This window comes from Talpa occidentalis, unplaced genomic scaffold, assembly GCF_014898055.3.
Source record: "Talpa occidentalis isolate TD23 unplaced genomic scaffold, MPIMG_talOcc4v2.1 talOcc4.11, whole genome shotgun sequence".
Lineage (NCBI taxonomy): Eukaryota > Metazoa > Chordata > Mammalia > Eulipotyphla > Talpidae > Talpa > Talpa occidentalis.
Window position 1 is genome coordinate 2,091,798 of NW_023601104.1, and position 280,990 is coordinate 2,372,787.

The following is a 280,990-nucleotide window of genomic DNA, read 5'->3' on the forward strand; positions in this document are numbered from 1 at the left end:
GCGCGGGAGGGTGAGAGAATTCACCAGAGCCAGAGCAGAGAGCAGAACAGGCAGACTGACGAAGTACACTGCTGAGGGGAGCAGCGGGTGGCAGGAGAGGTCTGCGCACCATGTGGGACTCTCACCTGGGGATCAAACCGGCGCTGCAGAGGCTGCGGGCAGCCTCGTAATCCAGCGCTCAACTGTTGTGCCACAGGGGAGGCCCTATCTGACACGACTTTAATGCTGAAGCAGGGGACCAAACACAGGCAGACCAGCAGTCAGGCAGCACCCCCCTCGATCTCCCATGATGTCTCCCATGATCCCTGCAATCTCTCAGCCCTGATGTCCGTATTTATAGGTGCTCGTGCTCCTTAATCATGCACCTAAGTACTTCCATATAACAATACATTATCATGTGTGGGTAAAGAAACCTAGGAGGAAAGCAAAGCTGCAGGTGACGGCTACAGAGGCTAGTAGCAGGAAGGCAGAAAACGCCTGAGCCATTCCTTGTTCTTATACGTGCCGATGAAACTTGGTCACTGTAGGGTAAAGAAAATATCAGGCTTTTCTGCCCTTCCGCCATCAGGATAGATGGCGGATCCTTGTCCTGAATGCATGTCTGATGGCGGGCACCTGGAGTAGGGTGTGGGCATAGGTAGATGGGATTCAGCTGAGCTAAGACTGCTTTTAAGGGCGGCGTCACGGGGACGCCAGGAGCAGCAGTAGAAGCCGAAGCAGAAGCCGGAGGAGAAGCCGAGAAGCAGCAGAACGAACGCTAGAGAGCCCAGATAGAGTGAAGACTTGCCTCCCAGCCAGCACCCCTGCCTGCCATATGCCTGGTGAACCCCAATAAAAAACCTGCAAAACTACTAAGGACTCTGACTCCTCCTTTACCCGGTCTGCATGGGATCGGAGAACCTGCACTGTGTCCTGTCCTGCCTTTACAGTCACTCTCATTCAAGATTTTTATGATCTATGTATGTGGGCCCTTGGCTAGTCCCCCTTCTAGGAAATGCTACTGCTATTAGTTATATAAAACAAGGCTTTCATCAGAATATATGGCACCTCCTGTCAAGATATGGTGCCAGAATGGTCAGGATGGGGTACCATCTGTCAGGATGTGGCCATTTGTTAGTGTGGTGGGTTAAAACAAGATGTTAAGCAGCTCCTGCCAGCTGTGATGTAGTCCATCTGTTCAGGCAAGATATTTGGCAACTCCTTTCTGCCAGCTTGCAATTTAATTCACCTAGGCTGTCTGACTATTTCAAGGTAAAAATCTCTCTGACCACAAGGATCACCAGCAGCTGAGCAAGCCTGCTCGGAGAAAAGACAACAAAAGGGAGGCAGCTCGGCCTTCAGTTTAGGGAAATTAGCCCCAGCCTCTGACAATACCCAACTCCACATCTATTGAGGTCTGAGTAAGTCTCACAAAACCTCTGCTCTTGCCAATTTCAGTATCAGTTTTCTATCGCCTCAATAATAGTAAGGAATTTGACCGCACTTGGTTGCCTCCCCCTCTCTAATTTCAGATGGCAATCAGAAGCTCCCAGATCCTCTATTGATTAATTTGCTAGAGCTGATGTCGGTCTGGAGATGTTGGGTGCAGAGAGCAGGGTCCTTGAGTTAACTGAGAAAAGTTTCACCAGAGCTTCCCTTTCAGCGGCACATAGTAAGTTTTCCCAGTCAGGATTCCCCACAAGGCAGAGACATCTAGTTATATTTGAAAGGGCAGGCAGATTATAACAAGGGAAGGGAAGTAAAGGACACTTGCACGGACATAAAAGCTGCCCCTGAAAAAGACAGGTTTGTTAAAAGAGGCCTGCAGCCTCTTTTAACATGTTTGTTAAAAGAGGTGGGCAGCCTTGGGGGAGAGCTGCCTCTGCTGCTTGGCAAAGGGGGAAGATTGGTGTGTTACAGGGCAACCCCAGTGTGAAATGGGTTGGCCTGTGTCCTCACCCTTGCAATTATAAGGGCTTTATAATGAGACTCAACTGCAGGCATACACAAAAAGGTTGATAAAGGGTTTATTTACAAAAAGGGGAAAAGAAGAAAGGAATAACTCAGGGAGAAAGAGATAAATTGGCGAATGCATCCTACCACTTCCGCTGAGCTGGAACCTCAATAGCATGGTGAAAGCCGGTGAAAAACCAAGAATCCCCCAGAGCCCACATGTCTAGCTATATGCCAAAACCGGCTGCTTAACTCCACCCTCAATTCCCAGCAGCCCTCCCTTGGGTGCTGATGACATTATGGGATTTGTAGTCCTTGGTGTCTCGTATCTCTTTGGCCTGGGGTGGCGGAGGGGGTTCATAAAACCTATTTGTGGAGTTTGTTCAGGACAGCATTTCCCTCCAGCGGGTGAAGAGAAACACCTGCTTTATCTTACCAGTGCAGGAATTGCCTCACAGTCTCTTTGGAAGGGATTCGTTCCTTTGTGGGATTGTTAACTGCTATTAAATTATTGCTAGGGTTGGCCTAAGGATTTTTTCTATATTTGCTTTGACTAGGTCAATTTGGAAGGACCAGTGATTCTTTTACAATGGTCCTCAATCTCCACATCGCTGCCCAGTCTGCACCTCACTCTGTGCCGCCTGATACTTTACTGTTTATATAGCATGTTTAATTAATGATTAACACATTTCTACCCTCCCCTACTTCCAGCTTCTGGCCTCGTGTGAGCCAGTTTCTGGCCTTGCGATGCTTCCTTCCCAAATTTTCTACTCTTAGCCTCCATCAGAACCACTCACAGAATTCAGGACAACAGTTTACTTATCACCAGTTACTACAAAAGGATATAACTCAGGAACAGCCAAATGGAAGAAATGCACAGGACAAGGTGTGGGGGAAGAGGAACAAAAAGCTTCCACACCCTCTGAGTTTCCTTCCATGAATCTCTGTTCACCATCTGTTGTGCCACCACCCCAGACCCAGCAGGTCCACTGTAGATTCGGGCAGATGAGAAGAGAATTTGGGGCCTTCAGTAGCTCTGATATGCCTATAACTTTGAATTGGGGGACTTTTCACACAGTCCAGCAGGCAGGAAGGTAAGCAGGCAGCAACTTCGCTCCCTAGCCCCTCCAAATCTCCCCTTTGATCCCTTGCTTCTCTCTGTGTTTTCTCTAGTTCTTTCTGAGCCTGGACATCTGTACTTACAGATACGCACGCCTGGTGCTCTCCAACTTCTTGCCCCGGGTGTCTGTGATCATAGGCACTCGTGCCCTTACTTATGCTGCCAAGAAGTTTTTGCACCAATACGGTGTCACATGTGGGCAATGACACCTGTTAGGATATTTCGGAGACGTCACCAGAGTAGACACAAATGCTTAACTTAGTCTCAGCCTCTCCATTCCCAGAGGGTTGAGGGGTGGGACTGAAAATTCCACCTCTAATCTCTGGGTTGATTCTCCCAGGAACCAGCCCTCAGAGGATTTCCCCAACAGTTACCTCATTAAAGTAAATTCAGGTGTGGTTGAAAGGGATTTTGAGAATAACAAAGACACTTTTATCCCTTATCACTTCCAGTGGTTTTAGAAGCTGCCTGCCAGGAACAGGAAGAAAACCAAAGATATATTTATTATAAAACTTACCTCATGTAAGTGAAATCACATAGTACTTATCTTTTTGTGATGGACTTATTTAGGATAATGTCCTCAAGTTTCATCCGTCGTAACCTGCCAGAATGTCATTCCTTTTTATTATTTATTTATTTTAAAGATTCTGTATTTATTTTGCCTATAAGAACTGGGGTCTAGGCAAGAAGTGTGGGGGTGGGAGGTGAGAGGATTCATCAGAGACACAGTAGGGAGCAAAACAGGCTCATCTGGCCTCTCCTGGTGGCGCAGAGAGTTGAGCGCAGCGCTGTGAAGCTCTCCACAGCCACTGCAGCACCGGTTCGATCCCTGCTGGCTGGGGGATACTGTTAGGGAAAAAGAATGTCCTGTGCTAATTCCATACAGGCTTTATGAACTTTACTTCCACTTTAGACTAAAGCCATCAAGACATTAGAAAAAACAAATCCCATCACCACCAAAGGGAAGGTGGCTGAGACCTGAGGGTGGAGTTGGGCAGCCAGGTTGGGTATAAAAACCAAACACGTGGGCCTTGTGCGGGCTCCCTGTCGCTCGCCTTCTGGCTTCATGACTCCTGGCTTGTGGCCAGCTCTCAGAGTGCCATTTAAAATTCCAAATCGGAGGATCGAATAGGACTCATTTAAAACTTTGTCTCCCACTTTTCTCCCTGAGCTGTACATTTCCTCATTTCCCCTTCCCTTGTAAATAAACCTTTTATTAACCTTTCGCATGTGCCTACAGTAAAACATTGATAAGTCCTTTTAAGCGCGTGGGTAAAGACCCACAGTCAAACACCCCGTTTTATATCGGGGCTGCCCTATAACAATACCACAGTACATCTGCCTGTTCTGCTCCCTACTCTCTCTGATGGATCCTTTCACTCCCCGCATTTCTGGCTTACACCCCAGTTCTTGTATGCATAAATAAATAAATCTTTAAAATAAAAAAATGAGTAATATTCCAAAATATGTAGTATGAATATGATTTTTTTTTTTTTTTTTTTTGGTGGGACCCTCACCAGCAGCAGGGGAACGAACCGGCGCTGCAGAAGTGGTGGGCAGCCTCGCAGCCTCGCAGCCCAGCGCTCAAGCGCTACGCCACCAGGGGAGGCCCGGTGGTTTTTTTTTTAAAGACATATTTATTTATACAAGAACTGGGGAACAGGTCAGGGGCGTAGGAGGGTGAGAGAATTCACCAGAAAGAGTGGGGAAGCAGAACAGGCAGACAAGCTGAAGACACTGCTGAGGGGAGCAGCGGGTGAGACAGGAGAGGTGTGCTGCGGCATGTGGATATCTCCCTGGCCGGCTGGGAATTGAACCTGCGCTGCAGAGGCTGTGGACAGCTTCACAGCTCTGTGCTCAACCCACTGCACCGCCGCGGAGGCCCTTTGATGGGGTTTTTTGGAGTCAGTGGGTTTGGGGTACAGGGCCCTTGGGCTCACTCTGGGAAAGGTGTCACCAGAGATCCCGTTTCGGCGGCACATGGTGAGTTTCCCAGACGAGTTTCTCCACGAGGCAGAGACATTAGTTATATTTGAAGAGCAGGTTTATTAGGGAAAGGGACAGAGGAATAAAAAATGCTTGCATAGGTACCAGAGGGCAGGAAGAGCTGCCCCGAAAGGGACAGGTTTGCTGAGAGAGGCCTGCGTGGTTGCAGGCGGGCGGCCTTGGGGAGCGCGGCCTCTGCTGAGGGAGGTCAATGAGGAGAAGTCCTGGCAGGTGCAGGTCATGGGCAGACAGGAGGCTGCTGCCCTGCAGAGGGAGAGAGCTGGTGACAAGAAGCACCTGCACAGGCACAGGTGGGCAGAGGGACGGCTGCCCCGTTGTGGGGGCTGCGTTAGGTTTTGTCATCTTCAGGGAGGGGCTCATCTTTGTGGGGGGATGGTTTTGTTAGGGGGAAGGATGTCCTGAGCAAACTCCACAGGGCTTTGTGGACGCCACCCCCACTCCATCAAGACTGGGAACGACAAATCCCATGATCCCCAAAGGGAAGGTTGCGAGGACCGGAGGGTGGAGGGAAGCTGCTGTGCTCTCTGCTCGAGTATTTAACCGGGGGTCTCTCTTGGCCGCGTGGCGCGCTGGACTTTTGGCCAGCTCGGCGGGTCATTGGGATTCCAGGTCAGCGGAACGGGTAGGACGCATTTACGAACTTATCTCCCTGAGTTATTCATTTCCCCAGTTCCCCTTCCCTTGTCAATAAACCTTTCATCGACCTTTTGTGTGTGTCTGCAGTTTAGCATTCATAAGGCCCCTTTAGGCACGCGGGGGTTGGGGGGGGACACAGTCAGGCAACCCGTTTCATATCGGGGCTGCTCTGTAACTGCTTGTGCCCCTGGCCCTCCCTGTAGCGGTCGGATAGTCTCTGGGTGTTGCACCTCCTGACCTGGGCTTTGATGCCCAAGGGTCTTGGTTTCTCTAACCGGGTTAATGGCTTGCACGAATCCCCTCTACCCACCTCCGTGTGTGAGTGTGGTCTAAGTGATGGAGGAAAGGAGATGCAGGTCAAGAACCCAACTCAGACCCGGAGGTGGGTAGAGGGGATTCGTGCAAGCCATTAACCAGGTTAGAGAAACCAAGACCCTTGGGTATCGACGCCCGGATCAGGAGGTGCAACACCCCGAGACTATCCGACTGCTACAGGGAGGGCCAGGGGCACAAGCAGTTACAGAGCAGCCCTGATATGAAACAGGTTGCCTGACTGTGTTGCCCCCACCACCCCACCACTCCACCCCTACCCCCCCACCCCCGCGTGCTTAAAGAGGCCTTATGAATGCTAAACTGCAGACACACACAAAAGGTCATGAAAGGTTTATTGACAAGGGAAGGGGAACTGGGGAAATGAATAACTCAGGGAGATAAGTTCGTAAATGCGTCCTACCCGTTCCGCTGACCTGGAATCCCAATGACCCGCCGAGCTGGCTAAAAGTCCAGCGCGCCACGCAGCCAAGAGAGACCCCCTGTTAAATACTCGAGCAGAGAGCACAGCAGCTTCGCTCCACTCTCCGGTCCTCGCACCCTTCCCTTTGGGGATCCTGGGATTTGTCGTTCCCAGTCTTGATGGAGTGGGGGTGGCATCCACAAAGCCCTGTGGAGTTTGCTCAGGACATCCTTCCCCCTAACAAAACCATCCCCCCACAAAGATGAGCCCCTCCCTGAAGATGACAGACATGTGGGTTTCTTTTACCTTTTGGCTCTTGGGAAAATGCAGTGTACGTGTGTGTGCAAATATCCACTTAAATCACTGCTTTGAATTCTGTGGGGTCTATGCCCCGAAGTGGAAATGCTGGATCATATAGTAATTTTGTAATTAAGTTTTTGAGGAAACACCATACTGTTTTCTACAGTGCCCCACCATTTTATAACCCCACCAGCAATGCATTCGACTCCCAACTTTCTCCCTAACAACATATATTTCCTTTTAATAATAGATATCCTATGATGTAGAAAGCTACCTTGCTATGGTTCTGGTTTGCATTTCCCTGCTGACTAGTGATGAGGAGCATCTTTTCACGAGCTATTAGCACATGGCCAAAGAGTGACCAGGGGACCCCAAACAATCTAAAAGCAGATCCAGCTACCCACGCATACAAAGGCAAAGGAAATGTTAGCAGATTAGGCCTGGCTTCTGGTGTGCCTATGTAAGGAAAATGGAGTAACGCAGGCTCTTTTTCAGCTCCCCACTGCTAGCCTCTACAGCTGCCGCCTGAACCTCCCAGGTGTCACTACCCATGTGATAGTGTGTCATTACAAGAAAGCACTTAGGAGGGCGAGCACAGGGCACTCATAAATATAAACACTGGGTAGAGAAGCCAGAGAGCACAAGGCACAAACTTACCTATAAATATGGACACCCTGGCAGAGAACAAGGGAGATCATTATGAGGAGGAGAGAGAAGAAAAGCCAGAGAGAGAAAGTGCAGAGATCACCAGGCTGGGGACTCAGTTGCTGCCTGCTCTCAGCCTCTCTGCCCCCTGATCTGCGTGTATGTTCAGTCCCCTGCTTCAGCATTAAAGGCCTGTCACATCTACCCAGGGCCCCAAGATTCTTTTCCATTTGCCCAAATCAATAGTGAACGTGCCAGGCCTGGACAGGTTGCCCGGACAGCCAATGAGCAGAGACAGGAACTGAATCTATAGGTGCTTTTGTTTTTTCAGATCTCTGGTCATTGATCTGAGAAATGGTGGGCATAGCACCCTAAAGAGACTGTTCCACCCTCTCATCTCGAGTTGGCCTTTTATAAAGAGTTACACAAAGACACTTATGAGCAAACAGGCTATCAGAACAGCCCATCACTGTTGATAGTCCTGGTATTCATCATGTGCAGCCCCCAGAACTTGTTCTCAGCCTCTCAGTTATCCTGACCCTGGTCCATCTGATGGGGCCAATGTCCAGCACTCCTTTGGGCCTCATCAGGGCAGGAATCTCAGTTCAAAGCAAGAGTTTTAGTTTAAAGAAAACAGATCATTAGTCATGTAGCACAGACATACCACCTGTGATAGGTGTGTGTGCTGATTCCTGCACCAGGTGTGGTGACTTCCCTGCCTCCCTAGGCCAGGGAGAAGAAGAAGCATACTCTTCTATTAAATTTTTTTTAATAGAATTGGTGTGTATGTACAGAGAGAATAAAGGATTTCAAGTAACAGCAGTCTCTGAAAATTACCCATCCTCTCATGGGTAAATGCCTGGCCAAACAGGCTTGGCCTCAAGTGGGGCAGCTGGGTCTGAAAGTTTGCCACAAGCCTGGGTACTTCTGGCAGGGAACCATAAGAAAGGGGTTAGGCAGTGTAGAGTTTCAGTTGTTGGGGCTCAGTGAGTGAGTAGAGTCCTTGGGTTACCTCCGAGAAAAGTTTCTGCCAAGTTTCCCATTCAGAAGCACATAGCCAGTTTACTCAGGAAAAAGATGTTTGCAGAGACACAAACAGGCAAAGGTGCATTTTAAAAGGGCAGATTTAGGGCCTCCCTGGTGGCGCAAGGGGTTAAGCACAACACTGTGAAGCTATCTGCAGCTCTGCAGCACGAGTTCAATCCCCACCAGCCAAGGAGCTATCCACAGCAAACCTCTCCTGCCTGCCTCTCCCGTCTCGCCTGCTGCTCCCCTCAGAGTATATTTCAGTTAGTCTGCCTGTTCTGCTCCCCAGTCTGTCTTTGGATCCTCTCACAACCACCCCCACACCTCTGGCCTGTGCCCCAGTTCTTGTATGCATAAATAAATAACTCTTTAAAATAAAAAGGCAGATTTATTAGGGAAAAGAGAAACCTCATAGACACAGGCGGGCAGTCTGGGATAAGAGTTCTATTTTGCCAAAGAAGTTTTCTTATGTAGCATTCTTTGGGGGATTTCATTCCTTTGGGGAATTTTATCTATTGTGAAATTTATCACTTCTAGGGTCTGAGTAATTCTGTAATGACTGGTGTTTCTTTGTAATGTTGACAAGCTCCATACCCCACTCCATGTCTAAGGATTTTCTACAGCTGGTTTAAAGACTGTTCATCATTTCCACCCCTGTAACTGTAATCTAAAAAGGCAAAGTTCCATGTTCCTTGCCACACGTAGTGAAGGATAGAGCTGAGTCATGAGGGGAAGCTAAAAAGGCCTTGAAAGGAAAAAATTTAGAGAAAAGACTTGGAGGAGGCATGTAGAGCAGAGAGATATGTGAAGATGCCATGCTTGCTTCTTGGCCTTGGACTTGCACTAGGGACTCAGGTGGACATGGAAGGAGACACTTGGAAGAGATGTAGGTGAGAGAGTCATGGGGAGTCTGACAATGGCAGCTTTACCTTGATTTATACTTTTATTTTGCTCCTTTCCTTTCAGACTTGCCTGGCCCCTTGTGCCTCTTTCCACTGGTTCCCCCACCCAACCCTGAGAAAGTGCCTTAGATTTGTGGCAAGGATTTGGGCCTCTAGCTCTGCTTTGGGCCAACCCTGTTTGGCTGGTCATTTACCCATGGGGAATGGGTAACTTTGGGTGTTTTATTTTTATATATTTTTAAAGATTCATTTTTATTTATTCGTGCATATAAGAGCTGGGGTACAGGCCAGAGGTGTGGGGGGTGAGAGGATTCACCAGAGACAGAGTGGGGAGCAGAACAGGCAGAGCTACTGAAATACACTGCTGAGGGGAGCAGCGGGCAAGACAGAAGAGGTCTAATAAAACACTATGGGTATTTTATTAGAAATTACTGGGCTTCCCTGGAGGCACAAGGGGCTAAGTCTCAGCACTATGAAGCTGTGTATAGGTAGAGCAGGGAAAATGGCACCTATTCGATGTTCCTCCACCTTTCAAGGAGAGTTTCTTTAACACTATTTTTTTTAAAGACTTATTTATGCATACAAGAACTGGGGTACAGGCCAGAGGTACAAGGGGTGAGAGGAGTCACCAGAGACAGAGTGGGGAGCAGAACAGGCAGATCTGCTGAAATACACTGCTGAGGGGAGCAGCGGGCAAGTCAGGAGAGGGCTGCTGTGCCATGGGGGTAGCTCTCTGGTGTATGAGGGCTCAAACTCGTGCTACAGAGGCTGTGGTTAGCTTCATAGTGCTGTGCTTGACCCCTTGCGCCACCAGGGAGGCCCCATCTTTAACACTATTGGTCTGCACTCAGTCATGGCATATCTATTGTCTTTCCCTACCATGGCTGGACTGTGAGCTCCTGAAGGGCAGAACGAGGTCAATCTTAGTCATTTTGGTGTGCCTTGGCCCTGAAACAGTGCCTGACCAACAGTGTTATTGACTAGAAATAAAATCTCACTGATAGCAGAAAGTTTATTAGATAATTAAACTGAGGATTCGGGCCTCCCCGGTGGCGCAGTGGTTGAGCGCTGGGTTGCGAAGCTGCCCGCGGCCTCTGCAGCGCCGGTTCGATCCCCGGCTGCTCCCCGGCCACGGGAGGAGGGTCCCACATGGCGCGCAGACCTCTCCTGCCGCCCGCTGCTCCCCTCAGCAGTGTACTTCGGTCCTTCTGCCTGCTCTGCTCCCTGCTCTGGCTCTGGTGAATTCTCTCACCCTCCCGCGCTTCTGACTGTACCCAGTGCATGTATAAACAAAACAAACAAATAAATAAATAAATAAATAAAACATGCCTCTATTAAAAAAAAAAAAAAAAACTGAGGATTCAAGCTGGGTAAGCAGTTCAACAGATTTTACTCTGAGAATTGTTGCAACAAACAGGAGCTTAAATTTAGTTTATATAGGTAGGAACAGTAAGTCATTGACATTAAAAATATAATTATTGGGCCTCCCTGGTGGCACAAGGGGTTAAGACGCAACCTATGAAACTATCCACAGCCACTGCAGCGCGAGTTCGTCCCAGGCCAGGGAGCTACCCATATGGCACAGCAGACCTCTCCTGCCTCATCTGGTCCTCTCAGCAGTGTGTTTCAGTCAGTCTGCCTGTTCTGTTCCCCACTCTGTCTCTGGTGAATCCTCTCACCCCCCACACCTCTGGCCTGTACCGTGCATGCATAAATAGGAATAAATCTTTATATATATATATATATATATATATATATATATATATATATATATATAATTATTGTTGGCTGGGCTGTGGAGAGGGGGGTTGTTTCTAGTTGTAAATTGCCCTGACCTAAAGACATGCTGATGCAAAAGAAAGACAATGCAGGATTAAACTCTTCCTTTTAAAGAATGCAACTGCAGGGTCCTCCCTGGTGGCACAAGGGGTTAAGTCTCAGCACTATGAAGCTATTACCAGCCACTGCAGCACGAGTTTTATCCCCAGGCAGGGAGCTGACCCATATGGCACAGCAGACCTCTCCTGTCTGGCCTGCTGCTTCCCTCAGCAGTGTATTTCAGTCAGTCTGCCTGTTCTGCACCCCACTCTGTCTCTGGTGAATCCCCACCCACAACACTGGCCTATATCCCAGCTTTTGTGCACATACATAAATAAATCTTTTTTAAAAAAGTAAAGAATCCACTGCAGAGATGCAAAGGTTGGGTACTCACTGTTAAATTTTCTTTATCCCACCTCTTGGTCATTTGTGTGGGTTGAAATGCTGGCTTACCTTTAGGCAGCAGATTCCTGCATAGGCTACAGGATGGAGCCTTTTCTGACTTAACTCAATGCAGGTGGTTTTGTGTTCTTGCTTGCTTGCGGAAAGGGCAGAACATTTTTAAATGTTCACAGTAGTCATTAAACAAATTTACTAATTGATGGGGAGGGCTTCCTATTTTGGAAAAGATGGACACCTTTCTGCTCTTAACCTCTTGTTTTAGACAGGGATTACCATGTGGGTACTTGTTAGTGGAAAAGGCTTGGGTTCTGTCTGTCACTACCAAAAAGCCAATAAGCAGAGACAGTAACTGAATCTATAAGCACTTTTATTTCAGATCACTGGCCATTGACCCAAGAGAACAGCGGGCATAACACCTTGAAGAGATCGCTCTGTCACGGCCATTGAGCTGACAGAACAGTGGGATAGCACTCTGAGGAGACTGTTCTACGCTCTCATCTCAAGCTGGCCTTTTTATAGTGGGGTAGACAAAGAATCATAAGCAAACAGCCCATTGGAACAGCCCATCACTGTTGATAGTCCTGGTGTTCATCATGTGCAGCCTCTAGAACTTGTTCTCAGCCTCTCAGTTATCTTGACCCTGGTCCATCTGATGGGGTCCATGTCCAGCACTCCTTTGGGCCTCATCAGAGCAGGAATCTAAGTTTAAAGCAAGAGTTTTATTTTAAAGAAAACAGGTCATTAGTCATAGAGTGTGTACGTGCAACCTGTGCTAGGGGTGTGTGTGCAGATTCCTATACTAGGTGTGCGACCCTTTCCTTCCTCCCTAGCCCCCTATTGTCATGGTATCATTAATAAATTTAAAAACTAAGCCCCCACCCCTTGCCCAGCAAGCAAGTTTGGGAGGCTTGAATGGATATGGGCCATAGATGGGACTGGCATTGGAACCAGGCTATTAAGCTGATGATCCATTACGCTAATTCAGATGGGCAGTCAGGACACACCCAAGACTAGTCACCCTAACCAGTCCATGATGCTTGGAGTGTAAATAGAGCCTTGGGCCCCTCAGTCTGCAGAGCACATCTCTGCCATCTCACCTGCTCTTCTCTTAGCAGTGTATTTCAACAAGTCTGATTTTTCTGTTCTCTGTTCTGTCTCTGCTAAGTTTTCTCACCCCCGCAACTTCAGCCTACACCCAATTCTTCTCCATAACATCTATCGCAATCACCAGATAATATATGTGCACTGATTCCACCTTAAATAACTTTGAATTTTTAAAAAAGATTTATTTATTTAAGCATGCAAGAACTGGGGTATAGGCCAGAGGTGAGGGGGGGTGAGAGGACGAACTCATGCTGCAGTGACTGCAGATAGCTTCAAAGTGCTTAACCGCTTGTGCCACCAGGGAAGCCCAACAAGAATGAATGCAGCAAATAAAAAAACCTAGTGCCCAGCGTTGCTTAGCCTGACCATTGAAAAAGCTTGTTATGTAAATTCTCAGGCCCCAAAAATTGGTCTTTGAAGGCCCCAAACACCTTTCTTTCTTTTTTTTTTAGAGAGAGATTTATTTATTTATGCATACAAGAGCTGGGGTGTAGGCAGAGGTACAGGGGTGGGGAGTAAGGGGATTCACCAGAGACAGAGTGGGGAAGAGAACAGGTGGATTGACTGAAATACACTGCTGAGGGGAGCAGCGGGCAAGACAGGAGAGATCTGCGCATCATGTGGGTCACCTCCCTGGCTGGGGATCGAACTTGTGCTGCAATACTGCAGATTGCTTCATAGTGCTGCATCTTTACCCCTTGTGCCATCAGGGAGGCCCCCCCAAACACCTTTCACCGTCCATGTCAGTGTGCTCTCTGTGAACATATCATAAATGTTGCAGAGAATCTTCCCTGCCCCTCCCACCCTCTCACAGTGCTTTCTTTAGAAATGAAGTGATTAGGGGCCTCCCTGGTGGCACAAGGGGTTAAGACGCAGCACTATGAAGCTATCCACAGCCACTGCAGCACAAGTTCAATCCTGGCCAGGGAGGTGACGCCACATGGCCCAGCTGACCTCTCCTGCCTCACCTGCTGCTGCCCTCAGCAGTGTATTTCAGTCACTCCACCTGTTCTGTTCCCCACTCTGTCTCTGGTGAATCCTCACCCTCCACACCTCTGGCCTATAGCTCAGGTTTTTATTTATTTATTTTTTTAATAGAGGCGTGTTTTTTTTTATTTATTTGTTTCTTTGTTTGTTTATTTTGTTTATACATGCACTGGGTACAGTCAGAAGCACCGGAGGGTGAGAGAATTCACCAGAGCCAGAGCGGGGAGCAGAGCAGGCAGAAGGACCGAAGTACACTGCTGAGGGGAGTAGTGGGTGGCAGGAGAGGTCTGCGCGCCATGCGGGACCCTCGCCCGGCGGCTGGGGATGGAACTGTTATAGGACAGGGAGAGGGGCAGCCCAAACCCCGCAAACCTGCCTATTCTAAATGGGTTCTGCCATCCGCCGCATCAACACAAAACATAGGACACTTTAATGGGAAGGATCTTTATAAAAACTAGGAAACAATACAGGTGAGGCAAAGAGTCTAGTTTCTAGATGAAGCACCCAGAGTTACCCGTCCCCTCGTGGGTAAAACTCCATCCATGTGGGATCGGCCCAGAGCAAGGCCCCAAAGCCTGCCACAAGTCTAAAGCATCTTCCAGTGGGGACCCACAGAAAAGGGTCACAAACAACCGGACAAGCCCGGAAGGAAAAGAGCAAAATCAACATCCAGATAAAAGCTGCCATTGTCACCTCCCCACGGGTCTCACCCACATCTGTGTCACCCAGTCCACGACCAAAAGACAAGCGCAGTTTCTTTACTTGTCTCTAGGCTCCATGTGCCTCCTCCAGGTCTCCTGGCTCCATCCTGCTTCCTTCCTCAGTCTCTTCTGCAGCTTCTCCTCTTCCTGCTCAGCTCCACCCTCCCTTGGGTGGGGCAGGGAACCTCCCCCTTTCCTGGGGACCACCCTGTTACAATCCCCCCTTTTAATTTTTATTCCACCATATCTATGGTGGCACAGATCTCAGGGTGTAGTCTTAGGAGACAGTCTTTTTTCAGGGTTACAATGTGTGTAAGAGAAGCAACAATTAGTCAGCGGCATTGTCCATGAATGTCCACTATGACAGTTTCATTACTTAAAAATAGTCCATTATTCAAGCCAAAAGAAAAAAAAAATCTGGAGAATTGGCTAAAACAAGATAGCAAATATATCAAAATCACAGGGAAAAAAATGTTAAAATGGTTCAACTGATGTAAAAAACCACAAATTTTCTCAACCTCGATCCCAAACTTTTAACAGCAAAGCAAAAGTTTGCAAACTAAATCTACTTTTAAACCATTTTTCCTATTTTTGCATAAAATCACAGGGCAGAAAATAACTAACAGCAATTTTTAGCTGGCTTTGTTGAAATACTCCACACAGGATCAGAGCGAACCGGTGGCATCCAGTGGATGTAGGCTTCAGGTATAAAGTTGGTCTCATCAGACTCCACCTGGGCTTTCCTCTTCTTGAGGGTACCAGGGCTTTTTCGTTGGCCGGGTTGTCCAGTCCTGCCAATGGAGGCAAGCTTCCTCACCTTCTTTGGAGGTCTCTGGAACCCTACAAACAAGGCAAACAGGTTCTCCTCTTCTTGGTTCAGCTCTTTTTCAACTTTTTGGAAGAACTCCACACAAAGCCACACAATCAAACTCACGTCCAATTTTTTTTTTTAAAACAGACAAAATCCCTATGGAAGTTACGCAAAAACAGACTCTAAGATAAGTAGCAAAAATTACTACCACTATTTGTATGCTGTGTTGATATCAAGGGGAGAGAAAATGTGACAAGTTAGTTTTGCTGGAAAAAAAATTACAACCTTTCTGCAGATCCTGGTTACTCAAACAAAACAAAACAAAACAAAAACTTAGTGGATTCAGGACAGAATGCATAAAAAAATTTCCAGTATTATGTCAAAGAAACCTTAGTAAATGTTAGGTGTATTTCCAGGTCTATTCAGTCCTTTGTAGGAAAGTTTTTTCCTCTCAACAGTTCCATCAATAGGAATCTGTTGAGACCTTTTCTCCCTATATTTCCGGAAACAATTTCTGTAGGTGTGAAACAATTGAATTATACAATATTACAAGGTGACAGTCACCATTGACAATTTACATACATACCAGATACTACTGTTAACATTTTGTACATACCAAAGTTTTACCATTTTCCCAAGTGACAATGCTTCCCTTCCAGTTTTACTTCATTAGGTAAAATCCAAATAGAACAAATTCATCTAATGCCTTCCCAGGAGGAAAGGGAGAAACTTCGTGGAGTGTCTCAGGAGCTCTACTGAGGTTCCACAAAATTTCCTTGCAGCAGTCAAATGACAGGCTACCAAATTTGTACTTGAATTTAGATTTCTGGGAAGCTTTGCCATAAATATCAGAAAAATAACAGAAACAACAATATTTAATCTCTATGAAGGCACCGGCTTAGTTCAGTAGCACAATGTTGACAATCAAACCATAACTTTTTGTTTTTCTCATAACTGGAGACTCTTTTTTTTGTTTCCTTTCCAACGTCTATGGGCACCATGTATATCAATTCGTCGATCACTGGAGGTCAAGACAGACACAAGGACATACAGACATACAACGTATAGACAAAGACAGTTGTTTTTTTTTTTGTTATGCCACGTAGAATATGTTATGTAACTGCAGTTTTACTCCATAGGCTCAGAAAAAAAATATCAAAGTCCAAAAAAAAATGCGGAGTGTTGCTGGCAGAAATATTTCCAGTTGTCATCCTGTTATAGAGCAACCCCGATATTAAACGGGTTCCTGGCTGTGGGTCCTCACCCGCGCGCTTTAAAGGGACTTATGAATACTCTACTACAGACACACGCAAAAGGGTTAATAAAAGGTTTATTTACAAGAGAAAAAGAAATAAGGAAAATGTACAACTCAGGGAGAAAATAGGGAAATAAAGTCTTTAATGCGTCCTACCCGATCCGACGACCTGGAAACCCCAAAGTCACTCTCAGAGCTAGACGGACGCCGCGAGCTGGCCGAGGGCCCCAAAATGGAGAGAGAGCCCCCAAAGCCCACGTGTCTGCCTTTTGTATCCACCTGGCTGCTTAACCCCACCCTCAGGTCCCAGCCACCTTCCCTTTGGTGGTGATGGGATTTGGAGTTCCCAGTGTCTTTGGCTTTGACCTGGGGTGGGGGTGGAGTCCACAAAGCCTGTATGAAATTTGCTTTGGGACTGACTTTTCCCCCTAACAATCCTGCAAACCTAAGACTTTGGAAATAGGAAGGAAAAGTTTTATTAATCACAAGAGTTACATGACCTTGTTTATCACCTTAGGGTTTTCAGTGTTGAAGACTTTTTATTAGAAGTCAATCCTGGGGTATTCTGTACAGCAACTGAAAGAATAAAAGTAACAGTTAACTTTCAAGCAAAAGGAGTCATCTCTTGTTAGCCACCAAGCAGGCACTCCTTGGGTTTCCTGGAATAGAACCCGAAAAAGCAAAATCAAAATATCAGTAATTAACTTTCAATTAAAAGGAATCATCTCCTTACTTCTGTTAGCCACTCTGGGACAGAAGCTGAAAGAGCAGATTAAACATCTAAGCGCAGATTACACCTCCCCCACACTAGGGAGGGACAACAACAACACAGGTATGAAAACCTGGTACAGTTACATGATGCACCCTAAAGAGTGCTTTCCATAACAGACCTTCCTCAGTAGGAAGCAGAAACTTAGAATCTTGTCTTACACCAGCAATTGAACAAATACAGTATTCAAAATGGCAAACATGCCCAAAACAAATTGTGTAGACAAAATTCACAGCAGCAAATCCTTTCAGACTCAGACAAAATCTTGTTAATTTTTCTGATCCAGACTTTGCAAAAATTCAAGTTATCTCCAAGAATCCATCAAGGATACCAGCGATTACCAGTTACTGCTTAAGGCTACTCTTTCCTTAACACCCAGGCATACATTTGCTAATTAAAACACCACTGCTCCACAGTTGGCTTGCAAAATCCATCAGGCAGAGAGCAGGAAGTTGCCAAAGACAAAGCAACATACCACTGAAGAACCATTATTGCCTTTAGAAATGCTAATGAGACAGCAGAGATTGCAAAAAGAAAGAAAAAAAAAAAAAGTTCCAAAGTCCTAGCAACAAGAAACTCTGAATTTTACAAGAGCACACCAAGTGGCCTCAGACGCCATCTTTGATCTGGCCACATGGTCCAATGTACTGCCTAATCTTTTGAGTAAAACTGGCACAGAACAATTTCCACAAAATCAAATGTCTTAGAAAGTCACTACAAACAAATTACATACAGACACACAGATCTTCACAAAGCCCAAGCCAGTTTTTCAACAGCAAATCGACATATGAAACAAACACACCGGAGAAACCAAAAATCACATTTGCGCTTATGGTGGCCAGTGCCATAGGGAAGCCCAATTTCCCCATGGGGCTGACTAACCACGGATGGCTCTGTCCTAAATCACGTTGGACGCCAAATCTGTTATAGGACAGGGAGAGGGGCAGCCCAAACCCCGCAAACCTGCCTATTCTAAATGGGTTCTGCCATCCGCCGCATCAACACAAAACATAGGACACTTTAATGGGAAGGATCTTTAATAAAAACTAGGAAACAATACAGGTGAGGCAAAGAGTCTAGTTTCTAGATGAAGCACCCAAAGTTACCCATCCCCTCGTGGGTAAAACTCCATCCATATGGGGTCGGCCCAGAGCAAGGCCCCAAAGCCTGCCACAAGTCTAAAGCATCTTCCAGTGGGGACCCACAGAAAAGGGTCACAAACAACCGGACAAGCCCGGAAGGAAAAGAGCAAAATCAACATCCAGATAAAAGCTGCCATGGTCACCTCCCCACGGGTCTCACCCACATCTGTGTCACCCAGTCTGCAACAGGGTGGTCCCCAGGAAAGGGGAGGTTCCCTGCCCCACCCAAGGGAGGGTGGAGCTGAGCAGGAAGAGGAGAAGCTGCAGAAGAGACTAAGGAAGGAAGGAAGCAGGATGGAGCCAGGAGACCTGGAGGAGGCGCATGGAGCCTAGAGACACGTAAAGAAACTGCGCTTGTCTTTTGGTCGTGGACTAGGTGACACAGATGTCGGTGAGACCCGTGGGGAGGTGACAATGGCAGCTTTTATCTTGATGTTGATTTTGCTCTTTTCCTTCCGGGCTTGTCCGGTTGTTTGTGACCCTTTGCTGTGGGTCCCCACTGGAAGATGCTTTAGACTTTTAGCAGGCTTTGGGGCCTTGTTCTGGGCCAATCCCATATGGATGGACTTTTACCCACGAGGGGATGGGTAACTTTGGGTGCTTGATTTAGAAACTAGACTCTTTGCCTTACCTGTATTGTTTCCTAGTTTTATTAAAGTTCCTTCCCATTAAAGTCTCCTATGTTTTGTGTTGATGCGGCGGATGGCAGAACCCATTTAGAATAGGCAGGTTTGCGGGGGTTTGGGCTGCCCCTCTCCCTGCCCTATAACAAGTCCACGACCAAAAGACAAGCGCAGTTTCTTTTTTTTTTTTTTTTTTTTTTTTTTACAAGCGCAGTTTCTTCACGTGTCTCTAGGCTCCACGCGCCTCCTCCAGGTCTCCTGGCTCCATTCTGCTTCCTTCCTCAGTCTCTTCTGCAGCTTCTCCTCTTCCTGCTCAGCTCCACCCTCCCTTGGGTGGGGCAGGGAAACTCCCCCTTTCCTGGGGACCACCCTGTTGCAGAACCAGTGCTGCAGAGGCTGCGGGCAGCTTCACAACCCAGCGCTCAACCGCTGCGCCACCGGGGAGGCCCCTCAGGTTTTTATTTTTTAATATTTATTTATTTATACATACAAGAACTGGGGTACAGGTCAGAGATGTGGGGGGTAAGAGGATTCACCAGAGACAGAGCAGGGAACAGAACAGGCAGATCTACTGAAATACACTGCTGAGAGGAGCAGCAGGCCAGACAGGAGAGGTCTGCTGCGCCATGTGGGTAAGCTCCTGTCCGGGGAAGGAATTTGTGCTGCAGTGGCTGTGGATAGCTTCATAGTGCTGACATTTAACTCCTTGCACCACCAGGGAGGCCCCCTACACCCCAGTTCTTGTATGCATAAAGAAATAAAAATAAATCTTTAAAAAGAAAATGGGAGCAAGTTGACTGGTGCTTAACTGGCACCAATCAAACAGTTAGGCTTGAACAACGGTACAATCAGGTTTTAGGGTGGGGACCCTGAAAGAGGATATAAGGCCTAGCAGGAGTCAGCTTGATTCATTCAGCAGATGGCCTCTGAAGAAAAGGCATTGAGCAGACAAATTCCATGGGATTCTGCATACCTCTGCAGATTGTTAGACTTCTGCAGACTTCACAGACCTCCATAGACCTTTGCAGAGACCCAGCCACTGTACCTGCCTGGGGCCCTGCCTCTAATGCCACCTGAAAAGAACACCACTGACCTGGGCCCAGAGTCTCAAAGTGCTATTGGCTGTTGACATATGCCAGCAGCTCACTAAGACCCGGAACACTGATTTCTCTGACGCCACCTCCTGGTGACTGGTGCTAACCAGCTCTACTGACCAGTACAGTTCAACAATGCTGACCAGTGACAAGCATGTGTCTGGTCACTTTTGAGAGCTGCCCAACACCTGATTGCCTGGCACCTCCTCCTCATGCCGTTGGGTCCAGCACTGTGCAATGCAGTGTCTGGTGCTGTTCAGCCTGGCCCAACTTGATGTGTCACTGCAGCAGCCCCACCTATGAGCACCTCCAGCGGTCACCTTGAGTTGAATCCTGGACCACTGCTTACCAGTGTGCCACTAGCTCCAAGACCTCATTGACTGGACAATGCCATCTTGCACAAGCAGCTTTTATTTGGGACCACTGGACACTGTGGACACTATCTGGGGGGAGACAGCTGGCCACGTGTGGCCATAGAAACTCGTTTCCTAATCTCCTGTTTGTTAAATAAACCCCGTTGTAGCTGCACCCGAGCCTGAGTGGCCTTGCAATTATCAGTACATGGGTGAGAACCCAGTGACCTGTCCCACACCTTTTGGCATTGCTTAAGTATCATTTGGCTTCAATATATCTTTATGTCAAGACTTAGGAAACTGAAAGCTCTAAGCTTACAGAAAACCAGAAACCTGTCCTCCCCAAAAGAATTAACAATTTTTACATCATTGATTCACTGTTCCTATCTATATAAAATAAACTCAAAATGTTGATGGTTGGAACAGTTCTCACAGAGTAAATTCTATTGGACTGTTTCCCAGCTTTAAATCCTCACTTTGACTAAAGACTCTAATTCAGACTTTTGTTTCAGTCAACATCTCTGTTCTTTTTAGTCCAAATGGATTGGTGTACCTCGCAAAATGGGACAAATCCACATCGACATTCCTTTAACTAAAAATATGCCATTTTTATGTATTTTGTCTCTGTCCCGTTTACTTCTCTGTAAGTGAAACATCCAGCAAACTCAAATATGAGCTCAAAAGCTGTGAGGCTCTGACCAAATTACTCTCTCTGCGCTTGTCTCTCCATTTTCTTGTGTCACTTGTGGATTAAATGAGGTAATGCGGGCCTCCCTAGGGGCGCAAGGGGTAAAGACCCAACCTATGGGGCTGTGTGCAGCCACTGCAGCACCCATTGGATCCCCAGCCACGGAGCTACCCACATGGCGCAGCAGACCTCTCCTGACTCCCCCGCTGCTCCCCTCAGCAGTGTATTTCAGTCAGTCTGCCTGTTCTGCTCCCCACTCTGTCTCTGGTGAATCCTCTCGCCCCCCACACCTCTGGCCTGTGCCCCAGTTCTTGTATGCACGAACAAATCTTTAAAAAAAAAAAAATAAACGAGGCAATGCACATGAAGCAGTGTCTAGCTCAGAGCGAGCATTCAACAAATGACTGCTCCTGTTTTTATTTGCATCTCATCAGCGCTGCCTCCCGGAGGGGGTCCTCTCTTTGACCGGGTCTCCTAAAGTTGGCTACTTTGCCGCCCTTTCCACCATTCAGGCCTCTTCCCGGGGCGCCCGCCCATGGGGGTGCTGGCGGCGGAGCAGGACGCAGACGGTGGCCGGCGCGCCGGGCCCCTCAGCGGCGAGGGGAAGCGCTCCCGAGCGGCGCCGCCGGCTGCAGTCCAGGCCAGCCCGTGGTGTCCCAGGCGCGCGCGGGGAGGGACAGCTCATTACAGGGGGCTTGGGGGCGCACGGGGTGGGGATGGAGTGGGGGGCCAGACAGCGCACCCCAACCACCGCGCGGGTCTGGGGGCAGCGAGGGGACCTGGGGCCAAGGAGGGCCCCGACTGCCGGCCACGCGCGGGTCGGGGTCCCGCCTCTCCGGGGCCTGAGCCCCAAGGAACGCGCGCCCAGGAGTGCCGAGCCCTCGGCCCGCCACAGCACCGCGGAGGCGCGGCTCCCGGGCAGCGCGCGCCCCGCGGAGGGAGGGGGCCCCGCCGGGCGCGCGGGGGTGGCTGGGAGCAGCGGGCGCGCGGGGGGAGCCGGGAACGCCGGGCGCGCGGCCTGTCGGCCCGGCGGCGCGGGGGGGCGGGGCGGCGCGGGGGCGGGGCGGGGCCGGCTTCCCAGGGCAGCTGATTGGTCGGCCCCTCGCGCCCGGCCGTGCTGCGCGTGGACCTGTGGCTTGGGCGGTGAGTCCGGGGTTCGCGCCTGGGCCCTGCTGGCTCGCGCGTGAGGCTGCGGCGCCGCTGGCCTTCCCTCCGCCGGCCCTGCGCCCCCGCTTCTCGAGGCGCCAGCGGACGGGCCGAGCCTGGCCCAGGGCTCCCCGGCGCGCGCGTCCTCTCCTCAGGGCGGGGCTGCAGGCGGGGACCCCTCAGGGCTGGGCGAGGGGACCCCTCGGGACTGGGGCAGGGGACCCCTCGGTGCTGCGGGCAGGGGACCCCTCGGGGCTGGGGCAGGGGACCCCTCGGGGCTGGGCGAGGGGACCCCTCAGGGCTGGGGCAGGGGACCCCTCGGTGCTGCGGGCGGGGACCCCTCGGGGCTGGGGCAGGGGACCCCTCGGGGCTGCAGGCGGGGACCCCTCGGGGCCGGGGGAGGGGACCCCTCGGTGCTGCGGGCGGGGACCCCTCGGGGCTGGGCGAGGGGACCCCTCAGGGCTGGGGCAGGGGACCCCTCGGGGCTGCGGGCAGGGGACCCCTCGGGGCTGGGGCAGGGGACCCCTCGGGGCTGGGCGAGGGGACCCCTCGGGGCTGGGGCAGGGGACCCCTCGGGGCTGGGGCAGGGGACCCCTCGGTGCTGCGGGCGGGGACCCCTCGGGGCTGGGGCAGGGGATCCCTCGGGGCTGGGCGAGGGGACCCCGAGCCTGGGGGAGGGGACCCCTGGGGCTGCAGGCCAGGACCCCGCGGGCCGGGGAAGGGGAGGGCGGGTCGCGCGCGTGTAACTGACGCCACCCCGGGAGAGGCGGTGCGGAGACTACCGGGACCCCGCCTGGGGGCGCAGGTAGAACCCCTGAACGGCGTGGGGGGCGCAGGCAGGGGCCCACGAGGCCGCGACCCGGGGCCGGGGGGCATGAGGCGGAGTCCGGGAGGAGGAGGCCAGGGCGCCGGCCGGGGCGACGGCGAGGGGCTGGGAGGCTCGGGAACGGGGAGTTGGTGGCGGGTGGGGACCCCCGGAGGTGACACCCCGGGTTGGTGGTGCCCTCCGACGAGTGGCCCGAGGCCGGGAGCCGGCCATAAAGGAAGGCCAGAGGGATCCGCCTCCGTGCCCAGGACATCAGTTTAAAGGATTTTGTGATGCACGCTAAGATAAAGCAAGTTAAAGCCTAATAAATGTCCTCTGGGTTTGGTCATTACTTTGATAAACGAAGACGTAATCAATTAAAAAAATGTATTGTTAAGTATTCAAACTTACCCAAGAGTGCAGAAAAATACAGAAAGTAGCTTAGCATTATGGATCCCAAGTACTCATCGCCCAGCTTCAACCAGAATGAACACCCTGGTCGCATTACAAGTATTTTTTTTTTTAATTTTTTTTTGGTACAGTCAGAAGCACGGGAGGGTGAGAGAATTCACCAGAGCCAGAGCGGGGAGCAGAGCAGGCAGAAGGACCAAGGTACACTGCTGAGGGGAGCAGCGGGCGGCCGGAGAGGTCTGCGCGCCATGTGGGACCCTCCTCCAGTGGCCGGGGAGCAGCCGGGGATCGAACCGGCGCTGCAGAGGCCGCGGGCAGCTTCGCAACCCAGCGCTCAACCGCTGCGCCACCGGGGAGGCCCACATTACAAGTATTTTAAGGCACACCTCAAGTTCCCACTGATAATACGTTGGTTGAGCTTATGTAAAAAAAAAAAATAGTTGCCTGGCCTCCTTGGTGGCACAAGGGGTTAAGCACTGCACTATGAAGCAGCCTCTGCAGCACAAGTTCCATCCCCGGCTGGCCAGGGAGCTACCCACATGGTGCAAAGACCCCTCCTGTCTTGCCTGCTGCTCCCTTCAGCAGTGTATTTTGCTCAGTCTGCCTGTACTGCTCCCCACTCTATCTCTGTTGAGTCCTCTCACCCCCCATATCTGGCCTGTACCCCAGCTCTTGTATGCATAAAAAATCTTTAAAAACAAAAATAGTTGCTTTCATGTTTAGTGGATATAGCAGTTCCATTTTGCCAGATGAAGAATTCTGGAGATTGGTTGCATGACAATATGAATGTACTGAGCAGTACTGAATTGTACACTTCAAAATGATTAAGATGGTAAATTTTATGTCATGAGCTTTTAACCACAATTTAAAAAATTTATTTAGAAAAAAAAAAAAGTGCTGCAAATTAAGATAAAAATCTGACTCCAGGTATTGGATGAAGTAACTCATCACCAAGTAGAGGCCTAAGGAATTCTGTTTTTAACTGTGGAAGCTTTGAAATGAACCAGTTGATTGTGGTGCTTAGAGCACTGGGCCCAGGCCTGGACCAGTGGTGTCCTCTGCTCTATACTGGAACTGAAGAGTTTGGTCAGTGCCGCTGTATTATATTTCCCCCAAATATTCCTGTTGTAACACAGTCTGGGGCACACCTTTACTTTTTTTTTTTTTTTAAAGATTTATTTATGCATACAAGAACTAGGGTACAGGCCAGAGGTGTGAGGGTGTGAGGATTCACTAGAGACAGAGCAGGGAGCAGACAGGCAGAAGGACTGAAATACACTGCTGAGGGGAGCAGCGGGAGAGACAGGAGAGGTCTGCTGTGCCATGTGGGTAGCTCCCTGGCCAGGGGGTCAAACTCATGCTGCAGTGGCTACCAATAGCTTGATAGCACTGTCTTTAAACCCTGCGCCACCAGGGAGGCCCCTGCACCTTTAAATCTTGGGTGAGCTCCTCTACCACCTCCTACCTTCATTCATAAGAGGGCAAGTGAAGAGTGAAGTCATCTCCTCCACTTCTCCATGTCCATTCTTTAGGGCCCAGCTAGGTAGTTATTTCCTTTATGACACCTACTTCCTGTTTCCTAAATGTCCCAGGTGTCAATCCTTCACACTCCTGGAGAAGCTGGTGGTAACTGCTGGGCAGCCTTCCACATTTTAGTTCCTTTCCAAGTTGAGTAGGTAACCCTGGAACCTTACTTCGGCCCACAACAAAGCATGCCAACTATATAAGATGAGAAAGTAACTGCCAATTTTGGGTTTTTGGCTCCTCTTGTCTTCCTCCAGGAGCCCCCAGAGCCAGCATTTTCAAAACATGTTATTAGGGGATTTGTAGCGGCAGGAAGGGCATAGGGCAGGATCTCTTGTGACTATGCAGACGGGTGAAGGAGAGTCCTGGAGCCTTCAGTGGCTTTTTCAGGCTTTTAAATTGTCATTTTACCAGGTACAAGGCAAGCAGGGGTGCTGGGGGCCCAGGAGGCTGGCAGGCCTCCCAGCCCCTGGCGTGTCTTCACTCTTTCTGAGTTCTGTGGCATCCTCTCATGGTCTCTATTTCTCTTTCTTCTGCTGATTCCATTCCGCACTCTCGCTGGTTCTTCTGGTCCTCTTCTGCTCTTATCTTCTCTTTCTTCTGGAGCCCTTATGGCCCACTCTCAGCCCAGTGTACCTGCCTGTGCATGCCCACACCCCAATCCAGGTGCCTGCCATCAGGCATGCACTCAGGACAGCAGGGATCCAGCATCCATCCTGATGTTGGGAGGGCAGAAAAGCCTGATAATCGTTTACCCTACAGGATTCAACAACCAATTAGATTAAACTCGCATTAAAAAGATATATTTGTTATTGAGTATTGGCTATTTAGCACTATTCAGGAAAAAATCAGATGCTTGAGCATGATACAGGGCAGCAAGGGGCACTAAAACTGGCCAAGGACACTGTCCAAATAGTTTACCAGTCACTGTCTGAGTTCTTCACCCAAGTGCAAAATTGCAAGACCACTCAGGTTCAAAGAACAACAATAATGGATTTATTTTAAAAACTAGAGTAAGCAAAGAGTCACTGAGGCCACATATGGCCATTTACCTCACCCCAAGCAAAGTCCTAAGCACAAAGGCTCCCAAGATGACATCTTCCCACTACTGCGGGCCTGAAGCATGTGGCAGCCAGACTCTAGGCCGGTATCCAACTCACAAAGACACCAGAAGACACAACAGGAGATGCTCACCGGAGCTGCTGAGATGCCCCTGCGCAGCACCAGACAGGTGACACTCAAAACAGCAGCTGCAGCAGCTGAACGACCTGAGAAAAGCCCACACTCACGTAGCTCAGAGAGGTGCCCGGCTCTGGGTCTTTGCCTTCTCATGCAGGCTGTAACAGCAGGAAATCTGGGAACAGTTTCCGTTGCTTGGCTACCTGTAAAGCCTCTGAACTCTTCTCTGAGGTTGGCTGCTGGAAGCCTCTCCATGTCCTTCAGAGGCCAGCAACAGCCTTCAGGAAGATCAGCATGGTGGGGACTGACCCCAGAATCACTAAAAATCCAAAAGTGCTGAAATCCCGAAAGCTGAATCCCCTGGGGCTGCTTCTGCAGTCCCTTATATTTCTTTTTTTTTTTTTAAAGATTTATTTATTTATGCATACAAGAGCTGGGGTACAGGCCAGAGGTGTGGGGGGTGAGAGGATCCACCAGAGACAGAGCGGGGAACAGAACAGGCAGACTGACTGAAGTACACTGCTGAGGGGAACAGCGGGCGAGTCAGGAGCAGCTGCACCATGTGGGTTGCTGCCTGGCCGGCCCGAGGATCAAACTCGTGCTGCAGTGGCTGCAAACAGCTTCATAGGCTGTCTGCTTCATATTTAAGTTTTCTAGATTCCTGCTATGAGTGAGACCATGTGGTATTTTTCTTTTTCTTTCTGGCTTATTTCGCTGAGCATGATCCCTTCCAGCTCCATCCATGTTGCTGCAAATTGCATGTGTTTATCTTTTTTGAATGCTGAGTAATATTCCATTGTGTATATGGACCACATCTTCTTGATCCAGTCATCTATTTTTGGGCATTTGGGTTGTTTCGAAAGCTTAGCTATTGTAAATAGTGCTGCTATAAACATAGGGGTGCAGGTGCGCTTTGGAATTGATGTTTCTGTGTCCTTTGGGTAAATACCTAGGAGTGGAATTGCTGGATCATATGGAAGCTCTATGTTTAGTCCCATCCATGTTTAGTTGGTATTTCCCCTGGGGCTAGCCATCCTCACCAGCACCCACCTCCAGGGGGTGCCACCTGTAAGTCTTTGGCTTCAGCCTCTGGTTACATTCCCATAACTGGATGTAGATGATGGTAAGAAGGAACAATTTCTGCTGCTGGATAACAGAACAAAGTTAGGTTCAATTATAAGGTGAACTTTCTTAGTGATTAATGGTTAGTTTTATGTCTATATCAAAATGATCATTATTGAAATATTTGCAAGAGGAATATTGCTCATATATAATTCATTTACTCTTTAACTTCCTTTTTCCCCATGGAAGCAGATGTGATTTTGGATAAAGTGAGGTTTTTTGGGGAATGTAGCCATCATGTTAAATCATAACTGCCTATACACAGGAGGTTATATGAAATGAATGAACCATTTTCTTATGTTTTCATTTGTAGGAAAAATGGAAGAGCTGAGTCAAGCCCTGGCTAGTAGCTTTTCTGTGTCTCAAGATCTGAACAGCACAGCTGCCCCACACCCCCGCCTGTCCCAGTACAAGTCCAAGTACAGCTCCTTGGAGCAGAGTGAACGGCGCCGCCGTTTACTGGAACTGCAGAAATCGTAAGGGAATCTTTAACTCCTTGGTTTCTTTCTCCAGGCTGGGAGCTGTGAACCATTCAGGAAGATTTTGGCTTGTCTTTATGGAAACCCTTCAAAGTAGGGTCTTTTAAAGTTAATCTTTTTTAAAAAAAAAAAAGATTTATTTATTTATATAAGAACCAGAGTACAGGCCAGATGTGCGGGAAGGTGAGAGGATTCACCAGAGACAGAGTGGGGGTGGGGAACAGAACAGGCAGACTGAGGGGAGCAGCGGGCGAGACAGGAGAGGTCTGCAGCGCCATGTGGGATTCTCGCCTGCTGGCGGGGATCGAACCCACGCTGCAGAGGCTGCGGACAGCTTCACAGCTCAGTACTCAACTGCCTGCGCCACCAGGGAGGCCCAAGGTTAATCTTGGAGAGGGGTAAATCACGGCAGTAGACATTCTTTATACTCAGAGCTTATGAAAAGATGAGAAAGTAGGGAGACTGAAGTTTGAAAGCAAAAGCTCAGTTATTTGGTTAAGTTTTTCCTTCTTTCCTGGCAGAGGTACTGAGCTTTGCAACTTAGGGACTTGTGAAAGCTACGCCCAGATTTCCACTCCCCATATTCCCTGTGTGGCTTCTGAACTCTAAATCCTGGCCTTGGTGTGGTCTTCCTGTCTGCCTTCAGCCCAGATGTTTCTGTGCAGCCCTTGGGAGTTTAAAACAGATAATTCCACAGAGAATCTATATGGAAATGTCTTCCATACACTTCACTCTAAATGTCAAGATGAGCAAATGGGAAAAAGCAGCAGGAGTGTTTGAAAGCTGAGCTGTTGGAAGGCAGGGCCCATCCTTTTACTGTCTGTGAAATATGGCTCTCTTTTGGGTAATAAATTAAGGAATTAGGGATTAGGTGACACTATTAACAGCTGCACGTTTTCCACATAGTCTGTGTTTTGCCCAGTGCTGGGCAGGTTTCCCTGAGGTGCTTGGATTGCTTGCAGGTTACATTCTCAGTTCACTCCCCTCTAACCCACCCCCCACCACAGTTTTTAAAAATTATAATTAAGGCCTCCATGGTGACCTACAGGTTTAGTCTCAGCGCTGTCACTGCTACAGCCTGAGTTTGATCCCTGCCCAGGGAAATGACCCACATACAGCGCAGCAGACCTCTCCTGTCGCGCCCGCTGCTCCCCTCAGCAGTGTATTTCAGTAGATCTGCCTGTTCTGCTCCCCAGTCTGTCTCTGTTGGATCCTCTCACCCCCTGAATCTACACAAAAATAAATAAATAAAACCTATTTTAAAATAAATAAAATTTCAATTACTTTGGAACAGGTAATACATTCATGTGGTTCAGAATTCAAAATATATGAGTATATGGTGAAATCTCCCTATTCTGCCCTCTAGCCATCCAGTTCCTCTCTCATATTATTAGTTTCTTATGTATCCTTCCAAAGATCTGTGCAGATTTGAGCAAGTGTGTGTTATATGTGTACATGCTTTTTTTTTTTTTAACACAAGTAGCAGTGAACTATGTGTTCTACCTATTTGTTTGACAGTACTTTTTAGAGCAATTTTCTGTCAATTCGTGTAGTGCTGTCTCATTCTTTTTTTTAATGGTGCCAGGCAGTCCATGGCGTAGATAGGTCATGAGGTAATCTAACCAGTCCCCTGCTGATGGGCATCTGGGTAGTTTCTTCCTTTTGAGGTTACTAACAGTGCTTGGGAAATAACCCTGGACATGCATCCTTTCACACGTGTACAAGTGTACCAGTTCGCCTTTCTCATGAAACAAAAGATGTGCTTGCATACACGCTCTTGGTGCACATCTTAGTGTGAAGGTGTATGAACTTGTGTGCCCTGAAAAGTACCATCCATGTTGGTGTCCTTGGTGGTGGTTCTCTTGCCTTTGCACTGAGGAAATCAACTGTTGGAGGTTAAATGGTATCTAAGAATCCTTTTGCAAACAATCAGTTTCCAGAATATTCCTTTTCTTCCTTTTCAATTTCTCAAATTTTCTAGAATGTCATTTTTTTAAAAAGGATATTAAATCATTAACTAAGTGGCTTTTTGGGAAAATTTGACGGGAATTGGAGGAAGGCCTGACTACTCCTCAGAAAGCTGTAGAAAGTGGAAAGTCCCAGAAGTTGTCCTTGTTTTTTTTTTTTTTTTTTTTTTTTATAGAGGCATGTTTTATTTATTTATTTATTTGTTTGTTTGTTTTGTTTATGCATGCACTGGGTACAGTCAGAAGCGCGGGAGGGTGAGAGAATTCACCAGAGCCAGAGCAGGGAGCAGAGCAGGCAGAAGGACCGAAGTACACTGCTGAGGGGAGCAGCGGGCGGCAGGAGAGGTCTGCGCGCCATGCGGGACCCTCCTCTGGTGGCTGGGGAGCAGCCGGGAATCGAACCGGCGCTGCAGAGGCTGCGGGCAGCTTCGCAACCCAGCGCTCAACCGCTGCGCCACCGGGGAGGCCCAAGTTGTCCTTGTTTTAATTGCTTGCGTGTATCTGTTTCCTCTCCTTAATCCCCAAGGGTCTTTGGACTAGATGTCTTCTAGGCAGGGAAGTGTTGACTCTCACCTGGGGGAGTGGGATGAACTAGAGGGGGCCTGGGGTCAGCTTTTCTGGCCAGGAAACCTTGGAAATTCCTTTAAATGTTTTACTTTGCCTATTCCTAGGAAATTCTGAGAAGGCTGATTGTGTTCAGAGGGGGCTTCTCATTTGGGATCTGTAACGAAGCAGTCACTAGCTTAGTCTGACCAAGGAAATAACTTTTTTAAAAAAAAAAAAGATTTATTTATTTATGCATACAAGAGCTGGGGTACAGGCCAGAGATGTGGGGAGGTGGGAGAGAGGATTCACCAGAGACAGAGTGGGGAACAGGCAGACTGATGAAATGCACTGCTGAGGGGAGCAGCGGGCAAGTCAGGAGAGATCTGCTGCACCATGTGGGTTGCTCCCTGGCCTGGCCGGGGGATCGAACTCATGCTGCAGAGGCTGAGGCTTGCTTCATAGTGCGGTGCTCAACCCCTTGTGCCACCAGGGAGGCCCCAATATCTATTTTTTTTAACAAAGGAAATTCTATCATCTTTTACTCCCACCAGAATCCCCAGATTGCTCCTGAATTTGGAGCCTTTGAATTAAATTGAATTGTCAAATTGTAGGGTACCTTCCTATAAAGTGAAAAAACCTGTTCTTATGCCTTTTCTTTCTCCAGCAAACGGCTAGATTATGTGAACCATGCCAGAAGACTGGCTGAAGATGACTGGACAGGGATGGAGAGTGAGGAAGAAGAAGATAAAAAGGATGATGAAGAAATGGACATTGATGCTGGCAAGAAATTACCAAAACGCTATGCTAATCAAGTGAGTAGTCCAGAGAAGATTAGGCCCAGCTAGTCCCTCTCCCTTCACTGAGTGGTTAAAGTACAGCCAAAGCTCTTTACTTGTCATGGAGGAGGAGGGGAGTGGAAGAAAGAAAAGGAGCTGCAAAGGAAATGTGGGTGCATGTAAAGTTTATAGGGAAAAAAAGGGGTAACTTACAGTGCCATGTGCTGACTGGGGATCACTGATGTAGTCTGTGAGAAGTGGATTTGGGGACCATTACCCCATGCTGTTGCCAAACGCTGCCAACCTGCTGCAGGAAGCTCCCGAGCTATTGTAATACTAACAGACACCTGCCCGTGTCATTTCTTTAATAGTCATTGTACAGTCGTTTTGGATTGGGCTGCATGGTCCCACCCCCTCCCAGGTTGGTCTTTTCCAAGCAGTGAACGAAGATTCCAGTCTCAGATCTTCACACTCACATGGTGGGAGGCAGGGAGATTACAGTTGGATTATAGGGAACCTGCTATCCACCCCAAGCCAGACAGCTAGCCTAAGTAAGGCCGAGGTCGTAAAATAGCACATCATTGTAACAGACTTGACTAAATGCCCTGTTGGTTCAAGAGAGGAAAAGGGTGTGACTTGTGGCTTTTTAGGGGAGGCAGACATGGAGACGGAGACCAGCTTGGCCTCCAGTCAGTCCAGGCATTCCCAAAGGCAGGGTCTGGGCCCAGGACAGGGAGAAGTGGGCATCTACCCTACTATTACGGATTTCTCTCTACCCAAGTGTTTTTTGTTTGTTTTTTAACTTACTTACTTATGCATGCAAGAACTGGGGTATAGACCAGAGGTATGGTAGGTAAGAGGATTCACCAGAGACAGAGTGGGGAGCAGAACAGATGGATCCACTGAAACACACTGCTGAGGGGAGCAGTGGATGAGACAGGAAAGGTCTGCTGCGCCATGTGGCTAGCTCCCTGGCCAGGGATAGCACAGTGGCTGGCAATAGCTTGATAGTGCTGTGTATTTAACCCCTGCACCACCAGGGAGGCCTCTACCCATGTGTCTTATTACCTCAGAAGCATCTCCTTTTCAGATGTGGTTCCCAGATTCACACACTCTATCCCCTTTCTCTGGCCCTAAATCCAGCACAGATAGCATCCTCTGTGACAAAGTACAAGTCATTTCTGCCCAGCAAGCATTACTGAAGGATCTGTTCTGTGTTAAGCTAGGCTATGCTTGGTCCAGAAATAGCCCCTGCATTCCTGGAATAAGTGTAGATTATGGTTTTTGTTATAAGAACGTGAGATTAACTTCCAGTGCGGGGAAAGTGGGGTTGTGAGATCAGAAAAAGACAGCTTTGATGCATGAGCAGGGCAGAGGTGCGGGCATTCCACAGTGCAGGAGCAGGCTGGTAGGAGCCCAGAATCCCCGGAGGAGTATGTGGTGTGTTCAGAAGAGGAGGCAAGCCAGTGATGATGGACAGCACTGGCCTGGGCAAAGCTGTACGGCAGAAATGCTTGCAGAGCTTTAGACTGATTGGGTTGCAGGGAACCACCAGCAATTTTTGAGTCAGGAACAGAGTTGGGACTTTGTGTGGTGACTCCCATACTGGTGTGTAGAAGGGCCAGGAAGAAAGACTACAGTATGCAGCTGAGGTTTGCTCCCTGATGATAGGTGCCAAGATAGTGACGGTGAGCAGCCAAACAGTGTGTGTGAGAAATGTTGCCAGGTCGAATGGACAGAATTTAGCAGTGACTTGGAGAGGAGTATAAGTGGTTAAGAGGATCTGTGTTGATCATGAGCACCTTCCTTAGCCCCTCTTAAGTCTCTGGTTTCTTATCTGTAAAATGAGACCTAGTATAGTGCTTATCCCATAGGATTGTTAAACAATTAAAAGATAGTGTGCCTGAAATACATAGCCTGGAACATATAATAAATGTCCTGTAATATCAGTTGCTACTACTGTTTTTTTAAACAGCCATATTGAGATATAATTCATGGGCCGTACAACTTATCCATTTACAGCATACAATTTAATGGGTTTCCTTAGTATAGTCACAGAGCTGTGCAACCATCCTCAGTATCTAATTCCAGAACATTTTCATCATCCTAAGAGGAAACCTCGTACCCATTAGCAGTTGTCACTCCCCGTCCCCAACCCCTAACCAATGCTAATCTGCTTTTGTTCTGGATTTGCCTATTCGGGACACGTCCTATAATGGAATTATACAAGATGTGTCCTTTTGTATTTGCTTCTTTCACTTTGGATAAAGCTTTAATGTTTCATTTGTAGCATGTGTAGGAACTTCATCCTTTCTATTGCCAAACATTTTTATATGCATAGCACGTTTTGTTAATCCAGTCATCAGTAGATGGCCTTTTGAGTTGTTTCCATGTGGGGGGAGCTAATATGAACAATGCAGCTATCAGCATCCATTTACAGTTTTCTATGTGGATATGACATTTGCATTCCGCCTGGGTGTCTACCTAGGAGTGGAATTACTAGGTGATATGCTAAGTCTATGCTTAATCTTTTGAGAACTTCCAGGAAGTTTTCCAAAGCAATTCTACCATTTTATTTTCCCACCAGTAACATGATGCTTTCAGTTTCTCCACATCTTTGCAGTACTTGTTATGTCCTTTCTTTCCAGTACAGCCATCCTCCAGTACAGCCATCCTAGAGGGTGTGGTGTGGCATCTCCTGGTTTAGATTTGCATTTCCCTAATGATGATTGACATGGACCTTTTTTTCATGTGCTCATTAGTCGTTTGTCTATCTTTGGAGAAATGTCTATTCAAGTCTTTGGTCCATTTTTTAAAAAAGAGTTTATTTTTATGTAGAAGAACTGGAGTACAGGCCCGAGGTGAGGGGATGAAAGGATTCACCAGAGACAGAGTGGGGAGCAGAACAGGCAGATCTACTGAAATACACTGCTGAGGGGAGCAGCAGATGCGGCAGGTGAGGTCTGCTGCACCATGAGGGTCACCTCCTTTGGTCAGGGATCGAACTCGTGCTGCAGCGGCTGCTGGATAGCATCATAGTGCTGCGACTTAGCCCCTTGCACCACCAGGGAGGCCAAAATAGTCCATTTTTTTAATTGGTTGTCTTTTATTATTGAGTTGTAAGAGTTCTTTATATATTCTAGATACAAGTCTCTTGTCAGATACATGATTTGCAAGTATTTTCCCCCATTTTGTGGAGTTGTCTTTCTTGATGATATCGTTGCAGCAGACATTTTCAATATCGATATAGTATAATGTATCAGTTATTTTTTTGTCACTTGTGCTTTTGGCGATGAATATCACTAATGTTCTTTAAAAGAGGTTGGTTGTTAAGCCTTGGGTTTAAGATTCAGTAACAGGGCCTCCCCGGTGGTGCTGCGGTTGAGCACTGGGCTGCAAAGCTGCCTGCAGCCAATGCAGCGCCGGTTCTATCCCTGGCCGCCAGGTAAGGGTCCCACATGGCGCACAGACCTCTCCTGCCATCCGCTGCTCCCCTCAGCAGTGTACTTCGTCAGTCTGCCTGTTCTGCTCTCCGCTCTGGCTCTGGTGAATTCTCTCACACTCCTGGGTTTCTGACTGTGCTTGTATAAATAAATAAATAAATCTTAAAAAAAAAAAAAAGATTCAGTAACAGAGAAAACAGTATTTCCGTTATTCATGATACGGAATACAGAAGGCAAATGGTGGGAGTTTCAGGGATGCAACGAACTTAGGCAGCAGAGGCAATGAGTTTTACTGCAGATATGCTGAGTTTAAGGTACAGAAAGGACAGGACATACCAGGTAGATAACTGGAATGTGGGTATAGAGCAAAGAAGATGAAAAATAAAGAGGCATCCTCAGAAGTGACATATGAAGTTGCAGAGGGAGATGAGATTGACCACCAGAGGGGACCTAAATCATCTCCTGGAATTTTACCTACAAGTTTTGGGGCAGTGTGTGGAGGAAGGTTTGGAGGCAGAAACGGAATAATACTATGTCATGGGACCACAGGAACGTGCCTCAAGGAGCAGGCTGTGACTGGCAGCATCTCTGGGGAATGGAGTGGGGAGCATAAGGGAGGCCAAGGGAAGAGAAAGACTTGGTAGTGAGAAGCTCTGATGGCCTTTAGCAGGACTGTGGGGTGGTATTCTGGTGTGAGCCTGCAGCAGGAGCGGGAAGGTGGCGTTAAGAAATGTGAAGTAGGGCCTCCCCGGTGGCGCCGCGGTTGAGCGCTGGGTTGCGAAGCTGCCCGCGGCCTCTGCGGCGCCGGTTCGATCCCCGGCTGCTCCCCGGCCACCAGAGGAGGGTCCCACATGGCTCGCAGACCTCTCCTGCCGCCCTCTGCTCCCCTCAGCAGTGTACTTCGGTCCTTCTGCCTGCTCTGCTCCCCGCTCTGGCTCTGGTGAATTCTCTCACCCTCCCGCGATTCTGACTGTACCCAGTGCATGTATAAACAAAAAAAACCAAAGAAAGAAAGAAAGAAAGAAAGAGAGAAAGAAAACATGCCTCTATATAAAAAAAAAAAGAAAGAAAGATGAAGTACAGGGCCTCCCTGGTGGCTCAAGGGGTTAAGCACCGCACTGTGAAGCAATCCGCAGCCAGTGAAGCATGAGTTTTCCCCACCAGGGAGCTACCCACATGGCGCAGCAGACCTCTCCTGTCTCCTGTCTCATCCACTGCTCCCCTCAGCAGTGTGTTTCTGTCAGTCTGCCTGTTCTGTTCCCCGCTTTGTCTCTGGTGAATCCTCTCACCCCCACATCTCTGGCCTATACCCCAGTTCTTGTATGCATAAATAAATAAATCTTTAAATAGAGAAATGTGACGTACATTTAAATAGAGAAATGTGGGCCTCCCCAGTGGCGCAGTGGTTGAGCGCTGGGTTGCGAAGCTGCCCTTGGACTCTGCAGCACCGGTTCAATCCCCGGCTGCTCCCCGGCCACCAGAGGAGGGTCCCGCATGGCGCGCAGACCTCTCCTGCCGCCCGCTGCTCCCCTCAGCAGTGTACTTCGGTCCTTCTGCCTGCTCTGCTCCCTGCTCTGGCTCTGTTGAATTCTCTCACCCTCCCGCGTTTCTGACTGTACCCAGTGCATGTATAAACAAAAACAAACAAATAAATAAACAAACAAATAAAACATGCCTCTATATAAAAAAAACATAAAAAAAAAAAAATAGAGAAATGTGAGGTAGCATAGCTTAACAGAAATGCAGAGTGAGGAGGTGTGTGTGTGTGTGTGTGTGTGTATGTGTGTATAGATATATCTTTTTTAAAGATTTATGTGTAGACGAACTGGGGTGTAAGCCAGAGGTGGGGGCGGGGCGAGAGGATTCACCAGAGACAGATTGTGGACAGACCAGGCATATTAACTGAAATACACTGCTGAGGGGAGCAGCGGGCGAGACAGGAGAGGTCTGCTGAGCCATGTGGGTAGCTCCCTGGCAGGGGATCAAACTCAGGCCACAGCGGAGAGAGTGCTGAGACCTAACTCCTACCCCACCAGGGAGGCCCATGGAGGGGTACATTTTTTCATGCTGAAGATAATGTGTTGGGTGTTTCTTTAGCTAAGGGGAAGGACAGATGAGCTAGGCCACAGTTTTGACAGGAGGAACTATGAACAGATGAGCTGACCTTTTCAAATTTATTTCACCACAACCCCCACTGTTTTTTCTTGAAGAACATTTCCTCATATCCTTTAGTACAGCATTTGGGTTACCAGTGTGGGAAATGGTGATGTAGTCTAAAAGCCTCTCAAGGTCAAGGGCCTTATTTCTTTATCTTTGAGCTAGAACCCCTAGAATGGTAGGTGGTGGACACAGTAAAGAGAGGAAGAGAGTCTCATCACCCAGATCAGGAGGTGAAGTAGTAAGAATGGGTATGCATGCAGGTAACACTAAAGGTGAGGAAAGGAGGTGAAATTCAGGGAGTGGGGGCCTCCCCGGTGGCGCAGCAGGTTGAGCACAGCGCTGTGAAGCTGTCGGCAGCCTCTGCAGCGCTGTTTCGATTCCCAGGCCGGCCAGGGAGAAACCCACATGGCGCAGCAGACCTCTCCTGTCTGGCCCGCTGCTCCCCTCAGCAGTGTATTTCAGTCAGTCTGCCTGTTCTGTTCCCTGCTCTGTCTCTGGTGAATCCTCTCACCCCCCGCACCTCTGACCTGTACCCCAGCTCTTGTATAAAAATAAATAAATCTTAAAAAAAAAAAAAAAAAAAATTCTGGGCCTCCCCGGTGGCGCAGCGGTTGAGCGCTGGGTTGCGAAGCTGCCCGCGGCCTCTGCGGCGCCGGTTCGATCCCCGGCTGCTCCCCAGCCACCGGAGGAGGGTCCCACATGGCGTGCAGACCTCTCCTGCTGCCCGCTGCTCCCCTCAGCAGTGTACTTCGGTCCTTCTGCCTGCTCTGCTCCCCGCTCTGGCTCTGGTGAATTCTCTCACCCTCCCATGCTTCTGACTGTACCCAGTGCATGTAAAAACAAAATAAACAAATAAAATAAATAAATAAAACATGCCTCTATAAAAAAAAAAAAAATTCAGCAAGTGGGCGTCCATCCCATCAGGTGAGCAGGAGACAGAGCAAGGGGGTGGTGTCTTACTGTCAGGCTTGCCATGGTTCTTCTACCTGACTTCATCAAGGTGTAGGATGTGAATTCTGTCATCGTGAACAGCAGAGCACAGCCCCCTGTGGATTTTAACACCGGTTCTTATGCTTCCAGTTGATGCTCTCTGAGTGGCTAATTGATGTGCCTTCAGATTTGGGGCAGGAATGGATTGTGGTCGTGTGCCCTGTTGGGAAAAGAGCCCTGATTGTGGCCTCCAGGGTGAGTAACTGCCTGCTGTCCCTGCTCTGTAGCGGGAGGGTCCCCTTGCATGCCATCGTCCTTACCCACCACTCAGCTGTATCCAGCTGGGAAATGAGCAGCTTTTCTGCAAGAGGGGTTGGTGAAGAGCCATCTCTGGGCTGATGATGCTTTTACAGATGGTAGAAACGAGAGGACTGGAGGCCTTGCTGCCTAATGAGAATTGCTACTGTCTTTCCCTGCAGGGTTCTACCAGTGCCTACACCAAGAGTGGCTACTGTGTCAATAGGTTCTCTTCCCTCCTGCCTGGAGGCAACAGGCGAAACTCAACTACAGCAAAAGGTACTTACACATAATTGTCTCTTGAGTCTTTTAATCAAAAAACAACAGTGTAAATTGCTTGGTTAGTTGTTTGAAAGTTCCACCTTGACCACATATCTTAGTTTGTTTAAATTTATTTATGCATAGAAGAACAGGGGTATGTGGAGGGAGAAGGGGGATGGGAGGATTCACCAGAGACAGAGCAGGGAGCACAACAGGATTAACTGAAATACACTGCTAAGGGGAGCAGTGGGCGGGACAGGAGAGGTCTGCTGTGCCATATATGGGTTAGCTTCCTGGCCAGTGGTGAACTCAGGCTGTTGGGTTGATAGCGCTCAGACATAACCCCTAGGCCACCAGAGAAACCCCAGAATGCATATCTTTGAATCTGCACAGACGTAGTCCTGCCCACTGGACTCAGGCCCTCTTCTTTAAAGTGAGGCCTCCTTACTTGTAGAATAGATGGCACCCCATGGGGCCTACTGGGTAATAAAACCGTAAATTAAGGTCAACATTACCAGGTGACAGGTGCAACTTTTGGGATTAGTCCCTCACAGAGCCAAGTGTGAGTGTAATATGCTGTTGCAGGGGCTTCCCTCCCAAACCCCTAATTCCTTTTGACTTAGCGTCCTTGCCACTCCTGCGCCACCCGGGCCCAGCCTGAGAAGATGGAGATCCTGGAGGTTAAGTAACCTGCCATGGTCCTTTAATGAGGAAGATGCCCAAACCCTATAGTGCACTCTTCCCTGCTGCCCAACCTCCCCTGGTAGCTCCTCGGGTCCTCGCACTGCACCCGGATTTTTCTCTTGGCTCTAAGACCCTTCACAGGTGGGCTTTGGCCCACTCATCCACTTGTCTTTTTCCTATGACCATGCCTGAACTTCAGTTTGCTCAACTGGCTTGCCTCCTTGCTTCTGACAGCTGTCAGTTCATTCTCCCTTTGGGCCTTTGTGCATGCCACATAAAGCGCTGACCCGAGATGCCCTCCTACCTCCCCGCTGCCCTGTGGTTTGAATCCTCTGATCCCAGAAGACTGTTCATATCCCATCTCTTCCATGAAGCTTTTCCTGCTGCTCCAGTCTCCATTTTCTCTTAGTTTGTGCTGTCTCATTCTGTTGGTTGAATGAGCTGTTGGTTCTGTCCTCTGTGATAATCTTATCTCCCTAACTGGACTGTAACTTCCTTAAAGGCAGGGACTTCTTATAAGTATTCTCTACAGAGCACAGTACCTATGATAGGAACTTGGAAAAGGTCCTCGAGTCACACTCTTCAAGTTCATTTCATTATAACATTTTTGAAGAAAGAAATAATCCCAGCCAGGGGCCTCGCTGGTGGCACGGGGGGTTAAGTCTAAGCACTGTGAAGCGATCAGCAGCCGCTGCAGCACAAGTTCAATCCTAAGTCAGGGAGCTGACCCATGTGGCGCAGCAGACCTCTCCTGTCTTGCCCGCTGCTCCCCTCAGCAGTGTATTTCAGTCAATCTAACTGTTCTGTTCCCCACTCTGCCTGGTGAATCCTCTCACCACCCGACACCTCCTGCCTCTACCTCAGCTCTTGTATGCAAAAATAAATAAATCTTTTTTTTTTTTTTTTTAAGGATTTATTTATTTATTTATACAAGCACTGGGTACAGTCAGAAGCGCAGGAGGGTGAGAGAATTCACCAGAGCCAGAGCGGGGAGCAGAGCAGGCAGAAGGACCGAAGTACACTGCTGAGGGGAGCAGCGGGCGGCAGGAGAGGTCTGCGCGCCATGTGGGACCCTCCTCCGGTGGCCGGGGAGCAGCCAGGGATAGAACCGGTGCTGCAGAGGCTGCGGCCAGCTTCGCAATCCAGCGGTCAACCGCTGCGCCACCGGGGAAGCCCAATAAATCTTTTTTTTTAAGATTTATTTGTTTATGCATGCAAGAACTGGGGTACAGGCCAGAGGTGCAGGGATGGGAGTGGGGACTCACCAGAGACAGAGCGGGGAGCAGAACAGGCAGACTGACTGAAATACACTGCTGAGGGGAGCAGTGGATGAGACAGGAGAGGTCTGCTACGCCATGTGGGTCAGCTCCCTGATCCAGGATCTAACTTGTGCTGCAGTAGTGTAACTGCGGATTGTTTCACGGTGCTGAGTGAGTGCTGATGTTTAACCTCTTGCACCATCAGGGAGGCCCCTAAATAAATCTTTAAAAAAAAAATCCCAGCCAATGTTGAATGAAATGATACTATTCAAGGACCTGATTTCATTGTGTCCTTTGTTTAAAGTCTCCATTTGCAAGAACCTATTGACAATATTAAGTGAGACTGATTTCCTGTAGTTGTAAATGAAAATGGAAGGTTTTCCAACTTGAATTTCAGAACTCCCACTTGGCTTAGGGTTGCCTGGATCCATCTTGTGCTTGTCTACCTCAGGTTGCCCTCAGCTGCACCAGGTAACCCAAAAGGGCTGTGAAGAACCTTTCCCTTAATTAATCCCTATTCCTTAGTGCTGATGCTTGCTGAGCATGAGGATTGTTGGATTCCGTTCCCAAACCCCTAAGAGAGGGTTGCCTAGGTTGTGGTAGAGGAGCCCCTGATTGAGGGCAATCCTGTGCTGACTTTCTGTGTTGTGCCCCCAGACTACACCATTCTGGACTGTATCTATAGTGAGGTAAACCAGACTTACTATGTTCTGGATGTGATGTGCTGGCGGGGACACCCTTTTTATGACTGCCAGGTAAGGATCAATACTCCCTCACATCTCGTCTTCTCGACTTTTCACTTCTCCTCCCGGGAAGGTGGCTCAGCATGTGGGTTTGGTACGTCACCACTTCTTGGTATGCACAGGATGTGGTATATCAAGAAAATTATCTAATGTTCCTTGCATCTTTGAGTGTGTTTAAATTAGCTTCCTTTTAAGAAAGAAGTAGGAGGAAATTAAGGGAAGGCTTGCAGGGGAGGAAAGAGAAACAGAGCAGGGCCTTGCTGGTGAAGCACCACACTATGAAGCAATCTGCAGTCTCTGCAGCACGAGTTCGATCCCCGGCTAGGGAGCAACCCACATAGCGCAGCAGACCTCTCCTGACTCACCCGCTGCTCCCCTCAGCAGTGTATTTCAGTCAGTCTGCCTGTTCTGTTCCTCACTCTGTCTCTGGTGAATCCTCTCGCCCTGCCCCACCCATACTCCCCACACCTCTGGCCTGTACCCCAGCCCTTGCATGCATAAAAATAAATAAATCTTAAAAAAAAAAAAAAAAAAGGGCCTCCCCTGATGGTGCAGTGATTGAGTGCTGGGCTGCGAGGCTGCCCGCAGCCTCTGCAGCGCCGGTTCTGTTCCCTGGCCGCCTGCGAGGGTCCCACAAAAAAATAAAAGAAAAAAAGAAAAAGCAGCTTGAACCCTTGATGCTCAAGGCATCAAGGCAACCTTTATAAAAAAGAGAGAGAGAAACAGAGCAGAGGGGTAGGCTGGGACTGTGTTGAAGCTATACTGGTCCCTTCCCCTGTCTCCAGAGTGTGGGACGATTGCTGGTATGGAAGGTTGTGGGCCAGGACCACTTTGCAGGTGGCACAAGGAAGAGAAGGGGGCATGCAAGCACCCCCAAATAGATTCCTGTCACCACCACTCGGTCCCCAACCACATCCTGACTCTGAGAATGGCAGGGCTGCATTGGTACAACCTGCAGCCTCCTATTTCTGAGGTACCGGCTCTGAAAGGAGCTTCTCCCAGTAAGGGGAGGCTTCACTATCCCCCTCAATGTTGGTCAACCGCGGGTGTAACTTGGAAACCACGTTGGACACCAACGTTGGGCCCCAATACAAAATGGGGTGCCTGACTGTGGGTCCTCACCCGCGGGCATAAAAGGACTTATTAATACTCCACTGCAGGCACACACGAAAGGTTAATAAAAGGTTTATTCACAAGGGAAGGGGAAATGAGGAAATGTACAACTCAGGGAGAAAAGTGGGAGATAAAGTCTTAAATGCATCCTACCCGGTCCGCTGATCTGGAATCCCAAATGGCACTCTGAGAGCTGGCCACGAGCCAGGAGCCGTGACGCCAGGAAGCGAGAGAACCCCCAAGGCCCATGTGCTGGTTTTTATGCCAAACCTGGCTGCTTAACTCCATCCTCAGGTCCCAGCCACCTTCCCTCTGGTGGTGATGGGATTTGTCTCTCCCAATGTCCTGATGGCTTTGGTCTGGAGCCGGGGTGGGGTCCACAAAGCCTGTATGGAATTAGCTCAGGACATCCTTTCCCCCCAACAATTTTAGTACAGTAGCAGTCATCAGAGCTAGACTTGGTAGCCCCACAGGCTCAGTCCCTGTTTCTAATGCCTCCCCATCATTGTCAGTTTTATAGGGTTGCATTTTTTGTGCTTCCTGTCAATGCATTTATCATGGTGGTTCTCAGTGTGTGGCCTCAGAAAGTTGTCAAAGCCCTGCCATTCTTGGTGGTCTGTCAAAATACTCGGACCTACTGAATCTGAAACTACGGGGATGGGACTTAGGTTTTAACAAGCCTCCAGGGGAATCTTCATGCAGGCCCAAGTATGCGAATCAAAGGCTGTCACTGCAGGCTGCTGCTTTCCATCGCCATTAGCCCAGGTAGCTTTCCAGGTCATGCTAGGTTAGAATACTTCAGGATTCTAACACGCATCTGATTGTGGGTCTGCTACTCCTAGGCAGTCTATTCGGCCACCATTTTGTCAACTAAACAAGGTCAAAATGGCCCGGCCAGTTAGGTATAGGAATTCAACTCTTCAGCCCTTCAAATCAAACAAGAGCACAAAGCTGGATCACACTGGGAAGGTTATGCATCAGGAGGTGTGTCTGGAATGCCCCGGGGGGCTGAGGACCGATGTCTGACAAGGGACCCCAGAAGCTGATCAGTCGATTGCCTTGTTGATAAGATTAGAACCATGGTTGGGGATTAGGGTGTGTCATCAAGTAGATGAGAAGTGCCTGGAGGGCAGACTCACAATCCCTAATCTTTTATACCCTTCCCCTTTCTTTAATCTCCTTCCCCTTAATCTCCTTTTGTTCCTCCCTCTTACAACCAATACAGTGTGTCAATAAAAGCGCCAGGATCTTGCTTTTCAGCAGCATCCTGTAATTATGTAGCCTGCTCCATGACTCCCGTTTTTTTATCAGTGTGGTGTTGTTCAATGCAACATCTGATAACAACAATAATAGACAAGATTGGCATTGCAAGCAGTTTGTGAGCATGTCTCATTGAATTCCTGACAACAAATCTGTAAGGCAGTCACTGCTAATCTTCCTGGTCACATGGACAGGGAGGAAGAGGGCCACTCATGTTAAGTATCTTGCCCGTGTGTGAAGCCAAGCCTGAACTAGAACTTGTAAATTCAGTCCAGACATATTTTCCTTTAATTCGTTGAAGGAGTTCATAACATGTACTCACCACCTATAGTTTTGGTGACTAAAGCCACTTACATTTTTATAATTCAAAGAAAAGACTTTTTGTTTTGGTTATTTTTTATTTCCAAATGCAAAATAATTAAGAAGAAAGGGTCCTCCATGTACTGGGTACATGACAGTAGTTCAGAGACTAATGTAGTTAATGAAAAATTATGACAATATACTAGTGTCTGAGCTCTGGATTAAAATAAAACAAAAATTAATATAATGTGCTTCAGAGTTGGAGAGTCTTGGGTCCCACAGTATTTTCTTTTTTAAAAAGATTTATTTATGCATACAAGAGCTAGGGTACAGGCCAGAAGTGTGGGGGTGAGAGGATTCACCAGAGTGGGGTGGCAGAACAGGCAGGCAGACTGACTGAAATACACTGCTGAGGGGAGCAGCGGCCGAGTCAGGAGAGGTCTGCCGCGCCATGTGGGTTGCTCCCTGGCTGGCCAGAGATGGAACTCATGCTGCAGAGGCTGCGGATTGCTTAACAGCGCGGTGCTTAACCCCTTGCGCCACCAAGGAGGCCCCCACAGTATTTTCTGTATAAACTTGGGCAAGTGACATAAGCACTGTGAGCCTCAGAGTCCTCATCTAAAAATGGAGATAATGATACCCCAGCTCTAGAAGGTGCTTGAGCGTTAGTGAAATGGTGTGTGTGGAAGTGTTAGCATGGTGCCTGGCATGTAGCACGCCTTCCATGATAAGTGTTGGCTCTGCTGGTATTAGTAGTCCTATTAGATTTTAAGGGAAAAAAATTCAAGATTTTGTAAACAGTGTTTTAAGGAAAGTGAGGAGACTGCTGGAAGGACTTAGGTCTTTATGACTCAGATGTCTGTTTCGAAGGGGTGCTTTATTCGTGTTGTAGCTTGAGAGGAGCAGTAGTTCATCTCTCTCTTATCTCTGGGGCAGACTGATTTCCGATTCTACTGGATGCATTCAAAGTTGCCAGAAGAAGAAGGACTGGGAGAGAAAACCAAGCTCAACCCGGTAAGGCCTGTTGGGGTCACAGGCTTGTTTCTGCGGGTTATTTCGATTGGTCTGTTATCTACATGTCATCACCACGAATGGCATTCTCTTATCGAGGCCCTATGATGTGATGGGAAAAGAATGGGCTTGCCAGTCATCGGCTCTGAATTCTAGTTTAGGCTTTAACAATCACCAGGTTAATCCCCTCATGTGGCCTTCGTTCCTTCAGCTGAATAATAAGACTAATAACACCCACTTTACAGTGTTGTTCCTAGAACTAGAAGACATAAATAGCAAGTTCTCCTAGCATAATACTTAAGGCAGGCACTCAATAAATAGTGGTTGATACAAAATGCTAGTAACTGATTTTATTAGTGGCTATTTAGAATTCTAGTACAGCAGTTCTCAAGCTGTAGCATGCATACATAGCCCCTGGAGGCTTGGTAAAGAGACTCCTGAACCCTTCCCCAGAGTTTCTGACTCATTGGTGTAGGATGAAGCCTGAGAATTTGCACTTCTTTTTTTTTTTAAGATTCTTTTTTTAAAGATCTATTTATTTATGCATATAAGAACTGTGGTACAGGCCAGAGGTGTGGGGGTTGAGAGGATTCACCAGAGACAGAGTGGGGAACAGAACAAGCAGACTAACTGAAATACACTGCTGAGGGGAGCAGCAGGCGAGTCAGGAGAGGTCTGCTGTGCCATGTGGGTAGCTCTCTGGCTGGCCAGGGATTGAACATGTGCTGCAGTGGTTGCGGACAACCTCATAGGTTGCATCTTAACCCCTTGCACTACCAGGGAGGCCCTTAAGATTTATTTTTATTTATGGCCTCCCTGATGGCGCAAGGGGTTAAGTCTAAGCACTGTCAGGCTATCGCCAGCCACTGAAACATGGGTTCGATCCCCAGCCAAGGAGCTGACCCACGTGGCGGAGCAGACCTCTCCTGTCTTGCCTGCTGCTATCACCCCCACACACACACCACTGGCCTGCACCCCAGTTCTTGTATGCATATTTATTTTTATTTATGCATACAAGAAATGGGGTGTAGGCCAGAGGTGCGAGGTGGGGGTTCAGAGGATTCACCAGAGACAGTGGGGAGCAGAACAGGCGGATCTACTGAAATACACTGCTGAACAGCTGTGAGACAGGAGAGGTCTGCTGCACCATGTGGGTTAGCTCCCTGGGCGGGATTCGAACTCATGCCACTGTGACTGGCGATAGCTTGACAGGGCTGAGACTTTAACCCCTGTGCCACCAGGGAGGCCCCAGAATGTGCATTTCTAAGGAGGTCCCCTGAGAGCTTGAGAACCTGTGCTGCTCTGTATCTGAGCTGAGCATGACCTCATCTTACATTTTACAGATGGGCTCAGAGGGGCTGCCTTCCCAAGATCTCATAGTCCAGCACAGCAGCCCAAGTATCTTGGCAGTCTGCTCAATGATTTAATTATGTGACAACTATTTTCAGAACATGTTATTAACCCTATAGACCAGTGTGTGCTTGGGTTGGCTTACCCATTGTTTAAAATGCAATGGGTAACCAGTTCCAGAACAATAAATGGGGTCAGTGCTTCCGGTGATGTCAACAAGCGTGTGCGGTGAGGAAAGGGACAGGGGAGCTGCTCTCTCTCAGATACCGTTCCTGTGCTCGGCATATTGTCTTACTGAGTCCCCATAGCCACCCTGTGGGTAGATACTCTTATTATCCTCTTTTACAGATGGGAGAGCTGAGACATAGAGATTAAATGATTGGCAGAGTGGGGGTTCAGACCCAGGCGATCTAACTGTAGAGTTTGTAGTTCTGACCTTGTCATTAGGGGTAACCGTGACATACCTAAACCTGCCAGGGGACAATGATACTTAGTCCTGACTGCACTGAAAATCAACTGGAGTGCCTCCCCTGGTGGCGCAGGTGGTTGAGCGCCACGCTGTGAAGCTGCCTGCAGCCTCTGCAGTGCCGGTTCGATCCCGGCCGCCGGCGAGGGCCCCACATGGCGCAGCAGACCTCTCCTGTCTCGCCCGCTGCTCCCCTCGGCAGTGTATTTCAGTCCATCTGCCTGTTCTGTTCCCCGCTCTGTCTCTGGTGGATCCTCTCACCCTCCCGTGCATCTGGTCTGTACCCCGGATCTTGTATAAATAAATAAATAAGTCTTTAATAACAAAAGAAAAGAAAATCAACTGGAGAATTTCAGAAAATGCCTAGGCACCGCCCTAGACCAATTCAGTCAGAATCTTGGGGTGGGACCTGGGCATCAGCAAATTTTGAGAGTTCTCTAGATGATCCTCGTGCATAAAGCTAGGCTGAGAACCACTCACCTCATAAATCAAAGGGCAAGTGGAAGGAGACAGAGGAATGGGTGAGACTGAAAGCTTTTCTCCTTTGATGCTGCCTTGCCATTGCTGGAACCTATGTTATTTGCAATATGCTAATTCTGTTCTCATTTACATTTTAGTTTAAATTTGTTGGCCTGAAGAATTTCCCTTGTACCCCTGAGAGCCTGTGTAAGGTGCTATCTATGGATTTCCCTTTTGAGGTAATAAAAACATTGTCTTGATTGCTCACATGTCTTGCAGGACGCAGGGAATCTTCAGTACAAGACTTTTAAGATCACCTTGGCTTTGCTGTGTGCAAGAGTTAGCAAAGGGCTGACAGCTGACTCCTAGGAGAGGTTGTGCTCACTGCCCTCAGCTCCATTTGTTGACTGAGTCAGAGCCCGCAAGCTGGAAGGGCAGCTCATCTCACACCCTCATTTTACAGATGGAGAAACTGAGGCTCATAGAGTCCTGTCCTTCCTCTCTCTGTCCTAGGTGCCTGTTTCTGCTACAAGCCTGAGACATAGGCCAGGTGTTTGATGGTCACCGCTGCAAAGGGGCTTCTAAGACTGACACCCTCAGGGGTGTGAACTCCTAATCCTTCCTTCCTCCAAGAGCACTGGTCCCTGGGGGCGGGTGGAGTAGGGCAGCCAGCTCTGTGTTGAGTTTAGCATAGGAAGTCTCAGCACCCCTGGGCCCCTCCACCTAGCACAGCAAACTTGCCTTGGCCAGCATAATCCCTTTACTGCCTAGACACTCCCCAAGTATCTGCTTGAGCTGAGTATAATTTTGCTAAAAGGATCACCACTTCCCAAAAGAGGAAATGGCAAAGGCCGAGTTGCCTTCATTTCTGGGAGTCAATTAGGAAGGTGGTAAGAACACCATCTTTATTTATAACCCTATGCCCCAGTGACAATAAAGGCTTTTTAGAGATGAGTCACGGAGAAGAAAATGTGGGACTGCAGGAGGCCTTCCCGTTGAGAAAAACTGAGTTTCCCAGAACATAGCTTGGGACCAATATAGGTTTAGGCAGCCAGCAGTGGCTTGGGGAGCAGGACTTCCTGACAGCCTGTTTTTCCCCTGTGCTCAGCAGCCCAGCCTGCGGGCGGGCCTGTCCACTTCCCTGGCTTTGTTCCCCCAGTGGAGCACATCCTCACTGCAGAGGCCTCGGGGTGGGGGCAAGTGCATGGGGACAGAAGCTGGTTCACGTTCATGTTCAGCTTCATGCTTACTCTGTTTTTATTTTCTTTTTTAAGATTTTTATTTATACACATAAGAGCTGGGGCACAGGCCAGAGATGTGTGGGGGGTGAGAGGATTCACCAGAGACAGAGTGGGGAACAGAACAGGCAGACTGGCTGAAACACACTGCTGAGGGGAGCAGCGGGCCAGACAGGAGAGGTCTGCTTCGCCATGTGGGTTGCTCTCTGGCCGGCCGGGGATCAGACTTGTGCAGCAGGCTGTGGATTGCTTCATAGTGTGGTGCTCAACCCCCTGTGCCACCAGGGAGGCCCCTTACTCTGTTTTTAGAGACAGCTCTAGAACTCCCTGAGCCCGAGGTCTCAAACAGCTTCATGGTGGGTAAGAGGGTGAGACAATGGATAGAAAAACATCCAGTAGACAGGAAAATGAGTTTACGTTTTTGTTTTCTGAAATTTCTTTTTCTAGGCCACTACTTCATTTAGAGAAGTTGCACATGTGCAAAACAAGGACTCCTTATCTTTTGGCAGTGACCCAGAAAGAGGAGTTGGATCCCAGAGCTGCCCTGTGCATATAGTCTCTGGAAACTGGGGGCCCCAGAGTCATTGACTTTCTCATTCCTCCTGCAGGTGGATGGCCTGCTCTTCTACCACAAGCAGACCCACTACAGCCCAGGGAGCACTCCTCTGGTGGGCTGGCTGCGCCCCTACATGGTGTCAGATGTTCTCGGTGTGGCTGTGCCTACTGGCCCACTGACCACCAAGCCAGAATACGCTGGGCACCAGCTGCAGCAGATTATTGAGCACAAGAGGAGCCAGAAGGAGGGCACAAGAGAGAAACTCACACACAAGGCCTCTGAGAATGGACACTACGAGTTGGAGCACCTGTCCACCCCCAAATTGAAGAGCCCTTCCCAGAACCCCGACCACCCTGGAAGCCTCATGGAGAACTGAGGGCTGCCTCCTTCTGGAGCTGCAGGGCGGTGCTCGACCCCAGTAGGAAGGCTGGGGAGGAGGACAGTGCTAAGAGCAGATGACTACATTTTAGAGTGGACTTCCCGAAGCCACTGCAGCTGGAGGTAGCTTACCTCCTATGTGAAAGGCTGGCTCGAACGGTTGGGGGAGGTGCCCAGATTGGGTGGGATTCAGATTTGGGCAGCAACTGCTGTGAAAAGTGTATCCCAGACCCGCCATGTAAATACATGTAATTCTTACCAAGAGAGAAGTTGTTTGTGATTCTTAAACCTCAGAGTCTTGAATCTCCCTGCACCCCCGCCCTATGGCCACCCAAACCAGGACTGTTAGGTCTTGGCCCATTTCACAGTTTTTAGCACTTAAGCATTCTGAGTTTCCAGTTGCTGCTGTTGGTAACGTCATTTTCTAAAAGGTCTTACCAGGAACTGCAATTCTTGGTATTTGAATATGTTCCCTCTTCTGAGAAGACAAGTGTGATTTTCTCTGGTTTAGACACTGCCAGAGATAAAATGCAAATGGGGCTCATTCACTATTTGCACAAACCTTTGAGTGCCTTCCGGGGGGGTATGGTTATATCTGTAATGGCTGCTGTGATGTAGACTGGGTTATGCAGGTGGACAGGACTCAATCCTTGCCTGCTCACCATCTAGTGAGAAAATAAACCCCATGGCATAAGAGTACCTCAAGATGGTGAGATGATGGCTTTAGAGCAGGCAGTGCCCAGAGTCCTGGCGGCCAGGGAAGGGCAGAAGGAGGTTCCACAGACATCAGAGTCTAGTTGCTGCTAGCAGAGGGGGCAGGAGCATGCTGTATGGACCAGGAGTGGGGAGTATGCAGGTGGAGAGTATGCAGTGCTCCCCCCTCCAGAGCAGGGCAGGATTAGCCTGGCTCAAGTGCCAACTAAGATTGGAGAGCTATGGGAAAGGAAGCTGGAGGTGGGCCTGATGATGGGGGTGGGGGGTATGGTGCGGCTGTGTGTTAAGCAGAGGTTTTAGATTTTATGCCATGGGTGAAAGGGAGCCAGTCTTTGGCACCTGTGAGACTAGGAGATGGTGCCTAAAACAGATCAGTTCCTTTCTGCTCTGTGTTCAGGCATGTGTCCATTTCCTCTGGCCTCACCCTGTTCTCCACACCGCCTTCCACTTTCCCAAGTCTTGTCTTGTTAGACAAAAGGACTTCACGATTTCACTGCTGCAGTACTAGTGTCCTGTCGACAAAACTGCAAGGGCTCCAAGTCAGATCCTGTCTGACATGCAATTGTTCCTTTGTGTTGATTCGTTCTGGGAACAGATCCGGGCAGAAGTTGTGGTTAAGGGGAGCCTGATTATACAAATTCAGCACACCAGTGGGACTCGCCTCAGTGCTGGACTCTCAGAGAGCTGTTCAAGCTGACTCTGTAAAATCAGAGAAGGAAGAAACCTCCCGCCCCCACGCCCCATGCTGACCCTGCTGGCTGCAGATTTAAGATGCACACCTCAGTAAGCTCGCTCCTGAATTTAGGTCAATTCTGCAATAGGAACATCATGGGTTTTTTGCCATGAAGCATGTAGTAGGCTGCCTAGAAGGTTAGTTTTATTTGATGATGTTTTGAACGCTCTAGTCTATGTTCTCATCAGTCAACGAGCATTTCAGCAGCTCTGCATGCTAGTAACAGGAGAGAACTGACGAGGCTCTGCCCAGAAATTATCAGGTCTAGGACTACTTCCCCAAAGATGCATGCGTCAAAGAACATATTAGCCAGAATTATCACCGTGTAACTTGGTGCAGTTAAATGTAGCTGGAAGGATGTGTCTCAGAGGAAGGCCCCTGGTAATTTTAAGCCAGAAGCCAGTATTCTGGATCACCCAACAGATTGTCTCCTAGTCATATTTCTTGAATTATAAAATCACCTCCTGTCACCTGTTTCCAAGATGGTGTGTTGTAGGTTGCTATGACTGGTTGCTAGTTCTCTCACCACCCTTCTGAATAGCTCCCAGTTTCTTTTTGTGTGGAATTACCTCTTCTCCATGCAATATGATTTGTTGGGACTATAATCTAGGGGGAACACCCTCCCTTAGCCAAGTGTCGGGTTTATGACTCAAGATGTGCCAATTACATATTCTTCACCAGAATTAGTGTCTAGAGTAGAGGAACAAAAGAGTGAATCAATTGGAATTTATTTATTTTGCATGTGAGGGTGTTTCTTTGCCCTATCATGAAATCTGTGAGCACCCAATCTATTTCAGCATGCTTAAAGTAGCCAAAGCTGATTTCTGGACTCAGAACCAGACTCCTAAGTAATACCGCTGCTCCGTGCGGCATGCTTACCTTGGCTGGAGGGCCAGTTTGGCATAAGTTAGCAAAGAACTACTAGTTGAAATCACTTTTAACTCAAGTGCCATTGTAACCCAGGCACCAAGAAAAGACCAGGCTATTTTTTAAAAAGGATTTATTTATTTATGCACACAAGAACTGGGGTATAAGCCAGAGGTGCAGGGGGTGAGAGGATTCACCAGAGAGTGGGCAGCAGAACAGGCAGACTGACTGAAATACACTGCTGAGGGGAGCAGCGGACGAGACAGGAGAGGTCTGCTGCGCCACGTGGGTAGCTCCCTTTTTGGGGATGGAACTCTTGCTGCAGTGGCTGTGGATACCTTCATAGTGCTGCGTCTTAACCCCTTGCACCACCAGGAACCCCCCCACCCCACCGTCTTGAATCTTTACTACACAGTTCCTCTATTAGATTGCAAGCTCTTGGAGGTGAAGAATCTGGTCCTATTTACCTTTAGAGCCCCAAGTCTAGAACTTGTATTGAAAAACGTTGGTTAAGTGAGTGAAGCAAGGAGCTGCAATAAGAGTACAGTCTGGAGGAGAACCCCCCTCTCTGCTGCAGGGAAGTGACCCTGAAGAGGAGGTGGCATGGAGGTGTGGCTGTCCTCTAACAGGTGGTTGGAGAGGCTGCAGACTTCTAAGAATGAGAACTATATTTAGTTCTGTGAACAGGATAAAAGGTTAGCCTAAAGTCTTCTCCCTGCATATACTAGAGAAGGGAAAAGGTGTTCCCAGCGAGAGACTTCCTTTCTAATAAGGAAATGAATGAAAACCCCACAGTATATATTTTTAAGCAAGTGTGGTCTTTTGTTTCATATCTTCTGATATGTAGGACAGGAAAAGTAGACAAAAACCTTGAGGTTTTAGCCTGAGAATGACTTCTTGCTCTGGTAAGACAGGCTGCGTTTTGAGTTGCATCTTGTCTGAGAATTCTGATTCTAGCCAATCTTTACATCAAAGAGGAACCAGATTAAGTTTTCCATCTTGTTTGCTCACCAAGTGCTTCAAGGTTTGGTCTTGGGCATTGGTTTGGTTGTGACTCACATCCTCCCCCCAGCTCCTCAGACAACCCATCATCCAGGGACAAGGTGGAAGTGAGGGGCCTGGGCAGCGTGGAGTAGTGATGGTGGATGTGGAGTGGTCTCAGGCAGCAAATAGCTGCTGGAGGGATCAGGGCCTCTAGGACTTGTGCCTTCATCTCTCACATCCATTCCAAGTGATGGGGGTTGTTTTGAAAAGTTGATTTTTGTGTTTGTTTAGAGGCAGAGAAGCAGCCTGAGGCAGTTTGGAAAACTGGGAGATGAGCCTCACTATTGGACCCAGCCCTGCTGCATTCTTCCCATCTTGGGGGACTGTGTGGGGTTGGAAGAGTTAACACTTAAAACCCTGAGAGCTCTTCTGGCTAGGGCAATGCACAGACAATTAGCATTTGTAGAAAAATTCCTCCCTTCCTGCCTCTCTTGCAGGCTGGCAGTCGGTAAGCCTTCTGGCTCTTCCTTTGCTTTTGCTCTACAGTCAGAGTGGGGAAAGGAAAAATGGAACTCAAATCTGTCAGTGCTGCTTTTCACTAGCAACTTTAGTTCTTAAAGACTTTATTTATTTTTGCATGGAAGCACTGGGGTGTAGACCAGAGGTGTGGGGCTGGGGTGGGGTTGGCGGGGTGGATCCACTGAAATACACTGCTGAGGGGAGCAGCCGGCGAGACAGGAGAGGTCTGCTCGCCATGTGGGTAGCTCCCTGGCCAGGATTGAACTCATTCTGCAGTGGCTGCAGATAGCTTGATAGCACTGTCTTTAACCCCTGCGCCACCAGGGAGGCGCTTATATTACCTTAAAAAGAAAAAAGGATAGTAATAAGAATCAGTTCCTACAGGAGTGGATAATGGGGGAAATGTAATCTACACGGGATGAGATTTTTCATTTTCCTTAAAGAGTTCACCTTCAGTCATCCTAGAATTATAGATTTGTTCTATGAGTGAAAAACAAAAATTGTCACCCTAGACATTGGTTAGCTGTATGACCCTATTATTCCTGCCTGTCTTTTGGGGAAAAAAAAAAAGACAATAAGATGTTGCCTTTTTATGTTATCTTTTATCTCTAAGGCATGTCTCTTTCACAGGTAATAGATAATTTGGAGCAATGTTTGAGAGGGACTTGGATTTTATTTTATTTTTTAAAGATTTATTTATTATGCATGCAAGAACTGGGGTACAGGTCAGAGGTGTGGGAGGTCAGAGGATTCACCAGAGACAGAATAAGGAACAGAACAGGCCGATAAACCAAAGTACACTGCTGAGGGGAGCAACAAGTGTCAGGAGAGGTCTGCTGCGCCATGTGGGTAGCTCCCCAGCCAGGGATCAAACTCACACAGCTGAGGCTGCGGACAGCTTCACAGCCTGTGCTCAACCCCTTGTGCCACCAGGGAGGCCTAACTTCGGATATTAGAACTTTTTTAGGAAAGATGTTTTTAGATGTTTTTAGAAAAGGTTATAAAATTTCAATAACAGCTTTGGAAGCATCTCTATTCTTAGACCTGAACAAATACACACACACACACACACACACACACACATATTTTAATGTATTTATGGAGACTTTTTAAAATCTTTTTTTAAAAAAATGTTTATTTACTGGGGCCTCCCTGGGTTAAGCCCAGCACTGTGAAGCAATCCGCAGCCTGTACAGCATGAGTTTGATCCCTGGCTGGCCAGGGAGCTGACCCACGTGACGCAGCAGACCTCTCCTGTCTTGTCCACTGCTCCCCTCAGCAGTGTATTTCAGTTGGTCAGCCTGTTCTGTTCCCCACTCTGGTGAATTCTCTCCCCCCCACCACCTCTGGCCTGTACCCCAGTTCTTGTATGCATAAATAAATCTTTAAAAAAACAAAAGAACAATCTTTTTAAAAAATAAAAATAAAATGTTTATTATTTATTTATAGAAGAACTGAGTTGCAGGCCAGAACTGGAGGGGGGCAATGAGAGGATTCACTAGAGACAGAGTGGGGAGCAAGAACAGTCAGAGCTACTGATATACACTGCTGAGGGGAACAGTGGGCACATCTGGAGAGGTCTGCTGCACATGTAGGTAGCTCCCTGACCAGGGATTGAACTTGTGCTGCAGTGGCTGCGAACAGCTTCATAAAGTTGTGTCTTAACCTCTTGCACCACCAGGGAGGTCCTGAGGAGGTGGGTTTTAAGCTGAGCTCTTAAGGCTGTGTTGGATTTCCCTAGTGAAGGAGGTCAGAGGTAGGTGAAGACAGGTTTTCTAGACGGAGACCTGAAACCTATGCCTTAAAAACAAAAGACAAAAGTACCAATAGCACCCCTCCCCCTAAGAATCTATGTAATTTATTTTCCACTTTCAGATTTCGGTACATGATAATTTAATAAAAATGAGATTTTTATCTGTCATTTACACTCCCCCAACCCTGAGGCCCTACAACCAAGCAGGCAAAAATGCAAGGAAGCTACATCAGTACCTACAGATCTAACCTTATATATATCATTTTTATAAAATGAGGATCGTAATTTCAACTATCTCATATTAGAAAAGGAAGGTGGGGCCTCCCTGGTGGCGCAGGGGTTAAGACACAGCACTATGAAGCTATCTGCAGCCTCTGCAGCACAAGTTCAATCCCTGGTCAGGGAACTACCCACATGGCGCAGCAGACTTCTCCTGTCTCGCCGGCTACTCACCTCAGCAGTGTATTTCAGTAGATCCGCCTTTGTGCTCCCCACTCTATCTCTGTTGACTCCTCTCCCCCCCGCCCATCTCTGGCCTGTACCCCTGCTCTTGTATGCATAAATAAATAAATCTTCAAAAAAAAATTTAGAAAAGAAAGGAGGCCAAGAGTATCAATCTGTAGCAGATTTTATTCGGTCTGTGAGGGGTGACTCTTGGAAGCAGCAGAGGGAGGATCGCGACCCGAAATTGGGAGAGGCGGTCTTTATAGGGTCAGGCTACTTCTGGAATTTTTTGGTCTGTGTGAGTGAGTGGTGGGGGTCTCTTCTGCCAGAGGGGTTCTGCTGGAGTTATTTACTGTTGTCAGCTTATCTCTGACTCAGCCTGGTTGTGCGGGTTGTATGAGGTGCCTATGTATGCTCTCATCATCTCACACTTTAATGATGAAAATGGATGAATGGGGGCCTCCCCGGTGGCGCAGCGGTTGAGCGCTGGGTTGCGAGGCTGCCCGCGGCCTCTGTGGCGCCGGTTCGATCCCCAGCTGCTCCCCGGCCACCGGAGGAGGGTCCCACATGGCGCACAGACCTCTCCTGCCGCCCGCTGCTCCCCTCAGCAGTGTACTTCGGTCCTTCTGCCTGCTCTGCTCCCCGCTCTGGCTCTGGTGAATTCTCTCACCCTCCCGCGCTTCTGACTGTACCCAGTGCATGTATGAACAAAACAAACAAACAAACAAATAAATAAATAAAACATGCCTCTATTAAAAAAAAAATTATAAAAAAAAAAAGAAAATGGATGAATGGAAGTCATTTAGAACAGCGTCAGGCATGTGGTAAGGACACAATAAATGTGACCTCATTATTTCAGTGTGCGGGTACTGTATTCACAGTGTTTCCTATTGTTGGGCCATTATTTTGTTTCCAGTCACTTGCTATGACAAACCCTTTTGCAGTCTCTACGATTTGCTTGAGTAGAAAAACAACGCCATAGTTGATTTTATTGGTTCCAACCTACTGTTCAAGGCAATCCTTTGAACTCTGATTCTCCTAAGATCTAACCTCGCGAGCAAATGCAGCCAACTGCCTTGCATTTGGGTTTGTTACCCATGTCCCCACTCATAAACTTCCACACATTGTCCTGTTAGATCTGTGATGGGTAACAGTTTTGGAGAACTGATCCCTTACACACCCATAAGCCTCCGCACACAGCTGTGTCTTTCTCCTAGCTCATTCTGCTAAACCGCTCCCTTTAATTAATTCTCTACATTCATCCCTGCACTAGGAGTTAGAATGCCTGGACAAGCTCTCACTCAATACTAAATACAAAGCTGTGTGAGGTGGGATAAATCTCTGACCCCTGATGTCCTGCGGATCACTGGGCTAAACAAGTGTCAACCTGTCAAGAGTGGGCTGAGACCCTATCCTCTCCTGTGGCCACTCTGTTGTTTATTCTACCGAGCCCCTGCTGTTATCTCACTCCAGCTTAGTACTAGAGCCATGTGCCTATTTATTATTTAAAAAACTTTGAAAAGGTTATACATCCACCTGCACAATTTAAATATGTGCACCATATTGTTAGAACCCAAGGCTGTGGTTGCTTCTGAGAATAATGACTAGGAGGAGACATAAGGGGGGTTTGGCAAGTTGGGGATATTCTAAATATTTCATAATCTGTGCTCTGGTTATGAAAATTCATCATGCTGTGTGCATATTACACTTCAATAAAAAAAGTTACAAAAAACTCAGAATGCACCAAAGACCACAGAGGGGAAAAGACTCCCTCTCCGTTTCCAGACTCCTGGTTGGTTCCCCTTCTGAGAGACAACCAGTGAGCTTTCTTGTGTATCTGTTCAGGTTTTTTTCTATGTATGCATTTGCAAACACATGTTCAGTTTTTCCATTCTACAAACCACATTACACACACTATGTGGGTCTTGCTTGTTCACTTCATCATGTAGTTGAGGGATCATCCGATGTCCTTAGGAGCCCAAGAGACCACTGTGTTGTCCATTGTAACCCTGCACATAGTTCCGTGCCTGGTATATAAATAACACTTGTTAAATAAATAGACTGTCTTCCAGAGGAGCCTCTGGTCGCAACACTGAAACTGTAACTCCTGTAAGAAGTGATGAGCTCAACCCAGAGTCAGCCTGCTACCTGAGATGGACAGGTCTGAGCACCAGGAATTTCTGCAGCCAGAAGTTCCTATTTCCATAATGCAGAAATAAGGTGAGGTCAGAGGTTGCTTTAAAAATCCTAGGAGGGGGCCTCCCTGGGGGCTAAGGCGTTAAGCACCACACTATGAAGCAATCCAGTCACTCCTGGCGGGAGCTACCCACATGGCACAGCAGACCTCTCCCTACTCGCCCGCTGCTCCCCTCAGCACTGGACTTTGGTCAGTCTGCCTGTTCTGCTCCCCACTCTGTCTCTGGTGGCTCCTCTCACCCCCCTGCACCTCTGGCCTGCACCCCAGCTCTGTGTGCATAAATAAATAAATCTTCAAAAAAAAAAAAAAAAGTCCTGGAGGGGGCTTTGGAAGCCAGATCACCATCCACTTGGGAAAGCCTCCTCCCTCTCTCCGCCCTGGCGTTCGGGACGGTGGGCTCCGGCCTGGGCACTAGCCGTGCTGCTCCCCCCTGAGCAGTTCGCCTCGTTCGGAATCTTTATTTTCGGCCCGGACTGCGGCAAAGCCGAGCCCGCGTGGGCTTTCCCTTCCCCGCGGGCCGCACCCCGCCCCAGGCCCGGCCGGGCCCCGCGCCCCGTCTCCGCCGCGCCGGCCCGGGAGCACGTCCCGCGGGCGGGGCGCCGGGTCGGAAGCCCTTTCTGCGAGGCACGAAAACGAGCTCCTCCGTGAGGCGCACAGGCCGCGCGAGGCGGGGAGCCCGGGCGTCCCGGCCCGCAGCCCCCGCGGCGTCCCGCGCGAGCGGCCGGCGGGGGCCGTGGGGTCCCGCGGCGTGAGGGCCGCGGCCCGCGGCCTGAGGGGGTCGAGTCACGCCCGCGCGCCCCCCGCGCGCCTCCCTCCCTCCCGGGCCCGCGCGCGGCCTCCGCCCTCCCCCGGCCGCGGCGCCCCTCCCCCGCTCTCTCTGTCTCCCCCTCCCGGGCGCCCCGGCGGCCCCGCGCGCCGCGCCCGTGAATGAGCCGCTCAGTTTCTCAATGGAGCCGCGGGGGGCCCGGGCGGCGGGGCGGCGGCGGCGCGGGCGCTGAGCCGCGAGGGGGGCGCCTCCCTCGCTCCCGCCCTCAGGCCCCGCGGCCGCCGCGCCCGGGCTGAGAGGCCGCCGCGCCGGTCGGGCCCGCACCGGGGCGCCGCGAGGGAGCGGGCGGGCGGGCTCGGAGCCTTCCGCCGCGGCCGGCCGCTCGGGCCGAGAAAGTTCTGGGCTTCCTCTTCCCTCTCCCCCCGCGCCGCCCGCGCCGCGGCGCTTTCCTCCCGGGCGGAGGCGCGCGGGCCGGGCCGGGCCGGGCCGGGCCGGGCCGGGAGGGTTTCCGCCCGCAGGCGCGCGGCGCTCCCGGGCGGCTTCTGAGGCGGCCGAGGCGGCGGCGGCCCCGCGGCGCGGGCCCCGCCGGCCCCACCATGAGCCGGCCGGCCGGGGCCGCTGAGGCGCGGGGACGCGTCGGCCGCTCCTGGCCGCGGCGCCGAGGCGCGATGGAGCCCGCGGCCGCGCCCGGGCCCGACATGGCCCCCGAGCTGACCCCGGAGGAGGAGCAGGTAAGCCGGCCGGCGCCGCGCGGGCAGGCCCGGGCCCGAGGCCGGAGGCCGGAGGCCGGAGGCCGCGCCCTCGCCGCCCCGGCCCGCGGGGCCCCGCTCCCGGCGACCGCGCCCCGGGTCGGCAGCCCCGAAACCCCCGCGCGCCGGAGCGGCTCCGGCCGCGGGCGCCCCGCTTCCCCCTGCACCCCGGCCGGACTCCCGGGCCTCGCGGGGCCCCCTCCCCTGTCTGCTGCTGGAAGCCCCGAGAGCCGAGACCCCCCCTCTCCTCCCCGACGCTGGCGGACCCCCGCCCGCCCCCGCCCCCGCCCCCACCCATGGAGGTGTCGCTCCTTCCCGGAAGGGTGTGTGGGGTGTCAGCGGGGAGGACCCCGCGGGCGTTAGCTCCGCGCCCCGGCACAGTGTGAAAGGCTTTGGGGTCCACAGATGCCCTAGATTGTCGGACGAGCCCCCTCTGGCTTCTCAGCGTGCTGGGCGGGCCTGCGGGCCAGGCTGGACGACCAGCCTCTGCCCCCCAAGTCCCGGGCTTGACCCCCCGGTTCAGCTCGCCCGGCGGGGCATCCCCGCGCCCCTGCTGCCCTGCCCGCACTGCATCTCGCTGGCTCCATCTTTCTGAGGCCTGCAGTTGGGCTCCATTGTCCCTGGGCGCCCCGTGACCTTCAGTTCCCATAAGGAAGTGCTTGGCGGTGTCATTTGAGGGGCTTGAGTGCGGGAAAAGCCCGGGCCCGGGGAACTTTCCTCTTGCACATTCCTGCCCCGGACGCGGGCCGCCGCGGGGGGCGGGGGGCAGGGGGCGAGCAGCCAGCCCAGCCCGGGCACCCTGCAGCCTTCCCCTGCCTTTTCCTGGGCACTGCCCATGCCGGGCCCTGGCTGCACCAGCAGGCTCTTAGAGGCTGATCCACCTTTAAACAAAACCAAAAAAGCAAAAAACCTGAAGAAAGATGAGCTCTGCGGGTGATCCCTTTCAAGCTCTCCGGTTCTTGTTCCCAAGACTACATTTAGCAGCTCCGTGGCTGGACCGTGGAGACCGCCTGGTTTTAAAAGCGAATATTGGCTACTGGGCGTAAGACCTGCTTTTTTTAAAAGCCCTGGACTTTGCTTCTCTTTTGTGAAGATGCCTTTTTTCATGTTTGGCCTCAGACCACAGTCCTGTCTTGTGACGTTTTGCGATAAATCAGCATGGGGAAAAAAATCCAGCTGCTTTATACAAGTGATGGCAACATCCTGGTAACTGCAGTTGGGTGTTCATAAAATTTTGGTCAGGACCTAATGCGAGCAGGTGGCCAAGGAACCCATTGTCAGGATTAGGGAAATACTTAGTACTAAGGTGTGATGTGGGAGGTTGATTTTACGAAGAGCAAAATTCTTTTGCTTCTTTTTCCTTGGATTAGTCAGATTTGAAGTTTCTATGTTTCTAAGACTTAAAAGGCAGCAGTATTCCGGGCCTCCCCTGGTGGAGCAGAGGTTGAGCCCTGGGCCCATTCGTTCCCCGGCCACCAGCAAGGGTCCCACAAAAAAAAAAAAAAAAAAAAAAGAATCAGTATTTCATTATGAAGAAGCCATTAGGTTGCAAGTTAAAAAATTAAAACCAGGGAAAGTAAATTAAAATATTGATAGTAGTAGTTATAGGCATTGACAAGGACTGCATGCAAATAGTAAAACCTATATTAAGATCAAGACGTTGTGTTGTCTTTAATCATACCTTTTCCTACAAAATGTCACCATTTTATACCCATTTCAAAATGTTGACGCAGACATAAAAGCAGCATAGTTCCAATTATGCTCATGCCTGATATTCTCATATTTTTAATTTACTATCACAGAGCTCTCTTAAGATTTCCTTAAAATGTTTAAACAGCAGCAAGTGTGTGTTAGTCTTATCAAAGTGGTCATCATGGGAAATGACATTCATTTCATAATGCTGGCCCATGGCTCACACCAATTTTAGAACTCAGTTGGAGTTGGTTTTAAAACTTGTGGCAGAACTTTTTTTTTTTTAAGATTTATTTATTTATGCATACAAGAGCTGGGGTATAGGCCAGAGGTGTGGGGAGTGAAAGGACCCACCAGAGACAGAGTGGGGAGCAGAACAGGCAGATTGACCAAAGTTCACTGCTGAGGGGAGCAGCGGGCGAGTCAGGAGAGGTCTGCTGCGCCATGTGGGTTGCTCCCTGGCCGGCCGGGGAATTGAACTCTGTGCTTCAGATGCTGCCAGTTGCTTCATAGGTTACATCTTAACCCCCTGTGTTGTGGCAGAACTTTTGAAATATTTTCAGTTTGGGAAAAATCTTGTATTTTTTTTTTAAAGATTTATTTATGTATTCCAGAGCTGGGGTGCAGGCCAGAGGTGCGGGGGAGGGTGTGGGAGAGAGGATTCACTAGTGACAGTGGGGAATAGAACAGGAGGATTGACTGAAATACACTGCTGAGGGGAGCAGTGGGTGAGGCAGGAGAGGTCTGCTTCGCCATGTGGGTCAGGTCCCTGTCTGGGGATTGAACTCATGCTGCGGTGGCTGTGGATAGCTTCATAGCGCTGACACTTAACCCCTTGTGCCTCCACGGAGGCCCAAAAATAAAAAAATCTTGTACTTTTGAGATTTAATTTGATTCCAGGAAATAGCAAAAAAAAAAAAAAAAAAAAAAATCTCAGAACCCTATTACATAAGTAAAGTAGGGAATAAATATAGATTAACATAGTTCCAGGGAAAAATGAGATGCTGTTAGCCTCTTTTTGGGGTGTGTAAAACTGCCCTAAATATGTCTCTGCAGCAGGTCCCTCATAAATGCTGTCTCCTGTACAGTCATGTCAATCAGAAGCCCAGTTTTCTTGGACATGTTCTCCCTCAGCTCCTGCATACCTGCGTCATCAGGTTTTCCTCACTATCTCTTGGTTCCATCAACTTCCATCACCAAAAATGAAGCTAGTCCAAGCTCTGTCATCTTTTTTTTTTTCTTTTCAGATTTATTTATTTATACATAAAAGAGATGGGTTGTAAGCCAGATGTGGAGGGGGTGTGTGTGTGAGGGGGAGAGGATTCAGAGAGTGGGGAGCAGAACAGGCAGATCTACTGAAATACACTGCTGAGGGGAGCAGCGGGCGAGTCAGGAGAGGTCTGCTGCTCCATGCCTGGGGTTGAGCTCATGCTGCAGTGGTTGACCAGAGCTTGATAGCTTGATAATAGTGCTTCCTTTACTTTAACCCTTGTGCCCCCAGGGAGGCCCCCAAGCTGTGTCATTTTGACAGAACTTTTGTTTAGTATCTGATCCATTTCATTCAAGTGTGAAACTGACATTTAACTAAATCCTCATTTGTAACTTTGATGTTTCTTGCTTTTCTTTATTTCACTTCTCAATAATTAGAGTCTGCAACTGAGTTACAAGAAAAAGTATGCCTTGCTTTTAAGGAGCTTACATGAATAGCAACAGTAATAACTGACTGTTTACTGCTTTGAGTCTGTTCTATGCTGGACATTTCGCAAACAGGTAATCCTTATAAGGTTGGAATTGTCATCTCATTTTGCAAAGGAGAAAAGTCAGGCTACGGCAAGAAAATTGTCCAAGGTCACATAGCTAGCAAGTGATGGAGCGGATCTAGGTTATTCTGCCTCCACTGCAAATGTGCCCTCTGAAGCATTCTCATGAAATAGTTAGCCAACATAGTAAGATGTCTGGGTGGGTATATAATAGCAAATTTTGTGGCTTTTGATATTGATATGTGTTTGGTTTTGATGATACTTCCAAAATATGGTTTAAAAAATGCAGAGAGAGGGAAAAAAGGAAAACCTTTACTCATGCCAATGTGATGCCAGCAGAAACATGTACAGTCTGTACAAGAGATTGTGTTGAAACTACTCTTGGAAAAAGTTTGCTCCTTTAAGATCCAGTTGGCAGCTCTCCATTTTGAGGTATAGTCTCCATAAAAAAAATTTTTTTATATCTTTTTCTTTTGAACAAGAGAAAGAACTGTTGGAACCAAATATAAAGAGTATTATCTCTCCCAAGTAAAATCCAAGATGTTTGTATATCATTAATACAGTTCCCACTTTAATATATTTATGTATAAATATAAATGCCTTTCTCTTAATGGGCTGGCAAAGTTGTAAATTTAGCAGTGGGAAGGGTAATTTTTTTTCTTTTTATTAAAATTTTATTTTTATATTCCCCATACAATTACAACCCCCTTATTTTGACCCCAATCCCTCCTTTCCCCGCCTCCCACCCCCCATAGAGTATCTCTGGTTCATAGTTTGTTGATTTTGATATTTTCTTTCTTATAGTTGTTCTTTTTCCTGGTCCCTTATTTAAGTTTTCTAGATTCCTGCTATGAGTGAGACCATCCGGTATTTTTCTTTTTCTTTCTGGCTTATTTCGCTGAGCATGTTCGGGAAGGGTAATTTCTACCTCTCAGTACTAATACTCATTTGTATTGTTATTTTCTTTCTTTCTTTTTTTTTTTATGGGGTCAAGGCCAGAGGGAGGATTCACCTGAGACAGAGTGGGGAGCCAAATAGACGATTCTACTGAAATACACTGCTGAGGGGAGCAGCAGGCAAGACAGGAGAGGTCTGCTGAGCCATGTGGGTTTTCTCCCTGGCTGGGGATTGAACTAATGCTGCAGTGGCTGGCGGTAGCTTGGTAGTGCAAAGACTTTAAAACCCCTGTACCACCAGGGAGGCCCCTTATTGTTATTTTCATTTTACTTTTTTTTTTAAAGATTTATTTATTTATGCATACAAGAACTGGGGTACAGGCCAGAGACGGGGGGGGGGGGGTGTGAGAGAGGACCCACCAGAGACAGAGTGGGAAACAGAACAGGCAGATCGACTGAAATACACTACTGAGGGCAGCGGTGGGCGAGCCAGGAGAGGTCTCCTGCGCCTTTTGGGTAGCTCCCTGGTGGGGGATTGAACTCCTTCTGCAGTTCAACAGTGGCTTCGGATAGCTTCATGGTGCTGCATCTTAACCCCTTGTGCCACCAGGGAGGCCCTAAAATAAAGACTTCTAACTAGAATTCTAAAGCTATTTGAATTCAGCAAATAAAGCCTTTTAGGGTCTTTAGGTTTTGCATAGATTTCCCAGTAGAGATTGCTAGGGCAGAATAAAGAGTAGTTTTCTTTTTCTTTTTCTTTTCTTTTCTTTTTTTAAAAAATATATATATATTTAAAGATTTATTTATTTATGTATACAAGAACCGGGGTATAGGCCAGATGCTCAGGAGGGTGAGGATTCACCAGAGACAGAGCGGGGAACACAACAGGCAGACTGATGAAATATACTGCTGAGGGGAGCAGTGGGCGAGACAGGAGAGGTCTGCTTTGCCATGTGGGACCCTTGCAGGCCAGCCGGGATCGAACCCGCGCTGCAGAGGCTGCGGACAGCTTCACAGTGCTGCGCTCAACTGCCTGCGCCACCAGGAAGGCCCAGAGTGGTTTTCTAATGTATTTATGCTTAATTCATATTTTTAAGCCAAAGATGGTTTTAATAACTTATGTAGTGCTTCTATCATATTACAAATCAAGTTTCTTAAAAATTGCTGTGTTTATTATCAAAGCCTTTAAAGAAAATTCCTATTTTAGAGTTAACATTGTTTAGAATTTATAGCATTGTTGTAAGGCTTAATAAGCTAATGCGTATAGAGCATTTAGTCTTACAGAGTAATAAGCTTACATAGTAATAAGCACTCAGTGAAGTTAGTCATTGTGATATTCTCTGTTCTTAAATGATGAAAAAAATTCAAGGCAAATTAGCTTAAACCAGTGGGGGAGGGGTTATCGTATTCACCCTGGGGACTATTCCTTAGCATGGATTCTTACGCCGAAAAATAGTTTTCAACTTTATAGTGTAGTTTTCAAAAACTTATTCTGATTCTCTGCTGTGATTTGTGTTCATCTAACAGAATCTTCTGATGCTAAGAATTTAACTGCTTTGCAGTGGACTTCAGAGATTTTGGCATTTTTCCCAAGGGCAGGGGTTTTGTCCTGGTTCTTGTGGCTAAGAACTTCCCTTTTCCCACAGCCTCACATGTCCTGTGCTAAATGTCATCTGCCTCCCCCCAGCCCCCACCCCGGAAGTTACCATATGTCAAGGACCACATGATTCATGGTGTTAAATTGAGGCCTTCCAGAGAGAGAAAGACAAGAATTCTCCTTATTTGTGTTATTGCCAGCCACGAATGGTATTATAATTAGCTATTCAGTAAAATCTAATTTGAATGCGAGGTCTTTATTCTGTTAAGATTTTTGAGCCTATAAAGTGTCTTGCACTTCAGTTTTGTGATTGTTAAGGGATCTGGAGGTGTTCTCCAAGGAACCAACCACTAATAATTATTAATGAATTAAACCATAAGACATATCCTCCTTTAGAAAGGAGCTATTTTATGGAGGTAAAAGTTAAAACTGATCATAGGTCTGTCCACTTGAGTCCCATTTTCTTACCTTCTTTGTCTTGGAAAAGGCATAGTAATATTGGAATTCTTTAATTTTGTTTTCTAAACATTGAGCCTCATATTACAGCAGGATGACTAGCCCACTGCCGTGTCAATATTAACTCTAATTTGTTCAGATACTAAATCTTCCAGTTTTAGGCATTTCAGTTATTTCACACTTGTCAGTCGGTTGGGCCCTTTCTCCAAATCCGTCACCACCACATTCCCCCTGCAGGCTTCTCCATGCAAGACCGCCATGGTTCCCCTTTCTGGCCCCTGGAATGTCACTGTTATTTTATTTCTAACTCTGGAATGGGGAAAGATGTTCCTTGAACAGGTAGTTTAGCCTACGCTCTCTTGATGGAGGGCCTGTACCTACCTCCTGGAACAAGCACTTGTCATCTGAGGGTGACAAGGCCGTCTCAGACGGCTTGGGGTCTGGAGAGGGTGGGGGGCGGTGGGCAGAGCTGAGAAGCCCTGGGGTCCATGGAAAGAGTCCCTTGTTTATTAAGGGTTGGCTGTCTGTTAGGTGCAGACTATAAATGATGATACCAAAACAGAGTAGAGATGAGTTTTCCTTTAGTTTTTGCTTCTGTGGGAAAGCATTCCACTTCACTCTGGAAAACAGCTTCTGTTATATGGACTGCTTTCCTCCGAAATGCCAAACTCTTCCAACACACACAGGCCCAGCCCAGTTCCTGTCTTATACAGCACTGGTGCCACAGTTTTAGTTAGGCTTATGGAATTATTATGAAGTCAGAATTTTTTCTCAGAATTGATGGGCATATTGTAAAGAGACCCATCAGTGACTTAACACTGAAGTACTTGGCCACCTTAATCCATTAATAGTAGTTGATTGCTGAACAGCTGGCTAATCTTTACCTTTGCATTTGTTTCTGTTTATATCATCATTACAGGATAATATATTGTTATATAGTATGTATATATCATCATTAAAATCAATATTTTAAAAAATAGGCATTTTATTTTTTATTTTGGTGGCCTGTGTGGGGACCGAATAAAGTTGGCTTTTATTTATTTTTTAAAGATTTATTTATTTATGCATACAAGAGCTGGGGTGCAGGCCAGAGGTGTGGGGGTGAGAGGATTCACCAGAGACAGAGTGGGGAGCAGAACAGGCAGATCTACTGAAATACACTACTGAGGGGAGCAGCAGGGAGACAGGGGAGGTCTGCTGTACCATATGGATAGATCCCTGGCCGGCCAGCAACTTGTGCTGCAGTGGCTGGCAATAGTTGATAGCATGGTTTTTAACCCCTGCACCGCCAGGGAGGCCCCAAGTGGGCTTTTTAGATTCTGTACAATGACCATACATTTCTTTTATAATTAACACCAACAATACTTTATAAAAAGTGCTACATGCTATATGCAGGTTTAGGATTATGTTATTAAGTGCTGAAATCCCAGTGTTTAAAGAATAATGTAAACGTGATCTTTTTCTAAAGAGAAGTATCTACACGGAAAAGCTGGGAAGTGATGGTGTAAGTCTTAGGTAAACGTCAGGAATCCCCAGTTTCCTTTGTGGCTCCAGGGTTTTATTTAAAAATTTTTGATCATCCTCTTGTCTCCTTTCCTTAAGAAACTTCCAATGAGACTTGCTTAATTTAAATAACTAAGTCCCTTAGTTAGAAAATGCTCAATAAATAGTGGTGATAATAACTCTCTTGCCTTCTGTGCGGTAGGAAAATTTTTTTTTTCCTCTCAGAAAAGAATAGGAAGAAAAAAATTAAGAATCTGACTGGAGCAATTAAATGGGAGATTTCAAGATGCCAAGGACTTCTAAGAGTTACCTTGCATAAGTAATGTGTCTAAAAATGGCAGGTAGGCTGCTTGGTCACATTTTATGCTGTCAGTACTTTTTGTACCATTCATTAACTCATTGGTTTATTTCTAAATTATAGATTACCTTTAGGTGCATTGGTACTTTCTTATCTGATGATCTGAAAATGTCTTGTATTTAGAGTACAAACAATGATATTTTATATTATCTTATGTATTTCTTATTTAAATAGCCTGTGTGTCATCCAGTGGGTAGAGGTCAGGAATTCTGCTAAATATTCTGACCACAGCACCTTAGACTGTCTAGCTCGGCCATCCTGACTCTGCTAAACATTCTGTAATATAGTGGACAGCTACCCCATTCAAGAATTATCTGAACCCAAATGTCAGTAATGCCAAGGCTGAGAAAGGCTGGTTTATGTCTGAAGAATTAGGAACAGAGTTGCAATTTCCTACATTTAGGTTAAAGATCGGTCTTCTGTTAGCACATTTACTATTTATTCAAATACGTACTTTTTTTTTTTTTTTTTTTATAGAGGCATGCTTTATTTATTTGTTTTGCTGGTTTGTTTGTTTTGTTTATACATGCACTGGGTACAGTCAGAAGCGCGGGAGGGTGAGAGAATTCACCAGAGCCAGAGCAGGGAGCAGAGCAGGCAGAAGGACCGAAGTACACTGCTGAGGGGAGCAGCGGGCGGCAGGAGAGGTCTGCGCGCCATGTGGGACCCTCCTCCGGTGGCCGGGGAGCAGCCGGGGATCGAACCGGCGGCGCAGAGGCCGCGGGCAGCTTCGCAACCCAGCGCTCAACCGCTGCGCCACCGGGGAGGCCCCAAATACGTACTCTTGACGTCACATAATGAAAAATTCTAGTGCAAAACTTAGACTCTAGTCTAAAACTTAGACTGGTGAGAATGGCCCATATTAAAAAAAACTGGCAAGGGCCTCCCTGGTGGCTCAAGGGGTTGTCTCAGCTGGATGAAGCTATCTGCAGCCACTGTAGAATGAGTTCAATCCCTTGCCGGCGAGAATCCCATATGACGCCACAGACCTCTCCTGTCCCGCCCACTGCTCCCCTCAGCAGTGTATTTCTCAGTCTGCCTGTTCTGTTCCCCACTCTGTCTCTGGTGGATCCTCTCACCCCTCCCCCACTTGTGGCCTGTATCCCAGCTCTAGTATGCACAAATAAATAAAATAAATCTTTAAAAAAAAATCTAGCAACAACAGATGCTGGTGAGGATATGGAGAAAAAAGGAACCCTTTTACACTGCTGGTGGGAAGCTGGTCCAACCACTATGGAAAGCTGTGTGGAGGTTCCTCAGATTACTAAAAATGGAGCTACCATATGACCCAGTAGTTCCACTCCTAGGAATCTATCCAAAGGAGACAAGAAATTTAATTGGAAGGGAAACCTGCACTCCTATGTTTCCTGCAGCACTGTCTATAATAGCTAAGATAAGGAAACAACCTAAATGTCCAAAACAGAAGAATGGATCAACAAGATGTGGTACATATACAGAATGGAATACCATCGAAACAGATAAACTCATGCCATTCGCAGCAATGGGTGGAACTAGAAGGGATTATGCTCAGTGAAATAAGTCAGAAGGAAAAAGAAAAATATCAGATGGCTTCATGTATAGGAGGAATGTAGGGAAACCGAGTAAAGGGTCAATATAAAAACAAAAGACAAAATTTGCAGCAAGTATAGGTCTGAGGCACACAGCATGGGAGGGACGGAAGAGCGCAAGGGACTGTGGTGACAGCTCATGCATGAGGTGGTGGTGGGTGATTTATGGGGACTGCACCTGAGAGGAGAAATCAAAAATTGTAAAAAAAAATGAACAATAATGTAAGAAAATAACAAAGTTAAAAAACTCCAGTAACTTAGTTATCTTGCAGCTTAATGGTCACAGAGGGCAATGTGAGCCATTTCCTACAGCCTTTGCAGGCGTTTTCAGATCTGGGGAGACTGATTTTTTTTTTTTTTTTTTTAAAGAGTTCTGCTGAACTGCTACTGCAAGCTAGTAGGTACTTTACCAAAAAAAGATTAATTTATGCATACAAAAACTGGGGTACAGGCCAGAGGTGCTGGGGTGAGAGGACTCACCAGAGACAGTGGGGAACAAAACAGGCAGACTGACTGAAATACACTGCTGAGGGGAGCAGCGGGCGAGTCAGGAGAGGTCCAGAGAGCTTCACAGCACTGTGCTTAACCCCTTGTGCTACCAGGGAGGCCCAGATATTGGGAGATTTAATATGACAAGAAGAACTCTGCTGAGCCCTGTCATGGGATGACAAATAGTGGGAAGTGTCATTTTTGCTTTCCCTTCCATATGTTTCTGAGTGTTGATGTTTCTTTCCTCAGTGAGTGAGGTGATTATTATAGATCAATCCCTTTTTTTACGTGGAGAGGAAGGTTTACAGATCAGAAATAGAAATAGTTTTTTTCATTCATTCAACAGTCATCTTGTCTATTGCTGACTACCAGGTGTTTTTTTTTTTTTAATATGTGCCATTCTCACTGGTGTAAGATGGTATCTCATGGTAGTTTTGATTTGCATTTCCCTGATTACAAGTGATGTTGAACATTTTTTCCTTTTTCTCCACACCCTCGCCAATATTTGTTGTTGCTAGTTTTTTTAATATGTGCCATTCTCACTGGTAGGTTGTTTTTTGTTTTTTTATAAAGATTATTTATGCACACAAGAGCTGGGGTACAGGCCAGAGATGCAGGGGGTGAGAGGATTCACCAGAGACAGAGCGGGGAATAGAACAGGCAGACTGACTGAAACACACTGCTGAGGGGAGCAGCGGGCGAGACAGGAGAAGGCGAGACAGGAGAGGTCTGCCGCGCCATGTGGGGAGCTCCCTGGCTGGGGATCACACTCATGCTGCAGAGGCTGCAAGCAGCTTCATAGGTTGCGTCTTAACCCCTTGCACCACCAGGGAGGCCCTGTGTACCAGGTTCTTATTCAGCGTGGATTGGGGGCTCTCTGTCCTTGAAGAATCACCCTCTAGTTCTAAGTAGTTTGTAAATTGTTGGGTACCCTCCAAGGAGGAGGACCTTTTATGCACTGCGAGGGCAAGGACTCTTCTCTGCATTCTTAGTGCACATTATGAGAGCTCAGAATGTTTGCTGAAGAATAAGTGAAACTGTATTGTAATTATTCCTTGCACAGCCCATAAAGTGGGTATTGTTCTGCTTAGGAGGATTAGGATGTAGGGATGATGTTCAGAGGCTTCCAGTAATTTACCGAGGAGGCAGCACTGGACTCAGACTCTTCTGAGTAAATGCAGTGCTCTCTCCAGCAACCTTCCTCTGTCTTAACCACATTTCCAACCACTTGTTTCTATGTGTTTCTTTCTATATACAGACATACCAGAAATAGCTTGTTCTTGGCATTTAGGGGTTGAAATTCCTATTTTAAGCCATCCATGTTTCTCTAAAGAGATGTGGCTGCATTGTTCCTAGCTGCTTACTGTACTGTGTTTATGAAATAAATGATATATTTTAATGGGATTAGTGAATTTGAGGGTTTATATAGGTCTGTAACTGTACCTCAGAAGGTCCTAGGTCTGTCTGCCCTTCACCTTTATAAAAATCTCTCTTTAGAGATTAGTCAGGATGGCTAAGGTGACCCATGAAGCCAAAGGCTAAATGTCTGCTTATACCTTCTTTGGGTAGAGAGGAACATAGGCAGTAAAACCCAGAGGTCTTAGTCAGTTTTGCAGAGTTTGCCAGAAGAGCTCTGAGAGGTAGAAAATAGTATCTGAGAAAGAGAAGTCTAAATTTGATGCGATGGCAATGGTGATAAAAGTATGCTATGATTGGGCAGTGAAGGGGTTAGAGATTCACTGAAGGGAGGCAAAAATGACCTAATGCCCCAAAAGGTCTCTGTCTGGAATCCCTGGACTCAGGCCTCTATGTTGGAGATGTGGTAAAGGAGCTGGGTGATACATGGAAGAGCTTATGTGATTGGAATAGCCTTATGACAATAAGATCGCAAAGCTGGAGGATGTGAAATTGTCTACTGTAAGTTGGAAGGCACAAAGATTGAAAGTTTGATGACACAAAGGATCCCTCTGAAATCAGGAAAAAGTTAGAAGACAAAGACAATGAAGAGGAAGAATAAAATGTTCCTTATGAATGACCTTAGAGTGGGGGAGCTAATAAACACACCTCTCATCTGAGTTGTGCCTCTTGCCCTCAGTAAGTTTACACAATTGGATCATCAAATCTCAAAGTGATTTAGGAACTGTCAGTGATTTGCATGAAGCGACCATGGTTGTCCTGGGCATCCTGAAATTGTATCAAAGTTGTACACATTGACCAGTGTTTCTAAAATTTAAAGATGCGAGTTGTATGTGCACTTTGCTGTTAGTATGACAAGGCATCTGACAGATGTTTTCTGTCAGGCCTCCCCTGGTGGCACAGCGGTTGAGCACTGGGCTGCGAGGCTGCAGCCTCCGCAGCGCCTGTTTTTTCCCCGGCCTCTGGCGAGGGTCCCACCAAAAAAACAAAAAAAAAAAGATGTTTTCTGTCCTTTTCTCTTCAATTTGTAAGGTGGTGTTAAATGTGTGGTTATCAGCTAGAAATCCTGAGTTATCAACTGTACATTGATATAGTTTATAAAAAGAAGAAAAGAGGGACCTCCCTGGTGGCGCAGGCGGTTGAGCGCCACGCTGTGAAGCTGTCCGCAGCCTCTGTAGTGCGGGTTCGATCCCTGCCGGCCGGCAAGAATCCCACATGGCGCAGCAGACCTCTCCTGTCTCGCCTGTGGGTGCAACAGAGGACTGGTGCGCCATATGGGATTCTCGCCGGCCGGCCGGCTGCGATCAAACCCGCGCTGCAGAGGCTGCGAACAGCTTCACAGCGTGGCGCTCAACTGTCAACTATTTTAAACTAAATATTTCACCTGTGAGATCCAGTTGTAGTCTACTCTAGAAGAAAAAGGAATTTTCTATGTAGGACAAAGCACCGGATATTATGTATTGTAATGAACCCTTCTGTATAGCATCTTCCTCCTTACATACCTTGCTGATTCCCAGTTTAGTCCTGGGAATGAATTGAAATATTGTTGACACAGAGCAGTAATTGTCAAAGTGTAGTCTCCGGATGAGCAACATGATCATTCTCTGGGAGTTTGCTACAAATGCAGATATTCAAGTCCTACCTAGACCTGCTGAATCAGAGGTCCAAGGAGTGAGTTCAGTAATACCTATTATAATGACTCTCCAGGTGACTGCTGAAATTTGAGAACTGATGGCCCAGAAAAGAATAGGGTGCTGATGTGTTGGTCTGGGAACCCTTGAGAGTGGGTTTAGGCATTGAGGCTTCTTCAGGAAAGAAAGACATGGGTTTACAAAGTGGCTCTGGAATTCTAGGTATAAAGCCAGCCTGAACTGAATAAAGCTCTAGGAATCATCTGATTCTGGACTAGAACTGTACTGTTTCATGGGAGAGGAACTGTAGGGAAAAGTTCTCAAAGACTGCCATTTACCAAGGTTTCTTTCTGTGTAAGAAAGAGCAGAGAAATTGAGAACTAGAAGTGGACCAGGATGTCTGTATGGTGAAAACAAGGCTTTCAGACACCCGATGTCCACTGCAGATGGCATTCCCTAGAGAGATGCTTGGCTTCCAAGGGAGAACTGAATGAGAGGAGACACAGGCTGTTCTGATCCAGCCAGGAAAACCTGCCCACTTTGACAAGACTATTCCATAGGGAAGCTCGTGTTACTTCAATGTAGGTTGTCCTGAGAATCTAGACCTCGGGGTTACCAGATTTCACTGTTAGGGTCTTGCCAGTTCTAACTGGAATTGAAAACACAGGGATTGTGGTGAGAGTGACTGGACTGCAGGCAGCTTTTCCTGCCTTCATTCTTTGTAGGTTTGCAAATGGCCTCCTAGGTTCAATGAACGGATTTACCTGCACTGTTTTATGAACATGAATAGGTTTGTCCTTGAGTTTATCTGAGAAAGAGTCTTCTTGAATTTGTAAGTATTGATTCAGAGTTTGAAATAGTTGAGGTCTGGGATGACTCACTGGCCTCATTGCACGTCCTGACTTGCTGTACCCATTTGAGGGAAATAATTGAGCTGTGGATCATGGATACTTTCCAGAAGAGTTCAGGTTTCTTGAGTTTTAACAAAATGTCAGAATTAAGTTACCTGGGGCATATGTGTGGGATTTGGTCTCACAAAGAAAGCAGGGGGCCAGTTAAATTTAGTATAGATTAGCACAGCAGGTCTAATCTACAGGCCAGGGTCAGATTAGTAGCAGGCCTGACTAGCCAATTAGCCAATCCTGGAGTTTTACTAAAACTCATAAGGTTACTCCTATCAGATCCATGTTTTTTTTTTTTTTTTTTTAATATATATATATATTGTAGAAGAACTGGGGTATATATTGAGGTGTGAGGGGTGAAAGGATTGACCACAGATAGAGTCGGGAGCTTCACCACAGTGGATCCACTGAAATTCACTGCTGAGGGGAGCAGCAGGGGAGACAGGAGAGGTCTGCTGCGCCATGTGGGTTGCTCCCTGGCCAGCCCAGGATGGAACTCCTGCTGCAGAGGCTGCGGATTGCTTCATAGTGTGGTGCTTAACCCCTTGTGCCACCAGGGAGGCCCAGAGCCTCCTTTTTTTGAACTCCGTTCTAGCCCATTGTTGCATCCTGCTTTGACCTTTTTAGGTTCACGTTCTGTTCTATAATGTATTTGTTCTCTTAGCTAAGGGGCCTCATCTTAATATAGTTAGCATGACTGTGTCCTTATCTGTTATTTGTAGTGATGGGACTGGATCAGGGATGGATGCAGAACAAATAAAAGGAAAGCACAGGCTTTAGAGTCAGCCTTGATTTTAGAATCTTGTTTGAATTCTCACAAGTAGTATGACTTGGCAAGGTCTTTAACTTGTTTGTGCTGCAATTACCTCATATATAAAATGTCTTAGTGCCTACAAATGGGTTTGTTGGAAAGGTTGAATAAAACATGGATGCAGAGTACTCATGGCCCGTGACTAGAGGTGATCAATAAACCTATGTTTCTTGTCTCCCTCCTTTCGGGGAATTCCGTTAAAATCTTTACTTATGTTAACTCCCCCATTCCCTTTTTTTTAAAATTTACAATCTGGTTGTTTATTGTTTCCTGCAGGACTGTCTTGTGGCCCACTGTGGCAGCACACTTAGCCTTAGAAGGAGTGGTTAGGCACTGGACATATGCTTTAGGTAATTATGAGTGAGTCGCTTTCTGCTTCAGTTTCATAATATATACAGTGTGAATAATAATAATACCTACCATAAAGAGTTGTGGGGCCTCCCTGGTTGCACAAGGATTGGAGTCTAGTGCTGTCAAGCTGTTGCCAACCACTGTGGCATGAGTTCTATCCCTAACCAGGGAGCTGGCCCACATGCAGCAGACCTCTCCTGTCTCGCCCACTGCTCCCCTCAGTGGTGTATTTCAGTGGATCTGCCTGTTCTGTTCCCCACTCTGTCTCTGGTGACACCTCTCACCCCCCCCACATCTCTGGCCTATTCCCCAGCTCTTGTATGCATAAATAAATGAAATAAATCTTTAGGGGAAAAAAGGAGTTGTTAAGAGGATTAAATACATTAATATATATGAAATCCTTCAGTGTCTGGTGGCTAGTGTTGTTAATCTTTGCTACTATTATTTGTAAGTGACACACAATACGCATACTTTGTAGGATTATTATGAGAAGTGAATGAAACAGTGTCAACTGCTGAACATTTACCCTGCAAATCTGTATAACAAATTAATAGAATGAAATCTTCTGTCTGCAAAGATATCATGAGCTGCTCATCAGATGCTTTGAAGTGTCGATCTGTTCTATGTGCAGAATTGCCTGGGGACCTTGTGAAAATGCAGATTCTGATTCAGCAACAACCAGATAGTGCCCATTGCTGATACTCTAGCTGATGCCTGGGCTGCTGGGCTGCAGACCCCACTTTGAGGGGGTGTATTTATATTCCTTTACTTTTTAGTCCAGGTGGTAATCTTTCCTGATAGACTTGTTTTCAGTAAATCACTTCTGGTTATCATTACTCCTCTTTCTACAACCTCAAAACCCACCTCTTAAGTATTTATTTATTATTTATTTTATGCATGGAAGAGCTGGGGTGTAGGCCAAAGGTGGGAATGGGGGAGTGAGAGGATTCACCAGAGACAGAGCGGGGAACAGAACAGGCAGACTGACGAAATACAGCGGCAAGACAGGAGAAGTGTGCTCGCCATGTGGGTTGCTCCGAGGCCGGCAGGGATTGAACCGGCACTGTAGAGGCCGCGGACAGCTTCACAGTGCTATGCTCAACTACCTGTGCCACCAGGGAGGCCCTTCCTTTGTCTTTTTTAAATGTTCTTTTTTTTTTTTTAAAGATTTATTTATTTATGCATACAAGAACCAGGGTACAGGCCAGATGTGCGGGAGGGTGAGAGGATTCACCAGAGACAGAACTGGGAGCAGAACAGGCAGACTGACTGAAATACACTGCTGTGGGGAGCAGCGGGCAAGACAGGAGAGGTCTGCTGTGCCATGTGGGTAGCTCTGTGGCCTGCCAGGATCAAACTTGCACTGCAGAGGCTGCGGACAGCTTCACAGCGCTACGCTCAACCGCCTGCGCCTCCAGGAAGGCCCTCTCTTCCTCTGTACATGTATGTTTCTGAGTGTTCTTTTAAACTGTATAGTCAGTGGAGAATGGGCACACTAGTCTCTGCAGATTTTCCCCTTTAAATTTTTTTTTAAAAAGATTTATTTATTTATTTATTTATTTATTTATTTATTTATTTATACAAGCACTGGGTACAGTCAGAAGCGCGGGAGGGTGAGAGAATTCACCAGAGCCAGAGCGGGGAGCAGAGCAGGCAGAAGGACCGAAGTACACTGCTGAGGGGAGCAGCGGGCGGCAGGAGAGGTCTGCGCGCCATGTGGGACCCTCCTCCTGTGGCCGGGGAGCAGCCGGGGATCGAACCAGCGCTGCAGAGGCTGCGGGCAGCTTTGCAACCCAGTGCTCAACAGCTGTGCCACCGGGGAGGCCCATTCCCCTTTAATTTTTCAATTGGTATTGTTCTAATTAATTGCATAATTGATCCTTAGACTCTCATTTTGAGGATTTAAAAATTTTAAAAATGCCTGTATGTATTCAGAGTTTTACTTTACAAGATTTTAATTTTGTGACAGTTACTTTTGTTATTGCCTTTTGATTTTTTTTTTAGTTAAAAAAGCTTCATTTTTAATTTAGTGTTTTCTGACTCTGGGCTGTGTTTTCAACACTTTCGCAGTGATTTTCAGCTCCTCTGTGTGGAAATCCCGCTTGAGCCTGCCATGGGCACACTTGGCTCACACAGAGCCACTGTCGGCCCCACTGGCAGGTTTTTCATTTCATTTCATTTTATTTTATTTTATTTAAATATTTTATTTTATATAATTCTTACATCTTTTTTCATCTTTGCACAATGTATGCATTTTCATTTTGGTTATATTTCCCATACAATTGTACCCCCCCACTTATTTTGACACTAGTCCTTCCTCTCCCCACCCCTCCCTCCCCCCCCAGGTTTTTCATTTTAGACGCCTCTTAGGAACGTTGGGTCTCACAGTATGAGCTCCTCGAAGTTGGCCTGGCCGGCACTGCTTGCGGAGGGTGGTGCTCTCCCAGCCTTCTTGGTATGAAAGTCCACAGTCCTCTTACCGGGGGTTTGGACAGCCAGGTGGTCTTAGAGGCTGTGTTGTGGGGTAGTCTGGGACGGTCTGCCAAAGGCTGGACCATTCTGAATGCCTCTGGACACCGTCCCCCGAAGAGTGAAATCTACTTTTTTTTTAAAGATTTATTTATTTTTATTTATACAAGCACTGGGTACAGTCAGAAGCGCGGGAGGGTGAGAGAATTCACCAGAGCCAGAGTGGGGAACAGAACAGGCAGACCAACGAAGTACACTGCTAAGGGGAGCAGCGGGCGGCAGGAGAGGTCTGCGCGCCATGTGGGACCCTCGCCCGGTGACTGGGGATCGAACTGGCTCTGCAGAGGCAGCGGGCAGCTTCGCAACCCAATGTTTAACCGCTGCGCCACTAGGGAGGCCCTGAAATCTACATTTTTAAAACCTTATAACAGTGGATAAAAATGTTGGCTCTCCAGAGTGAAAACCTGACTTCTGATTCAGGTGCCACTACTTTTGTTTTTTGGAGAACTTGGGCAGGTTAGTTAACAGTTGGAAATCTTAGTTTCTTAGTCTGTAATACGGGGCTGAGACTTTGACCTATTCTAGGGCCATTGAGAGAAACTGATAATTCTTGTAAGACTCTGTGTCCAACTTGGGATTAGAACTCAACACCCATAACAAATACTAGTTATTATTAATAGCTTTTTAGTTTTAAAGGTCTGGTGTTAAAGGTTTAACTGAGTGTAGCAAGGCGTACATAATGCCGCACAGATTGCCCAGTATTAGATCCTGTAAGGTAGGCAGGTATTCTCTTTTTTTGGATCAGAAAACTTAGGCATGCAGAATTTAGACTGGCCTGCAGGTATTTGCAGAACTGTCTTTAATCCTGGATTACTGGGGCCAGTCTAGGGCTGGGGCAGGTCTAGGATTTGCTCTCTGACCACCTCTTCTGACAACACTTAGCCTTTGACTCTCACACTTTCAAAAATTACGTGGTTACTTTCTCAGTTTTCATACATTCAATTTTCAACTGTTCTGTCTTGGTCTGGATTAAGTTCATCCATCCTTGTAGAATAAAACTGGGAATAAAGGCCTCCCTGGTGGCACAAGGGGTTAAGTCTCAGTATGATTAAACTGTCGGCAGCCACTGCAGCATGAGTTCAATCCCCGGCCACATGGGAAGCTAACCCACATGGCTCAGTAGACTTCTCCTGTCTTGCCCCTGCTCCCTTCAGCAGTGTATTTCAGTAGATCCGCCTGTTCTGGTCCTCACTCTGTCTCTGGTGAATTCTCTCACCACCCGCTCCTCTGGCCTGCACCTCAGTTCTTGTATGCATAAATAAATAAAATAAATCTTTTTAAAAATTAAAAAAAAAACTGGGATAAATATTTATCAGATTTTCTATGCCATACTAATTTAAGGTACATGTGATACCCAGCAATAAAGGTGCTTGAAGTTCTCTATCTCTGACTTCATTATCGCCATGCCACTTTTGGCATCTGGGTCAGGAAAACAATTCATAGTCTCCGTTATTGAGCAGACTGAAGGGTGTTCCAGCAGTGTATCACATCCATTATTCTCTCATTCTCAGCCTCATTCAGATACTCTTTTGAGTGGTTTGTGGATTTCAATTGGGGAGTATCGTTGTGAGACACACTGCCACCCCACTTCCCCCTTTAAGACTTGAATGAGATTTGTCTGCCCATTGGCCTACTACCTTTACAAGTCCACTAAGCTCAGATTTTCATGGACAAGGACCTTGTCTCTGTATCTTACTTACTTTATAAAATTCATAAAACTTTTTTTTTTTATAAAAAGATGTATTTATTTATACATACAAGAGCTGGGTACAGGCCAGAGATGTGGGGGTGAGAGGATTCACCAGAGACAGTGGGGAGCAGAACAGGCAGACTGACCGAAGTACACTGCTGAGGGGAGCAGCGGGCGAGACAGGAGAGGTCTGCTGTGCCATGTGGGTCGCTGCCTAGTGGGCTGGGGATTGGACTCGTGCTGCAGAGGCTGCTGATTGCTTCATAGTGCGGTGCTTAACCCATTGTGCCACCAGGGAGGCCCTAAAATTAATGAACTTTATGTTTATTTTGGATATGTCTTACAGATGTCTGAAGTCAAAATTTGGCAACTTAATTCTCAGATTTTTTTTATCTGAAAATTTTTTCATGGTGGGAACAGATTGCTCAGTCTTTTCTCTTCACAGGCAGGACCCATTGCTTATCTCTCTTTCTCTTGGGCAGATGTGTGTCCCCACCATTGTTTTTTAAGATTTATTTATTTATGCATACAAGAACTGGGGTGCAGGCAGAGGCAGACACTGCTGAGGGGAGCAGTGGGCGTGACAGGAGAGGTCTGCTGTGCCATGTGGGTCACCTTCCTGGCCCCAGGGATCGAACTCATGCTGCAGTAGTTGCGGATAGCTTCATAGTGCTGACGCTCAACCTTGGAGAGCTTGAGCAGCTCCATGGCACCCTGCTCATAGGGGGCAAAGCCACGAACCTCCCAGATCATTTCTGGCAGGGACATGGTGTGGTTGGTGAGGCTTTGCCCTGGCTTGCTCACGTTCTTGGTCACCTTGTCATCTTTGTTGAGACTGACGACACTGGGGTAGTGCAGAGCCACAGCTGCTGCAGTGCAGGGCTCAAATATTTTGTCACTTAATAGACATTATTGTAATTGTTATTATTTATTATCATTACTGTTCTCTTGTCATCCCTGATAATCTTTCCCAGTTTTACCCAGAATTTTTTTTCTTTTCCTCAGTTTTCAGCTCTCATAATCAGATTGGCAAGTGTTCAGTTAAGTATGCAATTGTGAGCATGAAAAACTTGGCCCCTGCACTTCCTTAAGCTTACAGTCTAATGGGAGCAGATGGACAATAAGTTTTTAAAATAGTGTGCTTGGCTGGAAGACAGTAAAATGTTCTAAGATGAAGATGTGGGATTTAGACTGACATCTAGGGCCTCTCTGGTGGCACAGGCGTTAAGGTCTCAGTGCTCTCAAGCTACCGCCAGCCACTGTGACGTGGGTTTGATCCTCGACCAGGGGGCTGACCCACATGGTGCAGCAGACCTCTCCTGCCTCGCTCGCTGCTCCCCTCAGCAGTGTATTTCAGACTGCCTGTTCTGTTCCCCACTCTGTCTCTGCTGAATCCTCTCACCACCACACCTCTGGCCTATACCTCAGTTCTTATATGAATAAATAAAAATAAAATAAATCTTTAGACTGACATCTAAGTGGTGGATAGGAGTAAGCCAGGTTTGGTAATAGGGGAAGGGAAGAATGTTCCTGCATGATCTGCAGTCAACTCCAATTTGAGAGCTATTCACATTCCTTCTTTCTTTTTTAAAGTCTCACCATTAATTGGAAGAAGAAACAAAAATTGTTTTTAAAGACTTCCCATACTTCCTCCTCCTCCTCCAAGTTCTTAGAAAGACTTTCCAGATTTCTTTTGGTTGTGTGGGTCAATCCCTTGGTAACCAGCTGGAGTGGGTAGCAGTTGCTGTCAGCCTTCATCGTCTCCCTCATGGAGAAGACCACACCAACCGTGGTCTCCCTCTGGGAACCTGGGTGACTGCTCTTGCTGGAGACTGAGGAGCTTTCTGTAGATTATCCAGATTTCTGTTTTTCTTCTGTGTTGCATTCTCTTGCCCCTCAACCTCTCCTGGAGAAGTTAAAAATGTTTATTTCTTTGTTTTCCTTCATTATTGAATTACTTCCTTTATGGACTCTAGAAGTTAGTGATCCTCTTTGATAACCTTTGTCTGGAGCATGGTTAAGCCTGAGAGGAGAGATACAAGCTTGATTTTAGTAAACATGACACTGGTAAATGCCTTCAGCAGGAGGCCCAGTTGGTACAATTCCACCATTGCCTTGGTGCATCCGCATTCAGTGCTAGGGATTCACAAGAGCAGCTATAATCTGCCCCTTTGCAGAGTGCCATGATGTGTTCTCTTTGGCACTATGTAGATTATCAACAAACTTGATCATTTGGTGGCATAGTTTAAAAATTATTTTCAAAGTATTCCATTCAGAAACCCCTAGCACTGTATATACACGTATATTAAAAACTATATAATTAATATATTTTTTGAATAGATAATGTTGTCACATGATTTAAACTTAAGTTACAAAAAAGTTATGGTAAATATTCTCCCTCACACATGTCTTTCAGTCCCATCTATTTTTCCTCTGAGACAACCAATGTTACCACCTTGTATCTCCTTCCAGAATAAATTTGTGCATAGACAAATGTATGACATATTTTATCTGATAAGATGAATGATATGTGTCTGTGTTTCTTTTTACTGTTCTTTTTTTTTTTTTTAAATAGAGGCATGTTTTATTTATTTATTTGTTTGTTTGTTTTTGTTTATACATGCACTGGGTACAGTCAGAAGTGCGGGAGGGTGAGAGAATTCACCAAAGCCAGAGCCGGGAGCAGAGCAGGCAGAAGGACCAAAGTACACTGCTGAGGGGAGCAGCGGGCGGCAGGAGAGGTCTGCGCACCATGTGGGACCCTCCTCCGGTGGCCGGGGAGCAGCTGGGGATCGAACCGGCGCGGGCAGCTTCGCAACCCAGCGCTCAACCGCTGCGCCACCGGGGAGGCCCCGTGTCTGTGTTTCTTAAGGCCACTTAGTGGAGTAGAAAGGCTAGGATTTGAAAAGAGTTGCATTCAAACCTTAAAACCTCAGCTCTGACATTTATTAGTTGAGTAACCATGGGTTACTTTAAACAAGTAAGGCTGTGTGCTTTGTGGTTAATAATATTTAATTTTGGGGCCTCCCTGGTGGCACAGGGGTTAAAGACAGTGCTGTCAAGCAATTGGCAGCCTCTACAGCATGGGTTAGATCCCCAGCCAGCCAGGGAGCTACTCAAATGGCACAGCAGACCTTTCCTGTCTCCTCGCTGCTCCCCTCAGCAGTGTTTTTCAGTCAGTCTGCCTGTTCTGTTCCCTACTCTATCTCTGGTGAATCCTCTCACCCTACAGTGCATCTGGCCTATACCCCAACTCTTCTATAAACAAACAAACAAACAAACAAACAAACAAATAAATAAATAGATAAATAAATCTATCTTTAAAAAAAGATATAAAAAGTTTTGAATGCCTACAGTGCAAGCTTCTTGCTGGATGCACATGTGTTTGTTTTTTTAATAGATTTATTTTTTATTTATACAACAGCTAGGGTACAGGCCAGAGTTGCGGGAGGGTGAGTGAATTCACCAGAGACAGAGCGGGGAACAGAACAGGCAGACTGACGAAATACACTGCTCACGGGAGCAGCGGGCATGACAGGAGAGGTCTGCCTCATCATGTGGGATTCTCCCTGGCCGGACGGGAATCGAACTGTTGCTGCGGAGGCTGCGGACAGCTTCACAGCGCTGCGCTCAACCCGCTGTGCCACTGGGGAGGTCCCGGTTTTACAAATTAATGTCATGTTGAGGGTGTTTTAGTGTTTATAACAGAAAACACTTTGACTGCATAGTAGTCTGTTGTATAGACATTCCATAATTTGTTAATTAGCTTATTGCTGGTCATTTTGGTTCTTTTTTTTTTCCTTTTTCTTCAGCACTTGGCAAGTTTATTGAGGAAAGGAGAACAAGGGAAGAGAGATGCGTGCATAGACACAGGCGGGCAATCTTAAAGAACAAGAACTGCCAATTTAGGTTATTTCTAATATTTTGCTATAAGCACCAGTGCTCTCTGCAGTGAATTTCCATATATCTGTTATCAATGCAGCATTGTTCCTACTGGTAAAATATTAGAAACATTAGAAAATGTTTAGAAATATAAAACATTAGGGCCTCCCCGGTGTCACAGCGGTTGAGCGCTGGGTTGCGAAGCTGCCCGCAGCCTCTGCAGCGCCGGTTCGATCCCCGGCTGCTCCCCGGCCACCGGAGGAGGGTCCCACATGGCGTGCAGACCTCTCCTGCCGCCCACTGCTCCCCCCAGCAGTGTACTTCAGTCTGCCTGCTCTGCTCTCCGCTCTGGCTCTGGTGAATTCTCTCACCCTCCCACGCTTCTGACTGTACCCAGTGCTTGTATAAATAAATAAAAATAAATCTTTAAAAAAAAAAGAAATATAAAACATTAGAAATATTAGAAAATGTATATCTTTGTATTGTGATTATTTTTTTTTGTATACTAGATACCTAGAAATGGTGGTGTTTGCACATTTAGAACTGTGCTTAAAATAACTACCAAAGAATCCAAATTGGAAAAAAAAGAAGTGAAACTCACTATTTGCAGATGACATATTAATATACTTAGAGAAACCAAGAGACTCTACCAAAAAAAAAAGGTCTAGAAATAATAATACAGAAAGTAAAAGGATACAGAATAAGTACACAAGGCAGCTCTCCAGTCTGCCTGTGACTATGCCTTTTCCTAATAAACCTGTCCCTTTAATATGTTAAAAAAAAAAAACACCAAAATCAATATGCAAAATCAGTTGCATTTGTTGTATGCAAACCGTGTATCAGAAGAAAGGGAAATAGGGAATAGAATCCATTTACAATCATGCCAAAAGCATGAAGTACCTGGGAATAACTAAAGGACCTGAATATTGAAAATTATAAAATTTTGTGAAAGGTAGTAAAAGAACTGAAAAGATATCCCATGTTCATGGGTTGGGAGAATTAGCATCATTAAAATGGCCCCATTACCAAAAGCAATTTACAGATTCAATACCTATCAAAATACCAATGACTTTTTTTTCTTTATGATTTTGTTTTATTTTTGTGTAGAAGAGCTAGGGTGTAGGCCAGAGGTGCTGGGAGGGGGAGGATGTGTGAGAGAGGATTCACCAGAGACAGAGTAGGGAGCAGATTATGGAATGTCTATACAACAGACTACTATGCAGTCATCAAAGTGTTTTCTGTTATAAACACTAAAACACCCTCAACATGACATTAATTTGGATCCATTAAAATATACTGCTAAGAGGAGTAGTGGGCGAGACAGGAGAGGTCTGCTAGGTCATATGTAGGTTAGCTCCCTGGCCAGGGATCAAACTCAGAAGTAATGGTGATAGCACTGAGACTTAACCCCTAGGCTACCACGGAGGCCCCAATTACTTTCTTCAAGAAATAGAACAAACAATTATCAAATTTATATGGACCTACAAAAGGCCCTACAAAAGCTAAAATAATCCTGAGAGAAAGAAAAAAAGGCAGTATCACACTTCCTGACTTCAAACTATACTATATAGCAACAGTAAGCAAAACAGTAAGGTACTGGAACAAAAACTCAAACCAGTGGAATAAAATTGAAAGCCCAGATATAAACCCATACAAATATGGACAGTTAATCTTTGACAAAGCAGCTATGGCCATACAACAGTGTTGGGAAACATGGTAACCACTTGCAAAAAAATAAAACAACACCGATACCAATATAAAACTTAATTCAAAGTGGATTAAAGATCTATATAGAAGAACTGAAACCATAAAGTACTTGAAAGAAAACATAGGGGACACCAAGAGCCTCTACCACAGGATATCTACCACAAAGATTTATTTGGGGCCTCAACCCCAATGCCAAGGGAAACAGAACCAAAAATAAATGAGACTACATTAAACTAAAAAGATTTTGTACCTCAAGCGAAACCACCACAAAAACAAAAAGACAACTTACAGAATGGGAAGACATATTTACATATCACACATCTGACAGACAGCTAATCTTTAAAATTTACAAAATTTTTATATAATCTAACAACAAAGAAACAACCCAATTGAAAAATGGGTAAAGGACCTAAATAGGTACTTTTCTAAAGACATTCAGATAGCCTACGGACATATAAAAATTTGTTCAACATCATTTATTAGAAAAGAAATGCAAGTAAGGCCTAACCCCTGGTGGTGGCATAAGGGGTTAGGCACCGCACTATGAAGCAATCCGCAGCCTCTGCAGCACAAGTTCGATCCCCGGCCTGCCAGGGAGAAACCCACATGGCACAGCAGACCTCTCCTGTCTCGCCCGCTGCTCCCCTCAGCAGTGTTTCAGTCAGTCTGCCTGTTCTGCTCCCTACTCTCTCTGGGGAATCCTCTCACCCCCGCACCTCTGACCTTCACCCCAGTTCTTATTAGAATTCCATAGCACTCAACTCGTATCTTTGTCCTAGAACTTACCAAATTATGTGATGATGATCTCCTTATTTAAATGACTGAAAACTGCTCAGAGTAGGAACTTTAGTTTTTAAATGGTCTTCTCAAGGACACTATACTGCTTAGCACAGAGTAGGCCCTCAGCAAGTTCTTACTGTGAGTGCTTCACTGACTACATGACTGATGCCTGAAAGAGACTCCGCTTTTCTGCTTCCTTGAAGGGGGTACTGCTGCTGCTAGGCATGGGAGAGGGGCAGAGAGGAATGATTCTCTGAACTAAAACATTGTATACTTGAATAATCCTCTCCTTCCTTCCCCCGGGGATGGTTTCTTTTTGTGCTAGTTGTGGGGACGTGCATATATTTCAGTATTTTTCTGTTAACTTTAGTTTTAGGATTATTTAAAACATGAAAACAGCTGTGTAGGATGATGGGACTATGAGTGATGCTGGATAGCCAGCCCCTTGCCTAGCCCATCTCAAAATTGTAGCTTTTGTTTCATAAAATAAGAACTTTTTTTAGACCTTTTCTTTCCCAGATGCACTAAAACCCTATTTAAGAAAGTACTGGCTCTTTCAAAATCACAGTTGAAGAAAAAGCAAATTTTTTCTGGTAAGATGAAAATATTTGAGATAAATCTGTTTAGCACAATGACAAAGGGTTAATGGAAGGGTTGTAGTTTTTAGTTTGGAAGTTCAACAACCCTCATGTTGCTGGGTTAGAGCAAACTGGTATATTTTAGTGCATATGTGACAACAGTTGTGGGAAAATGGTGTATTTGCTGAAAGACGCTGAGTCCTACACAGAATTCATTTCCTCATTCAATTTTGCACTGCGGGTCACTGACTACATCTTTTTGCATGGTGTTTGTCCTGCACAAAGTTGTTGCTTTGTTATATGAGAAATAGTCTCTAATCAGCTTGAAAGAACGGTTAAAAAGGATCTGTGTTTAGGACGGCTGTGTTGATACCCAGGGCAGCCAGTGTAGTCTGCAAGTAGGGACAAAAGATTTAGCAATGGCAGCAGGGGCATAAATACTTTTTTTAAAAAATATTTTATTTTATATAATTCTTACATCTTTTTTTTTTTTAAAGATTTATTTAATTTATTTATTTATACAAGCACTGGGTACAGTCAGAAGCGCGGGAGGGTGAGAGAATTCACCAGAGCCAGAGCGGGGAGCAGAGCAGGCAGAAGGACTGAAGTACACTGCTGAGGGGAGCAGCGGGCGGCAGGAGAGGTCTGCGCGCCATGTGGGACCCGCCTCCGGTGGCCGGGGAGCAGCCAGGGATCGAACCGGCGCCGCAGAGGCTGCGGGCAGCTTTGCAACCCAGCGCTCAACCGCTGCGCCATTGGGGAGGCCCTCATTTTTCATTTTTGCACAATGTATGCATTTTCATTTTGGTTATATTCCCCGTACAATTGCACCCCCCACTTATTTTGACCCTACTCCTTCCTCTCCCCACCCCCTCACCCCAGTGTGTCTCTGGTTTATAGTTCCTTGTTGATTTTGATTTTTACTTTGTATTAGTCTTTTTCCTGGTCCCTTATTTAGGTTTTCTAAATTCCTGCTATGAGTGAGACCAACCGGTATTTTTCTTTTTCTTTCTGGCTTATTTCGCTGAGCATGATCCCTTCCAGCTCCATCCATGTTGCTGCAAATGGCATGAGTTTATCTTTTTTGAATGCTGAGTAATATTCCATGGTATATATGTACCACATCTTCTTGATCCAGTCATTTATTTTTGGGCATTTGGGTTGTTTCCAAAGCTTAGCTATTGTAAACAGTGCTGCTATAAACATAGGGGTGCAGGTGCACTTTTCAATGAATGTTTCTGTGTCCTTTGGGTAATTACCTAGGAGTGGAGTTGCTGGATCATATGGGAGCTCTATGTTTAGTAGGTCAAGAAATCTCCACACAGCTCTCCATAGTGGTTGGACCAGTTTGCACTCCCACCAACAGTGCAGGAGAGTTCCTTTTTCTCCACAACCTCGAGGAGCATAAATACTTTTGGACTCAGCTGCTTCTATATTGCTGCAGAGCCTTTTGTGAAGAAAAACTTTTTTTTTTTTTCAGATTTATTTATTTATGCATACAAGAGCTGGGGTCCAGGCCAGAGATGCGGGGGGGGGGGGGGCGGGAGGCAGGTGATTCACCGGAGACAGAGTGGGGAACAGAACAGGCAGATCCACTGAAATACACTGCTGAGGGGAGCAGCAGGCGAGTCAGGAGAGGTCTGCTGCGCCATGTGGGTTGCTCCCTGGCAGGCCGGGGATCGAACCCGTGCTGCAGAGGCTGCGGATTGCTTCATAGTGCGGTGCTTAACCCCTGGCGCCACCAGGGAGGCCTGAGAAACTTTTTTTAAAGACTTGTCTTGCAGACACATTTTGGAGGTTTCTAGCTTAAATTTATGCTTTCAGAGAAAATGTTCCAGAGAAGTGCAATTACTACGGGTTAAATTGAAACAACAGAAGTCACTTGATTCTGAGGAACTTTAGCTATGTAGAAAAATGTGTTAGTATGAAATGGCTGGAGTAAGAAAAAGACCACCAGGTACTGTGGGGGATGCTTTTCCACCCATTTTCTCATTTTTTAAGCCTTATCTTTTCAGATGAGGATGTTGAGGCCCAGTGAGGTTAAATGATTTGCCTAAGTGTCAGTCACAGCAGTGAGGAGAATGGGTTCTTTTTGACTTTCAAATCTGTTAGATTACTAGACTCTTCCCTTGGTATCTGGCCAGGTGGCGGGTATCCCAGCAGACAGAAGTTTTCTGTTTATTTCGAGAGAGGTTTCTTACTGGTCTAGCTCTTTGCTCTCTCCCGCATTGTCTTAACACAGTTTAAGGGGTTGACTGTGGAGCTGAGTGTGCCAGCACATGTTTCTTCACCTGTTGGGTAGCTAGCCCCTTGCCTAGAGCTCTTCTCAAAAGTATAGGTGCTGGGCCTCCCCGGTTGCGCAGCAGTTGATCGCTGGGTTGCGAAGCTGCCCGCAGCTTCTGCAGCACCGGTTCAATCCCCGGCTGCTCCCCGGCCACTGGCGAGGGTCCCACATGGCACGAAGACCTCTCCTGCTGCCCGCTGCTCCCCTCAGCAGTGTATTTCGTCAGTCTGCCTGTTCTGTTACCCTCTCTGGCTCTGGTGAATTCTCTCACCCTCCTGTGCTTCTGACTGTACCCACCGCTTGTATAAATAAATAAAAAAAAAAATCTTAAAAAAAAATAGTATAGGTGCTTTTGGGAGTTAGCTGTCACTTGGGGCCTGTTGGTTTTATTCTCTCCTGTACCACATTTTAGCATAGTGGGTGGTGCCCAGGGTGTAACCTGGGCAGAATTCATGAACAGATTTCTCTGCCAGGTCATGGCTGCTCCTCTAATGTCTCAAACCTCATGGCCATAGTCAGGAAACTTGTTTTTGTCTACGTAAACATGACGGCGGGACAAGGATGTAATTATGGTAAGCTTTTGACTGTGTTGAAACAAATCTTATTCCTACCTGAAAAGCTGGTTGAGGAGGGCTGTCAGGGGCGATGCTACCTTTCCTGTACTTTAGTCAGTTTAGACCATTTCCCAAAGGAAGACCAGAGCTGTATGGCCTGTGACCACGCCCTCGCTGCCAGGTGTCAGCAGCTTGTAGTTACTCATCCGCCTAGACAGAGTCGAGCCACTGACCTTGAGTTAAAATATTTTTTGTTGCATGACTCATCTTTTGGCTTTTTCTTTCACCAGGAAATACACTGAATATTAATTTTAGGCATTTCAATTTTTCCTTCTAAAGAGTGTGTTACAAATGAAATTACTGGCTCTCATTTTTTTCTGGTAATCAGCAGGACCACACATTGGTTTATACGAGGCGGTAGTGCTAACTTCAGGCGTGAGCGAGGGGGAGATCTGATTAACTGTCTAGGGAAAGGCTTTTGAAGATGACCAGCCTTTCTGACTTCCGTCAGAGTTTCCTCTCCACCAAAGGAATAGGGATGCAGGAGGGCGAATCTGAGGCTGAATAAAGCAGGTATTGTGTGTGTGTGTGTGTGTGTGTGTGTGTGAGAGAGAGAGAGAGAGAGAGAGAGAGAGAGAGAGAGAGAGAGGGAAAGCTCCAGCTGTAAATACCACATCACTGTTGACAGTACACTGGACTCTTCACGGAAGGCCCCGTCAGACCAAAGCAGGAGGAATTGTTCCCATACTTAAAGCCAAGAATAACATCCTGGCCAGCGGGGGACAGAGGTCAGCTCAAGGCAGCAGCTCTTGGGAGCTACAGGACATTAAGAACTTTGGAAGAACCGAGTTGCATAGGCAGGGAGCCAGTAAGGACTGTGAAGGAGTGTGTGAAACCTGTGTGTCTCCTACGGGGGCATGGCTTATTTATGAAACAGGAAAAAATCTTAAGAGTTGGATATGTGATGAATTAGTATTTTCTCTTGATCATTTAACTAGATTTCCCCCTCCTGCTTGTATACTGATTTGTCTGTTTACTGTTTTTATTAGAAAAGGGAAAAGTATGTTCTTTTCTGGTGTTTTGTTCTATAAACACTGTCCCAGAAGCCCAGGAGAGAGCTGGATTTAAAAGATAAGTTAAATGAAAAAGCAAACACACTTGGGGCCTCCCTGGTGGCGCAAGGGGTTAAGACACAACCTGTGAAGCTGTCTGCAGCCTCTGCAGCACGAGTTAGATCCCTGGCTAGAGAGCTACCCACACAGTGCAGCAGACCTCTTTTGGCTCGCCCACTGCTCCCCTCAGCAGTGTGTTTCTTCAGTCTGCCTGTTCTGTTCCCCGCTCTGTCTCTGGTGAACCCTCTCACTACCCCTCACCCCCGCCCCCCCCAGCATCTCTGGCCTGTACCCCAGCTCTTGTATGAATAAATAATTTTTTTTTAAAAAACACCCTTTACAAAATCTCCACAGGACCTTCCAAACTGGTTTAAGTTTTGTTCTGGGACGTTTCTGTGCTTATTTCTTTTCTCTTGGCATCTTTCCTCATTCTGATGCTGGCCACTCACCCTGCAGAGACAACTCAAACTGTTTTCTGGTAGCGCATTCTAAGTTTGTCCTGCTATCATTTTTTTTTTTTTTTTTTTTGATTCATTTCTCTTGTCTTGGTTCAGTTGTTTCTGGGCCAACATAATTTTCAGAAAGCTTTTCTTCACGACCTTTATTTCTTAACCCCTTTACTTATGTACTTTGCCTTCTGCTTCTCTCCTTTTCCAGTTTGTAAATTGTATTTTGGGAGGTTCAAAAGCTCAGGGGCAGCCTCAGGTGTCTTAGATTTTACTCTGGTTTATGAAGTACCTTTCTTCTTTCTTAGAATTCGGGAAATGAGTCAGGTGCTCTGTTGTGAGGTATTGCTGGCTCTCTTGGGGCTCTTATTTGTTAGCGGTTTGAACATGTATGTAGTGATTTGGATTGCATTTTCCATTTCGGACTTGTTGCCAGGACTGTAGTGGGCCATTGCTGTCACCCTTCCTCCCCTTGTTTTCCAATGGAAAAAAATTAAAGGTGGAGAATTATCTCATCTGTGGTCATATAATTTGGTCTTGTATCTTTGAAACAAAACCACATTTTTTTATTCTTTATACTTTGTAGCACAGATATTGATAATATCTTAACTGTGGATTGGTGTTCGATCCATTAAAGTTCAGAATTCTCATCAAGTTGATTACATTTTGGACCTACACGTGAGAAAAATTTTTGAATGGAAGGGAATAACTAGTCATACAGAAAGTGTTTAGTAATTTCACATCTGTGTGCAAAAAATCCTGATGTAAATCTTATTCTAAAATGAAGAAGTAGAAGGGTGGTTTGCTTAGAGTGGAAACTGGTTGTAACATATGGAGAAATAGGATGAGCAAGGTTAAAGAGCACATCAAGAGATCAGAAAAATTCTAAGAACAGGCTTCTCATTGGAGATCAGACAAATGAAAATTTCCCACTTCCCTCCCTCCCCCATCCCTCACCACCACAGCAGCAGGCTCTCCTGCCCTCCCCTACAAACCACTAGCCAGCTGGGCTGTTAATGAAGCTGAGCATGGTGCCCTGTTTAGGGACTGCCATGCGAAGTGCAGAGAGGTTCTGTGGGGCAGTGCAAAGAACTTTTGACCTTTTGCGTTGCTAAATTCTTCCTATAGTGCTGCTCACAGAAAAATACTGCTAATTCCAAAACCGAAACCAATTTCTGATTGTTTTGCTGTGTCCAGTTGGCTTGTGGAACCAAAGCAGCAGCTGAGACTGCTGTGCTGCACTGTGTATTCTGCAACACTGTGTATTCTGCTGCACTGTGTATTCTGCACTGTGTATTCTGGGCCCTCGTCAGAGGGCCCAGCTCACTTTTTTCCTCTTGAAAAGCAACAACAAAACTGTTTTTTGCTTTGGGCTAGTAATTTGCATCTCATTTGGGAACCTTGGTCTTCCCCTCATTATTTCTTCATGCATCCCTGTACTAAGCTCTGCTCTCTGAACTTGGCTCTGACCTCATTTAGTTGTATAGATTTTAACTATTTCTGGTTTCAGATCAGTTTCCAACTTCTGTCTTTCCCTGTTCATTCAGTAAACCGTGGGTTCAGACTTGTTTCGGGAAAGGATATTTTTTTCTGCTTGTTTTTTGTTTGTGTAAATTTGTTTTCTAGTTACTAATTATTCTTTACTTTCTTTGTCAAATAGGCCACCAAGCAGTTTCTCGAAGAGATCAACAAGTGGACAGATCAGTACAACGTTTCCCCTCTCTCTTGGAATGTTGCTGTCAAGTTCCTCATGGCCCGGAAGTTTGATGTGCTCCGTGCAGTAGAGTTGTTCCATTCCTACAGAGTGCGTAGCTCCGGGTGGGCCAGGCCTATGGTAGTTGGGTTTTATGTATTGCTGTTCTTTGTGCCACTCTACACACTCAGTGGTTCTCTGAGTGTTCTCCCCAATTCTATAAAAAAACCAAAAAGAAAGTGGATTCACAGGATGGGCATGTCCAGTGACTGTGTTCTCTAACTGGCCTAGGTGGATGGCATCGTGTTCTAAGAACTTCTGATGGGCAGAATCATGGATGTGGAATATTTGTCATAAAACCAAAAAAAAAAAAGTCAATCAATATACTCAAGAGCCTTGGAGTTAGAAAATTCTTATGAAGAGATACAAAATCTCCGTAAATTAAACAACAAAAAGGAGAAGGATAAGAAGCATTAGGATTAGTTTAAAACTAAAACTCACTGACACCTGTCTTGTGGATCATTTTGTTTGATATCTGTTCATTTATTCAGCAATTTGAAGTACCATGGGATGTATTAATAGACATGTCCTCTAAGCAGCTGGAATATGTATCTACGGTTCAGTAAAGAAATCTGGAGTGGAGGGCCTCGCGGGTGGTGCAGGGATTAAACACAGCGCTATCAAGCTATCACCAGCCACTGTAGCTGAGTTTGATCCCCACCGGCCAGGGAGCGAACCCGCATGGTGCAGCAGACCTCTCCAGCGTCAGCTGCTGCTCCCCTCAGCAGTGTATTTTAGTAGATCTGCCTGTTCTGCTCCCCAATCTCTCTGGTGAATTCTCTCATCCCCTCACAACTCTGACTTACACCCAGTTCTTATATGCATAAATAAATAAAGCTTAAAAAAAAAAAGATTTATTTATTTATGCATACAAGAGCTGAGGTACAGGCCAGAGATGCAGGGGGTGAGTGGATTCACCAGACAGAGTGGGGAGCAGAACAGGCAGATCTACTGAAATACACTGCTGAGGGGGCGAGGCAGGCGAGGTATGTTGTACCATGTGGGTTGCTCCCTGGCCAGCCGGGGATCAAACTCATGCTGCAGAGGCTGCGGATTGCTTCAAAGTGCGGTGCTTAATCCCTTGTGCTACCAGGGAGGCCCATAAATAAATAAATCTTTAAAAAAAAAAAAGTCTGGACTGGAAGTTGGGGTGACCTAGGTAGGGCTCAATATTGGAGCCATGAGCATGGTTGAAATCCTAGGACAGCGTGAGGAATAGGAAGATGTGCAGGGCACAACTTCGCCTCAGATTTTTTTTTTTATCATTTTAAAAGTTGAATTTTTAAGTGTTAGGTAGGGCATTACTTTCTAGAGAGCCCAGCACTAATGCCATCTGCACTTGCTGCCATGCTTCTGAAGATATTTGAATTTAGTTCTAGGGATAGATTGGGAAGAATAAACTGAAGACCTAGTTAGTTTTATTTACCAGTGTATTCCTCATACTTAATTCATAAAAGTTGCTCTACAAATATATTGATAATGAACGAATAGGTCAGTGAGTGAATTAAGTTGGTGAATTGAGTGAGAACTGAATAAACAAAGGGCCACTAAAGAAACTTAGGAGTGGTTGAAGAAATAGAAAAGCTGAGAGAAAACTATCAAAGATAGAAGTAAAGTCCTGGGAGAAAGGGAATATGAGTGGTCTCTTGTAAAAGGAGAATTGAAAAATGGCCCCTGGGTTCTGTGCCAGGAATGTCATCATCCTGTATGGGGAGCTCTCCGTGGTTCGGTTAGATTGGGAGGAAAGGAGATTGCTGTGGACTGTGAGGGAGAGAATCTGGTTTTGGAGAGGAGAAGAACACGTCATGTTATTTGTTGTTGGAGAAGTTATCCCTGGGAGGAATGGCTCCTATTTAGCCTGGGAGAAGCGCAAGCTTGGGGGATGTGTGAAGATATCTACTTCCAGATGGTTTGGGGTCCATGTTTTAATACCCTGGTGCAATAGCAGTGCTCCTGCATGTTTAAGAACTCTACTCTGCACTCCAATGATACATAATGGTTAGTCTTTAGGATTGGAGTACCACTGGTGCCAAGGAATGAACCTGTGGGGTTGGTAAGGTGGCATTGAACAACAATTCTTAAAACACTGAGAATTGACCTGGATGGGGGTTACAAAAGGAATTCATGACCTAGTTGATTTCTAAAGTTCCTTATCTCAGATTTGGTGGTTATGTAGAGCTGTCCTGGATATATAGTATTTTCATTTTAATTTATCTTGCTATACTTTATTTTTAGGAAACACGAAGAAAGGAAGGCATTGTGAAGCTGAAACCTCATGAGGAACCTCTCCGTTCTGAGATCCTTAGTGGAAAATTTACTGTCTTAGTGAGTCTTTATGGACCTATCTTCCAGTGTCTCATTATTTCCTTTTGTCACAAGTGTCTTCTTTAGATTTTGTTTCTAAATACCTTATCTTGAGTTGAGATAGTATCAACATGGGGTAGATGCAGTTTGTAGAAGTTATTCTAGTAGTAGTTGAAATCTTAGAGAATCAATTAGACTCTAAACCATGGATTTAGAAAAGTTTCTTTTTTGGGCCACTAAGGGTAATCAGGGTGTTTGGGGTGGATATATGGTGCATGTAAGTTCTCTCCAATTAGAGACCGCAGCCTCTCAGTTAAGTATACAGTGATGCTTTTAAGGTAGTATATGAAAATGAAAATCACGGTTGTTATAGTCTGTGGTTTTCCTCTGATATTAACTAGTGGAGATTAATGAGGTGGAGAACCATCCTTGATCTCTGCAGTTGAAAAATTACGAGAATGCATTTTTTTTCCTACCATAGTACCAGAGGGTACTGAGAGAATCAGGCTTGGGCTGATACAAGTTTTCTTCTCTGGCTAGAGCGGTTATGTAAGTCACCGAGAAGTATTGCCATCAATTATTCTTCAATCAAAAGTTTTTGTCCAGGATTTAAGAAGCCTTGGTGATTGTTGTGACTTTCTATTGGATTTCTAAACATTTCTTTTTTTATTTTCTCTAGAATGTTCGTGACCCAACAGGGGCCTCCATCGCCCTCTTCACTGCCAGATTGCATCATCCCCATAAGTCAGTCCAACATGTGGTACTTCAGGCTCTCTTTTACTTGCTAGACCGAGCTGTGGATAGGTGAGCATAGAGATTATCCTTTAGGTGGTCTAGATCCAGATTGGATGGTGACAGTTCTTGATTTGATTAAACTCAGCAGTGCCTTTGCCAGGCTTTTAGGATGTGCCCTGGGCAGTGCAGCACTTTGAAAAAGAAAATAGTCCATGTCCTTCAGGAGCCTGGCATATTTCCAGGCACTATCAGATAGTGGGTTTTCTGTGTCTGTACCTGGTTGACTTTCTTTCAAAATAACAGAAATTTAGAAAGCTAATTAGCTAATAATCTTCAGTGTACTAAGAATTACTTATTAAAAGAGAGTAAAAGGTTCTTTTACTAGGCTGGTTCTTTTGGCTCATTCTCTTTTTTTGGCCAACATCTTGTCTCAACCAAGATGTTGATTTTTAAGACTTTGGGGGCCTCAGTTTCTTAGCTTGTAAAACAGGAATAAAGTCATTTAACTTAGAATTTTGAGAACTGACATTCAGGAGAGAAGAATCCAAAGGTATAAAATAAGCAAAACCATCTTTACAAATAGGTGCGTTCTAGAAAGAACTCTTTACTTAGAACTCAGGTCATCTCTCCCTCCCCCGCAAGGGAAATGGTGTTCTACAGAGAAAGATCTGAAGTTGCAAGAAGTTGAATGACTTTTTTACATTTATCACTTACTGGTCCAACCTGGCCTACGATCTCAGTTTTTTCACTCTTGCCCAGAGCTGCTTGTGCCTTACTGTGTTTTCTTTTTGCCATGCTTCCTTCTTCCCCTGGTGATTGCCATAGACAGTTTGTTATTGCTGTCAGTGTCATTGGCTGGCTCTTGGATTGGAAGTGGAAGGCTGACATAGTGGGAGACAGCTGTGCACAGCGTCAGCCACACTGAGGACTTACAAGATGGCAACAGTCAAGGGATTGTCTGAAGTGAGCTGTCTGTCTCCTTCTCTTCTTACTGCCTCGTTAATGTTACTTTCACAGTACTTAGTTTTTGTTGTTAATGCCTAGTGGAGATACAGCCAAAGTACCCACACAGCATTATTCTGAAAAGGAGAAGTTACTAAGGAGAGAGAGGACTAGTGTTCTCAGTGGCAAGCAAAAGTATGAAATTGCTCAGTTCTTCTTCCCTGTTTGGTGTGCAGGCATACTTTTCGGAATATAGTTTCCTTTGAAATACTGCTTTTGCTCGGGGAAATAAGTGAAAGACTTTCCAGAAAATTCAGGTTTTACCTTCCTCCTCGGGTGTGAGGAAAATCAGCACCCTCACAGGCATGGCAGTGCCAGAGCTTGCCTTTCTAGTAGGAATATTGATTTCTACAGGAGGGCCACGCAGTTCAACAGAATTAAAATGTTACTTTCATGATGTCCCTTTCTTAAAAACCCTCATTATTCAGATGCCACATAGAAGATAAAGAATAGTGAGCTCTTCTCTCCAAGAAGATATTCTCAATGTGGGTAGAAATGCTCTCTTGGCCTTTTTGCCTTGAACTTTATGAAATCTTGCCCTTCCTTTCAGACCTAATTCCTGTGACCAGCTGCCTCGCCGTTCCACCCTGTCACAGATAAGACCCACTTTATTCCAATAGCAGGTGTCACCGTGACCAGTCCACTTGTAGTCAGTGATACATGGCTCTGATGTCATCGGTCACGCCGTTGCTGGTTTCTTCCATCTGCTAGACTGCGAGCTGCACGAGGGCAGGGAACCTGTGCGCATGGGGACATTTCTGCGTCTCGGGGGCAGCTGGCAGGCGGGGCTGTGACATTCCGTGCAACCGCCACTCATCTTCCCTGCCACCTGGCCCAGGCCTGTTCTTTGCCAGCCCCGTGTGCATCCCCCGTGCTCGGCGATTTTGAAATAAATGTCAGAGACAGTTTTCAACTTCTTGGTGTCCCTGGGAACCCCTAAGTTAGGAGTCAAATTTAGTAGGGAAACAGTTGTTCTTCGTAGGAAATGAGCTGCCGTAAGCCTCGTGTTCTATACCCAGAACATTGAAAATCCAATCACATTTGTGTTTATTTCATGTGCCCTTCACAGGATGACCAATTTCCTGTCTAGAAAGAATAGGTCCTGCATCAGTATGTGCCATCACTTCTTATTAAATTCTCTTTCCCTTGGCATTGCTTTTTGTTTCAGTTCCCTGCCACAGGCTAGAGGTGTGGAGGGGAAACCCTGTAATTCTTTGAATTTCACCCTTGATGAGCTTATTAGCTTGTGAAGAAATGGGCATTCTCTAGACCTGGAGAGTCTGCTTAGTAATTGTGCCACTTATTTAACAGAATCTTTCATCTTTTTTTATTTTATTTTATTTTTTTTTTGGTGGGATCCTCACCGGTGGCCGGGGATCAAACTGGTGCTGCAGAGGCTGCGGGCAGCCTCGCAACCCAGCGCTCAACCCCTGCGCCACCAGGGGAGGCCCAGCATCTTTGATCTTGGTGAATCATAGTCTCTGGGGTCCTGAAAAGTGGGGTCAAGGTTTAGCACTAACTGTAATACTCAAGAGTCATTTGAAACAAAAATGCTGGAAAAGCTTGGGTCTACCTCGGAATTAGATATTTGAGATTTTGAAATGCTACTCATGAATGGGTTCTTCTGCCTTGAATTTTGTTGAAAATATAAAGATAATGGGATTTTCAGGAGATTATACAGAAAATCTAGGGTATGAAATAGCATTGGGACTCCTGATTTTAGTTGTTGTTTTGTGCATTCCAAATTTCTCAATTGTAAAGAGATCTGAAAGTTTTATGTACCTGCTTGCAAAGACTGTGTTAGGTGCTTTGGGGGTAATGAGGTGAATAGAATATGTTTTCATCCTCTAAGAGAATCAGATGGCTATACAAAGTTGGAATAAGAGCCACAAGAAAAATCCATAGGGAGATTATTAAAGGCTCCAAAGAGGTGAAGGATGTTAGTACATTTGATTAGTTATCAGGGACTTTCATGGAAGAGGAAACTTTTTGACTTGAACATGGAATGTTAATAGAATTCCAAGTTAATTCTGAATAAACTAGATGCTCTGGAACATTCTCAACCTAGGAATTTGTATCAATAAGTATAATTCCAAGTTTAACATGTGGGTTTTTCCCTGCACATCACCAAGCAATTCTCTGGTATAAGCTCAGTGTTCTGCAGTTCAACTCAAATCTGACATTATCAATTGATTGTTTCAGGTCCCACAGGTTAAGGGTTCATTTCTACAGAGGGAAGAGATGCAATAGGGCAAGCAAGGAATGGAAAAACAGGTGCTTCTAGACCACCTCCCAGGACCTCCATATAGTCAACATGGGTGCTCTCCAAACCCCATCTTTCTGAGTTTTTATGGATGCTTTATTTCGTAAATATGGTTGATTAGATCATTGACTATTGTTGATTGAACTTACCTCCAACTTCTTTCCCCTGCCTGGAAGTAAGGGTGGGAGTGAGACTGAAAGTTCAATCCTTTAATCACTAAGTGGTTCACCCACCAAGCAGCCCTCACCCTTAGGGGACTTACAAGAGTCCTAAAAGTAACCACATCCACATAAGACATCTTTATGTTCTCTTTGGAAATTCTAATGGTTTTAGGAGCTCTTGTTAAGAACTTGGGTGAACATCAAATATATAAATAGTATTGTAAACCCTCGGATTGCAATAAGCATAGCAGATACCAAAGATAAACCCTCTCACTGTAAGACCAGTGTTCAGGGATGCAGTTATTTTGGTACCAGTTGTGTCCCATACTCTGTGTCTTTGTTTTTGCCCCAGATTTTCAACCTACCTCTTCCATCTTATTACTTATAAATTTTTTTGTTCAATGGTTGGTTTACAGTTTTGAAACTCAGAGGAATGGACTGGTGTTTATTTATGACATGTGCGGTTCTAATTATGCCAACTTTGAGCTGGATCTTGGCAAGAAAGTCCTGAACCTGCTAAAGGTAAGGATATGAGAAGGCCTTCTTAACTCTCCTTCAGTGGCTGGGATGTTGTTTTCTATTTCTATTATTTTCTATTCTTTGGGAGATTTAGGAATGATACAACCTTTAGACATTATGTTGAGCTTAAAAGGTAACTGTAAATAATGAGTAGCATCTACTTCCTCAGGAAAAAAAATGGTCTTAAAACAGGAGTTAAAATAAAAAATGCACAGAAACATTTTGAGTCATGAAGGTGGGAAGTCCCTTTCCTAGATTTTTGTAGAATCAGAATTAATGAAGGCCTATGTATAATCACTGTCTGTGTCAGATGTCATCTAGCCTGTCATGCCTTTCACACTTTTTAGCCTTGATCTAGTCAGAAATGCATTTCACGGGGCCTCCCCAGTGGCGCAGCGGTTGAGCGCTGGGTTGCGAAGCTGCCCGCGGCCTCTGTGGTGCCGGTTCGATCCCCGGCTGCTCCCCGGCCACCGGAGGAGGGTCCCACATGGCGCGCAGACCTCTCCTGCCGCCCACTGCTCCCCTCAGCAGTGTACTTCGGTCTTTCTGCCTGCTCTGCTCCCCGCTCTGGCTCTGGTGAATTCTCTCACCCTCCCGAGCTTCTGACTGTACCCAGTGCTTGTATAAATAAATAAATAAATCTTTAAAAAAAAAAAAAAGAAAAAAAGAAATGCATTTCACATTGGGACTTTTTTTTTTTTTTTTTTTAAAGATTTATTTATTTATTTATTTATACAAGCACTGGGTACAGTCAGAAGCGGGGGAGGGTGAGAGAATTCACCAGAGCCAGAGCGGGGAGCAGAACAGGCAGAAGGACCGAAGTACACTGCTGAGGGGAGCGGCGGGCGGGCGGGCCGGCCGCTCGAGAGGTCTGCACGCCATGTGGGACCCTCGCCGGTGGCTGGGGATCGAACCGGCACTGCAGAGGCTGCAGGCAGCTTCGCAGCCCAGCACTCAACTGCGGCACCACCAGGGGAGGCCCCACATTGGGACTTAATACACAAATGTGTATGTACACTAACTATATACATACAAGTAGAGTTATATACAGAAATAGGCCCTAATCTCTTATCCCGTACTCTTATGTCCAGAAGTATTTTAATATTTTAAACTTTGTCCCCCACTTCAAAGGTTTTTGGGACATTTTCCCCCATTTTTCTTCAATTGAAATTTTAATACCACAGGCATGCTGCACATATTTTTATGTGCTGAATGTATATCTGTGTTTTATATAATTTTTTTTTTGGCTTATTTCTCCCTCTTCTAATGTATTGAAATACATGCTTGAAAATATACATCTAGAATAGCATATAGGGGTAGAATTATAGGCTTATAAATAGGGTTATAAGGTCTGAGAAGATTCAACTTTGTAAGATAGGGTCAAATTGTTTTCCAAAGTGGTTGTACCAAACTGCCAGCTGTAAACTTTCTGTTGATCTACATCCTCTCTGTACTTAGTAATGTCAGACTACTGAATTTTTTCCCAGTCAAGTGGGTGTAAAATGGTATCTTGTGGTATAACTTGTATTTTTCTTTTTAATGATTTGAAGTATTTCTTCATACATTTATTAGCCATGTATTGTGGCCATATATGTTTTCTTCTGCAAAATGCCTGTTGATGGCTTTAATCCATTTTTTAAAAAAATTTTTAAAGATTTATTTATTTTTATTTTATACAAGCATTGGGTACAGTCAGAAGCGTGGGAGGGTGAGAGAATTCACCAGAGTCAGAGCGGAGAGTAGAGCAGGCAGAATGACGAAATACACTGCTGAGGGGAGCAGCGGGCGGCAGGAGAGGTCTGCGTGCCATATGGGACCCTCCTCCGGTGGCCGGGGAGCAGCCGGGGATTGAACCAGCGCTGCAGAGGCTGTGGGCAGCTTTGCAACCCAGCGCTCAACCGCTGCGCCACTGGGAAGGCCCTTTAATCCATTTTTTAAAAAGATTTATTTATTTATGCATACAGAGCTAGGGTACAGGCCAGAGATGCGGGGGGTGAGAGGATTCACCAGAGACAGAGTAGGGAAAAGAATAGGCAGACTGACTGAAATATACTGCTGAGGGGAGCAGCGGGCGAGACAAGAGAGGTCTGCTATGCCATTGTTGTCTGCTCTCTGGCCGGCCGGGTATCAAACTCGTGCTGCAGAGACTGCACATTGCTTTATAGTGTGGTGCTTAACCCCTTGTACCACCAGGTACAAGGTTTTGCATTTATGTAGCTTTTAATTTATTGATACTAAATTGTTCATGTATATAAATCTGTACATACATACATTCATATGATATCTCTGTTTATAGCTTATTTGTTCACTTTTTATGAAGACTTTTTCACCAACATGATTAAATGGAACTATGTTTTCTAATGTCTTAAATTCTTCTCTGTTTCAAAGTCAGAAAGATTATATTAACTATTTTCTTTTTTTTTTTCCCCTCACTGCTCTACACTGATTCTACCATGTGCTTTAATTTGTAGTTGATTTTTGTATTGTAGTAAAATATGCATAACATAGTTTACCATTTTAACCATTTTTATGTGTACAATTCAATAAAATTAGGTATCTTCGCAGTTCACCTCTGTCCATTTTCACAACTGTTTGGTGATCCCACACAGAAGCACTGCCCCTATTAAACAGCATCTCCCCACCCCATGAATTTGTCTCTCTGAATATATTCTAGGACCTCATGTAAGTGGAATCATGCAGTATTTGTCCTTTTGTGTCAGTTTTATTTCACTTTGCATAATATTTCCAAGGTCCATTCATATTGTAGCATGTATCAGAAATTTATTACCTTTTAAGACTGAATAATATTCTGTCATATGTGTAGGTCACATTTTGTTTATCCCTCATCAGTTGATGAACACTTAGGTTGTCTACAACTATTCGCTTTTAAGAATAATATTGCAGTGAACGTGGGTGTACAAGTATCTGTTTGAGTTCCTGCTTTCAATTCTTTTAGGTTTATACCTAGAAATGGATTTGCTGAATTGTATAGCAGTTCTACATTTAGCTTTTTGAAGAATTATTTTAAAGGTTTCTTTGATTTTGTCACTTACAACCTTAATTCATCTGGACCTTAAATGGTTTTTGGGTAGTAATAAGATATAGGGATCTGTTTTTCCTATGATAGCTATTTTTTCCAGTTTTGCATTTTAATAGTTCCTTTCCCCATAACTAAGACTTTCCATTTGTCATTTTTAACAGTTATGAATCCTGGTAAGTTAGTATGACATAGACAATTTAACCATTTAGGTATATGAATTATTCAGGTTGTTTCCAGGATAAAATAATGTTATTATGATCATTTTAGTTTTTTCTTTAAATTATATTATTTCTAAGACTTAGATTACTTGGCTAAAGATTATGAATATGTTTATATCTCTCTTATATACCACTAGGTAACCCTCTATAAAAGTGGGAAAAAGTTGACATTGTCACCATTAAGTATCCACTTCCTTAAAGCATCCCAGCACTGTATACTCTATAATTTTTCTTTTTTTGAATTCAGAAATTTTGCTTGTTTAAATCCTTTAAGTATTAACAAAGTTGTATCTTTTTCTCAAATATTGTTATGTTGCTTGTGTGTCCTCCTGTGTTGAGTTTAAAATAATGAAATACTATAGATGTTTTGTTGTTTTTGTTATATAAATTCAGAAAGCTGAAATCAAGTCCTGTTGCTTTAGGATCCATATCATGTTCTTATTAGTGATTTAGTTGTTGTCATTGGAAACAGATACAAATATAAATACAGTCCTCATTATTGTAAAAGTTGTAAATAGAATTTAATTTTTAAAGCAGCTCTACACTCCAGACTTCTATTTAGTATGAATTAATTTCCAGCAGTTACTGTGAAGAGAATTTGGTTCCAAATACGACGTTGGAATAAAAACGTTAGTCACATTTGACTTCTTTTTTTTTTTTTAAAGATTTTATTTTATTTATACAAGAGCCGGGGTACAGGCCAGATGCGCAGGAGGGTGAGAGGATTTACCAGAGACAGAGCGGGGAACAGAACAGGCAGACTAACGAAATACACTGCTGAGGGGAGCAGTGGGTGAGACAGGAAAGGTCTGCTCGCCATGTGGGTTGCTCCGAGGCTGGTGGGGATCGAACCAGCGCTGCAGAGGCTGCAGACAGCTTCACAGCGCTGCGCTCAACCGACTGCACCACCAGGGAGGCCCCGCCTTTGACTTCTTATTTATTTATTTATAAAAGATTTATTTATTTATACAAGAACTGGGGTACAGACCAGATGTGCGGGAGGGTGAGAGGATTCACCAGAGACAGAGTGGGGAGCAGAACAGGCAGACTGACTGAAATACACTGCTGAGGGGAGCAGCGGGCGAGACAGGAGAGATCTGCTCGCCATGTGGGATGCTCCGACGCCGGTGGGGATTGAACCGGCACTGCAGAGGCTGCGGACAGCTTCACAGTGCTGCGCTCAACCCCCTGTGCCACCAGGGAGGCCCCCCCACCTTTGACTTCTTAAAAGTTACTCTGAATAGATTTCTCCTACTTTGGTAAATTTCTTTTTATTAATTCTGGTTTTAGATTTTTGTATGTCTTCAGCCTCTAGGGAAAACATGTGGCGGTATCTCAAAACATTACAAATAGATCTACCATATGATCCAGCAATCCCTCCCTGAGGTACCTGAAGAATTTAAAAACACTAATTCAAAGGGATCTATGCACCCCTATATCTATTTTAGCACTATTTACAATAGCCAAGATATGGAGACAATTTAAGTGCCCAAAGAGAGATGAGTGGATTAGGAAGATGTGGCATACATGCACATTGGAATACTATTCAGCTGTAAAAAAAGAAATCTTTCTTGCCATTTGTGACAACATGGGTGGAACTGGAGGTGGTTATGCAAAATGGAACATGTCAGCAAAAGAAGGATAAATACCCTGGATGGTTTCATTTATATGTGGAATACAAAAAACAAAGCAAAGGAACAGCGCATCCCTGGTGGTGCAGGCATAGAGTCTCAGCTGTTGTCAGCCACTGCAGTACGAGTTCGACCCCTGCCCAGGTAGCTAACCCACATGGCGCAGCACAACTCTCCTGTCTCACCTGCTGCTCCCCTCAGCAGTGTATTTCAGTAAATTCACTTGTTCTGCTCCCGACTCTGTCTCTGGTGAATCCTCTCAACCGCCTCCCCCACTACCTCTTATACCCCAGCTCTTGTATGCATAAATAAAAAAAAAAAAATCTTTTTTAAAAAGCAACCACAAAGCAAAGAAACAGACAAAAGTAAAACAAACCCTTGAAATTTGATTGTAGAAGTAAGAGTGTATCGGAAGTGGAGGCCAGAAGGGTGGGAGCAAAAATGGGGAGGGTGTCCAGTGGACTCTGGTGGAGGATTATTAGAACTTTGGTGGTGGCCATGATGTGATAACATACATTTGAAGAGGTGAACTTATATCCCTAAAACATACAATGTTGTAAACCCATTACCCCAATTACCTTAATTAAAAATGTATGTAAAAATAATTTTTAAGATGTCATAACCTGTTTTAGCCACTATCATTTGGATTCTTCAATTATTATTAGATTTACTCTAAACAAAATGGAATTTATCTTTACTAGACAATGTGGAATTCTCCACATACACTCCCCTCCCTATTGCCTGATAAATCTTTTCCCCTGCCTAATTATGAGATACATGGCTAAAATACCTTGGTTAAAAAAACTCATTAATGCAAACACTTGTAAAGTAATAATTACTAACACTTACTGAATGCTTTATATACTGTTCTAAGCTGTTTTCATGCTTTTAAAACTCATTTAATCCTGACATCACTTCTGTGAGATGCATGGCTATTACTATTACTATTCCCAGTTCTAGAAACATAGGACTAGAAAATGTAAGAACTTGCTGAAGGTAATACAACTAATAAGCAACAGAGCTTATAATCCTATCCCTTGGAGACTATCAGTATAAAGAGCTTAGGGTATATATGTCCACCCTTTAAAATGTTTATGTATGTATGCACACACACAGAATGTGAATAATTTATAATTTTCTTCTTGATAAATGTGGGCATTATGCTATATCCAGTGGTTGTAACTTGCAATATTTTTAATTAAAAGTATTTTTTTCATCATCTTTCTGTGTCATCACATACAGCTCTTAACTCATTTTTTCTGCTTCTGATTTTAATGGATATACTAAGTAGAATAAATAAAGTTCATGCCAGTTTTTGTGTTGTTATAATGACTTCAGTGAGCATTATTTTATATATTTTTTTTATATTTGACCACTCATTTCCTTAGGATAAATTACTGTAGCAGATTTGTAGAGTTAGAGACTCCACACATTAAAAAGTTAGATAAATATCAGGCCTTCCTGGTGGCACAGCGGTTGGGCACTGGGTTGTGAAGCTGTCCGCAGCCTCTGCTGCGCCGGTTCGATCCCCGGCCACTGGGCGAGGGTCCCACATGGTGTGCAGACCTCTCCCGCTGCCTGCTGCTCCCCTCAGCAGTGTATTTTGTCAATCTGCCTGTTCTGCTCCCTGCTCTGACTCTGGTGAATTCTCTTACCCTCCCGTACTTCTGACTGTACCCAGTGCTTATATAAATAAATAAATCTTATTAAAAAAAAGAGATAAATATCGCCAAAGAACCCTCTAAAAACTTAGTTCAAATGTATACTATCAATAGCCTCTTTTGCCAGTGCCTTATCAACGTTGATTTTTTATTTGTGATTTTTATATATTCACAATTTTATTTTTTTAATGATTTATTTATGCATGCATACAAGAACTGGGGTACAGGCCTGATGTGCAGGAGGGTGAGAGGATTCACCAGAGACAGAGCGGGGAGCAGAACAGGCAGACTGATGAAATATACTGCTGAGGGGAGCAGCGGGTGAGACAGGAGAGGTCTGCCAAGCCATGTGGGTATCTCCCTGGCCAGTGGGGATCAAACTGTGGTGCAGAGGCTGCGGACAGCTTCACAGCACTGCGCTCAACCGCCTGTGCCACCAGGGAGGCCCTATTCACAATTTTATTTGGTGTTTTTCTTATCATGTTTATTGTCAAAGTCTATATTACCAGCACATTTTGCAGTTTGTAATTTGTTCAACTTTATGGTGTCTTTTGTCATACTGTATTTTTATTTTTCATTGTAATTTTATGTACTATATCAAATGTAGTACATTCTGTTATATATATTATATTATGATGCATAATATATGTAATTTTTTTTCAAATTGCTGTCCTGGTGTCATTTATTAATATATTAGTAATGCAAACCAATATATTTCTTTTCTACTCATTTGGCATAACATCCTTATCTTTTATCCTAAATTCATATATGGTAGGTATGTCCCTGTTCTGTTCTGTTGATGTAACCATATTTGTTTTTTGTAGCCGTATAGTAAAATTTAATATCCTATAGGACAAACTTCCCTGTAGTTTTATTTTGAAACAACTTTCATTTCTAAAAGTTTTGACTATCTTTTGCACTTTTATCCTTTTACGTGCACTTTTGTGTGTTTTTACTTAAATTTTTACTGACATATAACATGCATATTAAAAATGAACTTTTTAATATTTTTTTTAATTAGGAAAGCAGTTTTTATTTTTTTTTAAATTTTTTTAATTTTTTTTTTTTTTAGGAAAGCAGTTTTTAACTGCAATTCCTTGCACATCAACTAGTTTCCGACTCCTTCCCTGAGTTATCCTATTGCCATTCCACAGTGGTAACACCACTTTTTCAATATTACAAATTTGATGAGGATGTTAAAAAAAAAATCCTCATTTTTTGATTAAATGAACTTTAGTCATTTAGTCAAATTTTGAGAAATTAAAATCTTTTGTTACATCTTTCAATAAAGTCTTGTCTGTTTCTTTTGAAGTTTATTTCAAGACTGAAAAAAAATGTGTGGTACATAAAAACACAACAGACAATAAGGACAAAGCATCTATTTGTAGTACCTTGTGACTTGTAGGGAGAGACATTTATCAGTGGGGTGTGTGTGTACAAGAGCTGTTATAAATCAGAGGTTTAGGGCCTCCCCTGGTGGCACAGGCAGTTGAGCGCAGCGCTGTGAAGCTGTCTGCAGCCTCTGCAGTATCGGTTCAATCCCGGCCGGCCTGCGAGGGTCCCACATGGCGCGGCAGACCTCTCCTGTCTCGCCTGCTGCTCCCCTCAGCAATGTATTTCATCAGTCTGCCCGCTGTGTACCCTGCTCTGTGTCTGGTGGGTCCTCTCACTCTCCCACACCTCTGGCCTGTGCCCTGGTTCTTGTATAAAATAAATAAATAAATCTCTAAAAAAAAAAATCAGAGGTTTACACCATTATGCTTTTGTGTTGATTACTATTTATAAGGTGGTTAATTTTTTCATATTTTAAAATACTGTTATATATATTTAAAGATTTATTTATGTATACAAGAATTGGGGTACAGACCAGAGGCTCGGGGAGTATGAGGATTCACCGGAGACAGAGTGGGGAGCAGAACAGGCAGATCTGCTGAAATACACTGCTGCGGGAGGAGCAGGGGAGACAGGAGAGGTCTGCTGCGCCATGTGGGTAGCTCCCTGGCTGGCTGGGGATTGAACTCATGCTGTAGTGGTTGCGGAGAGCTTCATAGGTTGCTTCTTAACCCCTTGTACCACCAGGGAGGCCCCAAAATACTATTATATTAAGAAAAATTTCATTATGGAAAATGTTGGACAACTCAGACCATTATAATTTAAAAAATTGCAGAAATAACTCATTGACATTTTGGTGTATGACACTTCTGTATATTTTTCATTATCTTAATAATGTCTATACATTTTCAGTATACATTTAGTGTCAGTAACTATTTTTCTTTGCAAGTGTGCAAGATTTTATTTTTATTCATATATTTTGATGTGTATTAGGAAAAATATAATCAACATGTCAAGCCCTTCAACAGGGCTACATTTTTTCCTTTTTTGAAAAAAAATTTAATATAAATATTGTTTAAAAATCTCACAATCTTTTCATTAGCATTAGATCTAATGAACACAGCTCACTTTGAGGATACAGCTCTATTGTGGCTTCAATTTCAAACATGGCTTAAATATCAACTATAAGTCAATGTGAAATATTATAGAAAAGGTCGGTAATTAATAGAAGAAAATAATTCTCAACCTTAATAAAAGAATGACTATATGAAAAGGAATGTGGTGTCATTTAGCAAATTATTGCTGTAGAGAGATTTGCTTCTAAAAATCCTCTTGATCATAGAGTACCACAAATTCCTTTCATTACTGTTTTTTAAGCACACCTGTATAATTCTGCATGGACTGCAGGATAATTCCAAATCTTTTGTATGGCATTTATTTATTTTTCTTACATTGTTGTTTATTTTTTTAAAGATTTATTTATTTGTGCATACAAGAACTGGGGTGTAGGCCAGAGGTGTGGGGTGGGGCTGAGAGGATTCACCGGAGAGGGTGGGGAGCAGAACAGGCAGACTGTCTGAAATCCACTGCTGAGGGGAGCAGCAAGCGTGACAGGAGAGGTCTGTTTGCCATGTGGGTTGCTCCCTGGCTGGCCGGGGATTGAAATTGTGCTGCAGTGGCTGGTGATAGCTCGATAGCGGTCTTTAACCCCGGCGCCACCAGGGAGGCCCTATTGTTTATTTTTGTACAGTAGTTGATTTCTCCACTCATATGTAGTACCCATAAATCTCCTACCACCATGTTACCCAGGAACTGTCACACTAGTCCCTTGGGCTTTTCCCTCCCCTATTTGAACTCATTTCCCCCCGCCACCTCCCCTGCCATATGGCTCAAATCTATAGTTTACCTGCAAGTTTTGTCTTTCTCTTTTTTTTTTGATCCTTCTTTCAGTTTCCCTGTATCCCTCCTATAAATGCCATACAATCTGATATTTTTCTTTTTCCTCCTGACTGATTTCACTGAGCACAATCCCTTCTAGTTCCACCCGCGTTGCTGTGAATGGCATGAATTTATCTTTTTTGATTGCTGAATAATACTCCGTTGTGTGTATATACCACATCTTCTTGATCCGTTTTTCTGTTGGGGCATTTAGGTTGTTTCCATGTATTAGCTATTATAATTAATGCACAGTAAACACAGTCATGCAAGTTTCCTTTTGAATTAATGTTCTTGTCATCTTTGGGTAGATTCCTAGGAGTGGAACTGCTGGGTCACATGGTAGCTCCATTTTTAGTAATCTGAGGAACCTCCACGAAACTTTTCATAGTGGTTGGACCAGTTTGCAGTCCCACTAGCACTGTAAGAGGGTTCCTTTTTCTCCACATCCTCACCAGCATCTGTCCAAAAACTATTTTTATGAACATTTGTAATAGATTAATAATAACTCCTGTATTTATCATTATTTAATCATTTCTATGTTGTTGAACCTTTTTTCCCATTTTTTAAAAAGATTTATTTATTTATGCATACAAGAGCTAGAGTGTAGACCAGAGGTATGTGGGGGGTGGGTGAGAGGATTCACCAGAGACACAGTGGGGAGCACAACAGGCAGATCAATGGTAATACACTGCTGAGGGGAGCAGCTGGTGAGACAGGAGAGGTCTGCTGTGCCATGTGGATAGCTCCTTGGCCTGCTGGGAATCGGACTCTTGCTGCAGTGGCTAGCTGGCGATAGCTTGATAGCGCTTTTTCCAACCCCTGTGCCACCAGGGAGGCCCTTTTTTCCATATTTTTATAAACGGTTTTCTCAGTGAACATTTTTATATCCAAATCTTTGTTTTCACACCAAATAGTTTCCTTAAAGTAGATTTCTAGAAGTAAAATTATTGGAACAAAAGATATAAATATTTTAAAATAAGATTATAAGAAATGAAAATAGTACAAAGTATTATAGAAAATAGAAAAAATAAAATTAAGATGATTCATAGAACCTCTTAACAGAGATGGACTTTAGTTATCCTTGGATATGATTCTTTACAATCTTTCTCTATGAAAGTATGTATGTGTATATAATTTTAAAACCACATTAAGATTTTCATCCTGTGTCGTTAAAATGCTATTATATTAAGAGCATTTTCCAATGTTGTGAAAAATCTTTGAAATCTTCATATTAAAGGGTATATAATTTCTTATTATGTGATATAAGATATACCTTTTTTGTTAACCCCTACCCATTTCCAGGCATATATACTTTGCAGTTTTAAAGTATTGTTTTTAACTGTTAGAAATAAAGGTGCAATTACCATTTTGTTTTTAAATTGTTGTTTCTAACCAGAAATATTCTTAGTATAGTCTCAGAAATGGAATTACTTGACCAGTGGATATGTGCATTCTTAGGATGTGTACTTCAGATAGATGCCTTCTAGAGGTGTTACTAAATTAACTGGCTCACCAACAGAATGTTTCGTTGCCGTACAGTCTTAGGAATGGATTAGACATGAGTCTGTAGCTCTTTGTTTTGAGGAAACGGTCATGACTTTCACTTTCTATTTATTGCTTTATGGAAATTTCAGCATTTCTGGATTTTGATCTAGCCTTGGGCCCTGACATAAAGTATTACATCTTTCAGGGGAGAGATGAAAGGTAGTTGCTTAGACTTGAGTGAAGGGTCCTTAGGAGAGTTTTTTACTGGCTGCTAAGTATTCTCTCTAAGGAATATTTGTGGACCCTAAGTTAGTCAAACTGAGGAGTAACCAGAGAATGACAAGTCAAATCAAGAACCAGACTTTTGAAAAAGAAAGGTAGATGATATTTAGCTACAATTTCCTCTTTCTTTTTTTAAAAAATTTCCTAGGAAATAAATTCTTCCCCGTTAAAATGCCAGTATTACCAGGTATCCCTACCTACAAAGTCTGAAATAATTGAGAGCCTAAATGAACTCAAAGACTCTGATTAGGAGTGAATCATTTTTCATTCTTATGCTGTGTACAGATCAGGATGTCTCTTTTCTTTGGGCAGGCTAGATCATATTGACCGAATAAATAAATATATAAAGAGATGAAGAAATGGATAAAAATTAAATGATTATAAACATACAGATATCAAGAAAGAAATATTCATGTTCTATTTATTCATGATTTTACCATAAAGTTTTAAAACATTTTAAGGATGCATATATGTGCGCTTTGTAGGCTACCTGCTGATAAGGAATGTTAGACTACTTTTTGATCCATACGGTTAATTTGACAAGAACATAAAATTGTTTTTAAAGGTCCATCAGCTTTTAATTTCTTTTCTGTTAACAACTTGTTCTCACATTTTTGATGTGAAACCTGACTTACACTGAAGACTCCCCCTGCTGGGTAAGAATAGGGGTAAGAATGGGGCTAAGAGTAGAAAACCGGAAGTTTGGGCTTGAGTAGTCAGTCACAGGCCCCCACAGGGCACTGGTTGTAGTACCCTACTGGTATCTTGAAATTCCTGTGTATTCTCCACAGGGTGCCTTCCCTGCACGGCTGAAGAAAGTGCTGATTGTGGGAGCGCCCATATGGTTCCGAGTGCCCTATTCCATCATCAGCCTCCTCTTGAAGGACAAAGTCCGGGAGAGGGTAAGCAAGCTGGCTTCGTTTTATTTGAAGGTGGATTAATACATTCCCATCCTTGCTATTGAAATCTTGCCAATTAATTTTCAAATTTCAAGAAATTCCTCCTGGCTTGTCTCTTGGAATGCTTTGTGCTTCTGTTAGTGTATTCACTTACATTCTCTGCTTTTTAGAGTATTCAACTCAGTACAGGCTGCCTCTCCTGCTGTACTACAGGTTCCTTGACATTAGGAGCTGGACGTAGTTTGTCTGGCACACCACTCCATAGCATATTGCTTAAAGATCATACTGAAGGAATGTGTCTTATAGGTAACTTCGGGATAGCTAATACTTTCGAAATTACGTCTAGTATCGTATAGGCCTTTAATATTTAACAACTTTTATTAAGCAGCTGACCCTTGAACAACATGGGTTTGAACTGCAAAGATCCATTTATACAAGGACTTGCTTGTAGATAGATGATGTAAATTTATGGTATTGATATGGGACAGTCCTGTGAATGTATTTTCTCTTAAGATTTTCTTAACACGGTAACATTTTCTTTTCTTGAGCTTTATTGTAAAACAACTGTATAGAATACATATATAAAATGAGTGTGAATGGACTGTTTATGTTATTGTTAAGACTTCTCCGGTGGCAGGCTATTAGTTGTGAAATAATATCAGATTTTTGTTGTAAGGATTATGGAATTCTATGGATAATAACAATGTAAATATTTATATCTAAGGCGATGTGGGTTGGAGAGGGGAAACTGAAGACATTTAGATAACTTCTAACTCAGAGTCAGAGAGATCTTTCCTAAGATAACTTTTTTTTTTAATAGAGGCATGTTTTATTTATTTATTTGTTTGTTTGTTTATACATGCACTGGGTAAGTCAGAATCGCGGGAGGGTGAGAGAATTCACCAGAGCCAAAGTGGGGAGCAGAACAGGCAGAAGGACCGAAGTACACTGCTGAGGGGAGCAGTGGGCGGCAGGAGAGGTCTGCGTGCCATGCAGGACCCTCCTCCAGTGGCCGGGGAGCAGCCGGGGATCGAACCAGCGCCACAGAGGCCGCGGGCAGCTTCGCAACCCAGCGCTCAACTGCTGCGCCACCGGGGAGGCCCCCTAAGATAACTTTTTGAGATGACTCCTTAGCCAAGTTCTTAACTTATATACAATTATGTGTTTATGAACTCAACATATATTGAACATCTTTATAGTCCAGCTCTAGGCCCTGGGAATTAGAGGAGAGGACATTCCAGGAAGAGGCAGCAGAGGGAGAGACAAGCCTTTAGGAGGAACAGCCTTCCCATTCAACACAGATTCCAAGGCTAATTTGGTCTAGCATGACTGTGTTGAAGAGAAGAATTAGGTATTCTTGCTTTCCTAGCATTTTCCTGTGCTACCCTGAGTGAATAGTCTTGTCTAGTCTTCATAGAAATCTATCTTTGAAACATCCATACCGAGCTGTGAGTAAAACAAGCTAATAGACTTGGAATAGGTTGCCTCAGTAATGCAGCTGGCAAGAATAACCACTACCTATGCATTCTGAATGGTCAGAAAGGCAGGTACCAGCATGAAATGATACTGGAAAGCCTTAGTAGTAGAAAGCCTTTGCTCAGAAGATATTATAACAGGGCTCCTAATTCTAGGAAACAAATTGGTACACATTATGGGAAGTTGAACCTTTGGGAAATTCATAAGAATCCAAGCCCAGGTAGATGAAATGCAGTCTACTTCCTTTACAAGTACGCCTAACATTTCTTTTCTTTTCTTTTTTTTTTTAAAGGAGAACTCTTTTGTTTTTTTGTTTATTTATTTATTTACTTATTTATTTATACAAAGCACTGGGTACAGTCAGAATCGCGGGAGGGTGAGAGAATTCACCAGAGCCAGAGCGGGGAGCAGAGCAGGCAGAAAGACCGAAGTACACTGCTGAGGGGAGCAGCGGGCGGCAGGGGAGGTCTGCGCGCCATGTGGGACCCTACTCCGGTTGCTGGGGAGCAGCCGGGGATTGAACCAGCGCTGCAGAGGCTGCGGGCAGCTTCGCAACCCAGCGCTCAACCACTGCGCCACCGGGGAGGCCCAGTACGCCTAACATTTCAAGCAAATCTGATCCCATTCTCCAGAAGTCATTTTATAAGCGCATTTGTTTTTTATCTCCACTGTCTCTGTCTTTCCCCCCTCCCTACCCCTCCATATTCATATGGTTCTCTGCTTTTCCAGATTCAGATATTAAAGACATCTGAGGTCACTCAGCACCTACCCAGGGAGTGCCTTCCAGAAAACCTGGGTGGGGATGTCAGAATTGACCTCGCCACTTGGAATTTCCAGTTCCTACCCCAGATGAATGGCCACCCGGATCCCTTCGATGAGATCATCCTGTTCTCCCTCCCTCCTGCCTTAGACTGGGACTCAGTGCATGTTCCAGGCCCCCATGCCATGACTATTCAAGAGTTGATGGACTATGTCAGCACCAGGCAAAAGCGAGGCATATATGAGGAGTATGAAGACATCCGTCGCGAGAACCCCGTTGGCACTTTCCACTGTTCCATGTAAGTAGGAAAGGCTGGGCTGACCATCAGTGGCTAGGATGGCTTCTGGCACATGCTAGCAACGGCTCCTTCAGCATCTCTCTTCCCTAGTGCAGACTTGTGTTAGGAGCATCACTCTTACATAAATTAACTAACTGAGTGTTACTGTACTCAGCAACAACATCCTGTGCTCTAAGGGGAGCACTGTAATAATGGACAGAGTTGTGGGTATTTTCCTGACATGCAAGTGTTTTTAGGAGGAAAATTACACAAGTTTAGGCTCTCTACCAATGGGCTACCCTTTTCTCCTGCCCTCAGTATGCTCGCTGTTCTGTTCATCTGGGTGATTTCTCCTGCGAGCATTTCTAGTACATGCCTTCCTGAGGAAGCATACTTCTGCATTTAAAATGATCCATAATTAGTAAGAGCAAAGAGTTTGAATTGGCCTTATCGGATTTTCTTAGGAATTTGGCCTCATAGGATTTTTCTTCTACCCACGTCCTATCACAAAACCTCCTGGCTAGTTTATGATTAGGTTGATAACTGTTGTTGGTAATAGAATATAGATTATTTTAAATTTTCATGTTTTCATTGGCTGCAGCAATTTCTCTCCAAGTAGTGAGTTCTGTGAGTTGGACATTAGGGCTCATGTGCCACCATAGCTAAAATCTCTGTGGTATGAGTTATTTACCTTCTCTGTATCTCACTTTTCCTGAAATATGTGACTGTTAGACTCTGCTACCACTTCCTTTTTTAGCTTAAATGTAGGAATCCACAATTCTGTGAGTACCTCTTCCCCCTTTGTCATTCCTGTCCAGCTTAGTCAATGTGCTGTAAAGAATGTGCAGGGAGAACCTTGTAGCAAAAGGAAAGAGGGAAAATAATGAGTTCAGAAACTGAGATGGGAAATTAGAGCAGACGCATTCGAGAAAAGAGCCAGTAACAGCAAGAATGCAAGGGAAAGAGAAGAAAGAGAGAAAGTGGAGTGTTTATCAGGCAAGGAGGGTATTCTTTTCTCCTACGTAGCTTTTCTCCCTGCCAGTTTGAGACCCCATATGCATCCAGTCTTGTTCCCAGCAGTGCTCCTCTATTAGCTTTGAATCAGGGGTGTATGAAGGAGGAGAGCTGGCTGCGAAAGGATAGACCGTCATGGGGATTCCTAACCTTGCTGTGGGCGCTTCTGCTCCGAGTCCTTGAGATGCCATTGCTACCACAGCCCCCTTTCCACCCATTAAAAAAAGTGGGTTTAGATTGTCTCTTGGCATCACTCAAACCAGCTCTCATGTTACAGAATCAGAGAGCATATCCCAGTCCTTTGGAAGGACTTCCTACTCTTGCCTCTTCACTAATGAACGAGCCCCTTCTCGCCCCCGCGGCATCTCAGGTTCATCACCAGCTCCGGCCCTCTGCCCCACACCAAGTTCCAGGCCAACTTCTTACACAGAACAAACTTTGTTTCCCTTGTAATTCTACATTATGAAGTAGATATCTGCCCAAGATTCCTCATGGACCAAGAGACTTTGTTGTTGTAGTTTTTTCCACCTACATCTTTTTTCCCCCCAAAATGGCTTTTTTAAAAATTGAACTTTTTATTGGGAGATAATTGTAGATTCACATGCTATTGAAAGAAATAATACACAAGTCATATGCACCCTTTTCTCGTGTTTCCCCTGGTAACATTTTCCAAAAGTATAGTATAGAATCCCAAACAGGCCATTGACATGGATACTATCCATCAAGCTTACTCAGATTTCCATGTGTGTACTTCATTCTATGCATTTCTTTCATCACACATACAGGTATCCATTACCACAGTCAAGATTCAGAATTCCATCCCCACGTACCTCACCCCTGCATTCACTAATCTGTTTGCCAGTACTATCATTGTGTTAAGAATGTTATCTTTGGGCCTCCCCTGGTGGCGCAGCAGTTGAACCTGGGCTGCAAAGCTGCCCACAGCCTCTGCAGCGCTGGTTCGATCCCCGGCTGCCAGCGAGGGTCCCACATGGCAAGACAGACCTCTCCTGCCGCGCCCGCTGCTCTCCTCAGCAGTGTATTTCGTCAGTGTGCCTGTTCTGTTCCCCGCTCTGGCTCTGGTGAATCCTCTCATCCACCCACGCTTCTGACTGTACCCAGTGTTTGTATAAATAAATAAATAATCTTAAAAAAAAAAAAAAGAATTATCTAAAAATATAATCATAATATATGCAATCTTTTGGGATTGCCTTTTTTCACTCAGTATAATTCCCTGGAGATTTCATCCAAGTTGCCATGTGCATCAGTATTCTTGGTGTGGCGTGGGTATTCTATGATATTAATTTACCACAGTTTACTTACCTGTTGAAGGACATCTGTTTTTTTTTTCCCCCAGTTTTTATCTATTACCAGTAAAGCTGCCATGAAGGTTTGTGTCTTAAGTTTTGTATAAATGCCACTGCGGCCTGAGTTTGATCCCTGGCCAGGGAGCTGACCCACATGGCGCAGCAGACCTCTCCCACTGCTCTCCTCAGCAGTGTATTTCAGTGGATCTGCCTGTTCTATTTTCTAATTTGTGTCTGGTGAATCCTCTCTCTCTCTCTCTCTCTCACACACACACACCCACGCCTCTAGCCTACACCCCAGTTCTTCTGTGCATAAATAAATAAAAATAAAAGTTTTGTATAAATGTTTCCATTCCTCTGGTATTAATACCCAAGAGTGCTTATGAGAAACTTCTCAGCTGTTTTCCAGATTGACTGTCCCTTTCTTGTTTCCTCCTTTCTGCTCAGCAGTGTGTAAAGGATCCAGTTCTTTGCTTCTTTACCAGCGTTTGATGTTGTCACTATTTTTTATGTTAGCAATAGTTATGGGTATGTAATGAGATCTGCTGTGGCTTTAATTTACATTTCCTTGCTAGCTAATGATGTTGAACACATTCTCTTGTGCTTATTTGCTATCTGTATATCCTTTGCCTCCTTGTTGTCCATTTTCTAATTGAATTTTAAAAAATGGTTGCTACCACATCCTTATCCATTCTCTGTTCATTGACACTTAGGTTATCTCCAGATCTTGGCTATTGTAAAGAATGCTGTAGTGAATATAGGGGTACATACATCAAATTACTGTTTTCATATTCTTTGCATAAATACCTAGATGTGGAGTAGCTGTATTTTTAGTCTTAATTTTTTGAGAATTTCCATCTGCTTTTGCACAAGGGTTGCACCAGTTTATATTCCTAGCATCAGTGTACTAGGGTTCCCCTTTCTCTGTGTCTTCACCACTTGTTGTTTGTCTTTGCAAGGAGACGGATGGATGGAGATGTGGTATATAGACATGTGTAATACTAAGTTATAAGAAAAAAAAGATGACATCTTACCAGTTGCAATAACCTGGGTGAATTTTGAGGGGACTGTTCTACATGAAATAAGTGAGATGGAGGAAGACAAATAATTTTACTAGTGCGGATGATAAAGAACAAAATAAATGAAAAAAACAAGACAAAAACTAACACTTGGATTCATAGAACAGATTGAGAGTTACCAAAGGAAGTAAGGTTGGGGGTGACTAGAAGAATCCAGAGGAGCAGTTAGATGGTGGTGGATGGAAAAGACTTTTCTGGTGGTGATTATAATGAGGTGTACAGCTGAGAAAGTCTAATTCTGTATCCTTGAAACATACTGTTACAAACCAACATTATTTCATCCTTCTGAAATCTTTGTCTCTGCTTTACTTTTGGGGTTTATACTAATTAGTTCCCTTATTGTCATTTTAGTGAGGCTACTGGATTAAGTAAAATCAAACGTGTTGACAACTACCATGTTGAACTGGAATTTGAGAGTTTAATTTGAATATCTTCTGAGAAACGAGTAGTAGAAAATTTTATTTGCAGCTAAATTGTATTTGATGTTGTAGTCTTATTTCTCACTCTTTTTTTCTTTTGAATGGAAAGATCTTTATTTCCATACATACTTACTAAACATGTGACACAATATGGAATTATACTGACCAGACTGTGACTAGCTCTGTCTCTGCTCCCAGCAGTCATCGACACGCACCTGTGCACTAACAAGCTTCCTGCACAAACATACACAGCATCCCCACGTTTTCTTTACTTCAGCTCATCTATTTCATTTCCTCAGGTCTCCAGGAAACCTAGAGAAGAACCGCTATGGGGACGTTCCCTGCCTGGACCAGACGAGAGTGAAGCTGACAAAGCGGAGTGGCCACACTCAGGTAGAGCGAGAGATGCCATCTCTCAGGAGCACTGAGGGGAATTTAAGCCTCTTCCAAAGTGAAGCTTATGAATACTGTGCTAGAAAAAACATGGACTCTAGGCCAGAGAGCTAAAGGTTTGAGTGTTAACTTTGCCGCATACTAGTCAGTATGACAGGCAAGGCTCTGTCTGCCTACCTCACAGCACTAATTGGCAAGTAAATGAGATACTTTATGCAGACGCCTGTAGCAGGAGGTCTGGTATATTGTGGGCTCCTGATACATGTTCACTTATTTCTGCTTTTACTTTTTAGTTGCAAAATCGTGGTCACATCATCCATCGTATTGGTCAGTGTATATGCATCAGTACATGGCAACTCTGATTATAAGTAGCCTTTGATTTTTGCATCTAGAAGATCTACCCAAATATTTTGGACAACTAGTTTATACGTAAATATCTAGTGATAGAGATGAAATGGTCAAATGACTCTATCATTTAATGTATTAATTTTATAGTATCTGCATATTAAAAATCATATAAATTAGTATATAGATAGTGAAAGTATTATTTAAACTCTTCATGTTCCTTTATATCAATGTCTTTGTCCTCACATACATTATAGGAACTTGTTATAGCTCCTTTCTTTTCTCTGAGGGGTAACTTGGAAAAATCATTGCCTTGTATTTGGCCATATGTAGTGTATGGGTGAGGATCTGAGAATCATGGTTTCAGTCACTTTTGACCCTACTCTTTCAAGCACACGTACTGATTTTGTAGTCCTGACTGGTATCCTTTCAGAGCGTTTTCCTACAGGAGCTTTAACTGAGAGTCTGCCTGAGGACTAATTCATCAGTATTACTGAGATTATCATGGTTTGTGTTCTGAAAGAGTGGAGAATAAATACTGAGTTGGGGCTCTGGAGTCAAGAGGTCCCTGTATTTATCTGTCTTGTTGAGTATTCTGTCTCCAGTACCTAGCAGAGTGCCTGGCATGTGTCAAACATTCCCTAATTATTTGTGAATGAATGAGTGAGCCCTAGTTTACCAGGAGGCTAATTCTAATCATACTGTCATTAATTGAAGATCATCACTTAAGTTATAATCCTTCTTATTACTGCAAACATTGGCAAACGTTATTTCCACAGTAAGTGGAGAATTCGGGCTTATTAGTAAATAGTTAACCAGGTTTGCTCTTAAAATTCTAATGGTATTAGTCATATTTTTTTTTATTGAATGAGCCCCATAATACAGTGTTCTTGGTTTCATTCTCTCTGTGATTCAGTTTGCCCTCAAGTCTCTACTTTATCTGTGTGGTCCTTTTCAGTTGTAATGTCTGATAATTCTTTTGAAATTGTGATTTTAATTCTCAGTGTTCTCAGGCAAAGATTCTGAAAGCTGGTATCCCTAGTTCAAAGGAAATAAGTTATCTTTAAAGAGGTGACATTTCTTTTCAAAGTATGATGGTACCTCCGAAAGTAACAGCTTGTATGTAACTTCTGTGCTGGTGTTGACGGTCACATTGGTACTGCTCTGTTCTCTCTCGTCTAGATCCCGCAGGGCATGCACTCGAGCGCAGCAAGCTGAGCAGAGGATGGGCTTTGGCTCACAACGGGTCTGCCCTGGGTTGCAAACCCTGCCTGGGAGTCATTGTGACTTTCAGCTTTCTGTGTCTGCTGCAGGTGCCTCGTTAGTTCAGTGAAGGTGTGCGAAGCAAGAGAGTGAGGTCAGTGCCCCCTGCTGTGAGAGGAGAGAAGAGCAGAACCTCGTGACTAAATCATTAGTGGGAAGATAAGCTGGTAGACTCTCTGGCTCGCGGACTCATAGCTAGGTAATACAGGTTTGACTGTGCGGTGGAGATGCCTTCCGAGGGTAGCTGTGGGGTTCTGACAGTTTTCCTTCTCCTCCAAGTGATGGCACCTAGTGGAGAAAGGGCGACAAGGTTAGGGAGTCATTCTGGCCTCTCTTGCGCGGAGTAGGGTATGGCTTTTCTTTGGCTCTTCTGCAGCCCACCACACACACTGCTCTGTCCTCACTGCTAGATCCTCTCAACTAGTGGTATTTGACTTGGGCTGTAGTTGCTTCTGTGTTTTTCTTATCAGCTTGAATTAGAGGATGTTGGCAGAGAGCTTGCGAGAAGGTAGAGTGAAAAATGACAGGGCAGGGAGACTGAGGGCATTGGGAAAGGGGAGGAGACCCGCAGCAGAGAGTGAGTCAGGAGTTTTTCATGGACATGCCTCTGAAGTTAGCCGTCGCTTTGCGTCATGACAGGTAGTAACAGACGGCATGGCGCTAGGTGGGGAGTCTAGCTTTCTTCCCTTTCTAGTCACTTGGCCCTCATGGGCATGTCCCTTCAGGTTGTGTGACTTGCCTCCTTTGGTCTGGAGTTGCAGTGCTGCAAGTTCTAGTAGATTCCTTTTTTTTTTTTTTTTTTTTTTTGGTAAATAACAGCTTTATTGAGATGCAACTCATATACTAGTATTTGTCACCTGAAAAGGAAACCCCAAGCCCTTGGCAGTCGCTCCTTGTGTCCCCAGAACCCACCCCAATTACTTAGTTTATTTGCCCATTCTGGACACTTCATATAAATGGAATCATGTCCTATGTGGCCTTTCGTGTCTGACTGCTTGTACTCAGCATGTTTCCAGGGCTCAGCCACGTTGTAGCATGTCAGCATTTCACTTTATTACTACGGAAACCTTCTGTGGGCTGTGTGGATATACCACGTTTTATTTATCCATTCAGCCAACATTTGAATTGTTCCATTTTTGGCTCTTATGAATAATGCTGCTAGATGTTTTGGTAGGTTAAGTTTTTCTATTGCTATATGATTTTATTTTTTTAGGTGTGGAATTGCTGGGTCACATGGTAACCATGTTTAACCTTTCAAGGAACTGCCGGACTGTTTTCCAAAGTTATTGAACTATTTTACACTGCCACTAGCAGTGTGTGAGGGTTTTGATTCGTCCACATTTTTGACAACATTTCTTGTTACCTTTACCTATAGCCAACCTAGCGGGTATGAAGTGTTATCTTACTGTGATTTTGAATTGCATTTCCCTGATGGTTAGTTATGGTGAAACTCTTTTCACGTGCTTATTAGGATGACCATTAGTGTATCTTTGGAGAAATGTCTGTTCAGATCCTTTGCCCATTGTTGTTGTTTTTTACTACTGAAGTGTGAGAGTTCTTTGTATATTTTAGATACATGTCCTTTATCAAATACATGCATTCTATGGGTTGTCTTTTTAATTTGTTGATGCTGTCCTTTGAAGCATAAATTTGAAAACTTAATATAGTTCAGTTTATTTGTTTTTCCCATAGTTCCTTGTCTTTTTGGTATCATATCTAAGAAGACTTTGCCTTACTTATGGTCACAAAGACTTAATACTATATTTTCTTTTAAAACTTCGTAGAATTCTTACAATTAAGTATAATTTCGGATTTTTGTGTATGGTGTGAAAAAGGACTCAGCTTGACCTTTCTGCATGTGGATAACCAGTTGTCCTAGCAACATTTGTGGAAGTGAGGTTTTGAATTGCCCCATCTGCTCGGATTTTCTGCCTGACAAGAAGAAACTATCTTCACCTTGGGTTTCATTTACTTACTACCCACATGGGTAGTAAGTAAATTTCATTTTTCTGCCCACATGGTGTATTCCACACAGCTGCAATGATATTTCCTTTCTATCATTAGACAGATTACATCAATGCCAGTTTCATGGATGGCTACAAGCAGAAAAATGCCTACATTGGTACACAAGGTAAGTTGGTTTGCCTCTCATAAGTTGCACCTTTTTTTTTTATTAAAGATTTATTTATTTATTTATTTATTTACACAAGCACTGGGTACAGTCAGAAGTGCGGGAGGGTGAGAGAATTCACCAGAGCCAGAGCGGGGAGCAAAACAGGCAGACTGACGAATACACTGCTGAGGGGAGCAGCGGGCGCGGCAGGAGAGGTCTGCATGCCATGTGGGACCCTCGCCAGGTGGCCAGGGATCAAACTGGTGCTGCAGAGGCTACGGGCAGCTTCACAGCCCAGCGCTCAACCACTGCACCACCAGGGGAGGCCCTGCACCTTTTTTTTTTCTTTTAAGATTTATTTACTTTTTATACACAGAAGAACTGCGGTGTAGTCCATAATTGCGAGAGGAGTGAGAGGACTCACCAGAGACAGAGTGGGGAGCAGAACAGGCGGATTGACTGAAACACACTGCTGAGGGGAGCAGTGGGCGAGACAGGAGAGGTGAGACAGGAGTGGTCTGCCACGTCATGTGGGTCAGCTTCGTGGCGGGGGATCAAACTCAGGCCATTGTGGTGATAATGCTGAGCCTTAACCCCTGGGCCACCAGAAATGCCCCATAAGTTGCACTTATTAATGGAAATGATAACTTGAGGTGATATCAGTACTATTAGATCCTAGCCTTTCATAAAGGTTGGGGGTGATTGAGGAAGGCAGATAAAAGGAGTAGCATTTCTGAACCAGATGTGCCTGGAAACTTACCACATAGAAATAAACTGGAGATGTGAACACACAATACTGCAGAAGATTTTCAGATTGTTTCTTAGTATTGCCAACTCAAGGGAATGGGGCATCAGAACTCAGTGGCCAGTACCATGATCTTTATGTCCAGTAGGAGATCAGGAATGGCAGTGGGACTTTGCAGAAATCAAGTCCAATTTATGAATGAGAGTTGCTGTCCTCAGAGGCTTTTTCTGGTCCTTTTTTAAAAAAAAAACTTTATTTATTTATGCATACAAGAACTGGGGTGTAGACCAGTGATGCGAGGGGGTGAGAGGATTCACCAGAGAAGAGTGGGGAGCAGAACAGGCAGATCTACTGAAATACACTGCTGAGGGGAGCAGCTGGCAAGTCAGGAGAGGTCTGCTGCAACTGTGGGTTGCTCCCTGGCTGGCCAGGGATCAAACTCGTGCTGCAGTGGCTGGCAACAGCTTGACAGCGCAGTCTCTTTAACATCTGTGCCACCAGGGAGGCCCTTTTTCTCACCCTTCTATGATGACAGAGCACACCAGTGGTGTTCTGACACTGATAGCCTATGCAAGCTCTGACAGTGAAGTGTACTGGGCTTTACAGGGATTTCAGATGGAGTTTCTCTAAGTGCTCCTGTGGGCCCCAGTACACCTTCTGATCAGGCCTCTGCCATTTCAGGGAGAATAACACCAGCTTGCTTTCAAAGAGGGTGAGAAGAATTCACAACACAGGAGGACATAACAGGCCACCATGTAGCCTTAATGCCATTTGACCATTGCAGAATATGGCAAGTCAGAGATCTGGTGATACCTCAGTTATCCACTGAGTATCTCCAAGAATGGGCAGACATTATATTGTGATATAGTGAGAAATGCATATTACCTGAGCTGTATATTGCTAGTTTTTTTTTAATTTATTTAATTTATTTTTTTTTGCATAAAAGAACTGGGGTGTAGGCCAGAGGTGTCTGTGGGGGGCGGCGGTGAGTGGATTCAACAGAAACAGAGCAGGGAGCATAATAGGCAGATTATTGAAATACATTGCTGAGGGGAGCAGCGGGCGAGACAGGAGAGGTCTGCTGCACCATGTGGGGTAGCTCCCAGACGGGATCGAACTCAGGCCTTCGCTGTGGTAGTGCTGAGACTCGTCCCTAGGCCACCAGAGAGGCCTTTTTGCTAGTTTTTAAACAGATGCTAATCACAAAAACAAACCAGAAAAATCTAGATTGTTTTATATACCATGAGAAAACTGACTTCGACTCATCAGAGTTAGTACATGAAACACAAAAAAAGGGCATGGGGGGGGCCTCCCTGGTGGCACAAAGGATTAAGCACAGCTCTGTGAGGCTGTCCATAGCCTCTGCAGCACGAGTTTGATCCCTGGCCAGGGAGCTACCCACATGGCACAGCAGACTCTCCTGACTTGCCTGCTGCTCCCCTCAGCAGTGTACTTCAGTCAGTCTGCCTATTCTGCTTCCCACTCTGTCTCTGGTGGATCCTCACTCCCTGCACCTCTGGCCTGTACCCCAGCTCTTGTATGCATAAATAAACAAATCTTTTTTAAAAAAAAAGTAGACTAAAGAAACATGATAACCATAGGAAATACGTAATTGGAACTTAAATAAGGATAAACAATTGTGACAAATAGAGAGTGTGTATTAGATAATACGATTATATCAATGTTCAGTTGCTTTAGTGTGATAATGGTAAATACAGTATTCTGTAGGAAATGTCCTTGTTCTTCTAAAGATGTGCTCAAGTATTTAGGAGAGAAATGTCACAATGCCTGAGAATTAAAGGTTTTTTTTTGTGTGTGTGTGTGGTACCCTCGCTGGTGGCCGGGGATTGAACTGACGCTGCAGAGGCTATGGGCAACCTCACAACCCAGCACTCAACCCCTGCACCACCAGGGGAGGCCCGAGAATTAATTTTTTTAATGGTTCAGTAAAAAAGAAAAATACAGAGAAGTAAACATTGCAAAATAATAGCTTTGGAGCTAAAGTAGGGGCTTTGTTAAACAAGGTGGACTTTAGGGCCTCCCGGGTGCCACAGTGGGTTGAGCGCAGCGCTGTGAAGCTGTCCGCAGCCTCTGCAGCGCAGGTTCGATTCCCAGCCAGCCAGGGAGAAACCCACATGGTGTGACAGACCTCTCCTGCCTCGCCTGCTGCTCCCCTCAGCAGTGTCTTTGGTCCATCTGCCTGTTCTGCTCCCCACTCTGTCCCTGGTGAATCCTCTCACCCTTCCGCGCCTCCGACCTATACCCCAGTTCTTGTATAAATAAATAAAAAATCTTAAAAAAAAAAAAAAAAGAGGGTGGACTTTGGATGGATGAGTTTTTGGAGGATAAGGGATGGTTCTCGAGAGCCTCAGAATGCTCTGGTCTCTAGGTTTAGAAGGCAAGGACACTGCTTACTTGGACTTGCCTGTATGTCCTTGCAGGCAGATCAGCCAGATCTAACCTGAGTCTTAGTGGTGTCTGGGTGATCAGGCTTTGATCAACAATACCAGTTTTGCCAGTGGTTTGAATGTGAAAAATATATGAGAAATGCTGCGGAGCCAGAGTAGGGGGAAATGAACCAGGCTGGGAGTCAGATGAGGAAAGGGTGCTCTTATCTTCCTGATGTGTGTACTATGGTAATGCATGTCCATTGTAGAAATTTAGAAAATGAAGATGAAAATCACTCATAATCTTAACACCTAGAGATAATGTTAACATCTTACTCTCTTTCTTATTCTTTTTCTATGCATACTAATAGATATTGATATAAAAAATACTTAACAAAAGGAACTCTTTTTTTTAAAGATTTATTTATGCATACAGGAACTGGGGTGCAGGCCAGAGGTGCAGGGGGTAAGAGAATTCACCAGAGACAGAGTGGGGAGCAGAACAGACAGACTGACTGAAATACTGCTGAGGGGAGCAGTCAGGAGTCAGGAGAGTTCTGCTGTGCCATGTGGGTAGCTCCCTGGCCAGCTGGGGATGGAACTCATGCTGCAGAGGCTGCAGATTGCTTCACAGTGCTGTGCTTAACCCCTTGCGCCACCAGGGAGGCCCAGGAACTCTTTCTATACATTATCTTTTCTTTATTTTATAGTACTTTGTGAATACCTTTCCATAGCAAAAAGATCTTACAACATCACCTTTAATGACTGCTTACATTAGAGGTATGACCCAATTTAACTAATTATCTCTTTGTAAGTCATCTAGCTTGTTTCCAAGACACTTCACATGAAATTTCAGTATCATAAAATATTAGTACTTGCTAAGACTTCAGTGACTTCTGGGATAAAACCAACCATTAGTCCTACCCTACTTCCCTGAAAACCGGGAAAGGCCCCAGAAAGTACAAGGAATTATCCTGAGTTGTTACTCCCTTGACTGAAAAAGAGTATCTTCAAAGACCCTGCTGAGTGCCCAGCCCTGTGAAGATTCTAACTCTGAAAGGAGAGCTTGTCTTCAGCACCATGTTTGCTGAGACCTGCTTCATTTCTGCAGAGTAAAATGACTTTACTATACTTTAAATGGTTAAACTCTTTCTGTCCAGTTGTGCCATCAAGAGCTGAGAGGAGAGGAAGCCCTATATGCAGTGGTGGTTAGAGAAACCCTCAAGGAAGAGACATTATTTGAAAATGGGTAGAAAGTGAATGGCATTGGTGGTGAGAGCTTGAGCAAAGGAATAGAGGCAGAAGTGAGTATGGTGTGTCTATTGTGGTGAAGCAGCTTTTCAGAAAGATTAAACTGGCAGGAGGGGCCTCCTGGTGGCGCATAGGGTTAAGCACGGCACTGAGAAGCTGTCCGCAGCCTCTGCAGCATGAGTTTGATCCCCGGCCAGCCAGGGAGCTACCCACATGGCGCAGCAGACCTCTCCTGTCTCGACCGCCTCTCCACTCAGCAGTGTATTTCAGTCAGTCTGCCTGTTCTGTTCCCCACTCTGTCTCTGGAGAATCCTCTCACCCCTGGCACCTCTGGCCTGTACCCCAGCTCTTGTATGCATAAATAATCTTTAAAAAAAAAATAAAAATAAACTGGCAGGAGTATCCAGAATAGACTGCAGAAGAGATCTCTTTAGAAAAGTAAGCCAAGGGCCTCCCCGGTGGCGCAGCGGTTGAGTGCTGGGTTGCAAAGCTGCCCGCAGCCTCTACAGCGCCAGTTTGATCCCTGGCTGCTCCCTGCTCCTGGAGGAGGGTCCCACATGGCGCGCAAACCTCTCCTGCCGCCCGCTGCTCCCCTCAGCAGTGTACTTCGGTCCTTCTGCCTGTTCTGCTCCCTGCTCTGGCTCTGGTGAATTCTCTCACCCTCCCGTGCTTCCGACTGTACCCAGTGCTTGTATTTAAAAAAAAAAAAACTTTAAATAAATAAATAAACCTGGAGCTTCCATCCTTAAAAAAAAGAAAAAGAAAAAAGGAAAAGTAAGCCAAGATGCTATTAAAGTAAGTCAGACAAAAGAAGTCCTAAGCCTTGTAGCAGCAAAATTGCTTAGGAAAACCAGGATGGGAAGAGAATGGGGACAAAAGCACAAAAAAAGAAACATTTCAGAGCCTCCCTGGTGGTGCTAGTCGTTAAGTTGCATCACTATGAAGCGATCTGCAGCCTCTGCAGCACAGTAGGAGTTCGATCCCAGGCCAGCCAGGGAACTACACACATGGCGCGGCAGACCTCTCCTGCCGCGCTCGCTGCTCCCCTCAGCAGTGGATTTCATCAGTCTGCCTGTTCTGTTCCCTGCTCTCTATCTGGTGAACCCTCTCACCCCCTGCACCTCTGGACTGTACCCCAGCTCTTACATGCATAAATAAATATTTAAAAAAAAATTTCAAAGGCAAAAAATTTCTAGGACTTGGTGATTGCTTCTGGGCGATGAAGGAAATGAGTAAGTCAGAGTTGACCAACTTTTTAAGACTGAGTGATTTAAGAATGCCAGAATTGATAACCGATGGAAAAGTAGAGAGATAAAGTTAATTTTGAAGGAGGCTATTAGATCGCAAGCATGTTCGGTCTGAGATGAGGGGACACAGAAGGGGAATGGTTTCCTAGAGAGGCGAGATGTAAATAGCTACAGACACACCTACCTTGACCCTGTCAGCCTGGATGTGCAATCAGAGCCCGGATGAGAAGGCTCTCAGAGAGTGGACAGCAGCGCTTCTCCAGCTGCTACTACAGCTTGCCTGGGGAGCAATGACGTGCAGACTATACATTACAACGTTCTTCACTTGATGCTGGCGCTGATGGACCACTCGGAAGAGCAGGGATATAGCAAGGAGAACAGGGAGCCAGCACCCATGCCTTGGGGTTAATAGCTCGGAAAACACACGAGCCTGAGAAGGGAAGAAGTACTCCCCAAGTTCACGGTCCTTGTCTTTTCCATTCTTTCCAGGCCCTTTGGAGAATACCTATCGAGACTTCTGGCTCATGGTATGGGAGCAGAAAGTCTTGGTGATTGTCATGACCACTCGGTGAGTTGATCCCTTCTCTTTGCACTGTACCCCCTTCCATCCTGACCCAAGGGTGGTGATTCCAGAGGGGAGTTCAGCTCTTAGGAGAAATGAGGATTAGGAAAGCTATGGCAAAAAAGTTGAGATGTCTTAGCCTTTTCTTAGCTGACCTCAAGTTAACCCAGGCAGGGTCTGGTGGAGATTGCTAGTCCTGACCTGTTAGACCTTTAATTCATGACTCTGCTGACCCTGTGCAGTGATGGTCTGTTCTGAGGTCCTGGCCTCAGCCTGAAGAAGTATTGGGAAACATGGGCAGTTTGCTTTGGATCTGGCCCTCACTTCCAAAGGGTGGCTGTCTTCTGTTTTCCCTTTGCTCTCTTTTTCCTGCTACTTTTGACCATTTTTCCTGCTCTGCTCCTTCTTATTTCCACCTGCAGAACTGTAAAAAAGAGGCGAAAGGTGAGAGGCAGGAAGCTCTTGAAAGAAAGGAGTATTTTTGAAATGTTGGTTTACAAATCAAATCTGCCCAAACTTCAGGAATTAACCCATTTCATTAGTATCATCATCATCATCATCATCATTATGATAGCTATAACCTACTTCAGAAGAGGAGAAAACCAGTTAATGAGAATATTTGCTCAGTTCCCTTCCTGAGGGCACTATTCAAGCTGGGAGAGAACCAGCTTGGAGGACTTCGGAGCCCCTGAAGGGGTGAGGTGAACTTTAGATCTTGACACAAATCTGCTGGCTCCACGGGAGTTGTGTCTTTCTCACTTGCCTGTCAGCCACGGGCCCTTGGGGGGAGAGAATGAACAGTGTTGAGATTAAGGGCCGGGAGTTCAAATGATAAAAAGAAATGTCTGCTAAATGAATACATGCAGAAACTGTAGCTGGTTTTTTTTTTTTTTAAGATTTATTTATTTATGCATACAAGAACTGGGGTACAGGCCAGAGGTGCAGGGGTGAGAGGATTCACCAGAGACAGAGTGGGGAACAAAAGAGGCAGACTGACTAATACACTGCTGAGGGGAGCAGCGGGCGAGTCGGAAGACGTCTGTTGTGCCATGTGGGTAACTCCCTGGCCAGGGATCGAACTTGTGCTGCAGTGGCTGTGGATAGCTTCATAGGTTGCTTCTTAATCCCTTGTGCCACCAGGGAGGCCCAACTTTAGCTGTTTTTACACATTTAGAATCAAAAGGCTTCCTGGCTTTTTCACCAGGAAGCAAAGGTCTACACTAGGAGCAATGTAAGACAGGATATTGCTGGCTCGGGGGAGCAGGGTCTCTGCTGTGGAGAGGAAGGATAGAGGACTTACTTGCTCTGTTGTCTCCAGCTTTGAGGAGGGCGGCAGGAGAAAGTGTGGCCAGTACTGGCCTTTAGAAAAAGACTCTCGGATCCGATTTGGCTTCCTCACAGTGACCAATCTAGGCGTGGAGAACATGAACCATTATAAGAAAACAACGCTAGAAATTCACAACATAGAGGTAAATCCAGGATTCTCTTTTCTTACTTTTTTGAATGTGGGGGAGAACCTTTACCGGAAAGAAAACCTCCGAAGGGAACAGGCAGGATGGTCATCCCAGAGCCAGGGTAGCCAGATGGTCTCAGCGCAGCAGTGACATTGCTTAGGAATGAGACTGCCAAGAAATCTGGACCCCATAGTATAGGAATTCTGTGCCCTCTCTGGACATTTAACCTCTCCTTTGGGTCCATAGTGGGTTAAGGGGGGTAGGCTGGAATCTTGGTGGTGGGAGGATCCCGGGGTTGCCAATCTGAAAAAAGCTTAGTCAGGGGCAAGCAGAAATGACCTCGTTCACTTTTGCTTCTTTATTCGTTCAAGGAACGGCAGAAACGCCAGGTGACCCACTTTCAGTTCCTGAGCTGGCCAGATTATGGTGTCCCTACCTCGGCAGCTTCCCTCATTGACTTCTTGAGAGTGGTCAGGAGCCAGCAGAGGCTGGCCGTCAGCAGCGTGGGCTCACGCTCCAGGGGGCAGTGCCCCGAGCCCCCCATTGTGGTCCACTGCAGTGCCGGCATTGGCAGGACAGGTAATGTACCTGATGTGACCTCGCAACATTGATAGGCCTTGAAGGTGGAGACGAATATGAAGCTTAGTGTCGTTTTTTGAGAATTTGATCCACTGATGGTGAACTGCCATGAAAACTTCCTCTTTGAGTGGCCCCAGTGCTAGGTGTGCTGGCCAGAGTATATGCCCGACAAGCCAAGCCCTTTCGTGTGTCCCATCTGCATGCTCACTCTCACCTGGGTAGCCCAGGTTGCTGAGCTAGGCTGCCGCCACATCCCATCCCCCACCCCCAGCTGTGTTTTCCATCCTGGAGCCCGCAAGCAGTCTGTGTCCGAAGGGGCTATGCACTGCAGGGACTACTGGCCTTTCAACTGAGGTGGGTGCCTTTGGGGAAAAGTCAGGAAGAATGTTCGCGTTACGTTTCTGTGGAGAAGTGGCGGTGGCTCTGAAAATCAGGTCTGGGAAGTGGAAGTCCTGTGACATGTCCGTCTGGGATCGCAACAGGCACTTCTCTCCTCCTCTGTCTGTTGTCCATCTATATACAGCTGGCATTTCTCTGGCCTCCGACACTCCCTCTGACCGCCTCCTCGCATCCTCTCGGGCCTTAAGTCACCGGATGTCCTGCCAGTAGGCATCTGCCTTTGGGTTCTTGTGTGCAGTCACGCCTGGGCTACTTGGTGAAGGTGAGAGAGGCGAGACGGGCCAAGTGTGACCACACCCTTCCTCTCCTCAGGTACCTTCTGCTCCCTGGACATCTGCCTGGCACAGCTGGAGGAGCTTGGCACCCTTAACGTGTTCCAGACGGTGTCTCGCATGAGGACCCAGAGGGCCTTCAGCATCCAGACCCCTGAGCAGTACTATTTTTGCTACAAGGCAATCCTGGAGTTCGCAGAGAGAGAGGGCATGGTGCCCTCCAGCCACGACCTCCTGGCCATGGAGAGTCAGTAATTGTCCACAGGCCTCCTACCTGCTGGCCAGCCTTCTCCACCGCGGACAGCGCTGAGCCTGTAGGTCGCCCTCAGTTATGTTGAAGCCATGGACCAACCTCTTTATTGTGTCTCCCGGCGCACGTGTGCACGCAAGGCAGCCTTTCCCTTTGGCTAGACAGATGTGGTGACGTTGCCACTAGAAAGGGCCAGCAGCAATGTGTTCTGAACTCCCAGCACCTGCTATTGAACTGTGCCTTATTAAAACCAAATTGTGGCTATCCATTTTTGCCAGGGCCCGAGGTAAGGGGGGAAGGATCCTCCCTCACCCTTTCCCGACGCCATTCTCTTTCTCGGGTCTCTTTCCGACTCCTTCCCCTTTTTAGGATTTGCTGGGGAGGTTTGGTGCGCACTCACCTTCCTTCCCGGAGAGCTTGACCAAGTTACATAGTTCGAGGAACGTCCCGAGTGCCAAGCACGGTTATACGTAGGGCGTGTATCCCGGTCTCCTGTCACTGTGTGTGTGCGCGCGTGTATGTGCACGTACGTGTCTGGGTCCATGTGTACGTGTGTATATAATATATCCTGTACGTGATGCTATGGTCGTATTCTATAAAGACATATACACAGAGACGCTCCTTTGTAGAATTTCCTGGGGTTCCGTGTTGCAGTTTAGGTCTCCCGGCTCCTCGGACCCTACTGTTTATCCAAAACCACTCGGGGCGGGGACCGTGGCTCCCACTGTCGGAACGCAGCCTGTGGAAGAGGGCACACCCCGTCCCGGCCGCGTTCCCGCCCCAGGTCCCATCCCGGTGGACCGTCTCTCTCCTGCCGGGCTGCTGCCTGTCGGAGCCGAGGACACCGCTTTGTGGCGACACTGGTGTAATTCAGGATGGACTGTCCTCACCCAATCCTCTTTCTCTGCTTGCTTTGTGGATTTGGGGAACAGACCTCCACTGTGATTCCAGAGCTCCCCCTTCCTCTCCCTGCCCCTCAGGGATGGGGGTCTGAGGGTAGAGATGAACTTACAGGGCAGCCAGAGCCAGCAGCAACGGTGAAAGAGAGGGAGGGAACCCGGGTGTGTGAAAAGGGAAACTGCTGTGAGAACCCTCCCTGGGAGAATGAGCGGGGCCCGGGCCCCTGGCCTTTTGCTGTTGTTGCCAGAAGCTTCCTTTCCTCATGCGCCTTCACCCTGTCCGCTCAGATACCCGTGTCTCCCTGCCTTCCAGTCTGCCAGGCCCTGGGTAGGTTCTGCGTCACTAAAAAACTCAAACATGGCCGGGGGGAGGCGGCCCCCTGCAGTCACAGTGTGTTCTCTCTTCATCTGAACCGTCCCCGTCTGCTCCTGGCCGACCCAGCCTCATGTGCCAGGGGTGGAATCAACAGTCCCCGATACTTCACATTCCAAGAAAATCCCAGGAACCCTAAACCTTCTTCCCCCCATCACAGATGAGGTTGGCAGCTGATCAAACCTCGATAATTTTATACTGTAATAAGCTCTTTGAATGTATATATTCTTATTTTTACAATCTCTTCATTTTGTATTTAACGTCAATGGACTGAGTCAGATTCAGAAAATAATTGTAAATAATTCATATTCAATATCTTACAGTGCTACAGTTTTGTATTTACATACAAATATACCGACATGATCAAACCCTTTTAGCTTCATCAATTTAGTGGCAGTCTGGGGTTGGGAAGCCAAGAAGGGGGTCCAGGAGCTGATCTGGGAGGGTTGGGGAGGCAGGGAGGGACTCAAGGCCTCAGTAGCTGAGACTTTCATTTCTAGAGCCACCCACCTCATCCACAGGTCATGGTCCTAGCCCTGGGCAGACAGAGGGAACCAGCACTGTTGAATGCTTGCTGGGGGCCAGTCTCCGTGCTTGAAGCTTTCCCTCCATGATCTCATTCACACCTCACAGCCCATTCTCAGGAAAATCCCAGTGAGGCATTATTCTTCCTTCTGTTTCTGTATAGATCAGGAAGGTAAAGCCCAGAGGGATACAGTGCTTCGCTCTAGAACTGGAGCTCAGGTCAGCCTGCTTATAAAGCCTTGGTCTCTTCACCGGTTTGCTGGCTCTTAAAGACAGTGTTTTGTCTTTGGGGATCTTTTTTTTTTTTTTTTTTTTTTTTAAGCTCTCCTTTCAAAGTCTAGACAGTCATAATTCCAGTTTGTTGGTATTTAGCTCATGTTACATATAGTAAAGGGTCAGTGACTGGTTCCCCTCAGTAGGGGCCTTGGGTCTACAGCATATTCAAAGGGTCCGTCTCCCAGGGAATTCCACACACGAGGGCACACTGGTCTTTGCGGGAAGAACTTGAGTCATTTGCATCTCCCCCTTAGAATGGAACCAGAAGCTTTGTCCCTGCAGCGTCAGTCCCCACACCAGGTAGCTACTCTGTGTTGCCTTGTGACGGTCTCTCCAGCTGGTATAGTTCTAACATGGAGAGTATGCAAATATTTGGGTGTAATTAATGAAAGTCATGGCAGCTAAGATTTACTGGGTACTTAACTCTGTTCCAGGTACTGTTCAAAATGTTTTCTAGGTGTTATTCATCCTCAAACAATCTTTTAAAGTAGGTGTTGACAGAAGATTGAACCATAGGAAAAGTAATTTGCCACCGCCAAGAACCTGGACCATCTGCCTGCGGAGTACTTGTTCTGTTCCTCACTCTTACAGGAGACTCCCTCTTAGAAACCCATCTCCTGATCTACCACCACATTTTTCTTGAGTTTCTTACCTTAACGAAGAGCCAAAGTGCAGCACAGAGTCTGCCATTCTCTCGGGACAAGCCACCCTAAAGGTGAACAGAGATTCTTGAAATCTGGCCAATCAGAGAGATTAGGGGTTTGGTGAAATATGTAAAAAAATAACATTAAGGATAAAAAAGCATGGAGGAGGTGGCCCTGAACTCTCATTTATTTGAAGCTGCTGCAACCAGCTGCCTTGTCAGTTTAGAAGGTATGTGTGAGTCCCCACTGCATAGCTGAGCACCGGTGAGGTGACTGCAGCGCCCATAGAAGTGCGGATTCTCGGCCCCTCCTGCAGGCTGTTGGCTGGGTGGTAGGATGGGCAGGCTCGAGAGTCACTGAGGTAGTTCCTGTCCCTTACTCTGGAAGGCGAGCACATTGATGTCGAAGCCTTCAGTACCTCTGGAAGAGAGAGCTCAAGGCTGCCCGTCACCCTCCCGCCCCGCCATAGTTGGCTGGTAGCGCTAGTGTTGGAGCAGCAGATACTTCATGAGACCCGCCCTGTGGCAGAGGTTAAAGGAGGTAGAGGAGGACATGGAGTAGGAACCCAGAATTTGTTCAGAATACCAAGGACCTCATCCAGAAGATCTAACGAGAACCTAAAATCAAACACTAGATTGTACAGTGGAGAACATGAGGGGAAAAGATGCTCAGTGGGGGACACGGGCTAAGTCAGCTATCTGCTGCTGATTTGATGGCTATTTTTTCACTTATTCCCGCTGGCTTTCCCATGGTAGCTAATTCTTCCAGCACGGAAGTGACCCCACTCTCTCTCTCTCGTTCTGTTGCTCCCTTCATCCCGCCCATCCCTTCGCCTACGACAGGACTCCTGAGATGAAGGGACGCCGCATCTTCAGCCTAAGGGGCCCGTTGAGGCCGGGGTGCATGTGACAAAGTGCAGGTAATGACAGAATGGGGCTGACTCCTTGGGGACTGGGCAGATGGAACTCCTGCCCTGAAAGGCCCCTGATCCCTTGGCGGGGGGGGGGGGGGGTGGGGTGGGGGGAGGAGGAGAGAGACACACCCCCCCAGACCTAGAGGTAGGAGGGGAGGTGGAAAAGCTTTTCTAGAGAGACTGAGCTCTTTGGGGTCTCTCTTCAACCCAAGGCAAGAGCTAGCTGGTTCTGGGAAAAGGGGCTATAGCAGCTGACCCTGCTGGAGGTGCTCCCGTTGCCAGGGCCTGGTTCTCTGTAGGACGGTGTGACGCCCTTAAGAGGACGCATCAGGGCCTTCTCAGCTTGGATGAGCTCCCTCGTACAGTCCTTAGTTTCGGCTTACTCTCACAGTCTCTCTCTACCTGCTCTCGCTTCCCTAGATTCCTCAGTTTCTTTCCCACTCGACCCCCAACTTGTAAAGTAGGTCATTTGTCTTATAATTTGCAAGACCAGTCCACAGGCCTTTAAGGCTTCTGTGCTGCTCCAAGAGGGGCAGACAGTGTGACTCCGCGCCGAGGCAGGGACTGACCACGGTCCTAGAGTTCCTAGGTGAGCTGTTAGACTTGCCTCCGAGACCACTATTAGGGAACCCCCTGGTGGCCTACGGGTTAAGTCCCAGTGCTATCACCGCTAAGGCCTGGGTTCTATCCCCAGGGTTTGGCCAGGGAGATACGGCGTAGACCTCTTCTGTCTCGCCCACTGCTCCCCTCAGCAGTGTGTGTTCTATTCCCCATTCTGTCTCTGTGGAATCCTTTCACCTCCGTGCCCCCACACCTCTGGCCTACACCCCAGTTCTTCCATGCTTAAAAAAAATTAAAAATAAATTAAAAAGGCCATTATTGGCCTATCAAGGGCAGGGGCTAAAACTCCCACGAGCTTGGCAGCCAGCCTTTCTCTTGGGTGGTACTGCCCATCATACAGCAGTTGAGGATATCAAGCATTTTGGGTGGCGCAGCTCTTAGCTAACCATAGAAGGTAGGGGTCTTCTCTAATTATAGATCTCTAGCACTCTCAAAAATCTGTTGCAGTGTCTAATCTCCCTACATCCTTCACCACAGCTTTTATAAAATCCTTCCGTTTCAGCTAAATCTGGCATACTGTGGTCTTAATTACCCAATTTTCCTGGCTAAGGCCAAAGTAGATATTGCTAACTATACCAGGACCTTAACTGGGAGTTGGGATACTGAGTGGCGGCTGGGAGCAGTGATGCCTTTTCAACACTTGAGAGTAACGTATTCATGATGGTTATTAGGACTATGAGGAAGACTACAAGAAAGTGAGATGGAGGGGCCTCCCCGGTGGTGCAAGGGGTTAAGGCTCAGAACTATGAAACTGTCCGCAGCCACTGCAGCAGGGGTTGGACCCAGGTCAGGGAGCTACTCACATGGCACAGCAGACCTCTCCTGTCTCACCCGCTGCTCCCCTCAGCAGTGTATTTCAGTCAGTCTGCCTGTTCTGCTCCCCACTCTGTTTCTGGTGATTCCGCTCACCCCCCGCATCTCTGGCCTGTATCCCGCTTCTTGTATTTAAAAAAAAAAAAGTGAGGGTGCCCGCAGCCTCTGCAGCACCGGTTCGATCCCCGGCTGCTCCCCGCCACCGGAGGAGGGTCCCACATGGCGCGCAGACCTCTCCTGCCGCCCGCTGCTCCCCTCAGCAGTGTACTTCGGTCCTTCTGCCTGCTCTGCTCCCCGCTCTGGCTCTGGTGAATTCTCTCACCCTTCCACGCTTCTGACTGTACCCAGTGCTTGCATAAATAAATAAATAAATCTAAAAAAAAAAGAGTGAGATGGATGGGGCCTCCCTGGTGGCGCAGGGGTTAAAGACAGTGCTATTAAGCTATCGCCAGCCACTGCAGCACGAGTTTTGTAGCATGAGTTCGACCCCGGCCAGGGAGCTACCCATGTGGCACAGCAGGTCTCTCCTGTTCAACCCCTGCTCCCCTCAGCAGCGTATTTCAGTACATCTGCCTGTTCTGCTCCCCACGCTGGTGAATCCTCTCAACCCCCCACTCCCTATACACATCTGGCTTACACCCCAGTTCTTGTATGATTAAATAAATAAATCTTTTTTTAATTAAAGATTTATTTATTTATACAAGCACTGGGTACAGTCAGAAGCACGGGAGGGTGAGAGGATTCACCAGAGACAGAGCGGGGAGCAGAACAGGCAGAAGGACCGAAGTACACTGCTGAGGGGAGCAGCGGGCGGCAGGAGAGGTCTGTGTGCCATGTGGGACCCTCACCGGTGGCTGGGGATTCGAACCGGTGCTGCAGAGGCCGTGGGCAGCTTCGTGGCCCAGCACTCAACTGCTGCGCCACCACGGAGCCCCTAAATCAATAAATCTTAAAAAAGAAAAAAAAAGTGAGATGGAGAGAGAAGACAGTCAAAAAGGATTACAATGCCCTCTCCCTGACTGCAGGCTCACCCCTACCAGGCTACTTCTCTAAGCTCATGGAGTTGTCTTAAACCCCAGGACTAGCCAGATGCACAACTAAGCTGAGGCCAGCTTTTTCATTCCGTGGGGGTCTCATTTCTTTGACCTTTAATGAATACTTTATTCTGTGGCCAGCAGGCAGTGGAAGTTTGGAGTCTGATGTTCAGGGCAGACACTGGCCTGGAGATTTCAATTTGGGATTTAGTTTAGTTAGAAGCTAGGGGCCTTGGAAGTTGGTAAAAGCAGAGAAGCAGCAGGAGGGCAAGAAGAGAGGTGAGGTTTGTGGGGGCCACCAACATTTAGGGGAGGATAAAGGAAGAAAAGACTGAAAGATTCTGATCAATAGGCAGAGGTGTAGCTTAGGACAAGGCCAGCCTGTGTTCCCAGAGACTCGGGAAATATAGGGAGTGGTTGGGCTGAAGCATTAGGGTTTGGAAATGGAGGTTCACTGCTTGGGGTAGTCGCTGTCAGGGAGAAGGCTGAATGGGAGGTAAAGGAAGAAGCTGCAATGTTCTCCAGTGTGTCTCCTTCAACCAAAGCAAGACCTACCTTCCTTCATCTTTTGGTTCTCTGAGTAGGATTTCACTGGAATAAAGGAAACAACTGCTTGCAGAAAAAATTACCAAGCAACTGAAAGACAAAATGAAACACTTAGAAAATATGAGGTGAGGCCTGACAAACCGGGTAACATGCTGTTTTATCCAGTTTTCAGATTTGTATTGGAAATGGCCCAGGAGGACAAATTAATGCTCAGCAAGGGCAAGACATTTCAGGGCAGTGAGTGGTAGTTTTAAACCCCCTGTAAAGAATTTCAAACTTGGGCCTCCCTGGTGCCTCAGGGGTTGTCTCAGTGCTATCAAGCTGTCTCCAGCCACTGCAGCTTGAGTTTGATCCCCAGCCAGGAAGTGGCCCACATGGGTTACCGACAGACCTCTCCTGTCTCGCCCCTCAGCTGTGTATTTCGGTACATCTGCCTGTTCTGCTCCAGCTATTGTATAAATAAAAAAATCTTTAACAAAAAAAATGATTTGCCAAAAATATACAGCTAGGAAGTGACTCAACTAGGATTCTAACCAGTAGCCTGAGCTTAACACCTTGAACCTATAAGGGCACTCTGGATTGGGTCAGGGAACAAGTCTCCCGTACCCCTCTCAAGGATATTCCTGAGCGAGTGTGGTTGTCTTCTATAGCTGGCAGAGGGTCTATTAGCAGGGCATTGGCACTGATCTTTTTGGCAGTCGCTGAAGAACAGGCACCAATTGTCTCTCAATTGTGACCTGCCGTAAGCACACTAAAGAACTGAGAATGAGCCCTCTGTGAGTGAGGGTGCGACTGGTGCCTGGGAGACAGGTGTCAGGAAAGTGAGAGTGTACGTGTTGTGAGTTGAGGATGTGTGCATGTATGTGGTTGAAAAACAAATCTTGTTTTTTCAAGGATATTTTTAGAAAGGGTTAGATGTGTCCAACTATCTAGAGGCAAACTGCACTTGGTGTTAGGGAGGTAGAAGGGTGGAGCAAGAGTGGAGACTCTCTCCAGCAGCCCCATTCTAGATCAGGGCCCTATGTAGAGAGACCGCCTGGGAGAGGTGGGGCAGTTCAGGCTGTGGGCCAGACAGACTTGCCTTGGCTACTTGACACGGGCTAGTCACTCCACTGTGCTAAAACTCAGGCTGGTCAGCTATAAAGGATGGTGATACTCCACAATACACAAAAGCGCCCTCCTAGTATCAGAACCTGGCCTTCTAAGGAAGACCCTCACCCGGATCCATTCACTAATCTGTCCTCCCCGACAGGGTCAGAGGAGGTGAGTGGAGGCAACCCTCAGGGCAGCTGGAGGGGCAGTGTCCCCGAATCAAATCCTTGCCCAAAGAGCATGGGAATGGCTGGGCTAGGCGGACATCAGTGCACCGAGTCAGAAAAAAACGCTGCATTCCTTCCTGGTCCTGACCGCCTTGGGTACTGGGGGTTCAGAGGTGAATTAGGGTGACTAGCCTAAAGGACCTCATTCTAGGATGTGTTCAGCAGGGGATTCCCACCAGGGAATATCGGAGGGTAGGGAATGTCAGCAAAGTCTAGTTCTGTGAGTGGGAGTGACTGTTCTGGTTACCAGTGCTACCTAAGTGACTTCATCCACAGTATCCCACTTGCTATCCAGGCTTACAGTTAAATACCTGACTGCCATGGAAGCTCAGAATCCCACTAGGTTTATTCAGGCACATTTTAATACTACATTTGATCTTCATAGCAGGGCAAGGATTGCTATGTTACCCTCTCGTCCCAGACAGGAGACTGAGCCACAGACAGGAAGGGACTGGATGGGAACCGTGGGACTCAGCTTGCAGGCTTAATGTTCTTGCTGCCCTGCCGCTCTGCTCATTTCACATTCACGCAGAATCTTCTGCCTTCATCGAGGCAGAGCCCCCTGGGACATGCAGCAGGAATCTGAGACGGGAATCCAGACATCAGGGGATCTCTGTTTTGATAGAGAAAACCTTGGTTTTCACCCAGGGAACCTCCAATCTGATAATGAACCTTGACCTCCGTGGCCCGCCCGGGTGCTGGCTTCCCACTGACCACGCCGTCCTCACCTCCTGGCCTTCTCGGCTACACTCTTTCCCTAGGTGATCCCATCTGAACTACCACCCAAATTCTAGTCCCCGTTCTAGCCGGGGTGTCCCGCTGCACTTGCCAAATCAACATTCCCACCTGTATGCCTAGTGGCAGGTTCCCCATGCCCTGCCCTCCCACCCGCTCAGAGACTGAGTAAAGGGCCCTTAGAACCTGCCTTTCTGCTCCAGTGTCTAGCTTCATTTCACAGTGGGGAGACAGGCTTGGGGAAGAAGGAACTTGTCCCTGGCCTAGAAGCCAGATTACCCAACCACTGGCCTCAAATCTCTTCTCTACACATCCCAGGACACTGACGACTGTCCCTCTGTTACCTGCACTGTCGAGCCGTTCTCAAACATCTCTCCGTTTCATTCTTGGTTACCTAATGCCACGGCCCCAGTCAGGTCCTCAGTACAACTCACCTGAACGGTTGGACAGTCTAACTGGCAGCAGGCCCCGTTCTGCCCAGGGGACTCTAAGACCCTTTACGTTCAGCATTCCGCAGCACCCACACCAACCCCCTTTCCTGGATGCCTCAATCAACAGATTTTTCTCACTCATGTGCCCTGGGCCCGGGCTCAGGTCGGTGAGCACAGTCACATGGGTGTAACCTCTGCCCCCCCAGACACTCCTTTTGGACGAAAGTTATACCGCAAGTGATACAGGAAGAGTCTGAGGCAGAGCTTTGACCTGAGGGCTGCTGAAGATAGAGATAAGTTTCTGGACTGGGTGGTTGGGAGAAAGAAGGGGCCTCTTGGCTCTCCCTCCCTAGCCTTCCCACACCAAGATGTGCCTCTGTGGCCTCCGGAATCACCACAGCCTCTCTGTTCCTTCGCTGCCGACAGGCGACCCTCATTCAACTCATCCTCAAAACAGCCAGCTGCTAGGATTTCACATTTTAAACCATTCCTCAGGACCTGTCCTGTAACCATGCTGCATGCCCAAAATTCCGTGCAAATTTAAGAATTTTAACCAAGTATTAAAGCCTGCTATTCGGCTCTCTTTCCAGCCCTGGTTGATCACTACAGCCACACTTGGAGATTTCTACAATGTTTCCCACCTACCCCTTTGTGCCCTTGGCAGAGAAGCACTGGACTGCTAATTCTGTTGACGAAATCAGACACAACTTGAATGCAACCTCCTCCATGAAGCCTTACCCAGTTTTCCGCAGCTAGAAAGAACTTCCCTCTTCTGAATCTCTGTAATCACACGCTTCTGCTTTGCCTTAGTTCTTTCTGGAGCATCTCCTGTCCTCTGCAGCCCTGGGAGGGCGCAGGGCGAGCACCGCGTCGGTCCTCTGCAAGCGCACCCAGCAGCAGGTGCGGCACCACGGTGTCCGCTCGGGCGAGCGCCTGTTGCCCGGACGCGGGGCCCCCGCTGGCACCTCCCGTTTCCAGTCGCCGGCAGAATGGGGTGGGCAGGGCTGGGCTGCACGGCCGGGGAAGCGGAGACAGCTCTAGCCGTGGCAAGGGCGTCCCTCCGCGGCTCTGCCCAGCCCGGAGCGGGGGTGCGCGAGCGAAGGAAGTGGGGGCCCGGAGCGCCGCCAGCTCCTCCGCGGGTCCGCGCCGCGGCCTCCGAGGGACAGGGGGCTCCCCGGCCCTAGGGCCCCCGAAGCTCCGGGCGGCGGGGCCGGGGGACCAGGTCCTCCTCCACGGACGCGCCTCCCACTCGCGGGGAGTTTCTTTCTTTTTATTTTCCGGGGGGGGGCGCCGCCCGAGGGGAAGAGGCGGGCGCGGCGGGGGCGGGCCGGGCGCTGACGCGAGCGCCCCGGAGCCAATGGCCCGCGGGGGGCGTTCCCCCCCATTCAGGACTCCTCGCCTGGCTCGGAAGGTATGTTAAACAGCTGCTTTTAATTTGGTCTCCCCAATCTCGGGCGTTTGGGGGGCTAGCTCGGCGGCCGCCGGCGCTGGCCGGTCCGCCACGGCGTGCGCCGCGGGCCCGGGGCGCGCGGGGCGGGCCCGGGGCGCGCGGCCGGGCAGGGCGGGCAGGGCGGCGCGTGCGAGCCCGCGGGACCGCGGCGGGGCCGCCAGTTCATCCTCCGAGCGGCGGCCCCGGCGGGTCGGGCCGGAGGCGGCTCCCCCGGGAAGACGGCCGCGAGAGAGGGGGTGTCGCTCCGCGGCGCGGCTCTGCGGGGGGCGGCGGTGCGAGCCCCGCGGCGCCCCGAGTTGCCCGGAGCCGAGTTCGCCGGGCCCGGGCTTCCCCGCAGCCCCGCGCGCGGGCGGCCGCCGGGGTTTTGTTCCTGCCGCGAACTTGCCGGAGGGCGGCGGGCGCGCTCGGGGGGCGGCGCCGGCCGCGGACTCTGGGGCGGGGGCGCGCTCGGGGGGCGCCGGGCAGAGCCCCCAGCCGCGCCCCCACCCGCGCCGGCTCCCCGAGCTCCGGGTCGCGGCCGCCGGCGCCCCGCGCGAGCCCGGCCGGGTGCGGACAGCCCCGGGGTCGGCGGCCCCGGCGAGCGGGAGCGGCGGCGCCTCCCCGCCGGGGGCGCGGGGGGCTGGAGGGGCCGTGAAGGTCGGAAACTGGGGAGACCGTCCCCGCGCCGGGAAAAGGAAATGCATCAGCGGCGGGAGGGGCGCGAGGGGCGCGCCTGTCAGTCGGGGGGGCGCCGCGGGCGGGGGCGGGGCGCGGCGCCGGGGGACGCCGGGAGGGCGGCGCGGGGCTCCCGGCCGCGGCCCCGGCCGCCCGGCCCGGCCTGTTTACTATCTCTTCCGGCGCCGCTCGTGCCACCCGCCCGCGCGGGCCCGGGGGCGGGGCCTCGTCCTCGCCTCCGCCCACCGCGGGCCCCGGGGGCCCGCCTTCTCTTGTCTTCCACTGGCTGGCCGAGAGACCCTTTTTCCCTTCTCGGTCTCTGATTGGCTGACATTCTCCCGAGCTCCGCCTATCCGAGGCCGGGCTGGAGTTTTAAGTTGCTAGGATTTTTTTCCGTGAAGGGCGGAGGGAGGGCTCCCGCGGCTACGTGCGGCGCGAAGTCCCGCCTCTCCCCCTGATTGGAGGGCGGCTGGCCCCGCCCCCGGCGGAGCGCGCCGCGGGGGAAGCGGGCCCGTCCCCGCCCCCGGCTGGAGTGCGCGCCCCGCACATGGAGGCCGCCCCGCCCCGCCGCCCCGGCTGCCCTCCCGCCGGAAGTCCCGGGCCGGGCGTCCGCGCGCGGGGGGAGGGAGCCCGAGGCGGCGCACAAAGATTCTCGCGGCGCTCGCGCCCGGGCCGCCTGGGCGGTGCCGCTCGGGGCGGCGAGGCGCGGTGGACTCGGGGCTGAACTGCGGGACGGGGCGGGGCGCGGCGCGTCCCCCGCGGGCCCGAGGCCGGCTGCTCCCCGGCGCCTTCCCTCCCGCGCCGCCCGGAGCTCGCCCTGAGGAACGGCGGCCGCGGCGCTGGGCGGCTCCACCGGGCTTCGCGAGCGGCCCGGGGGCCTCCGCGGGCCGGCCCGGGTGTCGGGCAGCCCGGCCGGGCCTGGAGCCGGAGGGGGCGCCGGCACGCGGGCGCCCGTCAGCCTGCGGAGCGCCGCGCCCCGCGGGTCCGGCCGGGCCGCCTTTGGGGGGCGGCTCGGCCCTCCGGGCTCCGGCGGCCGGCGCTCCTCGCGAGGCCCGCGCGGGCCGGCCCACCTGTTGCCGCGGCTCCGCGCCGCCGGGCAGGGACGGGCAGGGACCGCGCCGCGGAGCCGCCCGCCGGAGAGCGGGAAAAGCGCGGTCCCGCCCCCTTCTGTCCCCGCGCCCCGAGAGCGCCCCCCGAAGCCCGGACCGCGTCTCCGCGGCTTCCTTGAGCGGCGAGGGCGCCCCGGTCTGCGAGCGCCGTCCGGGCGCGCCCGCGCGCGGGCCCCGGGGCTGTCACCGGCTCCGCGCCCCGCGGCCCCCGTCGCCGCCTCGGGCCCTGCCTCCCCCGGCGCGGCGCGCGGGGAGGGTCGCGGGGCCCGCCCGGCTCGGCCTCCCCCGGCCCCGCAGCCCCCGCGCGAGGACGCCCGTCCTGGAGGTCGCGCCGCGCGCTCCGCCTCCGGGGCCGGCCGCGGCGGGGTCGGGGCTCGGGGCGCGCGCGGCACCTGGCGCCGGGCCCCCTGCGGCGCGCGGAGTGCGGGCGCGCGAGGCCGGGCCCCTCGGCCGCCCCCGCCCGCCGCCCGCCGCCCGGCCCGGCCCGGCCCGGCCCGGCGTCTCCAGTGTAAACATTCCACAAAAGGCGGCGGGTCCTGCCTCCCGCGCGGGGCGGGGTCCGCGCCCAGACGCGCGGCGCCACCAGTGGAGCCTTCGCCGGCGCGGCGGCCGCCAATCCGCGGGGCGGGGCGGGGCCGGCCCGGCGCTGTGGGGCGGGGCCTGGCCGCTTACGGACATCTTCCCCGCGGCGCTCCTTACCTTCCTGGGCCGCGGAGCCGGGATTGCCTTCCGACGCGGCGGCCGCGAGGGCGGGAGCCACTCGGCCGGGCCTGTGGCTGAGCCCGGGCGGGGCGGGACGTGCGGCGCCGTCCAATGGGACGTGAAGAGCGTCCCCTCTTCCTCCAATAGCGTCCCGCCCTGGGGGTGGGATTCAGCAGTTTGTCTCCAATAGGCGGGGCTGGGTGAGGGACGCTCCCCGCCAATAGGGGCGTGGAGAAGGTGAGCGGCTCCCCCTCCCCTCCCGGCCGAGGGGGAAGGGGCGGGCAGTTGGCAGGCAGGGGCCAGCGATTGGCTGAGCCTTTGACGGGCGGGCAGTGAGGCCTGTGGCGGAGCGAAGTCGAATCTTCCCTCTGCGGGGCGGGCCAGGGGAGTGGGCGGGATTTCCCGGGTAACAGAGAAGCGGCCGCGGCGGTAGAGGCGGCGGAGACGGTTTCTCCATCTTCCCCCCTCCCCTTCCCCCCTCGGAGTTTCCCTCCCTCCCTCCCTCCCTCCTTCCTCGCCCGGACACCGGGGCCGGCGGCCCCTTCGTCGGCGGGGAGGAGGCTGCCAGTGCGCTCCGGCGGGCCTGTGCCCCGCGCCGCTCTCGGGCCTCGGTGCCGAGCCCGAGGCTCCCGCCGAGGGGACGCGCAGCGAGGAGCGGCCGGAGCGGCTTCGCGGTGAGCGCACGCCGGCCGGGCCGCGCGGGGGGCCGGGCGGCGGGCGGCGCCGGGCCGAGGGTGTGTATTTTTAGGGGGGCTGACCTCCGCGGCTTCCCGTAGAGCGCCGGGCGGGAGGTGTGTGGCTGTGGGGGGTGGGGGGCGGAGCGGCGCGGGGGGAGGCGCGTCGTCCGGTGCGCGGAGGGGCGGCGCTCGCCGGGGGCGGGGCGCGCGTGCGGCGGGGGCGGGGCGCCCGCGGGGGCGGGGCCAGCCGCCGCGTGGGTGGGGGAGGGGCCCGCGCGCGGCGGGCGCGGCCGGGGGCGTGAGGCCCGGCGGCCCCTCCCCCGGCCGCCCTGCCCGGTTGCCGCCGCCGCGGCGGGCGAGGCGGGGCCGGCGAGCCCGCGGTCCGGTCTGGCCGGGAGTCGCGGCGCCGGCTCGGCCTCGCCCTGGCCCGCGAGGGGCGGGACTCCTCGGGCCGGCCGTGGGCGCCGCGCAGCCCGCACCGTGGCGCGGCCGCCGCCTCCCGCCGGCCGGGGCTGGAGCCCCCCGAGCCCCGGTCCCGCGGCCGGGCCGGGCCTCCTGGGGCGGGGGCGGGGGCCCGGTTCGGCCGCTCCCCTGGGCCTGCGGGGCTGCAGCGCTGCGGGCTTGGACGCGGCGGCCCGAGCTCGGGGCCGGGCCGGCGGAGTGGGGAACTTCGGGGGCGGCGCCGCCCGGCCGTGGGGTGACGGTGTGGACCCCGCCCCGCGGCCTCTGCTCCTCGCGGGTCGGCCCGGGCGGCGCGGCCGGGACCCCCGGGCTGGCCGCCCGCTGTGGGGCGCCCCGCCTCCCGCTGAGCGAGGCCGCGGGGCGTCCCGGGTCCCCAGAGGCGGCGCGCGGCGTCGGGGCGAGCTGGGAGCCCGGGTTTCCCTCGGCCCCGCGAGCCGCGCGCCGACCCCGCGGGGCTCCCGCCCGGGGCGCGTGTGCTCCCCGCGGCGCCAGGCCGGGGCTCCGGTGGCCCAAGGGGGAGCCGGGCCGGCCCGTCGGGAGAGCTGCGGGCCGCGCCCTTCCTCCCGGGGGTCGCGCGGGCGCCCCGACCCCGCGGTCCGCCCGGAAAGAGCGGTTTTCTCTCCCGAGGGAGCAGCGTGTCCGGGGGCCGGGGCCGGCGGGCTCGCTTCAGTGCTCGGCGGCCGCGCGCGGGGCCGCCGCGGGAGTTGCCGTGGAGTCCACCGGCCGTGGCCCGGCGCGGCAGCCGGTGCTTTCAGAGGCCGCCTCGGTCCTCCTACCAGCTCCGCCGCCGAAGTTTGTTCAGCTTTATTTTTTTTTGTAAAACGTTACAAAAATGATGGCACGCGCTTCCCCTCGTGTCCTGGAGCGCTGGCGCGCGCTCGTCCGTCGGGCTCCCGGGCCGCCCGGCTCCGCGCGGCGGGCGGGGAGGGCCGCGCTGTGCGGACGGCGGGGCGCGGGCGGGGAGGTCAGACTCTGAACCCGGGTCGGGAGTCCACGCTCTCCAGGCTGCCCGCGACCTAAAGCCGGGAAGCAGCAGCGATCGTGTGTTTAACTGTGGTGAGATGCGTCTCTGTGCACAACACAGGGTACTTCAGCCTTCTCGGGTTTGCCGTCCAGCACCGTTCATTCCATGCGCGTTGCCGCGCCGCTCTCACCAGCTGCCCTTCTCCACAACTTCTTCATCTCCCCAGACGGAAACGCTGTACCCCTTGAGCAAGAACTGCTCCCTGAGCCTTCCCCCGGCAACCACCATGTCACTTTCTCGGAATTTGGGATCAAACAGAATTTATCCTTTGTGTCTGGCTTATTTCACTTAGAATAATGTCTGCAAGGTTCATCCCTCTTGCAGCATGTATCAGAATTAACGTATTATTTAAGACTAATCTGTTACTTATGGCATTTTATTTACCTGTCAGTGGATATTTAGGTTGTTTCCACCTTTGGCCATGATGAATATTGTTGCTATGAACGTGGGTGTACAAATATCCCTTCAAGTAGATATTTGCTTAGAATTTTTGGTTTTATACCCAGAGTCGAATTGCTGGATCAGATGGTAATTTTTTATGGAACCAACAATGTGTTTCTGAAAACAGGTTTAAAGGAATAGATTGGCACTTGGATTCTACAGGTTAATTGAGTCAGCACCCATTTACTAACCACCACCTTAAATTTCTCAGGCTGACACGGAATTCTTTGTCCCAAAGAGTTTACTGTCTTGGAAGGAGAGGCCAATACACATGATTTCACTCCAGTGCCGCATAGATTGAATGCTGAAAGAGTTCAGGTACACAGAGCCCTAAGGATTCAGGGGAGGGAGAGCCCACCTCAGGTGTGAGGAGCACCAGATGAAATAGGAGGGAGCGAAGGAATCATTGTTCGTTGAGTGAGACCCCCTCCCCCCAAGAATGCTGAGGAATGTTAGAGGGAATAGCATTAGTGATTGGCATGTGAATTGCAGTCTCTCCTGGAGAATTTGAATCCTGTTCTCTTCAGTTTGCAGACTTGATTTCCTTCCGCTTTGGAAAGTATTTAAGAATCGCAGTGTTGAAATGATGGGCTTGTATGTGTTACTGGTTACCTGTCAGTCTCAAGGTACATTGTGAATAGGGTCCGCTCTTATTTCCTGATACCTCTTATCCATCACATGCCTTCCTGTTTCAGCTTGTGAGGGTAGAAGTAATAGCAGTATTTTTATTTTTCACCTTTTCTTTGTTACAGTTTAAACAGTTCTGTCAATTTGTTTTTGTTGAGGCTAATGTCAACGAATGAAACCCATCCTGCAGCTTGCTGGGATAGTCTTTGAATCAGGGTTCTGCCATTACATTCTCTCCAAGTTATTTCAAGCAATTCTGTTTTCCTAATAGGCATTTTTCTTTTCAGATATGAGTTCGAATTGTCTTTTTACAATTATCTAACAGTATTTTAACAACACATTTAAAAAGAACCTTGACTTCCTTTAGTTATGAACTTTTTGGGTGGGGGTGTGGTCTTTTTTAAAAAGACACACCCAACTGCGATTTGTCAGTTACAACCAAATACATAAAAGGTTTTGTTCTCATACATTTATTGTAGGACAGCTACCTAATATTTGCTTTCCTGAGGAGTTGCTACACCAGTGACTCACAGTACATCTAGATTGGGACTTAACTTACTTGTTTCTTTTTTTTTTTTTTTTTAGGGTTTATTTATTTATACATAGAAGAACTGGGGTGCAGGTCAGAAGTGTGTGTGTGTGTATGTGTGTGTGTGTAGTGTGAGTGGATTTACCAGAGACAGAGTGGGGAGCAGAACAGGCAGCTGTACTGAAATACGCTGCTGAGGGAGCAGTGGGCGTGACAGAAGAGGTCTGCTGCACCATGTGGGTCAGCTCCCTGGCTGGGGATCAAACTTGTGCTGCAGTGGCTGCTTCAGTGCTGAGACTTAACCCATTGGGCCACCAGGGAGGCCCCCTTAACTTTCTTGATAGCTTCAGTGCCAGATACTGGTACACTGTAGGTGATAATTTATAGGCTGAACCCTAATGGCATTTTAAAGTTTGTTAGCTAGAGACTAGCTCTGTTTAGTTGCAGTTGGCTTTGAAGTTAGTCATTTATTGGTGGCAGTTTCTAACTGATACCTCTTTTTTGCTCCTCCATTCTTTTGTCCTGTTTCTTTTGCTTTTGCATTCCTATCCCCTTTCTGTCTTGTGTGTCTGCATGTTATTTGTATTTACCAGAATCTTCATGGTGGATGCTTCCTCGGTCCTGCAGGTATCCTTCAGGGCTAGACTTGCTGCCTTACAGGCTGTTGCAGGATAGGCAAGTCTTCAGTCCCTATCTGCAGCCGTGAAATGCAAGAGCTTTTATTCTTTTTTTTGGTAAGTGTAGTTCCACAACTAATTTGTTGGGCAGCCCCACTTGGTGGAGAAATGTGAATTGAATGTGCTTGGTTACAGAGAGCTACCCTATATACCTTTCCAAAATCTAAATACTGCTGCTAACTTAAATGTCTCTTAACTGGGGATCCCTCTCCTGTGCTCTAGACTATCATTTCTAGTGGCCCACTTTAACTTTACTCTTGCAGAGCTCATGGTCATCCTCAGCGTCTCTATTTGTCTTTTTTCACATATGGTCTGTCAGCAAATCCCATTTGTTGTGTATCCAAAATGTGATCCGGAATTTGACCTCTTAGGGCCCCCTTTTCCCTGAAAACAGTCCACGCCACTAACATCTCTCTAGCTTGGATTATTTCAACAGCCCCAAATTATTTTCTTTGCTCCTCTTCAGTCATTTTTTTTCTTGGTTGCATAAATTAATTCATTTATTACAGCCTAGCAGTATTTTACAGGGTGGTGCATCTACTGGTCTTTCCGCTCCTTCCATCTTCTTTTTTTTTTTTTTGAGATTTATTTATTTTATACAAGAGCTGGGGTACAGGCCAGAGGTGTGGGGGGTGAGAGGAGTCACCAGGGACAGAGCTGGGAGCAGAACAAGACAGACAGACCGAAAACACTGCTGAGGGGAGCAGCTGGCAAGACAGGAGAGGTCTGCCTCGCCATGTGGGTATCTCCTTGGCTGGCCGGGAATCAAACCCGGGCTGCAGAGGCCGCGGACAGCTTCGCAGCGCTGCACTCAACCCCCAGCGCCATCAGGGTGGCCCTCCTTCTGTCTTCTAATGGTGTGACTGCAGCAGTGATGCTGTTAGGTACAGGTACCACCAGCTACCATTTTCATGCAGGGACCACAGTGCCAGATCGTCATAGCTCATCTCTTTGTCTCGGTTTTGCCTCAGGAAAAGAAAGTGTACTTGGTGTGTTGGTAGATTTCATTTTACTTCACCATCTTCCTGAGGGAGGCATCATAACTGGTCCTGTATTTACCAACAGTTTAATCTTGGTGCATTTGGCCATGTTGCCACAAACCAGGTCATTGTCCAGAAAAGGACACCAATCATTTGTTATGTAGCAAACCCAAGTGATTCTTTTAAAACTTAAGTCAGACCATGTCACTTCTGCTTATATCTTTCTAACCCAGTCATTGGCTTCCCATTTCAGTGGCAGTATGAGGTCTGAATCGTTTTATGATTAGAACAAACATGATTTGCTTCTCACCTACTATCCCTATTCCATACCCTCTCTGACTTCATTGCCTACTAGTCTCTCTTCCCCCTCTTCTACTCCAGCTACACCAACCTTTTTCTGTTCTTAGAAAACACCAAGCTTATAATGGGCCTCAGGATTTTTGCATTTGCTGTGTCCTCTGCCCATAATCTTCCCCCATTGGTTTCCACAGGGCTAATTTTTTCCCTTTCTCACAATTACCTTTTCCTTGAGGTAGTCTTTGGTTGCTCTTATCTAAATTTCAAAAACCCTTCTTTGCGCTTTCTTTTTAGCCCTCATCACTGGCTAATATTCTGAGCATTTTGCTTATTCTCTATTTCTCCCACTATGGTGTAAATTTCATGAGGGGAGAGACTTTGTTTTTGTTTTTGGTTTTTGGTTTTTTTTTGCTATATAGTCCCAGCTTCTAGGACAATGCCTGGCATATATAGTATGTGCTCAGTAAATATTAAGAGGATACATGCATGCATGAATAAATGATTTGGTTTCTACCACAGACAAGACAATGTGGTAAGCATACTGGAGGATACAAAGGTGGTAAAATCATATGTGCCCATGTCTGTTGGGGGGGGGGCAGAAATAAAACTAATAGGATAAGGCAGTGTGATGTAATTGACAGTACTGACTTGTCCCCTTGAGAACCATCTCAATTCCTTCTTTGTAGTGCTTTCTTTATAGCTGTAGCTAGCATATTTCCAGTTACACTTAGTTTAGTCTCAGTTAATTTATGGAAATCTTGTCATCTTTACTAAATTCCATGAGACTAGGAAGACACTATCATTTCCTTCTCTACCTACTCCCCTATTATTACTACTTGTTTTTTAACTTTCTCACTTTGAAATTATTTTATTTTTTTACTAAAGATTTATTTACTTATGCATATAAGAACTGGGGTATAGGTCAGAGGTGGGGAGATGAGAGGATTCACCAGAGAGAGTAGGGAGCAGAACAGGCAGACTGACTGAAATACACTGCTGTGGGGAGCAACAGGTGAGTCAGGAGAGGTCTGCTGCGCCATTTGGGTAGCTCCCTGGCCTGCACATAGCTTCCTAGGTTGCGTCTTAACCCTTTGTGCCACCAGGGAGGCCCCTTGAAATAATTTTATTTATTTTTTTTTAGATTTATTTATACAAGAATCGGGGTATGGGCCAGATGCGCAGGAGGGTGAGAGGATTCACCAGAGACAGAGCAGGGAACAGAACAGGCAGACTGACGAAATACACTGCTGAAGGGAGCAGCGGGCGTGACAGGAGAGGTCTGCTATGCCATGTGGGACCCTCGCCAGCCAGCCAGGATCGAACCGGTGCTGCAGAGGCTGCGGACAGCTTCACAGGCGCTCAACTGCCTGTGCCACCAGGGGAGGCCCTGAAATAATTTTAGATGTTAAAAAAGTTGCAGAAATAATACAAAGAATTGTCACAGAACTTTCACCCCAATACTCCAAGTGCACCTTATAAAACCATAGTGGCAAGGAGTTGAGTCTCAGCATTATGAAGCTATCAGCAGCCACTGCAGCACGAGTTTGATCCCCAGCCAGGGAGGTGACCCACATGGTGCAGCAGACCTCTCCTGTCTTGCCTGCTGCTCCCCTCAGCCGTGTATTTCAGAAGATCTGCCAGTTCTGCTCCCCACTCTGTCTCTGGCGAATCCTCTTACCCCCCCCCCCCCGTACCTCTGGCCTGTACCCCAGCTCTCGTATGCATAAATGAATAAATCTTTTTTTAAAAAAGAAAGAAAATATTGATACAATTCTTAACACGTTTTAAATTGAACTCAGTAGTTTCCTGTTCATTTTCTACTTAAAACAATAGGAAGTGTGTAGGTAGCATTAATGTCAGTTGGACTCAATTTTCATTTTTTAGTTTATTTCTGAGCAGTACTAATTATTGAAGATTTCTATTTCATGACTTATTCCTTATTACAAGTCTTCAAAAGAACAAAGAAAAATTTGCTTAATATTTGTAATGGGATAAATTCAATTTAGCAATTTCCATTTATACATCTGAACTATACTATGGGATCTTGATTGTAGTTTCCCTATATTTTGAAGCATTTAGGTATTTCATCATTCTAGGAATTATTTCATCATCAATCATCAGTTATTTCCAACTGTGCTAAAAAAGACTAATGGGAAAATGGAAGAATGATGGAATTGCCTAGGATGATATTAGTAGTGAAGTAAACTATCATATTACACTTTAGGTTTTTTCCTACATTTTTTTTGAATCTACTTTTTTAATTTTTTATTTTTTAAACATTTATTTATGCATACAAGAACTGGGGTACAGGCCAGAGGTGCGGGGAGTGAGAGGATTCACCAGAGACAGAGAGAGGAACAGAACAGGGAGACTGAAATACACTGCTGAGGGAAGCAGCGGGCAAGTCAGGAGAGGTCTGCTGCGCCATGTGGGTTAGCTCGCTGGCTGGGGATGGAACTGGTGTTGCAGTGGCTGTGGATAGCTTGATAATGCTGCTTAGCCCCTTGCGCTACCAGGGAGGCCCTTTTTCCTACATTTTTTCCCCCTCTTTCTAGAAAGTATTACTATAAAAGAGGTTGGGAGATACCATCTTAAAAGACTATTTAAGATGTTAACATTTGCGTAATCTGTATATAGGGTACAGGACAATAGTTTATGTTTACAGCTTTTTGAAGCTTTCATTGAACATAACTGATAATCCATAATTTAACATTTTCCCCATATAACGGCAAGGGAGAACTACCAGAGGACTACATTTCACAGGTTAGAGAACTGGTAGATGAATGCAGTGCAATGCATAGCAGCACTTTAGACTGTAATGATGCTGATAGAATTGACTGTATAAGCCCAGTTGCAGACTGAGTGTTCAGATGACAGTATCCTAGGTGAATTTTATAAAGCTGAATAATTTGAGTATATAATATATTTTTTGGGGGGGGGGAGAAAAAAGAAATACAAGACCCTGATCCATGTCATTGAAGTCTTTCCCCAGGAAGGACTTCAGAATCCAGCGTTTTTGACAAGAATCAAAATCATCCCAATTTACTAAAGAATGTACAATAGTAGTATTCTTGTACCTTTTAGAGTGTTTGTATACTACACCTGACTAAGCTTATAAGCAGACAGATGCTGAAGGCAGAAGCGTGTACAGAAGTCATTGGAAGGAAACATTTTATAGAACTGAAGGTAAATTTTGGATTGAATGGTGGTTATTATTAGTCTAAAACCAGAATGCTTGCAGTTAGGGGCAAAGAAGATGATCGTCCTCTCCACCAAAAATCAAAACTAAGTGTTGAAAATTTTGTGTTTGATGATACAAGGGGGGGAAAAACTCAAGTGTGAAGAATGGCTAGAACTTTTTTTCTTTCATTTTTTTTTAAAGATTTATTTTATTTTGCATAGAAGAACTGGGGTGCAGGCCAGAGTTGCAGGGGGTGAGAGGATTCACCAGAGATGGAGTGGGGAGCAGAACAGGTGGATCTACCAAAATACACTGCTGCGGGGAATAGTGGGCAAAACAGGAGAGGTCTGCTGTGCCATGTGGGTCAGCTACCTGGCTGGAGATGGAACTCGGGCAGTAGCGGTGATAGCACTGAGACTTTAATCCTTACACCACCAGGGAGGCCCCTACAGCTTTTTTAAAGATGAGCCTGAAATCTGGAATCAGTGGTACAGAATGACTGTGTTCCAAGTTCACCGTGATGGCTCATGACTAATCATTTGCCTTTTAAAGGATATCACCTATCTTGGGGATTTATGTTTTCAAACAAAGGAAAATATGAAATAAAAGTTTGGATTGCTCTGTTTAAGTTTTTACTAAAATTTCTAATAGAGTGTTTTTTCACCCAAATATTAAATAAGTTTTTCTAGCATGTTGAAGGTTATCATAGTGTAGTGATAACTTCTGTACAACCAAGGTGGTGGTCCTGACCCACCTTGGTAACAATTGCTGAATCACTGCATGACATAATTTCACCAGAGCTCACAAAAGATAGGTGACAATAGGGTTATCATTGCATCAGATAGCGGTTTCTCAGCCTTGGCACAGTTAATAATTTGGTCCAAATGATTGCTTCTTGTGGGGGACCATCGTGTGTATTATAGGACGTTTGGCACCATCATTGCCTCTATCCATAAAGTGTCAGTAGTGCCCCTCTACCCAAATTGTGACAAACCAGAATGCCTACCATCATTGCCAAAAGTATTGAGGGGGGGCTCCCATGGGAAGGGATAGGGTGCACAATCTCCCCTAGTTGAGGACCACTTCATTAGATGAATGTAAAACAGTTCAGGAGAGGCTTGGCTGTTAGAGCTTGTGGTATTTAGAGGGGAGAATGTGTTACTAAATTTTGTTGAGCTCTATTTCTTAGTAATAAGGGAAATCAAACAGATTGCCCTTTTCATTTATCCTAGAATAGTTTTCATTCTCTAGAAGATTTAAATCCAGAAGTGGATTTTTGTACAGCTTTTGAAGTAGAGTTGATGGGCAGTTATACCAGGTTGAAGTAATTATACTCAATGCTTTCATAAAAACTTCCTTGCTTTTGAAGAGAAACTTCCCTTTTTTAAAAAAGATTTATTTATGCATTCAAGAACTGGGGTGCAGGCCAGAGGTGTGGGGGGGGGTGAGAGGATTCACCAGAGACAGTGGGGAGCAGAACAGGCAGACTGACTGAAATACACTGCTGAGGGGAGCAGCGGGTGAGTCAGGAGAGGTCTGCTGAGCCATGTGGGTAACTCCCTGGCTGGGGATCAAACTCATGCTGAAGTGGCTGCTGATAGCTTCATAGGTTGTGTCTTAACCCCTTGTGCCACCAGGGAGGCCCGAAACTTTCCATTTTTTAGGGTGTTCACTGAAGTAAATGGACCAGCACACAGTGTAACATGCTGACCACCCGTAAGATAGAATAATTTCAGAAAATTTAAAAAAAAATTATATAAATAGAGGAATTGAAGAGTTGATGTTATTTATGACTATAGCAATAGAAAGTTAAGACACTAAAGATCAGCCATAAGTTAAGTGCTTTTTAAATAGAAAGTATCGAGTATTTACTTAGCCTCAGTCTGGCAGTTTGTTGCATACATACTGTTTGGTATTTTGAGTTTGTGTTGACTGAAATAATTCTCTTGTATCCATTTAAGCCAATTTGTGGAATTTAAGTGAGAAGAAAAGATTCTCTGAAGATGGATTTTCCATTTGGATTTTTGTTTTCACGAAGTGTCTGGAATTCTAGGGTGCCAACACTAGTTTGTGATTAAAGATGTTTTAGATTGTGGAACTAGGAAATTGGTTTTTATTTTTCTTGTTCTGTAGGGGGCGGGGCGGGGGGGGCAATTAGCCTTTGCTTTTGCCCTTCTGGCATTTGTCAGAAATGTGTAACTTTTGCTCCCGGGTTGTTTCACCCTGCTCTAGAGGACTGCCCTACAGTATTGGCGTAGTCCTGTTCTGCTTGCTTTATTTGGGAATTAGATTCCTTGGCATGATTTGCATCTATTTCCCACTTTTTTTTTTTTTTTTTTAAGATTTATTTATTTATTTATTTATTTATACAAGCACTGGGTACAGTCAGAAGTGCAGGAGGGTGAGAGAATTCACCAGAGCCAGAGCGGGGAGCAGAGCAGGCAGAAGGACCGAAGGACACTGCTGAGGGGAGCAGCGGGCGGCAGGAGAGGTCTGCGCGCCATGTGGGACCCTCACCCAGCCGCCGGGGATCGAGCCAGCGCCGCAGAGGCTGCGGGCAGCTTCGCAACCCAGCGCTCAACCGCTGCGCCATCGGGGAGGCCCTATTTCCCACTTTTTATTAAAACACATGGCCTGGTGATTTAAGTGTTCTGCCGTTGTTTATTCACATTAATCTTCCTAATTTTTGTCCCTAGAGTGCTTTTTTTTTCTTTTTATAATTCTGTCTTCATAGACAAAAGTGCTGATAACAATGTGAAAAAAAAAAACCTCAAAAGAAAAGATAAGCTAGAACTTGACTAAAATCAGATACATTTGCACACCACAGTGGCAGAGAAAGTCATGTCAGTTTTGAGCATAGCTTTCGTCTCACTCTTGTGGCTCCATCATTTGTGGCTCCATACTTTGCAGTCAGGAATGATACTGTACCTCTCTGTGAGCAGATTATAGTCTCTTCAGTATTTCTGCTCCAGGTTTCTCATGTATTTTGAGAGTCTAGCCTTTGCTCCTTTCGCCAGCAGGTGACTGTGCCCAAATCACTTACGTTCTTTGGAGTATGAAGTTTGCTGCAAAATGGGGATTCTGGATCTGCACTTCTGGCATGATTGTTGTGAGGTGCACATCAACTGGTGGTAGTCATGCATGGGAACACTTGGTCGTTTGTGGTGCAGAAAATCTTGTCTGTCCTATTCAGCGCAGGAGGCCCAACACTGAGCACAAGGGCGCGGCATTGGTAGACACTCTGGGGTTATTTGTGGGATAAATGAATCTGCAAAGATTGTCAGTAGCTGTTTGCCCCAATTTTCAATATACAAATGTTTCCCTTCTCTGCAGTCTCTCCTAATGTAAAGTCTCTCCTAATGTGAAGTCTCTCCTCTGTTCCTTCCCAATTTTATATAACTTACTTGAACCACTAAGCTTTTTCTCTCAAGATTTTAAGATTATCAAATACATAGTAAAGTTAATAGAATTTTATGGAGGGCACCCATAAAATAGTGTAAAAAAATAATGTATACTATTTAAACATAAAAAATAGTGTATACTATTTAAACTGAACCATTGCCATGTTTACAATACTGCTTTATCATGTATCCATCATCTCTCCATCTATTAATTCACACTAATTTCTTGATATCTCCAAAGGAAATTGCAGACATCAGTACACTTTCACCTAAATACTTGACCATGCATATTATTTAGAGTTCAGTATTTATAGTTTTTTCTTTGAATCATGCAAAATTACATACAATGAAATGTACAAATCTTAAGAGTATTCTGTGTGTTCGTTGCGATCACACTATATTCTATAGCTTGCTCATTTCATTTAAGTTTGTCTTGGAGCTCTTACCTTGCACTTGTGGATGAACCCTCATCTTCCTAACTCCTGACACAGTTTTCCATAATTTGGACAGATAAATCAAGTTTATTTAGCTACTGACAGACTATCAGATTGTCCATACTTTGCTGCAATAAATATACTTCACAGACATGTAAAATGGAGATAACCTCACTAGTAAGAAAAGAAATATAAAATATTTACCCCAAAGCAACTGACAAAAATTAAGAAAATGATGATACTCAGTGAGTAATATACAGAGAAACACTACTGGTGGTAGTTTTGGTAGGCAATTTGCAGACATCTATTAAATTTTAAATTTTCAGTGTGCATACCCTTTAACCTAGCAATTCCACGTTTAAATCTCCATCTTACCATTTAGGAGATGGATTATTATAAGGAGTAAAGTATGGTTCAAAGAAAGTGCAGATCCTGGGTTGCTTCTTCAGTGTCATAGACATGGCCTGAAAGGTAAACTCTGTCGAGGCGGATAATGTTAAATCCTTTATAAAGTCAATCATTTTATGAAAGAAATATTTTAATGGTAAAAATACAGGACATGATCCTAGAATAAAGCACAGTGCTTTGATACTTAGCCTATGAAAAACATACTACAAACATTTTTATTAGTTCCCATTTTTCTACACACTGTTCCATAGACTAGCATTTGGGGTTCTCTAAGGTAGACTAATGGTCTAATCACCCCCTTTTGCAGATAAAGAAACAGTTATTATACAGCTTCAGGTTGGAATTTGGACTAGAATCCAGGTCTTTACAGGTTCTTGTCTTTTTCCCATACATAGTTCTGTGGTGTGTGCTTCTGATCTAAATTTGATTTATATTTATGAAATACTGACTTGGCTTTTGGTTAGTGATTAGTCTCAGGTGAGTTTGGGCATTTAGGTTTCAAATCAACAGAAATGAAGACCAAACCATAGTCTAGGTTGTAGGCATACATAGAAGTAAGCTGCCAAAAAAGGCCTTTAAAAATTTTCAGTTCATCTGTTTACTAGACACATTTCCTTACCCCATTATAGGTCAGGGTTGAGTATTTATAGTAATTGACTGTTGGTTAGTAAGTCTCAAATAGCATGTATCAATCTATGTTTCCAGTCTCTTACTGTGTCTGAAAAGTTTTGAAATATTAAGCTAAATATGCTGCTTCATACTAGAAAAGCCTAGGAAAACCTAACCAGTTAAGACATTTTAAATTCTTTCCCCTCAGCATCTACAAGCAGTTTATTTTCAACTCTGGTTAACTGGGTTGCTCAACATATTATCACACTTAAATTTGGGAGAATTCTTGGATCTAAACTTTTTTTTTAAAGATTTATTTTATTTATGCGTAGAAGAACTGGAGTGTAGGCCAGATGTGTGGTGGGGGCGGCGGGGGGAGATTCACCAGAGATGGAGTGGGGAGCAGAACAGGTATATCTACTGAAATACTCTGCTGAGGGGAGCAGGGGGCAAGACAGGAGAGGTCTGCTGCTCCATGTGGGTCAGCTCCCTGGTCAGGGATTGAACTCATGCTGCAGTGGCTGGCGATAGCTTGATAGCACTGAGACTTTATTGTTTTTTTTTTAAAGATTTATTTATTTATGCATACAAGAACTGGGGTAACGGCCAGAGGTGTAGGAGGTGAGAGGATTCACCAGAGACAGAGTGGGGAACAGAATAGGTGGACTGACTGAAGTACGCTGCTGAGGGGAGCAGCGGGCAAGTCAGGAGAGGTCTGCTGTGCCATGCGGGTTGCTGCCTGACTGGGGATCGAATTCGTTTTGCAAAGACCTGGAACAGCTTCAGGACAGCTTCATAGGTTGCGTCTTAACCCCTTGCGCCACCAGGGAGGCCCAGCACTGAGACTTTAACCCCTGCGCCACCAGGGAGGCCTTTCTTTGATCTAAACTTACAATCAACAGAAAGGATATTTATAACTTGAAATTTATAAAAAGATAACATTAAAAATTAGAACCATTGTCTTCATGTACCTGTCCCGGTGCTGTTTCCATGATACCATTTAATTGTAGAAATAATCAACTTTTAAAAATTCAACTACAGTTATAGTGTAGGTTTTGAGAGGTGTTAGGAAGATGCAGTTGCATATTTTTTGTAGCATGTTAATATGTAATTAATATTACGAATGATGGTTTGTCGGGGAGAAAACTAGGAAATAAAAGAAAGATATGTTTATGAATTTTGAAATTGGAGGTTATTTTTTCAGCTTTGCAATACTAAATTAAAATTTATTTAAATTTATGTCTTGAGAAAAATAAAAATAAATTTATATCTTTGCATGATGATAGCCTGTTCATGGTGGAGCTGGAGTATGTGTGCACAAGCATGCGCTTTTACTACCAGTCACATCTCTAAGATATAATAGATTGTGGGTTGTGAGAATCGAGCCGATAACTAAATTTGGGTGACCGATCTTACATTATACGCACTATACTGCGGTATGGATTGGTTTACATGTCATTGTTTTTGGTTTCTACAGATTTTGTAGTGCATCTCTGAGCATGAGTGCAGAATGAAGCGACGTTTGGATGACCAGGAGTCACCGGTGTATGCGGCTCAGCAGCGTCGGATCCCTGGTGGCACAGAGGCTTTTCCTCACCAGCATCGGGTGCTTGCCCCTGCCCCTCCCGTATATGAAGCAGTATCTGAGACCATGCAGTCAGCCACGGGAATCCAGTACTCTGTCACACCCAGCTATCAGGTAAACAAAGGCCCACCGGTAACTAGGAGTGAAGGAAGACCACTGGTGATCTCATCGAACCAAAAAATTTTTGTTGTAAGAATTTGGCTACATAGAAATAAATAATTGCCGGATATGTGTGGGGTATAAAAATAACATCAGCAGGGCCTCCCCAGTAGCGCAGCCCATTGAGCGGGGCGCTGCGAGGCTGTCTACTGGCCAGCCAGGGAGAGTCCCACATGGCGCAGCAGACCTCTGCTATCTCCCTCAGTAGTGTACTTCCATCCTTCTGCCTGGTCTGTTCCTGCTCTGACTCTGGTGAATTCTCTCACCCTCTGCGCCTCTGACTGTACCCCAGCGCTTCTATAAATAAATCTTTAAAAAAAAAAAAAAAAAAGGCAATGCATAGCTGTGTACTCTCGTAAGTTGGTTTTTTGTTTTAAGGAATGTTGTCAGGATCTTTGCATTTTACTGGGTGTCCTGTCCTTTTTCCTTTTCCTTCCTTTCAGAAGTAGCCACTAACCTACACTTTGTGTTTACCATTCTCTTGACTTTCTTAGTGTTTTAAAATCATTTTTGTTTATATCACTAGCCAATAAAATTGTTTAGCTTGGGTATTTTTGAATTTTATAAAATGACAATATTTCCTTCCTTGACTCACTTTTGTTTTCACTCAGTCCGGTCCCTGAGACATCCATATTTTGGTGTAACTATAATTGAGTAGTTTTTACAGTTATGAATTTCATGGCTGTAACTAATTTATCCATTCTTCTGATGGTGGACTGACTGTTTCCAGGTTTTTGCTATTAGAAAGATGCTTTCTTGTATGTCTTAGGCATTCCTTCTAGTGGATTTGTACTCACAGTGGCAATCCATGACAAGATAAGCTTGAACCAAAATTTAAATCAACGCACTTTTTTTTTTTTTTAAATCAAGAGAGTCTTGGGATGTTGGGGAGACAGCTAAATGAAATAGTGTGCTTGTTAGTAGTTGGTCCACATTCTGGTGCAAATGCTGTATCTTTTTGAGACCACTCACAGGTTTGAGGGCACTTGAGGAAGAGTTTCTCATGTATTTAGGACAAGAATTGCTGGGTTAAAGAAGGTATATGTATCTTCAGCTTTCGCAGGTAATGTCAAATAGTTTTTTCAAAGTTTTACCAATTTATCATCCCACCAGTATTGTATATTCATATCATTTCTACATACTAACATTGATAATTTATGTCTGTCCTGTTTTATAAAAAATATTTGTTTCTTTTCCTCTTAATTATGAAAGTAAATATCTCCATGGTTTAAAAAACATACAAAATTTCTTCCTCTGATCCTTCAGACTGTTCGTGGATTTCTTGGGTATCCAGATTTTTGTGTGCATTTATTATAAGCATATCTAGATTTACCTACTTAGCTATCTAATAGACTTTGCCTTGTTACACACTCTGGGTCATATAGCATATACTGTGTTATTATTTGCTCTTTTCACTTAATATATATAGTGGACAAGTTTCAACTTGAAAAAAATATATATATATATGAAATTTTTGTTTAAGAATTTCTTTATTTATGCATATAAGAACTGGGGTACAGGCCAGAGATGTGGGGGGTGAGAGGATTCTCCAGAGACAGAGTAGGAAACAGAACAGGCAGATTGACCGAAGTATACTGCTGAGGGGAGCAGCGGGCGAGACAGGAGAGGTCTGCTGCACCATGTGGGTTGCTCCCTGGTCAGACAGGGATCGAACTCGTGCTGCAGTGGCTGTGGACAACTTCATAGGTTGCATCTTAACCCCTTGCGCCACCAGGGAGGCCCCTCAAAAATTTTTTTTAATTCATTGCATCTGTCAGTCTCAGGCATACTTTATTTAATTGGTCTGGAAAAGCTTTCTGCAGTCCAACTCCTTAGTGACTTTTTTAAATGTGTTTGGTACTGGGAATATAAATTGGTGTAATCTTTCTTGAGAGTAGTTTGACAGTTTGTGTCAGATCCTTCAGTTTCTTTTTGACCTAGCAATGACATTTTTTAGGAATTTTTTTTTAAGATTTATTTATTCATGCATACAAGAGCTGGGGTGCAGGCCAGAGATGCATGTGGGGGGAGGGGTGGCGGGTGAGAGAATTCACCAGAGACAGTGGGGAGCAGAAAAGGACGATGTACTGAAATACACTGCTGAGGGGAGCAGTAGGCGAGACAGGAGAGGTCTGCTACGTCATGTGGGTCACCTCCCTGGCCAGGGATCGAACTCATACTGCAGTGTCTATGGATAGCTTCATAGTGCTGCGTCTTAACCCCTTGCGCCACCAGGGAGTCCCAGGAATTTGTTTTTAATAAAAGAAGGAAATCCAGGTGAAGTAAGAAATGGTGATTCCTCAGGAGTGCCCTTTGAATTATTATAATGAGCAATCAGGACTGGCACAGAGTGAGTCTTTAAGTTAGGACTTGAAGAAAAGAAGGTTGCTTGTTTCCTTGGGTGATGACTTTTATCTGAACAGGTTCATGACTGTTTCTTGCACTTGGCTTAGTTATACCTATTCCTACTAGAAAGTATAACACGATTATGTAAAGCCAGCAATGTCAAATACTTACAAGCTCTAATTAAGTCATAAAAACATGTTCAACACATGCCTTTGAAATATAGAAACTAAGGGCCTCCATGGTGGCGCAGGGGGTTAAGCACCGCACTCTGAAGCAATCTGCAGCATGAGTTCAAACCCCGGGCGGCCAGGGAACTACCCACATGGCGCAGCAGACCTCTCCTGACTTTCCTCAGCAGTGCACTTTGGTCAGTCTGTCTGATTTGCTTCCCACTCTGTCTCTGGTGAATCCTCTCACCACCACCCCCACCTCTGGCCTGTACCCCAGCTCTTGTATGCATAAAATAAATCTTTAAAAAAAAAAAGAAATATAGAAACTAAGAATAATAGCCCTTTTTGGCAACAGATGTATTAGAGCTTTTAGAATTGTCTAAAAAAAATTTTTTTATTCCTAATGTGTTTTGAATTGTTTCCGTGGATTGGTATTTGTTCCAGTTCCCACCTTCTCCTCTGCCTGAGGTAATATTTATAAATTTGTGAGAAATTGAAAAAATTGTTCTTCAAGTTATAATACACAGCTTACATTGTGTAAAGAAAGAAAACTTCTTATTTAGTTATTTAGTCTCCTTTTTTGGAGCTATGGCAAATCAGGCATGTTGTCCTCAACAGTTCTGAGATAGGAAAATAAAAAGGCTCTAAGGGAAGGGGCTTATGCCTTAATTTCATCCCTAAACAGAACAAGCAGATCAACTGAAATACACTGCTGAGGGGAGGAGCAGGCAAGTCAGGAGAGGTCTGCTGCGCCATATGGGTAGCTCCCTGGCTGGGGATTGAACTTGTGCTGCAGTGGCTGCAGATAGCTTCACAAGGGGTTAAGGTTGCATCTTAACCAGGGAGGCCCAGAATAGAAATGTTTGAGCCCAGATTATCAATAATTGGGAAGAAATTTTTGTTTTGCTTTAAAAGTAGCAAATAAAGATAAGCAAAATAAATAAAACAAAGTAAAAATCTTCTCTGATCCCACCAACACAAGGTAAATAAAGTGCTAGTACTTTGCTATATATTTGTTGTCTATGGTTTAAATTTTTTTTTTTTAAGATTTATTTTATTTATTTATACAAGAGCTGGGGTACAGGCCAGATGCGTGGGAGGGTGAGAGGATTCACCAGAGACAGAGCGGGGAACAACAGATAGACTGACGAAATACACTGCTGAGGGGAGCAGCAGGCACGGCAGGAGAGGTCTGCCGCGCCATGTAGGACCCTCGCCGGCTGGCTGGGATCGAACCAGTGCTGCAGAGGCTATAGACAGCTTCACAGCGCGGCGTTCAACCGCCTGCGCCACCAGGGGAGGCCCTGGTTTAAAATCTTATTGTATTGTATATACTTCTTTGTAAGAAAAATTATTTAAAATTTAAAAATAAAGTTAAGGGCCTCCTTTGGTGGCACAGCAGTTGAGCCTGGGCTGCAAAGCTGTCCGCAGCCTCTGCAGCGCCGGTTCGATCCTCGGCCGTCAGCGGGGGTCCCACATGGCGCGACAGACCTCTCCTGCTGTGCCCGCTGCTCCCCTCAGCAGTGTATTTCGTCGGTCTGCCTGTTCTGTTCCCTGCTCTGGCTCTGGTGAATTCTCTCACCCTCCCACACTTCTGACTATACCCAGTGCTTGTATAAATAAATACATAAATACATAAATCTTTAAAAAATAAAAAAAAATAAAGTTAAATCTATATGTAACACGTGAATATATTCAACATGTTTGTGAACTTTTTTTCATATTAAACTATGCATTTACTAGTCAGTAATGATGTGAGCACAGAAATTAAGAAACTTGTATGGTGACTGGACATTGTAATTTTTTTTTAAAGATTTATTTATTTATGCATCCAAGAACTGGGTACAGGCCAGAGATTCTGGGGGTGAAAGGATTCACCAGAGACAGAGTGGGGACAGAACAGGCAGACTGACCGAAATACACCGCGTGGAGCAGCGGGTGACTCAGGAGAGGTCTGCTGCGCCATGTGGGTTGCTCCCTGGCCGGGGATCGAACTTATGCTGCAGCGGCTGTGTACAGCTTCATCAGCTGCGTCCTAACCCCTTGTGCTACCAGGGAGGCCCGGACATTGTAATTTTTTGTCTGTAAAATCTAGTAAGGAAAATTATAGTCCTATGTATTTTTATCTCATTTTCTTAGTAATTTATTGTAATTACATTTTATGAAAGCATAGTGGTACATGATGGATTAGAATTTAAGAAACAGAAAAATTGGACCGTCAACCATGGGTGGTTTAAGAAACCCTGGGCTATATAAGTTTTCAATAGCTGCAGAAAATTCTGTTATAATATTGGTGGGCTCTGATTTATTTCACCAATCACCTTGTGGGGAAGTTGGATTTCTAAATGACCTTCGTGTATGTAAAGATATGCACATGTCCTCTTCTGATGCATTTGGAGAAGAGTACACAGGCCTTAAAGTTTCTTATCTGTTTTCTGTATTCCATCTACTGCAGGTTTCAGCTGTGCCGCAGAGCTCCGGCAGTCACGGGCCCACCATCGCAGCAGTTCACAGCAGCCATCACCACCCAGCAGCTGTGCAGCCCCATGGAGGCCAGGTGGTGCAGAGCCATGCTCATCCAGCCCCACCAGTTGCACCAGTGCAGGGGCAGCAGCAGTTTCAGAGACTCAAGGTGGTGTTCAGCTCCTTTTCTTCAGGTTTCTCTCTCAGCAGGAAATATTGGCTCCAGCCTATTTGTAGTGGTGTTGCAACTTTTAACAGGCTAGACTAGGAGTTGAATCACAAGAAGTTTTCTGGTTTTTTTTTTTTTAAACCTACTTCAGTTTCCCACCTTAGCACCAGTGTTTGAGGCAAAGAATTCCGCATGAAGTGTTTAAGGAACGTGTGATGCATGGTACTCAAATCATAACAGGATTGAGGAACCATTTTCCTACAAAATAAACAAAAGTCCATTTTTTAGATGCTTCCCTTTGAACACTTGGTTCTTAGCATCCTAAAAGGTTTTATTGAACACACGTGGTGGCTGCAGGTCTGTATAGTAAATCAGACCATTATAAACTTAACAATTTAGTCTTTTTTTCCCAGTTTATGAATAGCTGAATTGTCTGGCATCTTCACGTCCATTCTTCATAAAACACATGCTCTTTTTTGGAGAACTTTATTAAAGTTTGGGGAATATTGCAATTGTGAATGAAGTGTCAGTGTTTTCATCTGTTCTGAGTATGTGCTTATAGGTTTTCAGTGCTTTGAAATTCATGAGGCATCTGTGGAGAACTGAAGCTTGTGTTCCCAGCTAACCTCTCTGCTTGAGTGTTACTTTTCAAAATGTGTGATTGTTGCAGCAAGTGTTCCAGATTTCAATTTTTCTAATTTTACTTTTATGTAAAATTTAAAATCAAGTATAGGAAATATTAAAGAACTATGAAGAGATTAGAGGTTAGATCTTCATTTGATCATACCAGCCTATTTATAGTATTTTGCAGGTAGGAAGGACACCTTGAAGGACACATCCAGGTGTAGCAAATATTTTGGACTTCTGTTTTCCTTGGTACTTAATCTAGCTCTCCATGTCCCCTGTCCTCATTGATTTGGAGTCTCAGGGATTGGTTTAATATTGGGCAAAGGAAATGAAATGCTCCATGAATACCAAGCATATCAAAGTTAAGCTGTGTAGAAGGATTTTGTTTGTATTACCTGAAGTAATTAAGAGTTGACTATACTTAAGCATAATCTTTAAAGAGAATACAAATTTTGGGGGCCTGACACATCGTTCTGGGCTCTTTGGGAAAATGTGTGTAGGCTTATCAGTGCTTTCCTCAAACATATTTACTCTGCTTGTAGAATGATGACTGTGTACTAAAATACATTATTGCTGTGAATTAGCACTTCTCCAGATCCTGAAAATATTTTTTAATTGATTTGCTATAATTTAAACTATTCAGCAGTTAATACCTTAATGTTGCAAAAAAAAAAACTAAGCTTGCTCTTAAATAACTAACAAAAATATATTTCTATCTGTGACCTTTTTGAGCCTGCCCTATCAGAGCACAGCACTCACTGTCCTTACAGGACTCCTGGGTATCCTTATATAGATTGCACTTCATTGAGAAGCAGGCTTTGTAGTTGGGGTTATGTCATGAAGTCACAGGTAGAGTTAGGACTTTCAGTTACAAGCTCTTGGATGTGATTCCTTAACACACTCAGTTGTTGGGTTTCTTAGCTAATGAGGAGAGAGAAAATGCTTTCTTGTGCCTCCAGGTGATTTAATTCAGTATTACCATATTGTTACCATACTTGGATCAGTCTTAAAATGTTTTACAAGCATTTGAATCAACATCAATAAACCATATATTCTATAATAAGGAAGTGTTCAGGGAGAAGTGCTTAGGTTACTTCACTCATAGACCATTGCACAATGGTTTATACTCCTTTTTTGTCTTTGGCAGATTAATGACAAGGAGGATTTGAAGCATGTTTGGTGTGATTTGGTTTTTGAATGCCAAAAACAGCTTTTTGGCACATATTTAGCAAGTTCTTTCTACAATAGTTTGTATTTGTCTTCCTAACAACATTGTGAACTTAAGAGATTAGGCACCTTGATAAATGCCTGTAGAGGTGAGCCAGGAAAATCCATCGGCAGAGTCTGAGGGTCTACCAAATGCCTCCTTAAGTCTGTAGCTTCTAAGTGACTAGTTCCAGGCTGTTTTTTCTAAGTTGTGTTTCCTGAAACTATGCACATGGTTTTATAAAGAGTACTTCAGGTAATCAGAGAATTTCCTCACTTGTTCTTTTGTGCAGGTATTTGTAATGTGAGTGTCATGGTGTGTGTTTTTTAAGATTTATTTCTATTTACTTATGCATACAGGAACTGGGGTGTCAACCAGAAATGTAGGAGATGAGAGGATCCACCAGAGACAGAGTGGGGAACAGAACAGGCAGACTGACGAAATACACTGCTGAGGGGAGCAGCGGGCGAGACAGGAGAGGTCTGCTGTGCCATGTGGGTTAGCTCCCTGGCCAGGGATTGAACTCATACTGCAGTAGCTGGCAGTATCTTGATAGTGCTGAGACTTAACCCACGTGCCACCATGGAGGCCCTATCATGTTGTATTTTTATTTTTTATTTTTCTAAAGTATTTATTTATTTATTTATTTGTACAAGCACTGGGTACAGTCAGAAGCGCGGGAGGGTGAGAGAATTCACCAGAGTCAGAGCAGGGAGCAGAGCAGGCAGAAGGACTGAAGTACACTGCTGAGGGGAGCAGCGGGCGGCAGGAGAGGTCTGCACGCCATGTGGGACCCTCCTCCGGTGGCCGGGGAGCAGACGGGGATCGAACCGGTGCTGCCGAGGCTGCGGGCAGCTTCGCAACCCAGCGCTCAACCGCTGCGCCACCAGGGAGGCCCCATGTTGTGTTTTTAAAGCAGTGTTATTTTATAATGAATTTTAAAATAGTTGCTCACTATGATCTTCAAATTCCTTTTTTCCTCCAATATACACACATCACAGGTAATTCTTTAGGTTTCTGCACTTTTTTTCTCTGTTGTAATACCACAGTGTGTTTTTTATTTTTGTAGCTCCTTTATTGTGAATGCTATTAACTGTTTGTTAAACTGTCATTAATGCAACATTTCAGTATGGAAAGTTTTGAGTATGAATTAAATAGTTCATTGAATTTCAACAGAAAGTGTCATGTTATTTGTAAAGTGCAGAAAATAAACTATCAAATGAGTGGGAACTGACCAAGTACAGATATCCCCTGCTATCTTAAAAGTACAAGCGTTCCTACTTGGCATGATTTGGTAGGTGAGATTTGGGTCTGGGACCTCTTAAGTACTATTCCATATAAATTGTCACAGCATTCCCAGACTCCCCAAGAAAACTTAGCAAACCATACTTAAATAGAAACACTACCGGTATAGTGTCTGTCTGAACATAAATGTTCTATTCACAATATTTCACAAGAGTGGGCTTGTCAAATCAGATGTCTTATGTCTGAAACTTTCCTAGGCTTGATACTTTGTATAATTTAGAATGTTAGATTTATGGGAAACACTTGGTTGTTCTTTGGAAGTCTCCTAAATAACTGACATTGTCCAAAATCAGACTTACAACTTCCTAGCCCTTCAAACCTGTTCATCTTGGTGAGTGTCCAAATAATTTGTAACTTAGTGAATACTCCCTCCCTTTAATTTCCCATAGCTAGTCAGTCCCCAAATCCTGTCAACTCTTATATCTATCACTTCTTTCTATTCTTTTAGCCAGTACTGTGGTTTTTAAAAATATTTATTTGTGCATACAAGAACTGGGGTACAGGCCAGAGGTGAGGGGGGGCAGTGAGAGGATTCACCAGAGACAGAGTGGGGACCAGAACAGGCAGACTGACTGAAATACACTGCTGAGGGGAGCAGCGGGCGAGTCAGGAGAGGTCTGCTGCGCCATATGGGTAGCTCCCTGGCCAGTCAGGGGGATTGAACTCATGCTGCAGAGGCTGCAGATAGCTTCATAGTGCCACCAGGGAGGCCCCAGTACTGTAATGCAAATCACTATTGTTGGCATGAGTTAGTCCTAGCATAACTGGTCTCCCTACCTCCTTTCAGTGATCCTAACTTTGCACCAACATATTCTCAACACTAGCCAGGCTGTGTAACTTAAGATGCAGATGAAGAAATCTCAATCACTTTTCAACAGGATTTACAAGTCCTTCAGATCTGGATCCTGCTGCTTCTCTATCATCTCTGAGACACCTGCCATCATTCCTTCTCTTTAGTGCAAATCCCCTAGCCAAACTAAACGATTTTCAGTTTTTCCAGATGTTTCCTTTCTGGGATTTTGCCTGTGCTGCTGCTGCCTCTTTTCATGTGTCTTTACTTTTGCTAACTTGTACTCATCTTTTTACTCAGTTTTGGCATTTGCTCCTGGGGAGTCTTTCCTTTATGTCTACATGAGTTTCTTTTGGTGTTGGGTTTGCCTGACCCATGTGCTCTTTGGTCATTCCCATTGTGTGGTAATTTCCAATTAGATGGGAACAAATTTGTAAAGTAAGGATTGCAGTTTGACATTTATTCCTTACCTCACATTGGGCCTGGTGTGATAGGTTTCAGCTTAGTAGATGTTTGTTATGTGAGTGAATAAGTGAATGATGTATAAATTTTATTATTCCTCACTAATCAATCATTTTTGCCATACTTTTCCAAGGCAAGGGTATAAATTTCATGAGTTGGTTTTTATTTTAAGCTCGTGTTTTATTGGCATTCATAGTAATTTTTTACACACTCGTATATTTACTATGCATCATTTGCTGTGTTAATTTTATTTGAGCATAAATCACTTGCTTTTGTGATTCTTGGCCTATTTTCTTCTGTAACTTTGAGATTTATCCCTGCCTCAGGTGGAGGATGCCCTGTCCTATCTTGACCAGGTGAAGCTGCAGTTTGGTAGTCAGCCTCAGGTCTACAATGACTTCCTTGACATCATGAAAGAATTTAAATCTCAGAGGTAAGATATATATGTGGTTCTACTCAAACTCCGTGCTTAGAACGTTGATTTTGGAGGAAGGGTAGAGCTTATTTTGTCTGCTGAAAGCTAAAAGGATGCCCCTTTTAGGGGTTTAATTTTTAGGGTCATGTTTTTATTTTATTTATTTCATTGATGAAATTATAGGTCCTAGATCGTTGTTTTCTCCCTTTTAATATATTTTTTCTTAGTTCTTAAGCAGGAAAGTAGACTGGTAATAATTGGGCTATTTGCTTTTTGAGTTAAGACACTCTAGTTCTGCATAGTTCACTATTATAAGAGTAACTCATCTAACAGTGAAGGCTCACAGCAATTTATACTGGTGTATAAAAGGCTTGCATGGGAGTTGGAGCTTTAGATTTACTGAATACCTGCTTGATAGGACTGCAGTTGTGAATTATAGGCTGCTCAAATTGTGACCAAGCCTCTTCGAACATGAAGCTAAATTTTGGAATTTTAGAGTTCTTTGTATGTCATTCATTTCCTAATATGCAAGTAATAGATTTTTATCTATTTTCCTGAATAGAACCTAGTGGAATGTGAATTTTTTCTTACTAGGATGTTTATCAAGGTTGCCACTTTTATTTATTTTTTTATCAGCATCGACACTCCGGGAGTGATTAGTCGTGTGTCCCAGCTGTTCAAAGGCCACCCTGACCTGATTATGGGCTTCAATACCTTCTTACCCCCTGGCTACAAGATTGAGGTGCAAACTAATGACATGGTGAACGTGACAACTCCTGGCCAGGTTCATCAGATCCCTACCCATGGCATCCAGCCCCAGCCTCAGCCACCACCCCAACATCCTTCCCAGCCTTCAGCCCAGTCAGCCCCAGCTCCTGCCCAGCCAGCTCCTCAGCCCCCACCTGCCAAAGTCAGCAAGGTGAGCACTTGGAAAACTTTGCATCAGGTGAAATGCATCCATAGAAAGCTTCCTTCTTTGACATTTCCCCTTATAGACTTAGGTACACAAGTTATAGTGATTTCCTCAGAGATGCAGCAATCACATCCTATGAAATGGTACCCTTTCATATACCACATATTTAGATATGTTTAAATCAACCCTCAGCAGGCCACAAGGACCCTTGCCCTCACCTTCTGCTTATTCACCATATCCGTTTCCGTAGCTGGTGACTGTCTGTATGTAGTAGCGCTTTTTCAACATGGGCAGAAATGTTCATCTTAGGAACAGATACGCTGTCTCCCACATGGCTCATCATTTTACAAAAGTTCCTTCATTTACCACATTAGGTCTTGTCAGGCCAAGCAGAAGATTGTGGTGGTGGAAGTGGTATTGATGGGGCAGTTCCTGAGCTAGAACTGAGTCTAGTGTAGCAGCCATTAGCCACATATGACTGTATTTAAATTAATTAAATATGATTTTTCAGTTTCACAAGCCACATTTCAAATGCTTAGTTACCTCAGATGGCTAGTGACTATCACACAGGACAGCACAGATAAAGAATATTACTTTTTTCTCATCTCAGTTCTATTGGACAGAGATCTTCTATTAGAAGACTTTATTATGTGGAGTTTCTGCAACATTTGAGTTGTTGTCTTTTTTGATGAGAACTATGATCTGTGTAGAGTGGGGGTTTTTTGTATTCTATTTGCACCTGTTGAGCTGGTGACCTTAGAAATTGCCTATGAAAATTACCCCCTGTAATTGGAGATGTCTTCACTTGTAAGGTTTTGTTTAGAAAATTAGAGATCAAACTATTTGCACTAGAATGTGAGATCCTCTACACACTTCCCACCCCTTCCCAGTGTGCTTTGAGTTGGGGCTAATAGCATGGCCTGGCCAGAGTGAATAAAGAATATATGAGTTGTTTAGAATCCTTCTCTTTAGTTTGAACTTTCTATGTCAAACCATCTCTGTTCCTGAGGAGAATAAAGACTTTTTTCTTTTTAGCCTTCCCAACTACAAGCACATACTCCAGCCAATCAGCAGACTCCCCCACTCCCACCATATGCATCCCCACGTTCTCCACCTGTCCAGCCTCATACACCAGTGACAATCTCGTTGGGAACGGCCCCATCTTTGCAGAACAATCAGCCTGTGGAGTTTAATCATGCTATCAACTATGTTAATAAGATTAAGAACAGGTTCCAGGGCCAGCCAGACATCTACAAAGCATTCCTGGAGATTTTGCACACATATCAGGTAAGAGAGTTGCCCTTTTAGCCTGTCCTAACCATGTCACCCTCTCAGGGCATTTAACCCAAGAGAAACTTGAATAACCATTATGTCCACTAGTTCTTACTGGAATTTAACCATTTAGAAACTGGAGTATGTTTATAAAGCCAGTTTCATTTTCCTGACTTGGGTTGCATTGTAGGATTGCCAGTTAGGATTTTTAAAGTTACTGCTCTGTGCAGTGCATGCTTGTTTATCTATGATGTTTGGGGATAACTTATATTAATCTATAGTAGAAGGAGAAGATAGATGGTTCTCTAATGCTTTATCAGTTGGTAGTGGTCCTGTGAGAATTCATGCACACTACCCTAAATTTAAAAGGAATTATTTGTCAGCTATCGTCTTCCACTCCTTTCTCAATTTAAAAGCCTATAGTTACAACAGGGTTTTTGAGCAGACTTTCTTATTACATGGAGCCAGAGTAGATAACATACAGAGCTCGTGCCAGACATCCCAGAAAGTACAACAGTTTCCCTCTAATCTGATCTCTTCCCATTTGTAATTTTCTATCAGAAAGAGCAGCGAAATGCCAAGGAAGCTGGAGGAAACTATACTCCAGCTTTGACTGAGCAGGAGGTATATGCTCAGGTAGCTCGTCTCTTTAAAAACCAGGAAGATCTGTTGTCAGAATTTGGACAGTTTCTACCCGATGCCAATAGCTCTGTGGTAAGTATTATTTAGAAGAACTGCACAATTTAGAATTGTTGTCTTAACCACTGAAAGTTCTATAACGTTATAATGTAATGTTGCTTCGATAATTAAAAAATAGGATTATTGTTTTAGATAAGTTAGGAAGCTGGAATCAGAAGGGGACTTTTTCTAAATGATACTTTAAGAACATTAATCACTTTCATGTGTCTTAATTAGCTTTTAAGCAAAACAACTGCTGAGAAAGTTGATTCTGTACGAAATGACCATGGAGGCACTGTGAAGAAGCCCCAACTAAACAACAAGCCACAGAGGCCCAGCCAGAATGGCTGCCAGATCCGCAGACACTCGGGGACAGGAGCCACGCCTCCTGTGAAGGTGAGACCTGGCTAGGGAGTGACTGCTTGTTTTGACTTTTGGGAGCAATCCTGGTGAACGAGCGAGGTAGAGTTGGTCGTGAGTTCATATTCTGATCATGTTGACAGTTGGATCCTGGACATTTGGAGTGCGTCGGTGTATGTCACAGAAACTTGGTGCAAAGTTTCTTATGCAATGCTGGAATGCCACTTCATTGCTAAGATTGCTGTGCTTTTTTGAACTCTCGATGTTTTTTTCTTTATTTTCTCTCTCTGCTATTAGCTGTCATCTGTTTTTTTGTTTGCTGCCAAGCGTTTCTGAGGCTTACTGATTATTCCCTTCTGATATGATGCTATTGATATAATCCTGCCTTGTGCTGAGATTATTGAGCTTGAGCATTGTTCCAGAAAATAAGTCTGGTCTCGGAAGTGCTTCTGTGAGTAAGGTGCAAGATCTCTGGTGTGGAGAGACCTAGCTTATTTAAGGTCCTTCGTTGGGCTGCCGGATCTTATCTGCAGGAACTTTGGGCTGTAGCAGAGGGAGGTCTTAAACTCCTGTTAGTTGCCTATCATGTGATGCTGCTTGTTAGAGTAACCACTGATGATCTGACTGCAGAAAGCTAAACCCACACCCTTATTTAATGTAGTACAGCTGTGCTAGGGAGTGGGCTAGGTGTAGGTGTTGACTATTGTTTCAATGAATTCTGAAGCAGTTTATAACATAAGAGTATCTATGTCTACAGATTCTAATAGTAAGATGACTGGTAAATTAGTTGATTAACTATAAAGACTGACATGTAGGTGGTGTTCACACTTCTGAAGGACCATTGTTTAGTGTTCGTAACAAAGTTGAACTGGCAGTAGTTTATGTTTCTATCTCTCACTCCCCCCCCCCCCATAATTTCAATTTCTTTACTTCAGTAAAGAGTAAGAGGGTAGCAAGAATAGGGTCAGCAGATAGGCTCCTCTCTTGAAATGTTCTCCTCCTACACTTGATTACTCACAGGTGGAAACCCTATATTAGGGCATTAGAATTCCCTCCCTACTCTCTCCTTCAGTACTGTAAGCAAAGACATGGCTCCTAAGAGAGTGTCCTCTGAGGTGGTAAAGGTAAATGTGCTACTTCTTCCAAAGTGTGTGCCTTTCTTCACAGATAGTTGGGAGATGACTTTTTAAAAATAATTCTTGCCGGACAGTTGTGTCATGGCCTATTCATTCCCTTGGAAAGAGCAATCTTAAATTAGTCTGAGTGGCTATTGCTGACAAGATGGTTATTCCTTCTGTTAGGAAAGTAAGTTGTGCCTTTTTCATGAACTTTTTTACTGAGCTATAATTAAAAGTTAAAGATAGATTTCTGTTCACTCAAAGCAATGTACGCTGGCCTCTTCTGCCTGCCTCCACAACTAGAAAGATATGGTGTGAGATGAGGTTCCAGTAGCACAGTAATCCTTTGACCATTTGTATAGACTATTTGGGGAGTAGAGTGACCCGTGAACTCTGGAAAAAGAAACTGACAGGCAAATTGAAATATTGAAGATTGTTGGAAGCGAATTAGTGACTTGAATTCTCTCATTTGTTGCAAATTATTAATCAGTAGTAGTGATGAAATCATTGAGCAGAGATGAAAATAAAAATCAGAGAAATCCACTCATCGTTTTTATTTTTCTTTTTGCAGAAGAAACCCAAATTGCTCAGCCTAAAGGATTCTTCAATGGCAGATGCCAGCAAGCATGGTGTAGGAACAGAATCATTATTTTTTGATAAGGTGAGTAATGGATAAATTAGATTTGATATCAATTACTAATGCCAAAAGAACAATCACCCTGTCCTCAAGAAGCTCTTGTGTTAGAGGCATCAAGCTGATTAGGACTTCCTTTTAGTTTTTTAATTGTATTTTTTGTTGAGGTAATGGTTTTACAAAACTATGATTTAGGGGGTATAGATTTTCAGATAGGACTTGCTGCTTTTTAACATAGTTTCCAGTTGTAGTTCCTTTCATTCTACTGTAACCACTAGCATAACTAGAGCAATGGTAGCATTTTCTCCTTTGGTTTTGTGAAGTAATTGCCAGTAATTTACAGCTTTTTTCCCATGATGCTTAAAGGTAGCTTTTAAGAAAAAATATACATCATAATCCTCTGTAGAGATGTTTGGAGTTTGGAGCTCCCTGTTGTATAAATATCCAGGTCCATACAAATCTCTACTAATTGTTGAGGATTTAAGGTGACTTACAATCTTCTACTTGGTTGTGATACTTGTATCATCACATATAGGTTTTATGGGAATTGTGATTTGTTTTCAAAGCTCCCTGGGTGATTCTCATGGGCAGTCATAGTTGAGATTGCTGGTGTAAACAGTGTTGGACAGTGGGTTAGTTTTGCTCTCCTCCTGTGTCTGACTTCCTTCTCAGAGTTAACTTGATGAATAGCAAGTTTGTTTCCTCAGAGCAGCTGGTAACTGTTGGACATCTGTCTTGCTGGCAGGAACCAGCTTGGACTGATTGGGTGATGATTTGCCCTTGTCTTGCACCTCTGATTTTGCGAATGATTTAGCATCTCTATGATTGGTGCCTCCATCTCTCTCTAGCCTGCTGCCTGCGAAACAGTCCTGACTCTGACGTGAAACATCTGAGCGTTGCCTTGGTACTTTCAAGGCAGATGTAGAAGCCCAGGTCACAACCACCAGTAGCAAGGAGAGGATAAAAGAAGGAGGGCCTGAATAAATGAATTATTTTAAAGATCATGGGATTTTTAAAAATATTTCTTTGAAATACACACTGAGATATATCTAGAGGAAATGTCTGGAATTTGCTTTAAAATTCAGTATTGTTTACCTTATTATATATTGATCATTGAGGCTAGGTGAGTATGTGGGGTACATTAGACTATTCTGTCCACTTGTGTTTAAAAGCTAAGAAAAAATTAAAAGAAAGAATATGGTAGATTGTATAAAAAGGGCAGCGCTCTTGATCTTTGACTTTCACGGTACATACTCCATATAGCTTCTACTAATTGATATTAACGAAAAGTATGAGGCCATCTGGAGAGATTATTGATAAACCACTTGGTTTGGTGAGTCTCACTAAAGGACTGCAATGCTAAATACTTTTGAAACGAACTCCAGATTGCTTATCTAGCCTGGCTAGTTTTACTTTGTGTAGCCATTGAACATTTTTAAGTTTTTGGATATTAAAATGCTCAATATTATATAAGGAGGAAGGAAACGGATCAGGTCAGAGGACAGAAATATCTTATTTTAAAAGTTAAACCTTACAAGATTGAGAACATTGTTGACAAAGATTCTTGTTGTAAACCTCTGTTAGGGAAGGAAGCAAAAGTTTGAGAAACTGATAGGGCTCAGAGAATCAAGAATATGAGAAGATAACTGTCTTATTTACGATAAGACTAAAATTATTGCTGGAAATTTGAAACGTAAGTTAAAGAGAATAGCCGAAGGACCCCTCAGATACTCATCATCAGCCTTCAGCTTCGTCACCCAGGAGTGCACTGGAGGAATGCAGTACTCTTGGCCCCTTACTGTTTGCATATTTACCCTTATCCACCCCAGATTATTTGGAAACAAATACCAGATATGCTATTTCATCCATAAATATCTTACTGTTTCCTTTTAAAATGATACCTATTTTCAAGCATAATTATATCAAAAAAACTAAGTGATTTATTAGTATTACGAAATACCAGCTCTTATTTCCCTAGTCTTTTAAAAAGCAGTCTAGGATCTCTTGGTTCCCCACTTAACTGTTGTTGTTTTTTTTTTTTTTTTTTTCCTGGTTGTGTCCATTAGGTGCGAAAGGCCCTGCGGAGTGCAGAGGCTTACGAAAATTTCCTGCGGTGTCTTGTTATCTTCAACCAGGAGGTGATTTCTCGGGCTGAGCTCGTGCAGCTAGTCTCCCCTTTCCTTGGGTAAGTGGAATGAGGCACTTAACTCTGATGGATCATATGGAGGTGAGGTGATAACTTTGTGAGAGTACATGATAGTAAAATTAATTTGATTGTGGTGAGTCAGTTGGTTCATAAAATGTCAGTGTTAAAGGAGTTAACTGGTCAGTATTTTAGTTCAACTCTAGAGATGGAACATAGGCAGAGAGGGCATTTACTGATCCCCTGACCAGTGCTTCAGAGTTGTGGAGGCCAGTTTCTTCCAGGGTTCTAGAATTCTGACTGTATTTGACAACCTAAGAATTGTCTGAACATTGAAACTGTATTCTTAGTTTGAAGAATCACTAGCTATTTCTAGTTTCACTGCAACTCTTCCAACACTACCTTGACTGACTTAGAGGATTCTACAGGAAAGGGAAGTCAGATGCTCGGAAGCAGTGCTTCTTAGGCAAGAAATAATAACTGTCATTGGAATTTGTCCCTGATAGCCGAGTTCTGATCCAACACCAGATAGTGGTAGTCATACCTTAGGATAACTGCATTATGCTTCTCATTACTCACCAGTTTTTGGTTTGATTCTTCAGGAAATTCCCTGAATTGTTTAATTGGTTTAAGAACTTTCTGGGCTATAAGGAGTCTGTACATCTGGAAACCTTTCCAAAGGAACGAGCCACAGAAGGCATTGCCATGGAGATAGATTACGCCTCTTGTAAACGGTTGGGCTCCAGCTATCGAGCCCTACCAAAGAGTTACCAGCAACCCAAATGTACCGGACGGACTCCTCTCTGTAAGGAGGTAAGGTCTTCTCTGGTAATGATTAGCTGAGCTTCCTCCAGAAGAGGGTGGTACCGGGATAGAGAATTTATATGAGAAGGAAATCAAGACCTTTCTCTCCGTTCATGAGAAAGTGCTTTACACTTAACATTCACAGTCTTTTTTTTCTTTGTTTATTTTTTGTGTAGAAGAACTGGTTGTGTAGGCCAGAGGTACGGGGGTAAGTGTGGGGGGGTGAGAGGATTCACCAGAGACAGAGTGGGGGGCAGAACAGGCAGACTGACTGAAGTACACTGCTGAGGGGAGCAGTGGATGAGACAGGAGAGGTCTCCTGCTCCCTCTGTGAATTAGCTCCCTGGCCGGGGATTGAACTCAGGCTCTAGCAGTGATAGCACTGAGACTTAACCCCTATCCCACCAGGGAGACCCACAACCTTTTCTTTACCAGCTGCTTTTGTAAACTTGCTAGTGAAATTTATGTTAACTGTTTTTTTCCTCCCCTACAGTTTTGTTTGTCTTTTTATTGAGCATGCTTAATTATCATGAAACTTTGTTATGCTTTTATTTCAATCTCTCTTCTTTAACCCCAAGGTTTTAAATGATACCTGGGTTTCCTTCCCTTCCTGGTCTGAGGACTCCACCTTTGTTAGTTCCAAGAAAACTCAGTATGAAGAGCATATCTATCGTTGTGAAGATGAACGCTTTGAGGTACAAGTTCCTTACCATTTGAAATTTGGGGGAATGGAAGATGCTAAATGATATCTTAAATATCTGTTAGGATTGGCTTTTTAATACTGAAAAGCCAAAGACTCATATATTTCAGTGGTAAATATTTGTATGGCAAATGTGATTTTATTCATTGATGGCTAAATAATAATCCTTTGAGTTTTTAATGGTATTTTAAAGGTTATTATGTTTTATGGGTGTATAAAACCAGTATCTCAAGGCCCACTGGGCTTTTTTGAAGCTCTTGTAAGTTATTTTAATGTATTGTTGTTTTTAGCAGGTTTCTTAATATGGTTAGCAAACCAACTCTCCTGTGAGAACTGGGATTCTCCCATATTTCTGGTAGTGATTTGACTCCTTTGAGAAAAGGGGAGAGTACAGACTTGAAAGTAATTGGAAAGGAAAGAACATGAATAAAGGTGATGGTAGAGAATCCCTGTATCAGGCTTAGGAGTACTAACCATGGACTCAGAATCCCCAGGGGGTTTTGATGTCTAGGGCACTGATACTATCAACAAAAGGGATGTTGTGTCTAAAAAGGCAAAATTGCTTGTATCCTTTTTAATGTATTATATAAAATTTACCTGCCCTGCTTGTTCATTAAGTATTGTTAGCTGATGAGTTAGAAATTAGAGACTGGCATCCTTTTTTGATAGGATGTTCCTGTTCTCAACTGACATGCATGCCTGCAAATGAGAGACAGCATCAGTTACCATCCATGATTACAGGAGTGATGGTAGATATGTGCTTAGTGATGAAGTGTGTGCTTAGGATTGGCTTGGATGGGCTTGTTTGAAGAAACATTCCTTCTGTGTGTTAGGCTAGGTTAGTAATCCTGCAGTATAGATAATTCCCAGATCTTGGGGACTTGAAAAAATAGATTTACTTCTTGACCATGCTGCATGTGCATTGATATTTAGCACATTAGGATTGTTTGGGGACCAGGACTGACAGAATTCCACCATCTGGAACATTGCTGGTAATGATAGGTCACAGAGCGCAGAAGGATCTTGAACCCTTAAATTCTCTAGCCTACAAGTGAAAAACATTACTTTCATTCACCTTTTACATTTCATTTCTCAGAACTAGTTACTGGACCCAGTCCAGTCACAAGGGAGCCGGAAAGTTCAAGTCTTTATTTGTCCATAATTAAGGAGAAGTGGGGCTGAAATATTTGACAGAAAGGCCTGCCAGGCCCCAACTAGAAACCTCAGGAAATGCTGCTGCCTACATATGGTTGTAGGCCCCTGGGGCTGCTCATTTACTACTTTTTCTGTTTTTCACTTAGAGTCTTGTGTTAAGTCTAAGAGAAAAGTAAGCTAGAAGGTCGCCAGTAATATCCTTAACCAGGTCAGGGTAGGCCCTTGTTAGAAAATTCTGCAGGGGAAGGAGAGGAATCAAAACAGGGAAGGGAAGAGCACAAGAGACTATGGCGATGGTTCACGGGTGAATCAGTGATAGGAATTTTATGGGAACTACACTTGAAATCAAACATTGTACAAAAATGAACAATGAGTTAAAAAAAAGGTATATCTATTTTTAAGAAAATAAGGGTCAAATTAAATAAGAATGTAAATGGTTATATACATGTAGAAGGTTGAACCTCTTAAGGAATGATAGTCACTGCTCTTAGGGCTACTGAATGTGGAACAAATTTACTTCCTTAATATTTCAAATTACCCTGAAAAACTTTAACGTCAAGACTGATCTTTTTACATTTGGGGGATTGTTTTAACTATTATTGTTTGTAACATCTGAGCAATTCAGGAATATTCAGGGAAAGTGTAAGGTTGCCTCCCCTTATGTCCCTCTGATCTGAGGTATGCAGTCCTGAACAATGCACACAGTGGTGATGGTAGAATAAATACTACTTAGCCACCATTTTGTTTATTGGATATTTGTAGTCTGCTGGGCATTGCACTAAACCTTTTGTGAATTGTGTCATTTAACCCAGAAAACAGCCATAGGTGCTGTTATCCCTGTTCACCGATGATAAAAGTTTTATGTTGCTAATAGAATAGCCAGGATTCCAGTCCGGGCAATTTAATTCCACACCTTACACTCCCGGCCACTGGCCACAATTTTATTCTGGTTTGGGTCCTAGCAAGCTTTGTCTTTTTTTCTTTAGCTTGATGTAGTTTTAGAGACAAATCTGGCAACCATCCGGGTTCTGGAAGCAATACAGAAGAAGCTTTCTCGTTTGTCTGCTGAGGAACAAGCCAAATTTCGTTTGGACAACACCCTTGGGGGCACGTCAGAAGTCATCCATCGAAAAGCACTCCAGAGGATATATGCCGACAAAGCCGCAGACATCATTGATGGGCTGAGGAAGAATCCCTCCATCGCTGTGCCGATCGTCCTCAAAAGGTACCTGAGTGAATGTGCCCTTTCTGCTTTGGTGTGCTTCAAGGCAAATTCCATGTCCCGGTGAAGAAGGCCCTCGCTTCAATCTAGTTATCCAGGAGAATTCTTTCTTCCCAGTCATGATTGATGGACACCGGGTGTGATATGGGATGGTGGTGTTCCTTGATGGCGTCCAGTGTCACCAGCAGTAGAGAATGAGCAGAAAGTCCATGCTGGAGTGCTCTGTGTGTGTGTGTTTTTTTTGAAGTCTATTTATTTATGCATACAAGAACTGGGGTACAGGCCAGAGGTGCAGGGGGTGAGAGGAGTCACCAGAGACAGAGTGGGGAGCAGAACAGGCGGATCCACTGAAATACACTGCTGAGGGGAGCAGCGGGCAAGACAGGAGAGGTCTGCTGCGCCGTGTGGGTAACTCCCTGGCCGGCTGGGGATCGAACTCATTCTACAGAGACTGTGGATTGCTTCATAGTGCGGTGCTTAACCCCTTGCGCCACCAGGGAGGCCCAGATAATGCTGGTTTTGATTTTACTCTCCTCTTCTACAGCATGGGCCATTCATTTATTTTCACTAGAACTTTCCAGACTGCCCAAGGGAACATTACTGTAAAAGTGTTCTGCTTTTTTACATTAGCATAGTAAATGTTCTTAGAAGTCCTTACAGCAAAGAGACATACTTAACTTTGTTTTAGCTGGCCAAGGAAGAGAACCCCTTTTCCAGGGGTGAAATACTGTTTGAGAAATAACTATTCTAGGTAAGATACCTAACTTTTGGACAAATTACTTTCCTAAAATAAACCCTGAATGAATAATTTCCTAATGTAACGGGGTTCAAAATTGGCTTGAAAAACATCTCTCCCAAGTTGCCAATAATTTTTTTTTTTTAAGATTTATTTATTCTAGAAAACGTAAATAAGGGACCAGGAAAAAGAATAACTATAAAGAAAGAAAATATCGAAATCAACAAACAACTATGAACCAGAGACACTCTATGGGGGGTGGGGGGGCAGGGAAAGGGGGATTGGGGTCAAAATAAGGGGGTTGTAATTGTATGGGGAATATAAAAATAAAATTTAAATAAAAAAAATAAAACAATGAACCGGAAAAATAAATAAATATTTATTTATTTATGCATACAGGAGCTGGGGTACAGACCAGAGGTGTGGGGAGGGGGGTGAGAGGATTCACCAGAGACAGAGCGGGGAACAGAACAGGCAGATTGACCGAAGTACACTGCTGCGGGGAGCAGCGGGCAAGTCAGGAGAGGTCTGCTGTGCCATGTGGGTAGCTCCCTGGCTGGGGATTGAACTCGTGCTGCAGAGGCTACAGATAGCTTCATAGGTTGTGTCTTAACCCCCTTGCGCCACCAGGGAGGCCCAAGTTGCCAATAATTTTTTTTGACAGACATATATTCTGACTTTTCAAGTAAAGTACTCCTGACATATTTCTCACTTATAAACCCTTTTGAGAGTAGGTGCTATTTTCCTTGTTTTACTGATAAAGAAACAGTGTTATGTAGCTAGAGAGCAGAGCCAGGATTCCAATACAAAGGAGTGTGACTCCTCATCTTATAATTCCCATTTCTTGTTTCTACCCTCGCTGCAACCCACTAGGTTGAAGATGAAAGAGGAAGAATGGCGAGAAGCTCAGAGAGGCTTTAACAAGGTGTGGAGAGAGCAAAATGAAAAATACTACTTGAAGTCTCTGGACCACCAAGGCATAAACTTTAAGCAGAACGACACCAAGGTCCTGAGGTCTAAGAGCTTACTCAATGAGATTGAGAGTATATATGATGAGGTGAGCTGGAGAAGATTCATAGGTTTGATTGCTTACAGGTTTGAAATTTTACCTTTGTTAAACTAAAGTGAGACTCTCTAAGACCTGTTGATTCTTGCTTCATAATGCTCGTGGGTTTCTATTCCTGATTCTACCATTTAAGTTTAAGCTTTACCTTTATACCCAGGGCTGTTTATACTGGTTTCCCAAATTACTATCCTGGTTTCAGTTTACACCATTCCTTCCACTTTTCTCCTTATCAGTTTCCCTTCAATAGTACCTTTGTATTCATTGATACAAACTGTCAGTTTCCCAAAAATTAGACGCTTTTCACTGATTCCCAGACTTCTCCGATCCTTGTTTATTTATATTTATCAGGATCATATATCATACAGGGATCTAAGATACAGAGATGAGTAAGAAATTAATCTTGCTTTCTGTGAACTCATAGTCTTAGGGGATGGACAGAAACAGAAATACAATGTGGTTGAGAATTCCTGGAAGAGATAGATCCTGAATTTTAAAAGTGTGTCATTATAAAAATGTCAAGTACACATGTAAAGGGACTAAGAATAATAAAATGAGCTCTTACGTAAACTTACATAATTATCTCTATTTTGCCACCTTTGTTACACCTGTGACCTTCCATGCTCTCACCCCAGAAATAGATGAAAGTAAATCCTGGACTTCGTACTGTGCCCTCTAGAAATGCTCACCCAGGATGTTAGAAGATGGTCCCATTTCTGTCCCATTCGTCCCCCTCTAAGTCTTGAAAGTCTAGTCGGTGCCAGTATTTTGGTATTAAACCAAATCTCCCACTTCACTCTTATTTCTGGAAGAGCACAACAACTTGTTAAGTCGGGTCCTAAGTTTGGGACTGGAAAAATCTAGCCACTGTGGTTAATAATGGAATGTGTTATTGGTGTGATCTTGTAGGTCTGCTTGTTGTAGTAGATGTGTCACATGATATTTGTGTGTCTCCTATCAGAGGCAAGAGCAGGCTACCGAGGAGAATGCTGGTGTACCCGTTGGCCCACATCTCTCACTTGCCTATGAAGACAAACAGATCCTGGAAGATGCTGCTGCCCTGATTATCCACCATGTGAAGAGGCAGACGGGCATTCAGAAAGAGGACAAGTATAAAATCAAGCAAATCATGCATCATTTCATTCCAGATCTGCTCTTTGCTCAGAGAGGTGATCTCTCAGATGTGGAGGAAGAGGAAGAAGAAGAGATGGATGTGGATGAAGCCACAGGGGCAGCTAAGAAGCACAATGGTGTTGGGGGCAGTCCCCCTAAGTCCAAGCTACTGTTTAGTAACACAGCAGCTCAGAAGTTGAGAGGGATGGATGACGTATACAACCTCTTCTATGTCAATAACAACTGGTACATTTTCATGCGACTGCACCAGATTCTCTGCTTGAGGCTGCTGCGAATTTGTTCTCAAGCTGAACGGCAAATTGAAGAGGAAAACCGAGAGAGAGAGTGGGAACGGGAAGTGCTGGGCATAAAGCGAGACAAGAGTGACAGCCCTGCCATCCAGCTGCGTCTCAAGGAACCTAGTGAGAGTCTACATTGTGGGGCACCAGGGTGTGTGGGCGGGGCCTAGGACTGAGTTAGCCTCTGACCCGCTTGCTTTTATTTAGAGCGCAAGCAGGCCTGGCAGTTCCAAATGGGTTCCTGAGCCTAGATTTAAAATGCACTGGCTGTGTTAGAACCTATTTACCTAGCAGCCGCAGGTGCTGCTTGTTATTTTGTGAAGTTGTGAGAATTAGAGAAAACGCACACAGCGTGCGGTCCAGTGAGTGGTGCTGTAGACTTGGAGAGGAGGGAGCTGGACTGGGTGTGTCTGCCACATCACCTCTCCAGCGGCAGGTCACTGGGTTTATTGCAGTGTTTCATGTCTGTTCCTCTCCATGAAAGAACATAAATTTCCAGTTGTTTGTACCCATGACAGATGTGAATTTTCTAAGATATGTTTGGGTGGGGCTTCTCTTTAGCTGGCGGGGTTCATGGCTTATGTCTAATAAACAAATCGTTTATGGAAAGGAGATGCGCTTTCGGGAGGTGGTGTGAGACAGCAGTGACAGGAGGAACAGGAATGAAGATAGAGACTCAGGAAAAGGGAAATAGTGTTAAGAAAGCCTCTTGCACAGGCTTCCTAGTTCACAGTTCACTTCCTAAATTAGGTACTTAAGCTGTGAGCAAAATGTCTTCTGTGCTCTTGAGGAAATAGCCAGTCTGTGGAGTGAATTACCTTTTTTTTTCATTTCTTAACTGGCTAATGTCGAAGCCATGTGTGCACCTCGACTTCTTTCCGAGGAGCTAATAAAACTGGACGTTAATTCTGAGAGCCTTTACCTAGGTTGAGAGAGACAGCTTTTTGGGGCTTTGGTGTGGTGATTCCACCTGTTTGGGCAGAACTGAGAGAAAATGGCTTAATCCAGGCTTGGGCACTGATTCATCCTGGGTTGAGGCTGGCATAGTTTGGCCTTGAGTGATCATGCCAAGCCTTACGCCGATGGTCTCTCTTATGGACAAGTCTGTGGCTTTATACTCATAGCTTTATCCTGGCACGAAAGCAGGTCCCACAGCAACAGCATAGCCCATGACTGCTGGGAGGCTGAACAAGGTGACACTCTCTGAGCAAACTCAGCCAGTTGCTTCTTTTAAACAGTCATCAGTCCCGTTTTGCCTGTTACTAATGAGTCCATCAGACTTTGGGTAAGTGGTTATGGACTCGGCATTTGCTTTCAGCCTTTCCCCCCAAGTATAGATTTTACTGACAATTAGTAGATGACAAAGAGTACCTTTTTTTTTTTTTTTTTTTTTTTTTTATAGAGGCATGCTTTATTTATTTGTTTGCTGGTTTGTTTGTTTGTTTTGTTTATACATGCACTGGGTACAGTCAGAAGCGCGGGAGGGTGAGAGAATTCACCAGAGCCAGAGCGGGGAGCAGAGCAGGCAGAAGAACCGAAGCACACTGCTGAGGGGAGCAGCGGGCGGCAGGAGAGGTCTGCTCGCCATGTGGGACCCTCCTCCGGTGGCCGGGGAGCAGCCGGGGATCGAACCGGCGCCGCAGAAGCCGCGGGCAGCTTCACAACCCAGCGCTCAACCGCTGCGCCACCGGGGAGGCCCAAAAAGAGTACCTTTTTTAAATTATAGTCAACTTTTTTTAGAAGTGCAACATCTGTACAGAGAATTATACTAATCCAGGTTGTAGGTAGCTTCATTGATAGCACACCCGTGACCCGATCTGTTTCTGATCAAGAAACAACACTTAACCAGTACTCCAGTGCTCCCCTCCTGCACTGCTTGGCTTTTGGACGTGAGGTTAGGTTTGCCTGTTTTGACCTTTATGTAAATGGCCTTATTTTAGCAAGGCAGAGTTCTTTTGCCTTTCTTTGTCTACTCCCTGCTACCGCTGGTACAATTTTTAGCTGGTGGTTGAAGTGATTCATGTGCAGCAAATACAGGTCACTTAGTGCAATTTGTGAAGTACAATGTTAGGAATCCATTTTTTAAAGAACGGACTTTGACAAATGTAGATTATTTCATTATTCATAGAGGATTTGACTTGCGCTCCTATTTTCTGTTCCCGAGAGATTTCCCAGTGCTAGTGGATGACTACTTGCCTTTTTTCATCTGTTGTTTATGCTTCACTGAAAGAGCTTTATGAGCAAGTGACCATGTGAGGAGAGCAAGTTTCTCTCTCAGCAAGCAATCAACTTTTTAAAAAAAATTTTCTAAGGATTTATTTATTTATGCATACAAGAACTGGGGTACAGGCCAGAGGTGTGGGGTGGGGGGAGAGGATTCACCAGAGACAGAGCGGGGAACAGAACAGGCAGACTGACTGAAATACACTACTGAGGGGAGCAGCAAGGAGACAGGAGAGGTCTGTTGTGTCATGTGGATAGCTCCATGGCCGGGGATCGAACTTGTGCTGCAGAGGCTGCGGATAGCTTCATAGGTTGCATCTTAACTAACCCCTTGCGCCACCAGGGAGGCCCAAGCAATCAACTTTTTGAGGAAACTTCTTCCCCAGGAAATTTTGCTTTCCTAGTATGGAGAGCCCAGTCATGCTCTAAATAAGTGCCTTTGTGTTGTGGTCAGTGTTGGAGCTCTGGGAAAGTTGCAGAGTCACTCTCTTCTGCTGGACAACAGGGGTGAGTGCAGCCACCTGTCAGAGTTTGTCTCTGTCTGCAGCAGAGTGAGTGATAAGTCTTGAATACCTAAAATTTGTTCTTTCAGATGTCTTTAGGCTAGCTGTGGGGGTCTGTTCCCTCCCGATCCTTTCTTAGCAGGGTAAGGCCTGACCTGTTTTGTCTCTCCTACAGTGGATGTTGATGTAGAAGACTATTACCCAGCTTTTCTGGACATGGTGCGGAGCCTGTTGGATGGCAACATAGACTCATCACAATATGAAGATTCTCTGAGAGAGATGTTCACCATTCATGCCTACATTGCCTTCACCATGGACAAACTTATCCAGAGCATTGTCAGACAGGTGAGAATGTTGCCAGAGGCAAGAGTTGGTGAGAGGTCAAGTCCTTACCGAAAAATGGTTGGGCAAAGAGAAGATAGCAAGATATCTGTTGGAAAAAGAAGGGCAGTTTTCTGGCCTCCCCTGGTGGCGCAGGTGGTTGAGGGCTGTACTGTGAAGCAGTCCGCAGCCTCTGCAGCGCTGGTTCGATCCTGGCCAGCTGGCGAGGGTCCTGTATGGTGGGGCAGACCTCTTCTGTTGCACCCACTGCTCCCCTCAGCAGTGTATTTCGTCAGTCTGCCTGTTCTGTTCCCTGCTCTGTCTCTGGTGAATCCTCTCACTCTCCTGCGCATCTAGCCTGTACCCCAGTTCTTGTATAAAAATAAATCTTTAAAAAAAAAAAGGGGCAGTTTTCTCATATAACGATGTTTATAAGCATACGGTTCTGTGGAGAAGGGTGTAGGTTAACAGGATGTTGGATTTATCCTGTTAACAGAGTGGGAGTCGTTTCAGGCACATAATTGACTCCTTTGCTTTCTCAGCATGCCCTCAGTAGTGGCACCTACATGAGCGCTGAGGCTTTGCCCCTTGCTGGATGCCTATAGAGCAAGCAGTGGTCTTAACGGCCAAGCTGCCTGCTTTCCTGTCCTGACAGCCTTGTTTTTATTATGTGCTGGGGGTGACCTTTCAGCAGGTAGCATGTTCCTCTCCTTCAGGTATGCTTATTCCATGTCCTTTCCTTATTTACTCTCTGAGGTTCTGTGTGCAGGAAGGGTTTTGTATAATGCCTTTTACCATATTTTGCCTACCTCATAGCTAAGGTTTCCCCTAAGTGGAATTTGTGGTTGAGTTGTGGTTATTCCTGTGGCAGCCTGGGAACGAGTATGTTGTTTTCCACAATGATGATCGTACAGCAGACGGCATGTATTCTCATTTCCACTCCTTTGCACTGAGTTCTGAACCTTCCAAGGAGTTCAGAGTCTGTTATGGGTAAAAAAAAAGAAAAAGAAAAAGAAAAGAAAATTCATTTCCGGAGTCTATGTTGACATTATAGAAAGACTTGTTGCTAAGAACCTTCTTGGAGTTAAATATGGAATCCTTTGCAAAGTGCCCGTACTTTTGCCTTCACTTCAAAAGAATGTATGACTCTGCACTGCTCCCGCAGTGTATCAGAGTCAGACTCAGTTCACATAACCGAGTCTTGGCATCTACACAAATAGGCAGTTTTTTTCCTTGAAAGTTGAAAAAGTTATTAAGTCTTCCCTAATGGAGGTCTGTATGTGACTAACAGAAATTACTATATGAATACAGCTAGCTATCATGATCATCTTTGAGAGACTAAATCCTCTTACGATACCCTAAACTTATATAAAGACTTCAGTTACCATGTGCTTACGTTTCTTCTTACAGGTGTGCTGTTTGCTACACTGAAGGCTTTCATACTCTCAGCACAACTTTAAAAAGCCAGTGAAACAAACTTATCAGCCTGAAGTTGGTTTTTAAAACGAGATTAGTCCCTTTACCAAAAACGCCTAGTTAAGATTTTGAGTCAGTAATATATAATGTTCTTTTTATGGAATTATGTTTTATCCAGAAACCCAAATCCAGTGTTTTAAAAACATGTTTGTGTTTTTCATCTTAACTCCTCAGAGGCATTTCTTCTCATTCTCCTTATCTCTTTTGATCTTCCAGAGTTTGTTGCTTACTTGAGGAAGAACATAGATGCAAGGTCAACCATATGTTTTCTAGGCCTTTTCCAGATTTAAGAGGGATTTATCTCAAGAATTGAGTAGAATCCAGATAGTACAGAACTCAAAACACTGGCAGACTGTGCAGGGACTAGACTGGGAAGGTTTTTGTCCTCACTTGCATGCCTTTCATCTGGACATCTCCATTCTCCTCCTCCTCTCTGCAGATGGACAGTCAGCATGTAGTTATGGCTTCTCCAGTCCCTTGAGCTCTTGCTTGCCATGGCAGTGCCTTGACTCCTGCATTTTTTGACCTTTTTCTCCAGATGTCTGATAGGCACATTGACTTGCCACTTTAAATTAGCAGGAGAGAATCTGACTGGCTTAGCCTGGGGGTGGAGTTGCCTAGTTGTCCTTGGGCTTATAATGCTACCCTTTACAAAGACTCTAGGAGGGGTCAGGTATGCAAGAAGAGGGTGTGAGTGGGGAGGCATCTGCTTCAAGAAAGTAAAAAACAGAAGTATCTGTAGGGTAGAGACCTACTTTAGGTAAATGTTTTACACTTTGTCTCTCAAACACTTTTATCTTAGGTTTTTCCCTGTGTTACCAAATCATCATAAGTATTTTAATTGTCACATAGAATTCATTGTTTGGACTAATTGTAATCTATTTAACCATGTCTAGTTGCTCACCTTCTGCCCCTCAAATCATTCACCCTTCTGACCTCACATGGTCCGCATATATCCATAAATACACATACTTTTCATTTAAGACTTTCTTAAATATTAAAAATAAGTAGTTGTCATAGTTACTAGCACTTCAAAAAGAATGTATCTTCCTAAAAATAGAAAGCCTTGGTGGTTATGAGAATTTGAAAGTAAAATAGACAAATTGATGTTACAATTAATGTTTTCCTTTATTTTGTATCTGTTGCTCACTGTCTTTGATACTTTAATGGGTTAAAGCTTCACTTACAGGGGTTTTCATTCACAGTAGAAATATCCTCTTACCTATGAGAATGGGAGCTCCGAAAGGTTCAACTTGCTAGTCATCAGGTAGTTTAATAAGATAGTCGCAGAAGTTACCAGCAGTCAGTTGTGATTGACCTGCGTTGGAAATGAGTAATTAACATTACATATATTTTAAGTCGTGTGCTTTCTGTGGAAAAATGGGTGGCATGTCAGAAAGAGTATCGACCTAGCAGTCTGGCAACTTGAATATTAGCCCCAACTGCTTCTTCAACTGAGTGTCCTTCGCCAATTAATTCAGTAACAATTTCTTAAATACCTAATGGGTTTGCGATGTGGTACTAGGACTAGAAATATAGGCATTGATCTGGCTTTCATGGTCCTCAGAGGCCCTTCTCTCTTTGGCACATAGTGAGTTTTCTCATCTAACTTGCAAATGTGTCGTTTATAAGTAGGCACCCCTGTCCAGCCTGTCTTCTAGAGTAGTTGTGTGGGCCAAGTGAGAATGTGTGAAAGCCAATTGTAGATAGCAAAGATGTGCCATAAAAGTAAGAAACCATGTACATTTTTTTTCATGTGGAAAATTTTTTAAGTTCCTTAGGACTTGGAGGAAACAGCACCTGAGTTGCTTAACCTTCTGAATGGATGGGAGAGTTTTACTCATGAATCAGTAATGCGGTTGAAGATTTTAGCTTGGTTATTCTCCAAGAAAATTATATAGTGTTTTTGAGTAATATTCTAAAATTAACAATCCAAAGAAACTTCTTTGAACTGAGTGACTAGAAATATCAAAGGAAGGTTGACTTTATGACAGAGACATATTTTCTTGGTTTCCTGACTACTTGCCTTTGTTTGATTCCAGCTGCAGCACATCGTGAGTGATGAGATCTGTGTGCAGGTGACTGACCTTTACCTCGCAGAAAACAATAACGGGGCTACTGGAGGCCAGCTGAACACGCAGACTGCAAGGAGTCTCCTGGAGTCTACATATCAGCGGAAGGCAGAACAACTCATGTCGGATGAGAATTGCTTTAAGGTAATTTAAGTAGTAAATATAAGTAGTAGACTACTACTACTCGTGTAGTCTAGGACACGCTGGTGACAGTGTGAGTTGTTGGGTCTGTCTCCACCAGAAGTCAAAGCCGAAGTGATTCCACTCTGGACCTCTTCAGTGTCCATATGAGCTCCCTGGAAATACAAAAAAAAAATTGGAAAAATGGAAGTCAAGTCTTTCATGGACAGTGTATTTTGTTACTTCTTGCCTTTAAAAAATTAGTTGTTATATATGATTTTTATAGTTTTGTATTGTTTCTATCTGAAGAGTTTGAAAATGTTCTCTAATTTCTATTGCTTAATTAGCAAGATCACTGGGTCTTCATCTTTTTAATCACTATTTGATGTTTCGTTTTCTACAGAATTAGGCCTTATATTGTTGGACATTTAGGTTATTCCCAGTTTTTCAGCATTATAATAGCTAATTAGGAAAGCAGATAGCTGGAAACAACTTAGATGTCCAACTCACTGTAGGGAATGGTTAATAGCTGCCTAATGGATGGCATATCTTATAGTCCTTAACAGTTAATTATAGATGATAAACATACTGAAGCAAATAAAAGGACACAAAAGTATACGTACTATGATTGCAGCACTGTAATAAATGTGTATAGTTGAACAAAGCCTGCATGTATTTACATAAGAAAGGCAAGTTCAGCTGGCTCAGAATCAGATGAGTAATTGACCAAGCAGAGAAGACTAAGCTAAATAAAAGTATGATCTTGTTAGGTACGTTCCATATACTTTAATGACCTGACTCCCAATTGTTCATTTAGTTTCTTGCTTCTGCTTTGAGCTGTTTCTTTAGTTTTGTATCCATCACCTATACTGTTTGCTTAATTTAGAGTCAAAGAACTAAAAATGAGTGCTCTGGTATGGTGTCAGATCTGATACTTTGGTACCCAAGGAATATCACAACAGAAGAGAGTTACAGAGCTTTTTGGGCCTTTGTATCTGAGTGTTTATTAGGAATTTACTGTGTGGTTTTGGGTAAGCAGAATTACCATCCCCACCCTCAGTGAGTTAACAGTGTGTTAGATTGTGCGTTGAGGGCCTATGAAAGAATAGGTAGACTCAGCCTGTAGATGAGAACAGTTGTCAAGTGACAGAGGACTAGCAGGAGGAAAGGCTTAGTGCCCAGGAAAGTTGTGCCACCACAACAATCCTTTGAAATGTTTGCGTAGAGAAAAAAATCCAAGAGTGTTAGTATTAAACTAAGCATCAGCAGCCCCTCAAATCCCTGCTGCCCTTCCTCTAGCCTCCTCTCTCTTTTTGTTATGGACATTCTACTCTACTTTTAAAAGATCAAGCATGTTTCTCTTCCTCTTCTCTTTCTTCATTCAAACCTTTTTCTGTGCGTTTACATATACATATGTGGCATATGTAGAAATGATTGTAGACTGCATATTCTATATACTTTTTCACTTAATATGCCTTAGGGTTTGGTGTATTTTGGTTTGTTAAATCCAACTCATTTTTCCCATTGCTGTCATACTTAATAAAATGAATGTCCAGAGTTTAAAAAAAAAAAAATCATTCCCTTAGGAGGCAAATAGCTACTCTTTCTGTTCTTTTACTATTTCATACAGTCCTGTTTGTGTTCCTTCCGCACATGCATGTGGTACTGACTTTTAAATACTGCTGCTCTGTACTGTATATATTGATGCTTTCTGCTTTGCTTTGGTAGGAGAAGTTTCTTTTTTCCCCCTTTTTCCTTCCCTTTAAAAAAAAAAAAGTGCAGTAGACTTATTTATATCTTTGTGTAGTAAGTGCCAGAAATAGGATTGTCAAGTGAAATGGCATTGGCACTTTATTCTTGCTACATATGCCATATTTTTTTGTTAATGAACAAAATACTTTTTTAAGAGTGTCTTACTGACTTCCATTTTTTTTAGCCAATTCAAAAAGTATGAAACATGAAATGGTACTTTTTGCCCTAACATTTCATTTCACCGGTAGCAAGATTGGATTTTTGCGTGCGCGCCGCCCCCCGCCCTTTTTATTAAATCACTGAACTCCCAACCTTTGAGCATCTTCTTTATCTCTTTCGTTGGAGTAGAGTTTTCCAACCTTTACTGCCTCCTTAGTTCCCAGCCCTGAGCAGCTAGGATATAACTTTGGGATAATATTTTATTTACACTTAGGTTTCTTATTTGCAGCTTATGTTCATTCAGAGCCAAGGCCAGGTCCAGCTAACCATCGAGCTTCTGGACACGGAGGAGGAGAACTCAGATGACCCTGTGGAAGCAGAGGTATGGACATGCATTGTATAGAAACAGTGCTGAGAGTGCCGTCACATCCTGAGTCTGCGTTGCAACCTTAGGCCTGTTTAAGGATCAGGACATGGTCCTTAAAATATAGGTCATTCCAGGCATGTCTTTTGAAGACAAAGGCTGCCTGGTTGTAGATACTTAGGATTGAGACAATCTCGTGGTTGGCAACTTTCCTGTTTTCTCCTAAAGTATAAGAAACAACAAAGGAGTTACTATCTGCCTGGTCTCTTGACTTTTTGTGTCATGTTTACTTTTTATTGGGCTAGATGAAGCCAGGACTTCTCGCTCACGCAGAGAAGGCCCAGATGGTTGTCATAATGGGTCTAGCAGGTAATGCTAACGGGAGATGCAGACCACATGTATGTTGTTGAGGGATATGGGAGTGGGGGAGACCCTTTGTTTGGGGGACTGTTGGCTTGTGGTCACCAAGTTTTTAATTTTTTTACATGCCAGAAATTTACTGATTTCAAATATTTACCACTCTATATTTTGTTCTTTAACAAAACCCCCCATGGGGACATAAAACTTGTCAGCCAGCTTGTATCCATTTATGACTTCTGGTAGTAACATTGCAGTATCTCAGAATCTTTGCTTCTTGCTAACAATTTTCAAGTTGTATTTCAATGCCACGTAATAAGGACATTATTATGGAAAGGGATTATCTTGATCTGGAAACAGTGTGGATTCCAGGTATAATTTTAGAAATTGCTAGACCACTTCATAAGGGTGGAATTCAGCTTTTCTGCTCTATCCCTATCTCCATTTTGTGTTTATAACCCCAGCGCTGGTCAGACTACGTGGAGCGATACATGAATTCTGATACTACCTCTCCTGAGCTTCGTGAGCACCTGGCACGGAAACCAGTATTTCTCCCAAGGTGAGTGAGCCAGCATACGTGTCAGCAGTATACGCTTGTGCACAGTGAGAAACGCAGTTTCTTGGTTTTTATTTATTTTATTCATCTATTCTGTCTGCTGAAGACACCAAGTCAAGGTTGTGTGGCTGTTCCACTATGAGTTTATCTGGGGTGTGTGCCCAGCGCACTGGGAGGTGAGTATCTTAGAGAATCAGCGGCAGCTGTCAGGTAGCAACGTGTGTGGCATTTTCCAAGGTTTGATGATTCGTTGGCACGACTTCGGACTCCTCAGGTAGTCTTACTCACTGTGATGATTTGTTATAATGAAAAGGTAAAAAAGCAAAAATCAGCAAAGGAAAAGGCTGCCTTTCGCCAAGTCAGAGGAGGTCAGGTATAAGCTTCCAAGAGTGCTTTTCCAGTGGAGTCACAGGTAGGACGCTTTTAATTTCTCGAGCAATGAATTATGACAACATGTGTGTGATGCTGTCTACCAAGGAAGCTCATTAGAGACTCATAGAAACCCAGTGCTGGGTTTTTATGGGGTTCTAGTCATTTTTATTGAGTTCATATAGGCCTTCTGCCTGGCATGTACAAAATTTCAGACTCCCAAAAAGCATGCAGGTTTTCAGCATAAACCATATATTTTGTATAGTCACTTTAGGTGTTGTGAGCCACTCTTACAGGCAAAGGGGGGAATTCTCTCAAAGTCCAAGAGTCTAGAACCTAGTCAAGGAGCAACCTTATAAGCAGGCCTTTGAAAAAGATAGTAATAGTCTTAGGCTGTCAACTCTCCTTGGCATAGAATTTAAAACATTTCCTCCCTAGATAATATATGGGCAGATTGTAATGCTGATCATTTGTCTGAAAATGAGACAGTTTCAAAAGTAGAAAATAGATTTTGCTGTTTCTTTCTTCCCAAGAGTTCACAATTGTAATGTCATGTCTTACATTTCCAGAAAGGTGTTACTCTGGTGTTATTTGACTCAGTCAGTCCTATTCACAACCAGGAAAGGTGTGTGGACAGAAGGACCCTGCCAGGTTCTTATACTCATTGATTCATGCAACATGTTTCGAGCAGATGCTGTGTGCCAACCTCTCTGTCAACAAAACAGACTTAGTCTCAGAGTTCATGAAGTAGTACAATAAGCACATCATTGTGTACTTCTCACCAAGTTGGCAAAGTTTTTCAAAGATTTATAATCTGTTTTGCAGAGGATGCTGGGAAGGAGATACTCTGGTCAGCTGTGGGGGAAGATAGAAATGAATGCAGTCATTTGTGGGCAGGGCAGTTAAAATGCTTGGAAACTTTACTCTAGAACTTTAATTTCTAATAATTTGCCTTAGAGCTCTAACAGCTGAGGTTCCCAGTCCGTTTGACCTTGAGAACCCCTTACGCTCTCAGAGACTGAGTACCTTGAAAGCTTTTGTTTATGTGGATAATATCTTATATATAATATTTACCACTTAGAAATTGAAATTGAGAAATGTTTAAAATATTTATGGATTAATTTTTTAAATAACACTTACCATGAATACTATTTTAATAAACTATTTCAAAACAAATAGTGAAATTGTAGCGTTGCTTTACATTTCTGCAAGTGTTTAATATCTGACGTAAAGAACAGCTGGATTTTCATATCTGTTTTTAGATTCAATCTGTTGTACTATATTGTTTGATTGAAAATATGTGAAGAAAGTCTGGCTTAAGTATGTAGCTAGAAAAAGAAGTATTTTCATATTCTTTCAGACAATTGTGGATATTGATAATGACAACAAAACTCTCCAACCTTTAAACTAATCTCTTAAAGGTTAGTTGCAGTATCAAAGAGTTTGTTCAAGTTTTGTAGAATCCTTTGGTTTAACTTGTACTTTGAATACATCTTTTTTTCATACATTACTTTCTATTTCATTATTTTCATGCAATAACTTCGTGTAATTGGTTACTTTAAAATTTTAGTTCAGTAAGTTATGTAGATCTCCCAAATGTTCATGTATTTTCACTTTTCAAGAAAACAAAGTCAAGAAGAAAGATGTAAGAAAATAAATTAGGGGGAAAAAAATCACATTAATAGTGCCATTGACCTCATCAAATATATCTTTAAGTGGTGGAAAGCCATCAGTTTGTGGTAACCAGTAACAACTTACCAAATTCAGTTTTTCTTGAAAGCTTAAAACGTAGCATTGGCAATAGATAGATTCAGTTGTTTTCCTTGAAGTGCCAGGCTCCCCTTGTCACTTTTGAGCCAGTATCTGCCAAATAGCCTAATCTGGTGAGTCATTTGTTTTAGGTAAAAATGGGGTCCAATTGTGACTGTAGTTTCTCCTCAAGAAATCCATTGTGCTTTAGTACACAAAGGTGTTTTATGTGAGATTCCCATTTTATCATATAGCATATTAAAATGATGTGAACTAAAGAGCTGTGATTTAATAAAAAATGTTACTGTTTTATCAAGTACATGTTTTGTCTTAAATCCCAAAGCAAGAACTGTAGCAAGTGGTTACATATGTGAAGTTAGAGACCTAGAAAGTTTTCTGTCAAAACTGCTCTGCCAAGACATGCAGAGTTTGGAGAATTTTGGGTAGAGGAGGGTTAAAAATTTCTGCTTAGTTTTTGTATCTTTGCAGTAGAAACTTGTTTTTATAATGAAGCCACTGAACATTTTTAATATATAACTAAAATTGTGTAACTTCTATGAGGTATATAATAAGGAATACTCCATTTGGGGGAATTGTGGGGATCTGCATCTGGACAAGCTTCTCATCCTAAAGGGCATTTCTGCTTTGTAGGAATCTGCGACGGATCCGGAAGTGTCAGCGTGGTCGGGAACAGCAGGAAAAGGAAGGAAAGGAAGGAAACAGCAAAAAGACCATGGAGAACGTGGACAGCCTGGATAAGCTGGAGTGTAGATTCAAGCTGAATTCCTACAAGATGGTGTATGTGATCAAGTCGGAGGACTACATGTATCGGAGGACCGCCTTGCTCCGGGCTCATCAGGTGAGAACCAGTGACAGGAATTTTTCCATACACATACCTGGTCTACCCCCGGACACTTCTGATTGTTTCTCTCTCTTTATGAAAGCCTTTTACTGGACTTGAGAATTATTGAGTAAAGAGGCGTGTTAGTTTTAACCGCTAAGGAGCCTGTTAACAAAGTACCACAGACTATGTGACTTAAATAACAGAAATTTATTCTTACATTTTTGAAAGCTAAAAGTCCAAGATTGAAGTCTTGGTAGAGTTGGTTCAAACCCTCTCTGGGCTGTGAAGGAGAATCTGTTTCTGCTTTCCCTAGCCTCTGGTGGTTTGCTAGCAGTCTTTGGTGTTCCTTGGCTTGCTGCAGATTTCTGTTGTCATCTTCACCTCCATGTGTGTGCATCTGTGTCCAAATTCATACACACACCCCCCCCTTAAGAGCAGAATTCGTGTTGGATTGTGGGCCCCCCTACTCCAATATGACTTCATCTTCACTAATTACATTTGCAAGGACTTAATTTCCAAATAAGATGACATTCTGAGATACTGGGAGTTAGGATTTCAATGGATGAATTGGGAGGGGGCGCAATTTAATTCATTAACAGCTAGTGGCGTAGCCGCTCCCAGCATTACATTTTAAGTGTCATTGCTTGTATGATTATATTTTCACATTCAATCTAAATTAGGAAAGCTTCTCGGTGAAATTTTGTGCCAGGCCCAAGGGACCATAGTCAGGAAGTCAAGCACACACGGTAGTGTAGAATGTACTACCAAGGACAGAAATTACAAGTGATCAATGGTTGCCTGCTTTTTTGTTGGAAATGACCCTTTAAAGTCTGAATAGTGACAAACATCCAAGCTGATGAAGACTTGACGATTGGTACTTTCTAGGCAAAGGAAACTATCAAGTTTAAGGCTCAGGGACGAAAGGCCTTGGCATGTCAGAGAAGCTGAAACTATCACTGTGGCTTGAGCCATGGGGAAAGTGGACGTGTGCAGTTGGAAGGGTGACAGAGACCACATTGCACATTACCTAGTCTCGGGCCATAGTTTGGATTTTGTTTGAAGTGCACTGGGACATTGTTGACAAAGATGGCTTGGAGTGCTACGAGGAGAATGGGAGTAGTAAGTGTGGACACAAAGTGTAAGGTAGAAACCACTCAAGACTGCTCTTGTGCAAAGGAGGTGTGATGTGATCGGCACCGCCAGGGTGGCTGTGGGGTTCTAAGAATTAGATTGGAGGTGAAGTTTGGAGATGTAATTGTCAAGGTGGGGTAACAATCAGATGAGGGAGTAGGGGTGAGTAAGAGAAAGAATTAGGATGGTCTCTTGATTTGGGTTTTGTTTTTTTTTTCCTTAGGGGAATGGGAAGTTTAGGGGTATATGTATTAATAGGAAGGGATTCCCAGGTTTGGGGGGATAGATCAGTTACTCTGATTTGAACTGGTAAAGTTTGAAAGGACACACATGTTCACGTGGAAGGTGTTAGATGGGCAGTTTAATGTGCTGCTTTCATGCCGTGTGCTGTATGTCTGCATCTCTGACTCAGACTACACTGGGACCTGGGTGCCATCTAATTCATCTTCATGTCCCTACTCTGTCTGCTACATATTTTGCTGGATGTATAGGTGGGAATGTAAACCTTCACTGAAGAACTGCTGTACCTGGCAATATGCCAGGCAGAGTGGTGTACTACAGGGAAGGGAACTGGGTTTGAAGCCCTTTGTCTTGTTCTGTCTCACCCCGGGGTAGATTGCCATAGTGAGCAAAATGACCAACAGCTGTCATTCATTGTGCTGCTCTCAGTGTACTAGAATCACCTGGGTCGCGGGTTTAAAATGCCAGTTGGCGGAACCAAGGAAGCCTGTGTTTTTCTCAAGTCCTTGGGTGATAATGCATGCTAAAGTTGAGAAGCAGTGAGTTAGTTCTGCCTGGCCCTGTCTTCTCATTTCTTTGCGGACTTCATGGGTTTCTCTGTTGCCTTACAGGCTTTATATTCTTAACCTCATTTATTTCTCATCTTTAAACAGAGGTCCTATTGCCTTTTTTAAAAAACAAACTAGGGATATCAGTTAAGCCCACATCTTTCCTCTGCTACTTTAGGAAAAAATTGGGCATGTGTATTTTTGGTCCTAGTACATGGATGTTTTTCTTTGTTCTGTTTTGCAGTCCCACGAGCGTGTAAGCAAGCGGCTACATCAGAGGTTCCAAGCCTGGGTAGATAAATGGACCAAGGAGCATGTGCCCCGTGAAATGGCAGCGGAGACCAGCAAGTGGCTCATGGGTGAGGGGCTGGAGGGCCTTGTGCCCTGTACCACCACCTGTGACACAGAAACCCTACACTTTGTGAGCATTAACAAGTACCGTGTCAAATACGGCACAGTGTTCAAAGCCCCGTAACTGCCAAGCCAGAGCAGGTGACTTAGGGGTGTGTGTGAGAGCATGTGCACTCACACACACTGAAGAAACAAGGAAGATGCCTTTCAAGCCTCACTGGGCCTCTCTGGGACACGGCCACCTGATTCTGTGTGTGGCTGGTGCAACCTGGCACCAAGTGGGCTACATTTAAGGATCGTGGATACCTTACAAAGCTAGAGCTGGAACTTTTCCCAGGCTTTGAGTATTAGCTTATCCTGAAGGGGAAAGAAGTTCATGCAAGTGCTGAGACATGCAGCTTGCTTGCACACACCAGCAGAGTAAGACTGGAGTCTCCTGGGGCCTGCCCTTCCGTGGGGGAACCAGATGCAGTCCACACCTTGCCTGGATGGGTGTGCATTTACAGACAGACTGGGGAAGGACTTGACTTTCAGATGGATAACTCTGATGCTCACTGCTCCTCTTCTCTCCCCACAAGAGGAGAAAAGAACTGGATTTAATTTGTTTTCCTGGTCACTCGAGCACATCTAGATCCCCATTAGGTTTTACCTGGGACTTACAGCTTGGCTTTGGGATTGATCATCTTGTGGATTTGATTCCTGACGAATCCTTTGCTGCCTACCCTGTACTCTCCTCCGGTTCTCAACCTCAACAAGTTCAAATCAGTCGTTCTTTTTAGCTCCCGTGGAACTGTTTTGTACCTGCTTCTTTACTAGTCTACCCTAGTGCCATCCACCAGCTTTATTCTCACACACACGAAATTTTAACTTGGATTTTTCGTTGCTTTTTTTTTGTAAATAATGTACATACTGTCAATTTTTTATTAAAAAGAAATATGCTTTGATGTGCTAGCATAACTGCTCTAGCTTCTTGTGTACCATAGTACTATGTGGCTTCAGATTTAGTACCTATGAACAGATGTACAAGACATTTATTACACTTTTTACCAAAGGGAGTTACCATTGTAGTACTTTTGTGTAAAACTTGTCTTCCTCCTTGCCCCAACTTTTTTTTTTTTTTTTTTTTTTTTTTGTAAATAAATAAAGCTTGGTTCTTACTTAAGGAATAAATTCTCAACCCAAGTCCCTTGTCTTCACCAGAGAACAATTGTGAAGGAGAGATTTAGGCTTCCGTTCCTTAATCCACAGTACAGATGGGATTTTTGGGGCTAAATAGCAGTCAGTTACATTTGTCCCACATCAAAATATTTATTCCAAATTTAAAAAATAGAACTCTTGATTCTTTTAGTACATTCCCTCCACCTCTCCCCCTCCCCATGTCCCCTTATTTAAGCTATTTGGAAATATTTTATATTTGGGTAAGTTGTTCAGCTTATGTAGCTTGTCTTTCTGTATATTTTTTCTTATTGAAAATGGAGGTTAACAATTTAAATACCAAACCAGTATTTAAAAGCTGTGTATAAGATGTGTGCTATAAAAGGGTTGGGACGAAGAAGATTTGATACACTTCATTAGCAACTGCAAATGGAATATATATTTTTTTAATTCCTTAAATTTAAACTGGTAGATGTGTAAACATGATTAGAATCTTGTACGTGGTTGCCCTGAACACTGAACAAAGCCCCTGCAGTACTGCAACGGAGCCACCATTACTTACGTAGTCATAGTTATAAACTACAGTGTTTTATGCGTTTTTGCTTGGATTGCAATTAAAAATCCTCAATACCAACACCTAAAAGCCATACATTTTCTGGCTTTTATATTTTGAAACACATGTAGACCTCTTTAATTTTAGTTTTTGTTGTGGGGGTACAGAAAACTGAGTCCAGAAGTGCAGGGTGACGACACAAAAAGCCTTGTGCGGAGAGAGTCTGGAGCCCAGCTGGGGCCTGACCTGGGATTAGACTGACACGCACCACTAGGGGGAAGGTCTTCAGCTTTTCCCAGCAGTAACACCTGCCTCCCTGTGCTGGCTCAAGAAAGATGGTGTTGATCTTAATGGTGACAGTTGATGGGGCCTGGGTGGGACAGCCCCGCTGTTGCTGGCCTTCCAGTGTTCCTATTCAGAGCACCAGCCCACCGGTCAGAATAGGGTTCTGGGACCATTCTGGGCAACTACCCCAGCCCCACCAGTACAACCAAAAGAAGGGGGCGCTTCACCTACAGCCAGGGTGGTTACAAGCATCATTTTTATCCCTCGTGCTTTCTGACATTTGGAGCTCCAAGCTCTAAACCCAGCTTGTATTATAGCAAAGTTATCTTTATTTTAAAATCATGTTTGGTATTCCGTGGTCACCTTTTTGTGTGATTTGCATTTGAAATGTTGTAAATTTGGTCAGTATTTTCATTAAAATATCAGGGCTAACGTCGTGTATATATTTTTCTTCCAATGATTTTGTAGAGGAGGCTTCCCGGCAGTCTCGGAAGGGAGGGAAAAGCTGTAAGTGCTGGACTTAGGGTGACAATGAGGATGAAAGTGGAGATGTTTCTGGCGTTACGGTTTCTCCGAGTTCTTCAGTCTGTGGTAAAATTCATTCTTTTAGGGTCTTGAATGCTATGACTGATCTGCCATCTCCAATCAAAACCCCTCCAGTTTCTGGTGACGGGCGACATTTAGCCAAAGGCCAACATGATAGCTGAGGAAGCTGGGGTGACTGGGGCGAAGAGCCCCCCCTGTTTAACACCTGGCCCGCCAGGCAGCTCGCCCGCACACGTCCTTGGGGCCCTGGCTCTGTCTGCATTAAGCAGACACCAATTCCAGAGGTCGAGGCGCCCAGGCCCCGCCGGCGCCGGGAGGCTGCAGCCGGCTTCCGAGGCGCGGGGCCGGGGTCTGCCGCGCCCCAGCCCGCGCGCGCGCCTCGCGGTCTGCGTCTGACCTGGATTTCGGGGCGTCTAGGGGCGCAACTTCTCGCGCTGTCTGCTCAGCGGCCCAACATCAGGACCAAGCGGGGGCCCTGGAAGCGGGGCCCCCGCCCCCCGGCCCAGAGCCGCGGCGTCCGCGCGAGCCCCGGTGCCCCCAGAAAAGCGGCCCGGGCGGGAGGGCGCCCCGCGCGCCGGAACCTTCGCGTCGCAGCCGCGGGGCGAGCCGGCCGCGCCGGGCCCTTCCGGAAGGAGCGGCCATGGCGGCGGCGCCGGCCCTGAAGCACTGGCGCACGACGCTGGAGCGGGTGGAGAAGTTCGTGTCGCCGCTCTACTTCACCGACTGCAACCTCCGCGGCAGGTGCGGGCCGCGCCCGGGGCCCCCGAGGCCGCCGCGGGGCCCGGGGCGCGGGGCTGGGCGGAGCCGGGCGGGCGGTGTCGCGGGGACGCGCGTCCCCCAGCGGCTCCCCCGGGCGGGAAGGGGGGGCGGCCCGCGCGAGCCCACCGGCCCGCCCGCCCAGGCTCTTCGGGGACAGCTGCCCGGTGGCCGCGCTCTCCAGCTTCCTGACGCCCGAGAGGCTCCCCTACCCGGAGGCGGTTCGGCAGCCCTTCCGCCCCGCGCAGGTCGGCGACAGCTTCGGACCCACGTGGGTACCGCCCCGGGAGGAGGGGCCCGGCCCGGACAGCCCCGGGAGGAGGGAGGCCCGCCCCGGCCCGGACAGCCCTGGGAGGAAGGGGGAGAGAGGGCGGAGGGCCCGCCCCGGCCTGGACAGCCCTGGGAGGAAGGGGGAGGGAGGGCGGAGGGCCCGCCCCGGGCGGGACAGCCCCGGAGGAGGGGGGCCCGCCCCGGCCTGGACAGCCCCTGAGGGCAGAGCGGCAGCCTGCGGAGGGCGCGCATCCCTGGTCCCGCAGCCTTAAAGGAGAGAATTTCAACCCACCTCAGACCCCTTCCCCCAGACACTGGATATCAGGAAGCCACCCCTGATTCTTCGCATCTTGCTGCACATTTGCTTGCTCCTTTTATTTGGATCAAAGCCGAATGCCTTGGAGCACTGCAGAAGCCTGAATAAATTTAACCCTCACCGATCCTTAGTCCGAGGAAGTATGTCAGAAGTCAGGGCTTTCACTCCGAGGCCCATCTCAGTGGCTCTCTTGCAGATGGTGGACCTGTTGGTTCCGGGTGGAACTGACCATCCCAGAAGCCTGGGTAGGTCAGGAAGTTCACCTTCGCTGGGAAAGTGATGGAGAAGGCCTGGTGTGGCGTGATGGGGAACCTGTCCAGGTGAGGCGCCCTGCCTGAGGGACAGGTGGAGGCACATTTCAGCCCTGGTCTCTGGAGAAGCCACAGTTTGAGTGACTGCCTGCAGGGTGGTATCAGGATTTTACGATTGGGGAATTTGCTGCTTGGTCACCTGTGCATTTGGTCCCTCCCAGACTGGGAAGTTAAACTGGTGACGCTGGGATCAATCTGCTGCTTGACCACCCCTGCCAGTGATGGGCCATCTTCCCATTCCAGGCTGAAAACAGTTAATAATCAAGTACAATAATAATAAATACAGGTCAATTTATTAACCCTAGTGGTGTCAGGTGCCAGGCTAGTAGCTTTGCAGGCCATATCACTTTTTAGTTTTTAATAAACTAGTTTTTACGATATTATTAGATGCTTATAATACATGTTTAGAGGGCGGACTTTTTAAATTGCTCTAAGTAAACGTTGAAGTCCTCTTCCCCTGAAGTAATGAATCTCCCTACCATTCTAGCCCCAATTCTCCAGGTATAATTATAATCACTATTGTCTTGTTTATGCATCGAACTATATAGGTTTAATTTTTATAGTCCTATGTGGTAGGTCTTTATGCCCATCTACAGATTGAGACTGAGATATATAGAATTCACTTGGTCAGGTTCACACAGTTTCTATTCCAATTGCACTAGAACTCTCAGTCTTGGGTTAGGATTGTTGTTTTTGTGTGGAGGGAAGGCAAGCCCCTTCTCCCCTCATCACCTTCCCCTGCCCTGCCTCCTTCCACTGACCTAGCAGATATCTCGTGAGTGCCTCCTTTGGGCCAGGCTCTATGCTGAGCCCTGGGCGTATAATGGAATGAGGCAAACCTGTCCCTGACTTCATAGAGTTTTCCTTCAGATATTTATTCAGAGACACAGAGGCCACACTCGGGTCTCCTGACCCTTGCTCAGGACCCTGCCCATAAGACCAAGGGCTTTTCTGCTGGTAAATAAGTGCCATTTGGTGATTACAGCTCCAGTTACCCTAAGGGTTGAGACACACAGGTTCCTCATTTGTCAATCCTTACCAGAGGATTGAGGAATCCTTCACTTTGACTCTCCCTCCACCAGGGTTTGACCAAAGAGGGAGAGAAGACCAGCTATGTCATCACTGATAGGCTGGGGGAAGAAGACCTCCGAAGGTGAGTCCTGATGCCCTGGTTCACATGGGCTATGAGGGAGGGGCCACTGGTGGGCAAAAAAGAACTGAGGCCCAGAGTGATCTTAGAAATATCCCTACCTCTCCTGCAGGATCATCCTCACATCTCATAGTTTGTTTCCAAAAAGTAGGATTTTGTTCCTGGTGCTCAAAAAGTGCAAGAAAGTAAATAATTTCATTATCCCACCAGGTAAAGAGGACCAATAATATCAGCATTCATCTCAGGAATTCTTTCAAGTGTAATGTTTACTAGTTGAGATGTATTTGATATCTTACATTCTGATTTCTTTTTTTTTTTAAAGATTTATTTATGCATACAAGAACTGGGGTATAGGCCAGATGTGGGGGGAGGGGAGAGGATTCACCAGAGACAGAGTGGGGAGCAAAATAGGCGGATCTACTGTCTAAGAAGTTTTTAACGGAGTCATTAAAAGAAAAATCAGGGGCCTCCCTGGTGGCACAGGAGTTAAGTCTCAGCGTTATCAAGCTATCGCTAGCCACTGTGGCTTGTGTATGAGTTCCATCCCCAGCCAGGGAGCTGCCCACATGGCCCAGCAGACCTTCCAGGGCTGCCCAGCACTGCTGAAGGGAGCAGCGGTGACTTTTTGCTGAGTAAGGCAAAAAGCAGGGCCCACCATGCCACCCGGGTGCATGGCCTCCCCCATGTTTGTCTGTGGATCTTTGCTTTGAAAGATCAGAGCTGGGAGCTACAAGTTTCTAATATGTGGAAATGGTTCTGAGACTCAGGTAGTTAGTGCTTTATAAAGACAACTTTGGAAGTAAAAGGTTAAAGAGCAATGCAGGTCACACTGTTCCAAACTTGGCTACTTTTTCTTCCTGGACCAGTTTGAACACTCACCAGCAGGACATAGGTTTGACCTGTGACCTTTTCTTTCTTTTTTTTTTTTTTTTTTTGAAGATTTATTTATCTATGCATACAAGAGCGGGGTACAGGCCAGAGATGCAGGGGATGAGAGGACTCACCAGAGACTGAGTGGGGAACAGAACAGGCAGATCTACTGAAGTACACTGCTGAGGGGAGCAGCGGGCGAGACAGGAGAGATCTACTGCGCCATGTATGTCAGCTCCCTGGCCGGGGATCAAACTCATGGTGCAGTGGCTGCTCATAGTGCTGAGACTTAACCTCTTGTACTACAAGGGAGGCCTCTGACCTGGTACTTCTAACACAAGCCTCTCACACACACACACCCCTAAGATACTGTGGGATCCTCCTGGTGATGGATTCTGGAGGTGAATGGGAAGGGGTGAGCCGGATGCCTCCTGGACGCCCCTTTCCAAGGCCCCAGCGTCCTCCATTGGTCTGTGGCTGAGGCTGCCTCCCCACCTTTGTAGCCTGACCCTGTATGTGGAAGTAGCCTGCAATGGGCTCCTGGGGGCCGGGAAGGGAAGCATGATTGCAGCCCCTGACCTCGAGAAGATGTTCCAGGTGAGCCGGGCTGAGCTGGCCGTTTTCCACCGGGATGTCCACAAGCTCCTGGTGGATCTGGAGCTGCTGCTGGGCATGGCCAAGGTACTGACACCCCCCTCCCCCCCATCAAGTCTCTCTAGAGGTGGTTTCTTGGGTAAATTGGGACTCTTAGAAGAAAGAAAATGTTAAGTGTTTTGCCCGCCTGCGTGTTGAGAACGTGTCTCAACACAGGTAAGAGGAGGAGGGGGACAGTACTGAACAGGAAAAGAGGTGGGGAGGTGCTCTGCTTGGAAGATCAGCTGGAGCCTAGTTCTGAGGAGACCCCCCTGCTTGAGAAGGGCATTAAGGGACTGAATCCTGCTGCAGGGCCTTGGAGAGGACAACCAGCGAAGCTTCCAGGCCTTGTACACAGCCAACCAGATTGTGAATGTGTGTGACCCTGCCCGGCCAGAGACCTTCCCTGTGGCCCAAGCCCTGGCATCCAGATTCTTTGGCCAGCATGGAGGTGAAAGTGAACACACACTCCATGCCATAGGGCACTGCCACATTGATACAGGTAGGGCAGCAGCTAGCTGGGCTGGCTGGGGAAGGCATGCATGCCCTTGAAATTCTGGCTGTGGCCCGGAATCACTGCATGATCATCAACAAGTTCTTGCCTTGCTTCTCTTGGACCTCGGTTTTCCCGTCTCTCAAATGGGGCAAGGAAACTGGACTGTGGGCTTGATAGCTGTGGCTTCATTTATTCTTTCAATAAATCTGTTGGTCCCTGTGGCCCTTTGCTAAATAATGGGAGGTAGGATTACAGAGACTGACGATCACAAGTAGGCAGGCACACTTGGTGCTGTGATAAAGGAATATATGGGGACTGGGAAGCTCAGCTGCTTTGGGTATGTTCAAGAGAGGCTTCTTGGAGGAGGTGACCTTTGGAACTGAGTGATAATGAATAAGAGTTTGACAAGAGTGCCCACATCCCTAGAGAGGAGTGATGAAATAATTGAGATGGGGGCTTAAGCATGCTTGGAGGTTTCCTGGGGAGGATCAGGAGTTCAGTTTTGAACCTTATGAATTTGCCTCGTTTGAGGCTTATGGGAAATCCTCATTTTTAACAAGCTCCCCAAGGTACTGATGCTGATGCAGTTGAAGTTTCTGAAATAGAACAAGTTTTTTCAGCTGTGCCCAGGTGTTGGTGGGTTGTGAGCTGGCAAGGAACTGAGTCCTAAAGGCAGGAGAGGTTAGAGGGCCTCACACACTGTGCCGGCTCAGGCAGCTCCATCTTGGGGATCTGTGTCCTCTGTTCTGGGACATCCATCAGCATGTGTGGAGGAAGGGTTAGCTCCTGTTTCCCTTATAGGATCCTCTTGGGGGATCTAGACTTTAGAGCGAGACTGTTCTAGGGCTTGGGGCCTCCATTTCCGGATCTGTAAAATTGTCCTAATAGCGCTGCCCACCTCCTCCATCCTCTAACTTTGCAGGAGTGATTCAAAGCGGCAGCTCAGGAGGGATGCACAGGGCTTTACAGGGAAAGGGCGGGGATAGGAAGAGGGCTAGGCTGGCCCTCTGGAGGCCAGGCTGAGCCTTCAGGGAATCGGAGGTAGGTGAGGGTGGAGGTCTGTGAGAAGCTGGGGACCCTGCTGCTCTCCCTCCAATCTTCACCCCTCCCTTTCTAGCCTGGCTTTGGCCCTTCAAGGAGACTGTGCGGAAATGTGCTCGGAGCTGGGTGACAGTGGTGCAGCTCATGGAGCAGAACCCTGACTTCATCTTTGCCTGCTCCCAGGTCAGACACAGCTGAAGAGGGGCACCTGGAGCTCGCTGTGGTGGAGAGTGAGGCTCTGAGGGCTTCTCTACCAAGAGGCAGAGCTCTTCCCACCCTCAGTCACCCCGTGGGCCTCATACTTGGGCCTGGCTAGGGTCCTCCTCACTCCTGACCCAGCTCTGACTCTGTCTTGTCCACAGGCCCAGCAGCTCGAGTGGGTAAAGAACCACTACCCTGGCCTATATGCCCGCCTCCAGGAGTTTGCCGGCCGTGGGCAGTTTGTGCCTGTGGGGGGCACCTGGGTAGAGATGGTGAGTGCACTCAATACCCCTCAGCCTCAGCCATACCTCCATGCCTTTACTCCTATGGCCCAGGCCCCTCCTTGACTTTGCTACTGACTTTACAATCCTTTCACGCCCCCCACCTCCAGCCCACTTTGTGGCAGCATGTATTAGTCCCTGGAATCCCAAGACCAGGGTCTCCAAAGGAGAGGGCGGTCTCAAGCACTGCAACAGGCTGTTCGCCTAACCCAGTCTTGGGAACCTTCCTTCCCACAGATGGATGGTCCTTGGTGCTGGCTGGAGCCCCTGGGTCAGAGGGCCCTGGCTTCTGGATGGGGTGGGGTCAGCCTGAGCCCCAGCCTGCTCCCCGTTTGGTGCTGAAGGGTCAGCTGCCTCCCTCCCTTCACTGCCAGGATGGAAACCTTCCCAGTGGAGAGGCCATGGTGAGGCAGTTCCTGCTGGGCCAGAACTTCTTTCTGCAGGAGTTTGGGAAGATGTGCTCTGAGGTAGGCTGGGTGCTGCTGCTCCTGCTGGTGGATGGGCAGGAACTGGATCTTGGATGGTGAGGAGCTGGGGCTCTTGGAGCCCTGGTTCCTGTGCCCCAGCGGCTCTTTCACCCCCACAGTTCTGGCTGCCAGACACGTTCGGCTACTCAGCGCAGCTCCCCCAAATCATGCGCAGCTGCGGCATCAAGTACTTCCTGACCCAGAAACTGAGCTGGAACCTGGTGAACTCCTTCCCGGTGAGCAGGCCTGGGGGTCAGGTTCGGAGTGCGCCCGGGCCCTCCTGCCCCATTCACTTTTCCCAGGTTTATTTAGAGTCGTGGGGTGAGCCTGCAGCTTCTGCCCAGGGTGGTTGTCTCCCCTCCAGGTGACACAGCTCTCAGGGGCAGGGGTACGGGCAGCGCCAGGTCTGGCGGGCCAGCGCTGCTCCACCCTGACCCCCCCCCCCCCCCCCGCCTCCAGCACCATACCTTTTTCTGGGAGGGGCTGGACGGCTCCTGTGTGCTGGCCCACTTCCCGCCTGGAGACTCATACGGGATGCAGGGCAGTGTGGAGGAGGTAAGGAGGCACTTGGTGGCTGGAGAGAGCTGGGGGTCCTGTCCCAGGCTGGTGTGTCCTGATCTCTCCCATCTGTTCAGGTGCTGAAGACTGTGACCAACAACCGGGACAAGGGGCGGACCAACCACAGCGCCTTCCTCTTCGGCTTTGGGGATGGGGGTGGTGGCCCCACCCAGACCATGCTGGACCGCTTGAAGCGACTGTGCAATACGGACGGCCTGCCCAGGTCAGCCCTGGCCCGCAGGCAGTCCTGGCCGGAGCCCTTCTTTCTGCTCAAACACTGGGCTCAGTTCCTCCACTGGACCTTGTCCTGCTCCAGTTCTGGATCAGTGGCTTCTCCAGACTTCCAAACTGGGGCTGGATGGGAGAAAAACTAAGGTTGAGAAGAAGCTAAAAGAAGCTCTCTTAGGGTATCCAGTACTGGTTTTCTATGGACAGGCAGCTTTCTGGGACAACTCCTTTCTGTTGGGACTGGGCCTTGTCCACTCAGTGCAGAGAAAGGCTGAGCCATCTGGCCTCCCAAGGCTGGGGGACCCAGATTTCCCATCTTCCTCAGGGTGCAGCTGTCTTCCCCAGAGCGCCTCTTCTCGGCACTGGAGAGTGACTCAGAGCGGCTGTGCACATGGGCCGGGGAGCTCTTCCTGGAGCTGCATAATGGCACCTACACCACTCATGCCCAGGTCAGGTGGAGTCTGAGGAGTCTGCAGAAGGTCAGAGATGGAATTCAGGACAGACGCTAGCCCAACCTGGGGGGATGAGGCTGGTTTCCTCGGAGGAGCTCAAAGCTTAGAAGTCGAGAGCTGAGTGGGTCAGGAGCCTGAAGGAGGCAGGACTGAGCTTCTCTGAGGGAGGAGGGGTCTGGGCTGAGGAGAACAGAGGAAGGTTACCCACAGATGGCTTATCTAGGAGGCCTTACGGAGCCATGAGTTCTGAGCAAGGGAGGTCATGGGAAGGTATCCTAACGCTGGCGCAGTCTCCAGACTGATCCCCCCCACCCTGGGCTCAGATCAAGAAGGGCAACCGAGACTGTGAGCGGATCCTGCACGATGTGGAGTTGCTCAGCAGCCTGGCTCTGACCCGCAGTGCCCAGTTCCTGTACCCAGCAGCCCAGTTGCGGGACCTCTGGAGGTCAGCCACCCACCTGACCTTGCCCCTGCAGCCTTCATTCTTCCCGCCCTCCAGCCTTCCCCACCCCTGCCTGCCCTTTGCTCCTGCAGGCTCCTGCTCTTGAACCAGTTCCATGATGTGGTGACTGGAAGCTGCATCCAGCTGGTGGCAGAGGAAGCTATGGGCCACTATGAAGGTGAGGTTGCCATTCCCGCTGCTCTCTAATACCTGGGGCCAAGCCCAGAGTGCCCCTTGTGGCACACTCGGGTCATCCCACACCCATCGCCCACGCATGACCAGCCAGTCTCTCCTCAGACATCCGTTCCCAGGGCAATGCACTCCTCAGCACTGCAGCCGCAGCCCTGTGTGCTGGGGAGCCGGGTCCCGGAGGCCTCCTCATCGTCAACACGCTGCCGTGGAAGCGCACCGAAGTGCTGGCCTTGCCCAAGCCAGGCGGGGCCCACAGCTTAGGTATGAGCTGGGGACGACTGTCTCTTGTAGCAGGAGGGAGCAAGGCCACACCAGGGGTTGGGGACCTTCCCCTGGGGATCTCTGCCTGGTGTACCCCAGGCTGTGGGGGAGGAGGAGGAGTATCCCCCTCCCTCCCCAGGAGACTCCCAGGAGGTCAAGGAGGCTACACTGATGCCCAGGCCTCATCCCCAGCCCTGGTGACAGTGCCTGGCATGGGCTACGCTCCTGCGCCCACCCCCACCTCCCTGCAGCCCCTGCTACCCCAGCAGCCCGTGTTCGTGGTACAGGAGGTGAGTGCTGGCACACCCTGGGAGGCAGGTGCAGTCTTGGGCTGTCCTACTGGCATGGGGTTTCTGGGCCTGCCAGCCTGGAACCAGTGGTGAGGTGGGGCTAGGGCTGGGAGGAGGGCTGTTGGGAAGAAGCCCCTGCAGACTCACCTCAAGTTCCCCTCCCATCAAGAGTGACGGTTCTGTGACTCTGGACAATGGCATCATCCGGGTGAAACTGGACCCCACTGGCCGACTGACATCCCTGGTGCTGGTGGCTTCTGGCAGGTGCCAGCCCTTCCTAGTCTCTCCCAGTGCTCTGCGAGTGGCCCCCAAGCCCGGTTCCCTCTGTCTTCTGACCAAACATCTGCCCACAGCAGCAGCCGATGACTCTTGGTTGGGACCCGCATGGGGAGCAGGGCAGGCTGCGCTGGGAATCCCTTGTCCCCAGGATCCACTCACCCCGCAGCTCTCCTGTCCCAAGTGGCTGGAGAGACCGAGGTCACACACACCTCCTTGTCCTTCCAGGGAGGCCATTGCCGAGGGCGCTGTGGGGAACCAGTTTGTGCTGTTCGATGACATCCCCCTGTACTGGGACGCGTGGGATGTCATGGACTACCACCTGGAGACGCGGTGCGCGGAGGCCGCTGGAGGCGGGCACGCTTTGGGTCTTCCCCACAAGCCTACCCTGGCTCAGTGCTCCCATCCCTGTCCCACAGGAAGACGGTGCTGGGCCAGGCAGGGACCCTGGCGGTGGGCACTGAGGGTGGTGTGAGGGGCAGCGCCTTGTTCCTGCTGCAGATCAGCCCCAACAGTCGGCTCAGTCAGGAGGTGGTGCTGGATGTTGGCTGCCCTTATGTCCGCTTCCACACGGAGGTAGTGGGGGGCGGGGTGTTGGGCGTCTTCCCTGGGTATGGCTGGTGAGGAGGGGCCAACTCTAGCACCGTGTGTGTCTCCCTCACCTCACACCCCGCCTCAGGTGCACTGGCACGAGTCCCACAAGTTCCTGAAGGTGGAGTTCCCTGCCCGCGTGCGGAGCCCCCAGGCCACCTACGAGGTCCAGTTTGGACATCTGCAGCGACCCACCCACTACAACACCTCTTGGGACTGGGCTCGTTTTGAGGTCTGACGCGGGTGAGGGGTGGTGGTAATGGAATCCTCCCTGGCTGGGGAGAGGCTACTGTGGTGTGGGGTGAGGAGGGGGAGGAAGATCACTACGGTGTGTGCCGGGCATTATGCTAAATGCTTTGTGTTTAGTTTGCTGCCCATGCCCATTCGGTGGGGGAAGTAGTTTTCCCCATTTTGTGGGTGAGAAGCTAAGTAGGGCGGGAGGTGGGCCCGGGTCCTCCTGCAGGGAAAGCTGGAGTTCACGGTCCTGGGGCTTGTTCTCACGCGAGTGTCAGGAGCTCTGGAGCCGAGGGGGTGGGGCCACAGCAGGTCTGGCTCTGTCCTCCAGGTATGGGCCCACCGCTGGATGGATCTGTCAGAGCATGGCTTTGGGCTGGCCCTGCTCAACGACTGCAAGTATGGCTCATCCGTGCAAGGCAACGTCCTCAGCCTCTCGCTGTGCGTGGGGTGTCCTCCGGGGGCTAGCGTGGGGCACCAGTGTTCCTGGGTCTGACCAGGACTCCAGCAGCCCTGCTCATTCTTGGCCTCTCAACTCCAGCTTGCGGGCATCAAAAGCCCCCGATGCCACTGCTGACATGGGACGCCACGAGTTCACCTACGCGCTGATGCCACACAAGGGCGAGTACCAGCTCCCTGCCCCTACCCCTCGGCCCTGCTCTGAGCCTGGATTTCCACAGCAGTCAGTGGGGAACGCACAGCAGCAGCGTGGCACCCCCACCTCCATTTTCCACCCTGTGTCCCTTCCTGCCACACTCAGGCTCCTTCCAAGATGCTGGCGTTATCCAAGCTGCCTACAGCCTCAACTTCCCCTTGTTGGCTCTGCCCGCCCCGGGCCGGGCGCCAGCCACCACCTGGAGTGCCTTCTCGGTGTCCTCACCAGCAGTCGTGCTGGAGACAGTGAAGCAGGCAAGGGGCTTGGGGGCTGCGCCCGGGGTGGCGGCCGATGTCCTGGCTTGGGTCCAGCCCACCCACCACCTGTCTCTCTTCAGGCCGAGACCAGCCCCCAGGGCCGCACGCTGGTGCTGAGGCTCTATGAGGCCCACGGCAGCCATGTGGACTGCTGGCTGCACACATCCCTGCCAGTTCAGGAGGCCTTCCTGTGAGTAGGGTGTGGGGCATGGGTGGTGTGGGGGTCCTGCCCTCTTGGCACCCTCACAGCCCCTCTTCCTTTTCCCTAGCTGCAGCCTTCTGGAGCAGCGTCTCCCTGCTGGCCACCTGCCACTGCAGGACGCCCGCCTGAAGCTCACCTTCACTCCCTTCCAAGTGCGGTCACTCATGCTCATTCTGCAGCCCCCACCCAACTGAGTCCCTGAGGTGGGAGTTTGTTACTGGATTTTGTATTTTGTTCTTCCCCTCAGGAACCAAGGCTGACTCGCCTCTTGCACAATAAATCCTGGCTCAGGAGCCGTACTGGTGGTCCCACTTGCTCCCCTCAGGGCCCCGTGTTGGGCTTCCAGGGAAGACTTTTCCTCCTTGAGGGCAGGCCATATTGAAGGCTATCTGTGTTTGCAGGGGCTGGGCTGCAGCCCCACGAGAGACCTGCAACCACAAGCTGATGACGAGAGTCGAGTTGCAGGCAGAGTGCCTGGGGTTGGGGAGGGCACCAGGAGGGTGGGTTCTGGCTGGCCTGCTAGCGGAGGTTCACTAACTAGTCAGAGCCAAGCTCCAGGGCAGCCACAGGCCCTGAGGGCCCTGCACTGGGGGAGCTGTGGCGCCTGGACCAGCATTTCCACACTTCTTCTGAGGGACTGTCCTGCAGAGGAGACTCTGAGAGCCAGGGCCTTGGGGACAGGATAGGGAGCAGGTGGCCTTGCAGCAGGCCCTCCCAACTTGGCCATCCCAGCCAGTCCGAAAAGGGCCAAGGATTTCAAGCGTATCAGTTTATTTAAAAAAAAAAAAAAATCTTCGCAGGAGCCTTTAAAAATGGGAAAAGTGAGGTACAGTTAAAAACATTGTTATGCAGGGAGCAGCCAGAGCGCCAGGGCCACCCTTCAGTAGATGCTGCGGTGGCAAGGAAGCCTCACGGTCCCCCAACTCCAGAGCAAGGCAGCGGGAGGGGAGGCGGCAAGCTAGGAGAGCCCTTGCTAAGAGGCTAAGGTCCCCCCGGCTCCAAAGATGGGGAGTCAGCCTTGGTCCTTCGGGGCCTGCGGCGACCTGTGAGCAGAGCAGAAGGTGCGGCTCAGACCCAGTCTGCGTACCAACCCCCAGAGCTTCCCTCGCCCCCTTTGTCCACTCAGCCGCCCCACCTGCACGGCCACCCTCCCTCTCCTGCAGGGCCCCAGAGGAGCGTGAGGAGGGAGAGCCTCCAGAAGCTGCTGCTCGCCCCCTCCTCTTCTTCCCTTTTTTGGGGGTTGGCGGGGTTTCTGGATCCTGTTGGAGGCTGGTCTCCTGGGGCTGCTGGGCTGCAGTTTGCCCGCGTGGAAGGGCTTTCCGTGCCCTACGTGTCCTGGAAGGCCCCTTGCTCGGCGCCTGCATGAAGGAGACGTGAGTCTCTGAGGCACTTGGCGGGTCCCGGGTTGGCTAGGACCCACCGTTGTCGCCTTTGTCAAGGTGGCTGCCCTAAAGCCTGATCTGGTAGGTTCAGCCAGGGCCGGAGAGTGCAGGAGTGGGGAGCAGAGCACCTACCTCACTCGTGTCTTCAGGACCCTGCTTCACGCCCTTGGATTTCTTCTTGTAAGACTTGCCCCCTGCAGAACACCGACTTGGGGGCTGGAGGGTATGACGGCCTCAGCCCCCTTTCTGCAGGCTCCCGCTCTCCCGCTTTGGGACCACTCCCAGGGTGGGAGTGATGGACCCTGCAGGCACCAAGTCCTTTCTGCGTGCTTAGCTCATAGCATAAGGAGTAGCTTACCTTTGGGTGCCAGGGGTCCAGGATCCCCCTAAAATGGAATGCGGAGAATTCAACAATCAACCTGGCTTGAGGCAGGGGCACTTTAACCTGGAGAGGCAGAGCTCACACTTGCCCTCTCAGATGTAGCTGCTCCCCTAGGAAGCCTCGCCGCACCCCTCAGGTCCAGCCCACACGCACAGGACGCCCTCTAGCTGGGACCCTGGGACCCAGAAGGGGAGCAGCATAGGACAGGCTATGCTCAGCAACAGTGGCACCCTTGGGGGCCTGCACAGGCCCTGGGAGATCTTAAGGTCTGCTCTGGGGAGAACCCAGCTCCTGCCTGCTGGGACTCGGGTCTGCGCCTGCCTGTGTGAACTGTGGGGCCCAAACCTGGAACCAGATGGTGCGGCCGTGCCGGTCCCGCAGGGAGCTCATGCCCTGCACGCCGTAGCACCGCAGCCAGGCCCGAAAGGCAGCAAAGTCTTCCTCTCCGCTCTCCGGCCCGTAGCCTTTGCCCCCTACGGGACAGAGGAACGGGGCGGAGGTCAGAGGGCAGACTCAGGCTGGGAGGAGGGGGAGCCCGGTCCGACCTGGCCCAGACCTCAGCGGCACAAGCTGATGGACAGAGTCAGGGGGCCATGGCCCTCCCTCCCCCCAGCCGTGACCCAGACTGGCGCCTTTCCCGCGCGGACCCGCGGCTTTTCCATCCTGGAGCGGTGGGGAGGAGCCCTTGCCCGGGCCGGCTCGGGGGCGGCGTGGGAGACGTGGCCGCCGGCAGTGAGGAGGCCCGTCTATTTAGCAACCGCTGGTTGACTAACTTGCATCCTCTGGCGGGCAGCAGGCCCAGAGCGGGCCAGCAGCAGGACGTGCCGAGCACAGTCTGCCGTCTTATCCCCGGGCCTCACCCAGCTGGACCACTTCCTTGGGGACCAAGTGGCACAGCTCCAGCAGGTCCGGATTCTGCAGCTTGACCCTGATCTTCTGGCTTAGGGTCAGCTCCGGGTTCTGGAGGAGGAGCAGGGGCAGAACCTGACTGTCCGCGTGAGGCAGGGCCCCTGGGAGAGCAGCTGCCCCTGGGGAGCAAACCCCTTCTAAGCTGGGGGGGATGCAGACTGCTCATTGCTACTCCCCCATCCCGCCCCCAGCACACGCAAGGCACAGCCGAGAGAGGGCCTCTAGGGCTGAGCTGGAGACCACCTGGCCCATCCCCACGCTTGCCTTTGTGTGCACCACCCCCGCGCGCTCACCAGCCTGCGCTGCTGCAGCGCCTCCAGGACCGTGCGAGCCTTCTCGAATGGGGGTATCCTCAGACTGGTGGGTGGGAAAGGGGGCCGTGCTAAGCAGAGGGGAGTGTGGGCACACTGAGCCCCTGGCCCTTGGACCCGTGGCCGGCCTACTGACCGGAACAGGATCTCTGCCCGCAGGTAGTTGCCAATACCATTGAAGAACCTCTGGTCCAAGAGGGCCTCACAGATGGGCCGGTCAAAGGCCTTGTCTGCCAGGTGTCTTAACACGTTCTCCCTGGAGAGACACCGGGCATGGGAGGCCCGTCCCACCCAGCGGGGGCTGGGGGCTGGGCCGGCAGGAGGCAAGGGGCGTTCCAGTTCGCGCTTCCCAGCCTCACTGCCGCGTTGTCCTCGGGAGCTGCTCTCCTCTCCGTGGCGTGGCGATGGCGCGGGATTTCAGTTTATTACAAAAGGTGGAAAATATCAAAAACGTGTTGGAGGAAAGAGAAGGCTGTGTATGTGGCCGTGTCCATGTCCCCCAAGTCCCCGGCACCCCCCAAGAACAAAGTGATCAAGGTCCTCAGGTGTGCCTGCAGGCTGGCATCCCTGTGAAGGGCTTCTCGTGCGGATCTGAGACCCTCAAGATCTTTGGGGAGGCAGGGACGGGCTCTGTGCAGCAGGTGTAGGGAGGCAGGCTGGGAACACCCCACAAGCCCCTACCCCACTTCCAAGAGCTTCTCACCACCAGAAAGAGGAAATGCATCTTGTTCCTTTGTGGAAAAGACTACAGTGAGACAGGAGATGGGGGCCAGACACAGTTTAGGGGTCAAGGTAAGAGCAGAAGGATAGCCTGGGTAGTCAGATCCCACCTGGCTGCCCAGCTGTAGGGCCAGGAAAAGGTGAAATGCTCACTGTGCTCGAGGCAGCGTAGAGCCAGCCGGCACGGTAAGCCTGGGGCATGGCTCCCCAGCAAAGTGAGGTGCAGCGAAGCCAGACCACACAGCAGCTTTCCGGTGGGGGTGGGGCAGGCGTGAGCTCTTGGGAGTCATGCCTGGGAAGGCCAGGAGCCAGTGCTTTCTGTGCCCCAGGGACACCCCAGGGGGACGACCGAGTCTCCTACGGCCAACCCAGACACCTCTCCCCAAGGGAGGGCTTGCCAAGCCCGCTGCAGGACTTTGCATGCGATTGTCCGCTAGAACGATTCCTAACACCCCCCACCCCGTCCCCAGCGAAGGCCGTCTCTGCTGCTTGTGTTCTTCTGCAGGCTTCTGTCTATTTGAATTTACCTAGTTTGTTTCCCTGTCCTCTCTCCCTACCTGAACTTGGTGCTGTGCCATCAGGGCCCACAGCCATCTGTACCCCCAGCGCCAAATCAGAGCCTGGCACCAATTTCAGAGATTTCCTCTTTAGAGGAAAGTAGTGGCTAACACCTGCCACCTTCTGTGGCCTGCATCATAGCCCAGATGGGCCTTTCACCCCTCCCCCAGGCAGGCCCCAGGACACAGACCAGTGGGCAGGCAGCATGTGGGAGACCACAAAAGCCCTTCCTGCCCCCTAAAGCAGTTCCTTTCTTCTCGGCCTCCTGAGGGTGCTCAGCAGCAGTGTGGGTGTTGGGGGGGCCCAGCTGATGCCGCCTGGCCCTGTGCCCTTGGGCATGCCTATCCACCCTTCTCTTGGTGCCCCCCTCTCTTCTCCCACATCAGTTTTGAGTTTCCATATTCACTTGCTCAGGGGCTGTCCCCAGAGAAGGTTATCGTCCGGCCTGAGAGGAAGGGGCTGAGGCCAGCACGGGGCTAGGACATGCCTCTGGCCAACGAGGCACTGACCCAGTCAGCCCAGAACCCAGGACTGTCCACCATGCCCAGGGCTGGCCCTACCTGAACTGCTCATACTCCAGCAGGACGCATGGCCCTCGGCCTGGCTGCCACTCGCCCCCGACCTCCCAGCGGCCGAAGCGGCGGATGTCCACGAAGCACAGGGCCTGCCGGGGGCCAGGCGGGGCCGTGTGAAAGCGCAGGTGGGCATGGGGGGGCAGCGCATCACTGGGCGCCAGCTGGAAGGAGCCAGACATGCCGAAGCGGAAGACCACGGCCAGGGGTTCCCGCGGGGGCTGCGCGCCCGGCTCGGGGCTCAGCGTCAGGCGCAGCTCTTTGCCCCGGGCTGAGGCGGCGATGCGGTAGGCGCTGCTCTCAAAGGGCACCTCGGGGTTGCGGCTGACCAGGGACTTCTCCACACGCCCGCTGAACACCAGTCCCTCGCAGGCCTGGTTCACAAAGTGGCTGGCCAGGTGCAGCTCCGGGCCCTCGGGCATCCTGCAGGGGGGCGGGGGGTGGGGGAGATGACCCAGGGGGGCCGGTGGGCACCTCGTGAGGGAGGAGAGATGCCTGAGAAGACCCCCGGTCAGCGGGAGTGGACGGGGACATCTGAGGGCCTGGACACCCGGAGAAGCCCAGCGCACCTGAGCGCAGGTGGGGAGGGGGCGCCGAGGCTTCCCCCAGACCTGCAGCTCTTGGAGTAAAGTCAGGCTCCCGCACACCGGCCCTCCCGGCTCCCACCTCCTCCCTGCTGGCCGCCTCTGGCCCCGTCTGGCCGCGGGCGCTGGGCAGAGGCGCTGACCGTCCTATCTCAGGCCCAGCCCCCCGCGCCCCGACACACACACATTTTCTCTTCTCCTGCCAGTCCCGCCACCCGGGGGACCTGATGCCTGCTGCGCCCCCCACGCCCCTCCCGCCCCGCGGGGGAGGCTGTCGGCTCCTCGCCCGCGCCCTCCCCAGCCTGGAGGGGCCTCCTCCCCCGACACTGACCGAGGGGGGCCCTACTCTGCGGGGAGCGGAGCCCGCAAGACACCTCTGGGCGCGCTCAGCCCGGCGGGGAGCCGCCCGGGGGCCGCGACTCCAGGCCGAGGTGCGCCAGCGGGTGCGCGGGCCGGGGCGGGGCGAGCGGCCGGGCCAGGGTGTAGGGGGCGAGGACACCCCGCCCCGGGGTTGCAGCCTCTCCCCTTCGCCCTCTCCCCCGGCCCAGCGCGGAGTCCATTTCCTCCTTCCCCTAGAAGTCGGGGTCGGCCTCCGCCAGGGCTGCCCTGCACCCACCTCTTCCCGCGCCCCGCGCGCCGCCAGGGCCTGCGCCGAGCGCGCAGCTGCTCCGGAGACGGCGGGGTCGGTTCCCGATGCCGCGAGGGGGGCGCCCCGCCCGGCCTGCCCCGCGCCGCGGCCTGTGGGTGCTGAACCCCGGCTCCCTTCAGCCGCCTGCCGGCAAGACGCGCCCTCAGCCCGCGCCCCCCGCGCCTCCCCGCGCCTCCCCGCGCCCCGCGCCGAGGCTTCCTGCCGGACGGGGCGGGGCGGCCGCGAGGGGCACGCCGGGAGCGGGGAGGGCGCCCCGGCGCGGGGAGGGCGCCCCAGCGGAAGCCGCGCGTGCAGGTGCAGAGGCCCCGGGGACCTGCGGCCGGGCCGCGGTTCCGCCGGGTGAGCAGACGCGCCGCGGGCAGGAGGCCGAGCCCGAGCGAACGGCGCGCGGAGGCCGCCCCGGGGCGGGGGCGGGGAGCGGGCTCCGGGGCGCGGGCCGGGCCTCGCGAGGAGCCGGAGGCTGCGCCGGGGGTGCCGGGCGCGGGGCGAGGCCGGGGGGTGCCCCGGAGGCCTCTGTGGGGAGCTCGCCCTTCAGCCCGGGTGTCGTTTGCCCCCACGTACTGCGCTGCTCCCCGACACCTCCCTGATGCCGCCGCGCGCCCCCTAAACACCCCCCCGCCCCCCGAGCCGCGGCGCCCCGTAAACACCCACTGCCAGCAGCCGCGGGCCCCCCCCCCCGGCAGCCGCGACCCCCTCAGGGCTCCCAGACGCCCTTTTCGGTTGCTCCAAGCAGAGTCCAGTCGTGCGGAATTCGTGTCTTGCCGTTTTCTTATTTCTTATTTATACAAGAACCGGGGGACAGGCCAGAGTGCGGGGGTGCGAGGGTCCCCCAGAGGCGGCGCGGGGGGCAGAACGGGCGCATCCCCTGAAGGGCCCCGCTGAGGGGAGCGGGGGGCGGGCGGGGTCCCCTCCTGACGGCGTGGGGCCGTCCGCGCTCCGCTTTTTGGGTCTCATGAACCGCCGAAGCCCGTCCCTGGGGGTGTCCTCTCGCATTCGGGGGCCCCTGGAGCTCTCCTCAGGTGCCGTTAAGTTGTTCTCTCTAGTTTTCCCGATGCCCGGGAAGGGATCGCCAGGCGTGGCTGTGCATTTTCAGGGTCACCTCCTGGGCACACCCCGATCCACTCCCCACTCAGCGGGACCGACACCGGACCTCGCCTGGGAACGGGGCGCTCCTCGCCTCGCGCCCGCCCAGCAGTGTCTGGGGCGCGCCGTGCCTTGGTCCCCGCCTCCAGGGTGGTGGGTGCGCAGGAGGCGTCCCAGGCGCGCGCGACCGTCCCCGCCGAGGGGGTCGCCTCCGTCGCCAGCGCCCGCCGGCCCCGCGGTGCCGCCCTCCGTGAGGCCGAGGCGCCCCCCGGCCACGCTGGTCCTCGTGCCTCCCGCTGCCGGGCGCGGCGGCTCCGGGGGATGCGCCGCGTCTCTCCCCGCGCGGCGGCGGGGCCCTGGGCCCGCCCGCGCTGCTCTCGAGCGCCAGAGCGCCGGGCTTCCCGCCGCGGCCGCGCCTCAGGCGCCCTTGGCGAGCCCTGGCGGGGCCCGCGGAGCTGCGGGGCGGGAAGCGCGGGTGCCCCCCCCACCCCGGCCTCCCGCGTGGGCTGGAATCCTCCACAGCCTCCTGCAGCTCCGCGGCCAGGGCTGCTTGATCGTCCCTAAATACTGATTAAAAATCTCAGCATTTGGCCTCCCCGGTGGCGCAGCGGTTGAGCGCTGGGCTGCGAAGCTGCCCGCAGCCTCTGCAGCGCCGGTTCGATCCCCGGCCGCGGGCGAGGGTCCCAGATGGCGCTGCTCCCCGGCCACCGGAGGAGGGTCCCACATGGCGCGCAGACCTCTCCTGCCGCCCGCGGCTCCCCTCAGCAGTGTCCTTCCGTCCTTCTGCCTGCTCTGCTCCCCGCTCTGGCTCTGGTGAATCCTCTCACCCTCCCGCGCTTCTGACTGTGCCCAGTGCTTGTATAAATAAATAAATCTTAAAAAAAAAATCTCAGTATTTATAAATTTCTGACTCAACAAGCGCAGTAACATCCGACGGTGACAGATGAGGACGGATTAGTTTTGGGGAGAGGTTTTCTTTTACGGCCTCTTTCCTGTGGCAAACTTGGGGGTGTTCTGCCCCCTCCCCTCTCCTCCTGCTTGCGGAGCGCGGCCTGGGGCTGCGCCAACCCGGGCCCCCCCGAGGGCGAGGGGAGGCCCGGGGTGCGCCGCAGCCCGGGGCGACTCCCGGGAGAGGAGCTGACGTGCGTTTGCTGAGAGGAGGGTTTCCTTGCCGCTGTGTGTTTCTTCTCCTGTGGATTACTTTTTAATAACTAGCCGTCCTCATGCCTTAGCTGATCCGGCTCTGGGCGGGCTGCATCTCCGGCCGTGGACGCCCGCCCTGGGCGGCACATCATGAACCCCGCGCCCGGCCTTGGCTGCTGTGGCCGCTTCGCCATCAGCTTGAGTGACTGTAAACACGCGCCCTCCCTTCATCCTCTCTTGTTCACAATGACCTGAAATATTTCCTCAGCATACACTGAAAAGCATTCAGTAGTTGTAAGTTTTGGTTCAATAGTCAAACGAAAATTTAAAGTCCTTTGAAAGACGTCTACTCTATCTGTGTTTTTCTCTTTCCATTGTTCTTCCTCCAAGACTCTTGGATCATTAGCTCCCCAGGCTAGGTCTTATGGTGACAAATTCTGTTATCCTTCACCTGAATATGTCTGAAGTCTCCTCTTGATTTTTTAAAAAGATTTATTTTTATTTCTGCATATAAGAACTGGGGTGTAGGCCGGAGGTGTGTGTGTGGGGGGTGACAGGCTTCCCCAGAGACAGAGTGGGGAACAGAACGGGCAGACTGACTGAAATACACTGCTGAGGGGAGCAGTGGGCAGCAGGACAGGAGAGGTCTGCTGCGCCATGTGGGTATCTCCCTGGCTAGGGATCAAACTTGTGCTGCAGAGGCTGTGGACAGCTTCACAGTGCAGACTTTAACCCCTGCACCACCAGGGAGGCCCCTCCCCTTTATTCTTGGGGTAATTTTTGCTGAATACAGAATTCTTGGTTGGTTGACTTTTCTTTTGGGGCCTTGAAAATGTTGTACTTTCTTCTTCTGGCCTCTATGCTTTTTGATGAGAAATCCAGTATCATTCAAATTGTTTTCTCCCTGAAGGTTAGTGGTCATTTCTCTTTGCTGCTTTCAACATTACTCTGTAGTTTCTGTTATGTTTTCAGAAGTTCATATTGATGTATGCTGGCACAGATTTCTCTCTTGGGGGTTCACTGAGCTTCTAAACTCTCTAGGTTTGTCTTTTACCATGTTGGGGAAATTCTTAGCCTCTATTTATTCAAATAACTTTTCTGTCTCACCCTTTTCCAGGACATGAATATTGGATGTTCTGTTATAGGCCTACAGGTCCTCTGGACGGTCTTGTGTGTTTTTTTTAATAAATTATTTTATATAATTCTTACATCATTTTTTATTTTTGCATAATGTATGCATTTTCATTTTGGTTGTCTTGTGTTTTTTTCCATTATTTTCTCTCTTGTTCAGATTAGGTAATTTCTATTAGTCTATCTTCAAGTTCACGCAATTTGTTGACCTTTTTTTAACATCGATTATTGTAGTTTTCAGTTCTAAAATTTCCATCCAGTTCTTTGTATCGTCTTTTTTACTGAGACATCAAGCATTTTTTATGATGGCTGCTTTAAAGTTCTTAGCAGAGAACAGAGTCCTGTCGGTAGTGACCTCCATTGTCTCTTCGCATGCAAGTTGAGATTTTCTTGGTTCTTGGAATGACAAATGGTTTTTGTCTGAATGCTAGGCAGGTGGGGTATTGTTTTTGAAACTGGACTTTATTTAAATCTTCTCTCTAGCAGGCGTCTCTGACACAGCCAGTGGGGAAAGGGAGACTGCACCTCCTTACGGCCAGCGAGAGGGGAAGGCTCCCCTTGGTGCGGTCTGCTGCCCCATTACAAGGGTCCAACTCTCATGAATTCACCTACACCTGACACCTCCCAAAGGCAGCACCTCCAAATACCATCTCAGCAACTGGGGTGTGGACACGAGCATTCATAACCCCACTTCTCTTGCCATGGGCCCTTCTCTCTTCAGAAAGGAGTCAGGAAGTCAGGGCTTTTGCCTCCAGTTACTGCCAGCCTAAGCACAAGGCCAGCAGAGAGAGGACAGAGGCAAGAGCAAGACTGAACTGGGAAACAGAACCCTAACTTTCCTCTCTACAGAGAAAGGTTTTATTTTTGGTTTTATTTTGGTTCTAAGTTCACCTTACCCCTGACCTGCCTCCATCAGCAGCTGAGAAGAGTAAATGAGTGATAGGCCAGGGAGGTCCATATGTCACTTCCTGTCTCCTACAACCCTTTGATCTGAGCCCCAAAAGCAGCCCTCACACACATTCCGTCACACCTGTTTATTCTGCCTGCTCATGAAACTGTTAACAAGCGCCTTTCATGGGGAGGGAAAACAACGGTAGAAAAGTCCTCAGGATCCTAATATGTTGAGATGAACTCTCAAGTGGGAACCCAGGTGGCCAGGGACCCCGGAAGCCAGTCCCTGCCAGAGTTCCCGCCCCGCCCCGCGCCACTGCTGGAGAGAAGTCTGGAGCAGAGACTCAACACTGGTCCCAACACGCTACTCCTCACCCCAGCGGGGCCATCAGGGTGTGGGCGTGCTTCAGCTCTGCAGGGGAAGACGTGGGCAGCAGTCAGGTAGCATCAGCGAGGGGCCCTAATCCCTCCAGAGACAGTCAAACCTCACCTGCCAGGAGGACCTGGAACTTGTCTGCCGAGAGGGACATGGCAACAGGCCGGGCTGGGCCCCCTGGGGCAGCGGCCATCTCCAGCTGCAGGTGCACCACGGGCTCTTCCACAGACTGCAGCAGGCTGGAGCTCAGTGTGTAGTCCACGCGCCAGCTCACACCTGCCAGCCGGTTCACTGCAGGTGGAGAGCGGCTCTCAGAATCACAGGCTGGCCGGCCCGGTAGCCCTCAGCCCACACCCTGGCTCCACCCTCAGCCTTTCAAGGGTGCGTGGCCTTTGGGAAGGGCTTGTCTCTTTGACACAGGGCAGGTGCTTAGTAATCTGACGCTCAGATTATCCACAGCAGCCCTCAGAGCAAAGGAACCTGGAGAGTTAGGGGAGCCGAGCCAAGCCAGGCTGCGACGGCTCCACAGTGATCGTGGCTAAGTTTCCTCTCTAGAGACTGGGCCTCCCATGCTGCATGCAACTCCCAGAGTGGAGTCAGCCCTGCCGGAGACGGACGTACCACGCAGGCTGCAGGCCCGAAGGTGTTCCTGCAGGGGGCTCTGCTTCTCCTCGTAACAGCGGCACAGGCTGGCTGCGTGCTCTGAGGACAGAAGGGGGTCTCTGAAATACCAAGCCAGGGCCTGGGCTGCTCAGAGCACAGGTGTCAAGCACCTGGCCAAGAGGGTCCCACGGTGAGGCCGGCTGCCCAGCAACCCTGGCCTGCGGGTCACCCACTTGCCGCCCTTGTCCCCGTACCTTTGGGCAGCCCCAGCTGCTGCAGTTCACTGGACAAGGACTCGCCATCCACGCTGTGCTTGGCGGAGCTGGAGAGTATGAAGCTCAGCACTGCCACGGTGGCCTTCACGTCACCAGACTCTGAAGGGACCCGCGGGAAGGGTGTGACTGGGCCACCACCTTGTTGCCACACTGCCTGCAGCAGAGTCCCTGGCAGCCTTGAGCCCCGAGCACGGCTGCTGCCTCACCAGATGCTGGCCAAGGACAGCACCCACTGCTCCCCTCGGAAGCAGGTGGGTCAGAGCTCTGTGCTAGGCCCTGGGTCCAGCACCCAGGGTCACCCACAGGTCTCTGGAGTACTCACCAAACTTGGCGTCAGCAGTGAGCTTCAGAATCTTCTCATACTAAGAGGAAAGGAGGCCCTCAGGGGTGAGAGACCCTTGCTCACCCCCGACGCCCTAGCCCTGGGCCCCTAGTCCTAGCCCTGGGTGTGGTGAGGACACAAGATATCCAGGAAGGCCAGCAGGCCAATCACCTAACTACCTGGACTGCCACAGTCTCAGGGCAAATGGGGGGAGAGGAGTGCAAGGCAGGGGTCACAGGGTCATGAGACGATGGGGTGCTGGGCCCTTACTCACATCAATCCCCTGTCCCAGAAGCTCCTTCAGCACCTGGCTACACAGCAGCCGCAGCTTCACAGAGGACTGGAGGGAAAGGCCTAGGTCAGCCGGACTGGCCACCTGGTCTCTGGGGTGGGGGTGGGGGCCCTGAATCAGAGAGGGCCAGCCCTGTGCGGAGTCCCACAGCAGGCTGGGACAGGCTGAGCGTGCTGGGGCCCCAACCCCAGGATGTCCTCAACACCCCACCTCTACAGCCCACGCCCCCAACCCCTCCTCTGGCCCCCGAGGAGCCCCATGCACTCAACAATCTTTGCCAGCGTGCTGATCTCTGCCAGGACCCAGTCGGGGCAGTCCAGGTCACCACAGAACCGGAACTTCTGCATGAGAGTAAGGGAGGCCGTCAGGTTGGAGGGAGGGCTGAGCTAACTTCCCTACTCCCTGAGTCCAGAGACCCTGCTCCCCAGGGTCCAGCCAGCCAACCCAGATGAATGCCCTCTGGCCTCTTGTTCTCTCCATCAAAAAAAGGCTGTTTGGAAAAAACTCTCCCTGACTCACACAGCCATGCGCTTTGTGCTGCAGCCTGTCCTGGGCCTCACCAGCTCAGCAAGCATCTGCTGCACAACTGCCGGGTGGCAGAGCCCACTCTGTGCTGGGCTCCAGCACGAAGCAAAATAAAGTCCCTGACCGTAGCATGAGCAACCTCTCCCACCTCCTCCTCTTCCTCTCCCTGCCTTGCTCCGGGCTCACTGGCCCTGTTGTTCCCATCATACCAGGGGTCCCCTCTGCGACGCTTGCCCTCTCTAACTCCTCAGCAGCATCTGACACAATCTGTTCTTGAAGCAACACGTGCTTCTGGATGTTTCTCTCTGGCCTACTTCCACCTCATTTGCTGTGTTTCTTTTCCCTTGGACCCTTGGAAATGGCAGTCTGTGGAAAATGCTGTCTGCTGCCATTCTGGGGCAGGGGACAGGAACTGGAGGTGCATAAGGATGGGCCTGCACTTCCTTCTGTTTCATGGCATCTCCGCCTTTTGATGCCATAGTCATTTGGCATCTGGTGAGGTCTGTAGGCCTTTCTTTAAATAATGTTTTGAAATGCATAAAAAGGACTGCATATGGAGCTAACTGAAAGTTACCAAAGGGCCTCCCCTGGTGGCGCAAAGGTTGAGCGCAGGGCTGCAATGCTGCCTGCAGCCTCTGCAGTGCCAGTTCACTCCCCGGCTGCCAGCGAGGGTCCCACATGGCACGCAGACCTCTCCTGCCGTGCCCACTGCTCCCCTCAGCAGTGTCCTCCGTCTGTCTGCCTGCTCTGTTCCCCGCTCTGGCTCTGGTGAATTCTCTCACCCTCCCGCGCTTCTGACTGTACCCAGTGCTTGTATAAATAAATAAATAAATCTTTAAAAAAAGAAAGTTACCTAATATTCAAAATGAATGGATGATCTATTTCGTGTCTAATAACTTTTGGAATTTAGAAATGATGAGTATAAACAATATAAAAACAATGCAAAAAGCTGTAAATCTGAAGTGAAAACATCAGATTTCCATTCGTAAGAGAGGTGCTGCTAAAAATGTGGGTTCGCTGCCGACACTCATAATTGAAAGAAATACTAAATTTCAGTTTGAAGTTGGTGAAAATTATGCTGCAAGAGTTTTAAGTCCAAAGACTGGACTTTTACCTATAGATACCACTGTATTATTTACATATTTTACCACAAGAATGTGTTCCTTGTGTAACTTATTAAAATGCTGGCATTTTTCTATGCTCTGTCCTAGGCCCTCACTTCCCAATTCACTCCTGCTGAAACTGTTGACACATTTTCAAGGTTAAAGATCCTCTTTGTTTTGGTGTTTCCCACATTTCTGCCACTGTGAAATCTCTTCTGAGCTCTGGCCCCTTTTATCAGGTCTGTCTCTTGCCAGCCGGACCTGACAGCTCACAGGCCCCCACTCTGGATGTATGGAAGCAACTGGAGCTCTTCCCACTCACTGATACCCACTGTGGCCTCCAGGGTTTCACAAGGCACTGAGCATTCCCACGTGGGAATCAAGTCCAGACACCTCCCTCTCCTTTTGCTCTCAAGCATTTAGCCCCTAAGTCCTGTGGATTTCCTCTACACTCCCCCCCTCCAACTCACGACCACCACCACCTTCTGGGGGTGCGCTGCCCCAGCCAGACCTCCCTGAGTCTCTCTTGTAGGATCTTCCTAGCTTCCCAGCGCTCTCTTCTTAAAGCCCTCTCCTTAATGTGGCTCTCAAGACCTAGCAAGATGTGGTCTCTGTTTATAGTCTCTCAGCTACGCGACATACACTCCTTCCCAGGAGCCATGCGCTCTTTCACCTGGCCTTTGAATAGGTCATGCCCAGTCTGAAAGACAGTCTGTCTCTCTTCCTCACCTCCATGCCTCCCAAGCGGTGACACACCATCGGCACTGCACCCAGTCAGGAATGTTCCCTGCCCCGGTGCCGCACGGGTTCAAGCACCCCCAAGAAGCCTTTCTAACATGACGTTTCACAAAGGTCCCTTCCTGTCAAATCTCAACTGAGTGCCAATTCAAGCTTCCGAATTTGCCCAACCTCCTGCATTAAGTCACAGCGCTGGCACAGAGTAGGCCCCCCAAAAGCATCTATTAAAGTAACGAAAACATGGGTGGGCTACTCAGTCCTAACCCCCAAGCGACTCCTTTCAGGCTCCCTAACAGATGGGCTTCCCAGCAGAGCCAAAGGCTGAGCCTCATTCTAGGTAAGTTCTTCTCCAAGTCCCACGGCACCTCGGGGAAGACTTCTGGAGGCCCGGGAAGGCCTGAGGGGGCTCCCGCCCGCGGGGGAGGGCTTTCTTCGCCGCCCGGGAAGCACGCGGGACCCCGGCCGGCCCCGCCCACCCTGCACGGAGGCGCTTTTCTCCACCTAAGCTGCCTGCTGCGGGCCCGGTGCGGACTCTGCTCGCCGCGTCACTCGCCCCTTCCTGCAAGGGCAGCCATGAGCATGCGGGTCCCGCCCTGCCCTCCAGCCGCACCCCCGGCCTCGCACGAACCCTCCGTCCTCACCATCGCGACACGCGCTGGCCCGGAGTTTCTCCTTCCGGCGTTTCGTGGTCAGCTGACCCGGCGGTCACCTGACACAGGGGCGGGGCCTCCTGGAGGGGCGGGGCCTCCAGGGGCGGGGCGATCGGAGTCCCCACAGCTGCCGGGCGAGAATCCCGGGCGCCGGCTCAGTGCGCGGACCCGCCCGGAGACTCCCTGCGCAGGCGCGCGGTGTCGCCGCGGACGAGCCCGCGCGCGGGGCGGAGGGCGTGACCCTGTCGGTCCAGGGCGCAGGCGCCGGGGCTGGGCTCGGGGTGCTTCCCGCGGGGGCCTCTGTCCCTGCAGGGTTTCCCACCTGGAAGCCCCGCCTTTCATCGTGGCTGCGGCGGAAGGTGTGTTTCCAGATTTTTTTTTTGTTAATTTTTATTTTATTTTATTTCCTATATTTTTATATCATTTTTCGTTTTTGCACAGTGTGTGCATTTCATCTTGGTTGTCGTCCCCGTACACGCCCCACCCCACTTATTTTGACCCCAACCCCTCCTGTCCCCACCCCAGCCCCCAGTGTCTCTCTGGTTTATAGTTGCTTGTTGATTTTGATTTTTACTTTATTATAATTAGTCTTTTTCCTGGTCCCTTATTTAGGTTTTCTAGATTCCTGCTATGAGTGAGACCATCCGGTATTTTTCTTTTTCTTTCTGGCTTATTTCGCTGAGCATGATCCCTTCCAGCTCCATCCATGTTGCTGCAAACTGCATGTGTTTATCTTTTTTTGAATGCTGAGTAATAGTCCATTGTCTTTATGTACCATATCTTATTTTTTTAATTAATTTATTTATACAAGCACTGGGTACAATCAGAAGCACGGGCGGGTGAGAGAATTCACTAGAGCCAGAGCAGGGAACAGAACAGGCAGACTGACGAAATACACTGCTGAGGGGAGCAGCGGGCGGCAGGAGAGGTCTGCACACCGTGCGGACCCTCAGTGGTGGCCGGGGATCAAACCGGTGCTGCAGAGGCTATAGGCAGCTTCGCAACCCAGCGCTCAACAACTGTGCCACCAGGGGAGGCTGGTGCCACATCTTGATGCAGTCATCTATTTTTGGGCATTTGGGTCGTTTCCAAAGCTTAGCTATTGTAAATAGTGCTGCTATAATATAATACACATACAGACGGTTGCAAGTATTGTAAAGGCAAAGTTTAATGAATTTTTAAAATTGTACAGACACACATGGACACCACCCCGCCACACACACACACACACAATCAGCACTCACAGAAGGAAGCACATTTTTCAGCAGCACGCACTGCATTACTTTCTTCACTCCAATCCTTCAAGTTCCCTGGCCGCCTGCGAGGGTCCCACAAAAACAAAAAAAAAAATGTTCTTCCAAAGCTATCCATTTTCCCCTCTTTTAATCTGTTAATATAAGACATAAGGTGAACCATTCTTACAGTCTTCATTTTTCTCTTTGACCTGCTGTAGTATTTTAATAGAGTTTACTCCAATATGCAGATGCTTGTGATTTTTAAAAAACTCTTTATAAATGAGTTTCCATGACTTTATTTCCATGACTCTCCCTTAGTGCCTAGCAAAAAGAATCGGCACAATGGACATGCTAAGGAGAACTCTCTCCCTACGGTTTCACCGACAATGAGGTCTATCTAAACTTTTCATCATCTAATTGTGTAACAGGGTGGGCCCCAGGAAAAGCGGAGGTTCCAGGTTCCTGCCCCACCCAAGGGAGGGTGGAGCTGAGCAGGGAGAGAAGAAGCTGGAGGAGAGACTGAGGAGACAGGGAGCAGGATGGAGCCAGAGGAGTCCTGGAGGAGGCACGTGGGGCAGAGGGACATGGAAAAGGGGCGAATCCATGCCCCACCCTGTTACAATAGGTTGTTTGCAAGTGCGGTAGTCAGCCTACTGGTGATTTGAGCATGGTCGGCCTAGGGAAACTAAGCTTTCCAATAGTTATATTTTTCCAATATTTATATCGCCAATATTAATATTTCCAAAATTAAGCTTCCAATATTTTGAATGGTCTAGGAAAGCTAAGTTTTGAATATTTTCCCAGTATTTATATATTTCCAAAACTAAGCTTCTGATATTTTGAAGAGGTAAAAACAAAAAAATAAAGCAATAACAAGGCTACACTAGAGAATACACTAATAGCCATGGAAGAATTGAACAGTCAATTGAGATGACCCAATTCCATGTCCCAACCACCTTCCACTAGGCCCAGCTGGTTTTATTGTTTCAGCCTTTTGAGCTTTCACAGCAATCAGTGGGTGACAATTAAACTGCTCCATAAATAGAAGGAGATGGAAAGCCTCCCAAGTCCCTTGAAATTGAACTCATTTATAAAGAGTTTTTTAAAAATCACAAGCATCTGCATGTTGGAGTAAACTTTGTTAAAATACTATAGCAGGTCAAAGAGAAAAATGAAGACTATTAGAATGGTTCACCTTGTGTCTTATATTAACAGATAAAAAGAGGGAAAAATGGATAGCTTTGGAAGACCTTTTTGTGTGTGTGTTGGGGGGTGGGGGATCCTAGCGGGCGGCCAGGGAACAAATCCGGTGCTGCAGAGGCTGCAGGCAGCCTCGCAGCCCAGCGTTCAACCGCTGTGCCACCAGGGGAGGCCCTGGAAGAACATTTTTAACTAAGAAAGGAGGGAAAAAAACAGATGAAAATAGGTGAGAACTGCCTTAAGTTGATGGAGTATTTGGGAAACAAAACAGCAAACATCAAGTAGACAAATTATTTAAATTGGAATTATGGCAAAACGGCAGGCGGTGTGTACTTTGGGGACATGAACATTGCTCACAGGTATTTGTTTCACAAATAAAGATTATTTGACTATTTAGAGCAGTGACTTTAGAGTATGTGTGAATATCCTGTAGGGCTTTTTAGGGTGCTGGGCCCCAACCCCAGAGTTTCTAATTAAATAGGCCTGGACTGGGACATGAATATTTGCATTTCCAACAAACTCCTGGGTGACACTGCTGCTTCCTGCCAGTTCGGGGACTCTGCTTTGCAAACCACTAAGGGAGGAAAATGTACCTCCCTTCTATGTTAACATACATGTTAACTTACAGATTTCTGTTCCATAGGAAAGGTAACTCCAAAGATCACAGTGTTGTTGCCCTGTAGGACATGAACACATTTTGTCTCTCTCAATACATAATTCAAAATAACTTTTCCCATGCACTATACATCCTTTTTCTCAAAATGTTCCTTGAACTAGCTTTACCATTTTACTGCTACCCTCATTAATCCAAATAAAATATTTGTCACACATTCCTTTTTCGTTTGCATGAAAGTCATGTTTTCACTCTTTGCAGAGTAAGCTTTGATACAGTATTCTAGTATCTTAGCCCCACACAGCAGTCTACAAATACCGGTATGCTTTCACGCTAGAAGCGTTCCCGGCAAAGTCAGGAGTAATGTGGTTAGGCCAGCAGTTCTCAACTGGGGTGATTTTTTGCCTCCAGTGGGTATTTGGTGATGTCTGGATCTTTGGTTGTCACAACTAGATGGTGCTGCTAGCATTTAGAGGGGACGCCAGGGATGCTGCTAAACAGCCTACAAAGCACAGTTCAGACCCTCATAGCGAAGCATAATCTTGCCAAAAATGTCAATCGTGTGGCTGTTGGAAAACTATTCTGTAAAGATAAAGCATAGGAAACCCATGAGCAGAAAAGTTAGAGAACAAACTAGTGTTTGCCAGTGTCAGTCTAGCTAGGGAATACAAGAGAGGCACCTGAGGGACAATGAGAGATCGCAGAATGCCAGGTGGCTGGTGTGCGTCGTGGAACTTGGTGTGTAGACCAGGATCTCCAGGCCCACCTGGGGCACAGGAGACCCATCAGCTGGTCCCAGCCCACCCACCTGACAAGCACAGAGGGGGAGGCTGCCTCAGGAGGTGGAGACAAGCAGAGAGCCCAGCTCTGTCTGTCCACCTGCCAGCCTGAGAGAAAGCCAGAGTTCAGGAAGATCAAAGTGGGTCGAATTTTTGAGGCAGGGCCTCCTTGGTGGTGCAGGGGTGAAAGAGTGCTATCAAGCTATCGCCAGGCACTGCAGCACGAATTCGATTCGCCCTCCAGGGAGGTGACCCACATGGCGCAGCAGACCACTCCTGCTCCCCTTGTTATAGGGCAGGGAGAGGGGCAGCCCAAACCCTGCAAACCTGCCTATTCTACATGGGTTCTGCCATCCGCCGCATCAACACAAAACATAGGAGACTTTAATGGGAAGGATCTTTAATAAAACTAGGAAACAATACAGGTAAGGCAAAGAGTCTAGTTTCTAGTTTCTAGTCTAGTTTCTAAATGAAGCATCCAGAGTTACCCGTCCCCTCGTGGGTAAAAGTCCATCCAAATGGGATTGGCCCAGAGCAAGGCCCCAAAGCCTGCTACAAGTCTAAAGCATCTTCCAGTGGGGACCCACAGAAAAGGGTCACAAACAACTGGACAAGCCCGGAAGGAAAAGAGCAAAATCAACATCAAGATAAAAGCTGCCATGGTCACCTCCCCACGGGTCTCACCCACATCTGTGTCACCCAGTCCACGACCAAAAGACAAGCAGTTTCTTCACGTGTCTCTAGGCTCTATGCGACTCCTCCAGGTCTCCTTGCTCCATCTTGCTTCCTTTCTCCGTCTCTTCCTGCAGCTTCTTCTCTTCCTGCTCAGCTCCACCCTCCCTTGGGTGGGGCAGGGAACCTGGAACTTCCCCCTTTCCTGGGGACCACCCTGTTACAATCCCCCCTTTTAATTTTTTTTTTTAAAGATTTATTTATTTATTTATACAAGCACTGGGTACAGTCAGAAGCGCAGGAGGGTGAGAGAATTCACCAGAGCCAGAGCGGGGAGCAGAGCAGGCAGAAGGACCAAAGTACACTGCCGAGGGGAGCAGCGGGTGGCAGGAGAGGTCTGTGCGCCATGTGGGCCCCTCCTCTGGTGGCCGGGGAGCAGCCGGGGATCGAACAGGCGCTGCAGAGGCTGCGGGCAGCTTCGCAACCCAGCGCTCAACCGCTACGCCACCGGGGAGGCCCCCCCCTTTTAATTTTTATTCCACCATATCTATGGTGGCACAGATCTCAGGGTGTAATCTTAGGAGACAGTCTTTTTTCAGGGTTACAATGTGTGTAAGAGAAGCAGCAATTAGTCAGCAGCATTGTCCATGAATGTCCAGTATGACAGTTTCATTACTTAAAAATAATCCATTATCCAAGCCAAAAGAAAAAAAATTTGGAGCATTGGCTAAAACAAGATAGCAAATATATCAAAATCACAGGGAAAAAATGTTAAAATGGTTCAACTTATGCAAAAACGAATTCTCTCAACCTTGATCCCAAACTTTAACAGCATAGCAAAAATTTGCAAATTTACTTTTAAACCATTTTTCCTATTTTTGCATAAAATCACAGGGCAGAAAATAACTAACAGCAATTTTTAGCTGGCTTTGTTGAAATACTCCATATAGGATCAGAGTGAACTGGTGGCATCCGGTTGACGTAGGCTTCAGGTACAAAGTTGTTCTCATCAGACTCCACCTGGGCTTTCCTCTTCTCGAGGGTACCAGGGAATTTTCGTTGGCCGGGTTGTCCAGTCCTGCCAATGGAGGCAAGCTTCCTCACCTTCTTTGGAGGTCTCTGGAACCCTACAAACAAGGCAAACAGGTTCTCCTCTTCTTGGTTCAGCTGTTTCAACTTTCTGGAGGAGCTCCACACAAAGCCACACAATGAAACTTATGTCCAATTTTTTTCAGTTTAAACAAAATCCCTATGGAAGTTATGCAAAAACAGACTCTGAGATAAGCAGTAAAAGATTACTACCACTATTTTTATGCTGTGTTGGTATCAAGGGGAGAGAAAATGCAAACACAAGTTAGCTTTGTTGGGGAAAAAAAATTACAACCTTGCTGCAGATCCTGGTCACCAAAACAAGAGAACTTTGTGGATTTAGAACAAAATGCAAAAAAAGCATGAGTATTATGTCAAGGAAAACTTAGTAAATATGAGGTGTATTTCCAAGTCTATTCAGTCCTTAGTAGAAAAGTTTTTTTCTCTCAACAGTTCCATCAATAGGAATCTGTTGAGACCTTTTCTCCCTATATTGCCAGATACAATTTCTGTAGATATGAAACAATTGAATTATACAATATTACAAGGTGACAATCACCAGTGACAATTTAAATACATACCAGATACTAAGAGGTTGGTTTTTTTTTTAAATACACATTTTAGAAAACCACTGTTAACATTCTGTATACACCAAAGTTTTACCATTTTCCCAAGTGACAATGCTTCCCTTCCAGTTTTACTTCATTAGGTAAAAGCCAAACAGAACAAATTCATCTAATGCCTTTCCAGGAGGAAAGGGAGAAACTTTGTGGAGTGTCTCAGGAGCTCTACTGAGGTTCCACAAAATTTCCTTGCATCAGTCAAATGACAGGCTACCAAATTTGTACTTGAATTTTTATTTCTGGGATGCTTTGCCATAAATATCAGAAAAATAACAGAAACAATATTAAGTCTCTATGAAGGCACCAGCTTAGTTCAGTTGACAATCAATGTTGACAATCAAACCCTAACCTTTAGTTTTTCTCAAAACTGGAGACTTTTTTTTTTTTTTCAACATCTATGGGCACCACGTATACCAATTTGTTGATCACTGGAGGTCAAGACAGTTAGACACAAGGACATACAGACATACAACATATAGACAAAGACAGTTTTTTTTAGTTATGCCACATAGAATATGTTATGTAACTGCAGTTTTACTCCATAGGCTCAGGAAAAAAATGTCAAAGTCCAAAAAAAAATGTGGAGTGTTGCTGGCAGAAAAATTTCCAGTTGTCATCCTACAAACCTAAGACTTTGGAAATAGGAAGGAAAAGTTTTATTTATCACTAGATTACATGACCTTGTTTATCACCTTAGGGTTTTCAGTGTTGAAGACTTTTTATTAGAAGTCAATCCTGGGGTATTCTGTACAGCAACTGAAAGAATAAAAGTTAACTTTGAAGCAAAAGGAGTCATCTCTTGTTAGCCACCAAGCAGGCACTCCTTGGGTTTCCTGGAATACAACCTGAAAAAGCAAAATCAAATTATCAGTAATTAACTTTCAATTAAAAGGAGTCATCTCCTTACTTCTGTTAGCCACACTGGGACAGAAGCTGAAAGAGCAGATTAAACATCTAAGCACAGATGACACCTCCCCCACACTAGGGAGGGACAACAACAACACAGGTATGAAAACCTGGTACAGTTATATGATGCACCCTAAAGAGTGCTTTCCACAACAGACCTTCCTCAGTAGGAAGCAGAAACTTAGAATCTTGTCTTACACCATCAATTGAACAAATTCAGGATTCAAAATGGCAAACATGCCCAAAACAAATTGTGTAGACAAAATTCACAGCAGCAAATCCTTTCAGACTCAGACAAAATCTTGTTAATTTTTCTGATCCAGACTTTGCAAAAATTCAAGTTATCTCCAAGAATCCATCAAGGATACCAGCAATTACCAGTTACTGCTTAAGGCTACTCTTTCCTTAACACCCAGGCATACATTTGCTAATTTAAACACCACTGCTCCACAATTGGCTGGCAAAATGCATCAGGCAAAGAGCAGGAAGTAGCCAAAGACAAAGCAACATACCACTGAAGAACCATTATTGCCTTTAGAAATGCTAATGAGACAGCAGAGATTACAAAAAGAAAGAAAAAAGTTCCAAGTGGCCTCAGACGCCATCTTTGATCTGGCCACATGGTCCAATGTACTGCCTAATCTTTTGAGTAAAACTGTTGAACAGAACAATTTCCACAAAATCAAATGTCTTAGCAAGTCACTACAAACAAATTACATACAGACACACAGATCTTCACAAAGCCCAAGCCAGTTTTTCAACAGCAAATCGACATATGAAACAAACACACCGGAGAAACCAAAAATCACATTTGCGCTTATGGTAGCCAGTGCCATAGGGAAGCCCAATTTCCCCATGGGGCTGACTAACCACGGATGGCCCTGTCCTAAATCTTCGTGGTCGCCAAATCTGTTATAGGGCAGGGAGAGGGGCAGCCCAAACCCCGCAAACCTGCCTATTCTACATGGGTTCTGCCATCCGCCGCATCAACACAAAACATAGGAGACTTTAATGGGAAGGAACTTTAATAAAACTAGGAAACAATACAGGTAAGGCAAAGAGTCTAGTTTCTAAATGAAGCACCCAAAGTTACCCATCCCCTCGTGGGTAAAAGTCCATCCATATGGGATTGGCCCAGAACAAGGCCCCAAAGCCTGCTACAAGTCTAAAGCATCTTCCAGTGGGGACCCACAGAAAAGGGTCACAAACAACTGGACAAGCCCGGAAGGAAAAGAGCAAAATCAACATCAAGATAAAAGCTGCCATGGTCACCTCCCCACGGGTCTCACCCACATCTGTGTCACCCAGTCCACGACCAAAAGACAAGCGCAGTTTCTTCACGTGTCTCTAGGCTCCATGCGACTCCTCCAGGTCTCCTGGCTCCATCCTGCTTCCTTTCTCCGTCTCTTCCTGCAGCTTCTTCTCTTCCTGCTCAGCTCCACCCTCCCTTGGGTGGGGCAGGGAACCTGGAACTTCCCCCTTTCCTGGGGACCACCCTGTTACACCCTCAGCAGTGTATTTCAGTCGGTCTTCCTGTTCTGCTCCCCACTCTGTCTCTGGTGAATCCTGTCACCTCTACCCCCCCACACTTCTGGCCTATACCCCAGTTCTTGGATGCATAAATAAATCTTAAAAAAAATAAATAAAATAGAAACATGGGTATGCTCCATGTGTTCCAAAAGAGGTGGAAAAACAACATGATGAGGAGAGATAAATGGAAGATATGTTTCTTTTCTCTCTCTCGCTCTCTCTCCTTCTGCTGCTGCTGGCATCGCCGTGACGCCGCCCTTACAAGTCCAATCTCTCAGCCCAGGTGTACCCACTCCAGGTGCCCGCCATCAGGCATGCACTCAGGACCACAGGGTTCCCTCATCTATCCTAATGGTGGGAGGGCAGAAAAGCCTGATACCTTTTACCTACCCTACACCGCTCCTCCTCCCCACACCTCTGGCCTACACCTCAGCTGTTATATGCATAAATATATAAATCTTTTTAAAAAATAACCCTCTAAATACCCTCTGGGTATTCTTTACTCACCAGATACAGTTACTTTGGTGAATGACCTTTGCAGAATAATTGAGGTGATGTTTATTGACAATACTGGTGGTAATGCTGCAGAGTCTTCTCAAGAATGTCCCGCTTCCCCTATGATCAACAGGCTACAGATCTCAGTTGTCTCTGTCTGCAACTAGGCAAGGGATTATTGTCATTTTTTGTTGCAGCCTTTTGCTTGCCAATTCTTTGGTTTTGTTTTGCAAGTCAAGCAATACTCTAGCCAACTGCCTGCAGAACTTGCTTCAAAAATATCATTTGTGTTTAGCCCACACCACAGATCCTGCAGGTAATGGCCCTCTGGTTTTCAAGCCAGTGTGGCTGCCAATTAGATTAATTGCATCCACCTTGTTAATGGTTAAGTGCCATCACCTTGCCTCTGCTGTTCTGGCGTCTCCCCACTGACGTTCAGTGTGGGTCTGCTACTCCTAGGCAGCCTATACGGCCACCATTTTGTCACCTAAACAAGGTCAAAGTGGTCCAGCCAGTTAGGAACAGGAGCCCTAACCCTTAAACCCTTCAGATCAAACAAGAGCACAAAGCAGGATCACACTGGGAAGGTTGTGCATCACAAGGTATGTCCAGAATTCCCCGGGGGCTGAGGACCGATGCATAACAAGTGCATCAGGAGGTATGTCCAGAAAGCCCAGGGGGCTGAGGAATGATGCATAACACATACTCCCGATTTATACATCACGAGGTATGACCGGGAATGCCCCGGGGGGCCGAGGACCAATGTATGACAAGGGACCCCAGAAGCTGATCAGTGGAGGGCTTTGTTGATGAGATTAGAACCATGGCTGGGGATTAAGGTGTAGCATCAAGTAGATTAGAAGTGCCTGGAGGGCAGACTCACAATCCCTAATCTTCTACACCCTTCCCCTTTCCTTAATCTCCCTAATCTCCTAAAAACCAATTACGTGTGTCAATAAAGGGCCAGGGTCTTGCTCTTCAGCAGCATCCTGCATTGTGCAGCCTGCTCCACGACTCCCGTTTGTCAGTGTGGTGTTGCCCGACACAACAGTTCAGAAGGCTGGTGTCATGGCAGCATCTGTGCCTGTCAGTTGTGGCCTGCAAAGGATAGTGCCTTGAAATGCTCAAGGATTCCGGCACCCCTCACTGGCGCCATCCTTCCTAACTTGAAGAGGGGTGTCCTTGTGAGTCCTCTAAGGGAACTCGGTCAAGCGGTAGGTTCTCTGGTAAAACCTTCCTGCCTAACTCCCTGAATCTTCTGACTCCTTCTGACACTTGGGAAGCAGTTATATAATCTCTATTTCGTTTACTACAGCAACCGTCATGTCTTTGCATCAAGCAGCTGGCAGAGCTCCAGGGGTCCTTGCCAGGACATGATCCTTAGTCACAGGAGAGAACCCCCAGCTCCAAAAGTTCTCATATATAAAACCTTAGAGTCTGCCCTCTTCTTCCCTTACAGCTCTTCGCCCAGATTCTTCCAGTACATTCTTCTTAAGCTCCTGCAACTCTTTTGATGAGTAAGGTGTTTCATGCCAAGTAGGGCTGTACTTGTGATCTTGGGATGTGATGAGGACGGACCTTGGCTATTGGTCTGGGGCAGTGTGGGCAGGCGATGAGCAGGGACACATTCTGGAAGGCATCCACCTCAGGGAAGTTCTTGGCCTCCAGGCAGGAGGAGACAATGGGCTCATTGCCTCTGTGCAGAAACCAATTATTATGACACCAGGTTTCGAGAGAAGAAGTTTATTGGAAGTCACAAGCAAGGAGGCAGGTGCAAAAACTCAAATCTACCCCATCTAGGCTGGGGAAGGGTTTTATGTTGGTTTTGGGGAGTGGGGCTGAAACAAAGTAGCTACATTTTATTGGCTGAGGTATGTGTGAGGCGTGCATAAAGAGCAAAGAAATATGATTGGCTGAAGCTTATTGCCTAGTTACAGGGCAGTCCATACTTGGAGGTGTATGAAGAGGTATTCCACCCCACCACCCCCACCCCCCCGCCAGCTAACTGGCATTTTAAACCTCTGTTGTGGGCCCTTTGCTCTGGGTAACCCCCCTTCTCTGCTATGATCGGCTTGGGGCTCAGCTCAAGGTTAGTCATGTCTGCACATGCTCAGGCTGTGTCCTCTGCCCAAAGCCTCCAGGCTCTGCTCTTTGTGAAAGCAAGCCTCAAAGAAGACTCACATACATTTTTTTCTTTTGTGCTCTAGGGTCTGAGAGCAATTTATTCCTTTCACCTTGGTTGCACTGTCCTTTAGCAATTAGGGGAGCGGGTCTTCTTCTAGACCGTAACATGAAGGGGAGACAGGAGGTTCCACGTTCTTGGGTATAGCCAATCAAATGCCCCCGTACCGATAGTGGGATCCCTTACTTTTCTGTCTGGGGCCCTACGTTTAGAATAGGAGTTTCACTCCTATTGCAATTCAGTTTCCTTTGCAATTCTGCCATTTTTATTATTCAGTTCTGTGCCTGATTTTTTGCCCATTCTACTCTCCAGGGGCAGGCGAAGAGTTTCTTTAAATCCTCCATTTGTCTTTGAAGAGCCTTTTACTGGCATAAAAAAAGATGTAATGAATCCTCTCTCTCACACACACCCCCCCTCTGGTTTACACCCCAGTTCTTATATGCATAAATAAATAAATCTTTTTTATATATATTTAAAAAGCAGGTTTATTAGGAAAAGGGTTAGAAAAGTACAGTACACTTGCATAGACACAAGTGGGCAGGAAGAGCTGCCCCAGAAGGGACAGGTTAGATAAGAGAGGCCTGCATGGTTGCAGATGGGCGGCCTTGACAGTTCATGGGGAGGCAGGAAGGCTGCTGCCCTGCAGAGAAGAGTTGGTGAAAAGAGGCACCTGCATAGTCACAGGTGGGCAGTGGGAGTGCTGCCCCATAAATAAATAAATCTTTAAAAAAAAAAACTGCAGTGAATTGAAACGCATCAATGATGTTAACAATCTGAATGCTCTGAGCTGATGGTTGACTAAGTCAAGCTTGTCTTTCTATGCATCTAGGAGAAAATAAATTAATCACCTTTGGTGCATGCTAGTGAACTAGCTTTTATTTTAAAAACAAGTAACAGTAGAGTCAAGCATTTTTCTGCCTTTCTTATACATCTATAGTTCAGGGTTACCAAGTATAAGAGTTGATGAAAGAAAAATTTACCATCCTCACCATTTTCAAACGTACAGTTCATTGGTCTAAAGTTCATTCAACTGTCGGGCAGTCATCATTACCATCCATTCCCATAACCCTTTTCATCTTGTCAAACTGAGGTCCTGTATTTGTTAAATAATAACTCCCCAGCCTCCCCAACCCCAAGTCCTGGCAATCACCATTTAGTTTCTGTCTCTATGATTTTGACCACTCTAAGGACCTCATGTAAGTGGAATCACATTTTCCTTTGGGTTATATTACTCAGCATAATGTCCTCAAGGTTCATCCAGGTTGCACAACTTTCATCTTTTAAAGGTTGAACAATATTCCTTTTTCTGTATATCCCACATTGTGCTTATTCATTCATCCATCAGTGGATCATTGTTTTGCCTCCATGTTTTGGCTATGGTGAATAAATCTGCTATTAACATGGGTATGCATACAGCTCTTTGAGACCCTGTTTTCAATTGTTTTGGGTATAAAACCAGAAATGAAATTGCTGAGTTTTATGGTAATTCTATTTTAAAAGATTTATTTTTGCATACAAGAGCTGTGGTACAGGCCAGAGGTGTGGGGGGTGAGCAGATTCACCAGAGACAGAATGGGGAACAGAACAGGCAGACTGGCTGAAATACACTGCTGAGGGGAGCAGCGGGTGAAACAGGAGAGGTCTGCCGCGCCATGTGGGTAGCTCCCTGGCCAGGTAGCTCATGCTGCAGTGGCTGCGGATTGCTTCATAGGGCTGCGTCTTAACCCCTTGCACCATCAGGGAGGCCCCCCATGGTTCCTTCTAAGAGTTTTATTGTTTTAGGCCTAACATTTAGGTTCTTGATCCATTTTGTGTTATTTTTTAAATGGTATTAGAACTTTACTCTCTTGTATGTTGATATTCAATTTTTCCAACATTTTTATCCTTTCCCTATTGAATAGTCTTGTACCCTTGTCAAAAATCATTTAACCAGGGCCTCCCAGGTGGCCTAAAGGTTAAGTCTCAGTGCTATCACTCAGACAGCCTGAGTTTGATCCCTAGCACCCGTCAGCAGTGTATTTCAGTAAATTCACTTGTTCTGCTCCCTACTCTGTCTCTGGTGAATCCTCTCAACCCCACCCCTGCACCTCTGGCCTACACCCCAGTTCTTCTATGCAAAAATAAATAAATAAAATCTTTAAAATAATTAAATAAATTAAATATTTAAAATAATTAAAAATCACTTAACCATACACATGAGAGTTTATTTCTGGGCTCTCTATTCTACCATTTGTTTATATGTCTGTTTATCCCAACACTACCATGTTTTGATTATCATAGCTTTATAGTAACTCCTGAAATTAGAAAGTGTGAGTCTTTCAACTTTGTTCCTTTGCAAGATTGTTTTGGTTATTAATCTCAAGTGGATCCCTTGAGATTCTATATAAATTTGAGGATGGGTTTTCCTAGTTCTGCAAAAAAAAAAAAATCATTGAGATTTTGATAAAGATCGAGCTGAATCTGTAGATAATAAAGATCGAGCTGAATCTGTAGATAGCTTTGTGTAGTATTAACATTCTAACATTATAAAGCCTTTCAATCCATTAAGATTAGATGTGTTTAAATTTAATTGTGTCTTTAATTTATTTCAACAATGCTTTGTAATTCCATTGTGCAGATCTTTCACTTCCTTGGTTAATTCCTATGAATTTTTTTTAAAGATTTATTTATTCATGCATACAAGAGCTGGAGTATAGGCCAGAGATGCGGGGGGTGAGAGGATTCACCAGAGACAGAGTGGGGAACAGAACAGGCAGATTGACCAAAGTACACTGCTGAGGGGAGCAGCGGGCGAGTCAAGAGAGGTCTGCTGCACCATGTGGGTTGCTCCCTGGCCAGCCTGGGATTGAACTCATGCTGCAGAGGCTGCGAATTGCTTCACAGTGAGCTGCTTAACTCCTTGTGCCATCAGGGAGGCCCAAATTCCTAAGAATTTTATTCTTTTTGATGTTTTTTGTAAATGGAATTGCTTTGTAATTTCCTTGACAGATTGTTCATTGTGTATAGAAATGCAACTGATTTTTGCATGTTGACTTTGTATCTTGCTACTTTGCTGAGTTAATTTATTAATTCTAATAGGTTTTTATGGCATGGAATTTGTAGGATTTTCATCTATATTTGTAGGATGTCATCTATAAACAAGAGGGCACTATGTTTTTATACTTTTTCATTTTCAACTTGGATGCTTTCTATGTACTTTTTTTTCCCTAATTGCTCTGGTTAGAAGTTCCCAGTACTATGTTGAGTAAAAGGCCTCCCTGGTGGCGCAGTGGGTTGAGCGCTGCACGGTGAAGATGTCCGCAGCCTCTGTAGCGCGGATTCGATTCCCACCAGCCAGGAAACAACCCATATGGTGCAGCAGACCTCTCCTGTCTCACCCGCTGCTCCCCTCAGCAGTGTATCTCAGTCAGTCTGCCTGTTCTGTTCCCCGCTCTGTCTCTGGTGAATTCTCTCACCCTCCTGTGCATCTGGCCTGTACCCCAGCTCTTGTATAAATAAATAAATCAATCTTAAAAAAAAAAAATCTTTAAAAAAAAAACAACTAAAGACCAAAATCCTGTATGAGCTTCAGTGCAAAATTTCTCAACAAAACACTAGCAAACATAATTCAGCAGTATAGAGCCAGGAGGCCCCTTTAGTTGTTTTGTTTTGGGGAGGGAATGTTTGGTAGGGAAGCCATCAATTTGGGGTTTTTCTTTATTGGACTATCGTCCTAGCCCAGGACACCCTTCCTAGAAAGGCAATGAGGTGAAGGTGCTGCCTCCTCTCTCATACAGCCTCTCTGGTACCTCTTGGAGCCAGTATGTGGTCATCCTGGCGGGCATGGGAGGGCATGGGGCATAGGGGAGGACAGGGGCATCGGGTGGGAGCTGGTCTGAGGAAGGGGCCGTGGCAGGTCAGCACAGCAGGCTGGAACCAGAGGACAGAGCCCTCCCATGCCTGGGAGAGATCAGAAATGAAGAGAGTATGTGCAGGGTCCCAGGCTCTCTCCACCCGCTTCCCTCTGTTCCTTCCGAAAGCCCCCCATTCTGTACTGGTCAAGTGGTTAGAACCGTCTGACAAACCCTTGTCTGAAGAGCATGGAACCGGATAGGGGATTAAAATGTGGATGCAGTAGGCACGTGCTATGGGAAGTGGGGAGGGTCAGCTGGTCCCCCCAGAGGAGGTTGGGGGCCAGGAAGAGAGTGCAGGCTCAGCTGCACGCGTCTTTCCTGCTGGAGAGGCCTTCCCTCCACAAGGTACACAGGCAAAGCTGAGCGTCTGCTGGCCCGCTGCCCGTGTGTCCAGGCAAATGTCTGCTTGGCCAGCCCTGGGGTGACTGGCCTGGCCTGTCCTCCTCTTGGGGTTCACCTTCCCAGCACCCTTTGCATCTCCAACACCTCCTCTGGCACTGGACCGGGGTACAGGATGGCTGCCGTGCAGCCCCTCCTCCTGCCCCAGCTGGCTAGGCAGAGCGATGCCAGCGAGCGAGAGAGGCCGAGACTGGCCGAGACAGGGCTGTCACGGTGCTCAGTCTCAGGGAGGGGCAGCCTGGGCCCTGAGCGCAGGGACATTACTCAGCCTGCGACACTGAGCCCACCCTGTCTTTTGTTGAAATCCGTCTGGTTCTGAGGCCAGTATTTGTTTCAGATGTCGGGATGGTCTCTGGTGTGGACCAACGCGGGGCGAGCCCAGGTCCAGTGCAGCTTAGAAATGTATCCCAGGCCTGGCCCTGTCATAGACTCAACGCCCCGCCCCTGACATGCTGAGCCCTGGTCCTAGAATCAGCCGGACCCTGATCTCCAGCTCCTGATGGAATTGTCAGATTGTTCTTGACCAGGGGGACTTGCGGGGAGGTGAGTGGTGCCGGCTCCCACTCCTGGAGAGGTCCTCAGAGGCTTCCCAGGGCCGTGGCGTGGCCGGCAGCATGATTCTGTCCCTGACTCCTCATTGTGTCCCAGGGCCCCTGCTCTGACTGTTGCTACTCAGCAGGTACAGCCTGAGAGAATGCTTAGCTGAGCGGGTAGAGTCTGAGAGAATGCCTAGCTGAGCGGGTAGAGTCTGAGAGAACGCCTAGCTGAGCTTGGGGTCCCTAGGGCTCTGCCCCAGCTTTGGCTCCAGCCCAGCCTGGCCTGCAGGGGTGTGGAAGGGGCCCAGAGATGAGGCCCAGGGTGCTGGGCGGGGTGATTTCACTCTTGGACAGGAGCCACCAGAAACCAAATCTTCCTGCCCTGAGGTTGCCTGGGAAGGGGGTGGCCCTGACAGACTGGGTAGGGGCAGAGGGCGCTGCTGTCACCCCTCTGTGGGCGCCTGTACCTGCAGAGACAGGCTTTTTGGTATCATCAGGATCACCAGGTAAGACCTGGGCGTCCTGGGAGAAGGCAGGGGAGATGGAGTGGGGGGATGGGGTGGAGGGGCTGGGCTGGGGCACAGAGCTAGGGGGCCTGTGAGGTAGGACGGAGGGAGTTGAGGGAAAATGGGGAGAATGAAGCCAGAAGCAGAGTCAGAAGTCCCGAAAGCCCCCCTCCTTCCCTCTCCTTGGCAGAGCCTTCCTCCCGCAGGCCCGGCCTGGGCCTTGAGCCTCTTTACCCAGAAGGGGCTGGGAGTGGAGAGAAGGTAGCAGCTGCTGGGTGTTCAGGCAGAGGAGAGCAAGCTTAAGAAGGGGATGAGGAGGGGGGCGCCGTGGAGATCTCTTGGGGAAATGGGCAGATCTAGGTACATTGCTGGGGGGCACAGGGGAGGGTAGAAGAGCTACAGTGTTGCTGTTACTCTCCAGTCTGATTTCCTGCTGGGAAGGCTGTAGATTATTGCCCAGCAGAGGGGGTTCTGCAGCCTGCCCAGGCCTGTGGCCCTGGGCAAGTCACTGACCCTGGGGGAGGTCACAGAGGCCAGGGGCTGATGGAAGAGGCTGAAAGAGCTGAATGCTTCCTTTGGCCCAGGGGCTGGGGGTGTGAGGTGTGAGCTGACCTGAGCCCCAAATTGACACTCATGTAGGCATCAGCTCCCCAATCTTGCCTCCTGCCCTCAGCAACTGGAAGCTTCTCAGGGCTACCCCACTTCTCCTGTGTCTGTGGGGACGGGGCAGGGGAGGTAAGAGGACAGGAGTGACAGTAGTCAGGACCAGGAGGCAGCTCTTGGGGAGCCCTGTACAAAACCCATTCAAAGTCCCAGTCTCTGAACAGGATTCCATGTGGCCCCAGTGTGGATTAGGGGGCTGTTCTCGGAGCTGCCTGCCTCCGGAGTCCCCACCTAGCCTGACAGGCTGGGAGCAGGGACCAAACTGCAGAGGGGGGCAGGGGACGGGTGTGGATCTAAATCTCTTTACACGTAGCCCCTCCCTATCTGGGTGCAAACGGAACTCCCACCATGCACACCTCGGCCCGCACGGGGCTCTTCTATTGGCATCGCAGCCCTTCTGTGACGGCCACTGTCACCACAGTCACCCAGGCCGCCGTCCACACCACCCCCACCCCCACCCCACCGGCTCTCACTGCCACTAACACCCTCGCCACCTCCACGAAGAGTACCCCACTTCACATCCGAAGACTGGACAGGACTTCTAACTTCCTCAGCCCATCCTCCCTCAGGCTATGTGACAGACACAGATCTCCACTCTGAGTCTGCAACCCCAGAGAAGACCTTTTGGGGCTGCTAGGCAGGCAGGGCAGCGGGACTTGGGCCTGAGCTGCCAGGAAGGGGCCAGGCAGAACAGCTCAGGGAGTGCTGGAAGCAGTCAGCTGACCACCCTCTCAGCTGGGCAGCAGTCCTTTCTGGAAAGGAGAGCCCAGCAGAAGTCCCTCCAGCTGCCCCTGGTGCAGAGGCTGGAGTCTCAGCAGGCGCCTTCGGCATGGGCCCCCTCTGGCTTCCCGTGGCAGGGCTCCTCCTGGCCGGTAAGTGGGGCTGGGGCAGGTGGGCCTTGGGGGCCCCTTCTTCCTTCCCAGACCCCCCCTCCTCACCTGGGCCAGGGGCTCCTCCTCAGAACTGGCTTCACTCAGGCTGACCTTCCTGTCCTCATGTGAAGTCTGGGTTCAGTCAACCTGGGGGATCCTGAGACAGGGCCTGGACCCCCTCCTCAGAACACTCTTCTGGTTTGCAGCTGTCCTGCTGGCTTGGGCGTCCGCCCTGCCACTTCTTCCTTCTCATGAAGCTCGGGGCCAGTCTCCTGACAGTGAGGAGCGCCTGTCACTAAACTTGGTGGCAGGTCTTGGACGCTCTCCCTCAGCTGAGAAGGCAGGGGGAGCGCCTGGCAGAAGGACAGGAGTCCTTTCCTCTGAGGCAGCTGGGGATCAGACCACTCCTCTCGCCTTGCTCCTGCACTTGAAACCCCTCTGGGACCAGCTTAGTCATCCAGGAAATGCTGGCACCACAGGCAGGGCCTCAGTCAGACCAGCACCCTCAGCAGGGGCTGAGCCTATGGCCCACAGGGCCCCAGAGTCCTGGTCCTCTGGACCTGCAGAGGAGCCCTGGCTCCCGGGATCTCCAGAGACCACTGCCACATCCCTGTCGCGGGCTTCTCCTGGCCCAAGGCATCTTGGGGTGGGGCCAGATCCCAGTGAGCCCCCCCTGACTACCCATGCTCCTGTCTCTGTGACACTGAGGGCATTCGTTGCCTCTGAACCCACCAGGCAGCTCTTTGGAGCACCTCCTGTCCCGCCCACTTCTGCACCCACACCTAAAGCCCCCGAACTGCCGGCCTGGCTCAAGGGCAGGCACCCCCTTAGCACCAGGGCCCGGACGCATTCTCTATCAGGGGTGAGCAGCGTTGGGCCAGAGGCCTCCTCGCCTCCGGCATGGGCTCCGGGGGCCCCGGAGAAGACTGTCCCCTCAGCGCCCCAGGGCCCACTTGTGTTGACATCAACTTGTAACACTCTGGCCACGACAGAGCCTCTCCCCACCGCAGCTCCAGGGTGCTCATCACAGGACACGCCCTCCCGACCCCTTCCAGAGGACTCTGGGCCACCCAGAGATGCTGAGGCATCCAGTCTGGGGCCAGGGCCCAGCAGGCCTTTGACGTCACCCTCAACAGCACCCACTTCACCGCCATGGTCACCCCCACCGGCCTCACCTTCCTCCCCAGCGCCTGCACATCTATCTTTGTCACTGGCTCCATCACCTCCATCACCCTCCCCACAACCGCCCCTTCAGACACCGACAGCGCCCCCGGCCCCCGGCCCGGCTGCCGTCTCCCCCTTCACCGCCAGAGCCAGAACCGCTCCAGACTCTGCCGTGCCTGAGCTCGCACTCGCAACCTCACACCGTCTCCTCAGAGTCTCCAGCCTCCCGCCTGCCCTGCCACCCCGCACGGCCTCAGGGCCAGCCAGTGTCCAGCGGACAGCCCAGCCTGGGCCGCTGGTCCCGGACAGCCCAGCCTGCTCCCTTGGGTGTGTGTCCGGCCCTCCCTCTGGCGCCCCAAGTGCCCCCGGGGGTGCTGCCCCGGCCCAGTGGTCTCCCCCAGCTCCTCCTGGCCAGGCCATCTCCCCGCAGGACTCAGGATCCGCCTTCCCAGGACCCCGTCACGCCACCCGCTGCGTGGCCTTCACAGTCACCAACGAAGGCTTCTCAGAGACACTCAGGAGCGCGGCCTCCCTGGAGCACCGGCTGCTGAGCAAGAACATCCGGGGCCAGGTGCGGCGTCTCCCCCGCCTGCTGGAGGCGGCCCCCACCCCAGTACTGTCTACACTCTCGGGCCCACCCCTCTCCTGAGCCCTGAGGGTGGTGTGTGCTCTTCTCCCGCCCCCACCCCGGCCCTCCTCGGCCCTTTCTGGCTGCTGAAGGCCGCCTCACGGAAGACTCCCTGCGCCCTGCACTCCATTCCCTCCCCATCCACCTCCCTCCCTGTGCCTTTCCCAGGGGCCACTCCCCCAGACAGCGGGGAGGGCTCAGGGGGTGGTGAATGAATGAATGAATGAATGAACACCCTCCCTGGGCCTCTCTCCCCTCAGGGCCGGGAAGCAAATGGGGGCCTAAGAAGTAGAAAAGTGAGCTCCATTTCTCTGGGCTGCTCCCACAGGAAAGGAGCGCTGGGGCAGGAGGAGGCCTCTTCCCGGGGAGACCTTGTCCCCCGGAGAACGGGACAGGAGTCATGTGTGGCCACCTGGCATATTTCTCTGCCCACAGAGGCCAGACTCAGTTCCCTCAGATCCCTCAGATCTGGAGCGTCTGCGAGAGCACACAGGGCCACACGTGCCAGCTCTTGCCTGTGACCAGGGGCGCTCAGTCTGAGGCTCTGTTCCTCTTCCAGCTGATTCACTGTCCACACACCCGGGCAGCTGGGGGACGTGGGCACCACGGCGCAGAGCTCCCAAGGAGCCTGCCGTGTGGAGGAGGAGGCAGCTGTAAAAGGCGTGAGCAAACAAGCCCAGACTTAATAGCATCAAGAGAAGCTAAAGAAGCAGACAGGAGAAGCAGAGGGCTTATTTAGACTGGCGGGATGAAGGGGTGCTCAGAGAACCCCTTTCTGAGAAAGGGACCCTTTAACCGGATGACAAGGCAGCCAGAGGAAGTGGGGAGGCGCAGGCCAGCCAGAGGAACAGCATGTGCGGGGACCCTGAGCAGGTGGGCCAGGGGCATGGGGAGGCGGAAGGGGAGCCAGCAGGGCGAAGGGGCTGTTATCAGGGTGAGAGGTCGGGCGTGGCTCAGAGTGGCCGCTGTGGGGATGCGGCGTGACTGGACTGGAGAGTGATTTTCAAGGAAACAGAGAAGGCCAGGCCTGGGAAAGCGGTTTGTGTGTGGGACAGTTGGAGTGGGGGTGCTGTCTTCAGTGGGGTGATGGCGGGTTATGTCTGGCTGCCGAGGGGGCAGGACGACTTGGGCTGCCAGGACCATGTAGGCGGTCACTTAGGAGGTCATCGTGGGGGCCGGGCTGTTGTTAATGAGGGTGGACACAGGCAGGCAGGGGGAGGCAGAGAGGGGCGCTGGCCAGGGTGGCAGGAGCTGGTGCTATGGAGAAGAGGGGGTGCCCATCACAGCCCTCAATGCCCTGCCTGTTCTCAGCTCCAGCGCATGTACCACGAGGCCTTCTCCAGCTTCCAGGGCATCAGCATCCTGCTCTTTAGGTGAGTGAGCTCAGCTCTCAGGGCCCGGCACCCGCCTGCCAGAGGCCTGTGCCTTCTTAGCCACGAGACCACTCTCCGGCTGCTCAGCCCTGTCCAGCCACCGCCATGTCCAGGACACCCGGGGTGGGGGGCGATTGGGGAGGAGATAGGAAGAGCTCTGGATGGGCAGGCAGGAGGCTCACATTTGGTTCTGTCCCTGGCTGTGTTGCGTGACCTTAGGTGACATCCTGCCTGCTCTGAGCCCCAAGTCCAGCTACAGGGTTTGGGCAGAGGTGCCAGGCAGCATCTGGCTGTGGTGGAAAGGCAGGGAGAGCAAAAGCGTCAGGGCATTTCTGGGCCAGGGTCCTTCCTGTAAGCAACATGTGAACAGATGCAAATTCCTGGGTTGGGACCCGAAGGTCCAAATTAGCACAGCTCCACTTGGGTTATAAGGGTGATCCTTGACTCTTTTTTTTTTTTTTAAGAGATTTATTTATTTATTTATACAAGCACTGGGTCCAGTCAGAAGCGCGGGAGGGTGAGAGAATTCACCTGAGCCAGAGCGGGGAGCAGAGCAGGCAGAAGGACCGAAGGACACTGCTGAGGGGAGCAGCGGGCGGCAGGGGAGGTCTGCGCGCCATGTGGGATCCTCGCCGAGGCCGGGAATCAAACTGGTGCTGCAGAGGCTGCGGGCAGCTTCACAGCTCAGCACTCAACCGCTGCGCTGCCAGGGAGGCCCTGAACCTTGACTCTTGTTGGCAAATTCCTGCCAGTGCAGGAATGTAGAGCCTTGATTCACCCCAGGGATGGGGAATTCATTCTCACCCTCTCTCCAGCCATACTCCCAATTGGCTAGAAAGTTCCCACTTGAATGAACTAAAATCTCCCTTTTGACTTCCCTCTCCTGGATCTGAACAGAAGTTTTGTTTCCCCAACCCAGGGATGGTGCAGCACAAAACAGGTACTCCAAAGAAGGCTGAAGGAAAGCAATTTTGGATCCTGAGCCTGCTTGTTTCCAGGTCTCTTCCCATGAACTCCTGTGGTCCTGCGCCGAGGTCAGGTGCCTCCTTAAGATACGGCCATTGGTCCATCTCCCACAGGTTTTCAGAGATTCCTCAGGTCTGTCACCTTTCCCTCTCCAGAGCCCCTGCTCCTTGTAATGCAGCCAAGGTTGTGTTTCTCAGCCTGGTCCAGATGGCTTCCTGATAGCCTGGCGGGTAACCTTACCCAGCCTCTCCCTGGTGGGATTCACAGCGTTTCCATTAGAGCCAAGGGAACTCACTTTTCCTGAGCTTTGTGCTTTGCCGACGGCTTCGTTGGTCCACATACGACCCTCTAGGAAAGAGCTTTCGGTCCCCACTTTACCAAGGAGGCAGCTGAGGCCTGGAGGGGTAAGGTGATCAGCTCTGACCCTCCCAGGGAGGCTCTTCCTTGTGCAGCCTCTGTCTTCCCAGCGGACACAGCTGAATGCACCTACCCGGTCCTCATGCAGCCTCCGGGGTGCCCCCGTGGGACCCCTGGTGAGAATGTGGTTCTGTTTACAGGCCTGGCTCCGTGGCTGTGAATGCCTCCCTTGTGTTCGGAGGCTGCGCCCCAGCCCCCTCTGCCAGTGAAGTCCTCTGGACTCTGTACCGCCAGGTGAAGGCCTCAGGACAGATGATGGGGAACCTGTCTCTGGATGAGAACAGCCTTGCCTCTGATGGTGGGTCTCAGCCCTGGCCAACCCCTGCCCCAGTGCCTCTTCCCTCCCTCAGGTGGCATGCCAGGTGGGCCGTAGAAGGTTCCAACTTCCATGCTGGTGGGTGAGAACACTCCCAAGTCTCCTGCTCTATCTGGGTCCCACAGGGTCCTACCTGACCGACCTGGCCCAGGAGCTCATCAGCATCCACTTCACAGTTATGAGGCCCTTCCTGCCCCAACTCCTCATGCCTGACTCTGCTCACTCTGTGCTACTGGGAAAGCAGATCCTCCGACAGGTGAGGTAACCTCTTTCCCCCTTCGGAACCTGGGACACTCAGCTCGCCTCCCTTGGCTGCAGGCTTCCATGGCATGGGGGTGAGGCACTGGCTGGCACTCATTGTGGGTGCCCCCAGTCATAGCACTGTGGGGTAAGGTGGCTATGGAGGGCACTCAGGCCTGCCCCCTGGCCCCCATGTGAAGAATGGAGGTTGTCTGAGGGAGGCGACAGCTCGGTCCAAGGGGGCAGAGGGCCAGGCCCTGTAACTGGACATCCCTGCCCCCAGCCAGCAGTGAGGAGAGTGGGGGACACCCCAGGGTACCGTGTAAAAGAGACACATGCTATCGGTGTCATGCTTCATGCATCTCACCCTAGTTTGGTGACCCTGGGTCTCAGGAGAGATGGCTCCCATGCCCACCCTGACCTGTAGCATCCCCACAGGTCACGCCTGTGGTGTCAGGATTCTACAAGGTGCAGCCCCAGGGAAGGCCCTTGATGCTCTTCAGGTGGGTCACGACCCCCTCCCACTACCCAACCTGCCTGCTCCTCTCCTGAGGGCTTCCCAGAATGCAAGACAGGGCAGAGGAGACCCCGCTCCAGGACAGGAGGCATAGGTTCGGGGTCACCCAGAGGAGGACTTTGTCCTAGGTAGCACCTGCCAGCTGAGTGAAGCTCTGCCCTAGGAGGGATGGAACCCCTACATCTGCAGGTGTGCAAGTGGGGGCTGGATGCCTGCTTCTAGAAACACATGCCGACAGACACCTGTGACCCTATGCTCTCCCTCATACTTGTTCTAGTGATGTGGACCAGTGGGTGGGCGTTTACATTGAGTACAAGTTTCAGACCCCCATCCACACCCATCTCCAAGGCCTGGCCAGCCACCTGGCTCAAAACATAATGGATCCTGCCTTCCAGAAATCCAGCATCAAAGCAAATGGTGAGTCAGGGCTGGAGGACCGTGTATCCTTGGCCTGCAGCCTCTTTATCTCTCCAGACCTCAATGTTCCTCTTCTGGAGAATGGACAATTTCAACAACAGATACAATTGATCCTTGAACAACATGGGTTAGGAGTGATAACCCCCCACACACAGTCAAAAACCCATGTGTAACTTTGACACCCCCAAAACTTCACTACACCATCCCTTGGTATCCAGAAGGATTGGGTTACCGAAATCTGGATACTCGAATCCCTTATTGTCGGCCTCAGTCCTTCATATCCATGGGTTCCGCCTCTGTGGCTTCCACCAATAGACAACCAGCATTCAAGGATGGTTGAATCCATGGATTGAAAAAAAAAATCTGCATGTGAAGGGGGCCTGCACAGTTCCAGGGTTGAATTTGCTCAGGTGCTGGTGCTGGGGCCACAGAGGGGGATGGGGTACAGAGCCTCGGAGGGAGAACTGGATGGAGATAAGAAGCTGGGATCGGACAGGCTAGATGGTGCAGCCACCCTCTAAGCACCCAGCATCTCAGGTATATGTCACATAAGTGACAGGATCAACAGATACTTGGTTTTCCACCAAGTTTGGGGGCAGAAGTGCTCCGCCTCCCCCATTCAGGTCTGCAGCCCAATGTCTTCTTGTGCCCCAGCACCCTCTAGAGAGATTGATGTGGCTGGTGTCACCCAGAAGGGGCATCTGTCCAACAGCCAGGTGACGGGGTTTTGGGTCAGCTCAGTCCCCGTGGCTTCGCTGCACAGCCCAGAGCTGTGAAGGGGCTGGCCCACCTCTACACACAGCTGCTGGGCGTGGTGGGCAAAATTAGACACCAGGCCCTCCCCTTGTGGCGCAGGTGGTTGAGCGCTGCACTGTGAAGCTCTCCATAGCCTCTGCAGTGCCGGTTCAATCCTGGCAGGCCAGCGAGAATCCCACATGGCGTGGCAGACCTCTCCTGCCGCGCCCGCTGCTCCCCTCAGCAGTGTATTTCGTCAGTATGCCTGTTCTGTTCCCCGCTCTGTCTCTGGTGGGTCCTCTCACTCTCCTGCGCCTCTGGCCTGTGCCCCAGTTCTTGTATAAACAAATAAATAAATCTTAAAAAAAAATTTAGACACCATCCTGCACTGGGACCCTCTCCAGAGAGTCCGTCCCCAGCAGGAGGACACACCCCCTCTCACCTGCAAACCCTGGGCCAGTCACAGTCAGTCCACAGACACAGGGGGCCTGCCCTGCTCATGTCCACTGCCTGTGACCAAGGCTGGGACACCCAGCACTTCTCCCACAGAGCAGGGAGTGGGGAAAAATGGAACCCAAAGAACATATGTCACGTTACCAGCAGGCCCTCCCCCTTCACTTGCTCAGCTCTGGGCTGGGTATGATTCTTCCACGAGAGAGGTTAGGGCAGGGCACACCTTTCTTGGCTAGACAGCCATGTAGGGAATATTTTAGGCTCCTTCACGCTCTAGGGCCTTGGTCACACAACTCAGCTCTTCCCTGGTAGCGAGAAAGGCACCACAGAGGGCAGCAAGGCTGGGGCCAGGCAACCCAACGGGCACAGACGTAGTGTGCTTGACACTTTCAAGTGTCACACGTGACTCCCCTGCTTCTGATGTGTTTCAGCCATTGAGGAGTAAAAACCATTCTTAGCTCACAAATGGGACACAGACAAGCAGCAGGCTTGCCGCCCCGCCCCCTCCCCCAACCCCCCACTCCCCTCCCTCACCCCCCCACCCCCCACCCCTCTCCATTGCCCTAGGGGAGAAGGCGGAGTTGGTATTGTGTGAGGTGCGGCTGCAGATCCTGGACAGACCCTTCACCAAGGCCTTGGAGAACAAGATCAGCCCTGAGTCCCAGGAACTTCGGGGGACACTGACAAGATGGGTGAAGTGGCAGGGAGAAGTGGGGAGGGGCAGGAGGCTCATGCAAGAAACCCAGAGGGTTTTTCAATAGAGCTGTGACCCTCTGTCCTCTCCCGACCCCAGCTGACCGCGGCCCTCAGCCCTCTGCAGACCTTCGGCCAAGTGGTGGTGGAGGGGTTCCAGTAAGTCCCGAGGGCTCTGGGGGACTCGGGGTGGCAGCCTGGCGCAGGAGGCGGGGAGAGAAAACCTCCCCGAGTCTCCCCAGGTTGTGCAGCCCCCTGACACCACTAATGATTCTCCTGCCAGGCTGGACCCGCTCACAGCCAAGGTGGGCGCCACCTTCCTCGGGGCCGCACCGGCCCGGGCCCTCCTGCAGGACTGCCTGCGCCAGGGGCTGCGCGCTCTGCGGGAGGCGGAGGGCTTCTCGGTGGAGGTGGTGGAGACGGTCGTCCCAGACTGGGGTCAGTGCCCCTCTCCCTGCTTCCCTTGCAGGCCTCAGTGCCCCTTGTGTTGGGGGGCCTTGTGCCCCCCAACCAGTCGCTGCCTCCCGGGCTGGTCAGCCCTGCAAGCCCTCCCTTCCCCTGAGCCCAGTCCTCACCCCCTGCTGGCTGCCCTCGGGGCCTGGCCGCCCGCCTCCTCTCGAGTGCCCTCAGAGCAGCTCCAGCTCTCAGCTCAGGTGGCACCTTCTGGGCCAGGACCCCGAGCCCGGACATTCTCTGCAGACCTGGCTTTACCTCCTCAGATGTGTGCTCTGTGCTCTGGGGGGCGAGGAAGGGCCCCCACTCAGCACTCATCTGCTCGCTTCCAGGCACCCCCCGCCCTGAAGTCCTGAATCACCCCGGCCCTCCGCTGCCTGGCTCCGCTGTGGCGCTCCTCGTCTTGGGCCTCCTGCTGGGCGTGTTCCTCCTCGTGCTGGTGCGTGTCAGGCTGGGACACCGCGGCGGCCTGAGGGGTCGCTGGCCCCCTGATCACTCGCGCCCCGCTGGAGCCTCCGGCGGAAGGGGTTTGCAGCGGGGTGATGGGCCTGACCCCGACGCCCCCATTCTCCCACCAGGCGCTGAAGCGACGGGCCTGCTGCAGACCGCTCGGCCTGGGGGACCCAGAGCCCCGCCGCGGGAGCGGCCGCCCGCAGTGAGGCACGAGGGCCGCCTCTGCCCGGACTGGGGAGCCATCCTCCCTCCGCCCCTGGCGTGGCTCTCTGGGGGGCCTGCTGCCAGCCAGCAAGGTCGGGAGCGGAGTTTCTCCTTTTGCCACGGAAGGGGTCAAGCAGAATCCTCCAAACAGCTCTTACGTACCCCAGTCCAGTCCATCTGTGTCCCCAAGACCCCCAGAAAGGATGGCAGGGCAGTGACAGAGACTTTCAGGCACGGGAAGAAGCTGGGTTCGCCAGACCCCAACGCAGTTTCCCCCGTGGCCCTAGGGCAGCTGGCTGTGGTCCGGTGCGGCGACGCACTCTGGGGTGCTCCAGTTATTCCTGCCTCCTGGCTTTGCCCCTTTGCTCTATCCCAGGTGACTCCTCCACCGAAATTCAAATTCCAAATCTCTCTTCCTCCCCTCCCTTGGGCCCAGGCTTCCACAGACAGGCCTCGACTCCCAGAAGTGAGTCCAGACCCCAGAGCCAGAGCGGGCAAGGCACCAGCCCAAGGTCACTCAGCAAAGGGACTTCTCCCCTCCAAGGACACCCCAGGACTAGACTCCCGAGACACAGAGAGAGGCGGGCAGAGGAAAGCAACCCCTGTCTCCCACACTGGGGAGACCACCTGAGCTTTATTGGCAGGCGCCCACCCCATGCCCAAGCCCACTCAGGGTCAGGCCCCGTGCCACTCGCAGCAGCTGCCACCTCTCTCGCACAGATGAGGAAACTGAGGCCAAGAACCACCCCAGTGCACACAATCCTTGGCAGAACAAGGATGTAGGCCCAGGTGAGGGGCCCCTGCCTCCACTTCCCTCTGCTGCCATCTCACCCAGCAGCGACAGGGCCCGGGCTTGGAGGGGTGATGAGAGCCAGGATGCATAGGCGGAGCACTGACAGGGCACAGAGAGGGAGGAAGGGGTGAGGGTCCACTTGTGGAGGTGGGGGTGCTATGTCAGGCCCTGAGGATTGCCAAGCACCCCAGGACTGTGGAGCAGAAAGTGACAAGATGGGAGCCTGGCATCACCCCTCCTCGAGAGCTGTGCCAAGCAGACTGGCACCAGGCTCCCTCAGGAGGGCTGGGAAAGAAATGCCCTTACTCCAGGCTGGACCCAGTGCAGCTGGAGGCATTGTCCTCCTCAGGAAGAAACATTCTCTGGAGGTATGCAAGAGTTAGGTGACAAGGAGCAATTAGACATTGGCATAAAAAATTGCTGTTGCGGCCCCTTGTCCCCAGGGTTGCGTTGCAGTCCTGCAGCAGACGCCTGAAACTGGCTAGTGCTGAGCCCTGTGTCCACTGTTCCTGCTCCTGCCCCCCGTACCCTATAACAGAGTTTAATTTAGAGTTTAGGCACAGCAAGAGATTCACTGCAAAAACTAATCAAATAAAACAATGATTCCGGGAAGGCCAGCTCTTTCTCTCAAAACGGCCTCTGCATTAATAGTTTGAGGCCGCGGTTGATGGCGGGCCGCTGCACCCATGGAACGCAAAGCCACAGGTGGGGGGGTGCTGTCATTTACAGTCACCCACAGTGAGGTGATGGCAGAGCAGAGCTGACAGGAGGAGGAGGTGGGCCAGACAACCCGTGAGGTCAAGGGTGGGGTGGGGGTCGTTTGGGGGTGGTGAGCCTCAGACCACAGGGCTTGGGTGCTGGTGGCCAAAGTGAGGCCTGGCTGCGACAATGCAAATTGAAGTGTGTGGCCTCTGCCAGGGAAGGTGTGGGGCTGCAGGGACCTGCCAGGCTCTGAAAAGGCTGCCCTGGCTGTGGAGGTCTGGGATTGAGGCAGACCCCAAAGGCCCCTTAACAGCCTGGGGGAGTGATGGAGGAGGGGAAGGCAGCTCGGTGGTATCCTAGAGAACACCCAGGTAGGCAAAGCTCCTATAGTTCTTGGTCCCACAGGGACATGAGAGATTTGGCAGCCCAGTGCAGGGGCTAGGGTCTGAGGGGTAGGGGGGCACTCAATGGTAGCCCTGCCCCAAAGGCTCAGTGACGGGACCCAGGACCCAGGTGACAGGCTCACAGGGCTGAAGATGGCTGCCAGTGCCAAGAGGACGAAGAGCATCGGCAGGAAGGTTACCACATAGGGATGGACTGTAGCTGGTGGCAGCTTCTTATTTCTTCCCCTGAGGGGTCCCTGCTTCCACTCCGAAGGTTCGGCCCCAGCACTCCAAAACACAGCCTGATGCATGTATACATCTGGGTCTGGCCCGCTCCCCAAGCACCTACCACTTCTGAGTGAAGCTCAGGACAGGGAGTACAGGAGGGCTCGCCAGATGTCATGATGCCCAAAATATCCCCTTTAGTGCTTTTTGTCAGAGGGCGGGTCATGCCAACCTTGTTCTGTTGAGGGCCCCCCATTACCACGGGAGCCCTTGTAGGTGATGTGGGAGAGATAGGGATGGGACGGATGGTGACAGAGCCTGAGGCTGAGGCTCAGCGGGCTTCGGTTTCCTGGCCCTCCACAAACTGGGCTGTTTTGAGCCTCATGTGAGGCCTTGCCTGAAGATATAGTTCACACACACACACACACACAGTGAGCACTGCAGGCCTTGGGGAGGAGGTACCTACCCTATGAGGAGGATAGGGAAAGAAACCTGTAGGGCCTGTAGAGGGGATGTGACAGCACCTGCAACAGGAGGAGAAAGGGTCCACCTGGAAAAGTGAGTCAGCCAGAGGCCCATTAGTCAAGATGGCTGCCATCAGAGTCTGCAGGACTACGCTGGGCCTGGCCCCAGGGCCAGGGATACCAGGGCCAGGGATACCAGCTCCCCACACTTATAAGTGAGTCTTTCCTAAGTGAGTCCTCCCTGTGGGCAGGATAGGGTGTGGCCAATTCCCACTATCCACAGCAGCATTATGTAGACTGTTTCATCTCACAGCAACCCTCCAGCTTGGCCGCCTCATTCTCCAGATGAATAAACGGAGGCTCAGAAAGATGAATAGACAATGCTGCCTTGATCATTCTGCCTGCCACCTCCTCTCAAACGTGGTGCACAGCAACCACTGAGCACCTGGTACCTGTAAAACACGCGCTTCTATCTACACCTGATAAAGAAAGCTTAAAGGCCAAAGGACTTGCTAAGGGTCACAAGGTGACAAGGCTGGGCTCAAATTCCAGCCATCTGAGTCCAATGCCTGCCTGCATTCTTTTTTTTTTTTTAAAGATTTATTTATTCATACAAGCACTGGGTACAGTCAGAAGCATGGGAGAGTGAAAGAATTCACCAGAGCCAGAGCAGGGAACAGACAGGCAGAATGATGAAATACACTGCTGAGGGGAGCAGCGGGCGCAGCAGGAGAAGTCTGTCGTGCCATGTGGGATCCTTGCCAGTGGCCGGGGATCGAACCGGTGCTGCAGAGGCTGCGGGCAGCTTCGCAGCCCAGCGCTCATGCCTGCCTGCATTCTTGACTACCACATGCCTATGGTAGGGATCTAGGACCTGGAAGGGGGCGGGGCATGCAGCCTTAGGTTTGGGAGATGTGACAGAAACAAGCCAGACAAGGTCCTTTGTCTGTGCTTCCCTGGCCAGGAGGATTGCATTGAGATCTTTGGCAACCTGGAGCCAGTACCTGCAAAAGGTTCAGTCCTACTGCACCTGCAGATAGTAGGGGGAGCTTGTGTGACCTTCCTCCCTGCAGCCCTATATCCCCACCCCCATGTGCCACTGGGGCTAGAACCCAGAAGGAGATCATGACCCTAGTGTGCAACTATAGAAATAGATCTGCTCCTCAAAACTGAGGAGGTGATTTGAGTAGAATGAAGCAGGCACATCCATTAATTACACTTAAAGCTTACTAAGGGCAACATATAGAATTCCGTAGGATGGCAGAAGACTAAACACTCTGTGCTCACATCCTCCACATGTTTACAACCAAATGACATGTAAATAAAGACGGTTCCTATCAGAACTTATGGGACACAGCACAAACAGTATTAAGAGAGATAGGTGCAAGACAGATCACCAATAAGCAATTAAGCATCACACTCAAAACAACTTGAAAAGAAGAAGTGAAACCAAAAATTAGTAGAAGGAAGGAAATAATAAAAATGAGAGTAGAAACAGACTACACTAAAAATCAATGAAACCACAGGTTGGTTCTTTGAGGAGATGAATAGATGAATCTGTAGCTAGGTTCACAAAGAAAAGAAGAAAGAAAACTTTAATAGAATTATAAAGGAAAAGCTTTGCGCAGTGGCAGTATCGTAGCCTATGAGGTTTATCCGAGGTGTGATTATTGCTAATTGAATTACAAAGGAAAGAGGAAAAATAAATGATAACATCATAGAAATACAGGGGATAATAAGAGATTATTATGAACAAGTAACTATGCCAACAAATTTGATAATCTTAGAGAAATGGATACATTTTTAGAACAACACAGCTTACTGAACCAGAAAGAAACAGAAAACTTGAGAAAACCAATCACAAATATGAAATTTAAAACAGAAATAAGACACCTCCCCCAAAACAAGAACCCAGGACCAACTTTATCTTGAAAAATAAAGTCAAACTGGATATACAGATACAATGCAAAGGAGTGAATTTTATTAAGCATTTAAAGAAGAACCTTGCTTGTTTTATTCAAACTATTCCAAAAAATTGAAAAGGGAATACATCCTAACACATCCAATGATGCCCACCAGACAAGCATCTCATAAAGAAAACTACAGATCAACATCTCTGATGAATAAGATGCAAAAATTCTCAACAAAATACTAGAAATTGAGTTCAACAATACATTACAAGGATTGTACATCACGATCAAGTGGGATTTATTCCAGAATGGAAGTTTGATCCAATATATGCAAATCAATTAATGTAATCATTACATCAACAGAAGAAACAGAAAAGCCACATGGTGATATCAATAGGCGTAGAGAAGGCATTTGATAAGATTCAAAATCTATTTATTTTAAAAATTCCTAACAAAATGGGGATACAAGGAATCTACCTCAACATCACGAAGGCCATATGTCATAAACCTAACAGCCAATATTAACACTTAGCAAAGAAAAACTGAGAACTTTCCCTTTAAGATTGGGGACAAGGCAAAGATATCGACTGTCACCAATTCTGTTTAATTCAATATTGGGGGTTTAACGTGAGCCATCAGATAATAATAAGGAATAAAAGGACACCAGATTGGAAAATAAGTGAAACTATTGTTATTTGCAGATGATACGATACTATGTATAGAAAACCCAAAAGACCTACCAAAAAGTTATTAGGGTGTCAGGGTGACAAGCTGAGCCTGGAGAGCTGCAGTTTCAAAAGCTACCAGGCACAGCTAAGCATCAGGGACAGAGCAGAGAGGAACTGCAGGACTGAGGCACCAGGGTGGGGGTGTGCAGAGAAAGAAGATGATAGTACCATGCCGATTCTTCAAGCTGTGAATTCAACTCAGGGAATCTCCTCTCCCAAACAAGCTTGCTGAAGGGGAGGAAGAAAAGCCAGAACCAGGTATAAGTTCAGAAGAATCTGTCTCCATTGTAGAAGAACAAGAGAATGAAGGAAACCTCACATGCTACATCAAGTGAGACAGAGCAGCCCAAGGGACTCCACCTGACAATGAAGAGAAGTCTGTGGAAACTAAAGAGGATGAGAAAGATCAGTCCAAAGATATGGAGAAGAGGGGGCCTCCCTGGTGGTGCAAGGGGTTAAGTCTCAGCACTATGAAGCTGTCCGCAGCCACTGCAGCATGAGTTCGATCCCTGGCCAGGGAGCTACCCACATGGCACAGCAGACCTCTCCTGCCTCGCCCGCTGCTCCCCTCGGCAGTGTACTGTGGTCAATCTGCCTGTTCTGTCCCCCGCTCTATCTCTGCTGAATCTTCTCATCCCTCCCCCTCCCTGTACCTCTAGCCTACACCCCAGTTCTATGCAAAAAAAGAGACGACTCTGAGGATGACGAGCCACCACCTGAAAGGAAGTTTACAGAAAAAACTCCAGTCAAGTCAGCAGGGAAGGTTGCCTTGTGAAGCAGAGAGGAGGGTCTGAGCCTACACGTGAAGCCCCAGCTGCCCAGGGAGGAACACTAGGCCCTGCACAGAAAGCACCTCCTAAGGCCAAAACTCCCGCCAAGAAAGCCAGACCCTCCCCCTCAGTTGTCAAGACACCTGCGAGGCCCTTGCAGGAAGGCTGCCTCCAATGTGAGCCAGGCAGTGAAGTTGCCTGGCAAGGGAAAATCCATCGGGAAGAAAGCTTTCAAAGCAAAAAGGTAAATTTTATAGGAGAAAAGGTATCATGATGAAATTCAAAAATCTTATTTTCTAAGGTCAGTGTGCATTTTTTGTAGTTTTGATGTTTTTAAAATTACTTTCCCCCCTTCCCTATGAACATGGAGGGAGGGAACATGAATAAAGCAATGGAGGCATTTGTTAGCTTTAGGTGCTGAGCTTGTGCCTGTCTCCCCAAGTCACTGAAATGTCTGTGATAATTCTGGATTTTCTGAACTGTATAGTCTATACTTGTCCTTTTTGGACAAGGGCACTTGTCCCCTCTACTTCAACACTTTCTGTTTTATTGATCACTTTTGACTTTTTATTCCATCTAGTTTTATCCAAACAGTTGCAAAGACTTTTTATTATTATTATTATTTGTAGAAAGCATCAAGAGCAGGATGCTGGGAAGATGCTGGAGGTAAAGAGCAAGTAAGTAAAAAGCACTGACTGGGTTGACGTCTCCTGCCTGGACACTTCCGTTACAGCTATAACAGGTCATCTTATTTATAAAACCACTCCACTAACCCTTTCCTTCCAAATACAGGGACACCTTATCTTTGGGAATAAGCCAAAAACACGATCTTAGATTCTGAAGGTGCAGACTCCTTTGGGCTACTTTTCACATGGATCAATTCCCAGGTATTTTTCAATAGCCCAGGAATATGCATTCATTCCTTTAACAGCAAGCACGAGTTCTCTCCCCACTGAAGGGAAAATATAGGAATATATTGAATTTGTGACTTATGATCACTTGTATTACCAAAAATCAGAAAAGATAATCCTCTGGATCAAGTGTTTAAATACATTTTTTTAATATTGGGAGCATAAGCTGTCACTTCCTACTTGCCTTTTTTTTTTTTTTTTTTTTGTAAGGAAAGGTTGGAAAGTTACATTTTTGCTAGCATAGAAATGCTGGGCCTCCCCGGTGGCGCAGCGGTTGAGCGCTGGGTTGTGAAGCTGCCTGCAGCCTCTGCAGCGCCGGTTTGATCCCCGGCTGCTACCCGGCCTCCAGAGGAGGGTCCCACATGGCACACAGACCTCTCCTGCCGCCCGCTGCTCCCCTCAGCAGTGTACTTCGGTCCTTCTGCCTGCTCTGCTCCCCGCTCTGGCTCTGGTGAATTCTCTCACCCTCCCGCGCTTCTGACTGTACCCGGTGCTTGTATAAATAAATAAAAATAAATCTTAAAAAAAAAAGTCTTTAAAAAAAAAAAAGAAATGCTAAGTAGGGCCTCCCTGGTGGCGCACAAGGGGTTAAGCACCACACTATGAAGTAATCTGCAGCCTGTGCAACATGAGTTCAATCCCCCGGCCAGCCAGAGAGCTACCCACACGGCGAGGCAGACCTCTCGACTCGCCTGCTGCTCTCCTCAGCAGTGTGTTTCAGTAGATCTGCCTGTTCTACTCCCCACTCTGTCTCTGGTGAATCCTCTCACACCCTGTACCTCTGGCCTATACCCCGGTTCTTCTACAAAAAAAGTCCCCCCAAAATCCACACATATATCATTATCTAATTTATGACAAAAGAGTCACAACTATAAAATGGAAAGGAGAGTCTCTTTAACGCATGGTAATGGGACAACTGGGTGGGCACAGGTAGGAGAATAAGTTGGATTAATCCCTAACTCCACACACATAAATAAATTCAAAATGGATAGAAGACTTAGCTAGAAGACCCAAAACTATAAAATACACAATAAAAAGCATAAGCGATTTGTTTCATGACATCCATGTTAGATCTATCTTTGGGGTCTTGACGCCTATGGCAAGGGAAATAAAAGCAAAAAGCAACAACTGCCTCAAACTAAAAAACTTACACAGGGGAAGAAAATATTAGCAGATTAAGGAGACATCCTTCTACTGAATGGGTGATATTCAGACATCATACCACCAACAAAGGGGGAACGTCTGTGCAAGGGAGGGAATGAATAAGTTTCACCAAACTGAGAAGGTCATTTGAGTCTAAAGAATGAAGAAGGCCCACGTTAATCACACTTAAAACTTATTAAGGGCCACTTACTGACAGGGGTCCTCAGTATTGGAGCCAGTGGACAGGACTTTGGTTCGAGGCAGGAGTCATGCCCCCCTCCCCCCAGGGGTCTTCTTATACCCCGTATATATGCCGTAACACCTGTCATCTTTCTTGTGTAAGACTAAAATTACTGGATGTCTGGGGGGATTTCTAGCGCAGTTTTGTTCTACTAAGATTAATAGAGTTGTGTATGGCTCACTAGTTCAAGTTACTGCGAGGGAGAGAAACGATGGGGAAATTGGCTAGCTTTCCAGGGCAGGGCAAGGACTACATGGGTCTACGATGACGCCAATACAAGATGCCATCACTTTGGTTTCCCTGCAATATCCAAGTGATACAAAGAAATCGTTCAACTTAACAAAAAAAAAATACAAACAATCCAATTAAAAAATGCACAGCAGATGTGACGACAATTTTACAAAGAGGAGATATAGAAGACCAACAGGTATCTGAAAAAGAAGTCATCATCACTTCTAACAAGGGAAATATACATTAAAAGCACAGTGAGGGCCTCCTTGGTGGTGCAAGGGGTTAAAATGCAACCTATCAAGCAATCCGCAGCCTCCGTATCACAAGTTCAATCCCCCACCAGTGAGTTACCCACATGGCGCAGCAGACCTCTCCTCTCTCCCCGCTGCTCCCCTCAGCAGTGTACTTCAGTCAGTCTGCCTGTTCTGCTCCCCACTCTGTCTCTGGTGAATCCTCTCACCCCCCACACCTCTGGCCTGTGCCCAAGTTCTCGTATGCACAAATAAATAAATCTTTAAAAAATAAATAAATTTTATTTCAAAAGAAAAATACTGGGAAACTTTTAGTAAAGACCAGCTAGTTGCTATTACACAGGCTGAAGTGAGAAGGGTATTGGTGTTTATAGTATGATTGAGAAATAAGATGGGAAGACTTACAGATGGAAAGTTATCTGGTAAAACAAATCTGGTAAACTGTTAATAGGATCTAGGTGATGAGTATATATGAATTTACTGTAAAAACCTTTAGTTTTTGATTAAAAGAAGGGGGAGGGAATTCACACTCAGATACCAGAGCCAGTGGACAGGTTTTGGGAGAAGGTGTAATCCACAGCTCCCACCAACAGGACAGAGGCCTGCTGTTCAACTAAAAGAGTAAAAGCTTGTGTGGAACTATGGACGCCAGTGTCCAGGGGCCATGTCATGTGCCTCTTTGTTCTATTAAGTTAGTATATGGGCCAAGATTCAGGTTAGAGTAGAGGTAGAAGACAATGGGGAATGTGGCCATCTTCCTGGGGAAGCACAGTGATCAGTCACGAGGCCAAAAGGGTGTCAACAAACAATGGAATCACTTTGGTTTTCCTACACCTGGCCACCTCAAGCCTGGCCATCAGCCCACCGAGGCCATGGCGAGGGCAGAGTAGACAGGAGATAAGTCCCTGAGTGGCTCTGCAAACTTCCTGTTGGGGATAGTCAAGGAAATTGACAAGACAGAGTGGTTCAGCTGAGAGCCTGGAGTCACAGAAGGGGTCAGAAGCAGACAAAGGTCTACCAGGCCCAAACCAGACATGTCATGAGGCAGCCGGTGGGGAGATGAAGACCACAGGCTAGTTGGTCGGTGCCGCCAGCACCAGCAGTTCCTGGCGACTATCACCAGGACTGGCCGGAAACACAAGTGCGCTGGGAAGAAGTTTGAACAGGGTCCTCAGGGCACCCTGGGCCAAGACTAGGCTCTGCTTGGTCATGGTTTTATGGCTCTGACCTGGGTCACCCCATGCTAAGCCTCAGTCTTCCCTCCTCTGTCCCATGAACCTGTCGATACTGCCTTAGAAATCAATTTAGATCAGCACGGGCCTCCATAATTCCCAAAGAAGCAGGGCTCTGGGCTGTCCTTGAAGATGAAGCTGGGCAGATGAGGGCCTTGTTCTGGGGGGAATTACAGCTTTCTATGTCCTAGTCAGATGCCATCTCCTATACCCCAACCCTATAGGTTCAACCCTTACATGAAACCCCACCAGAAGCTCTAAAATAAGGGGCAAACCTACTGAAAGATTCTTGGGGCTAGGGAAGCAGCTAAAGGGGCTCCCACAGGGTCTTCCAGAGAAGCCAGGATAGCAAAGGTGTGGTGCTGGACATGTTCTAGAAATCTGAGGCCTCCTCCCACTAACCACCAGGCTGAGCGAGGCCAGGCCCACAAGCCAGGAGAGGCTGGCTTGCGTTGGCCGCCACGGGGTACAGGAGGTCAGAGCTGGTGGGCAGAATCTGCCATCGGACCTCCACCTGGCCCCGCCCCAGAACACTGCTGGCAGCCGGGAGCTGGTGCGGAGAAGACTTAGCAATGGAGGCCCCTCCCTCACCTGCAGGGGCATGAGAGGCAGCAGGGACAAGGCTGGGCAGGGCCCCAACTCTAGGCCTGGCAGCCCCACCAATTCCGTGGAGCTGAGAAGACTTACTAGGAGCAGACGCCATGGATTTTAGGAAGCTGGGCAAGGACAGTGTGCGCCTCAACTGGGGAGAGAAGACTCTGGGGAAAGGGAAGCCTCCACGCTTAGCATCCCCTTGGCAGGACCACCAGGCCAGGAGCAGGGCGGTGGGTGAACTGCCCACTTCTCTGCTTCAGTTGGTCCTTGTTGAGGAAGGCGGGACAACTGCTTCTCCATGGATCACAGGGCAAAGCGGAGCCAGCAGGCTCACGGAGGTCGGCGGCCACAGTCAACACTGAGCAGTGCTGCACGCTCGCGGGACAGGGCGGGACACGAGCACAAACTGCTTTCTTTGATAGCAAAGGAGAACGGAAGAAAAGCAGAGAGGAAGCTCCAGGCATTCTGCCTCAGGCCCTCTTCCACCTCCCTCAAGCCGGGCTTCTCCCCGCCAGCCTGTATCTTGGGAGCTCCCGGTCTCCTCATCCTCCCTCACGTATGACCTGGGGCTGGGAGTATGACCCCGGGCTGAGCCTCTGGAAGCTGAGCGAGCCTGGATTCTTTGGGAGTGGCACACAGGTGAGGTGAGGCACACATGGGTGAGCCATGCTGGGGATCCCAGCAGTGGGGTGGGAGGAGAGCTGGTCTCCAGGGTGACGGTGCCTGACAAGGGCATGGCAGATGGTGCGAGCACAGGTTCCTCACGACAGCCTGTGCCCAGGTGGCCTTGGAGACCCTCCAGTAGCCCAACTCAGTCTGGACAGCAAGGGCCTGGGCCAATTAGCCTCTCTGCTTGAGAGGAACTTCCTGGGGCTCCCCACACCTCTGCCCAGGGGCTCGGGTTTGCGCGCTGAGGAAGGGCCAGTCATCAGACGAGACTGTGGGTCTGGGCTGGTCTAAAGCCTTAGTGTGGGTCCCCCAGCTTTCAGGGGTCTTGGAAGACAAAGTGCCCCGAGTAGGTGAGGGGGAAGGACTTGGCTGTGCACCCCTGAGATCTAGCCACCAGGGTCCAGAGGCGTGCCTGGGAGAGACCATCTGGGGGAGGGCAGGTGGGGATTTAGGGGCTACATCAGGGAGGTGGGGCGGGGGTGGGGCTACCAGCGGGGCTGCATGAAAGCAAGTCCAGAGCATAGCGTGTGGCATCAGCTGAGCCAGCCTGAGGAATGCTGGAGGCCAGGGTGCCGGGGCTTGGGGGCAGAAGTACCATGAGACCAGGAGAGGGGTCTAAGCCGGGTCTAAGCTAACTCCTGATGGCACAGGAGCACAGGCCCGGAAGAAAGCGCCAAGCTGGCAACCACCGGAAGGGGTCTGGGCTACCAGAAATTGGGGCCTGGGATGTCTACTGGGTTGGTGAAGCACCAGGCAGTCCTTTAGTAGTGGGGACCCTTGCCTCTTGCCTCATTCAGACTTGGAGGTGCCAAGGCGGTGGGCAGGATTTGGGGAGACCTGGTCTCTGGAAGCTGGGGTCCTGGTGTTTCAGAACCAGCAGGTGGTGAGCTTGGGGCGGCACTGAAGGTTGGACAGGGCTACCCTGGTTCTCCTTTGACAGGGAGGAGCCAAGAACTCAAGAAGCAGGGCCAAGTGTTGAAGGAACCCAGGGGTCTCCAGCGTCTGCGGCCTACTCACTGATACTTCAGGAGGAAGGGCTGAGGGCTCAGCCAACCAAGAGGCTGACAAGAGCCCCTCGTTGCTGTACTACGGGGCCCCAAGCCGAAGACCCAGTCCCTCTGGAGCCTTACCTGAACACTGGGAAAGAGACAAAGGTCTTGCAAGGGCGAGCAGGGCGGGGGCAGAGCCTCCTGATTGGCCCAGAGCCCTCAAGACTGGCTGTGCGTCTTGCCCAGTCTGCCTTGATGTGATCACCCTAAGTTCCTGAGCCTGTTTCCTCATCTATAACCCCAAGGGTGTGATCACTGTTATTGAAATGTGATTCCTGAACTCTCTACTCCATCACCTTGGGAGCTTGATTAAATCGGATTCCTGGGCTCTGCCGGACACCATCGCCATGGAGCTCAGGACAGTGACAGGGGGCCAGCGGGACCGGAAGAGCCATCTCCTGTTTTGGGGAGAGGGGAGCCCAGCATGCTGGGCCTCTCCCCATTCCAGGCCACCTTCCTCAGTCTCAGCTCTCGGTCGCTCTTACTAAACAGTGGAAGAGGCTTTGTCAGCGCCCTCGTGGGTGGGGAGCACTCCTACTCAGAGCAGGGGCCGGGGTCAGGGCTGTCCCTGCCCCCACCCCCTCAGGCTGCACTTCCGGGAAGACAGTTCTACCGTCTTCTTAGTGGGACCCTCCGGGCAGGGCTAGGCCTCCGCTCCCTGGAGCTTTGAGGGGTTGAGGGCAGTCCTCAGACTGCGGCTCCAGTGTGGTTGTCCTGTGGGGACCAGTCACTTCCCCCATCAGGCCCAACTCTAGTACCATTAGGATCCCAGAGAGCTGCCAGCAGACAGAGCAGCTGCATGCCTCAGGCCTGCTCTAGAGCCACAAGCAAGATTTCTGCCTGGCAGGTCGCAGGGACACAGCAGGTATGCAAGGAAGGGAGAGGGAAAAAGGAAAGGAAATACAAGAACAGCCCAAACTAGCAAGGTCCTGGAAGTGAGGTGGATGGGCACAGGAGGCCAAGGGGTTCAGAAGGGCTCACCCAGTGGCACCCACCTCTCCTGCTCCCTGCACAGCTGTCTGGAGTCTGAAGACTTGGACCTCAGCACTTGCGCCTCTGGATGCAGGGCTGAGTCCAAGAGCTATGGGGGAGGGGACTTCCTGCCCCCACTGGCTGCACTCAGGTCACACCCGGGCATGTCTGTTTTCCACATACATCTGTAGGCCTCCAGCATGCTGTTTGCTTCACGCTTGTTCTTTTCTATTGTCTTGTAGGCCACCACAGGCAGAAGCTTTTCAGGGACCCAAACAGTATCCCCAGGCCAGATGACGCCCTGGCTGTGCCCACAGCACCCTTCCCTGGGTTGTCGGTGCCCCAGGGTTCTCACCGTGACCAGGGAGCTCCAGCTGCCTGTGCCCCTTCACGGCCCAGTCAGCAGCTGCCACTACAAATCCTGGCTAGTCCAGGCTAGGCTCCAGCTATCGGGAGGCACAGAGGGCAGTGCATCTGGGCCTGCTGAGCACCCAGCCCTGGCCCCTACGCAGTGGGAAACATGTCCAGGAAGCCACCTCAGCAGCCCTGCAAACCAACATACAGGGCAGGAGCCCAGCACAGGAGGGGTGCCTGGTGGCCTCCTCACACTAGGTAAGGCGTTTGTGGGGTGGCGTCAGTTCTGTTCTAGATGCTGGCAGACACATCCTTGGTGCCTGAGGAGCAGGAGCTGAGAGGTGGTGACCAGCACTTCTCACTGGGCAGTGGGCAACAGTCCACAAACTGCCAGACCCTCAGGGTCTCGGGAGAGGCTATCTCTCCTGCCTCGGCGCTGGGGTGCCTGGGGTCAAAGGATTAACACTTGTGATGGCATCTTTGTCACCCCTCACCCCCCCCCAAACACAGCCAGTCCCAAGGTCACAAAACCCCAAATGCTTTAATGTTTGATGGCCTGCTCCCAGGACTCACAGGCATCTTACAAGTGCCCAGCTTGCCGGCCTCTGGTTCAATTTAGCACTCTGCCAGGAGGTGCCTGGTGGTAGGCCAGGCTGAGGGGGCTCCAGCATGGGCCCCCAGTCCATATCTTTCAGGACCTCCCAGAACACAACTGTTACTTGGCCCATCCCGTCTAGTCCCTGAGTTCCTGCAGCTGCTTGGTTTCCAGCCTGCACACAACTTCCTTGGAGTACACTAGGCGGGGAGGCAACGCGGTGAAGCCACTATCAATTCAGGATGTGTGTGGGGTCTCCCAGGGGTGAGAGCATCAAGCCCCAACCAAGGACATCAGCCCCAGACTCTATCCCATGCACCCCCTGCAGCAGGGAGGGCCAGGCCTCCCTCACGGAGCTCCAGGCTGGGTGTTAGGGTCCAATTTCAAATCCTTGGGTAATAAGCCCCAGGTTTTCCCAGGGGCGACTCCACAAAGTGTGGGTCATGTAACGTACCTAAGACAAGGTTGTGATGGCCTCAGCCCCAACTCTAGGCCCCGGGTAAGACCCAGACCACCCCGGGAGGATGCAAACCATAATGGGCGTGTCAGGTGTCACCCCCACGACAACCCTGTGAGGTAGGCTGTGTTGTCCTATTTTACAAATGGAGACAGCGCTCGCGAGGAACTGACTTGCCCAGTTACACAAGGAGCACAGCACCCAGGATTCAAGCTGACTCTCTAGGGCTCCGAAGCCCATGCTGTCCTCCAAGAGACAGGAACGGACCCTTCTAATGAAGGCCCATCGAACTCAAACTTCAAGGGCGCTCAGCTCAGCCTGGGCAGGGGGACAAGGCGAGAGAGGGGGAAACTCCAAAGGCACATCCTCTGACGGCTCTGGGCAGCTGGGCAGGCAGAAGGGAGGGGTGCAAAGAGTGACTCCCACAGTAGCTGCCTAAGCAGCACCAGCAACTAGTGATGGTTCTGGCCCCCCAGCAGCGGTGGGCGGGGTGCAGGCCGGTCTGCTCCTGACGCCTTGTGGCCCCACGTGGGTAGTGCTAGGCCATTGAGCCAGGCGGTCTCGAGCAGGCTGCGGAAGCGGGCCTTCAGGGTGGGGCCAGGTGGGCTGGACCTGGCAGTAGGGGGAGGCGAGGCATCGCAGGACCCTCGCCCTGCAACCACCTCTGCTTTCTCCGAGCCAGGGACTGGTAGCTTCTTCCCGGGCTTCTTGGCCTTGGAGGCGAGTGACTTCCAAGCCAGGGCTAGGCTAGCTGGCTCTTCTCTGGTCATAGTGGGTTCTGAGGGGGGCACAGATCCAGCCTCACTGTCAAAGTCACCTGGAAAATGAACACACATTCAGGCTGCAGACCCCAACACCTTCAAGGCCCATCCCCTGGCCCCAAAGCCATCCAGACCTGGAGTTCCACTCTGCCCACAGCCAGGATGGCTCCGGCAGGGTCAGCAATAGTGCCCCACGTGCCCACTGGCCAGACCACATGGCCAAAAGCGCGTGTTGTCCCCAGGTGATGCCGGGGATCGGGTGACAGCACTGCCCAGTGGCTGTTGGGGCTCAAGGACAAGAGAGATGCCCAATGGGCCAGGAACCACTGGCCTGGTACAAAGGCCCACTGTAATGAGGGGGAACGGAGGCCTAGAGAGGGCCTGCTCCTCAGAGGACGCTGTCACCTCCCTGCCACATCACCCCCAGGGCGGGAGCAAGAGCAGAGCCCAGGCAGGGCTGCCCTAAACGCAAGGCCCCAAGGGAGGAAGCAGCAGAAGGGACGAAGGGCAGTCTCAACCACAGAGCACACCGTGGAAAGGAGGCTGCTGGGGGAGCTACTGAAGGATATCCACAAGAAGGGTGGCCCCCAAAGATGGAAGAGCGCACACAACTCGGAGAGGGAGCAGGGATGGGGCGCCAAAACTGCCAGCGGCAAGAGGCTGCACCCCCATCACTTGCTTAACAGGCCCAGACTTGCAGACTGACGACGCAGTGCCAGGGTCATACTCACACCCATCTCGCTGGGCCCAGCTATTCAGGGGAAGGGCCGGGCTGGGGGTGTGTGAGGTGCATGCTGCCTACTCACACCCTTCCTCCCTCAGGAACAGAGTCCTGGAGTTGCATCGTGGTGCATTCTGCAGCCCATGAAGGCACATGCCCCACCAGGGGTCAGCAAGCAGGCCACGCAGATCCCAAGCTCCCCATCTGCCCGCATCACCCTTCTCCGCCTGGAGCCTGGGCTAGGGAGGAGCCCGGGGCAGGGCTGCCAGGAGGGACAAAGGGCAGTTCCTACAGGGACACGACCATGACAGGGACATGAGTGGGACATGTGGGAAATAACCACAGAGGGGGCCTTGGGCCTCAAGGCCAGCTGTCGCGACACAGGAGAGGCGGCCACCGACGCCACCGCAGCCCGGGCGCAGAGGTGAGACGGACACACCACGTGACGCCGCAGCAGTCCCGAGACCGCCGCGCCGGGCCAGCGCAGATGCTGCTCGGGGCCACAAAAGGAGCACATGGGAGAACAATATACACAAGACCTCATTTAGTGCAGGAAAAACAAACCACAAAACAGTGCTCGGGGTACACTTCTGTGAAGGGAAGTACCGTGAAGGGGATGTGAAAACCGCACATTGAGAAGGCAACCATGTAGGGGAGGCAGCCCCCTGCCAGGGTCCCGGCAGGAGCTGGGGTAGCAGGGGTGCTATCCACTGAGATGGGCAAGACCGGGGGTGGAGGTGAGCTGGGGGGGAACTCCAGCATGATTTGGGAGGAGTTAAGGTTCAGGTTCAACGTGCAGTGAGTTATTTGGGGTTTGGGCCCAGAAGAGGGGAGGCTGGCAGGACAGACACACAGAGAGAAATGACTTCTGACAGGACACCCGGCCTGGGCAGAGCCCGGCTCCCAAGGTGGGAAGGCAGAGCCAGCAGAGAAGGGAATCAGGAAGGTTCGGGACCAGGACAGGGTCTCCACGGGGGCTGAACAGTTAGCACGATCCGAGGCTTCCAGAGGTGCAGCAGTCTCTTTTTGAAGCCGGAAGGGGAAGAGGGATGTGGGGGGCAGGGGACCCCGGGGAGCCCGCACTGGGAGACCAGTCTCCTACCAGGGCCTCCTTGCCCTTTCCAGAGGCCCAGAGACCCCTCCGTCCCCGCCTGTGACCACTCACTCGGCCCACACACCTGTCACTCGCTCACACAGCTCCGGTGGCTACTGGGGCTGCCCCATGCTCACCCAGCTGGCGGCGCACACAGTCCCGCCACTGCAGGCCCAGCAGGTCAGGGTAGATGTCGGGCAGCTGGCGCAGCGCCAGCAGCTTCAGCATGCGGGAGGTGCAGCCGTGCAGGGCCCGCTCCCGCAGCGCCCGCTCCTCCGACAGCGTGGTGGGCCGCAGTTCCACGCGATGCTCCTGCAGCACGTGGTCCACCGACCCGGGGGGCAGCCGCGGGAAGAGTCGCTCCTTCACCAGGTGGATGGGCACGAAGATGGCGCCGGCCCGCACCACGTGGGGGAAGGGACACTGCTGCGTGCACACGAAGCTCTGCAGCTGGGACAGCAGCTTGCCCAGCAGCCCCTGCACGCCCTGGCAGTCCTGCCACGCCGCCTGCCCCCAAGGTCCAGCCATCTCCAGCCACTCCCGCAGCTTCTCGGGCGGGGAGTGGGCCACCGAGCCCGAGATGGCGTCGCACAGGGACGCGTGCAGTCCCGTGAAGCGCTGCTCGGGGGAGTCCGTCACGGCAGGGGTAGGAGCCCTCGCGGGGGCTGCAACTGGAGCCAGAGCCGGGGCCGCGGTGGGGGCCAGGGTCGGGGAGGCCACAGCTACAGCCGGAGGGCTGGGCAGTGCCAGGTTGAAGCAAGTCACAGGCAAAGGCTGCGTGAGAACCTGTAGTCCAACCGGTGCCGACGTGGGGGTGGGGACAGGCGGGGCAGGGACAGGCGGGGCAGGGGCGGAGGCGGGCACAGATGGGACCACAGTCGCAGGCAAGGGTGCTGGCCGGAGGATCTTAAACTTCCGGAACATGAAGGCCACGGAGCTGTGGAAGTTCGTCCTTGGGGTGGCCTCTGTGGTCACTGGCACCCCGGGGAGCCCCGGCGCTTCTGTGACCATCGTCTTCAGGCCCGGCAGGTCCGAGACTGTGCTTCCCATGCCTGGCATGTCTGGGATGGTGCTGTCCATGCCCGGCACATCCACGGCTGCGGTGGGCTTGGCAGGCACTGCAGGACTGGGGGCCTTGAGAGGAGGCGTCTCTGCCACAGGCTTCTTGACGCTCAAGTCCAGTGCTACCTCCTCTCTAAGTGAGCAGTGTGTCCTCGACGGGGGCTCCGGAGCAGGCAGGGTCCCCCCATAATCCTTGTCATGGCTCTTGGCAGGGGCCTGGTCAGATTCAGCTGTGGCCGCAGGCGCCTGCACATCCAGGTAGTCACGGTAGGGGGCCAGGCTGAAGACGTTGTCAATGATAGGCATCGGAGGAGAGCTGGGGGGCAGCGCACCCTCATTATGTGGGAGAGGCTGGCGCTCCTGGGCACAGGGTGGGAGTGCCGGAGGGGTGCAAGGAATTGGACTGTCTCGGATGACAATGGGTGCCCCGGGGTGCTCACTGAGCTGAGGCTGCAGCCGCTCCTTCCTGTATTCAGGCAGCCACAGCTTCTCCTCAGCTTCTTGCACTGGCAGCTCTGCAGATCTCACAGGTTCTGAGCAAGGCTGGCTGGCAGGCAGAGGTTGGCATGGCTGCTGGAAGGCACTGGGCTGTGGCACCGTCTGCACGCTGCTCTGGGAAGGTGGTGTTCCTCTGAGTCCTGGAGATGCTCCATAGAGAGAGAGATCGTCCCGAGCGTAAGGAAAGCTCAGCGTCTGGGGGACAAAATCCAGTGGGCAGCGTGGGGCAAGAGGTGGCTCCACCTTGAGGCCTGGTGAGGGTGCTGGGAGGGGACCAGACGGGTAGGAATAAGTGTCCAGCCCCACTGGGGACATATAAGGTGTCTGGGCCGCCTGCTGCCTCAGGTAAGGGTTGCCCAGTCCACCAGCTGGGTACCCGGGCCCCTTGTGGGCTCCCAGAGGCTGCATCGGGAGCACTGAGCTGTAGCTCCCCGGCTTCTCTGGGTGGCGACAGGCTGGGGGGCAAGGGAGGGCCTGTGTGGGATGGGGCAACGGGTAGTGGGTGGGCACTGCATCCTGGCAGCCCGGCCCCAGGGGTTGGGCCAGCTGGGTCCAAGGACTGGGTGGTACTTCCGACAGCGCCTGCTTGGGATCCCCAGAGTAAGGGCCCGTGTACTTGGATGTCAAGAAGCTGGTGCTGTGGATGGCCCGATACTTCTCCAGAAATGCCTGGCAGGGGGAGAAGCTCACTGAAGAGTCTTTGCCAGACCCCCCCGCTGGCACCCCACGCAAAAAGGTGCCATCCAAGGGCTGGCCTTTGCTAGGAGCTGAGGTCAGAGAACAAGGTGGATCCGCAGGGGGTATCAGGGGTCCAGTCACCAGTGTCCAGTCAACATCCAGTGGCCTCTTTGCTGCCCCTTCTCCCAGGCAGGTCGAGAGCCCGTAACACAGAGGGTTGCGGTAGACAGGTTTGGGGGCCGCCAGTGGCGGGCCCGGGAAGGAGTGAGTCTGGGGACTGAAGGGTAGGAGCTCAACAGGGCCGGAATCCTGCACCTTCTCGGCGCTTTCTGCTGGTGAGCGGTAGAGCAGGCAGCTTGTCAATAAGTTGTCAGCCCGAAGTGGGGGTCCTGCCACGCTGGTGGGGTACAAGGGTGGGTATGGGGTCCAGGATGCCAATCGCTCAGACCCTGCCTTAGGAGCGCCTCCCAGGGGACAGGAGAAGTAGGCTCCCTTGTAGCTGCAGGGGTCCTGGTTTCCAGCAGAGGGGGGCAGGCTGTGGCCTGGCCTGGAGTCTGCCTCCAGACGGGGCAGCTTGCCATACATCACAGGCCCCAGGGTGCCCAGCGGCCGCTTCTCTGCCATCACTATGAAGGCTTCAAGGCCTCTGGGGCCCAGTTACTCAACTGCTGACCTGGGGAAAAAACAGAAAGAGGGAGGAGTTGTGAGAAGGGGTGACAGGCCAGCAGGAGAAGGCTGCTGATGCTGTCGGCGCACGGACACGCAAGAATTTGGCACTTAGTAGGTGCTCAGTGAAGGCTGTACGAGTGAATGAACGTGAGCCATGCCATGCGGAGTCCCAGCTTTACTTTTAAGCTGCAGGGCCCTCCGTGTAATGAGTTTGCCTGCAAGGGCACTGGTGCCCCTGCCCCCGCACGCCAGCGTTCCCTGTGCTCTGCTGCCCTCCACAGGACTCCCGACGCCCCTTCCCCAGACTGCAGGGCAATCAGGCTCGCTTAGCTGGGCTAGTTCACACCCTCCGGCCCCCGACGTACAGATGTGGAGACCCACCCATCCCCACCTCCAGCTACACGTTACGGCCCCCAGGCTCTGGAGTGACCGCAGGTTGCCCGCTGCCGCCGAGAGGCAGACTCGGGCACTGTCCACACATTCAGATTTCCGGGGACACTCCCCAGGTCCCACTCTCTGACCTGCCAGTCTTGTCAAAAATGGTGAACCAAGCCTGGAAACCAGGTCCCCAGGCCCGAGCAAGAGAAGCTGAGCTTGGCTCCAGAGCGCAGTCCCCAAGGAGGGTGGCTGGGAGCTTGGCTCTGGACGAGCCTCTTGGGGCCCACCTAGCCCCGCCCCCCGCAGGGGAGCCAGGACTGTCCAGTAGGTGGTGCTGTGGGCCAGCAGGAAAGCCCCAACTGTCAGAGCGCCCCACATCGCCAGCCGGCCACTCCACAGCACAAGGGGGCAGCAGAGCACCAGTGATGCCCGAGCAGGGGCCCAGGAGTCCCACAGAGCTGGCTGACAACTAGCACTTGGTACTGACCGAGGGCTGAGAGTTGGGGGTCCAGTGTGACTCCCCTCAAGGCAGCAGGCACCCAAGACCCCTGCAGGGTCATCTGAAGCAAGTCTGTTAGGGCAGCATTGACCTGCCTCTGCCTCCCAGAGCAGCTGCCCAAAACCCTCAGGTGGCTTAGAAAGGATGAATCAGCCCAATCTTGGCGTGATCAGGCCGGGGGCCAGGTGCCCCAGGTTTCCCTCCTTCACCAGCAAGCCAAGGCCAGCCCCTCGCAGTCAGCCCAGCACGGCTGTGGGGCCTGAGGGGCACAGCCCACCCCCAGCCAGCCAGGCTAGAGCGAGGGACGGTGAGACAGGAAGGGGCTCAGGGCAACAGCACCCCAGCAGTGCCCCCTCCGGGCACCTGCACCCCAGGAGAGCCCCCTCCCAGCTCCACAGCAGTTCTGCAGGAGGACTCGGGCCTGGAGGGTGCTGGGCCGCCCTCCGCCCTCAGGGAGCTCTGGAGTGAGGAGTGTAGGCTCCCGTCTCCTCCCCCAGCGCCCCGGGGCCTGCTCGACATCCGCCGCCCCGGGAGTCCTCTCGGGGCTCTGCCCATGGCGTGCCCTGTACCCTGGAGGGCTCCTGGAGACACCCCTTCTCCCGCACCCGCCCACAGAGGGGACGCCACCTGGGATGCTCAGGAATCTTCAGGGGAGAGGCAGGCTCCAGGGAGCCAGCAGGGGGCTGTGAAAGGGATGGGGGTGACCCGAGCCCCTTGCCAGCAGGAGGGAGAGCCCTAAGTGAGGCCCGCACCCCCCCAAAACAGTAGCCAGAATGGAGGTGCCTCCTCCCTCGGGCCCCTCCGTCACGCACACACCGAGGACGCCAGCAGGGGCCGGGAGAGAGGCAGGCCCCGGGAGCGGGGTCACGGCGCCCTGGGCCCCCCGGGAGCGGGGTCACGGCGCCCCCGGGCCGCGGAGTCTGCTGCTGGCGCGGGAGGCCGGGCGCGGGCGGGTCCGGGGCGCAGCCTCCGGCGGGCGCCATCCCGCTCCAGCAGCAAACAGCTGGGCGCCCCGTCCCGCTCCCTGCCCCTCGGCGGTCTCGGGGTGCGTCCTGCTAAGCGGGCGACGGCTGCCCAGCCCAGGCCTCGCAGGGGGCGCCTCAGACCCCGCGGCCGGGACTGCGGGCCTCGGGGCGCTACTCCCCGACTCGGGGCGGTCTCCGCGCGGGAGCAGGGGGCGCGGGACCCTCGCCCCCCCTTCACCCCCCGCCGGAACTGCGGAGCCCGGGCCCCGAGCGACGAGCCGGGGCCGCCGCCAAGCCCGGCCCGCGGGCTTCCGGGGTCCCCCGCCTGCCCCGCGCTGGGGCGCACGTGCACCCCGCCAGGCGGGCTCCCCGGCCGCCGCCACGCACGCAGAGCCGCGGCCGCCCCCGCGCGCGCCCCGCATGCGCCCGCGGCACCCCCGACCCCCCCGGGCGCCCCAGCCCGGGAGCTCCGCGCGGCGGGCGGCCGGGCCCCGGGTTCGGGCCGCGTCCGCCCGGGGCGATCCCGCCGGCCTGGGCCGCGGCCAGGGGTGAGTCAAGCCGCGGCGGGGAAGCCGCAGGCGCCCCGGCCCCCGCCCCCGCCCCGCCGGGCGCCCACGTGAGGCCCGAGGGCCCGGCCCGGGGCGCCCCGCCCGCCGGCCCCGGAGCCCCGAAGTCCGGGGAAGTCGGGGCGCGAGCTCGGCCGGGCCCCCCCGCCCGCCCGCGAACTCGCCCAAGTTCGCGCCCCCGCGCGCCGCCCGCCGCCTACCTGCGGGGCCAGGCCCCCCGCCGCGCCCCGCGCCGCCGCCGCATCCCCCCGCCGCCCGCGCAGAGGCCGAGGCCGAGCCCCCGCCCAGCCGCGCCGCCGCTCGCGCCGCCGCCGGCCGCCGTCTGCGGTCCCGGGCGGGGCGGGCCGGGGGCGGGCCGGGGGCGGGGCGGCCGCGCTGGGGGCAGAGCCCGGGCGCCTCGGGGACCCGGCTCCCCCGGGCCGGCCGGGGCGCCCGCCCGCCGCGCCCTCCGCCCCCGGGCCGTGCCCGCCGCCCGCCCCCCTCGGCGCTGTCGGGGCGCGCGGGCCGCCTCGGGCCTCGCCGGCCTGCGGGCTCCTGGCCCTGCCTGGAGCGCGCCTCCCGCGTGGGGTGGAGAGCTTGTGGGAACACCCGGCGGCGCCCTGGCCTCCTCGGCCCGGAATAGCGGCGCGAAGGGGCCAGAGAAGACTTGCTGTGTGCTCCTGCACGTCGGGGCACCCGGCGAGGGCAAATTCCAGACACTGGAAAGTCAGCCCTGTTTGTGCACCTGTCTGAGGAAGAGGTGCAGCCCCCATCCCTGGAGTGGGTCAGGAATGAGGGTGCTGAGGGTTTGCTAGGTGACTTCTGGGGTAACTTGGAACCTTTGGAGCAAATCTCCGTCAATAAGACAGGCCCAGCACTGTCGCCTGGGAGGTGGGGTGGCACGGAGCACTCCCAGGGCGAATGGTGTGTTGCAGAAAGGGGCTGGGGATGGAAGGGTGGTCTCTATTTGCCCTGACTCTCTGAGCCATTTAATTTTGTTTTTTTTTTTTTAAAGATTTATTTATTTATGCACACAAGAGCTGGGGTACAGGCCAGAGATGTGGGGGGTGAGAGGACCCACCAGAGACAGAGTGGGGACCAGAACAGGCAGACTGACTGAAGTACACTGCTGAGGGGAGCAGCAGGCGAGACAGGAGAGGTCTGCTGCACCATGTGGGTCAGCCCCCTGGCTGGCCAGGCTCGAACTCATGCTGCAGAGGCTGCGGATTGCTTCATAGTGCGGTGCTTAACCCCTTGCGCCACCAGGGAGGCCTGCCATTTAATTTTGGATGAGAAGCCCCTGCTACAGCTTCTCTGAGGAAATGCAGATGCTCACGATTCCTGGGCTGCCCAGGGACTGTGCAGTGGTAGAGGGGGAAAGCGGCCAAACATGCTGAAGGCCAGAGCGAGTTCATGGGGCAAAACCCAACAAGCCAGCGGCTCAGATCCCAAAGGTCATGGCTGCCTGAGTCAAAGGGCAGACCAGGTCTGAGGTCACAGGTTCCGAGAGTCAAGAAGCTGCTGGAGCTGAGAAAGAGGGACTGGGCACTGCAGATAGGAAGAGGAAGTGGGGAGTCGCTTGGAGAGGGTGTCAATTAGTTTAGAGCTGGAGAGTCCTTAGAAATGGCCTGGAGAGATCTGGGAGCATGCTCAGTGGGGTGAGGCTTTCCCAAGTTCACACAGTAGGCTGGGACTGAAACCCAGAGCTCCTGGTCCTAGCCGGGGAGCTTCCTGCTGTCACACCTGAGCTTCAGGAGAGTGCAGCTCAGGGCCGCCCCAGGCTGTCCTCCTGCCTCTCACTCCAACACCGCCTCTGCTCTCTGCTCCCCTCCTCCAGCATAACCCTGGGGGCCAGGGCGGAGTGCAGTGTTCTCTCCAGCTCTAGGACTCTCAGGTGGTGTGCTCAGGGGTCTTGCCAGTGTCTCTGAGCCCAAGTAGGGTGCACAGGCCAGACGGGCCCCAACGAAATCATGTCATCCAGGGACACTTCACAAAGCCAACAGCTCCCCGTAATCGGTATCTTGTCCTTTCCTCTTTGGGGATCACTCAAACACCTTGGACTACAAAATTCAGGACATTGGGTGGGGGACTTGAGCGCTGGCTTGTAACTCCCTGAGCCTCAGTTTCCTCGTCTGCAAATGAAAGGGGTGAGACGCGCCTCACAGACCAAGGCTGGTGTCAAACAAGATGAGTGTGTGCATTTGCCTTAAACTGTAAACTCCAGAGAGGGGCAGCTGAGTGTGCACTCCCCAAGGCCCTGACCTTGCGCTTTTCCGCTCTGGCCTACAGGCCCTGTGCAGAGCCGTTATCCAGGTGGCGAAGGAGTCTTTGTTGGATGAAGGGCCGTCATCAGTGCAAGGCGACTGACTGCCTTGGGAGCCCCCGCCTGTGTGTGAGGCTGTGGTCTTGGAGGGGAGAAATGGTATTAGACTGGAAGGGACAGTGTGAACCGTCTGTCCTGATGTGGGCTTCCTGGAGGGGAGGTTCCACAGCCCCTCACCCACACCAGGTCTGCAGTGGCCCCATGGAGCACACACTTCTCTACCCCACCCCAGACGCTGACTCTCGCCGGGCTCCCGGGAAGGCGAGGTGAAAGATCAGCTGGAGAAGCTCCGCTGGATGCCTACACGGCTATTAATACCAGGGCTGCTCTCTAATGAGGCCACACCTGCTATTTACAGATCTTTTCCCTCCTCCGAGGAGCACCTTCTCACCTGAGAGGAGGAAGACAGGGTGCTGGCGGCTGCCTTACAGGCAGAAATCAGAAGTGTGGCGCCTTTCCCCAAAACACACGGGGGTGCTCCTCCACGCCCCACCCCCCCATCCTTTATTAATACTCCACTACACTTTCAGGCCCAGCTGTAGACCTTGCTTCCTCCAGGGAGGCCCGTGGCCTGCTGTTGCTGCTCTCTGCCCTCTCTCCAGCCTCATCCCTCCCCTTCTACCCTGCCCCAAGCCCCCACCTCCCCATATCCTAGTGTTGGGGGGTGGGAGAGGTGAGGAGCTCCTGCCTGGAATGTGGTCCCGTGCCAGCCCCTCAGTAGACATGTCACATCTTTTGACAATCTTATGAAACAGGAGTTCGAAAAACAAGCAGGCACATTTGGCCTACTGAGCTGTGTGACCTTAGGCAAGCCTCTTAGCCTCTCAGTTTGCTCACCACGGGCACGATTAGAAAGGGTTACAGGGGCTCCTGCGGATCCAATGAAAGCACAGCTTGCTTCACAGTAAGTCCTCAGGCCATGGCGGCTCTAGAGGAGGAGGGGTAAGGACTTGCCCACAGAACCGATAAGTAGAGGAGCTGGGATTTCCCCCCACCCACTCACCCATTTTTCTGAGGAAAGACCCAGGCACAATTGGCATGCAGGAACCCTCTGTCACCCTGCCCCGCTCCCCCAGCAAGCCGGGCATAGGGGTGAGCTGTCCCCGTGGCCATCAGCCTGGGCTCAAAGCATATTAGAGGGTGGGGCAGGGTCATAGGATCCAGCAACTTCTGGAAGGTGTGCTGGCAGCAGGGAAGGCTGGGCAGGTGTGACCCCACTGTTCTCTCAGGGAATGGGGGAACCCTGAACTGGGGAGGAGCCTACTCCCCCTCCAGAGGAAATCCCTGTCTCAGTGGGGAGTCCCAGAGATCCAGGATGGGGAGAAGCTTCACAGAGGCAGTGCCGGCCAGCACATTGGGTAGGCAGAACCCCACATAGTAATCTGGGGTGCTACTACAGTGGAGGGGTGCTCTCCAATTATTTAAGAGCCAGTGTTGAGTGACCATCTGTCCCTCC

At 48.6% G+C, this 280,990-nt stretch overlaps 7 protein-coding genes, 2 long non-coding RNA genes and 1 pseudogene across 24 annotated transcripts; 6 read left to right on the forward strand and 4 right to left on the reverse strand.

Annotated features, from left to right (window-relative positions):
- Positions 1-22,143: 22,143 nt before the first annotated feature.
- SNUPN (snurportin 1) lies at positions 22,144-49,165 on the forward strand. Of its 3 annotated transcripts, none has more exons than XM_037502066.1 (9): positions 22,144-22,191; positions 27,549-27,711; positions 30,892-31,039; positions 37,687-37,791; positions 38,016-38,112; positions 40,695-40,792; positions 44,390-44,467; positions 46,898-46,978; positions 48,586-49,165. In XM_037502066.1, exons 2-9 carry the CDS (start codon positions 27,554-27,556, stop codon positions 48,907-48,909), a joined length of 1,089 nt encoding a protein of 362 aa, XP_037357963.1. In that variant the 5' UTR covers positions 22,144-22,191; positions 27,549-27,553; the 3' UTR covers positions 48,910-49,165. The 3 variants fall into 3 exon arrangements, with proteins under 3 accessions (XP_037357963.1, XP_037357964.1, XP_054556014.1); XM_037502067.2 differs by lacking the exon at positions 22,144-22,191 and adding an exon at positions 22,946-22,999; XM_054700039.1 differs by lacking the exon at positions 22,144-22,191 and adding an exon at positions 24,898-26,165.
- A 9,386-nt stretch (positions 49,166-58,551) lies between these two features.
- Positions 58,552-131,056, forward strand: PTPN9 (protein tyrosine phosphatase non-receptor type 9). 2 transcript variants are annotated; one of them, XM_037502073.2, is made up of 13 exons: positions 58,552-58,619; positions 91,290-91,433; positions 93,618-93,707; positions 94,366-94,490; positions 98,264-98,369; positions 110,745-110,855; positions 113,058-113,386; positions 117,484-117,577; positions 121,250-121,316; positions 127,418-127,496; positions 128,809-128,959; positions 129,316-129,523; positions 130,235-131,056. In XM_037502073.2, exons 1-13 carry the CDS (start codon positions 58,557-58,559, stop codon positions 130,447-130,449), a joined length of 1,782 nt encoding a protein of 593 aa, XP_037357970.1. In that variant the 5' UTR covers positions 58,552-58,556; the 3' UTR covers positions 130,450-131,056. The 2 variants fall into 2 exon arrangements, with proteins under 2 accessions (XP_037357970.1, XP_054556044.1); XM_054700069.1 differs by lacking the exon at positions 58,552-58,619 and adding an exon at positions 88,004-88,089.
- Positions 118,572-143,568, reverse strand: LOC119238405 (uncharacterized). 3 transcript variants are annotated; one of them, XR_008553649.1, is made up of 7 exons: positions 143,486-143,568; positions 140,312-140,451; positions 138,816-139,020; positions 137,098-137,178; positions 133,170-133,541; positions 127,113-127,914; positions 118,572-119,473 (listed from the first exon to the last, which is right to left on the reverse strand). It is a non-coding gene; the product is annotated as an uncharacterized LOC119238405 (long non-coding RNA). The 3 variants fall into 3 exon arrangements; XR_005123570.2 differs by lacking the exon at positions 143,486-143,568 and having other exon boundaries at positions 133,170-133,226; positions 140,312-140,582; XR_005123569.2 differs by lacking the exon at positions 143,486-143,568 and having other exon boundaries at positions 140,312-140,582.
- On the forward strand, positions 140,964-199,444 carry SIN3A (SIN3 transcription regulator family member A). 5 transcript variants are annotated; one of them, XM_037502069.2, is made up of 21 exons: positions 140,964-140,984; positions 158,713-158,934; positions 163,951-164,127; positions 168,845-168,951; positions 169,570-169,852; positions 170,882-171,133; positions 171,680-171,832; positions 172,034-172,192; positions 173,846-173,935; positions 175,975-176,093; positions 176,654-176,864; positions 177,434-177,550; positions 179,697-179,935; positions 181,542-181,725; positions 182,693-183,266; positions 186,045-186,214; positions 189,709-189,882; positions 192,059-192,151; positions 192,955-193,049; positions 195,816-196,023; positions 198,172-199,444. In XM_037502069.2, the coding sequence occupies exons 2-21, from the start codon at positions 158,746-158,748 to the stop codon at positions 198,400-198,402; spliced, it is 3,825 nt and encodes a 1,274-aa protein (XP_037357966.1). In that variant the 5' UTR covers positions 140,964-140,984; positions 158,713-158,745; the 3' UTR covers positions 198,403-199,444. The 5 variants fall into 5 exon arrangements, with proteins under 5 accessions (XP_037357966.1, XP_037357965.1, XP_037357968.1 ...); XM_037502068.2 differs by lacking the exon at positions 140,964-140,984 and adding an exon at positions 143,895-144,162; XM_037502071.2 differs by lacking the exon at positions 140,964-140,984 and adding an exon at positions 144,088-144,162 and having other exon boundaries at positions 169,570-169,675.
- Positions 199,445-201,441: 1,997 nt separating this feature from the next.
- On the forward strand, positions 201,442-212,620 carry MAN2C1 (mannosidase alpha class 2C member 1). Of its 4 annotated transcripts, none has more exons than XM_037502076.2 (26): positions 201,442-201,558; positions 201,719-201,844; positions 202,356-202,479; positions 203,553-203,623; positions 204,994-205,171; positions 205,436-205,625; positions 206,737-206,843; positions 207,023-207,133; positions 207,517-207,609; positions 207,729-207,845; positions 208,069-208,164; positions 208,245-208,390; positions 208,721-208,844; positions 209,171-209,292; positions 209,382-209,467; positions 209,587-209,742; positions 209,922-210,020; positions 210,146-210,296; positions 210,537-210,641; positions 210,728-210,884; positions 210,988-211,131; positions 211,465-211,574; positions 211,675-211,754; positions 211,894-212,042; positions 212,126-212,235; positions 212,315-212,620. In XM_037502076.2, exons 1-26 carry the CDS (start codon positions 201,458-201,460, stop codon positions 212,439-212,441), a joined length of 3,180 nt encoding a protein of 1,059 aa, XP_037357973.1. In that variant the 5' UTR covers positions 201,442-201,457; the 3' UTR covers positions 212,442-212,620. The 4 variants fall into 4 exon arrangements, with proteins under 4 accessions (XP_037357973.1, XP_037357972.1, XP_037357971.1 ...); XM_037502075.2 differs by having other exon boundaries at positions 209,935-210,032; positions 210,202-210,296; positions 212,315-212,618; XM_037502074.2 differs by having other exon boundaries at positions 209,587-210,032; positions 210,202-210,296.
- On the reverse strand, positions 211,847-218,310 carry NEIL1 (nei like DNA glycosylase 1). 2 transcript variants are annotated; one of them, XM_037502077.2, is made up of 9 exons: positions 218,282-218,310; positions 217,070-217,504; positions 215,214-215,487; positions 214,872-214,971; positions 214,357-214,484; positions 213,988-214,015; positions 213,762-213,823; positions 213,383-213,605; positions 211,847-213,290 (listed from the first exon to the last, which is right to left on the reverse strand). In XM_037502077.2, exons 2-9 carry the CDS (start codon positions 217,501-217,503, stop codon positions 213,229-213,231), a joined length of 1,311 nt encoding a protein of 436 aa, XP_037357974.1. In that variant the 5' UTR covers position 217,504; positions 218,282-218,310; the 3' UTR covers positions 211,847-213,228. The 2 variants fall into 2 exon arrangements, with proteins under 2 accessions (XP_037357974.1, XP_054556067.1); XM_054700092.1 differs by lacking the exon at positions 218,282-218,310 and having other exon boundaries at positions 215,214-215,277; positions 215,368-215,487; positions 217,070-217,536.
- A 2,937-nt stretch (positions 218,311-221,247) lies between these two features.
- COMMD4 (COMM domain containing 4) lies at positions 221,248-227,499 on the reverse strand. Its single transcript, XM_037502079.2, has 8 exons — positions 227,438-227,499; positions 224,700-224,771; positions 224,413-224,478; positions 224,139-224,178; positions 223,796-223,915; positions 223,560-223,640; positions 223,053-223,229; positions 221,248-222,974 (listed from the first exon to the last, which is right to left on the reverse strand). The coding sequence occupies exons 1-8, from the start codon at positions 227,438-227,440 to the stop codon at positions 222,934-222,936; spliced, it is 600 nt and encodes a 199-aa protein (XP_037357976.1). The 5' UTR covers positions 227,441-227,499; the 3' UTR covers positions 221,248-222,933.
- A 25,897-nt stretch (positions 227,500-253,396) lies between these two features.
- On the forward strand, positions 253,397-253,889 carry LOC129145403 (uncharacterized). Its single transcript, XR_008550940.1, has 3 exons — positions 253,397-253,557; positions 253,659-253,717; positions 253,842-253,889. It is a non-coding gene; the product is annotated as an uncharacterized LOC129145403 (long non-coding RNA).
- A 4,962-nt stretch (positions 253,890-258,851) lies between these two features.
- On the forward strand, positions 258,852-258,920 carry LOC119239699 (U4 spliceosomal RNA; annotated as a pseudogene).
- Positions 258,921-262,045: 3,125 nt separating this feature from the next.
- On the reverse strand, positions 262,046-277,467 carry CUNH15orf39 (chromosome unknown C15orf39 homolog). Of its 3 annotated transcripts, none has more exons than XM_037502080.2 (3): positions 277,433-277,467; positions 272,055-274,828; positions 262,046-270,159 (listed from the first exon to the last, which is right to left on the reverse strand). In XM_037502080.2, the coding sequence occupies exons 2-3, from the start codon at positions 274,777-274,779 to the stop codon at positions 269,795-269,797; spliced, it is 3,090 nt and encodes a 1,029-aa protein (XP_037357977.1). In that variant the 5' UTR covers positions 274,780-274,828; positions 277,433-277,467; the 3' UTR covers positions 262,046-269,794. The 3 variants fall into 3 exon arrangements, with proteins under 3 accessions (XP_037357977.1, XP_037357978.1, XP_037357979.1); XM_037502081.2 differs by lacking the exon at positions 277,433-277,467 and adding an exon at positions 275,690-276,540; XM_037502082.2 differs by lacking the exon at positions 277,433-277,467 and having other exon boundaries at positions 270,121-270,159; positions 272,003-276,540.
- Between the last annotated feature and the right edge of the window lie 3,523 nt (positions 277,468-280,990).

Excerpts from the sequence above, each read along its gene's own strand:
- SNUPN (XM_037502066.1), top strand. The coding sequence starts at position 27,554 with ATGGAAGAGCTGAGTCAAGCCCTGGCTAGTAGCTTTTCTGTGTCTCAA. Across the intron at positions 27,712-30,891 it reads TTACTGGAACTGCAGAAATC|CAAACGGCTAGATTATGTGA; the intron begins GTAAGGGAATCT and ends TTCTTTCTCCAG. Across the intron at positions 31,040-37,686 it reads CAAAACGCTATGCTAATCAA|TTGATGCTCTCTGAGTGGCT; the intron begins GTGAGTAGTCCA and ends TTATGCTTCCAG.
- PTPN9 (XM_037502073.2), top strand. The coding sequence starts at position 58,557 with ATGGAGCCCGCGGCCGCGCCCGGGCCCGACATGGCCCCCGAGCTGACC. Across the intron at positions 110,856-113,057 it reads AGGACAAAGTCCGGGAGAGG|ATTCAGATATTAAAGACATC; the intron begins GTAAGCAAGCTG and ends CTGCTTTTCCAG. Across the intron at positions 117,578-121,249 it reads AGCGGAGTGGCCACACTCAG|ACAGATTACATCAATGCCAG; the intron begins GTAGAGCGAGAG and ends TTCTATCATTAG.
- SIN3A (XM_037502069.2), top strand. The coding sequence starts at position 158,746 with ATGAAGCGACGTTTGGATGACCAGGAGTCACCGGTGTATGCGGCTCAG. Across the intron at positions 171,833-172,033 it reads CCGATGCCAATAGCTCTGTG|CTTTTAAGCAAAACAACTGC; the intron begins GTAAGTATTATT and ends TGTCTTAATTAG. Across the intron at positions 179,936-181,541 it reads GTGCCGATCGTCCTCAAAAG|GTTGAAGATGAAAGAGGAAG; the intron begins GTACCTGAGTGA and ends GCAACCCACTAG.
- MAN2C1 (XM_037502074.2), top strand. The coding sequence starts at position 201,458 with ATGGCGGCGGCGCCGGCCCTGAAGCACTGGCGCACGACGCTGGAGCGG. Across the intron at positions 207,610-207,728 it reads TTGGGAAGATGTGCTCTGAG|TTCTGGCTGCCAGACACGTT; the intron begins GTAGGCTGGGTG and ends TCACCCCCACAG. Across the intron at positions 210,033-210,201 it reads CCGTGTTCGTGGTACAGGAG|AGTGACGGTTCTGTGACTCT; the intron begins GTGAGTGCTGGC and ends CCTCCCATCAAG.
- NEIL1 (XM_037502077.2), bottom strand. The coding sequence starts at position 217,503 with ATGCCCGAGGGCCCGGAGCTGCACCTGGCCAGCCACTTTGTGAACCAG. Across the intron at positions 214,972-215,213 it reads CGCTGCAGCAGCGCAGGCTG|AACCCGGAGCTGACCCTAAG; the intron begins GTGAGCGCGCGG and ends CTCCTCCTCCAG. Across the intron at positions 213,606-213,761 it reads GTCCTGAAGACACGAGTGAG|GCGCCGAGCAAGGGGCCTTC; the intron begins GTAGGTGCTCTG and ends TCCTTCATGCAG.
- COMMD4 (XM_037502079.2), bottom strand. Across the intron at positions 223,641-223,795 it reads GCAGCTGGGGCTGCCCAAAG|AGCACGCAGCCAGCCTGTGC; the intron begins GTACGGGGACAA and ends TTCTGTCCTCAG. Across the intron at positions 223,230-223,559 it reads TCGGGCCTGCAGCCTGCGTG|TGAACCGGCTGGCAGGTGTG; the intron begins GTACGTCCGTCT and ends CTCCACCTGCAG.
- CUNH15orf39 (XM_037502080.2), bottom strand. The coding sequence starts at position 274,779 with ATGGCAGAGAAGCGGCCGCTGGGCACCCTGGGGCCTGTGATGTATGGC. Across the intron at positions 270,160-272,054 it reads CTGTGTGCGCCGCCAGCTGG|GTGACTTTGACAGTGAGGCT; the intron begins GTGAGCATGGGG and ends TTCATTTTCCAG.